The sequence below is a fragment of the Nomascus leucogenys genome, chromosome 23 (assembly GCF_006542625.1).
Source record: "Nomascus leucogenys isolate Asia chromosome 23, Asia_NLE_v1, whole genome shotgun sequence".
Classification (NCBI taxonomy): domain Eukaryota; kingdom Metazoa; phylum Chordata; class Mammalia; order Primates; family Hylobatidae; genus Nomascus; species Nomascus leucogenys.
In genome coordinates, this window is record NC_044403.1 from 21,229,696 (window position 1) to 21,518,053 (window position 288,358).

The 288,358-nt window shown below is 42.2% G+C and overlaps 3 protein-coding genes and 2 pseudogenes across 5 annotated transcripts; 4 read left to right on the forward strand and 1 right to left on the reverse strand.

Annotated features, from left to right (window-relative positions):
* Positions 1 to 3,580: 3,580 nt before the first annotated feature.
* On the forward strand, positions 3,581 to 22,729 carry LOC100588950 (annotated as a pseudogene).
* Positions 22,730 to 26,503: 3,774 nt separating this feature from the next.
* DUSP16 (dual specificity phosphatase 16) lies at positions 26,504 to 115,445 on the forward strand. The gene is made up of 7 exons (XM_030804383.1): positions 26,504 to 27,248; positions 68,991 to 69,583; positions 70,455 to 70,593; positions 89,993 to 90,156; positions 103,467 to 103,626; positions 109,359 to 109,482; positions 111,672 to 115,445. Exons 2-7 carry the CDS (start codon positions 69,356 to 69,358, stop codon positions 112,843 to 112,845), a joined length of 1,989 nt encoding a protein of 662 aa, XP_030660243.1. The 5' UTR covers positions 26,504 to 27,248; positions 68,991 to 69,355; the 3' UTR covers positions 112,846 to 115,445.
* Positions 115,446 to 124,113: 8,668 nt separating this feature from the next.
* Positions 124,114 to 235,497, reverse strand: BORCS5 (BLOC-1 related complex subunit 5). 3 transcript variants are annotated; one of them, XM_012502489.2, is made up of 4 exons: positions 235,438 to 235,497; positions 231,213 to 231,356; positions 154,855 to 155,012; positions 124,114 to 124,800 (listed from the first exon to the last, which is right to left on the reverse strand). In XM_012502489.2, coding segments are annotated over exons 1-4 (534 nt in total). In that variant the 5' UTR covers positions 235,439 to 235,497; the 3' UTR covers positions 124,114 to 124,569. The 3 variants fall into 3 exon arrangements, with proteins under 3 accessions (XP_012357943.1, XP_003265561.1, XP_012357945.1); XM_003265513.4 differs by having other exon boundaries at positions 235,051 to 235,474; XM_012502491.2 differs by lacking the exon at positions 231,213 to 231,356 and having other exon boundaries at positions 235,051 to 235,454.
* On the forward strand, positions 138,299 to 138,797 carry LOC115832851 (annotated as a pseudogene).
* Positions 235,498 to 242,197: 6,700 nt separating the features above from the next.
* Positions 242,198 to 263,954, forward strand: MANSC1 (MANSC domain containing 1). Its single transcript, XM_030804636.1, has 4 exons — positions 242,198 to 242,459; positions 249,423 to 249,745; positions 254,525 to 254,665; positions 262,246 to 263,954. The coding sequence occupies exons 2-4, from the start codon at positions 249,523 to 249,525 to the stop codon at positions 263,175 to 263,177; spliced, it is 1,296 nt and encodes a 431-aa protein (XP_030660496.1). The 5' UTR covers positions 242,198 to 242,459; positions 249,423 to 249,522; the 3' UTR covers positions 263,178 to 263,954.
* The last annotated feature ends 24,404 nt before the right edge of the window (positions 263,955 to 288,358 follow it).

Genomic DNA, 288,358 nt, shown 5'->3' on the forward strand with positions numbered 1-288,358 from the left:
GCCTCCCAAAGTGCTGGGATTACAGGCGTGAGCCACAGCGCCCGGCCATTTTTGTATTTTTACTAGAGGTGGGATTTCACCATGTTAGCCAGGCTGGTCTTGAACTCCTGATCTCAGGCAATCTGCCTACCTCAGCCTCCCAAAGTGCTGGGACTACAGGCGTGAGCCACCCGGCCTGGCATCCACCTAGATTCTTAAGCCGAGTTATGACACAGTTGCATTTATGTATCATAAAGTTCATCCTTACAGCATTGTGGGGAATCATTTTAAGGGTATTAGGACTGGAAGTAGGGAAACAAAACATTGTTTGGAATTGTCTAGGTGAATGGTGACAGAGGCTTGAACTAGGGCAGTAGGTGGAGACATTTGTTGAAGACAAAGCTAGCAGATTTGCTTGAAGAGACAGTGTGATGTAAGATGGTACCAAAGAAATGCACCTCATAATTGACTTATAGCCCCAACTTCTGCATTCTGAAATCCATCACGGCTTCCTGCTCAGCTCATGCTTCTCGAAGGCTACTTCATGACTGAGTGCAGCAGGAATATTAAGGCAGGCCCATTCCTGGGGAATGTGGGACCCCTCTAATGGGCAACTTTAGCTCCAAGATGTTACATTGTCCTTGCTGAACATTTTTAATACTGCACTGCAGTCTAAGATTCCTCCACCCAACCTTTCTTCCACACAACCCACCAAACTTCCACCTAACCTTCCTTCCACACAAGCCACCAATCTTCCACACAACCCACCAACCTTCCACATAACTTTTCTTCCACACAACCCACCAACCCTCCTCCTAACCTTCCTTCCACACAACCCACCAAGCTTCCACCTAACCTTCCACAGAACCCACCAACGTTCCACCTAACCTTCCTTCCACGAAACCCACCAACGTTCCACCTAACCTTCCTTCCACACAACCCACCAACCTTCCTCCTAACCTTCCTTCCACACAACCCACCAACCTTCCACACAACCCTCCAACCCTCCACCTAACCTTCCTTCTGCACAACCCACCAACCTTCCTCCTAACCTTCCTTCCACACAACCCTCCAACATTCCACCTAATCTTCCTTCCACACAGCCCACCAACCTTCCTCCTAACCTTCCTTCCACACAACCCACCAACCTTCCACACAACCCACCAATGCTCCACCTAACCTTCCTTCTACACAACCCACCAACCTTCCTCTTAAACTTCCTTCCACACAACCCACCAACCTTCCTCCTAAACTTCCTTCCGCACAACCCACCAACCTTCCACAGAACCCACCAACCCTCCACCTAACCTTCCTTCCACACAACCCACCAACCTTCCTTTGTCCTTCCTTCTACCCAACATCTGTCTCCCTCCTGTTCTTCCTTTCATTCTTCCTTCTATGTCTCATAAGGGACAAACCTGTATCATGGTCTGATGGCTCTCCTAGAGGACCTGGACTAATATTTATTGTGGGTAAGTTTTTGGGCTCTGGAGTCACAATAATTTGGGTGGTAATCTGGCTCTATCAATCCTTGATATATGAGTTCAAGCAAGTAATGTAATCTCTTAAAAGTGCCAATCTTCTCATCTTAAAATCCTAATTGTTTTCAGGATTCAATTAATCAGGCTTATAAAATGCTCAGCACAGTACCTGGCACACAATAAGTACTTGGTAAGTGTTAGTTATTCTTATTATTAGATATGGGGGGTGAAGGGAAGGAAGAAGTCAGGTATAATCCTTAGGTTTCTAGGCTACTTACAATATATAAAGTAATCACAGATATTTCACTCAACTCTTTTTCATATAGCAGATATCCTTTTGAGTATGAAGAGATTAGGAAATCTTTCCTTTCTTTCCTCCGTACTCCTAAATTTCTTGACTCCTGCAGTTTTCATAGCTGATGGAAGATAAACTACTAACCTATACATCAACATGGACATAAGAAAGGATTCTTGGCTGGGCGCGGTGGGTCACACCTGTAATCCCAGCACTTTGGAAAGCCGAGGCAGGTAGATCACTTGAGGTCATGAGTTTGAGACCAGTCTGGCCAATATGGTGAAACCCTGTCTCTACTAAAAATACAAAAAAATTAGCTGGGCGTGGTGGTGTGTGCCTGTAGTCCCAGCTACTCAGGAGCCTGGGGCAGGAGAATTGCTTGAACCTGGGAGGCAGAGGTTGCAGTGAGTGCCGAGATAGCATCATTGCACTCCAGCCTGGGCCTCACAGCAAGACTGTGTCTCAAAAAAAAAAGAAAAAAAGAAAAGGTTCTTCTGACTCTGGAGTTTAGAGGGTAACCTTTTACCACATTACCCCAGTCACTCCTACTTCTGGTAGGAGACAAGCTATGAGAAGTTTCTTCTCCCTTATAGAGGAAAGGCCCCTTTTAGAGCTCCTTCATGTAAGAAGGGAGGAAAAGTTACCAAACCTCCTTGAGGAATTAAATTAGGACAAAACTAGGTGTTTTATTTAGGACAACTTAGCTATTGTCCTAATAGCTAAGTGCAGGAGCACCTTTGGGTTGTCCTGCTTTGTGGAGGCCCCCTGACCTAAGAACATGTTATATATTGATCAGGAAAGGAATTGGATATAGACTTGGAAGTGATCTCTGTAAAATCAGAAGGAGGATCCTAGGACTCTAAGGGCATACGCACAGGGCAGTGAGCAAGAAGTGAAGTTGCAGGGGAGCTGGGCACTGTGGCTCATGCCTGTCATGCCAGCACTTTGGGAGGCTGAGGTGAGAGGATCACCTGAGCCCGGGAGTTTCAGACCAGCCTGGGCAACATTTTAGAAATGTTTAAATTCTTCTACATGCATGGTGGCATGTGCCTGTGGTCCCAGCTACTCAGAAGGGTGAGGCAGGAGGATTGCTTGAGCCCAGGAGGTTGAGGCTACAGTGAGCTGTGATGGTGCCACTGCACTCCAGCCTGGGTGATAGAGTGAGACCTTGTCTCAAAACATAATAAATAAGTAAATAAATACATAAATAAAGACAGGTACACTGTAAAGTGCACACTAGCAAATGATCTTTCCCTTTCTCAGTACTTATAAGGCTTAAGACAGGGCCAGAATTCAAATCATAGACTGGCATACAGAGTTTAAACTAGTAACATTAGAAAGGGAAAATGTAAACTCCTGAACAAAATTTTAAGAAATTTCTATAAACCTGGAATGCGGAAAATCTAGCTGAACAGTTTATATGAAAAATATTATGGGTTTTATTTAGGCTAACTGCCAGTGCCATGGGAGCCAACAGTGTAATTTTAGCTTGTAAAGAAATGAGTGCAATCTCTGCCTGCATAGAAGTACAATATTCATTTAATAACGGGAAACTTCAGCTTTCTTATCTGCAAAATTAGACGCTAGATTAGATGATTTCCAGGTCCCATACAGTGCTATTTTATGAGTATATGACTCTATGACTTAGAAGTTCTCAACTTGAATCCTGCCTTTCCAGAAAATGACCATTGGAAAGAAATATAGGCTTGACGAAAACAGATAATTCATTTCTCTGGTTAACTTTATAGTTTGGATAATCTCCGAAGAGAAAACAAAAAAGATTCTTTTTCTGTGTGTGTGCTAACCTGACCCACAGATATACACCATGTCAAGCTTCACACAGAACTATTTTGCTTCAGATGCCAAGCCTGAGAAACCAGTTTTTCCTGAAGTTTGCCTGATAAATACGTTTATGATGAGCTGTACTGTCATTCTTTTATCTTGCCATAACCTTGGAGGGCCCCTCCTAAGCTGGCCAACTGCCTGTTGACGTTGGTAATCAAGGATTTCAGAGGCAGACATCAAGGCCAACATGGGGCAACGACAGGAGGGACTAGAGTACTCTGCCATACGAGGCTGCGGGAAGGCATGGATCCGAGTTTTAGCCACAGCATAATAGGCGGTCTGTGATGGTTTTGTGGGTAACCAGTGAGCTTCCCCAATTGATCAGTGCAGTTATCATTCTATTTTAGAACCCTAATTGGCATTTCCAAGCATTTTAAATATATTTTGAGAAAAAGGCAGTAAAAGAGACTAAATCTGGGGGAAAGCAAAGCTTCAGTAAAAATAGCATTCCAAATATTTCAGCTGGGATCTCTTTGTCTAGCTAACAGAGATTTGGAGAGTGGATCAGAAGGCCTGTATCTCCTTCCCCTTGTGCAATTATCCAGGTATATGCCCGTGGGCAAGCCATTGAACTGATCCTGGGCCCCTGTTTCCTCACTTACAAGATGAAGAGGAGCCCCACTTTGCTACTTCCAAGAGCATAGGAGCTGAGCACCTTTGGGTTGCCCTGGTTTGTGAAGGCCCCCTGAACTAAGAACACATTATATATTGATCAGGAAAGGAATTGGATATAGGCTTGGAGGTGATCTCTGTAAAGTCAGAAGGAGGATCCTAGGATTCTAAGGCTATATGCACAGGGCAGTGAGCAAGAACTGAAGTTACAGGACACCCAGGTTCCTGTCTCAGGTAAGTCCCTTCCAGGTGTTGGCTGAGTTGCTCTATGGCTCATTTTCTTAATTGTGTCAAGCAGAAGAGGTCACAGAGGGTGGAGCATTGGCCAATGCATCATGTTCTCAAGGTTCTGAAAAAAGGACAGAGGGAGCAGAAAGGCCAGAAGAGGAGTTTCCACAGCAAACTGACCACAACTGACTATCCCATTCCCTTCCCAGACTGGAAGGGACAAAGGCACCGGGTAGCTGCAGCCTCCATGGTTTCATAAGTACCTTCATCCCTTTAGCACCATAGCCACCAACTTGAGCAAGGAAATCAAGATCTTTAACAAACAGGGGAAGTCCAGGAGATGGTAATTAGGTGAACTTTTGGAGATTTTGCGGGAATCCATAGATGTTTATCTTTTCAAGAGATAGACTCCCTTTTAAATTTTGGTAAAATCTACATAAATGTCTTTTACCATTTTAGCCATTTTTACATGTACAATTCAGTGGAGAGGCTCTTTTTGATAACTTTCGTTCTCTCCCTGTGCTGATGTAGACTGTACTCCCTGCTAGGAAGATTCGTGGTTGTTCTGTAGGGTCATTCTGAGGGCTTCATCCAGTTAAGTGGATTTGGCTCCTGCAATAGGGGAATAACCCAAAATACCAGAAACAGGACAGGAAATTATTCTGTGGTCATTTATCCTTTATACTGATGAGATCAGATTTGCTGCTCTGTCCCTTTAATTTTTATCTCTGCATCGTCCCTAACCACTTATCTTGACCTGTGGCTTGCCCTTGGGCCTGATCTCTTTCATTATAGTGCATTTTGGTTCTCTGCTGACTCCTGGCTCATTCTGACTATTAAGAAAAAAACCTATTTTTCTTGGGATGTGACTTGTCTGCCCCTTCAGTGGTCCTTGCAGAGCTTATTTGTCAGATACGATTGACAGCTTCTGCTCTCTACCTGAGCTCCAATCCCATTTCCCTGACTGCCTACTGGCCATTTCCTCTGGAATGTGCAGGTCATTGTTCTGACAAGCAGATTGCAACATGTCCAAAAACAACCTTCTTTTTTTTTTTTTTGCCACAAATCAGCTGCTCATATAAACTGTCAGTCCCTCTCAATAGTCCATGAAGTTATTTAGATATAGAGAAGCAAATTCCTCTTTGATTTGATCTCCTCTTTCATCACTCTCAGCTGTCAGCCCCTGGAACAATCCGGTTTTCCTTCAAATATTGATCTTGTTTCTGTCCTTCCCTCTCTCCTATGCCCATTTCTAGGTCCGTACTTCCTCTAATATCATCTAATGTTCGTGTCTACCCTTTCCCTGATTCAATTCCCTGTGAAAGACTGAGGCCAGACCTAGACTACCTTCATTAATCAAATCACGTCTATTCAAAACTCTGAAGTTCTTCCCTATTTATATAGACTTCTTGCTCTTCTTTGCTGTCAAAATTTCCTCTAATCTGATCTCATACTAGACAATATTTCTGCCAGGTGGCTATATTGTAACGGGAAGTTTAATGGACTTGGAGTTAGTGGATCTGCTTTCAAATCCTAGCCCTGTACTCAGCAGAATGACCTTGGGCAATTCACTGACTCTTGAAACCTTGAATCCCCATTTGCAAAACTGGGGTGATAATACCTATGTCATAGGGAAGTTTATGAGATTGTAGTAATATCTGTGGAGACAGTTTAGCATTGTGCTCGGAACCCGTGTTTGGGCTGACTTACTTGGTTCAATACCAGGCTTTCCCACTCAGTAACTATGTGACCTGAAGCAAGTTCCTTAGCCTCTCTGGGTTTCATCAGTTTCATTTGTAAAATGGATACATTACCTATGAGGTAGCATATACCTCATAGGTCTGTAGTGACAATTAAATGAGATAATATATGTAAAGCACTTTAACACAGTGCAAGGCACATTGTAAGCTGTAATAGGTGTAAACGATTATAATTATGCAGCAAGAGACCTAGTGTAATCGGCACTTGATATATGTTTGGTAAGTTTGTTTGTGTGAGACAGTGTCTCACTCTGTCACTGACACTGGTGTCCAGTGATCATAGCTCACTTGCAGCCTTGACCTCCCAGGATCAAGCTGTCCTTCCACTTCAGCCTCCCAAGTAGCTGGGACTATAGGCGCGCACCTTCACACACTGCTAAATTGTTTTGTATTTTTTGTAGAGAAAGGGTCTCACTGTGTTTCTCAGGCTAGTCTTGAATTTTTGGGCTCAAGCGATCCACCCACTTCAGCCTCCCAAAGTGCTGGGATTATAGGCGTGAGCCACCACGCCCAGCCTAAGTATGTTGATGAATTCATCTTATTCAGATGATCTTACTTCCCATTAATTTTTGCTATGTACATTCTTATGCCACCCTTCCTCCAGACAGACTGACTGCTTTGGTTTTCCATGAATATATCTTTCACTTTTCCTGCCTTTGATAATGGTTTCCTATTATAATTTATAATTCATCACATGAAATAGTAGGTGCTATATCATTTCTAGGATGTCATAATTTCTCTTTCCTGCCAATCCAGATTCTTTCCATTTTTTAAGGTCTCTCCTAAACGTTGGCTTGGTGACACTTTCCCTCATTACTTCTGTACTTATCAGTGTCTCATTTTTCTGAACCAATTACCCTTGGCTTAGCACTTGATGCCATTAATCTGTCAGGTATACTTAGCTACTGTTTCCTGTATATTCATTTTGTGTCTTCAACTAAAATGAAAACGTTCCTCAATCCAGCCTTGTTTCAGAACATGCAGTAAATATATAGTGACTATTAAATCCATTAGATCCAACATTCTAGAATAATTTTTTAGGTCTACAGCCTCTTATCAAAAGACTGGCCTATGAGGGTGGGCAGAGGGTTTGGAAATAAGAAGTTCTTGCTGCATTGGACAAGGTCCTTTGGCCTCCAGGCCACATTGTCAGAGAAGTGCTTAAGCATAGGGGCCCCGAAGGTGAGGGGCTGGAAGTAGACCATCAGACCATCCCTGATACAGACAGGAAAGTGTCCCCATTCAAGTCTCATTCTTGCTGTGACAGGCTTTGCCTTTAACTAGTTTCTCAAACTTCTTGCACTTTTACACAACATTTGCCCTACTGAGAAACTGGTTTTGCGTGAAACTTCCCATGGCTTGAAGCAAGTCTCCATGACGGTGTTTGCATACCACTGGGGTTTTATTCCTCCCATACATGCCAATAAAGATGAAGTGGCATTAAGATGACGTGATATGAAGGACATCACTGCAGCCTGCAAAGCAGAGAATGTTTGAACTATATGAAAGAGTCATACCAGGATTTCACAATTACAGAGAAGGCCAAGAAAGACTAGTCAAGAATGCAAGGTGAATAACGCTGTCTCTGCTCCAGTTCTTACGGGTACTGTAGCCTCCATTGAACTCCCATTTCTCTGCACTCCTGTAGTACATATTATCTGGACTACACAATTCAGTCCTGCATTACACAGTGTCCTTCAAAAATTGCTTTGTGTGTTGGGTTCTCCCAGCTAGTTGTAAGTTCCTGAGAATACAGACCACATCTTATACTTACTTCCTTGCTGTTGTATATAGAGCTTCGCAATACCATTTAACTCAGTGTTGGGCACAATACAATTCTCAACAGTAAATGTTGACGGATTTGATTTTGGAAATGTAAATTTATAAAAAGTGGCCCTGCAAAGGAGAATGAGAAGACTCACTTCCTTTTGAGGGCTGTGGGCCTGGGAGTCCCATCGTCATTTGCAGTGTTGCCAGCAGCAGCAGCCTCCTTCCACAGGACAGGGAGTCAGTACAGCACTGGTAGGACACATGGTTTCAGTGCTTTCCCACTCAGGAGAAGACCACTCAGCACAGTGCCAGAGACCCTGCCCTGATTCCCCTTTCTCCTCCCAATCATAGAGGCCATGCAGGTAGAACTTGAGGGGCATCAGAGATTATCTGACTGAACTGCCTTGTTTTGTAGGTGAGGAAACAAGGCAAGAGCAGCTGAGGGTGGTGGAGAGCATATGCATGGGCTTTGGAGTTAGGCAGTACTGGACTCTAATCCCAGTGCTGTTACCCTTTAGCTGTGCGATTGTGGGAGAGTGTGTTAACATCTCAGAACCTTGATTTCCTCATCTTTAAAGTACAACAATGGCGACCCACAGGAAATGTTGTAAAAACTCAGTGAAATAATATATGCAAACAGAGTGCTTGGCAATAATAGATGCTCAATACCTGTTGGGCTCTCTATTTTCCTTCTCTTGAGTCTCCTGCCCAAAGTCATAAAACAATTTAGTGCTAGCCTCTCCTGTTTTTCAAGCTGTTTTCTTTCAATCAGGTACTAAAGCTAGCCTCCTACCCACTAGAAAATTAGGATCAACCATTAACAAGTTTTTTAATGCTGAAATTTATAACAAAATTTTTAATGCTCACCGGACGTGGTGGCTCATGCCTGTAATCCCAGCACTTTGAGAGGCCAAGGCAGCCAGATCACCTGAGGTCGGGAGTTCGAGACCAGCCTGACCAACATGGAGAAACCCTGTCTCTACTAAAAATACAAAAATTAGCCGGGCATGGTGGTGCATGCCTGTAATCCCAGTTACTTGGGAAGCTGAGGCAGGAGAATTGCTTGAATGGGCGGAGGTTGCGGTGAGCCGAGATCGCACCATTGCACTCCAGCCTGGGCAACAAGAGTGAAACTCCATCTCAAAAAAAAGAAAATCTCAAGGTTTGGACATCATTATTTTGAGCACATTTATATACCTTGAGATAAAAGAACTTAAAAGATAGAAATACTAAATTTCAGTGTAAAATTCAAAGGCATTGAGGTTTTATCCATTTCCAACTACAGTGTTTGAACTTTTTTTTACTCCTAAAATAGTACTCATGGCCTTTTACCCCTTACAAAAATAAAAACATTTCTGGCTTTGCAACCTGATATTTTTCACCTGTCTTTCTTAAGACATACTCTGCTGTCCATTAATCACCAATTGGATCTAAAATGAAAACACCGCTGTCGGGGTTCTGTTAAAAAAATAGAAACTTTTTTTTTCTTTTAGACAGGGTCTCACTCTGTCACGCAGTCAGTGGCACAACCATGGCTCACTGCAGCCTCAAACTCCTGGGCTCAAGTAATCCTCCCACCTCAGCCTCCTGAATAGCTGGGATACCTGTAATACAGGTATTACAGGTATACCCAGCTAAAAAAAAAATAGAAACATATTAGTAACAATCATGTGTAGTGGTTTTGTTTCAGAAATAAAATACACATTCAGTCAGGTGTGGTGGCTCATGCCTGTAATCCTGGCACTTTGGGAGGCTGAGGCGGGAGGATCACTTGAGTCTAGAAGTTTGAGACTAGCCTGGGCAACATAGTAAGACCCTCTCTTTACAAAAAAAAATACATAAATACATAAATAAATAAATACAAAAATTAGCTGGACATGGTGGTATGTGCCTGTAGTCCCAGCTACTAGGGAGGCTGAAGCAGGAGGATTGCTAGAGCCTGGGAGGTTGAGGCTACTGTGAGCTGTGCTTGGGCCACTGTACTCTAGCCTGGGTGACAGAAGAGCAAGACTCTGACTTGAAGAAAAAAAGAAATGGACATTCATATCATTTATAAAAGTGAATGGTTGATGATAAACCTTTTTTTCCCCCATACTGGAAAGGATTTCCTGAGATCATTATTTCTTTCTTTTCTCTGCCTCAGCCTCCCGAGTAGCTGGGATTACAGGCGACTGCCACCACACCCGGCTAATTTTTGTATTTTTAGTAGAGACGGAGTTTCACCATGTTGGCCAGGCTGGTCTTAAACTCCTGAACTGGTGATCCACCCACCTCGGCCTCCCAAAGTGCTGGGATTATAGGCGTGAGCCATTGTGCCCAGCCAAGATCATTATTTCTTTAAGAATTTTTAGTTAACAGTCATTGTATTTAGCTACAAGTAAATCTTCAAGCATGGAATAGAATCAGACAGACCAGAAGAAAAATATTATCATGAAAGGCCTCCCAATTGTGATTATTACAATTATCATATTGTGATAGATGGTTCATGATTTAGAGGATCAGTTAGGTCCTGCAAGACAGAGACAAAGCAGGGGCAAATCTCCCTGGAGTTTTCTTTGTGGAGGGTATGGTAGGCAAAATGATGATCCCCCAAAATGTTCACATCAAAATTCTCAAAACCTGTCCTATGTTATATTACATGGCAAGGGAGATAAAGTTGCAAAGGGAATTAAGGTTGCTAGTCAGCAGATCTTAACATAGGCAGAGCCGTCTGGGTTATCCAGGTGGACCCAATGTAATCACAAGGGTCTTTAATAGGAGATGAGGGAGGCAGAAGTCAACCAGAGGGATGGTTGATGAGGTGAAAAGAACTCAAGCTGCTATTGCTGGGTTTGAAGATGGAGGAAGAAGGCCATGAGCCAAGGAATGCAAATGGCCTCTAGAAACTTAAAATCGTGAGAGAATGGATTATCCCCTAGAGACTCCAGAAAAGAATGCAGCCCTGCTGACACCTTGATTTTATTAGGGAGACCATTTTGTACTTCTGAATTACAGAACTGTGAGACAATACATTTGTGTTGTTTTCAGTCACTAAGTTTGTGGTAATTTGTTTAAGCAGTGATAGGAAACGAATACATAAGGTCTCTCCAAACAAAGACTAACAGACCATCTTCCTCCAAAGATCCTGTTTGGCATTCTGGAATTTCACAAAACTATGAGTTACAAAGTTCCAAAAGGGACTGAGCCATGGGGAGAGGCTGAAAGCAAAAGTTGTGGAGGCACAGTGATCAGCGGTTAGCAGAGAGTGCCTCTCATGTTTGACACCATAAAGAATGGAGAGGAAATATAAATGAACTATTAACCTCAAGGAGAGACATGATTAATAGCAATACTTGGTATTTATGGCCAGGTGCAGTGGCTGAGCACTTTGGGAGACTGAGGTGGGCAGATTCATTGAGCCCAGGAGTTCAAGACTAGCCTGGGCAATAAGACAAAAACCCCGTCTCTACAAAAAGTACAACAATTAACAGTTTATTAGTGGCAAGCGCCTGTGGTCCCAGCTACTTCAGGAGGCGAGGTGGAGGATCACGTGAGCCTGGGAGAGGTTGAGGTTGCAGTGAGCCGTGATAGTGCCACTGCATTCCAGCCTGGGAAACAGAGGGAGACCCTGTTCAAAACAAAACAAAACAAAACAAAACAACTTGGTATTTATATCACATCTTATGTTTTATTTTTTATTAATTTATTTATTTTGAGACAGAATTTCACTCTTGTCGCCCAGGCTGGAGTGCAATGGTGCGTTCTCTGCTCACTGCAACCTCCACCTCTTGGGTTCAAGCGATTCTCCTGCCTCAGCCTTCTGAGTAGCTGGGATTACAGGCGCCCACGACCAGGCCCGGTTCATATTTTTGTATTTTTGGTAGAGACAGGGTTTCACCATGTTGGCCAGGCTGGTCTTGAACTCCTGACCTCAGGTGATCTGCCCGCCTCAGCCTCCCAAAGTGCTGGGATTACAGGCGTGAGCCACCATGCCTGACCTTATTTTAAATGGTCTCATTTAATTCTCCCATCAATGCTATGAGGTAGAAATTTTTATTACTCCATTTTGTAAACAAGAAAACGTGAAGCTAAGAAAATTATTTTTCCTGCAATTAGACAACAGTAAGTGGAAGAGTTGGGATTCAAACAGATCCAAACCTTTAAATGCTTCACTACTTTGGTATCTGTCCTACCAGAGCCACTCAGCCAGGAAGTGTACGATATGTAGAGATTGCTTATTAGATCAGGTAATTTCTGCTGGTTAAGTGGAGGTTACGGGCAGATGTGGACATTGTGCAGTGGTATCCACCCTCCACGTGTCTGCTTCTCATGAACATGAAGTCTTCCTAAAATGTACCCACTGTGAAACATCACTGCCAGTGGTGGCTTCTTGCTGAACATTTTTAATCGACTGTCCACCATAAACCTAAATTTGACAGGTCTAAAATATAGCTCAACTCTACCTCTCTACCTCAGTCAGACCTTTCTCCTGACTTTCCTATTTCTTTTAAGAATTTCATTATTTTTAAACCCAGCCATGTAGATTCAACATCTATAAAAACTATGACAGCCACTATTGGCTAAGAATGCATTCCTGTTTTTGTGCAAAGCATTTTAGATGTCATCCATTTAATCCTCCCAACAACCCTATGAGGAAGGTACAATTGTTAACCCTGTTTTATAGATGAGGAAATTGAAGCTTATGTAAATTGCCAAAGGTGACACCTTAGCATCATCTTTCATTACTCATCTCCTTCACCTTCCATAGCTCGTGAGTCACCAAGTCCTGTCAATTCTCCCTCTGTATTGTTTCTTTTGTTTATTGCTTTCTTTCCATGTCCATTGTCACTGTACCAGTCTTGCCCGTTTTTGACCTATGCCTGAATTGCTACCATAGCCCAATATGGTCTTCCTTGTTCTATAATCTCCTTCCTCGCATCTTTCTAATTTGCTTTGGTCAGAGTAAGCCACCTAAAGTCCCACTTTTATTCCATCTATCTTCAAGTTCAAACCTTTAAACTGGAAAAGATACACTCAAATGTCCCCAGAGGTAATCTTTGGAGAGTGTTATGGTAGCAATATTTTTTAAACAAATTAAATAATTTAGCTATATTAAAAGTAAAAGAAAAATGTGTTACAACGATATGTTGAAATGATAGGACAAGATGCGTATAAAAATTAGCAACCATTGTACCCTATAAAATGTGTGGTTCTAGCTTTGGGGAACTCTCACTGGCCATCTGACCATCTCAAATATGCAAATGCTTTTTGGAGAGGCAAATCTTCTCATAAAAAGAACAGTTACGTAAATGTGTTTAATGTTTTCCATGTACTTATACATTTTATTATTAGTATTAAAATAATAAGTGTACGTGGAAAAAAAAACCTCAATCAAAATACTACCAAAGGAAAATAGTAACTATGGGTGGGGAAGGATGTGTTAATTAATTTGATTGTGGTAATCATTTCACAATGTATATGTATCGTATTGTATACCTTGAATTATATAATTTCTATATGTCAATTATGCCTCAGTAAAGCTACTGAAAAAAGAAAACAAATTCCACCAAAGGATAAAACAATAAAAAAATTTATCTCTCAAGGTAACTATTGAATAAGGTGTTTTGTATATTTTTCTTTACACTTGTCTGTAATTTACAGACTTTGTTGTTGTTGTTGTGACAGAGTCTCTTGCTCTGTTGCCCAGGCTGGAGTGCAGTGGCACAATCTTGGCCTGTGCCACCGCGCCCGGCTAAATTTTTATTTTTTTAAGCAGAGACAGGGTTTCGCCATTTTAGCCAAGCTGGTCTGAAACTCCTCACCTCAAGTGATCTGCCCACCTCTGCCTCCCAAAGTGCTGGGATTAACAGGCATGAGCCACTGCACCCGGCCAATTTACAGACTTTCTACAATGAACATGTATTGCTTTATAATAAAACATAAGGTCAATAAAGCATAATGTAAACAAAGGAACCAAACTCTCCATCATTCCCTGCTACTTGTAATATAAAGTCTAAATTCTTTGACTGAGGCCTGATGTAATTTGGCCCAAACTGCTTTCCAGGCTTATTATAATATACTCTTAAATTTAAATGTTCTGCATCAGGTAAACTATTTTAAACACAGTTTTTCCTGCTGTATCTCTGACTTATGCTTCTTTTTTCTTCCTGAAATGAGCTTCCCCATTCTCTTTCAATATCCCAACTCAATCTATCGTTCAAGGTCTTAGACCCATGGAAAGCCTTTCCTAAGAAGGAAGGAGTCAGCATGTAGTATTTACTATGTGTGCTAGGCCCTCTACTTGGAGCTTTACTTGGTACTTCATCTAACCCTCACAATAACTCTGGAAGGTTGATGTTATCTTCATTTTGCAGATGAGAAGACTATGTTTCCCTCAAGCCACACAGCCAGCATGTGGTGGAGCTGGAATTTGTTGCCGGCTGAATCTTCTGCCCCAGGTCAGCAAGTTCTCATTTTTTCTAACTTTTGTGGCTCATATCTGAATGATAAGTTTTACCAGTAATCACAGAAGTGCATTCTAAGATAGTGGAATTTCTTATAATGTTATTTTTAACTAAGTTTGTGGTAATTTTTATTGGTGGTAACTTATATTTGTATTTTTATCTTCTCAACAAAAGCTCCTTTTGGGAAAACTTGGGTTCGAGTCCTAACTTGCTACTAGCTATTTGTCTTTGAGCAAACTCTTTAACTTTTCTCAGCCTCAGTTTCCTCCACTGTAAAATACAAAATAATAATATCTAATTCTTGAGGGTTATGAAAGTTAAAAGCCCAGAATATTCCTTGTACAAAAGAGCTGCCTGTGGTGTATTTGATTTGACATGATGATAGTTTATTTTCAAATCCATTACATTTCTAGTTTCTTTATAGTAACTAGAAATATAATAAACCACTATAGTGGTTTGAGATTTTTTTTTTTTTTTTTTTTTCCAAGACGGAGCCTCTCTCTGTCACCCAGGCTGGAGTGCAGTGGTGCGATCTCAGCTCACTGTAACCCTGGCTCCTGAGTTCAAGCAGTTATCCTGCCTCAGCCTCTCGAGTGGCTGGGATTACAGGCGTCCACCACTACACCCAGTTAATTTTTGTATTTTTAGTAGAGATGGGGTTTCACCATGTTGGCCAGGCTGGTCTTGAACTCCTGACCTTGTGATCTGCCTGCCTCGGCCTCCCAAAGGGCTGGGATTACAGGCGTGAGCCACTGTGCCCAGCCAAGATATTCTTAAAACTCAGTGACCTAAACTAGAGGAATAGATCTTTTGTGTCAAGACAATAGAAAATTGACTACATAAACTTTAAAAGTATTTTTAATTAAAATTGGTTTTCTGCTTTTTGGTCAGAATATCCCATCTTGCTGTTTAACCAACATTGAACAAGAGGTTCAGTTACTGGTTAAAGACTGTTCCTGAGGTAAATGTTTACATTTATAAACATGAATGTTGTGACTGAATGTTGTCACTGTTAGTCCAGAAAGCCACTGTGAATTTAAAAACAGTACACTGAGACATATGTTTACTCAGAAAATGAAAAAAAATTAAAAAAATCTCTGGCCTTCAAAAACAGCAATTTTGAAAAACAGATTATTTATATCAGAAAAAAAGGAAGCCAGAAACAGTGGTTCATGCCTGTAATCCAACACTTTGGGAGGCCAAGGCAGGAGGATTGCTTGAGTCCAGGAGTTCTAGACCAGCCTGGGCAACCAAGCAAGACTCTGCCTTTACAAAACAAACAAAAATTAGCTGGGCATGGTAGCACATGCCTGTAGTCCCAGCTACTCAGGGGGCAAGAGGACCACTTGAGTCCAGAAGGTTGAGGCTGCAGTGAGCCATGAAGGTGCCACTGTGTTCCAGCCTGGGTGACAGAGTGAGACCCTGTCGAAAAGAAAGGGAAAGGGGAAAGGGAAGGGAATTACTGTATTCATTCCAATTATTTTCTTCAGGGTCAGATAAAAAGAAGCAAAACTTGCCTAAAGAAATGGTTCATACGGCCGGGTGCAGGGGCTCATGCCTGTAATCCCAGCACTTTGGGAGGCTGAGCCGGGTAGATCACCTGAGGTCAGGAGTTTGAGACCAGCCTGGCCAACATGGCGAAGCCCTGTCTCTACTAAAAATTCAAAAATTAGCTGGGTGTGGTGGCACATGCCTGTAATCCCAGCTACTTGGGAGGCTGAGACAGGAGAATTACTTGAACTCCGGAAGCAGAGGTTGCAGTGAGCTGAGATCACACCATTGCACTCCAGCCTGGGCAACAGTGAGACTCCATCTCAAAAAAAAAAATTTGTTCATAATTTTTTGGCTTTTACAGCATCTTTATTACCATTCTTTAATTTTTCAATTCCTGCACAGATTATTTATTTATTTATTTCTGTATTTGGAGATGGGGTCTCTCTCTGTCACCCAGGCTACGGTGCTATGGCACAATCTTAGCTCACTGTAATCTGGAACTCCTGGGCTCCAGCAATCCTCTTGCTTCAGCTTCCTCAGTAGCTGGGCCTATAGGTGCATGCCACCATGCCTAGCTAATTAAAAAAACAATTTTTTTGGTAGAGACAAGGTCTCACTATGTTACCCAGCCTGGTCTTGAACTCCAGGCCTCAAGTGGTCCTTCCACCTCAGCCTCCTGAGTAGGTAGGCCTACGCACATGTGCCATCACACCTGGCCTTTCTGCATAGATTTTCTGGTAAAGGTGCTGAAAGACCTTTACTTGCTAAACTGAATTAGATTTAATTTCATTCTGAAGTTTGTGAGAGTTGGCCATAATCCTTAGGATAATTGTGGAGGCAGAATAAAAAATTAGACAGGGGCCAGGCATGGTGGCTCACACCTGTAATCTCAGCACTTTTGGAGGCGGAGGTGGGCGGATCACTTGAGCCCAGGAGTATGGGACCAGCCTGGGCAACATGGCGAAACCCAGTCTCTACTAAAAATACAAAAAGTAGCCAGGTGTGGTGGCACATGCCTGTAGTTCTAGCTACTTGGGAGGCTGAAGCAGGAGGATTGCTTGAGCCTGGCAGGTGGACGTCACAGTGAACCAAGATGGCCCCGTTGCACTCTAGCCTGGGTGACAGAGTGAGACTCAAAAAAAAAAAAAAAAAAAAAAAATAGGTATTTGCCACTTAAATTTAAATTTTTGGTGAGTTGTGAATCAACAATTGAGAAAAATTATAAGCAACTGCTAATCTTTTTAGCCTTTTATTTACTTTTTTCCCTACTACCACCATTTTTTAAATTATAAAGTAATTTTCAGCCTTTTAAAAGATAAATACACCTGAGGTTAGAAATGACAATTCTATTATTATTAATATTTTACTTCACAGTTATTAAAAGACTTATCAAAATACCCTGACAAGAGCTGTAAGCGTGTGTTCCATCTAATATTGAAAATAAAGTTTGGGCTGTAAATAGTAAAAATCTCTCTTGAGATTGCAACTAAGAAATTCTCATTTCTCATTTGTCTAATCCCTATTTGTTATGAATTGTTTTATTAAAACAAAACAAAACCTTACACTGCTTGGCAAGTCATTAGGATTTTCGTAGGGTTTAAATATTCTACATCTGCCTCTAACAAGATTATCCGACTTTTCTCCTTCTCTGAACAATCTTCTTGAAAGAGTGGTTTATATTTCACAGTTTCCATTTTATTCCTTCTTACTCCTTCTTCGGCTCACTGCAATCTTGCCTTTGCAAGACTGCCTTCAGCAAAAACCACTCTCCCCAGTCAATTTATTGCTAAATCAAAGAAACGCATTTTCGTCTTTATCTTATGGGACTTCCCTGAGGTATTAACCCACCAGAAACATACTCTTGCCCTGCTTGAAACTTTCTTGGCTCTCTTTCTGTAGCAGCCATTTTCACTGCTTTCCTTTCTACTTCTCTAGTTTCTCCTTCTCAGTCTCCCTATGAGCTTTTTTTTTTTTTTTTTTTAGGTGGAGTTTTGCTCTTTTTGCCCAGGCTGGAGTGGAATCTTGCAGTCTCGGCTCATTGCAGCCTCCGCCTCCTGGGTTCAAGTGATTCTCCTGCCTCAGCTTCCTCAGTAGCTGGGATTACAGGCATGTGCCACCACGCCCAGCTAATTTTTGTATTTTTAATAGAGACAGGGTTTCACCATGTTGGCCAGGCTGGTCTTGAACTCCTGACCTCAGATGATCCACCCGCCTTGGCCTTCCAAAGTGCTGGGATTATAGGCGTGAGCCACTGCACCCAGCCTATGAGCTTCTTTAAACCTTGCAATTCCCTTGACTGCCAACATTTTTTTTTTGCCTCACTTTCCCTGTGGTCACATCCACCATTCATGTCTACAACTAAATATGGTGAATGAATCCAAAATCCTCGTCTCTTACCCAGACACTGCCTCTGACCTTAGGACATTGATAAATGCAATAGCTCACTCCTCTTGAGGTTCCATAGGCCCCTTGAACTTGACATGCTTAAAATTCAATTTCTCACCTTTTTTCTCCCCAAAATAAGCAGCACCACCATCCACTCATTTGCTCAGAAACCTGGGAGTTACCCTTGACACTGCTTTTCCCCTTAAATTAAGCTCATGTCTAATTGGTTGCAAGGTCCTTTTGATTCTAGCTTATCATCTTATATCTGTCTTCTCATTTCCATTAGGTTCTCTAACTTCTACAATTGTTTCCTGTCTTGCTTTACGTCTGCCCCACCTAACCATTCTTTATGTGGAAAAGTGTGAATCTGATCTTTCTTGTTTAAAATTTTTTCAATGGCTCCTCTATTGCTTGCCTTGAAAAAAGTCCAAATCCTTTGATATTTGGACACAGGGTTTCACTGTGTTGCCTAGCCTGGAGTGCAGTGGCACAATCACGGCTGACTGCAGCCTTGACTTCCTGGGCTCAAGTGATCCTCCTGCCTCAGCCTCCTGAGTAGCTGGGACTACAAGCATGTGCCTCTCCACCTGGCTAATTTTTTTTGTTTTTTTTTGTTTGTTTTTTTAGACAGAGTTTCACTCTTGTTGCCCAGGCTGGAGTGCAATGGTACGATCTCGGCTCACTGCAACCTCTGCCTCCTGGGTTCAAGCAATTCTCCTGCCTCAGCCTCCCGAGTAGCTGGGATTACAGGCATGTGCCACTATGCCCAGTTAATGTTTTGTATTTTTTAGTGGAGACAGGGTTTCTCCCAGGCTGGTCTCAAACCCCTGACCTCAGGTGATCCACCCTCCTCGGCCTCCCAAAGTGCTGGGATTACAGGTGTGAGCCACCATGCCCGGCCACACCTGGCTAATTTTTTTAAAGTTTTTTTGTAGAGACAAGGCCTGGCTATGTTGCCCAGGCTGTTCTCGAACTCCTGAGCCCAAGTGATATGCCTGCCTTAGCCTCCCAAAGTGCTGGGATTACAGGTGTGAGCCACTGTGTCCCACTGGCAAGTTAACTGTAAACTGGGAAGATTAATAGTTATGAGAATTAAATGAGGTAATATTCAATAAATGCTATTATTATTATGATTAATATCCTCATTCATGTCTTTGAAAATAGTACTACCATTTCCTTAAGATAAATTCTTTTTTTTTTCTTTTTTTTGAGATGGAGTCTAGCTCTAGCTCTGTCACCCAGGCTGTAGTGCAGGGGAGCCATCTCGGCTCACTGGGCTCACTGCAACCTCTGCCTCCCGGGTTCAAGCGATTCTCCTGCCTCAGCCTCCCGAGTAGCTGGGATTATAGGCATCTGCCACCACTCCCGGCTAATTTTTGTATTTTTAGTAGAGACGGGGTTTCACCATGTTGGCCAGGTTGGTCTTGAACTCCTGACCTCGTGATCCACCCGCCTTGGCCTCCCAAAGTGCTGAGATTACAAGCGTGAGCCACCGCACCTGGCCAAGATAAATTCATAAAGTAGAATTGTTGGGTATGCATTTTTAAAGACTTTCGTAAGCATATTGCCAAACTGCCCTCCAGAAGAGTTATACCTGTTTATATTCTCACCAGTGCTAATGAGAAAGTCTGTTTCTCCATATTGTTAACTCAATTGTGGGATTACCGGTTTTTAAAATAACTGCCAAATTGATAAGTGAAAAATCGTCTAGTTTTTGTAACTTATTGAGTCTGTTTAACAAATCTGCCACAGAAAGATCAGATATAGACTGATAATATAGAGTGTTGTCTGGGCTGGTCTCGAACCCCTGACCTCAGGTGTCAGACTGGCCAAAATGGTGAAACCCTGTCTCTACTAAAAATACAAAAATTACCCAGGTGTGGTGGTGCATGCCTGTAATCCCAGCTACTCAGGAGGCTGAGGCAGGAGAATCGCTTGAACCTGTGAGACGGAGGTTTCAGTGAGCCGAGATCGCGCCACTGCACTCCAGCCTGGGTGACAGAGCGAGACTCCATCTCAAAAAAAAAAAAAAAAAAGTGTTACTGCTATTTACTTTGTTTTCATTGTACATCTTAACATTCATGTTTTTCATCTCCTTCAGGACTGAGAACTTACAAATTTTTGAACTCCTTTAATTCCCTCTTTCCTTCCGATTCCTTAGGAATGAGCATGCACTTGTGTAATTGAGTTGAAGAAAATTTAACATATATTTCCTATTAAACTTTTAAGCTCAGTAGTCCAGTTTCTTTGTATACCTTTCCATGGGGAGCACAGAGTGCTGTGCTGAGTGTTGGTGACCTGTTTGGAATTCCTCTTTAGTCCCTAACTAGCTATACAACCTTGGGCAAGTCGTTTAACCTCTCTGGACCTTCATTTTCTTACATGTAATGTAAGTGAGATGGTACCAGGTAATTTCCTAGGTATCTTCTAGTTCTCACATTACCCAGGTTAACATTTTTCTTCCAAGAAGTTCCTTCCTACTCTGCTGTAAATATTGCCCTCCTCCAACATAGTGTCATCTCTGAGGCAGAACTTGCTTCTTTCTAGAACTGTAATTTGTTCAGTGTCATGAACCCTAAGATAACAGTAGCGACTACTATCCCAGAAGTATAGCCAAGACTTTGATGTGAAGTAGGTCTTATTCGCTTTTTGTGTGTGTGTGATAAAATCCTTTGAAAATTTGTTGCATGGTGGTTCATGCCTGTAACCCCAGCACTTTGGGAGGCTGAAGCAGGAGGATGGTTTGAGCCCAGGAGTTCAAAACCAGCCTGGGCAACAAAGCAAGACCCCATCTCTACAGAAAAAAAGTTTTATTTATTTATTTTTTATGTTTTTGAGATGGAGTCTCGCTCTGTCACCCAGGCTGGAGTGCAGTGGTGTGATCTCGGCTCACTGCAAGCTCCCAGGTTCATGCCATCCTCCTGCCTCAGCCTCCCGAGTAGCTGAGACTACAGGTGCCTGCCACCACACCCGTCTAATTTTTTGTATTTTTAGTAGAGACGAGGTTTCACCGTGTTACCCAGGATGGTCTTGATCTCCTGACCTCGTGATCCACCCGCCTCAGCCTCCCAAAGTGCTGGGATTACAGGTGTGAGCCACCGCATCCAGCCAAAAGTTTTAAAAATTAGCCAGGCATAGTGGTTTGCACCTGTAGTCCTAGTTACTTGGGAGGCTGAGGCAGGAGGATTACTTGAGCCCTGGAGGTTGAGACTGCAGTGAGCCATGATTATGTACTCCAGCCTCGGCAGTAGGAGACCCCATCTCATTAAAAAGGAAAAGAAAAGAAAATCTGTTGAAAGCTAGGGACCCACTCACAGAAAAGCATGTATAAGCATATATACACAAAATCTTAGGCGGCTCTTAGACCCTCTGGAGCCCATCTATATACTCTCTAGGAATCCACAAATCCTAGGCTAGGAACATTTGACTTACGAACATTCAAAGGATCCTTGGAGATTAACACAATTGTCAAAACCACTCTCTTCCTATTGGAAAAGGGAGCTGCTATATTACATAAAAAATAGAGAATATTAAAACTGTTTTTGCGGTCGGGCGCAGTGGCTTACGCCTGTAATCCCAGCACTTTGGGAGGCCGAGGCGGGCGGATCACGAGGTCAGGAGATCGAGATCATCCTGGCTAACACGGTGAAACCCCGTCTCTACTAAAAATACAAAAAATTAGCCGGGTGCAGTGGCGGGCGCCTGTAGTCCCAGCTACTCGGGAGGATGAGGCAGGAGAATGGCGTGAACCCAGGAGGTGGAGCTTGCAGTGAGCCAAGATTGTGCCACTGCACTCCGGGCTGGGCGAAAGAGAGAGACCCTGTCTCAAAAACAAAACAAAACAAAACAAAAACTGTTTTTGCTGCTGTAGCTGAAGGCATGCGTATGCTCAGGCTTCAGAGGAAGTTTTCCTCTAGTATCTTTCGCTGTGGCAAAAAGAAGGTCTGGTTGGCTCTCAGAGACCAATCATAACTCCCATCAGCAAATCAGAAGCTGATCAAACATGGGCTGATCATCCGCAAGCCTGTGCCTATCCACTCCCAGGCTCCTTGATGCCAGAAAAACCTTGGACCACCGGAAGAGCAGGCACCTGGGCACAGGTAAGCAAGAAGGTACAGCCAATGCCCAAAGGCCAGGGAAGGTAACCTGGATAAGGAGAATGAGGATTCTGTGCCAGCTTCTTAGAAGATACTGTGAATCTAAGAAGACTGATTGCCACATGTATTATACTCTGTACCAGAAGGTGAAAGGGACTGTGTTCAACAAGCGTATTCTCATGGAATTGTCCGCAAGCTGAAGGTAGACAAGTCCCGCAAGAAGCTCCTGGAGGACCAGGCTGAGGACCACTGGCCTAAGACTAAGGAAGTGTGCAAACTTCATGACGAGTGCCTCCAGGCCAAGAAGGAGGAGATCATCAAGATGTTGTCCAAGGAGTAAGAGACCAAGAAATAAACCTCCTCCTTTCTTGTCTATACATAGTGGCCTCAGTAATTACACAGACCATTCAAATAAAACAGGCTTTTATCTGCTTGAAAAAAACCCAACTCTCTAAAACCCAACCTTTTATGCTTACTTAATTGCAAATATCCTCTTCATAAATCAGATCATGTACTAACTGCTTAAATCTTTTAGAATAGAATCTGAACTCCGTACACTATAAGGTACTACATAATCTGGCTCCTGCCCACCCTTGTTTAATACTTTTGTGCCCCACTGGCTTCCTTTGGCTCTGGGAACACACCAACTCTCTACAAGTCACTCTGTTTCTGCTGAAGGGTCTTAGAGTGACCTCTTTTCTCTACCCTGACCACTTCCCCTGTTGCCATCCTTAAGGTCTCAGTTCAAATGTCCCCTCTTCATTTGAACTTCCCCCACCACCTTCACCCCTACCCCAAGTCATTCACTATCACCTCATCCAGTTTTTTTCCCTGTGTAGTCCATCTTATCACAGTCCAGGCCGTGGTTTTTGTTTATTGGCTTATTGTCTTCTCTCTCCACTTGAATGTTAGTTTCATGAGATAGGGAGCCTTACCTATCTTATTTATAACCATATTCCCAGAGCTAGGTGCAGTGCCTGGCACATACGGGTAGTAGGCACTCAATCACTGTTTGTCAATGAATAAACTTCAGCCAGGGATGGATTAAGTAAGACCTTAAGAGGGTCTAAACACTAAGGATTATGGTGCTTCTCCCCCATATTTAATTCTAACTAGCAATTTTGGTGCTCCTTCCCCATATTTAACTGTAACTAAAAACAGTACTAAACCACACAGTTACATGTACTGAGGCAAAAATAGCTTCTTTCTAGATTATCTGATTGTAAACCTTGGACTCCCTGCCTTGCTGGTGCCCTAAGTGTATGTGCTCTTCCTCTGTCCTGGGGGAGTCTAGCACTCACTCAGTCCTCTAGATGTGTTGGACACTGTTTTAGTTTAAGATTGCCTATGACTACAAAAAACCTTGCTGGGATATTGATGAAAATTATGTTAAATCTATAGATCAATTTGGGAAGAAATGACATCTTTATTGATTCTTGCAATCCATGAATATAGTATGCCATTCCAATTATTTGTCTTCTTTAATTTCTTTCATCAGCATTTTATAATTTTCAGCACACAGATCTTGTACATGTTTTGTTAGATTTATACGTAAATATTTAACGTTCTTTGGAGCAATTGTAAATGGTTCTGTTTTTAATTTCTGTTTCCACATATTTATTGTTAGTATGTAGAAAATCTTTCTTAGTAAAAGAAAGAAATGTACTTTTCAGTGAAGTAAACTTGTTTAGTGGTTTCCCCTTCACCTGCTGGGAAGGTAACAATCTATTTATCCTAACATTCAAGTACCTCCACAATGTGCCTCTGTATCTCTTAAATTTAACCTCATACCTAATTGCTAAATACCGATTTCTACTGCTACTGGAAGGGTTTACTCTTCTCTCACCTGAATACACCTTACTCATTATTCATTTCCACCTCCATGTCTTGGCTCATTGCCATTTGCCCTCTGGAATCGTCCCTCCACTGGCTTCTTCACTGCAAACTAAATCTGAACTATCCTTCAAGGATAAGGTCAAAACTGTTTATAAGTTGCCTTCCCTGATAATCCCAGCCTACATTGCTCCTTTTCTCCCCTGATTCTTTTTTTTTTTTTTTTTTTTTTTTGAGATGGGGTCTCACTCTGTTGCCAGGCTGGAGTCTGGAGTGCAGTGGTGCGATCTCGGCTCACTACAACCTCCGCCTCCCAGGTTCAAGTGATTCTTCTGTGTCAGCCTCCTGAGTAGCTGGAACTACAGGCGCCCACCACCACACCCGGCAAATTTTTGTATTTTTAGTAGAGACGGGGTTTCACCATGTTGGCCAGGATGGTCTCGATCTCTTAACCTCGTGATCCACCCGCCTCGGGCCTCCCAAAGTGCTGGGATTATAGGCTTAAGCCACCACGCCCGGCCCCCTGACTCTTTTAACCAATATTGTACATCACTCAATCATTGATTTCGTTTTTAATGAGCTTTAATATACGTCTTGTTTCCAGAAATAGATGAAATACCCTGAGAGGCTTCTATGATAGCTACGATGGTACCACATCATACATTACACAAACTTAATTGTGTAACTGAGGAAAGGGGAGACACGTTCCAAGCCATGTCAGTTAAAGCAAGGTTACTGGAACTTTGGCATGCAAAGGGGATACCATTAATTCTCATGAATATTTCCTCCAGGCAAGATCCATGCTGTGTACCACTAGTAAAAGGACTATCTTCTTCTTCCTTCCTAAAAATCCCAACACCTCCAACAAAGGTCTACAGTTAGATTTTTAGGGGTTCCTGGTAGAGCACAAATAATCCCAAGGAAGCTGCAGTAACACCTCCTGGCCACCAGAGGACAGGGAGCAGTGGGAGAGATTTGCTTCCCCTAGCAGAAGTGTTCAAGAGGCCAGAGGCACAAGCTCAAAGTTGCTTCTCCATCTGTGGCCTTCAGGCTTTACCTACTACTGCCAGAGGTGCTAGGGCGCCTCCCATCTTCAAAAGGGCTTTTTCCCCCTCCTATAAAAGATAGGCCAGAAGTTTCCAGGGCCATACCCCGCAACACTAACCTTCAATGATTACCAATCATAAGGAATGCCCTTTAGTTGCAGGACTTAACGGCAGAAAAGTAGTTAACAGGGGTATATTATCTTTCTAACCCACCCAAACCTGCTTATCAGTTGTTTTGCTAGTGGAAAAAAGTGCTTTAGGCAGGGTGCACATGAATATCCCACAATAAACAGTGCCTTTAGGGTCCAGTGTCCCAATCCGGCACATTGTAAATGGAATATTTGAAGAGTTAGATTATTCCTACACATAAATTCTGGCTCATGGAGCAGTCCACTCGCAGGGTGCTTTTCCGTCATTAATCACATCTTTGTTATGTGATATCCACGTGAGTACTCAGTAGAAGCAGCTTCATGCTCAAATGCTCAAAGAACATTGGAATAAAGCTCCGATTGTCCTATTCCGTGATTCCAAGTCCTGGTTTGTCACCACCTCAGGTCTCTCGTTTTCCAAAGTGCGTAATGTCATCTCAAAACAAAGAGATTTTAATGAATTCAAACAATAAAATGCACGAGGTATGTGGAGTTAAATCAACAAGGGTTTTGTACCTCTCAAGAGGCGGTTAACCCCTGGTCTTATTTAAAGATGCTTCTGCGCTGCCTCCTGTAGAAAACATTTTTAAAGAAAATGTAGGCTGCTTATCCTTGTATTTGTAAATATAAGCAAAGTAAAGTGATGTAGGAACATTTATGTGGGGGCTTTCAACCATAAACATATAGATAGCTGAATGCCTGACAACAGTAGTGTGATTTTTCTTGAAGTACCTGTAACTTCTCTCCTGAGAGATGGCAGAGCCTTGCCTTTTGCATTCGCCAGACTTTTTACAGAGCGATTGTAATTCTCTCAAATCAGTGTTTGCGTTTTTTGACGTTGGTGAGGCAGCTGGAAACAGCTCAAGGAGGAGGGAAAGGTTCTGCGTCTGGGTGAGGAGAAAACCCTCCGATACCTGTTGGGGCGCAGCACGGGAGGCGGACACCCCGGCCTGGGGGTCGGGGCCGCGAGCCCGGGGGGCGGCGGGCGCGCGGGCGCGGAAGGAGGAGGAGGAGGGGGAGGAGGCCGCGGGGCCGCCTCCTCCAGCAGCTCCGGCTCCTCCCAGCGGCGCCCGCGGAACCTGCCTCAGAGTCGCCGGACTCTGGAAGGGAACATGACCTGACCCCTCCCCGAGCGGCCGGAACGAGGCGCGGAGCCGCGCTCCGGTCTCGGGCGGCCGCGGGATGGGCGGGCGCGCGGCCCCGCCCGGCGCCCACCGCCCTGCCCTCGCCTGTCTCCTCCTTTCCCCGGGGCTCCGCTGAGTTCATTCACTGGGATTGGTTTCAAGTGACGCCATCTCTTTATTTTTAAACCAATGACCTCATCCGCGCTTGAAGTTTCCTGACCAGCGACTCGTTCTCTTTCCCCCAACCCCCCACCCCACCCCCCCGCCTTTCCCCCTCTATGTATCAGTGTTTGGGGGGCTTTAATCAGTTTTTAAACGATTATTACCACCTCTCCCTCCCCCCCAACCCCCGCTTTCACAACGCGGCCCCCCACCTTTACCTCCCTAAGTTCTTCATCTCTTTCGACATTTTTTTTTGAAGGCTGATTGGGGGGGAGGGTGGAAGAGAAAGAGTGAAGAAAAGTTGCGAGCGTCTCCTCTCTTCCTAAGCCTCCCGCCCCCACCCACCCCTCAGAGAAGGAGAAGATAATATAGTGAAAAGAAGAGGAGGAGGAGAGCGACCGGACGGGACGCGAGCGGGAGCGCAGCCGCCCTCTCGGCTCCGCGGCGGCGCCTCGCAAGCCCGGGAGGCGAGGGGGGCCCGAGGGGAGACGCCGTGACAACTTTCGTTTTCCTCTGAGGGAATTGGGAGGTCGGCGGCCCCAAAAGTAAGTGGCCTTGGGGGGCCGCGCGGGGTGTGCGGGCGGGAGGGTGCGGGGCCCGGGGCGCCCTCCCGCCCGGCCGCATGGACGCTCCGCAGCGCGCCCCGACTCCCGGTGCCGGGCGCAGCGCTCTAGCCCGCCGGCTCTGCCTTCCCGGGCGTACCGGCCACCCTTTCGGGAGGCGGCGTGGGGGCGACCGCGGCCGGGGACCGCAGGAGTGTTTGAAGCGAGGGTGTAGGCCTGGCCGGAGGCTGGCCGGAGCGGGAAGGGGGCGTGCGGCCGGGCGCGGGGTCGCAGTGGGTGCGCTCCCGGCCGCTGCGCGGCGCTTGGACCGGGCCCCGCCGAGAGGAGCGGCCGCCGCGGGACGCGGCACCTTTGCGGGCGAAGCTGCTCACTTCCAGGCGCGACTGTTACACAACACGCCTGCCAAGTGGGGCCCTGGCCTGACTGTTCCCATTATCCCCAGTTCGCCTTTGGTGTAAGCAGCGAGGCCACCTGGGTGGTGACGGTGCTGCTTTCTTCAACCAACCAACCAAAAAAGCCCTAAATTTTCGGACAGGGGCTCGGGTCTTGGCGTTGGGGGGCCCGACGCCTAGTGACTTCTTTATTTACACTAGCTGCAAAACGTGAGAAATAAAAAAGCCCAGGGTCTGTGTATCACGTGTAGTTTCATGTAATGAAACACCACAGAGGGAAATATTTTCAGATGCTGGGTTTATTTCCTAAAGAATGCCAATAATGAACCAGAGAAAATGCAAGTAGATCTGAAAATGAATGGATATTGCAAAATCCTAAAGAAGTTTAGGAAACATCAACTGCAAGGATTCTTGGCGTTTTGAAGTCATGGGTGTCTGAGATTGGAGAAAACACACCTCTAACCAGCCCGTGATGAATAAGGTGGAGAGGAAAAAAACCTGTTGCATAATCTCATTCGCCGTGGGGTTTGCTGTGCCGTCCCCTTGAACCAAAGGGAAGTGAGTTAAGGTGCAGGGTTTTAAAACTCTCTGAAGTTTTTATTTACCCAGTGCTCTGGCTGCCACTTCTGTTTTAAAAGATTATAAGTAAATACTCTGCTCTTTCAAGTGAACCAAACCTATCAAACCTGTTTAGAAAATAAACCAGGTATGTTTCTTTTCTTTCTTTTCAGCCTGTGTGTGTGTGTGTGTGTGTGTGTGTGTGTGTGTGTGTGTGTGTGAAATTTACCATCCATGCAAAAGTTTAGGACTAGTGTTTGGGGAACTGAGACTGTCAGAAAAATGCCTCTTTATGCCACTTACCTTATGGGGCTGATGGAGAGTCCACGTAAAGGACAACCGTTTCCTCAAAGGATTTATGCTGTTTCATCTCCATCAAGAAAAGAGCTTTTTAAAGTTAAGGTAAAATTTTAGAAGAAAAGATTTCGTACCAATTGAATTAATTACTCTTTAATACTTACTTTTCCTTGAGAATCACATATATTGGTGGATACCACTTGGGAGGCTCGTGGAGTCTATTTGGTGAAGGCAGCAGCTTGGAGAAGTAAAATGAAAAGCAGAACGTGTGGCTTTGTGTAGGGATTTTAGTAAAAATGTGAGTAGGCACGGTGAAAGGTTTTTGTTTTTTAAAATTGTGGAATTTACTGAGTTTGAAGACAATGTGGAAAATTGCATTAAAATTTTTTTTTAATTTGGCTAACATTTACAGTCTTATGTAAAAATATAGGCTAAATAACACCAGCCCAAGTGTTGGATTTTAGGTAAAATAATTTTTGCACTTATCAAAATTCTACATGGGGGAAAAATTAGAAATGAGTTTATTTTGAATTTTGTTAGTGTGAGTAGTGTATTGAAAATAACTCGGTTCAAGTACTATAAATGTACATTCAGATAAATGTAAACTGTGGTAATTAATTTTTTTTTTTTTTTAGTATTAACCTCTGCTATATCAGCAACTCAAGGTAAAATATCTCATTTGGCTTGATTATAGTGCCAAATGATCATAGTGCATGATTATGGAGGGAGCTAGGAACAGAACTGCAGAATTATCCAGTTTTGCTCCTTTTTCAATTTAGAATGCCCTATCCTTTCGTTCAGTTTGGTGATTGTGTGTACCTATAAAATAAAAATAGACATGTAAAATTGGGGGTTGGAGTCTTTGGGCCAAAAGCTTAATGGCAGTAACTGAGAAGGCAGCAAAAGAGGAGATACTGTTACCCCAGTTCTTTTCCTTTTTCCTACACATTTAAAAATTATTTGTGGGACAGTTGAAAGTGGAAGTGAGGCTGAGATGGGAGGGGGGAAGAGTAGGTGTGAGAAGGTTGCAGAGTTTAGGTAGGGATCAGAAGAAGAGGCAGGATTTATGTGTTAGTGTGTTTTGATGCTATTTTCTGTAAATGCCTGGACTGGGAATTTAATTTCATACAATTTTTAGCATATGGGATTAATATATTGATGAAGCAGACATATAGCTGTCCAGTATTAAATTTTTTCAATTTTCAGCTAATCCTAAAAATCCTACTAAATATAATTTGCTAGAATTACCAGTGTAATAATTTATCCTAGAACTCCAAGTTTTCCTAGACAAAAACAATTTTCTACTTCGTGTTACCTGAACTGAAAATTTCACTGGACATTCAGTGTTTTTAAAATGCATTAAGTTCTCAAGCAAAAGGTACTTTAGTTTGGAGAAGTAAATTAATATAGGGTGAACTGATTTGCTTCAGAATCCCAAGAAAAAAAGGAGATAACTTAGAGGAAACAAAACAGATTTTATGACAGATTTCAACAGATGAAAGAAACTAGTGAAAAAGATTTCACAGGAAAAACCATAGTTGATGCTTGATTGGCTTTAAAAGAAATTTACTGATCATTTAAAACTGAGATACCATCATAAAAGAAAATCCAAATGTTGGCTTAAACAAAAACATAATTAGGAAAATAAGTCTTGCCCAAAGCTACATATGATAAATTCCAAAGCCAGATGTCAGTTTTTTTTCCGATTTTCTTGTGTTGTAGACAATCTGTTATTTATATGCATTTCATTATCCTTCATGATCAAGGGTTGGCTGTGTGAAGAGAGGTTCATAAAGGTTGGCTGAATTTAAAGAGGCAGGCTCAGGCTTTAAGAAGAGGTGGTTCTCCTACACAAATGGATTGAGACAGGGAGTTAGAATTTTAATCAAATAAATAACTGGAGGAAACAGTGGCTCAAAAGAAGGATGTAAGACAGATTACCTTGGACAGGTACAAAGAAATAATAAAAGCTTGCCAGGAGTATGATCAGTAAGGAAGGGAACAGAATACATCTTGTCATGAAAGGAAAGAGGAATAAATGGAAAAATGCCCTCTGATGCCTCAGCAATAAGAGAGAGGAATGAAACTTCATGCCCTTCTTGATTGGGGTTAGAAACATAGATATTGCCACAAAGTCAGAAGATTTTTTATTACACTAAAAAATGTAGGCCAGGTGTGGTGGCTCATTCCTATAATCCCAACACTTTTAAGAGGCTAAGGCAGGAGGATCACTTGAGCTCAGGTGTTGAGACCAGCCTGGGCAACATAGACCTTGTTTCCACAGAAAATCAAAAAATTAGCTAGGTGTGGTAGTAGTATGCAGCTGTGGTGCCGGCTACTTTGGAGGCTGAAGTGGGAGGATCTCTTGAGCCTGGGTGGTCAAGGCTGCAGTGAGCTATGATGGCACTGCTGCGCTCCAGCTTGGGCAACAGAGCAAGACACTGTATCAAAAAAATATATATATAATCTTGAGGGTAGTGACTGATAGAGTAAATTATGAGCATTAATTATAATTATATGAGAATGTAAAATTTAAAATTGTCAGAAATAAAAATAAAGGGATTCACTGTAATATCATGGCCTATTTTGAGTATTTGAAATGGAGGGATACATTATAAACTGAAATTATTAACTGAATTTCTGGATTAACTACTGATAGGAATCAAGCAAAACATTTAACAGTATGCTGTTTATATGTGCTGAGATGGATGCCAAAAGTTGGTGACACTGGCCCATGTTCTTATTGGAGAACAGGATTATAAGAATTTTAAGGGAGATAAATACATATGCAAAGATAATTACCAGGCAGCTGGCAAGTGCCAAATTCAGGTACAAAAGAGAAAGAGGGCTTAGGGAGGTAATCTTCATAGAGATAATAGAATTTGACCCTGGCCTTAAAGATTGGTTAACATGTGTATGGAGAGAGGGAAGTGGGGGAGGTCAGAGGCGGAAGGTATTCACCCATCTCATTGAGCAAATTTATGCTGAGCCTCTACCAAGTGCTAGACCCTGGCCATACAGTGGAAAATAAGAGAAAGTTTTTGCCCTAACGTAACTTATATTCTAGTGGGAGAAGACAAGACAATAAACAAGAAAAGACAATAAACAAGTAACCAGTACATTAAAAAAGTGATGTTAAATAGTGGTAAGTAGTAAAGGTAATGATCACGGTCGATAAATTGCACTTATTCTGTGAATCACTTGCTTTGCCTATGATAGTCTAATGAGTAGTCTTCATGTTATAACTAATATTCACGTGCAGTCCAAATGAATTTGAATAAAAATCTACACATTAACCAGCTTTAAAAAAAAAACGTGAATTAAAGATAAAGAAACCTATGTGACTTTTTTTAGGTCAAAGCATGGAAACTTAGATTTTTTTTTTGAGACGGAGTCTTGCTCTGTCGTCAGGCTGCAGTGCAGTGGCGCCATCTTGGCTCTCTGCAACCTCTGCCTCCCGGGTTCAAGCGATTCCCCTTCCTCAGCCTCCCGAGTAGCTGGGACTACAGGCATGTGCCACTGTACCCGGCTAATTTTTTTTTTGTATTTTAGTGGAGACGGGGTTTTCACCATGTTGGCCGGGATGGTCTCGATCTCCTGACCTCGTGATCCACCTGCCTTGGCCTCCCAAAGTGCTGGGATTACAGATGTGAGCCACCACGCCTGGCTAGAAACTTTAAATTTTTTTTTAATGCCTTGTTAATGTATCCGCAGTTCTTTTGCTGCCATTTGCTAAGAATCTCATGTTTTTTTACAATGAGATTAATATCATTGTTTACTCTTCAGTTAGGTTTTTCACGTATTGGGCTATATTCTTAGGTTAGACTCTCTGTTAGGAGCAATAATCACCATAGTGTCATAAAGTAAAGCTAAATTCCAAAGATTATTTTGTATGGGAACATACAAAAGAAAAGATGTACAGACAATAAACTGTTAGGCTTAATTACCCATAGGTAAAATAGGGTAAGGGATGACACCTGTTCAGCTCTTGTCCCTATGACATATTTTTCCTGTATTACTACAAGTAGTAAAAACCTGAAGCAAAAATGTTCCAAAACTGGGAAGTCCTGATCTTTCCTGTAGTTATTTGCTGCCAGGTTTGTTTTGTTATTGTTTAGAAGATGTCCTTCCTAGTGGTCAACTAAAAACTGATATTATCAGGAGCTATTTCATGTTTTGGGGCACATTTTGTTCTTCTGAAGCATTCTTTAAGAAATATGTGCCCTTCTTCACTCTTCTTGCAGTTTTTTTTTTTTTTTTTTTAAATTAAAGATGGGGTCTGTCTCTGTCACCCAGGCTGAAGTGCAATACAGCAATCATAGCTCACTGTAGTCTCAAACTCCTGGGCTCAAGCAATCCTCCTGCCTCAGCCTCCCAAGTAGCTGAGACCACAGGTGCATGCTACCACACCTGGCTAATTATTATTATTTATTTTTGTTATTTTTATAGAGATGGGGTCTCACTTTGTTGCCCAGGCTGGTCTCAAACTCCTGGCTTCAAGCAGACTTCCTGCCTTAGTCTCCCAAAGTGCTAGGATTACAGGCACAAGCCACTGTGACCAGCAAAACTTTTTTATAGGTGAAATTGAGGTAAAAGATTTTAAAAAGCGTTGATATTAAGTGTGTCTATAGAACCAAATCCCTCAAGAATTATTCTGTACGCACCTAACCAATTTTCATCTACAAAATACTTGAGATAAACCTACGGGAAACAATTTTAATACAAGGTAGGAAATTCTTTAGTGCTCTCTTGATTTCCTCCTAAACTAAATGCTTAATTTATTCAATTTTTTTCAATTTTTATTTTTTTGAGACATGGTCTTACTGTGTCGCCTAAGCTGGAGTGCAGTGGTGTAATCACAGCTCACTACATCCTTGACTTCCTCGGTTCAAGGGATTCTCCCACCTCAGCCTCCCAAATAGCTAGGACTATAGGCATGTGCAACTATACCTAGCTAATTTTTTATTTTTTGTAGAGACAGGATCTTGCTATGTTGCCCAGCTAGTCTTGAACTCCTGGGCTCAAGCAATCCTCCCACCTCAGTGTCCCAAAGCATTGGGATTACAGGTGTGAGCCACCATGCTTGGCCTTAATTTAGAAAAGAATCACAGCTATAAATGCTGTGGGTCTGTTGTATGTGTAATAAAGGTTAATCTGACTTGTACTCCTCAAAAATATTTGGGAAAGACAGAAGAATTCAGGTTTAATGTCTGTGTATGTTGGGGTGGGCAAATTGCGTTTATAGAAAAAAGATGTAGTGGTATGGCAAGATAATATTTAATACATCCATTATTTCTCTTAAAATAAATGGGGAAAGATGTGTAGAGAAGTATGTGCTACTTATAGTGTGTGTTGTATACTAGTTTTTTAAATACACAGTTTATATCCTAGGATAGTAGAGTAGGCTTTTGATAAATGTTTGCCGAATAATTTCAATCAGTTCTTACACCTGTTGCTTTGTATAGCAGTTCCATTATATCTCTAGCTTAGAGCACTGTGTTTTGAGCTTTGAGCTGCAGTTTGCAAGGGGTTGACTTACAGTCTTGGGCGTGGACTCTTGTTTGAGCCATATGCTCACTCTAGAATGGGGTCTCTGACCTCACCTCCAGCTTTGACCCTGTGGCTGACCTGACTTCTTGTTTTCCAAAATGATGGGTGGTTGTTTCCAGTCACCTTTTTTGGCTCATAGTGTAACAGCTCCTTCCCTTCCCGAGCAGCTGAGCTGTGTGCTCTTTGGATCACTTCTCAGAATACTAAGGTATATGTATCGCCATGCTGGCTTATTTTGTAGTGGGTTTATTTGTCGTTGTTGCTTGTTTTTTGTTGTTATTGCTTGGTTGGTGGAGAAGAAAATTCCTCGAGAAGATAGTTCTTGACTTGTTTTGTAAACTGTACATGGTATATGAAGCATAGTATTATTTCCTCTTCCTTCCTAGCTTTAGTTAAACATCTTGGGTTCACTTGAAAAAGAATTGGTAAGAGAGAGATTTTGGTAATACCCACCAACCAAAAACTAACAAAGACTTTTTTTTTTTTTGTTTTTTGAGACAGTTGGGAAACTTGAAAATGGAATATATATTAGGTGATATTTAGTAGTTAACAACCATAATGTTTTCAGCTGTAATAGTGGTATTGTGGTTATGTTAAAATATTTTCATGTGTTAAAAATACATATGGAGGTACTTACAGGCAGAATAAAATGATGCATAATATTCATTTTAAAAAACTTCAGGATGGGCACAAACACACAGAAGTGGGAAATGAATAAAAGAGTATTGGTAAATTTTTGAAAATTGTTGAAGCTGAGTAATGGGTAAGTTGGGGTTTGTTATTTTCTGTACATTTGTGTATATTTGGAAATGTCCCTAATAGTTAAAATATATAACCAATTATAACTGTAGGGTAAGAAATTAAATGCAATAAAATTGTGTTGTTGGGTTGGGTGTGAGGGTTCATTCTTGTGATCCAGTACTTTGGGAGGCTGAGGTGGGAGGATTGCTTGAGGTCAGGAGTTTGAGACCAGCCTAGGTAGCATGGTGAGACTCTGTCTCTGCAAAATAAAATAAAATAAAATTATATGCTTGGACATTTGAGCTAATTGGCTAATCAAAAGTCTGCACTTGGCTTTTTTTTTTGTTCTTTTGAGACCCAGTCTCACTCTGTCACCCAGGTTGGAGTGCAGTGATGCAGTCTCAGCTCACCGCAACCTCTGCCTCCTGGGTTCAAACAATTCTCCTGCCTCAGCCTCCCAAGTAGCTGGGATTACAGGCGTGCGCCACCATACCAGCTAATTTTTGTATTTTTAGTAGAGATGTGGTTTCACCATGGTGGCCAGGCTGGTCTCAAACTCCTGACTTCAAGTGATCTGCCTGTCTTGGCCTCTCAAAGTGCTAGGATTACAGGCGTGATTCACTGCTCCTGGCCTGCACTTGGCGTTTTCTATAAGTTCTGTTTTTAGTAATAAAATTTTAAGAATAAGGAAAATTTCATAGACACATAAGAGGCCAGGCACAGTGGCTCATGCCTGTAATCCCAGCACTTGGGGAGGCTGAGGTGGGCGGATCACTTGAGGTCAGGAGTAGACCAGCCTGGGCAACATGGTGAAACCTTGTCTCCACAAAAAAATACAAAAAATTGGCTGGGTGTGGTGGTGCACACCTGTAGTCCCAGCCACTCATGGGGCTGAAGTGGGAGGATCACCTGAGCCTGGCAGGTCAAGGCTGCAGTGAGCCGTGTTAGCACCAGTGCACTCCAGCCTGGGCAACAGAGTGAGACCCTCTTTCAAAAACAAAAAAACAAAACATCATAAGAAGTGTTTAAAGTGCTTAACTTTGAGATCTTGTAATAATAATGTACCTTGTAGTTTATAAATTGCTTTTACATATTTTGTCTCTTTTATCCTTGGAAGACATGAGTTACCCATTTTACAGATGAGGAAACTAAGGCCTTAGAGAGATTAAGTAATTTATTGAAATCCTAAAGCAAGTAAGAAGTGGTGCTAGAATTAGAGCCAAGATCTTCTGATTCATATTCAGGTGTTCATTCTCTTATATACATATACTTAAAAGTGCTATTTTTTTGTGATACTATAAACTAATGGTTTTCAAACATTTTGGTCTCAGGACACATTTATATTCTTAAAATTTTTTGAGGACCCCAAAAATCTTTTATATATATAGACTATACCTATCAATACTTAACATTAGAAATTAAAACTGAAAAATGTTTAAAATATTTATTTATTTAAAAAATAACAAACATTAGGTCAGGCACGGTGGCTCACGCCTGTAATCCCAGCACTTTGGGAGGCTGAGGTCAGTGGATCTCATGAAGTCAGGAGTTCGAGACCAGCTTGACCAACATGGTAAAACCCCGTCTCTACTAAAAATACAAAAATTAGCCAGGTGTGGTGGCAGGCGCCTGTAATTCCAGCTACCTGGGAGGCTGAGGCACGAGAATCACTTGAACCCGGGAGGCAGAGGTTGCAGTGAGCCGAGATTCTGCCATTGCACTCCAGCCTGGGCGACACAGCGAGACTGTGTCTCAAAAAAAAAAAGAAAAAACATTAGAGGGTTGATATAAATAATATACTTTGATGAAAAAGGTATTCCAACACACACAAATCTGGTGAGAAACATGGCATTGTTTTACGTTTTGCCATTCTCTTTAGTATATTTCTTTATAGAAGATAGCTGGGTTTGCATAATTGCTCCTGTATTCAATCTGTTATGATATGTTGTTTTGGTTGAAATACGTGAAGAAAACGTGGCTGCACATGGATATATAGTTGAAGAAGGGTGGGGTATTTTCATATAATTGTGAATATTTTTGTTACACCAAAACTCAACAATTGGTAAATTCTTTTTTTTTTTTTTTTTTTTTTTTTTGAGACAGTCTTGCTCTGTCACCCAGGCTGGAGTGCAGTGGTGTGATCTCAGCTCATTGCAACCTCCACCTCCCGCGTTCAAGTGATTCTCCAACCTCAGCCTCTCAAGTAACTGGGATTACAGGCACGCACCCAGCTAATTTTTGTATTTTTTTAGTAGAGACGGGGTTTCACCATGTTGGCCGGGCTGTTCTCAGACTCCTGACCCCAAGTGATCCACCTGCCTCGGCCTCCCAAATTTCTGGGATTACAGGAGCTAGCCAGATTCTTAAATATTAGTTGCACTGTTGAATCTGAAACCATGTCAGTGAATTTTGTGTACTCTGTAACATTAAAATCTACTGGTCCATCTTGCACTTTGAATGGATCTTTGACCTGTGTGTGATTTTGTAACTGCATACATTGATCATTCAAAAAATAATGGTTTGCTAAGCTGACTGGGCACGTTGGCTTACGCCTGTAATCCCAGCACTTTGGGAGGCCAAGGCAGGTGGATCACGAGGTCAGGAGATCAAGACCAGCCTGGCCAACGTGGTGAAACCCCGTCTCTACTAAAAATAACAAAAATTAGCCCAGCATGGCAGCACATGCCTGTAGTCCTAGCTACTCGGGAGGCTGAGACAGGAGAATTGCTTGACCCTGGGAGGTGGAGGTTGCAGTGAGCCGAGATTGTGCCACCGCACTCCAGCATGGGTGACAGAGCGATACTCCATCTCAAAATAATAATAATAATAATAATAATGGTTTACTAAGTTATGCATGTCTTTGAAATGTTTTCATATTTGGTTATACAATATTAAGCAAATCACATTTATTAATATGACCATCAGTCTCATCCAAAAAATCTTTAAGAATTGGGAAGTGGTCAAGATCTTGGTGGTGAATTCAAGTTTTCCAAAATTCCGGTTTTCTCTTGAAAGCTCAAGTTATATCATTGGCAACAGATATTGCCCATTTTGTTTTTTGTTTTGTTTTGTTTTTTGTGTGTGTGTGTTTTTTTAGACAGTCTCCCTCTGTCGCCCAGGCTAGAGTACAGTGGTGTGATCTTGGCTCACTGCAACCTCTGCCTAGCTCAGATTACAGGCACGCGCCACCACGCCTGGCTGATTTTTTTTTTTGTATTTTTAGTAGAGATGGGGTTTCGCCATGTTGGCCAGGCTGGTCTTGAACTCCTGGCCTCAAGTGATCTGCCTGCCTAGGCTTCCCAAAGTGCCGGGGTTACATGTGTGAGCCACGGCGACCAGCCCAATATTGCCAGTTTTTCTTAAAGTGACAGGTTCACTTTATTCATTTTAGAGAAAATGTCTGCCAGATACCAAAGTCTGAGTAAATGTAAATTGTTTGCTAGTCAAAAAAGCAAAAATGATGTCCTGTGAAAAAAAAACTTGTAACTCAGACGATTACATAAATGCTTTTCCCCAAGATAGTCATTGTACTTAGATATGCAGCAGAAGTGCTTTATGTGTGCTTCCTATTTCATCATACAGAATATTAAAAAGGCCAAGTTCTCAAGAGTTGGCTTTTAAAAATTAATACGTTTTATTATTTTATCAAGGATGTTGTTAAGTGAAACTGGCTTCTTTTTTTCATTTATTACACTTTAAATTCTGGGGTACATGTGCAGAACGTGCAGGTTTGTTACATAGGTATGTATACACATGCCATGGTGGTTTGCTGCACCCATCAACCCGTCATCTACATTAGGTATTTCTCCTAATGCTATCCCTCATCTATCCTCCCAACCCCCAACAGACCCCAGTGTGTGATGTTTGCCTCCCAGTGTCCATGTGTTCTCATTGTTCACCTCCCACTTAGGAGTGAGAACATGCGGTATTTGGTTTTCTGTTCCTGTGTTACTTTGCTGAGAATGATGGGTGAAACTGGGTTTTTAAAAAATGATAGGCAGTAAAGAATATACAAGTACATGTTTTATTAGCTGTCAGAGTGATAGATACATCATCACCACACACCGTGCATCCTTGACTCACTGTTGTACACTCATGAGGGAATGAAAGTGAAAAAGACAGATAACGTCTTCATATTATCAAAAATAGTTTTATAGATCCCTTGGTTCCTTCCTCATCTCTGGATCACACTTTGAAAACTGCTGGTGTAAACTAGTACCATGTGCTGACATCCTTTTAGAGCAGTCTGATACACACATTTTTTTTTTTTTTTTGACATGGAGTCTTGCTCTGTCACCTAGGCTGGAGTGCAATGGCGCGATCTTGGCTCACTGCAGCCTCCGCCTCCCAGGTTCAAGCGATTCTCCCACCTCAGCCTCCCAAGTAGCTGGGATTACAGGCACCCTTCATCATGCCTAGCTAATTTTTATATTTTTAGCAGATACAGGGTTTCACCATGTTGGCCAGGCTGGTCTTCAACTCCTAACCTCAGGTGATCCACCTGCCTCAGCCTCCCAAAGTGCCACTGTGCCTGGTCTGATACAGGCATCTAAATCAATAAAGTAAAATGTCCATCTTAGTTGATGAATTTGTCAGGGAGAAGGAACTATGCTAGTGTGTAGGATGAGCCATGTGGCCAGAGACCATTATGGGTGGAAGGTCATATAACATCAGAGCGTGTTGGATAAAGGGTAGACAGAAGGGAAGAGTCAGTGAGAGCACTTCATAACATAAAAAAGTGAAAATTTGCTCTCCCTATTTTTTAATAAAAAAGCACTGTGGCCACATATATGCACACATACCTGTTCATACTTATATTTTTATTCAAAATCTGGGGTACTGAGTCATTTTTTTTCTTGAATGACAGAATGGGAGAGATGGTAACATACTTGAAAGGAGAACGGACTGCTCTTGGTAGTTGTTTGTTTCATCCAACTCGGGAGACTGTTGACTTTTTTTTTTTCTTTTGGGAAAGCTAAGGGATGGCAGAAGATAAAGAAGAATGGTAAGAGTGAATGGAGTAGGCATTAGTGATTATGGAAATAGCTATAGGCAAAATGAGGCTGTGGACAGAGAGTGGAGCTAAGCATGGAGGGCACGGAGGAAGACTGCAGGATCAGCTGGGCTCCCCGTGTGCTGGGCCTGGAAGAATGGGGCTAGGGAAGTGCGGGAGTGGGTGCAACAGGAGTCATGGAGATGCACATATAATTGAAGGATTTCTATCAAAACACGGTTAAAATAACTATATTAGATAGTCTGCCTTTTAACAACTTACCAGTATTCCATTTCTGTTAGTAGGAATTGTTTATTCAGTTATACAGGGGAAAACAGCAGTGCCACTTTTTCAGTCATCTTCATGATATCTCTAATAATGATGTTGATGGTAAAGAAGGCTAAAGCTAAAATTAGGTTTTGGCTTTTGGGCAGTTACTCGTGTTTCATTGAAAATGAAAGACTAATTGTATTTTTATTTTATTTTATTTTATTTTTTTGAGACGGAGTCTCACTTTGTCACCCAGGCTGGAGTGCAGTGGCACGATCTCCGCTCACTGCAAGCTCCGCCTCCCGGATTCACACCATTCTCCTGCCTCAGCCTCCCAAGTAGCTGGGACTACAGGCGCCCGCCACTACGCCCGGCTAATTTGTTTTTTGTATTTTTAGTAGAGACAGGGTTTCACCGCGTTAGCCAGGATGGTCTCGATCTCCTGACCTCCTGATCCGCCCGCCTCGGCCTCCCAAAGTGCTGGGATTACAGGCGTGAGCCACCACGCCCGGCCTAATTGTATTTTTATTTTAATAGGGAAAGATATACATATGTGTGTATTGTCTGTAATTAAAGTACTCTCAGTACAGTGTTCTGAGGAAATGCCCAGGTATTTCATTAAAATACCTACAGCAATCCCAATTGAAAAACAAACTCAAGTGAATTTTGTGGTAAATGAATGGCTTGTTTGATTTTAGATGCTGCCAGTGACTGTCTCATTATATGTAGCTAATGTGATGTTAGTTCAAAGAGACAGTTGTAATGGGGGTGGGTGGGGGTTTCCAGGTACCAAGTGTTAGGGAGTATGGTATCCACTTGCTTGGAAAAAGTAGTTTTATTGAAGTTTTAAGTTATCGTGAAATCAGTAGAGATTTTTATTATAGAAATGACCCTAATTCACTCATTAAAATAAGCACATTGGCTTTTAAATCTAATAGGCATTTTTCTGGGCAACAAATATATTATTTAGCCAACAGTGTCCTTGTCATCAGCATGAATAAGTCTTTACTTAGTGACTTCTATGAGTGAGGCATTAGAAGGGATACAGTGAAGATGCATTTGGCCTTGGTCGTCAGGAGCTTATGCTTGTTTTTAGCATCTCTTTATAGATTACTATTCACAGTTTAAACAAAACACGATAAAAGACTCATTTTTTGCCCTAGGGGTTTTTCAGCTTGGGGTCCGTCACCCTAGTCTCTGCTTTTTATAGGCTGAGGGATAAAGTCATGAACATGATTAGAAGTGGAGGACAACCCACTTGAAATCCCCTCCTGATGATTTCCCCTTTTCTCCACGATTGCAGACCTGCCCTGCTTACTCTAAGAGCAGTGTGTTAGCTGGCCGCTTCTGCAGGATGGTTTGGGAGAAGGAAGATAGTATCTTGGAGCAGTTCTTGACACCTTTAGGTTATAAAAGGTTGGGAGGAACACAGCAAGAAAAAGTAAGAGATCTATTGCAAAATATTTCTTTTTTTTTCTTTTTCTTTTCTTTTTTTTTTTTTTGAGACAGTCTCACTCTGTCACCAGGTTGGAGGGCAGTGGCTCAATCTCGGCTCACTGCAACCTCTGCCTCCCGGGTTCAAGCTATTCTCTTTCCTCAGCTTCCCGAGTAGCTGGGATTACAGGCATGCGCCACCAGGCCCAGCTAATTTTTGTATATTTAGTAGAGATGGGGTTTCACCATGTTGGCCAGGCTTGTCTCAAACTCCTGACCTCAGGCCGCCTGCCTCGGCCTCCCAAAGTGCTGGGATTACAGCCATGAGCCACTGTGCCTGGCCAACACTTGTTGTTTTTAGCTGTCCTAATGGGTGTGACGTGATATCTCATTGTGGTTTTGATTCACATTTCTCTGGTGATTGGTGATGTTCAGCATCTTTTCAAATAGTTGGCCATTTATATATCATCTTGGGAGAAATGTTTATTCAAGTCCTTTGCCCATTTTAAAGTTGGATTATTTGAGTTTTTTGTCGTTGACTTGTAGGATGCCTTTTTCTTTAATGTGAATCAGCTACTTAGAACTCACAGATTAGATGTGATATAGTTCAGGGATATAAAAATGGAGTGAGTGGAGTACAGTAACTGTCATCTCTGCTTCTCCTGCTGTTACGAGTACTGCTTAGTCAGGGTTTCATACTCCAAAGAGGATTTGGAGGGGTCTGGTTGATTCTCTTCTTCTTCCCTCTCCTCATTACCTGTAAACCAGAGGGATGGACTAGGTGATATCTAAGGTTTCTTCCAGCTCTAAAATTGTAAATTTTGCAAGCATTGCCTTTTACCAACTAACCTCTTGTGTCTAAGATTTCCTTGGAATCTCAGTAGTATCTAACTCCTACACTGAGAAATCTTTGTTGCCAGCCAATAGCTAGAAGGTAGCACTCCACCAAAGCTTTGTTGGATCTTTGGTTTTCTAACTTGATCTTACTTATACCTGCTTATAGCATGGTATCACCTCAGAATCCTGGGCTTAAATGTTTGTTTTTTTAACTGCTTCTGTACACAAGTCCTGTGGTGGATATGTCTTAGAGTGGTAGAGGTTGTACTTACCCTGGAGATACACAGTACTATGTTTTTCTTTTCTTTTTTCTTTTTTTTTTTTAAGCCTACTCACAGCTCACAGTCATAAGGAAGTAGAAGGTGAAAAGTTCATTGGACAGTGGTTTTTTTTTTTTTTTTTTTTTTTTTTTTGCTTTTCTTTGTTTGTTTGTTTTGTTTGTTTTGAGACTTAGTCTCACTCTGTCGCCCAGGCTAGAGTGCATTGGTGCTATCTCGGCTCACTGCAACCTCCGCCCAGGTTCAAACAATTCTCCTGCCTCAGCCTCCCGAGTAGCTGGGATTACAGGTGGGCACCACCATGCCCAGCTAATTTTTGTATTTTTGGTAGAGACGGGGTTTTGGCATGTTGGCCAGGCTGGTCTCAAACTCCTGACCTCAGGTGATCCACCTGCCTTGGCGTCCTAAAGTGCTGGGATTACAGGCATGAGCCACTGCACTGGCCTGTTATTGTTTTAAATACATAGAGCAAACAAAAACACCAGTCCAAATTCAGTGAATTTTTATTTCTGTTAAGAACAGCTATATTTTCGTGCCAGGTGTAAAGAAATATTTCTTAACTGATTTATTTGTTGTCCGTGGCTTTCATATGGACAATGATATCATGCTAGTAATTAAAGGTAAGAAATAATGTGATTATGGTTGAGGTTTAAGGGTACTGCTAAGATAATAATTATTTTTAGGTTTCAAGCACTTGATGTTTTTAATTTTTTGTGTCTTATAGATAGTATCCGACAGATAGCCAGTCTTTAGGGAGCTTATTTTAGTTATGGAGTTATATATTATTGCCATATGGTGCCATGACTTAAAATGTTCTCATGCTGACAATACTATAGGAGGAATAAAGTAAACAAGCAAAATCCAGTAAACCAAATAGGAATGGGTGAGCAATATGTAGGGTGACTCAGAATGCATGAGATGTTGGTAGTGCTTACACTAGAACACAGCGTATCTATCTAGTGTTGTCTTTGTGCTTGACCATCTGTGACATCTATATTGCTTTCTGGCCTATTGCCAGGTCTTGATGGCACATTACCAGTCCCTTCTTACAAAATACTAAAAACACCTGGGTGTGTAAATAGCGGAGGTAATGGAAGGACTGAGGCAGCTTCAAAGAACTGCATGGTGGAAAGTTGCCGTAATGGTCAGAGCTACCCTTGTTCATTCATTCTTAACCTTGGTTATACAGTAACTCAAGGATTGAAATATATTTCGTAGCACTGACAGTTTCATTGCAAAATATTATCTAGGCCCTTTGGGGCTACTTATCACCATCCATCCCTCTGAGCATAGGCTGGTCATTTAATTGTGAAAAAACACAACCACCAAACACAGGTAAAGTAAAAAAGATAAAACTAAACTATGGGTGATCATTAGTAGACCAGAATTCATTAACATAATCATTATCCAGAGGGTGTAGAATTTCCCCCCACAGATGATAGCATTTCATAAATTTATAATGTTATATAAATAACTCTCAGATGTTTTCATTATCCATTTATTTTGCATGGGAAATATAACTTATTTTTATAGTGTAATTTCATTTGGGTTTCTAAAAGTACATGATGTTACTGTTATTACATCAATATCATTTATAACAAGTTCTTTTTCGCCGGGCGCGGTGGCTCACGCTTGTAATCCCAGCACTTTGGGAGGCCGAGGCGGGCGGATCACGAGGTCAGGAGATCAAGACCACGGTGAAACCTCGTCTCTACTAAAAATACAAAAAATTAGCCGGGTGTGGTGGCGGGCGCCTGTAGTCCCAGCTACTCGGAGAGGCCGAGGCAGGAGAATGGCGTGAACCCGGGAGGCGGAGCTTGCAGTGAGCCGAGACTGCGCCACTGCACTCCAGCCTGGGTGACAGAGCAAGACTCCGTCTCAAAAAAAAAAAAAGTTCTTTTTCCATTCAGATATTCAGAATCCACATATTAAATATTAGATTGGTATATTATGGCTCTAGAACTGTGATTTGGTTACCATTTCTCTTACCTGCTTTGAATTTGGTGGGGAAAAATTTGCCAGGAAATGAGACTGAAGCTGTCATATAGTTTTGGCTAGATTGTAGTTTATAGGCTGTCGTTAGACTTTGTTTATCCATGTACTCTCTTATCTGTTATTAGGGTAACTTAAGATTTGACCAGGATTTGTTTTTGAATTTTTTGGAGTGATGGAAATGTTCTGCATCTTGATTGTGGTGATGGTTACATTACAGTGTACATTTGGTCAAAACTCATAGAACTGTGCACCAAAAAGCATTAATTTTACTTGATGTAAGTTAAAAAATAATACTTTAAATGTAGTGGCCAGGTGTGTTGGCTCACACCTGTAATCCCAGCACTTTGGGAGGCTGAGGCGGGCGGATCACCTGAGGTCAGGAGTTTGAGACTAGCCTGGTAAACATGGTGAAACCTTGTCTTTACTGAAAAAAAAAACAACACAAATTAGCTGGGCGTGGTGGTGCGCGCCTGTAGCCCCAGCTACTCAGGAGGCTGAGGCATCAAGCTGAGAATCGCTTGAACCTGGGAGGCGGAGGTTTTCAGTGAGCTGAGATCGTGCCACTGCACTCCAGCCTGGGTGACAGAGCGAGAATCCATCTCAAAATAAAGTAAAAATAAATTTAGTAAGATTACTGGATGTGAGGTTATTATACAAAACCTATATTTCTATATAACAGTAATAATCAGAAAATGAAATGTTTAGATGCTATTTATAATAGCATCAAAAAATATCAAATGCTGGTAATAAATCTAAGAAAGATACCTGAAACTTTTACAGAAGTTTATGTAAGTGGATTCTAAAATTCATATGGCAGTGCAAATGGCAATAGTCAAGGTAATATTAAGGAAGAACAAAGTTATAGGATTCACACTATTGAATATACAGTGTGGAATAAACGAATGGATAATGGAACAGAATAGAGCCCTGAATCAGACCCCCATATGTAGATACTAATTTATGATTAAAATGGCACTTTACAGCAATGTGGAAAGAAAGATCTTTCCATAAATGATCCTACGTCAATTGCCTATCTGTATGAAAAAAAACTAATTTTGGTCCTTGCTTCCCATCACTTACAAAAATAAATTATCAGCTAATTGTAGATCTCTATGCGAAAGGTTAAAGAAAAAAGCTTCTAGCAGTGTTCAGCCGTATTCATCATCAAAAAATGCTGAATGAAACCACAGTGAATTACCACTACACACTGACCAGAGTAGCTAAAATTGAGAAACAAACAAAAACTTGAAAATACCAGTATCAGCATGGATGTAGAGCAACTAGAACCCTCATGTATGGATTCTGGAATTGTAAATTGGAATAACTGTGGAAAACTGGTTGGGTTGTATCTATTATACTAAAGTGTTATATACTTATGCCTCTAACCTAGCAAACCCACTCCTAGGTGTATACCCAACAGAGATGTGTACTTATGCTCACCAGAAGACATGTACAAGAATGTTCATAGCAGCACAATTCATAATAACTCCAAGCTGGAAGCAACCCACATGTCCATCAGTGGAAGAATAGATAAATACATTATTGTATATTCAATGAGATACTATGTAGAAGTGAACATGGAAAAACTCTTGCTACTTACAACAACATAGATATGAACATAATTTTGTACAAAACAGTTCAGACACAAAAGAGCTCAAAAACAGGCAAAACTCAGCCATGGTATAAGAAGTCAGGATCGTGGTTACCTTTGGGGAGAGAGATTAGTAATAGGAAGACATATGAAGCCAACTTCTGGAGTACAGGTGGGTTTCTATTTCTTGATCAGGATGGTGATTACATGAGTGTGTTAACCTTATGAAAATTCTTTGAGCTGTGCATTCATGATTTGTGTATGCTTATTGGCATGTATGTTATACTTGAGTTTTTACGAAATTTATTTTTAAATGCTTTAAGTTAACCATAGGAGTAAGTGGCATACAAGATTGTATTAGTTTCCTTCTTCATTAGTAAAGCTTGTGTTATCAATGCTGTCAGGGAGAAAATTATTTGTATTACGAATACAAAGAACTGGCCCCATAAATAAATAGAACAGGCTTAGCTTCTTTCTTAACCAAATCCAAACATTCCTAGGCTTCTTGAGTTTTTTATTGCTTTTGTTTCTAGGGATAAACCAATTCTTTTTTTCTCTTCACAAAAGAATATATTTCTGGAAGTCATTCTATATCAGATAGACATCTTTCTTTTTACATGTCCATATGGTATACTACATTGATATAATATATTTAGCCAATTTATCACTCATTAACTTTGAAGTTGTTTCTTTTTACAGTTATAAACATGTTACAGGGAAAAATATTTCACATAATATACTTGGGCAGGTATTTACATAAGACAAATTATTGGAAGTAGAATTTCTAGATCTCAGATTATGTGTATTCTATTTACTTTTTTATCTTTTTGTTTGAAAATAATTTTAAATTTACAGAAGGAATAAAAGAACAGCATCTACTATTACCAGTTTGCCCCCTTTGCTTTATTACTTGCTGTCTCTTCCTATTTATATATGATATATTTTTCTGAACCATAAGTTGCACACATCATGGCCCACTATCCTCAAGCACATCAGCAGGTCTCTGAAGAACAAGGACAGTTTCCTACCCACAGTACAGTTGTCAACCCCAGTAAACCTGACATTGATTTAATACTTCTAACCAGCCCACACATGTATTTCAGTCCTGTAAGTTGACACAACAACATTCTTCATAGCATTGTACTGTCTAGTACAGTCTTAGTTTGGGTTGCTATAACAAGTAACCTTAGACTGGGTGGCTTATAAATAACAAATTGACTTCTTATAGTTCCGAAGGCTAAAAGTCTGAGATCAGAGCGCCAGCATGATCTGGTTCTGGTGAGGGCCCTCTTCTGGGTTGCAGAGTACCAATTTCTCATCGTATACCCAAGAAAGAAAGCTCTCTGGGAGTCCTCTTTATATAGCATGAATCCCATTCATGAGGGCTCCACCTCATGACCTAATTACCCTCCAAAGACTCCACCTTCAGATACTATCACAATGGACTTAGGGTTTTAATTTAAGAATTTAGTGGGGACACAAATATTTGGTCTTGCATACAGGGTCCAACTAAGGATCGTGTTCTACATTTACTTGTCATGTGTCTTTAGTTTCTTTACATCTGGAATCATGCCTTGGCCTGCCTGCCCTTTTTAAAAATGACAGTTTATTGAGACACAATTCATATACCACAAAATTTACCATTTAAAAAAAGTCGAGATGTAATTTCAGTCGTAAAATTTGTCTTGGAAAGTGTGCAATGTAGTGGTTTTTAGTATATTCACAGTTGTGTAGTAATCACTACTGTCTAATTCTAGGACATTTTCATCACCCCCAAAACAAACTCGGTACACATTAGGTCATACCCCATTTCCCACTCCTCCCAGCCCCTGGCAACCATTGATTTACTTCCTCTCCCTATGCATTTGCCCTTTCTGGGTATTTCTCTTTTTTTTTCTTTCTTTTTTCTTTTTTTGAGACAGAGTTTCGCTCTTGTTGCCCAGGCTGGAGTGCAATGGCGTGATCTCGGCTCACCACAACCTCCACCTCCCAGGTTCAAGGGATTCTCCTGCCTCAGCCTCCTGAGTAGCTGGGATTACAGGCATGTGCCACCATGCCCGGGTAATTTTGTATTTTTAGTAGAGATGGGGTTTCTCCATGGTCAGGCTAGTCACTAACTCCCAACCTCAGGTGATCTGCCCACCTCGGCCTCTGAAAGTGCTGGGATTACAGGTGTGAGCCACGGCACCTGGCCTTTCTGGGTATTTCATATAAATGGAGTAATATAATATGTGGTCTTTTGTATCTCGTTTCTTTCCCTTAGCATAACATTTTTGGGGTTCTCCCATATTGTAGCTGGTATCAGTATTAATTCCTTTTCATGGCTAAATAATATTCCATAGTAGGGGTATACTGCATTTTGTTCATCAGTTGATAAATTTTTTTGGCTGTTTATAAAGCTGCTGTGAACATTCTTATACAAGTTTCTGTGGGTCCATTTCCTTTTTTCTTAAATAGTTTATTTTAGATTCAGGGTATATGTGCAGGTTTGTTACATGTGCGTATATTTTCAGTGCCCTTGTATTTACATTTTAATCTGGATGTTATATCTCACTTTACGGAATTTTTTTCACAGTTATTTCTCTCTAGGGTTTGTGGTGGAACACATGTAGACAGAGAAATAGTTGTTAGGAAGACATAGACCTGGTAGTTTGTCACTCTGAAGTGGGCTGTCAGCTGAAAAGCTTGAGGACCATGGGTCTAGACAGACAGCTCATTCCGACTACAACTATCATAGATTGACCAACTCCTGAGAATTTATGCCATTTACCTACCTTACGGGGCCTTCCAATAAGATGGACTAATTTTAATAAGAGTTTCTTATTTTTCCACCTTAACGCTTTGTGGGAGATACTGTTGGGTGGAAATAATGTCAGTGTAGTCTTGTCAAGGCCTGTACCTATTTTATTCTTCTCTTCATGTTTGTATTTGTATGGGGCAGGGGACTGTGTGTACCTGGGGTCCAAGGGAAGATGAATTGTCTTCCCCTCTGCCTTTCCCTCTAAATCAGTGCCACAGTGAGAATCAGCAACTGGCCAGGTGCAGTGGCTCACGCCCATAATCCCAGGACTTTGGGAGACTGAGGTGAGTGGATTGCTTGAGTCCAGGAGTTTGAGACCAGCCTGGGCAACACGGTGAAACTCCAGCTCTACTAAAAATACAGAAATTAGCCAGGCATGATGGTGTGCACATGTAGTCCCAGCTACTCAGGAGGCTGAGTTGGGGGGATCACCTGAGCCTGGGAGGTTGAGGCTGCAGTGAGCCATGATCAGCACTACTGCACTCCAGCCTGGGCAATCAGAGTGAGCCATGATCAGCACCACCGCACTCCAGCCTGGGCAATCTGGCTCAAAAAAAAAAAAAAAAAAAAAAAAACTGTCTGCCTCCTGAAGAAAGATGAATCTGTGCTAAGTGGCCTCCTGGCAGGAAGCAGCCAGCCTTCAGGGACCAGCTGACAGGAAGTTGCCTCCAGAATTAGTAGAAGTTTGCTGGCTGGTGATGTCCCCGCTCCCTCCAAACCTCTTGACCACAGGTTATTTGTGAATACAAAGAGATTGTGTAGCACCCTAAGGAGTTGGGGTAGGAGAACATCCAGAATAAATACACAGGTGAGATTGACCACCTTCTCACCTCCTCCTGTTGACTTCTAGATGTCACCACTTGAAATTTTTTCTCTCCCACTCTTGCTACGTAATGTCACTGAGCCTTATAGATATCTTAAGAAATTGCTTTAAAATTGTATCCTCCAAAAATTCCTTGAGAAAAAGCCTTGCACAATATAGATGTTCAGAAACTGTTGTGTAAGTGAATGAAGCACAAGTTAGACCCACTGTACAAGGGAAATAGCTGAATGAGCATTTTCTAATCCAGTGTTCCTTGTATGTTAATATGTTACGAAAACTCCTGACTCTGGTTAAATACCATCTTTAAGAATTTTATTTATTTATATTTTTATATATTTTAAGACAGGTTCTCACTCTGTTGCCCAGGCTGGAGTGCAGTGGCAATCATAGCTCACTGCAACCTCTATCTCCCGGGCTCAAGCTCCCCAGTAGCCTCACAGCAACCTCCACGTCCCAGGCTCAGCCTCACTAGTAGCTGGGACTACGGGCCCCTGTCAGCACACCTGGCTGATCTTTTTTTTTTTTTTTTTTTTTTTTTTTAAAGTAGAGTCGGGGTCTCAGTCTGTTGCCTAGGCTAGTCTCAAACTCTCTGGCTTCATTTTATTTTTTCTTTTTTTGAGACAGCGTCTCAGTCTGTTGCCCAGGCCGGAGTGCAGTGGTGCGATCTTGGCTCACTGCAACCTCCGCATCCCGAGTTCAAGCGATTCTCCTGCTTCAGCCTCCCCAGCCTCCCGAGTAGCTGGGACTATGCTGCCACGCCCGGCTAATTTTTTCATATTTTTTAGTAGAGACGGGGTTTCACCATGTTGGTCAGGCTGGTCTTGAACTCCTGACCTCAAATGATCCACCTGCCTCGGGCTTCCAAAGTGCTGGGATTACAGGCGTGAACCACTGTGCCCAGCCTTTTTTTTTTTTTTAATAACTTCTGGCCCAACCTCGAGAAGGGTGGTGACGTCCTTTATTTAATGTAATATAGATTGTTTGGCTGGAGGCCCGAATCTTGGTTTCCATCATCATCTTAAGTGAAGTTTTACAGGACTGGATTAGAGAGGAATTCTAAAGGCCTGTATGCCCTTGTAATGGTGATTAGCCGTTAGTAATGGGAAATTCCTGGGTGGAGACATTTATTTAACTTGCATTCGTAAGCAGGTGAACACTGAGCTCTATCTCTCCCAAGCTTTAACAATCTTTCCTTGACACATCTACATCTAAAAATTTGTAGATTTTTAAGAAGAAAGATTGGAAACTAGATTGCTTCACCCATAAACCCTGTCTTATTAAACCCTAATTGGGCTCTGTGCCCCAGCATATCCTTGCAGTCTTTTGTTGGGTATCATAAGTGAATTGTTTATTATTATTATTCAAATTATAGAGGCCGTGACATTGGAGAACTGGATCTCTTACCTAATAAAATATTCAGAATTCCAGACTTTCAACATATAAAACATCTCAAGTAATAGATTAATCACAGTGTTACATGTGTCACCAGATTTCTCCTCTGCTGTCTCTTAAACTGCCTTCCAAGTGACCTGTCCCTTGTGACACTTTTTTAGGAGAAGGTAAAGGATCCACCTCTGCTTGTTTGTGTGAAAGATACTGATACCTGGGCCCATTCCTCAGAGATTCTGATTTATCATTCTGAGGTACATCTGGATATTTTTAGAGCTCCCAGATGATTTTAATGTGTAACTAAGGTTCAGAGCTACTCTGTTAGCCAAAGTGCTCCTCCATTTAATCATGTACTGAGTTGTTCCCTTTTTAGCAAATGTTAGAATTTACAATAGGTGGGAGGATTACCTGAACATTTATCACATGCTTTATATTTTATTACATACTTTAATTGTCTTACTGTATTTTCATGGTGACCCAGTGAAGTCGGCAAGCATTTGCTTCCAGGGTTCCTCCCCCTTCACTAGAGTCCTGCAGAGGCTGTTGCCTCACCATTTGGTTCTCTATTTCATGCCTGGCATTTCATCTGTAACTTTATGGCAGGCTGGCATTTTGGTGAGGGCAACTCTACACAGCCACACCCATCAAGTGTTTAAAAGGGTGCATTATTTCTCATCTTTTGAAATCTTTTGCGTTCTGTGTTTTTCAAGAGCCTACTAAAATTTGCAGAATGTTTGGTAAGCTCTCTAGGGTTGTGGAAAGCACACTCCCTAGAAGCTATTTTCTGTCTTCCACCACTAGTGAATAGTGTGACTTTGAATAAATACATAACATTTTGTAAAATGGACATTATTAACCTATCAGAAGACATGCACTAGACTAAGTGGAAGTCCTTTTTTGGCTATGAAATTTCAGTAGTCCCTGACTTTCTTTAATGACATGACGTGACTGACTTCCCATTTCTCCTCTTACCATTATTTTCAACTCAAATCCAGCTTTTATGCCTCTATGTCCTCCAGATAAGAGAGACTGAAAATCAGTAGGTCTTTACAGCTGATTAAATGTGAACATTGAGAGAAAAACCAAAGATGTCTTTAGGACAGATGTCTTTAGCCAGGCGTGGTGACGCACGTTTTCAAACTTGCCTGATTCTCCGAAACTCCTGGGACATTTGTTAAATATGCAAATTCACAGGTTCCACTTCAGACCCACGAATCAATCTCCAGAGGTGGGCCTGGTTGGGCATTTTTATCAAGTTTCTAAGTGATTCTTGTGATCAGACAAAAGTGGGAAATTGTGCTATAGGAAATTGAATCTAGTTGGTGCTCGATAAATGAACATATATATAATATATATTCCACTAACTCATTTAATTTTTTTCCTGGAGTTTTACAGATTAGCTAAGATCCACACCCCAGAATTAGAAGAACAAACATTATTTGCAAGAGAAAAAACTGAACATTTATTATCATGTATTTAGAGGGGCTTTCAGTCTCTGATACTTAGTGATGCTTACGTGATGCTTAAATATGTTGATAACAAATGGTGATAGGTTTCTTTTGAATGTATTTCATAATCTGCCCAGTAGAGAATTAGACTGTGGAGCTTCATGAGCATATTCTTAGTTAGGGTCTGTGCTGTGGACTGTGTTTTAGATGAGATGGTGAAATTAGATATTTTGGTATTTAGCCATTGAGTTTCTTAATAGACATTTCTATGGTCTGCTTTATACTAAGTTTCATGAATAGCAAGCTTACTGTATTTGTAATGATTTTGCTTATAATTTTAATTTTGAATATGTGTTCTTTGATACTGAAGGTTACACTTGGCAAAGGAACATTGCCTGGTACTGAATCATACATAGTTATATTGCTTTGTGTAGAATACATATGAATGTCTTGTACCTTGTAGCATGGCTGTCATAGGGCTATGTAATTACATTTAAAAACTTTAAAAAAAATTTGCTCACACTACAATCACTGTTGGATGAATGTCATGATAGTGTATTAAAACTCATTTAGGTTTCACTTTGACTTCCACATCTTTTTTTCATGACATGAGTTATGTCTGATTAAAAATATATATAGTTTTCTGTTATGAAAGTTATCTATAAAATAGGAAACTGAGAAATTACAGAAAAATATATTGAAGAAAGTCATCCTTGAAGAAATGTCAACCTTCAACCTTCAGAGTCTACCTATTTTTCAGCCTTTTATTTCAGCCTGTTTTTTTTGAGATGGAGTTTTGCTCTTGTTGCCCAGGCTAGATAGAGTGCAGTGGCATGATCTTGGCCCACCGCAACCTCTGCCTCCTGGGTTCAAGCAATTCTGCCTCAGCCTCCCGTGTAGCTGGGCTTACAGGCATGCGCCACCATGCCTGGCTAATTTTTGTGTTTTTAGGAGAGACGGAGTTTCTCCATGTTTGTTAGACTAGTGTCTAACTCCCGACCTCAGGTGATCCACCCACCTCGGCCTCCCAAAGTGTTGGGATTACAGGTGTGAGCCACCGCATCCGGCCTTTTTTTTTTTTTTTTTTTTTTTTGTGATGGAGTTTTGCTCTTGTTGCCCAGGCTGGAGTGCAATGGCAGCGATCTTGGCTCACTGCAACCTCTGCCTCCCAGGTTCAAGTAATTCTCCTGCCTCAGCTTCCTAAGTAGCTAAGATAACAGGCATGTGCCACCATGTCTGGCTAATTTTTGTATTTTTAGTAGAGACAGGGTTTCACCATGTTGGCCAGGCTGGTCTTGAACTCCTAACTTCAGATGATCCATCAGCCTTCGCCTCCCAAAGTGCTGGGATTACATGCATGAGCCACTGTGCCCGGCCTATTTCAGCCTTTTATTATGCCTAATTATTCTGGTTTATAAACAATGACCTAATTAGTAAAACTTGAGCCTGTACGTAGTGCTCATTTTGCTTTACATTAGCTTATCTGAAGCTAGGACCGAATAAGATACTGAGATATTTTCAGATATTATTATGGTGGAATAATTCAATCATGTAGTCTAGATAGCCATTTTCATGGGTACTTTCAGTGCCCATGACATATAATAAGGGTATATCTTGTGCCAGGCACACTGCCTTGGATTTAGACTATTAACAGTCTCTTGGCTCTCAGGTTTTATAGTTACCATTCTAGGCTGAGCGCATCCATAGGCAACTAAAACTGTATGGTACTGTAAGGAGACTAGTCAGTTAGTCTCCTTACGTCTATTCTCTTCTCACCTCAGTCCATTCTGAATAGAGTTACCAGAGTGAAATTCTCTTAGTAATGTTCTTATGTTATTTTCATAAAGCATACAGTGGCTTAGATGGCTTTAGACTTCCAGGATACTTTACCATCTAGCCCCTTTTACTCTACCAACTTATTTTGTTACTTGCTGATATAATCTGTAGCCAGGAAAGCCTGCATACAATTTGTTATCCCTCTGCCTTTGCTCATGCGTTTTCTGCATCTGGAATCATCTTCCTCTCTTCTCTCTGACAGTTCATGTCCCTGTTTTCTTTCAAAACTCTCTTTGAAATTTACATTTTTCGGGAAGCCTTTCTCTTTGACTTGCTGGACATCTGACCGGCATGTTATCTTTTTATACTTGTTCAAAATGTCATTTTCAACATTTACTCAACTAATTAATATCAAGGACTTGCCATCTATTCTCTTTTTCCCTGCATTGGGTTAGAAACCTAATTTAACTTCAACACTGACATATTGGTATTTTAGACTGGGGAATTGAGACTTTGATAGGAAGGTGTTTGTTGCTGCTGCAGGTAGTGTGCTTGAACCCAACTGACATCACACCCAGAATTTATAGAGGGCCAAGTATAGTACTATGTAAAAATGACAGAATAACCTCTTAGAAAAAATAAAAAAGAATAGCAAATAGAAACACCATTCTCTCAAACTTTGATTTATAGAAGCAGATGTTTTGTAAAAAAAATTTTTTTTCCCCTTAGACTCATTGATATTTCTCTTCTTCTATGGGATATAACCCATTACTATTTGTTTTGCCATAAAGATTGTTTGGGAAACCCTTCTAAAGAATTAGACAATTGTGTTACTGGGAGCTGAGGTAAGGAGAACTAACGGCTCACCCGAGGCTGGTGGAGGAGGATGGGCAGGGCTGAGTGGCTGAGCACTGGCACAGGTGTCCGTCCTAATGTGCCAGGCAGACTCTTGATGAAGCCAGCTTTTTCTGCATGTGCAGAGGTTATTTCTGCTTTTAGAATCTGAGCACTAGATTATAAAATAATTCAGATCTTGTTTGTTTTCTAAATAATCTAGTGTGAAAATCCTGAGAATTTGTGTCTTCCTGTGAGGCTCTGGTGGAAGTCTGACTTAGTATCTGGAACATCAGGTATTTAAGGGCTAATATAAATGTAAAATATTGAATTGATGATCTTTACATAGTATAACCAACCATGTGTGAAACACCAAACTGGAAAAATTTTACCTCTCTCCTCCGAAATAAAACTTTTTGTTAGAGTAACAAATCAAAGATTTTAAAGGCTGATAGATGATAAAACACCTGAATTCATGGGTGACTGTCTCACACCAGTCTGGAAAATATTACTTGTTATAATAGCAGTACATCAAGGGACTTGGCAGTTCCTCCTCAAAAAATAGAAAATGAATTAGTGATAAGAGCTTAACATCAGACAGGAAGAGGCTTGGTTATAATCATGAAGAGAGAAATTAAGATGAATGTAAGGATGAAGAAACTGCACAGCCTCTAAGGACAAAGGAAGGGTACAGAAACTACAGTTAGATGATGTGATGGAGCCGAATTATAGAAAAAGATGGACAGTGAAAAGGACAAAGTGGAAAAAGTAACCAAGGGATGAGGACAGAGAATGTTCCACTCCCATCTGGGGCTACTCTGCTAGCCTTTAGTGTCCTTGCTCTCCTGTGGTGCTGTGATTCTTCAGCCTAGGTCTTGGCCTGTCACTTTGTGGTACTTTGCCCCGATACAGCTTCCTGATATCATTAACTTCCAGGGCCCCAGCAGGGGGAAGTGTGCGGACAGATGCAATGACTTAAATTAGCACAGCCTAGGACCCTGCAGTGAATGATGCTGTTGCTGCATCTACCTGGCCGCCCTTTCTTTTTTCCTTACCTGGTGGAGTAACAAAAGCCCCAAAGGGGTCTCCTGCATACTGTGGGATTGGAAGAGAAGTGGAAATAGTTGCTCAGAGCAAGCCTTGAAAATCCCCTGTCACAAAAGGAATTACCTGGAACAGTTACCCCAGAGTTACTCGTTTTAGTTTGTGTGTTGTGGGATATAAACTCTCACACCATAATATGACTGCTTAATGAGAAGTCAGCCCTGTCCCTGTTAGGAGACTTTGCTAAGAACTGAGGCACACTTACAGCAATATCTTTTTGTTCTAAGTGAAATAATCTTTAGATATTAGTGATCACTGAATTCCTCATTATACAAATAGGAAAAACACAGGCTTGGGGAATGTCAAGTGACACTGTATATGCCATTTTAGCATTTTAGTAGATGAGTTGAAATTAGGAACAAGGTCTCCTGAGTCCTAGTCTACAGTATTTTTTAAAAACAATAACCTCACTTGTCTCTAAATTCCTAGGGTTAGTTTTGCCCTCATGGAGCAAAGAGACTGAGCAGGCCTAGGCTGTAGGTGACTGGCACAAAGAGACTGAGAGAAGGAAGCCTGTGGTGGAGTGTTCTGTGATTTTAGAGTTTTTGTAGCTCCTGCTTTTGCTGTTGGAGCTGAGCAAGGGGCCTGCAGCTATCCTTGGGCCTGGCTGGTGTCCCATTTTTGAGGCCCCAGAGTTATTTTTAGCCGTAGGGCCTTGGAAGCAGGTGTGGTCTGGGCTTGAAGGCCACGCCTGGAATGTGTTCAAACCTTGTTGTGCATGTCTGCTTAGGAGCTGAGAATAGTGATGAAGCCATTGCATATACTTTGTTAGAGGAATTTGCACTTTTCCAAGTGAGAGGAATGAAAGTCGTCCTGTGTTGCATTTGCGACACTTTAAACAGGTGTATTTTGGAAACTTTATAAATTGAATGATCTTTTATAAGTGTTAGTGAATATAATTAAAAAATACATTAGCTATAAATCCTTTGTATACCAAATAAACTTTTGTATTATAAGAGTCGTTCCCTAACTGACCTATTTTTAAAGTCTAGCTTCATAGTCATAAACATGTGATTTAAAATTTAATTTTTCTCACTTCCCCCACCCCCTCAAACATTGTTGCTGTTTAAAATAATTCTTTATAAATCCATTTCAGCTTTTACCTTGAGGGTAAACATCAATTTCCATACATTACATTTGTTCATCTTTTTTTTTTTTTTTCTGAGACAGAGTTTCGCTCTTGTTGCCCAGGCTGGAGTGCAATGGAGCGATCCTGGCTCACTGCAACCTCTGCCTTCCGGGTTCAAGCGATTCTGCTGCTTCAGCCTCCCGAGTAGCTGGGATTACAGGCATGCACCACCATGCCCAGCTAAGTTTTGTATTTTTAGTAGAGATGGGGTTTCACCATGCTGGCCAGGTAGTTCTCGAATTCTTGACCTCAGGTGATCTGCCCGCCTCGGCCTCCCAAAGTTCTGGGATTACAGGCATGAGCCACTATGCCCGGTCCTCATCTTCTTAACCTTTGCACACCCAAACTTTTATAATGGTCCTGAGAAGAAGGAGTACAGCAGGACCTGGTACTAGTTCCTGGGTCTGAATGTGTGTCATGACCTTTATTGATATTTTTCATAATTTCCAAGGTTATGGAAAAGAGTATGACAATTACCTTTAATTACCTAAGTAAAACTATTACTATGTTTTATACATATCCATCCTATGTGTGTTTGTATGCCTGTGGGTGTTTGAGGTTCTATTTTACCTAACTGTTCTGAGACTTGAGTTTATTCTCAATATATCATGACCATCCTTGGCTGTCAAGAAGTATATTTTTACACCATCATTTTTAAATGTTGCATACCATGTTGCAGGATTTATCATAATTTATAAATTACTTAAGCCAGTCCATCCCTTTCTTACACATCTAGGCCTTTTCCAGGATTTTTTTTTTTTTTTTATTGAGACCAGTCTCGCTCTGTCGCCCAGGCTGGAGTGCAGTGGCGCGATCTCAGCTCACCGCAACCTCCATCTCCCGGGTTCAAGCAATTCTCTGCCTCAGCCTCCCGAGTGGCTGGGATTACAGGTGCCCACCACCACGCCCGGCTAATTTTTTTGTATTTTTATTAGAGATGGGGTTTCACCATCTTGGCCAGGCTGGTCTTGAACTCCTGACCTTGTGATCCACCCATCTCAGCCTCCCAAAGTGCTGGGATTACAGGCGTGAGCCACCACGCCCGGCCCAGTATTTTTTCATGTGTATTTTAACTGAAAGATAAAGCACTTTCTTGTAAGTCACTTTGTTTTGTTTTGTTTTAAGATGGAGTCTCACTCTGTCATCCAGGTTGGAGTGCAGTGGCATGATCTCGGCTCACTGCAATGTCCACCTCCCAAGTTCAAGCAATTCTCCTGCCTCAGCCTCCCGAGTAGCTGGGATTACAAGCCCATGCCACCACATCTGGTGAATTTTTGTATTTTTAGTAGAAACGGGGTTTTACCCTGTTGGCCAGACTGGTCTTGAACTCCTGACCTCAAGTGATCCACCTGCCTTGGCCTCCCAAAAGTAGTTTAAAGGAGATTCTTGAAACTACCTCCTTGTTGTATAGACTTTTTTCATGCATATGTCTTGCTTAACATGTCTTTGATATTTTACTAAGTTCCATATTGTAAAACTAAGATTCTCTGAGTAGCTACAACACACTTTTGGCATTGGAAAAATTCTGGGAAAAAGTGCTGGGATTACAGGCATGAGTCACCATGCCCAGCCATAAGTCACTTTGAATTTATTCTGTGAGCCATTTTGAAATTATCTTCAGGAGAATGTAGTTCAGCATTCTAATTTTATTTATTTTAGTACTAAGAGATTTAAAATAGATTAAATTATGGAGTATTACTATTGTGAGCTTGAGCTTGAGTGCAGGTGGGTGAGAAGTTTGGTGTTGGTGTTGCATTCCATTGCTTGCTCCTAGAGCCTTCCAGTCCTCTTTGGAAAAATTAAATTATAACCCCTCTCCCCCTAGACTGTGTTCCAAATTGTTCAGATGTTTACTCTGGTCTTAATACCTTTAGTCAGTTCTTTGTCAACAAAGTATACTATATATCTTTCATGTATTGGAATTTTGTTGTTCTGGGGCTGGTGTGGACTAAAGGGGGGGCTGCATATATTAATAGATAAAGATTATAAACTTATTTTAGTGTTATCAACCCCTTCAATATAGTAATCTAACTTGTAAAGTCCTTGTGTTAAGTATTTGATCCTTCTGACAAGGAGAGAACCTTGAAAGCATTTAAAAAATTTTTAACATAAAGATCCTTTAAACTACCTCCTTCTTGTATAGACTTTTTTCCACACATATATCTTGCTTAATGTGTCTTTGATATTTTACTACATTCCATGTTGTAAAACGAAGATTCTCTTAGTAGATACAACACACTTGTGGGGTTGGAAAAAATGTATAATATTAACATTAATAGTAATCTTTCTTGTTACAGTATTTCTTTTCATTTCTTTGCCAATAAATGCACTGTATAGGAACCACAGTTTCTCTCTTTGTAGTTTTAAGGAAGAAATTGTACTAAATTTTCTTATATATATATTTTTTCACACTGAAGCTAAAAGTTCAATTGCCTGCCTCAAAAGCATGGACAACAAAAGCAAAAATAGACAAATGGGATTATGTCAAACTAAAAAGCTTCTGCACTGCAAGGGAAACAGTCAACAGAGTGAAGAGACAACCTACAGAATGGGAGAAAATATTTGTAAACTATATATCTGATAAAGAGTTAATACCTCAAAAACATCAGGAACTCCAACAACTCAATGGCAAGAAAGCAAGTAACTTGGTTGGAAAATGGGCGAAAGACCCGAATGGACATTTTTCAGAGAAAACATGCAAATGGCCAACAGGTCTATGAAAAAATGCTCAGCATCACTCATCATCAGAGAAATGCAAATTAAAACCACAGTAAGATAGTATCCCACTCCTGGTAGTATGGCTGTTTCCAAAAGACAGAAGATCAGTGTTGGAAAGGATGTGGAGAAAGGAAAACCCTTATACACTGTTAGTGGAAATGTGAACTATTTATAGCCATTATGGAAAACACTGTGGAGGTTCCTCAAAAAAATTAAAAATAGAACCACCATATAATCCAGCAATCCCACTACTGAGTAAAGAAAATGAGATGTTTGCATACCATGTTTATTGCAGTGCTATTTACAATAGCCAAGATAAGGAATCAACCTAAGCGTCTATCAAAATATGAATGAATAAAGAAAACGTGGTATATATGTACACAATGAAATTCTATTCAGCCTTAAAAAATAAGGAAATCCTGTCATTTTCTACAACATGGATGAACCTGGAGGACATTATGTTAAGTGAAATAAACAAGACACAGGAAGACAAATACTGTGTAATTTCACTCATATATGGGAGCTGAAAAAGTTGATCTCATGGAAGTGGAGAGTAGAATGGTTACCAAAGGCTGGGATGGTTAGTGGGGAGGGGAAGCCTGGGGAGATGCTGGTGAAAGTAAATAATTACTTAGGAGAAATACGTTCAAGGATCTGTTGTACAGTATGGTGACCACAGTTAATGAGGATACATAGTATTCCTGAGAAATTCAAGGAGTGGATGTTAAGTGTTCTCATCACAACAATGATGGCTATGTGTGGTAATGCACTTGTTAGTAGAATTAACCATTCCACAGTGTATATATACTTCAGAATATCGTGTTGTACATGATAAATACATGCAGTTTTATCCATTAATTTAAAAAGTTTGGCCGGGCACAGTGGCTCACGCCTGTAATCCCAGCACTTTTGGAGGCCAATGTATGAGAATTGTTTGAGCCCGGGAGTTTGAGACTAGACTAAGCAACACAGTGAGACCCGTCTCTACAAAAAATAAAAATTAGCCAGGTGTGGTGGCACATGCCTGTGGTCCTAGTTACTCAGGAGACTGAAGTGGAAGGATCACTTGAGCCCAGGAGGTGAAGGTTGCAGTAAACTGAGATCACAGCACTGCATTCCAGCCTTGGGTGACAGAGCAAGACCCTGTCTCAAAAAACAACAAAAACAAAAGTGCAGTTTCCTGGAAATGCATCATTTCCAATAGATATAACCATAGTTCTGAACAAAGCATGAACACCTGCCACATCTTTTATTGGCATTTGCCCAATTCAGCATTATCTTGGCTAGTATATTCATTGGCCCCAGAGGGCTACAATCTTCCAGGTATCCACATAGCTCAGTCTCTTACCCCTCTCCTCTCTCATGTTCTCAAGGTAAGGCCTTCTGTGACTACTCTGTTTACAATTTTAACAGCCGCCCCCCGACACCCTTTGCTCTTCCCTGCTCTATTTTTTCTCCCTAGTTCTTATCAGCGTCTATCATAGGAAATGTTTTGTTTTTGTTGTTGATCGTGTCCCCCATCACTAAATTAGAAGCGCCAGAAAGGCAATAATTTTTGCCTTGTTAATTTATAACTAGGCAATACATTAATAACTTATAAATTATAATGAATACTTTTTTCATTGATTGCTACATTTTCACAGCAGTGCCTGGCACATATTAGGTGCCAAATAAGTACTTGTTAGTTGACTGAATTAGTTACAGTAGGCCTGATGAATTATAGTGATTTGGCAGAAGTTCAAGAAAATCAGGATGCACAAATTAATCCCCATCTGACCTCTGTTTGGCTTGTTCTAAATCTTTCTTCTCCTGCCTCCAGCCTACCTTTACTGAAAATACCCTTCTAAAACATTTTCTCCTCAATTCTCAGATTAAGCCAATCCCTGGCCGTATTTCCTCTTACCCAGTAACTCCATCCCGGGATCCTTCCATTTCTACCCTCCCCAGACCACCTCCATACACCGCCCTTCTCCCAGTAGGTAGGGTCCTGAGTTTTCAGGCAGGGTGTCTGGAGGAAGCATTAAGTGTACAGGGGTAGGTGAGGGAGCCTGTGGGCCAGGAGGAGTGTGTCTAGGATACATACATGGGTGACAGAGGGAAAGAGGAAGGTTGGGAGGGGGAAGCAGGAGGAGAGCTCAGGTGGGTCAGGGAAGGGGAAGCTGGTGAAACAGGCGATCATAAACAGGAAGCAGTACTAAGAAAAAGAAAAGAGCTCTGATTGAGCCAATACCAAGAGGGGAGTGCTCCTTGCCCTGAACAGAAACTTTGGTGAAGGCTTCTTACAGATTTGGCCTGTGATGGCCTGTGCCTAAAAGCACAGGTATTATAGGTAGTCTTTGAAGGCTGACTGCTATTCCAGCCTTTATCTGTGGGTCCTTGAGATGTATGTAAACAACCTGAACCTCTGATTGGAGGGTCGGCTTTCAACAGTGTGGTATGTCAGTGCGAGGCAGCTGGGTTCTACGGTGCAGATAACTGCAGTCTCCAGGTCTAGTATCACCTATATAGTTTTGCTTCAAGCAGTCTAACTCATTATTGCCATCACTTGTCAGAATATGTGTCCTCAATTTTTGGGCAAGGAAATATGATCAGACATTAATAGGCAGCTAAAAAGCACATTAAGTTCATACTTTTATTTTGTTTTATTTTAATTATACTTTTAAGTTCTGGGGTACATGTGCAGAACGTGCAGGTTTGTTACATAGGTATACACGTGCCATGGTGGTTTGCTGCACCAAGTTCGTAGCTTTCTTGATTTTGGTGAGGGTGGTTTTTTTGTGTTTGTTTTTATTTTTTTTTAATTGAATATATTTGCCAAACACCAGCCCTCAGAATTTCTGTCAAGTTTCTCTTAACCCACAGCTTACGAGATAAAGTTGCTTTAATCTGTGTAGAATTGAGGCAGTCAAAGTCTAAGGAGTTCTTGTTTGCTTGCAGATATGATAGTCTCCTTTTTTCCCTTTTGATTGGTTTTTTCCTGTTATTGAAAGCCTGTGTTTAGGGCTCTATTGAAAGGCATTTCGGTATATCTTGTTGCCTGTTTCTTCAGTTTTATTGGAGGGAAAAAATTTAAGTCAGGCTTGTAGTTTAATAAAAGTAAACTTCTCACCTGATATATCCTTTCCATAAACTGAGAATTTGAACTTGAGCTCTAGCCCAACCAAATAAAGCTAAATCCCTCTCTTCACTCAACAGGCCTATTAAGCACCCCATAGCTATGGGATCCTTTTCCTTTCCCTGATAATTTCTCTTTGTAAAAGAAAATGTTTAAAATGGAGTTGTGCCTATCTGAGTGGGACCCCCCCGCCCCCCGCTTCCTCCTGGAGCCCCATCCCCTGCTGTGGCCCTTGGTGCAGGCCTTGGGAGTAGGTGTTTTAGGGCAGCAGTAGCAGTAGCAGGTGAAACTATTGCTGCCAGCAGAAAATAACCCATGGGTAGAAGGAAAAAAATTGTGTGTGTGAGCGATTATCACTTTTTTTCTGAGTGGGATATAGTCAGTGTCAGTATGACTGACCTAGAACCCAGGATCATGTTTAGGAAGTTGAAGAGAAAAATCATCTGGGAAGCAGAAGAAGATCCTTAATATAATCACTTAAAAATAATCTTAAAAAAAGGATTCTCTGGCTAGGCACAAATTTTGAAGGCTACAAGTAATAAAAATCAAAACATTTTCCTTTTAAGTAATTAATGGCAAATACTGGTTTTATACAGACTTTATGTTGTTCTTTTAGTTGAAACAGGCCCTACCTGTTCACTTTAACATAAAAATAGTCTTAGACTTACAGTTCTTAAACATAACTTATTCAGTAGCATACTTCATTGATATACTGTATTTGTGCAGAGTTGGATATAGAGTGAATTTCAAGAAATAAAACTCCAGTGATTTCTGTTATAGTCATAAATACATTTCCATAAGTAACCAAATGGAATCTAAATAAAAATAAATTACATATAAAAACACAGAAAAATTGTATATTAAGGGGGGAAAGTTGTTATACAACTTGTGTTAAATATTATAAAACATAAATCATTTGCTGAAAGGTAAAATATACCAGAAATGCTATTTCTTTAGGAGATTTGCTTCCATGATCTGTGTAGTCATTTTGTTATACTAAGATGTTGACTCAGTTTATCTTTATTCCTAGATAAAGTCTTTTAAAACCTTTATTTTGAACTTGGGATACTTTGCAGTTTTTTGTGTAGTAGCCCTGATTAAGGTTACTAGTCTTCAGTATGATAAATACTGCCTTGCTGACTTAAGGGTATCCTTTAAAAGATAATTTCCATAACTTCACGAATGTTCATCATCACATTTTAACTTTCTTTTAAGCCAGAGTATTTATAAAGGGTACTCTCTAACTAGGATGTCATAAAACAGGCCAGGCGTGGTGACTCCCAGCATTTAATTTGCTAACCTTTTGAGCACACTATTATGAGTTACTTGTCAGCTTCTAGGTACTCTAGTATGTAATTCTAGGGGGGGAAATTTGTGTGTGTGTGTGTGTGTGTGTATGTGTGTGTATTTTTTTAATTTTTTTGTAGAGACAGGGTCTCGCTCTGTTGCCCAGGCTGGTCTTGAACTCTTGGACTCAAGTGATCCTCCTGCCTCAGCCTTCCAAAGTGCTTGGATTAGTCATGAGCTACTATGCCCAGCTGGAGTTATCTTTTGAGTTTAAGAATTTCGCTGGACGTGGTGGCTCACACCTGTAATCCCAACACTTTGGGAGGCCCAGGCGGGTGGATTACCTGAGGTTGGGAGTTCGAGACCAGCCTGACTAACATGGAGAAACCCCGTCTCTACTAAAAATACAAAATTAGCCGGGCATGGTGGCGCATGCCTGTAATCCCAGCTACTGGAGAGGCTGAGGCAGGAGAATCGCTTGAACCCGGGAGGTTGCGGTTGCAGTGAGCCGAGATGCGCCATTGCACTCCAGCCTGAGCAATAAGAGTGAAACTCTGTCTCAAAAAAAGAAAAGAATTTCTACATGTTTATTATTTAGATTTCCAGACATGCATATATGCAAGGCCCATGGAAATATAGATTGATTCATTTTCTAATTAAATGTTGAAAAAAATCAGATTCAAGTACTGTAAGTGAAAGAAAAAGCAAGATGCAAGACAGTGTCTATACTTTGTAACCATTTGAACAAAGAGAAGGAAAAGTGTATATATTTGTGTTTCATTCTATATTAATTTAAAAACATCCTTGGAATAAATTAGATGAGACTACTAAAAGTTGTTACCAGTTAAAGGACAGGGTTGGGACCCAGGCAGATGGAGGATAATGGTAGAAGAAGGATTTTGAATGTATTTAGTTTTTTTCCATTTAAATGTATTTGCTGAAGTTTCAATATCGTGGCAATTTTAAACACCTTTATTGATGTATAAGTGACACAAACTGTACATGTTCATACTATGTATACATTTTTAGACTTTTTTTGAACCATATGAATATATTACCTATTTAAAAATCTAAAGAAAGTATTTACAACTTTAGCAGCTGGCTAAATAAATAAATAGCAAAGCTGGTCTGCTCTGGATTTTATTCTATGGACCTGAGCCTTTGTGGTTCATTGTAAAAATTTTTATTCCCCTTGACTTATAGAAATTCTGGATAAGGTTAGCTTGGTGGTGTTGCAAGCAAAATATTCTCTTGTCATCTTTCAAATCTTACCTAATGCAAAGTATTTTGAAAACAAAACGGTAAATACAGAGAAATTTTTAAAATTAGACTCATAGCCAGTGATGGAGATTTAACCAAAATTCTCTAACTGTGTAAATGAAAGACTAAGGCCATTGTTACTTTACCCTCCATGATCCCTTGGCAGGGCTCTGCCTCTCACTTCACCCATTTAGGACTACAGAGAATTAGACCTTGGGCATGAAGTCCTACCAGGAGGACTCCAGCTGGCCTCAGTACAGCACTGAAAGAATGTAACTTCACCCTCACTTCACTTTTACCCCTATGCTTCACTTACATCCTCAGCTTAGAGTCACTTTGACCAGAGCCTTTCTTGGTCAGGGAAAGGGTCTTTTTGTATCTGTAACTAAGCTCTGATTCTCTGGGCAAGAATGACATTTTCTGCTCTGTAGAACTGTTTGTTGTAACCTGTCTTTGGGTTTATGAGAATTGGCTGAGGGGAAGCAAAGATGAGAACTTTCTAGTTCAACTTTTGCATGTTTGCTGACTTCTCCCTCCTTTTGTCCCTTGATCTGCTAACCCAGATAACTGCTTTGTCCCATCCGGATTTTATCTCTTTGAGAGGAGCCAATCAGACTCAGAGACCCAGTGCCATTGTTGGAATCAACTTGCTCTTGTTCTCGGATTTCCACTTTCTGTGCCACCTGGGTACCCTCATGGACAATTGGCATCATTCTTTCCCGGTCCAGTTCCATTATGGGAACAAGTACTTAGGAAAAACAGGGCAACCTAGTAGTAGAAGCCCTGGTTTGGGAATCAGACAATCTGAATACAGGACCTTACATTGCCATGAATTCTGTCACTGAGCAGGCAGAACCTGATTCAGTGATATGGCCTTGGTAGGCGCTTTGCAGAAGTTTATTAGTGGATTGACTAGGACAAATTCTCTCTTATAGTTCCTTCAGTTGAAAATAGAGATGACTTTTGTACTTCATTGCCATAAAGCTATACTAAAAATAATACATTAATGAAAGTTGTTTCTTGGAAAATAAGAAATGGACATATGATGTATTAAATGGAGCTGGTTTGTAAAATGGGGTGTGGTTGAGACAGTATCTCAGGTGCCTTCTAACTCCCTGTGTGTCAGCCTCTGTGAGAAAGGGCACAGTTTGGTTGCAGCTGTACTATAGGAGGATGGAATTACATCTGTTTTTATCTGTGGGTGATGTCTTTTAGATGCCAGATGCAAGCCAGCTTTGTTTGCCTTTGGCATCTATAGGGTTTTTTTCCTCCTGTCTCTCTATGATGCATAGTTGCTTTTTTACTTACCAGCTTTCAATAAATTAGATAATTTTGTTCTCAGACCAAAATTTGAAGAGACAAGGCCACTATAATGTCTACATTTTGTAGGTGAAGAAACTGTGGTTTAGAGAGGTTATGTGATTTGTCCAAGGTTGCATAAGTAAATGGCAAAGCTACATCTCTTTATATCATGCTTCCCCTTCTGTCTCCATACTTTAGCTTCTAATTTGTAAGTACAAAATTAGGAAACATGACCTAAAGGTTTTTAAAGGCTCTGACATCCTGATCTGAAATCAGCTAATCAAATATTTAGAATCTTAAATTGTTTTTGGAACAAGGAAGAATTTACCTACCATAATAATATATTGAGTATATTATGTCCAAAGTACTGTAGAAGTAAGAAATATAATAAACTTTTGCTATCAAATAGTTACCCTCTAGGCTGGGTGTGGTGGCTCATACCTATAGTCCCAGCACTTTGGGAGGCTGAGATGGGTAGATTGCTTGAGCCCAGGAGTTCGAGAGCAGCCTGGGCACATGGCAAAACCCTGTCTCTACAAAAAGTACAAAAATTAACCGGGTGTGGTGGCGCACGCCTGTAGTCCCAGCAACTTGGGAGGCTGAGGCAGGAGAATCACTTGAGCCCGGGAGGCAGAGGTTGCAGTGAGCTGAGATTGTGTCTCTACACTCCAGCCTGGGTGACAGAGCAAGACCCTGTCTCAAAAAAAAAAAATTTACCCTCTAGAAGTTCAATGCCAGAAGTAGACATGTAGTTTTATGTAGTAGAGGATTTCGTATAAGCAGAGATGGATGAGGGGAGTTAGGAATCTGAGAGTATTGAAGGTCAAGGTGAAGTCCAAGCAATTAAGCACAAAACTTCAACTAGTGTTAATTAGAAAGCGATTGATTAAAGGAGTTTGGCAAGAAAGGGAAGCACTGGGTTCAACTTTAAGGACTTTGTATGTCTGGGTTGCCAACTTAGAGTTCCAGGTTAAGGGGTGAGATTTTTTAAGACTAGGAGTTAGTGATTCTCTGAAGAATGAAGCAGGAAAAAGTGAAGGATAAGCTTACAGGGCCTTAAGCAACTTGGTGGTAGGGAGGTGGCCTCCGGAAGGAGACATGCCAGGGCCATGGCTGTGAGCTTCAGCACTTCACAGGCCTAGCTCGGCAGCTGCTGTGACAAACATATCAGTTGTTTTTGTCCTTCCTCTTCCTTAAAAGATAGCTGACATTTATAGAACCTGCAGTTTTCCTGCATCTTCTCTCCTCCATGAGGGCAATTTTAAAAGGCTGCTGTTTGCGCCCTGGTACTCGTGTGAGCTCACATGTGCACACATATACACCCCCATTCATCACAGGAATTCTTAAGCCATTTCAGAAAATATTTTTTTTTTTTGTCCCGATAACACAGGATTGCTAACTTGGTCCTCAGCTGCTGTTCTTTGTGGGGTTTCAATAAATAAGCAAATAAAATATAGGAAAATTATTTGGAATAATAATACTTCAAGCAGCTTTTTATAGCCCTTTTAATTCAATACTACAGGTCATTTAGTTCTGACCCCCAGGTGATTATAATTCATGATATGTCTTGTTTTGTTTTCTTTGAGTTTTTACATTTTGAGGTAAAATGGAATTATCACTAGCACATTTTTCTGAAGCCATACCAATTTGTCCTTTTTATTTGTTTGTTCAAATGAAGCAGTGCATCAAGTATGGAATTAGATTAATGGAGTAAATATTATGAATCATACACTCTCTAATCTGACACTCTTTCTTCTTTTTTTGACCTCATGTTTTGTTTTCTGTCTTTCTCTCTCCGCCTAGGCTTTCAGTCCAGTGTAAAGCTGTTGGAGCGCGGGAGCAAAGGTAAAGAATGATGTAATGCGCTGGCTGCCCCAAAGCATCTTTTGTTGTGGAATGGTTATTCCAGTCATCTCTTTATGAATCAAATGTGAGGGGCTGCTTTGTGGACGGAGTCCTTTGCAAGAGCACATCAACAGGAAAGAGAAAGAGACATTCACTTGGAGGGCTCTTGGTGAAAATGGGTTTAACTCTCCTTTTGCCAGTCACCACCAGCCTGACCTCATATACTTTTAGTACAATGGAGTGGCTGAGCCTTTGAGCACACCACCATTACATCATCGTGGCAAATTAAAGAAGGAGGTGGGAAAAGAGGACTTATTGTTGTCATGGCCCATGAGATGATTGGAACTCAAATTGTTACTGAGAGGTTGGTGGCTCTGCTGGAAAGTGGAACGGAAAAAGTGCTGCTAATTGATAGCCGGCCATTTGTGGAATACAATACATCCCACATTTTGGAAGCCATTAATATCAACTGCTCCAAGCTTATGAAGCGAAGGTTGCAACAGGACAAAGTGTTAATTACAGAGCTCATCCAGCATTCAGCAAAACATAAGGTAAACGCTTTCCCTTTTGCCTTTTTAAAATAAATGGACATACTGAATGAGGAATAATTTTAATTGAAGCCTCCTCTTTAAGTAGAGAAAGCAATTTGAGGAAGTTTTGGTTGCTTTTTAAATTTTGGTGCCTTGTGGTACCTCAAAATAATTTATTGTCCATATTGTCACATTTAATAATATTTCTAAACTATGAAGGATTAACTTGCTTTAGTTTGGACAAGTGCTATATTTTCTTGTGGCTTGCTAAAATTATTTTATTAAACACTATTCTATATTATCCGCAAATTTACTGAAAGGAAAGTCATTCTTTTCAAGTCCTTTGGAAAGAAAGTAGGAACTAATTATTAGGGGTGCTTTTTATATGTCATAACACATGTGGTAACATTGGTCAAGACTTTATGATATCTTCAAGGAAAGTTATTCTTGGGATACTAAAATGTTGTCTGTGTGGTGAGGAAGTCTGTTTTTTTTCTTCACAAATACAAATGAGCTCATGTTTTAATTTAAATAAACAACTGATTTCTTTGTTAAGGTGTAAAAGTCATTTTAAAAAAAGTTTGTTTAGGTCCAGGGTTATGTTTATTTTGCATGTTGTTTGGTTTACTATAAACTTTACCATTTTATAGTGTAAAGGATTTAAAACCAGGGAGTTGTGAGAGCACCTACACAGAAATAGCATCATTTTGGTTTTTAAGAGTTTTGTATGTGTCTGTCTCATAAATTGACTACATCTCATTTTTATTCAAATTATTAATTGAAAACAAGAAGCAATTATTCGCCTCAGCACTGGTAAACGTGAGATCTTAAGCAGTAGTTGGAGATTACTTTTCTCACCTTCTTCCTAACAAGCCTCGTGTTTGCATTTCAGGTTGACATTGATTGCAGTCAGAAGGTTGTAGTTTACGATCAAAGCTCCCAAGATGTTGCCTCTCTCTCTTCAGACTGTTTTCTCACTGTACTTCTGGGTAAACTGGAGAAGAGCTTCAACTCTGTTCACCTGCTTGCAGGTAAGGCTCGTGATGGAATTAAAAGGACTCAGGATCTTGTTGAGCTGTATGAGTAAGCATATTTCACTGTGACCTCACAGTACAATAGATCATCCCAACTTTGCTGTGTAAAATGATTTATTTATAGCTTTTGATTGATGTCACTGTTCTATTTAACTTGAATACTATATCATTCTTCCACATGGGTCAGTGTATTTTTGACTTGGCTCAAGTGCCTCTTCACTTGCTATTAACTGGTAGTGCCACATAGATTTGCACACCCATATGGATAGCTCAAAGCCAGCTGCTTCTGTCTGCCTTCTTCCATTCACCTGTGATGTAAGAACACCAAATGATGAACATCTCAGCTCCTGCTAGTTCCCGCCCCTGTGGCAAGAACCAGACCAGTGTTACAGTGTTAAACTCTTACTTAACATTTATAGTTGGAGCGGACTCCAGAGATAAGCCTTATGGTCACCTTTCTGGGCATTATAAACAGTGAAATAGGGGGAGAATGTGTGCAGAATGTTTCTTGTAATTAGGGGAACTGTTTTAAAAGTTACTTGCATATTTTTATTTGTTTTATAATTAAAAAAAAGTCTCAACGTAGAAATGCTAAGCAATCAGATGATTTTATAAAGTGTGTGGGAAGGACCAAATATTCTATATCTCTCCTGGAGGATGGCATCGTAGGAGTTAATCCCATCAAATTCCAAAGAAGGCTGTTCATCCTTTGCTTCTCGTTTTGCAAATGAAAATCCTTTCGCTTGCCCTGTAGGCCCATAGAGCTGGGAATATAGTTTGACAACACACAATAACCTTAACATAAAGCTGCTGTGTTAGGCAGATTCAGCTTCAATGATAGGCAAGAGTGCTTTTAAACATTTGGTCTAAGAAAAACAAAATATTAAGATTAATTAGTTGTTGGTGTGTTAATAACTTTAAACTCTGTGCAGGTTTAGATAAGATTTCCACGTCTCCAGTTCTCTCTCACAAGCTTTTCCTGAGTTCTCTAAGAACAAGGATAGTTCCATCTTTTTCAGATTCTCTATCTGTACACCTTTCATTTATGCTGTGATTCCATCTGATCTTTCAATTAGTGTTAAGTGAAGCCAGCTTGTCTTAGAATGTAGTTTTCAGAAGTCTGTAACTGAGAATTATAATATTAGATTCTGTCTCTGTTGATAGACACATTCTTTTACTGGGAGTATGAGTGTGTTAAATATAACAGCTACTATTAGCATTTCACTAAACTAATTTGGCGACTTTAGGAACTCATTTCATGTTTCACGTGGCCACTGTGTAAGGGACTTTACCTTGGAATCCTGTTAATGGGATCAGGGTTTTTCTTTTTTTTTTTTTCTGGGACAGAGTTTTGCCCTGTCGCCTAGGCTGGAGTGCAGTGGCGTGACCTTGGCTTGCTGTAACCTCTGCTTCCCAGGTTCAAGCGATTCTCCTGCCTTAGCCTCCCGAGTAGCTGGGATTCCGAGCACGTGCCACCACGCCTGGCTAATTTTTGTATTTTAGTAGAGACCGGGTTTCACCATGTTGGCCAGTTTGATCTCGAACTTTGACCTCAGGTGATCTGCCTGCCTCGGCCTCCCAAAGTGCTGGGATTACAGGCATGAGCCATCACACCCAGCCAGAGTTTTTCTTAAAGAAGCAATATGCCAAGATGTGCTTCGTGACAGAGTGGTTATCCCACCATGTTCTTGTTTGAGATACTTTTACCCTATGGGGAGACCTTACTCAACATCTCAGTCAAGTAGACACCCCCCCCAGAGGAGTGAGCTCACATTAAGTTTCTAGCACAGGTGCTTTAGCTACTTTTGTACCCTTTATTCCTTTATCAAAGAGCATTCCTTTGTTACCTGGGAAGGTTCTTATCGATCCTGTGTAGCCTTGGGAGGGGCATTCACTGGGCAATAAGGAAGAAACAGGACTGCCTGATTAGCTGTGTCAACTCTAGGGACACGTGGTGTGACACACTGAGTCAGAACACTCTGACATCCCTGTTTCAAACAGGAAGTGTTTCTTAGGCCTAACGGAAAGTCCATGGAGGCAGCACCAGGAGCCACATTAAATGTATTAGTAGCACCGTATCTTCATCCGTACCTCTAGAATCCTGTGTTTCTATTAGCTTAGGAGGTGACTTCAGAGTCCGAATTGCTTGTTTGGGAATTTCTGAGCAGCTGGATTTCTTGTGACACCTAAGAGAGGGTTCTAGATGATTAGAAGCCTTCTCAATCATCCAAAAGCAATTGGGGATTCTCTTGGTTAGTGAATTTTTTCGTCAGGGTAGGTAGATAATTGGGATAAGTGGATAACAGTATTGGAGAAGGTTTGGCCATCAGTTCTTGGGAAACTGTTTTATTGCAAAGGTCCAGCTGCCCAGAGGACAAGCCAGGGATGTGGGACAGAAGGACACATTGACAAAAGTTTCTTAAATATTTTGGTTGGGGAGAAATAACTGAAAAGCACACTAGTTTCTCACGGGGGCTACTGTACGTTACAAGGTCACTGGAGACAATTTTCACTACAAACTGCCCCTATGACTTTCAACAGTTGGAGATTGTTGTCAGTCTCGTTTGTACGTGGTAATAGACAAAGTGGTTTCTTGGAATAATTTTTCCATCGGTTTAGAACTTTCAGCCACCTTGAGAAAAGAAAGCATCAGATATGTGAGATGGTTTTTATGGTCATTAGCTACGGCAGTGAGGAATTGTGGCCCCACATCTACTCACACTCTCAGGGCTACCTTACCCACAGAAGAATGACTGTGAATAAGGGGAACAAGAAGACTCCCAAGAAATTGATAGCAGCATCTTAATGAGCTCTTTCCTTCAAACAAGAGGAGACTGACACTTACCTGGAGGACCTACTTACATGATCATAAAAAATGAAGGGTTACTGAAGGAGGAGGAAGTGGGATTTGGGGAACCTCTACAGGAATGCAGTGGGCTTAGTTCTTTAATATGGACCAGGTCTTGTTTATCTTTGTGTTCCCGCAAGGCCTAGCCCTTCTGAAGTTTTCAGTAAATATTTTGATATTAGCTTACCTGAAGGTTTTATACTGTTTATATTTCCCATGATTTATCAGTTTAGAATACAAGCATATTAAGCAGTGATGAAGTCTGAAAGTAGAGAAAACTTCAGATTGTTTTGAAATAAGTGATTTGGAAGGTGTATTTATTCTGATAAAGCAAATATATAGCTGTGATAGGAAAATACCTAATACGAAACTTTCTTCATCTATATAAGTAGATGTGAAGATGGTGTTAAAATCTGATGAAAATGCTGCTGTAATTAAACAATGCTAATTTTGTGTGGTCCTTAAATACTGATATTTGATAAACAGCTAACAACCCTAGAAATCCAGCTCCACTCATAGGAAGATACAAGTCCTTGAATTCATGTTAATTGAGAATAGTCAGAATAATTATTGTATTTTTTAAAATGTAAATGTAAATTGATCGCTCTATTTAGTCACTAGTAAATAACCTACTAACCAGGTCAAAGCAAGCCATAGCATTGTTTCACTCCCAGTGGATTAAAGGGTTTAATATCAGTAGCAGCTGGGTGTGGTGGTGCACCCCTGTATTTCCAGCTACTTGGGAAGCTGAGGTGGGAGGATTGCTTGAGCCCAGGAGTTTGAGGTTATAGTGAGCTGTGATTGCAACACTGCACTACAGTCTGGGTGACAGAGAGCCTGTCTCTAAAAAAAACAAAAAAAACAAAACACAAAATTATCAGTAGCAATCTCATCTTAAAAAAAAAAAACAAATTTGGATGCCTTAGAAAGTTCTCCATTACTGCCCGGACATGGTGGCTCACACCTGTAATCCCAGCACTTTGGGAGGCCGAGATGGGTGGATCACCTGAGGTCAGAAGTTCGAGACCAGCCTGGCCATCATGGCAAAACCCCATCTCTACTAAAAATACAAAAATTAGCCAGGCATGGTGGCACCTGCCTGTAGTCTCAGCTACTCGGGAGGCTAAGGCAGGAGAATTGCTTGAACCCGGGAGGCAGAGGTTGCAGTGAGCCAAGATCGTACCACTGCACCCTAGCATAGGCAACAGAGTGAGACTCTGTCTCAAAAAGGAAAAAAAAAGTTCTCTATTACCATTAATGGGTAGGTAATGGTAAACCATTGTTTCCTTTTTTTTTCAATTTTGAAGTCAAGTTATTGAATAAGTACAATTTAAAGACCTGCGTATCTTCCCCACAACCCCCTTTGAAATTAAGACTTAAGAATTCATATTGGCCGGGTGCGGTGGCTCACACCTGTAATCCCAGCACTTTGGGAGGCTGAGGCGGGCAGATCACCTGAGGTCGGGAGTTCATAACCAGCCTGACCAATATGGAGAAACCCCGTCTCTACTAAAAATACAAAATTAGCCAGGTGTGGTGGCGCATGCCTGTAATCCTAGCTACTCAGGAGGCTGAGGCAGGAGAATTGCTTGAACCCGGGAGGTGGAGGTTGTGGTGAGCCCACATCGCACCATTGTACTTCACCCTGGGCAACAAGAATGAAACTCCATCTCAAAAAAAAAAAAAAAAAGAAAACAGCGTATTAATAGAGTAACAAAATGGGTGTGACATAAATGTATCATAGTAATGATTTTATAACCTAGGATGGGCTTTTGGAAGGGAAAAATGCTATAATTCCTATTTGGCTAAAAAAATTACTGGATTTCTAATAATTTGAAAAGAATAATTCTATTGAGAATATTTCAGGAAAGTTTATATAATTAAGTATATTAAATAGAATTTTAGGAAAATATTGGCAGAATAAACTATATATTTTTTCTTTTTAATAAAGTTCTTTGTGTCTGATAAACTATGTTTTGAGCTTGTAATGAGAAGTCATAAACGTAGAGAAGACCAGCTTCCTGGGAGCAATAGGTAATCTGGGTATAGAAATTATACAAGGTGCCAGGCATGGTGGCTTATGCCTGTAATCCCAACACTTTAGGAGGCTGAGGCAGGAGGATCACTTGAGCTCAGGAGTTTGAGACCTGCCTGGCCAATAGAGAGAGACCTCGTCTCTACTAGAAATTTAAAAAAGTAGCCGGGTGCGGTGGTATCATACCTATAGTCCCAGCTACTTGGAAGGCTCATTTGAGCCCAGGAGTTTGAGGCTGCAGCGAGCCATGATTGCGCCACTGAACTCCAGCCTGGGCGACAGAGCAAGACCCTGTCTCCAAAAAAAATAAAAAAGAAATTACACAAGGTAGAGCTAGAGAGAGGTAGTGCCACGCTCTATGCCATGTGCCGGGCCTGTTCTTGTTTTTTCTCCTGCAGATGTAAGATTTAAGATTGAGGGGAAGGGGAGAGATGGGGATTGGAGAATCCAAAAAAGGAACCATTTTCAAGGGTTGGTAATACCTTTTGTGTTACTGCTAAGCCTTAGATATCGGCCAAAGAAAAAGGATCAGAAAAGAGCAGGAGGGAAGAAAAACTAGGTCCTAGTGGTAAAGGTGTTACCTGAGCACAGATCTGTATCTGCATCTGCAGACGGTTTCAGGGTCTTCTGATCAACTCAGTGCCATGCCCACACCCATTCCCTAGGTGATCTAACATCTGCATTGAGGAAATCCCTTTAAGCTGGAAAGAACAATGGACTAGGGGTCAAAGCTGTAACCTGTGTTTTCTGTGTGTGTGTCTCTGCTCCTTATGGCAACTTTGGATAAGTCATTTAACCTGAATTATTTTGTATTTTTTCAGGTCCTAAAAAGAGATAATAACGCTTGCCTTGTTATAAGGATTGTATTAGACAATGGATGTGAAATTTCTGTATCAATAGTCTAAAAGACTGTCCTTTAAAAAAAATAAGAAACTTACCAGTATGAGTTTGAAAACCCAAAAAATCAGTTGCCAACATTGATTTATTGAGCAACTTTTTTGGTGTTTTCAACAACCTGCAGAAAACTAGTTCTCTGAAAAATAAACTTGTTTCTTGGCTGTTACTTATTCACTATGTATCAGTTTATTCTACTTGTCTATTTCTAAGAGCACCAGATTAGAAGTAAATATATGTGAAAAAAAGGAAAACTATTGAATTTGGGCTTTTATTTTATGCTGACATACGGAAAAGAGAGTAAATGGGTTAATTTAGTAGAAATAAAGATCAACCTGCATGTGAAAAATGCTGTTCTACTATGTCCTTCTCTTTCCCCAGTTACAGCCTCAGTAAAAGCAAAAGGGCTCCACCAGGCTTATTAATTCCACAGCACTCCCTTCTGTCCTGTGATGCGGCACAGAATAACCCTACAGCGATTGCGGGAGAAAACCATAAATGAACCACAGACTTTAGCCCTTTCATTTACAAATGAGGAAAATAACAGAGCTGCTGAGTGACTCTCCTAAGCTCTTGCTGCCCAAGGCCCACATCCTCAAGTAATTCCAGAGTCTTCTGGAATTTTGTCAAGAGGCTAGATTGGGAATCAAGGGTGCCCATTTCAGATCAGGCTTATTCTGAAAGGTTCTTTTTGTAATAGCTCTTTCTCAGTCTTTTTGAGAATTTCAGTCATATTCTTCATACTTTATAGAATATAGCAATCTATAAAAATATACTGTATATAAAATTTTTTAAAAAGCATTAAACTATATTAGCCAGAAGAGATCATCAAGTAAAAGTCTACTCTGTTTTATGCCGGTGTATAGCTGTGAATAAGGATAGAAGATACCATTTATTAAGAACACAGCAAAGGTCTTCGATTAACGTTTGCTATGGTTAAAGGCCAAATACTCATTTCTTCGTTTTGAGTTGAACTTACTATTGTAGTTAGACCACGAGTGAACAAAAATGTATTAGACTGTACACATTTTCAATTTAATAAGGATCTAGATTCTGATAACAGTTCTGTGTAATAAATGTATACTTTTGGTTTAATGGAGTCGATTACTGTCCTTCCTCATGGAGGTAGAATAGAACCTGATCTTCCTGGTTACGGATTTTGCTCTTTGTGCTATTATCATCAATTCTGTTATCTAATTTGGTGTTTCTTCTCCTTTGTCTGGAAAAGGGAAATCTTCAGTAATTCCATTACGAATCCTGTAGAATTTGGTAAATGAGATTGAAATTAATGGATTTCAGTAAAAGTATGCCAATTATTAAGGAACTGACTGCTCTTGTGTCTAAAAAACTACAGTGACTGAGAGTCACTGAAAACAGACTAAAAATAGATGCTGTATGCACACATACACACACAATGGAATATTCAGCCTTAAAAAAGAAGGAAATCCTACCATTTTGCAACAATACGGGTGAACCTGGAGGACATTATGCTAATTGAAATAAGCCAGACACAGAAAGACAAATACTGCATGGTATCACTTACATGTGCATCTAAAAGAGTCACAACTCATAAAAACAGTGGAACGGTGGTTACCAGGAGCTGGAGGGCTGGGGTAATGGGGAGATGCTGCTTAAAGAGTACAGACTTTCAGTTATATGATGAGTAAGTTCTGGAGACCTATTGTACAGCACGGTGACTATGGTTAACAATAAATGTATCATATACTTCAAATTTGCTGAAAGAGTAAATCTTAAGTGTTCTCACCACAACAAAAAGAGCATGGCTATGTGAGGTAAGGTAGTCACTCCAAGTGTATATGTATATCACATCATCATGCTGTACACCTTAAATAGATAAAATTTTTGTTTGTTAATCATACTTCAGTAAAGCTGGAGAAAAAGGTGCTGTTTGCTCACTGGCTGCTGTGTATTTCTGGCTCTGTTTCTGAGTCTCAGTTGGCATGAATTCGTCTGAATTGGATCATCGTTTCTCCAATTGCTATCTGCCAGTGTGGAAGGTCAGTCATGTCTCTTCCCAGCTACCAGTGGCTAAGACATATGCTTGAGATTGTCTTTTGAAACAAACAGACTAGAGAGCCAACTAAAGATTAAAGATGGTCCTTTGGTTCCCCATCCTGATATTGTGCACAGACCAAACAAAAGCACCCCAGATGACAACAGTGACATCAATCTTCCCTTGCCCCAGTTGGGGCAGCTGTGTGGTCTAGAGAAACACCAGGTCCAGTATATTCTTCAGCCCTTTCACTCACTCAGCCTCTCAATGTTTGATGGGTGCTTCCATGGTTGTGCCTTGGACTGGGCTCTCGGGGGTGAGGATATTGGAAAAGCAAAAGGCTTGCCCCTGCCTTTGAGAATTTAGTGGTTAATTTGGGGAAATTCACCTAAAGTGGATGAAGAAAGAGAAGTATATGATCATTTGATAAATGTATGATACGGTGATAAGGGATGATTCAGTGTAGTCTGCAGAAGTCAGGGAAGACTTGATTAGGGCAATGGAATTTTAATCAAACCTTGAAAGATGAGTAAGATTTGGGTAGGGAGGGTTCTTCGCATTCTGAGGGGGAAAGAGAACATGATTAAAAATGTCAGGAATGAACATAGATTTGGAGGGGCGCAGTGAGGAGACCAGAGTGGATTTTTTGTGAAGGAGAGAAATGGGAATTGAGAGGACATGAGATCAAATTATGTAAGCTCTTTAAATCACAAGGAAGAATTTGTACTTTAAGATGATGGGTGTTGTGAGCTATTGGAGATATGGCTGCAATACCTGTCATCTCTCAGTCACCAGATCTTTCTTCCAACCTCTTGGGTCTGTCTGGTTTTCTGGTCTTCTGCTACCATGAAGTCAGTTGAATGTTATTCCTCCCCCAGGTTGCTCCAGGAGCCTCTTAACTAGTCTGTTCACATCCTCTGTCTTGCCACCTTCCAATCCATTGCTCACACTGTAGCCAAAGTTACATTTTTATTTTGTGTTTTTAAACTAATTCAGATTACATCACTTCCCAGTTTAATATGCATCAATAATATGCAGTGCTCTTAAGATAAATTACAAAATTTTTAACTGATTTCACAAGGCCCTGCAATGGCTGGCTTCTGCCTACCTCGCTAACTTCATCCAGTGCCACTTTAAGTCCTCAGTTGTTGTTTTGCCTCAGCTCCTTAGGCCTCCTCCCTGTTGCTCTAAACCTACAACATCATGTGCCCTGGGCCTTCACGGAGGCTCTCTCCTCTGCCCTGGGCTCTTCTCTCTGCTATTTACCTAGTTGTTTTCCTGCTAGATTCAATGTGGTTGTCAAGCCTTCCCTAGCTACCAGGCAAAGTTGGTTTCCATATGCCTTTGGCCACCTACCATAATTAGTTAATTACTCATCTAATTATTTGGTTAAAGTTTATCCCATAAAACTCTCAACTCCAGAGAAGGCCCTCTGTCTTGGTCACCACTGTTCCATTACCTAGCACTATGTCAAACTCATAGTAGGTGCTATTAAATGTTTTTTGAACTTATATGTGAAACGCAGTTATCCCTTTCTGCCTCACTGCTCTATGAGGTCTCTTGTCAAAATGTGTAGTTGGCCAAAGAGGAGGACTGTAGACAGAGTGGAATATACAGAAGTGGTCTTAGGGGAGAGCCTGTGGCTAGATGGCTTAGAAAGCTTTGTGCTTCACATGGATAGCCTGAGAAGTGAGCTGTATAGTGTGATTCATGGACAGTTTACAAGTTAGTCAGATTTTATTCTTGAATCATTCTCCAGACACTAGACTTGTATTCCTTTTTCCTCTTGACTCATCAAGTTTCCCCTATGGATAATCTCATTTCATTATCCATTTTGATGATGTTTATAGACATGTCCAGCAGCCACACCATCCTCATCTGGGGTATAATCGTAGTTGGTGTCTCATTGGTTTCCTATGGGATGTGCCCTGATTCCCTGAGCCATGGAGATGTATTACGGTACTCTCCATACCGGTGTGGAGTCCTGCACCATTTAGGGGCATCAGAAAAAAATTTTCTTTCCGTTTTATGTAAAGTCCTGTGGATATGGCAGAATCATAGTAAGGATTCAGTGTTGCTTTTGGATAACCAAAGTGGCACTCACCAATTTTATCTTTTTTCCTGTAGTAGAAGAAAAAATGTTTTTTTTCTTGCCCTGTGCCTCCCCACTCACCCTGAGAGTCTTCTGGGGCATTGTGGTCTAGGAATAGGAAGCAGATTTTGTGCCCCCACCCACACCAACTAGCTTTTGGCTTTGAATGGAATCAGGAAATCCTTCGGAACACCAAAAATACACAAGACTTATGTCCATCAACAGCTATTCATTGTAACAAGGAAGGATTCAATAAACATTTATTGAATTCTAATTATGTGCCAGGCACTATGCTAAATGCTGAGGTAATTACAAAGAATTATGGATAATTCTTATCCATAAGCAGCTCACAATAGCTGGAGAAGTAAGACAGGTCACAACACACACACAGTTATTTCACAGTTACTAGGTCAGTGGTAGATACTGCCAAATGATTGGTATAAATTTTATAGAGCCTCTAAGCTGGACCATGTCTACATACACTGGTCAAGGAAGTTTTTTTTTTCTTTAAATGCAACAGAATTAGGGAAGATAGTATCATGAACTTTTGTCTTAGTGGTGAGTATATGTAGGTGTTCAGAGGGTTTGAGTGTAAAATGTATTTTGTTGATCATGGTAAAAAATTTTGGGACCATAATGCTATAGAAGAGATGTAACTTGTGCTTGCCTGTGGTTTAGAAGAAAATACAAAATGGATTGGAAAGGTTGAATTTTCAAAAGCCTAAAGGCGGGAAAGCACAGATGTGTTAGGAAAATAGTAGGGAGACTCTGTGACTCTGGCTCTCCTACTTACAGAGCTTGTTAATTCTGTTCAGCCAAGTGGTAGATTCTGGCTGTATTCCTTTTGATTGGTTATTCTGGTTGCAGTCGTTAGAACAATCTTTGTTTCAGGGCGTTTAAGAGGAGTTTTTCTGGGCATAGTTATGTATTGCCAATTTAAAAGAAAAGCAAAATAGTTACCAGTCTACATCTTCTGAGAACTCTTCCTTCTTGAATAACACATCTGGATGTTGCTGATTGAGTTGATTTAAATATTATCCTGAGTTATGAGATCTGGACATTCTGAGTCATAAGAAATTATAAGTTGCATAATTTTAGTGTTTAGTGATTTGTCTGCTGGTGCTTTGAAAATTTTTCATTCATTTGTTGTATATGTCATAACTGTTACATATGTTATAACTACCAAAATTAGATAGAATTTCCCATTTCCCAACTGTGTCACGTGATAAAGTTGTTTAATATAGGGTGAGCTCTTTTGGAGGTGTCATTTATGGGATAAGTTTTGTGGGATGTAGGCTACTTGTCAGCCTTCCTGAAAGAGAAATGCATATCTATCCACTCTCCTCTTGGTCTGTGCTCCAGTAGATGGGAGTGGATGGAATAAGAGCTTTAAATTAATGCTTTAGATCATGTGGGATTTTTCTCTTTAGTACGGCTCAATTGGAGAGTTGGCTATATGGGAAATAGGTGGAATCTGCTAATGTTGTGGAAAACATGCTGTCTACCCTCCTAGGAGCAATTTACCAAACCTGTGTGGCTTGGCTTATCCAGACCAAAGTATCTACATTGAAACATTAGTTACATATTTTGTTTGCTTTCTTTAGGAGTATGAAATTATGTTGCTTTTTTTTTTCTTTTCTTCAACTAGTTTCAACTCTCCATGTTTACTGTCTGCTGATCCTGAAAGAATTGTGACCATACTTTAGTCTGTTTTTGAGTGTCTAGAGAACAAAGTTGCCTAAATCAGACATGTCAGACTGAGGCATAACAGAATTACTCTTAAGAGCAATTAAAGTACTTTACTGCAAAATAAACATTTTCAGTATTTTCCATTTTTAATGTTAGAGTTGTCTCCTTTGTGTGATCGTAAAGCAGCAGATTTTCTTTCCAGTATGGAGAGAAGAGAGAACTCTTCTCTACAGGTGAAGGTGTACTCTAGTTTTTCACATATATTCTAAAATAAGCAAATGAAAGGATTGTGTTTATGTTACAAAAAGGGAGTTTTGTTTTACAAAAGAATTAAACTACTTGAGAACTACAAAAGAATTTAACGGCTGGGCACGGTGGCTCACGCCTGTAATCCCAGCACTTTGGGAGGCCGAGGCCGGCTGATCACCTGAGGTTGGGAGTTCGAGACCAGCCTGACCAACATGGAGAAACCCCGTGTTTACTAACAATACAAAATTAGCCGGGCGTGATGGCGCATGCCTGTGATCCCAGCTACTCGGGAGGCTGAGGCAGGAGAATTGGTTGAACCCGGGAGGTGGAGGTTGCGGTGAGCAGAGATTGCACTGTTGCACTCCAGCCTGGGCAACAAGCGTGAAACTCCATCTCCAAAAAAAAAAAAAACAAACAAGAATTTGACTGCATAGTTCAAAAACTGTGAAATCATATGAACTATATGCAGATGACTTAAAATACAGAAGTTAAATTTGCATATGACTTTTTAGGAAAATGTCTTCCAAGTAGAGCTTTATATCAATATTATTTCTTTGTATAACCATGGAATCCATTCACAATATAGGGTGTGAGGGCAGTTCTCTTTGATTCTGCCTTCCTTGAAGGCGGCTCTGTCAATTGATAAATCCCTAGTGACTTGCTCCCTATGTAAATGAAGGCATGAAAGGCCCTCTGTCTCTCCCTGCAGGAAACCATCTTTAAAGTCATGGAACTGCTAAAAGGAGAGGGATCTATTTTTAGAACTTTGGCCTTAAAAACATTTTAAGAATATCAGTAAGCCACAGTAAAGTATTACTTTTGTTTATTATGTAAATATACTTTCATTTTAAGAAAATACTGTGATTTATAACTGATTGCATGAGTGAGAGGGAAGAGAAAAGAGTGACTAATTGGAATTGTTTAGTAGAGTTGTTACATGTATTTTATTTTACTTGGCAGATTTTTCCCCTCCAAAATGGAATGGTGGTTCACATTTGCTTTTACAGAAAATCATATTTATAATTGGAATTGTGAAGGAGGTGCTCTTAAGGGAAAATGTTTTCATGGCTGAATTAGGATAAGGTGTTATCTAAATGAGGAATGCCTTAGAAGCTGTACCAGATGTTTTCTGTGTCAGAAGTAGTATCTATGTTTTTATTTGTAAACATGCATTCTTTTGGTTGGATTTCTGGAAGACTAACAGAAACATGGGTTTTAGCATTGCGGTCTGGCTGCCTGTGCATCCACAGCTGTAGAGGCCAAGACGCTTCTCTGCCTGCAGGGACTGCCCATCCCTGTTTCTCAGCAGGCTGGAAAGGTCTGTGTATTTGTCTTCCTTCCTCTTAGCACAGATACTTCCAGAGTAGGGGGCACAGTCATTCTTAGGTTCAGGTCCATGTTAAGGAAACACATGTAGGTTACTATGACTCTGTTTTCTGCATTCCCAGATGATAAACAGCATAAAATTAGGAATAGGAGAAACTTGGCAAGATTGGACAGTGAGTCAAGTCTTCAGACAACTTTAAAAAATATGTGCAAATTTTTTCAAGAAGCTTATCAGTTTTTTGGTACTGCTTTTCACAGTAAATAGCAGATAACGGACTGATGTTATGTCTTATAATGGAATCTAGCTTGGAGTCCCTGGGACAACAAAGTTATGACGAGGGCAGATAAGAGGACGCTTCATTCTGTGTCTCCGTTAGCCATTTGGAGCAGAAAGTTTGCATACATGAACTTTTCTTCTGAAGTAGATCTTGTTTGTAAGAGAACTTATGAAAGGAAGAGGGACATTTTAAGCATGTTTCAAAACTGAGTTGCTGATGAGGCCACAGATAGTTTTTAGAGGTTCAAGGGAAATCAGGCAGTGTCTCATCTGTTGTTAATTAATGAAACGAAACTGGAGTCACTAGAGTGCAGCAGTGAATGAAAGGTCAGTGAATGGAAAAAACTGTCAATGAAGGAGGATGTCAGCAGAGTGGAACATTGTCATAGATAAAGATCAGTGAAAATGTACTCTGGCTGAGGTAGTGTTTTCTGGAAGTGACTGGGAGCCAGTCTGGGACATTTCAAGCCAAACTGAGCACTAAATGAATGTTCTGATTGCAGCTAAATCTGTTAAATATTTTTAAATATTTGTTTGAGTTTGTTCTAGATATCAGTTGAAAAAGATTTGTGAAAAAGAGGCTTCTTTTTGTTTTATAATGTGTTTCACAGTGTAGTGTTGTTTTGTTTGGCTCTTTTGTTTTGAAGCTGAACAATGGTTTCTTTCTCTCCTTTCTGTTCTCTGTCTTAGAACTTTCTAGAGCCACACTTACTTTTGAGGTCCACTGAAATCAAAGTGATCTAGGATCACTGTACCAATTAACGATAGAGCTGGACCTCAAACAGCCTGGCTGATGGCTCAGTTTATGATTATTGCGGAATTGCATCTCCTCTGAAAGTTGTTCTGTGGGGGGTGACCTGAAAGCCAAGCTCTACTACCAATTTGTAAATGGTGGTCATGAACAAACCAGTGACCATATTTACATTTCAACCAGTTCATCTGTAAACTTTCTTATCGGTGTTGTGTGAAATTGCCTTTAAAGAGAGTCTCCTTTCTCTGGTCTCGTCAGATCTTCTTTCTTCTCCCTCATTGAAGCCTTTGAGCGATATAGCTTTGGGGAAACAAGGCTCTTCCATCAGTTTGGGAGAGGACCATGGCCTTTTTAGCCTGGTCACAGCTGGGGAGGCCAGGACCCCATGAATATCATCAGCAAGGCTGTCCCTGCGTCCAAGGGAGAGTTGAAAGTAATTCCATAGGATTTAGAAAAGTAGACTTATAACCTGGCTCTTCCAGTTATTGTATTACGTGATTCTGAGCCTATATTATGTGATTCTGAGCCTTATCTATAAATGGGATTAGTAGTAACACCTACCTCATAGGGCAGCTGTAAGAGTGTGTAAATACCTATAGTGTGCTTAGAGCAATGTTTGTCACGCAGTAAGTGTTCAGTACGTTCTAGGATTACATACATTATAAAAATAATCATTTATAAGGTTCAAATGAAATTCAAGTGGCGTTTCCTTGGATTCTGTGTTTTCTCTTTGAGAACATTTATTGGAATATTGTTTTGTTGGATGTATGTATTTTTTTGAGACGGGGTCTCACTTTGTCACCCAGGCTGGAGTGCAGTGGTACGATCACAGCTCACTGCATCATCAACCTCCTGGGCTCAAACAGTCCTCCCACCTCAGCCTCCCAAGTAGCTGGAACTACAGGAATACTCCACCATACCTGGCTAATTTTTGCATTTTTTTTTTTTTTTTTTTTAACAGAGATTGGTTTCTCCATGTTGCCCAAGCCAGTCTGTTGAATTTAAATGACAACCATTCCAGGAACTATTTTAGAGCCAGAATAGAAAAATATGTGAAGACAGTTCTTTAGAGAAACACCAGAACTGGCAGGGCGCAGTGGCTCATGCCTGTAAACCCAGCACTGTGGGAGGCCGAGGTGGGTAGATCACTTGAGCCTAGGAGTTTGAGACCAGCCTGGGCAACATAGGAAGGACCCTGTCTCTACAAAACATACAAAAATTAGCTGGGCATGGTGGCGTTCACCTGTAGCCCTGGCTACTTGGGAGGCTGAGGTGGGAGGAACACTTGAGCCTGGGGGGCAGAGGTTGCAGTGAGCTGAGATCATGCCACTCCAGCCTAGGCAACAGAGTGAGACCCTGTCTTTAAAAAAAAGAGAGAAACACCAGAACTACATGTTAATAGACATGACGTTAAAATTTAACATCATACAATTAAATTGTAATTAAAATAGTGCCTGACAGTTGTTAGGTTGGGTAGGTGTAAGAAAAGCAAAGAATGATGAGAATCTTTAACATTTATTGTTACAAGAACTACCTTGGGGAAAAAACTCACTTAAATAATGACTGTGTTATTCAATTAGACTGAAAAGGAACAAAACACGAATAGAAACAAAAGCATAAATTCTAAACAGTGGGCACTCATATACCAATATTGGCTGACCCCTTTTTTTTGAGATTGTCTGTGGGTTGTACTTGTAAGTATAGGAGTTCTGATCGACTCCATTTCAGTAGTTGCTTTGACCTCACCCTAGTGTAGCATTTCGTAAGTGTGAATTCTACTAGCTATTAATATATTTTAGGGGGAATTCCATGGTCAGATAAGTTTGGGGAAACTTACTAGACTTCAATAAATGAAACCAGTTTCTTTGAAAATACTTTTTAGAACCTTTAATAAGTTAATATGTGCTGTGACTCTGCCAGGGAGCTAAGGATATACAATATTTCTCACTTTTTGGACCACTATCCTATCTGTCAGCTTCTTGCAGGACGCTAGTGCTCTGGGGCACACTTTGGGAAGTTAACCTTACAGGCATTCCTTTTTCCACTTTTTGTCTCAGATGAATCCTAAGGAGGTGTAGCTAAACAGAAGCAGCTCAAAGGTGGAGGAAAGCCGCACAGATGGCGCTACATACTGAATGTCTGATCACCATAACAAAAAAACAGGGAGGCCGAGGCGGGCAGATCACCTGAGGTCAGGAGTTCATGACCAGCCTGGCCAACTTGGTGAAACCCTGTCTCTACTAAAAATAAAAAATTAGCCAAATGTGGTGGCATGCACCTGTAGTCCCAGCTGCTCAGGAGGCTGAGGCAGGAGAATCGCTTGAACCCGGGAAGCCGAGGTTGCAGTGAGCCAAGATCGCGCCACTGCACTCTAGCCTGGGCGACAGAGTGAGACTCTGTCTCAAAAAAAAAAAAAACAACAACCAGTGGTACCTCCTGGGTGCTTTACTATATGCCAGGCACAAAACACTTTTGATATACTATCTCAACAATTCTGTGAGATAGGTGTGATCATTATCCTCATTTTATAGAAGAGGAAACTTAGAGTAGGAGGGCTTAAGTAATTTGACAAATCAGACAACTAGAAAGTGGTAAAGCTAGGACAGGAACTCAGGTACAAGGGCTTGCGTACTTACTTCCTCTGCTGGATGATCATGGGGCTTGCCCACATGTGTATGCTGTATGTACTGTGGCTTCTATGTGTGCATGCATGGGGCGGTGTGAGGGTGGTATTCTTGGACAAGAGAATGGCATGGAAATGTGAAATAACAGTGAGTTTTATGTGGCTGGAGATCATCATTGGAAATGGTAAGAAATGAAACCGGAGGCCAAGGCAGGCGGATCACTTGAGGTCGGGAGTTCCAGACCAGCGTGACCAACATGGAGAAACCCCGTCTCTACTAAAAATACAAAATTAGCCGAGGGTGGTGGCGCATACCTGTAGTCCCAGCTACTCGGGAAGCTGAGGCAGGAGAATCTCTTGAACTCGGGTGGCGGAGATTGTGGTGAGCTGAGATCATGCCATTGCACTCCAGCCTGGGCAACAAGAGTGAAACTTAGTCTCAAAAAAAAGAAAAAAAAAAAGAAACCGTGAAACTGTAAGGTGCAGATCCTGAGGGCCTATGATACAAAGGAATTTGTGATTTTTATAATGGATCCATGTATTCTGCCTATCAGGTTACCTTAAGAACTTCAGTAAGTGGAAGAGCTTTAACTGCTTCTGTGTTAAAAAATATATAGAAAGACACTTAGGTTGGAGGCCAGGCCACTCTTTTACATTCTGCAGGTGGCATAGTTGTCAACTGCCTACCATTCTGACTTGTTGCATTGAGGACCCTGCACTGAGCCTAGACAGTAGAGACAGGCGTCTGGCTGAATTATGCTTGAATTGAACATAATACAGGGCATAATGAAAGATGATTCCCTCTCAACTTCCTGCACTTCTAGCAGTTTTCAAGGGCATATTTTGTGTGTTTCTTAAAGTGGGAGAAAGTCTAATACAATATAACTCAAGGAGATGAAGATAAATACTTCAGTAAGATTTCAGGGTCTTGTTCAAGGCTCAGTTAAAAAGGTACTGTCTTCTAATAAGACTTACCATATTATTTGTTTGTTTTTGTTTTTGAGATGGAGTCTTGCTCTGTTGCCCAGGCTGGAGTACAGTGGCGCAATCTCGGCTCACTGCAACCTCTGCCTTCTGGGTTCAAGCGATTCTTCTGCCTCAGCCTCCTGAGTAGCTGGGATTACAGGCACCCACCACCACGCTTGGCTAATTTTTGTATTTTTAGTAGAGATGGGGTTTCACCATGTTAGCTAGGCTGGTCTCGAACTCCTGACCTCAGGCAATCTGCCTGCCTCGGCCTCCCAAAGTGCAGGGATCACCCAAGGCGTGAGCCACTGAGCCCTGCCTTGTTTTTAAATTTAATATTAAAAATATACGCGGATCTCCTGTCATCCAAATCTCCTTGATTTGGACTTAGTGAATAGTGAGGGTTCGAATAGCAAGGCGTTTATCTGAAAATTTATCAGAATCTGTTTGGTTCCTGTGTTTGGGTTTGGATAGCAAGGAATATTTAGATTGGAAAGCAAATAACCTTACTCATTTTTTCTTTTCCCAGAGGGAGTGAAAGCACCTCCTTTGGCTACATAGATTTCACTCCATTGAGTGGTGGCAAGACTGTGACTTAGTGAAGGTCATAGAGCAGGTCATTGTAAGGACAGGACTAGAAAAAAACTGAATTCTTCTAATTCTGAGTTCAGTAATCTTGCCACAAAGCCTTCCTGTACCCTAAGCAATTAGTCTGTCAGCACTTTTTTTTTTTTTTTTTTTGAGATGGAGTCTCGCTTTGTCACCCAGGCTGGAGTGCAGTGGCGTGATCTCGGCTCACTACAAGCTCTGCCTCCTGGGTTCACGCATTCTCCTGCCTCAGCCTCTCCGAGTAGCTGGGACTACAGGCGCCCGCCACCACGCCCGGCTAATTTTTTGTATTTTTAGTAGAGACGGGGTTTCACCGTGGTCTCGATCTCCTGACCTTGTGATCCGCCCGCCTCGGCCTCCCAAAGTGCTGGGATTACAAGCGTTTATAGTGCTTGCTGAGATGAACAGGAGCTCTCCGGACGTCAGTGGTAATTATGGAGACCTTGACTAACTGCCCAGGGAATCCCCAGAACTTGATAGAATATTTGTAGGTGGGAGTATGCTTGTGATACCTTTGCAATAAAAAATTTGTATGGTAGGAAGATTTAAAGTTAGTTGTAGAAAATTTTTGACTCGATCAATTTTACTTTGAAGAAGTTGTATTCAGCCTCAGTTTTCATTTCTTATATCCCCATTTTGCTTCTGTGAATTATTGGCTTGGTTACTTGCTACTAACTTTAAATCCTGTTTATGTTCCACAAAAAAACATTTACATGGGGAGTGGGGAGCAAATGTTGTAGGGTATGTGAAGATGAAGAGAATGTGTGAGAGAGAGGAGTCATTCATTATAAGTGCCTTCAGGACTTGCCTATCCCCATGGTAGCGTTATAGGCCAAGCCTAGTGCTGGATTATGCTTCAGTCTTAGCACCAGCAGCTGTAGCCAGGAATAGGTGTGCAGTGATATCCACTTGGATCCGTGGGTTCAATTTTTATGTTTTAAACTGTTTGAGCAGTTCACAGAAAGCTGGTTTTTATTTTGTGCGTGGCATAATTTTTTATAATTTTATAATGTTTATTCTTAGGTGGGTTTGCTGAGTTCTCTCGTTGTTTCCCTGGCCTCTGTGAAGGAAAATCCACTCTAGTCCCTACCTGCATTTCTCAGCCTTGCTTACCTGTTGCCAACATTGGGCCAACCCGAATTCTTCCCAATCTTTATCTTGGCTGCCAGCGAGATGTCCTCAACAAGGTGGGTGCTTTGAAAATATCCTTCATTGCCGGGTTTATATTGTTAGCTGGAGAAACAGCAGTTACCCATTATGTCATTTGAAACACACCCCAATCTCAGAAAAGAGCTGCTATGCCATTCTCAGTGTGCTCCCCAGGTTAACAGTTGCATCATCTCTTGGAGTGTTAATTTGTTTGATGTTACTTTTTGCCACAGGAAACCTAAACTATTGTCATGTTACTTGTTCTTAATAGGTCCAAGAGAACTGAAATAGGACAGGATTTTTCAGAAGTTCAGCCTTATATTCTTAGGGTATTAATCGATCTATTATAATAATTGGGCACACTCAGGCTGATACTTCCTGGATTATCACACATTTAGAAATGTATTTATTTATTGCAACGCACTAGAAAGGGATGCAGGTTGGGCTTGGATTGAGGAAGGTCCTCATGATGACTGCTGGCTGGGGGTTAGGGAAAGGTGTTAAAAAGATGGTGAGGACAAAGGCTAAAACTATGCACTGCCAGCCTCCCTGGGCTAAAGCTCTTTGGAGGAGTTTGGTTGAGAAAGAAGAGGAAAGAGCATGGATTATTGATGAAAAAGACATGGGCCCTACTGGACAAAGCATGCACTAATGGAGGAACACATTGGATTGAGTGAGGCCTTTGTATATAATGGTACAAGCAGAACAGCAATAGAACTATAATCTGACTCCACAGCTTGTATGCTCTTAATTAGTAATGCTACAAAACAGTGCTCTTACTGCGTGGAAAAGTGATTTTTCTCTAAATCTCTTAATTTACATCACCACGAATTGAAAAAGTCAGATATCTGAATTCAACTATTGGTGATTTACAAGTGCTACTTTCCTACTTTCCTATACAAAGGGAAGTACCCCTTAACACTTTCTCCGTGAGTAACTAGAAGAATTGGGCTGGTTGTAAAATAAGCTTCCAGACTGGCTTTCTTTAGCACCTGGAAGGCAAGGCTTTCTAGGAGGAAGAAAAATACCCTATCATCAGGTCATTGGGTAGCAATAAGGCATTCTTTTGTGAGTGTGTGTGTGTTTAAAACTCCTGCGTCTTCAAAATTTTGCCTCAACACTGTGTTGTTAATATGTCTGCTTTTACTGTGAGATCTGCCGATTTGAGATTTAATAGCTCATGCTTGTACCGAGCCTTTCTGGTGGGATCACGATGCCTTTGAGCATGTAGTTATTATTAATTCTTTTTAGTGATAAGCAGGCTATGTTACAGAAAGCAAAATTAATTTCTTAAAGTCCCATGCATTCCTAGGGCAAAGCTGGAGATGGTTTATTTAATCCTCAGATCAGAAAATAAAATTCCTAGTTAAGAATCCTGTTTAATCCTGGTAAACCTTAACCAGCCATCAGCAGGTCATTCCGCAAGTAATTGTGTTACAGATCGTTTTTGTTACTTTTGACACACAGTTAAATGACACATTCATTTTGCTATATACCTTTTTCAGATTTAACAAATATGTTGGTTAAAAAAAAGTGAGAGCTGTTAAACCAGAATTTGGAGTTGAGGATGGGAAAAGTAGTAGTTTTCTCTTTTTAACTCTGGCTTCTAAACATATACAGCACTAAGCAGGATACGTAAGTAGATGTATTGAGAGGAAATACTTGTAGCGGGGAGAATGGGTTTGTGGAAGTTTATAGGACAACACCTTGGGCAAGGAGTTATTATAGAAGGCTTGTCAGGAAGCACCCCTAAAATAGATGTATAGACTTTTTATTCTGCAAGGATGGTGAGAAATAAGAATAAACTATTAGGCTGGATAGCTTTGAAAGCAGTGAATATAAATTTATATTTGTGGCTCACACACTTTGGAATTCTAGCACCTTGGAAGGGTCAGGTGGGCAGATCACTTGAGCTCAGGAGTTTGAGAACAACCTGGGCAACGTAGCAAAACCCCGTCTCTACAAAAATTAGCCAGGCTTTGTGGCCCTAGCCTGTAGTTGCAGCTACTTGGGAGGCTGAGGTGGGAGGATCGCTTGAGTTTGGGAGGCAGAGGCTGCACTGAGCCCAGATTGTGCCAGTGTACTCTAGCCTGGGTGACAGAGCAAAGCCCTGTCTCAAAAAATAAATAAGTAAATAAATAATAAAAAATAAAGAAATGTTTGACCTCCAGGTTCGTTGTCGACAAGAGCCTTAGCGTTGAAGGGGATTTCAGAGATTATTTAGTCAGCCACCAGCATTGGATAAATGAGGAAATCAGTATTCCAAAAATGTTACATGAATTCCCCAACATCATCCAGTTGAGTTTTAGAGCTAGATTTGCCTCTTTTTTACAAATAGTATTAACTAACCTATCATCCTGCTGAACTTCCTGATTTATATTTTCCAAGAGAAATAATATGCTTCTTTTTTTCCTAAAGATCTCCAAAGATGAAAATTTTATAATCTTCCCTAGCAGTACAGTTCTTTTTATTAAAATTCAGAAGTTTGTAGTCTTTACAAACAGTAACCACAAGACCACTAATATTATTAATGTTTTGTTTTGTTTCTTTGAGATGGAGTCTCACCCTGTCACCAGGCTGGAGTGCAGTGGCGTGATCTCGGCTTACTGCAACCTCCCCCTCCCATGTTCAAGCAATTCTCCTGCCTCAGCCTCCCGAGTAGCTGGGACTACAGGTGTGCGCCAGCACGCCCGGCTAATTTTTGTATTTTTAATAGAGACGGGGTTTCACCATGTATGCCAGGATGGTCTTGATCTTCTGACCTCATGATCCGCCTGCCTCAGCCTCCCAAAGTGCTGGGATTACAGGCGTGAGCCACTGCACCTGGCCTATTAGTCTTTTTTTTTTTTTAAATGAAGTGCCACCAAAATATGTTAAAAGCATGTCACAGAAATGTTTGGGAAGATCATAATGTTTCCCATTTAAAAGGCTGGGCTTTTTATATTATTGCATTTAACCCTCATAATAGGATTAGGAGATACATTTGCCCTGAGCTAAGTCACTTACCCAAGATTATGTCATTGACTTCAGAGCTGGTCAGTGGCACAGATCAAATGTAGATCCAGGCTGCTGTAATTTTAGGTCCCATGCTTATATTACACCAAAAATGCCCATCTTCTGGAGAAAGGAATTCTCTATGGCAGGCTGTTATGAAGGACGGACAAATCTTAAGTCTCTTGAGTCACAATTGAGAATTTCCTTCCCTGTTTTTTCTGCAACATCTTCCATACCAGTACTGTCCAGTAGAAATATAATGCAAGTCACATACATAATTTAAATTTTTCCAGTGGCCTTTAAAAGTAAAGAAACAGGTAAAAATTAATTTTAATGTTTAAAAATAACATATTTAACCTGGCATATCTAAAATAATATTTCAACATGCAATCAGTATACAAAATTACTGAGATATTTCACGTTCTCTTTTTGTACCGAGTCTTTAAAATCTGGTGCGTATTTTATACTTAGAGCACGTCTCAATTTGGAGTCGTCACATTTCAGGTGTTTAGTAGCCGTGTGTGGCTTGTGGCCACCTTATTGGACAGTAGAGGTCTCAGCATGTATTAATTTTTACTGATGTTTTAAAGACATGGTTCTTTTGTAGAAGACCATAAGAAGTCATTGGTACCAAAAACATACTTTTATTTTCCTTTTCCCTCACAACTGTACTTTTGTTTCTCAGAGTGTGTTCTTTCATCCTCTAGTCTTTGTACTAGAGCTGAAATGGGAGCAGCTTATTGTACTAAATAAAAGTCATCTGCTGATGCCTAGTTCACATTTGAAATGAGTGGGATTTGAGAAGGAATCTCTGGTTACTCTGTGAAAGACAACAAGTTCTTGATTGCTTTTCTCTCATCAGTTCCAATTTCAAATGCAGAATTTTGTTCACATTTAAATATATGCAGTGTATGACGGACTTACCTTTTGAGAGTAGTTATTAAGCAGAACTGTATCTGAGGTGAACCACTGCAGCAGCTTTTCTGAAGGAGCTCTGCTGCCCGCTCCTTCCCCATTTAAATAATCTGCTGTCAACATTTTTTGTGTAGCTTCTTATTTCAGCCTCTTAACAGCAAAATTGGTTTTCCTAGGCTTTCTTATTGTTCTGCCTGGTATGTGGTAGGAAGACTGACTGCTACTTTCTCTGTTGTTTTCTTAGAAGAGTTAGGCAACAAATAGCCTAAACACAATACAGGCTAAAAATGCTTTCAGAGTTTCCAGTGGAAATATATGATCTAGGAACACAAAAGCCTGTCAAAATTATCAAAATATTTCTTCAATGTCTATTGTCACTGTATGTAGAACACCATACAGTGTTCAAGTTGGTTGGTTAGACAAGACCTATTCGTTAAACAGCAATCCACATGACAAGGTGACTACAGTGTCCCTCCCAATGCGAAGGCAGCACAGCATGATGGTTGAGAGCCAGCTTTGGGGGTGGACAGTTTTGCATCCCAGTTCTCCACCTTACCAGCCATATCACTTTAGCTGTTACTGCATCTCAGTCTCTTTACCTACACGCCATAATAACTCCGGCCTCCTGGTGTTCATGTAACATTCAAATGAAATGGCATATGCCAAGCACCGTTCCTGGTTTATAGGGACACTCGTCATTGTCATCTTAGGGTAGACTATGCAGCATACTAGGGTGAGTAGTAGATACAGTGCGTTTTGTCATTTGAGGAAGGCTTGATGGAGTTAAGTAGGACTTGAGGCCAGCTTTGAAGACAAATGGATGGGCAAATGCAAAATTAGTCATGGAATTGACTTCAGAAAGAAAAATTACAATTCTTTTATCTAGAATTGCAATGCCTGTGGTTATTTAATGAGATCTCTGTCCTCAGCCTCACTGAAAATAGAGAATTTGACCAAACAGAGTGGTTTCATTAAGGCCATATATTAATCTGGTCTCTCTGTATTACTTCACAGTCTGCATCAACAGATCATAGAACTCATATTTATAAATTAGTCTGACTAATTTTATTTCTTAAAATTAAACTTAGTCTGACTAAGTTTATTTCAGGGTTAGGAGAGAGAAAGTTTTAAAGGGAGAAAAGTTGTGAATGGAAATCATAATAATAAAATTAAATTTTTCTTGATTTACAGATAATCATCTTTGAAAGTTCACTCAACTCTGTGTTGAAACTAGAATCAATTTTTTAAATCCTTAGGGGGGTTATGTCTTCCACTTTGCAGATGAACCTCGCCTGCTGTATTCAATGTAATTTCCCTACTTAACACCAATTAGGAGAAAGGACAGTTTGGATTAGTGAATAATACACATGAGCTTTTTTTTTTTTTTTTTGTAATGGCTTTACTGAGATATAATTCACATACCATACAATTTACAAGCAATTTTTACAACAAGATAAAATAAGAGAACTAACATTTTAGGAGACTCTATATTATGTGTCAGGCACTTTATTATCCTCATACTGGCTTTACAAAATACACATCATTAACCCTATTTTACAGGTGAGGAGATCAAAGCTACCGGAGGTTAGGTAACCTTCCCAAGATCAGCCATGCGATGAGTGGTAATGCGCTGGGCTGTGCTCTGGTTTTTCTGGGGCCATTACCCATGTACTTTATTCCATGCCACACTGAGATTCCACACTAACCACTAATGAATTGTTTCCAAAAAGAGATCCTTTAGGAGTTTGCTTTAATAAATCGATCAGTCTTCTCAGTATGGCATTTGATAAAGTTCTGTAGCTTGGCAGTAAAACTCTTTAGCTTGATTATTTAAGACCTTCTAGGACCTAATACCACCTTTTTAGTGCTTACCTCTCCTGTTCTCTTCCTCTGCTCATCCTCTTTCAATGTCTGGACACACTCGCCTAGTGAGTGCACCCCAGATATTTCTGTCCTGTCCTTGGTCTTCATTCATTTTCTATATTCCATCTGGAATGCCTCTACCACCATCTGAGCTTCAGCTGACAATTTTAGTTCCCATTATAAATAGTCTTCTCAGAATCCTTCCCTTTGGTTTTACTCCTGTTTTCCAATGCCATTTTGTTTATCCTGCTACATTATATTCATCAGATACCTCTTTGTATCATCATTATTCATGCAACTGTCTTACATTTGCTAGTAGACTATTCATCCCTCAGTGAGAACACTTGCTTTTTTATGCCCCAGAGTACCTTGATGCATAGTAAGCCCTTGGTGATTATTTTTCAGAATAAATAGTTACATCCTAATTTGTAACCAGTGCAACTTGTATGAAATGTACATGTCCTTAAAAATTAAGTAAACACACCTTCTGTTAATTTATTCAGAAAACCTTCTCTTAATGAATTTGAGAATCTAAAATTTTCAACCCAGGAAAAATAGTCTTTTTTAAATTATGAAATGAATGGAATGTAAGTTAATGATATTTTACAGTGACTTGTAAAATGAAAATGTACGAGGAACATATATGAAGGTTTCTCATTAGAAGATGCTAATAAACCAGTTACTAGATACTGATTTTAGTCAGCTTCAGGGATAAGGGTTCATTCATGTATTCACCCAACAAATGTTTATTGAGCTTCTACCATGTGCCAAATAGTGTTCTAGGTGCTGGGGGTACACTAGTAAATGAGACAACAATCTCTGCTTTCATTAGCTTACATCCTAGGAGAAAGAAACTTGATAGGAAGCATAATAAATAGGTAAATTACATAGTATAGTACAGTATGAGTGCTATGAAGAAAACAGGGTAAGAGGGGAAGGGAATACCTGTGAGGTGTGGGTTGTAATTAAATGGGTGATCAAAGTAGGCCTCATTGAGATAGAGGCATTTGAACAAACACTCGAAGGAGGTCAAAGAGTGAGCCATTTGAATATCTGGAGGAAGAGCATACAGGCAGAAGAAGCCACCAAGGCAAAGCACATGTGGTATGCTAAAGGAAGAGCGAGGCCAGTGTGGCTGGAGCAGAGTGAGCGTGGGAGAGTGTCGTCAGAGAGGTAATGGGAGCAGATCCAGACAATGCAAGACTTCTAGATAGGCCTTGTAAAGACGGGAGCTTTTACTCTGAGAAAAAGAGTTCAGAGGGAGTCATTGGAAGGTTCCAAGCAGAGGAGCAACATAATCTGACTTACATTGTTAGGATCACTTTAGCTTCTGTGTTGAAAATAGGCTGAATTTCCTACTGGATGGAAGCAGGAAGGCCAGTTAGGAGGCTCCATGGTAATGTGTTGGAGTCAAGGTGGCAGTAAGGGAGAGATTTGGGGTCTATATTGAAGGTATAGCCAATAGGATTGGATGGTAGGGGTGTGTGAAAAAGTGAGGTGTCAAGGAGACTGGGCGATGCAGTTGCCATTAACTGAGATGGAGTCTGTAGGAAGAGCAGGAGTCAGTTCTGGACATGCTGAGTTCAAAATGCCTGTTATACTTCCAAGTGGAGATGTTGAGTAGACAGATGGATGTATGAATGGGGCAGGGGGATCCCTGAAGGAGGAGGTATAAAGGTGGGAGTCATTAACATACAGACAGTACTTGATGTCACAAGAGAGGATCAGATAATTACTAAGAGGCAAAATATAGATGAGAAAAGGATTGAGCCGTGAGCAGTCCCACCCTGAGAGTCTGGGGAGTTGAGAATGACCCAACAAAGAATATTGAGAAGTAATGAGGAAGGAAGGAAATCAAGTAATCAGGGAGGCAAATAAACAACGTATTTTCCAGGAGGAAGGAGCAGTCAAGTGTGCCAAGTAGTACTTTAGGTCAAGAAAGATGAAGACTGAGAATTGGTCATTGGATTTAGCAACATGACTATCGCTGGTGATCATCGAGCAGTTTTGGTAGAGTGTTGGGGATGAAAGCCTAAATGGAGTGGGTTCAGGAGATAAGAGGAGGAGTGGAGTTGGAGATACAAAGTAGAAGGGGTTCTTTCAAGGAATTTCAAGGAACAAAGATATGGGGTAATGGCTGGAGGGAGAAGCGAAGCTGAGAGGAGATATTTTTAAGGTGGGAGAAATAATGGTTTGTTTGATTGCAGGTAGGAAGAATGATCCTGTACAGTGGAAAATTGATGTAGGAGAAAGGAGAATCACAAAGCTATGTTGTTGAGCAAGAGGGGATGGATTTATTTGGGAAGCAGAGGGATTGGCCTTACGAGTGTGGACAGTTCATCCAGAACAACAGGTGGGAAGGCATAGTATCTAGGTGCATTTGCTGGGAGATGGGTAAATGTGGTGATGAAAGTCTATCAAAATTTGCCTCTGACTGTTTTGATTTTTCCATTGTAGTAGGAAGCAAGGTCATTTTTCAGCTGTGAGTGAGGATGAGTGGGGACATACAGGGAGTTTGAAGAAAAAGGGAAACACATAGAATGGCATATAGCAAAGAGAAAAAGTGAATGGACTGGGGAAATACAGTGATTGCTGAGGAACGTGAATTGAAAGTGAGATCAGGTAGCATTGTGGAGTTTTTCTCTGGCCATGTTCAGTGGCATGGGCAGTGCTGACTAGGTGGAGAATTAGATTTAACTAAGGTTGTAATCTTGCCAAGTGAGTACGAACAATTCATGAGGGCAGAGGAAGTTGGGGTAAAAGGAAAGGAGTGATTGTAATAACTGATTATAGAATTTATGTTGGGCAAGGAAGGCAGACAGACATCATGGGGATGAAGGACAGAGAAAATTGGTAGATCATTAGACTGTAGGTCCTCCTGCAGGGGTTTACAGATTCTGGGTTCAGTGTAGTACAAGAGAGAGTGAGCTGGAAAGTGGAAGAGTCGTCCAAGAGTAGGGTGCATGAAATCAAGATTGTGGAGGGTTTGTGGTGATTGGTAATGACAGAGACCAGGCTAGATCTCATGAGAGTGAGAGGTCAAGATGAGGAGTTCAAAGAACTGTGAGGCCAAGGTGTTGGAAGGATATTTGAAGCCAGTGAAGGATTATCTAATCAGCAGAAAGTGTGTATTTGCAGACTTAGCACAAAGTTGAGCTAAATATTTAACAGCATATGGTGATTGCTCTCTAGAAGCTTAAAGATTACGATGTTTAATTATAGGGCAGAGTAAATATTCAGTTGTGTATGTTTTATACAACATGCTGAAACTAAACTGAATGAATTATGTAAATATCTTTTTATACTTTAGTAAGAAGTCATTGACACGTATCTATAAATAAAAGCAATCCTTATTCCACAAAAGAATCAGACTCATTCTTTGTAATTATAGTTCCATCTGTTTCACCATTACAAACAATAACATGAGTCAGGTATGGTAGCACATGCCTGTAATCCCAGCTACTCGGGAGGCTGAGACGGGAGGATCACTCGAATCCAGGAGTTTGAGGTTAGCCTGGACAACATGGTGGGACCCTGTCTCTTAAAAACACCAACAAAAATTAAGATCCCCTCCCAGCCATTTGTATTCAAGTTTGTAAAAAAAAAAAAAAAAAAAAAAAAAAAAAAATTAAAAAAAAAAAAGAGAGCAAACTAACAACACTTACATGAAACTTTAGAAACTTTGTTAACCGACTCCAGAGATTCCACGACATCTCTTGCCCACATCTTTGGCAGGTGAATGCCTGCTGCATGAGTAGGCTCTTTGCTGTAGCACGTCTGCTCCCCCATTTGAATAGTATACTTACCAAGAATCAGTTGTGTTTGTTCTTGAACTTGTTTGGGCCACTGGACTTACTATAATTATGTATGTTAATTAAAATAGGACATACACCAATGAAATGTGAAGGAAGAGAGATGCTTTTCTGTGACCTAAGTCAGGAAAGACATATATATATGTATGTATGTCAAATTAGGTGGGAATAAGGGAGCTGTAAAGTATTTGGGGGACAGTTTTAATCTAGAAGGCTTTGGCACTGATAGTGTTTTACAAGTTCCTGCTCTTCTTTAAAAAATGAAAGCTATAAGTGGTAAATGCATTTAGGTGTGATTTGCTTACGAACTCCAGTCAGCTAACCTAGAAAAGAAAAAGTTGTGGTCCTGCATCAGAAATCAGTGTATTCATGTACATTTATTTGTTTTAAGTTAAAATAATGTTTCGAGTATGTATGTATCATTTTTAATGATTGCCCCCTTAACTGACTTTTTCCACTGACTACCAATCCAGATGAGAAGGCACTTATTTATGATATTTAATTTAGTAGCCAAAATATATTTAGTATTTAAGAGTTTTTTTTTTTTTTTTGGTTTGTTTTAAAAATTGTGCTTGTTTTATTTATCAAGTCCCATCTTATTATTCCAAAAAAATTTTCAGGTAGCATCTGGATAGTAGATTTAATCAATAGATCTTTTAAGCTAAAAATTTTATAAATAAAGCCATTGAAATTATTTAATTTTTTTCTCAGTCCATTTTGCGTTTAAAATATTTTACTAGCTGCATATAGTAGCTCATGCCTCTAATCCAAGCACTTTGGGAGGCCAAGGTAGGAGGATCGCTTGAGGCTGTAAATTTGAGAGCAGCCTGGGCTATATAGCGAGACCATGTCTCTACAAAAAAATGTTTAAAAATTTGCGGGGAGCAGTGGCACATGCCTGTAGTTCCAGCTCCTCAGGAGTCAGGCAGGTGGATCACTTACCCCAGGAGGTCAATAATTGAACCCACATCAAAGGGTGGTTGTAAGAATTAAATGAGACAGTCCATTTAAATGCTTAATACAGTAACTGGCACATTGTAGGCATTCATTAAATGTTAGATATCATTTTCTTAATCAGTACTATGTGTCATTGTATAATTAATAGGTCTCTAACAAAGGTGCTCAATAAATATTTTTTGACTTAATATAGGTTGTCATTTCTTTAAAATGTAGGCTATTAAGGTTACTTGTCAGAAGTGTACATCGTTGTATTCTATGGAAAATCAATTTTGACAGTCCTTATTGACTTGCAACATGTTTTCTCTTAGAATTTCCTGTTGTCTTTTGATAGTGTACAGTATATAACACTATTAGAGTCACCTCATTTCTCAGAAACTTCTGTAATATCTTCATTATTGAATTGAGTGGATAGGGATATTACTAATTCCTTTACTTTTAATTTAACATATCTGTAGTACCATTGGTGGAAAGGAGAAAAATGTAGTACCATTGGTGGAAAGGACTATTGGTGAGAAAGTCCTCAAAGGCTGATTTAACTCCAGTGACCCACTTCTGTTCTTACATGGGTGATCTTGAATCAGTTTCTGCACCCTGTTGTTGATCAGATAGTACTAGATAAACTCAGCTTGGGTTTACACATAGAAAAACAAATGTAACCTTTGCTACATGCACAAAAGTTTAAAGGTTGTAGTAAATACCATTAAGATCTATGTAGCCTGATTGTTAACCTAACAGAAGCATGAGACCATCAGAAGACTTGGGCTCTGGCATAGCTGAAGGGTGTTGGCCAATCTAAGAAATCCACCTAGTTCCAAAAGCTGTTTATTGACATTGTCATCTCAGAGATAAGAGATGGTTGCATACACAATCTGGATTTATGCTGTCCACTTTTTTGTTTGTGTGTTTGTTTGAGACGGAGTTTTGCTCTTGTTGCCCAGGCTGGAGTGTAATGGCGCGATCTCAGCTCACCACAACCTCCGCCTTCTGAGTTCAAGCGATTCTTCTGCCTCAACCTTCCCAAGTAGCTGGGATTACAGACATGCGCCACCACACCTGGATAATTTTGTAGTTTTAGTAGAGACAGGGTTTCTCCATGTTGGTCAGGCTGGTTTCGAACTCCCAACCTCAGGTGATCCGCCTGCCTCGGCCTCCCAAAGTGCTGGGATTACAGGCATGAGCCACCGCGCCTGGCCGCTGTTCACCTTTTATGTAAAATAAAGTACATTTATTGTGCCAAATGTAGTAAATGAAGAGATTAGGGAACTGGCATGTTTCAGAAGGGTAATATAGGAAGAAAATTGCCAATTTTCTTTCAGGTAGTTGGAAAAGATTTGTAGAAAAGGTAGTATTCCAAGAGAAGGAAGAAATGACCAAGATTGCTTAGACTAAGATAATTATTCCAGGCTTGGAACATCTCCTGAGAGTCAGCAGGGGGATGACTAAATGAAGCGGGTTTGTGTGGGCTTGCCTGCTAAATGGTGGATGGATGTCAGTTGAACAGATTCGTTTTGAGTGCAACTCTATAGCTGGGCTAAAGGTGCGAAAATAAGACTCGGTCCAAGATCTCATTCACTACTTCATTACATAACGGGAGATGAGAATTATCTGTTAACGATAACATACTATGCTAGGTGCTTAATTAATGGTGTGAACAAAGTACTTTGGAAGGACAGAGAACTGGATGGTTAATTATGCATCAGTGGGAAAGAGTTCATAGATGAGGTTAAACGAAGTAGGAAAAGTGGAAAGAGTGTCTTCCGGAAGAAGGACAGGGCCTTCTAAGCACAGGAACAGTGTGAACAGAGGGTGGGTATACATTTGACGTTGGGGGTGCTATATGGGACAGGAGCAGGACATGAGACTCAAGGAAATGAAAAGAATGTGGATAAAGCACCCAGCCTGGGGTTAATCATAACAAAGATTCCTCTAGTTGTTCAGAACATGGTTTGGAGAGAAAACCACTGCAAACTTCAAGAGCTCCTGGTGGCTTTTTTGGTTATCTTGGCTACTGAGCAGTGAATGGGTATAGAGAGGAGAGGATCAATGGAAGAGGTTATTCTAAAAGGATTTGGCAGCCATTTGGATGAGGGTCATGGGGAAGAGAAAGGAGCCCCATTTTATTTTCAAGCTCAGCTGGCTGGGTCGATGTTATTACCCTAAACCAATTTGGGGATTACAGAGAGAGGAGGCAGGAGTTGGGGGCAGAAAAGGGAGAAAGAGAATATGTTTAGTTTCTGACAGTTTAAATGTAAAGGGCCTGTGGAACATCCTGATAGCCAGTAGGTAGCTGGAGATATGGGTTGGAAATTTAAGAGGAGACACACACACACACATGCCATCAGCATGTAGAACTGGTAATTAAGGCTATAGAAATAAGTGCAGCCTTCAAAGAGAGTATTTAGAGTGAGAAGAATGACTAGAACTGTATCTTAGAGAACCAGCATGTTCTGTGTGGGAAGAAAATGTTGTGTGTCCATATATTCTAAAATCATATAAACTGTTGTTTTCTTTTGTATTCATTGTTCCACTTCTCTCTCTAGTAATGAAGATAATAGAGACTTGACTATATAAATCATGTGTGGGCTTCAAGCATACTGTTTTAAATAGCCTTTGTTGTCCTTAATTTTTTTTTTCTTTAAACTTGTCTCTAGATGTCATTTTGCTGGGTTTTTGGACTTCACTGATCTGAATGAATTATATTTCAAGGAAACTGGGCATTTTTATCATCGCATTAAACTTCACTCTTTCAGAATGATCATGTTTACTATATTATTAGTCACTTTAACTGCTCTTTCTCTCCATAGGAGCTGATGCAGCAGAATGGGATTGGTTATGTGTTAAATGCCAGCAATACCTGTCCAAAGCCTGACTTTATCCCTGAGTCTCATTTCCTGCGTGTGCCTGTGAATGACAGCTTTTGTGAGAAAATTTTGCCGTGGTTGGACAAATCAGTAGATTTCATTGGTAAGTAGCTCAAATAATACTACAGGTCCTGTGGGTGATCGTCTCGTGTAGGTGAACCCCCCTAAGCCCCCCTTTTTTTCTTTAGAGAAAAGGAGCCTATTTCAGAGATTTCAAAAGTCTGAAAACAGCACGTGGTGCAATTTACTCATCTAGTGGTCAAGGTGACGTGTGTGTCACACTGTCCCTAAGGACTGGCCTTGTGACATTCTAGCTAACATTTAATACCACCAAGGTTAAGCTTCACAGGATCTGTAATTATATATTTGCAAGTGTTTCAAAATCAGTTAAGCTTTTAGGGTTAAATTCTTCCCCCAACTTTTTCAAATCCTATACAAGCCTTTGGGAAACTTTGGTAATATTCCCTGTTGCCTTGTTGCTGTGTTTTTCACAGAGAAAAGTCAAATCTTGTGAAAACAAATCCCATTACATTTAAGTCTTTATGTCAGTGTTTCTGAGCTGGGGTCCGCATCATTTCAGCTATTATTTGATCTAATAGAATTTCGACCCACACACACTCTCATTTCATCATTTTCCTGGCAGTGGTCTTGACAGGATCTCATCTGTGCCATACTTTGTTCTGCTTCCTGGGCCTGTTCAGTTCTGGAGCTTCTCTGGCCCCTGGGTACTGTTCAGGCATTTTGGTGCCACAGGATCAGATCTGCTGGTGGTGACTTGGTGATGTGTATTTGGAATGTGGCTTTAGTGGACAGTGGCTGAGCAGAGGAGAAACACTGCTAGCTCCTGAGCAACACAGCACAGTGTGTGACTCTTGATGTTCCATGTAAGAAATTTTTTTCCCCCAGTTACGTAAGTTTGAGCACCCTAATCCATAATTAAATACTCTGAATTGGTTACCATAATTAAAAATAAAAGAACCAGTTATTTTAAAAAAGTGGAATTGGCCGGGCGCAGTGGGTCACGCCTGTAATCCCAGCACTTTGGGAGGCCAAGGCTGGCAGATCACCTGAGGTCAGGAGTTTGAGACCAGCCTGGTCAACATATAGTGAAACCCCACCTCTACTAAAAATACAAAATTAGCTGGGTGTAGTGGCACATGCCTGTAGTCCCAGCTACTTGGGAAGCTGAGGCAGGAGAATCGCTTGAATCCAGGAGGCGGAGGTTGCAATGAGCCAAGATCGCGCCACTGCACTCCAGCCTGGGCAACAGAGTGAGACTCTATCTCAAAAAAACCAAAAAACAAAAACAAAAAAAACAAACCCCCACAAGTTAATACACACCCTCCCATTGTACTTCTAAAAAACATTCAGCAAATCATTCAGGTTTTGCCTCTTTAAAAAATAACAATTGGCTGGGCGCAGTGGCTTACGCCTGTAATCCCAGCACTTTGGGAGGCCGAGATGGGGGGATCACCTGAGGTCGCTGGAGTTTGCGACAGCCTGGCCAACACATTTGTACTAAAAATATAAAAATTAGTCGGGTGTGGTGGCGGGCACCTGTAATCCCAGCTACTTGGGAGGCTGAGGCAGGAGAATCTCTTGAACCTGGGATGTGGATGTTGCAGTGAGCCGAGAACACACCATTGCACTCCAGCCTTGGCAACAGAGTGAGACTTTGTCTCAAAAACATAAAAAATAAAAAATAATAAATTATGGTTAATGTTCCCAATTGCACGTCACATTTATCCAGAGACATTGGCTCTAATTTCAGCTAAAAATCAGATTTCAAAATCTATCTAGAAGAGAACATGATTTTCTTAAGTCACGACAATGTGTGGGCTTTAGGAGACAAAGTTTAATAGAAAAGAGTTAGAAGAGAATAGTGAATATGAATAACTTTCCTCCCAACTTATTTTCTCCTTTCATGGGAGATATTGGGGTTGTCATGCCACTTTCATTCATACAAAATAACTTTAACTACTTTGCAACTTGGTTAAACACATACACACAAAATACATATTATAATTTATTTGTAATATCTGCAAATACTTATCAGTATTTCATTTGCTTGGTTCTATTAGAGCCATCATCCTTATCCCACCCAAGTAATTCAAGGCAAAATGTCCAGGCCACTTTTTGAATTCAGCCCATATTCACTACAATTGCTAAGTCTTCTCCTCTGTGGGGTTTTAAGCCATGGTTAGTGATAGCATGTCATTTGAAGATGTACCCCCTTAATGACTTACAGGCTCATAGGGATTTTTTCTTTTTTGTTGTTGTTATTTAGATTAGATTTTGGTAAGTCTCCGGGTTGGTTGGAAGGACTCAGGTATATGTTTTGTCTTTTAGTTAATGTGCCAGTAACAGGGTTTGCCCGTTTGTGCTATGGGATACTCATGAGGTGCCCCCAAACCCAGCTGGCTATGTATACAGCCTCTTGCTTCCTCTTCACTGTCTCCTGGGCTCTTGCTCCAGCTCTCTCATGCCAAACTTGTGACTGCATGGACACAACATAGGGAGGTGATTAGGACCATGTATCTTGGAGGCAAACTGTATTTGAGTCCTGCCTACGCTGGTTATATTAGTGAAGTGATTTGAGTAAGTTACTTCAAACTTTGGTGCACTTCAGTTTCTTGATCTGGAAACTGAAGATAATATACCTACCTTATAGGGATATTGTGAGGATTAAAATAGATAATGTAAAATGAAAAAAAAAGTAAACCAAAAAGAGAAAATAAAAATAAGTAAAATAGATAATGTTATGTGCATTGAACACCTTGTAAAGTACCGGACTCATAATTGGCTGTTAATATTTTAAAAATTGTTATCTGAAGTTCCTCCTTTTTTCTGTCCTTTGAGCTGGACTCTGCAACCCCTCTTAGTATTACTTCCTTCTTTTTAGCTTTTGTAACTTCTCATCCTCACTGCATCTTTGCCCTTTTCATTTGCAGTTCTCTCTCCCCTTTCTTAACCTAAATTTTAGCCTTAATTGCGGTAATGGCTACCTGCTTGTTCCCAGCTTTCATCATCATTGCCTTCTCGTTCTTTATTCAGAAACCTGAAGAGGCTTCTTAGTTTTCTACATTAAAAAGGTAGCCTTGGCCAGGTGCAGCATATGTAATCACAGCACTTTGGGAAGCGGAGGCGAGAGGATTGCTTGAGGCCAGGAGTTTGACACCAGCCTAGTCAACATAGCAAGATCCTGTCTCTACAAAAAATTTTTAAAAATTAGCCAGGCATGGTGGTGTGCACCTGTAGTCCTAGCTGGGAGGCTGAGGCAAGAGGATCGCTTGAGCCTAAGGAGTTCACGGTTACAGTGAGCTATGTTTGCACCATGGCACTCCAGCCTGGATGAACAGAGAGAGACCCTGTCTGAAAAAAGAAATGTAGCCCTTAGCCTAACATTCCCACCACCCTCAAACACCTGCTTCCCACCTTTGAAACCTTCTCTCTGGTTTCTTCTCCAAGGCAGGCTGTTTTCGAATGAGCACTTTGCTCAGTCCCACCGCAGGGCTTTCTTGCACACATTTCCCTTCTCCTCTCTGCCAGTTTTGTGTGTATTAATTCCTTTGCTTGAAGACACAGTTTAGGGCTCATGTCTCCCAAGATGCGTGCTGATGAACCTCAACTCCAGTATAATCACTTGTTTTTTTCATTTTTAAAAGACGTCATCAAAAGAGTTGTGGTTATAAAAACAGTTGTAAGCACACTGCAGAAAATTTGAAAAACAGAGAAAAGGAAACCTATAACCTCAACATCGTAATGCATGTTACTGTCATCGTTTCATTTCCTTCCAGCCTTCTTTTTTTATTAAAATCTCTTTTGAAAATATGTATCAGCCAGTATCAGCTGGATGCCTACCATGTGCCTAGTGTTAAATCTTTTGGGGGATTGTTAGAAGCAAGCAAGATCCTTCTAGGTCCTTATAATCTAGGTTTTGAGATAACTATTAAAATTAGAGAGTATTGTCAACGTTAAAAAACAAAAACCCACACTCCTTCCAGTAAGGATCGAAGCAGTTTTCAATAATAGGTTAGAACCAAAAGATACACATATTCTCACAACATACACATTAAAATGGGATAAAGGAGCAATAATCAAGTAATAAGGGGCTAGGAAATGTACAGTAACTGACAAAAAGTCTGAATTGCTGCTACTTATTGAAATTGAGTAGAAACCTTAGCTTTGAGCTTCTTAGCAGCAGGGCAGAAAGGGAAGGAAACACTGAGAGTAACGTGGGGTAAACGATAGCTGAGAAGGAAGGGGACGCTGGAGGCACAGGAAGGCATGAGACTGCGTACACGAGTTTATATGTTCTTACTTGTATAGCATGCAATTCTTCGTTTGAGTGTTGCTTGGTATTCATTTGTTATTGTTTTATTGTGTTTGGTTTCCCTATCTAGAAGGGAAGCTGCTTGCTGCTTATTCATATACTACCCAAAACCTCTGTGTTGCGTTATATATGATGAATAATTATGTTATATATAATAATCATTACCCTAGAAACATATTTATAGCATAGGCAGTGAGATTGAATAGCTTTGTACTATTCAGCTGCCAAAGCAAGATTCTTTGCATATCCGTTAATCGTAAGAATTTTAACACAAGGTTCCGTAGCCTTGTGGTAGTGTCTACCAAGAATGAAAAGGGGAGAATTCAGCCTCATGACTGAGCACACATGTAATTATTTAGAATTGAGGCAGTCATGGAACTGGCCAGAATGTTAGTAGCTTCCAGGCTGTGTGGAATAACCTCGTCCCCTGCCACATGTACATATTGTTAAGCCCCTCAGCAGTGAGAGATGGCAGCCCTGCTTGGATTTCCCTGGTTCTTTGCTTCTAACAAAGTGTCCATGAGTCCTTCCACCATGTTGTGGGGAATTGAGATAATGCAATACGACAATAACTCCTGGGTATCAAGGAAGGGATAAAAGTTCTCTTGGATCTCATTAAAGTGACCTGCTAAACCTGATTCATAGCATATACAAGGTTTTCTTCTAAAACTCAGTAAATAAATTTGAGCCATTTTATGACATACAGAAAAGTTGCCTAAAGAAAAATAGGGAGGCCACGGGCAGTGGCTCACTCCTGTAATCCCAGCACTTTGGGAGGCTGAGGTGGACGGATCACTTAAGGCCAGGAGTTAGAGACCAGCCTGCCCAACATGGTGAAACCCCGACTCTACTAAAAATACAAAAATTAGCGAGGCATGGTGGTGCACACCTGTAATCCCAGCTACTCTGGAGGCTAAGGCAGGAGAATCACTTGAATCCGGGAGGCGGAGATTGCAATGAGCCGACATCGCACCACTGCACTCCAGCCTGGGCGACACAGCAAGACTCTGTCTGAAAATAGTAATAATAACAGTAACTGATAATTACCTATTCATAAATCAATAAATTTAAAATACAATAAAAAAAATAAATTCTCCAAAAAAAAAAAAAAAAGAAAATAGTAATAATAATTTTAAAAAATGTAATTATATCGCTTCGGGAATCAGGGAAAAATTTGAAGTGTCAGACAACAGGAATATATTAAATATTACCCATATCTTAGGGGAAAATACTAACATAAGTCAGGAAACCCGAGTTAGTAGTAGCTTGCTTATTAATGAATTGCTTATTAACAGTTTTGGACCCCAGTTGTCCTGCATGTCAATGGTGAGGGAATTATCTTCCCCTGCCTCCTCAAAAGAATATTGCAAGGATAAATATGATGTGTACAGATGAGATTTGCGTAGAGGTTTTCAGGTGGAAGACGCTAAGTAAATGGAAACAAGAATTCACTGCTGAACAAAATAGTTAGTAGTGACCTTTCTTGCATTTGACTCATACAGAGAAAGCAAAAGCCTCCAATGGATGTGTCCTAGTGCACTGTTTAGCTGGGATCTCCCGCTCCGCCACCATCGCTATCGCCTACATCATGAAGAGGATGGACATGTCTGTAGATGAAGCTTACAGGTGAGGGCAGGAAAATGTCTTCCGTGATTGGCTTTTCATTTGACCTGAAACATAAAGAATTATGAGGATGGGTAACTAAATTAAAGCAGATCATAATTATTTTAGTCACACTTTTTATAGGTTACTGTGGATTTTTTAATGGGCTTGTGAAGATTGGAAAAGATGCTGTTTTACTATTTAGCATTAATTCTGCCCTCACGTGTCAAAATCATCCTCAGCCACTTTTTATGTTTAAGGAACAACAGATCCAAGCAGAGATCTCTATCCTGTTAAATGAGTTTTTTGCTTTCCCTAAATGCAAAAGTATCCTTTGTTTTAATTTGCATATGAGGGGGGAAAGCTCTAATAGAATGCTCACTGCAGAATCTCTATTCTGCTTCAAACTTTGGATTGCTGGGAAGAAAAAGCCTATTACATGCAAATATGAACCAGATTAACTGTCAGACTCCATTCTTCCGTAAAATTTCCTACATTCTAGAGTCGGCCAGGTTGTGTGTGTGTGATTTTGACTGGGTTGCCTCCAGTCTCTGATTAATCTGAGTCCCCTGCATGTCTCGTTGGGTAGAGATGGTTCATTTTTATCTGATAAGGAATAAAAAATATAGAGACTCATGGAGCAGGCCTGATTTAACAGTTGGATTTTTTTTTCCCTCAAGTTGCAAAGTTTGGAAAACAGAAATGAGTTGCCCAAACAGCTTCCCATGTTAAGTCAGGAGCCTGGAGGACATGGGCCCTCTGGTCATCTGCACGAGCCCTCATGCCGCCCGTTCAGACCTCCCTGAGGTCCTCCTGCTCAAGGCACCCTTCTATCACGTTATGAAGTCTCATTATGAGCAGCCTACATTTATACTTGTTATTCTTGAGCCAGTTATTTCTATTTTTGTGAATTTGCTTTAGGTTACTTGATTTCCATGTTGTTGTTTTTTCTTGTTCCTTATTCAAATGCAAATTTTCAGTGTAGTTCTACTCCTCCATCACCTGAAAAGTATCCATGAGGTGCAGGGGCCTCTGAAGAATTTGTCTGTCATCTCTGAGTCTTTATTTCCTCCATGAAACATGAAAGCCTTCTAGTATTAGTTTTGATCCTTTGATGAGTCTTTTTTTACCACAGTGGTTACAAAAATGGACCCAGATACTTGACCAGCCTGGTTTTGAATCCGGCACCATCAGTTAGTAGCTGTGTGATGATTTTGGGCAAGTCACTTAAGGATTTTGTGGAGCTGGATGATGGGGATAATGACACCCACCGGATACAGGGTAGTTCTGAGGATGAAATGATGATTCGGTGCATAAGCACAGTGCTCAGCACACAGAGACCACTGTGTCTTGGTTATTGTGTCATGTTGACTATTAAAAGAAGTGTTGCTTTGATACTTTGATCATCTACCATCTTCTTTTTGTCATTAAATTTAAAATGTGAACTGTCTTGAGAAGTGACTGGTGACTTTAAAAGGGGATGACAATGGAAATTGAAGAAGGAGAGTGGCTGTTATACTGTACTTTTGATGATAGCACTGGTGTGTGTGTGTGTGTGTCAGGGGTGTCCTTGGTGGTGAATAAATAATCATCTCTTGGCCAGGCGGGGTGGCTCACACCTGTAGTCCCAGCACTTTGGGGGGCCAAGGTGGGAGAATCACTTGAGCCCAGGAGTTCAAGACCAGCCTGGGCAATACAGTGAGACCCTTTCTCTACAAAACAAACTTTAAAAATTAAAATTAGCCAAGCGTGTAGTCCTGTAATCCCAGCTACTCAGGAGGCTGAGGTGAGAGGACTGCATGTGCCCAGGAATTTGAGGCTGCAGTGAGCTATGATTGTGCCACTGCACTCCAGCCTGGGCCACAGAACAAGTCCCTGTCTCTTAAAAAAGACCACCACCAACAAAACCCCATATCATCTCTTATCAGCTGCATTGGGAGCCCTGGGCCCTTGAAAATAAGGAGGCAAAAACTAGAGCCTTTGGGGCCCGGCTGCCTCTTTCTGGCGTGCTCCAGGGATGTGTGCAAAGCTTCCCCAGTGCCTAGGGACTTTGCATTTTCCACCTTGAGGCATCTCCCTGAACTTTTAAACCAATCATCTTCCAAAGTTTTTGAGGTCTGCCTGATAATTCCCTATCTCATTTATTCACTTAATATTCTTAAGATAAAGTGTAGTTGTAAAATTTGGGTTTTTGGTTTTTCCTCTCTCTGTAGATTTGTGAAAGAAAAAAGACCTACTATATCTCCAAACTTCAATTTTCTGGGCCAACTCCTGGAGTATGAGAAGAAGATTAAGAACCAGACTGGAGCGTCAGGGCCAAAGAGCAAACTTAAGCTGCTGCACCTGGAGAAGCCAAATGAACCTGTCCCTGCTGTCTCAGAGGGTGGACAGAAAAGCGAGACGCCCCTCAGTCCACCCTGTGCCGACTCTGCTACCTCAGAGGCAGCAGGACAAAGGCCCGTGCATCCCGCCAGCGTGCCCAGCGTGCAGCCGTCACTGTTAGAGGACAGCCCGCTGGTACAGGCACTCAGTGGGCTACACCTGTCCGCAGACAGGCTGGAAGACAGCAATAAGCTCAAGCGTTCCTTCTCTCTGGATATCAAATCAGTTTCATATTCAGCCAGCATGGCAGCGTCCTTACATGGCTTCTCTTCATCAGAAGATGCTTTGGAATACTACAAACCTTCCACTGCTCTGGATGGGACCAACAAGCTATGCCAGTTCTCCCCTGTTCAGGAACTATCGGAGCAGACTCCCGAAACCAGTCCTGATAAGGAGGAAGCCAGCATCCCCAAGAAGCCGCAGACCACCAGGCCTTCAGACAGCCAGAGCAAGCGACTGCACTCGGTCAGAACCAGCAGCGGTGGCACCACCCAGAGGTCCCTTTTATCTCCATTGCATCGAAGTGGGAGTGTGGAGGACAATTACCACACCAGCTTCCTTTTCGGCCTTTCCACCAGCCAGCAGCACCTCACAAAGTCTGCTGGCCTGGGCCTTAAGGGCTGGCACTCGGATATCTTGGCCCCCCAGACCTCTACCCCTTCCCTGACCAGCAGCTGGTATTTTGCCACAGAGTCCTCACATTTCTACTCTGCCTCAGCCATCTACGGAGGCAGTGCCAGTTACTCTGCCTACAGCTGCAGCCAGCTGCCCACTTGCGGAGACCAAGTCTATTCTGTGCGCAGGCGGCAGAAGCCAAGTGACAGAGCTGACTCGCGGCGGAGCTGGCACGAAGAGAGCCCCTTTGAAAAGCAGTTTAAACGCAGAAGCTGCCAAATGGAATTTGGAGAGAGCATCATGTCAGAGAACAGGTCACGGGAAGAGCTGGGGAAGGTGGGCAGTCAGTCTAGCTTTTCGGGCAGCATGGAAATCATTGAGGTCTCCTGAGAAGAAAGACACTTGTGACTTCTATAGACAATTTTTTTCTTGTTCACAAAAAAATTCCCTGTAAATCTGAAATATATATATGTACATACATATATATTTTTGGAAAATGGAGCTATGGTGTAAAAGCAACAGGTGGATCGACCCAGTTGTTACTCTTAACATCTGCATTTGAGAGATCAGCTAATACTTCTCTCAACAAAAATGGAAGGGCAGATGCTAGAATCCCCCCTAGACAGAGGAAACCGTTTTATTCAGTGAATTACACATCCTCTTGTTCTTAAAACAGCAAGTGTCTTTGGTGTTGGAGGACAAAATCCCCTACCATTTTCACGTTGTGCTACTAAGAGATCTCAAATATTAGTCTTTGTCCGGTCCCTTCCATAGTACACCTTAGCGCTGAGACTGAGCCAGCTTGGGGGTCAGGTAGGTAGACCCTGTTAGGGACAGAGCCTAGTGGTAAATCCAAGAGAAATGATCCTATCCAAAGCTGATTCACAAACCCACGCTCACCTGACAGCCGAGGGACACGAGCATCACTCTGCTGGACGGACCATTAGGGGCCTTGCCAAGGTCTACCTTAGAGCAAACCCAGTACCTCAGACAGGAAAGTCGGGGCTTTGACCACTACCACGTCTGGTAGCCCGTTTTCTAGGCATTGTGAATAGGTAGGTAGCTAGTCACACTTTTCAGACCAATTCAAACTGTCTATGCACAAAATTCCAGTGGGCCTAGATGGAGGTAGTTAATTTTTTTTTTCTTCTCAGCTTTATGAAGAGCAGGAAAACTGTCTAGGATTCAGCTGAACCGCCAGGAACCTGGCAGCATCATGATTTAAGCTAAGGTTGGGAAGCTAAGGAGTCTACCTCCCTCTTTGTAAATCAAAGAATTGTTTAAAATGGGATTGTCAATCCTTTAAATAAAGATGAACTTGGTTCCAAGCCAAATGTGAATTTATTTGGGTTGGTAGTAGAGCAGCAGCACCTTCAAATTCTCAGCCAAAGTAGATGTTTTTGCCCTTTCTGCTTCACTGCATGGATACAGTTTGTAAAATGTAACAATACGGCAGAATTTTATAGGAAACTTCCTAGGGAGGTAAATTATGGGAAGATTAAGAAAGGTATAAATTGCTGAGGAGAAGCAGGAAACCTATTTCCTTAGTGGCTTTTATCCCCTCGGCATGCAATGGGGCTGGTGTTTCTATAATTGCCTCAGACTTTCAAATTTACTAGTAGGGCTGAGAGAGGCTTTAGTGAGGAAGGAATATTCAGAATAAAACCATTGAGAAAGCTGAGAAGACCACTGAGTTTTGATCAGTTGTTGTGAAGAGTGCACAGCCATGGCCAAGCTGTTTTTGGAAATGCTGGCCGGCGCATCTTCAGGGGAAAAAGCAAATCAAAATGGAGCGAGAGCAAAGGGGCGTCCTCAGTCTACAATCACCGTATGGAATCGGTCCTGGCAGCTGAACATAGAAGGTCATTGGAACAAGTGATAGTGCAGATCTGCTTTCAAACATCCTCCTGGCTTGATTTTATCAGCTACAATGTGGGTCCTCTTTTGAAGCCTTAATTCACAACAGCAGCTTTTTGGGGGTGGGGCTGGCCGGGTGTTGTCATTGTTCTTTCCCTTCCTGTAAGTGTCGCTAGTTGCTGCCTCGTATCTCAGGTTTTTCTCTGTTTGAGAAATGGACAGTTTTTTGACCAGGATGTGACTTCATGTTTCCTATGGTGACTTCTAAAACCAGCACAGAATGATATGACTCAACACAGACCGACTTGGTCATGGGGATGATGAGCCGCACAGACCTCACTAGTTGTGCACAAATAATGTGCTATGATGGGGTGTAAAGTGAAGGCAGAAGAGGGTCAGCCGCACTGTTATGATACGGGAAAGTGCTGCTCAATGATTTGAGTTTTTAGATACACATTGAAATCTTTAATCAGAATTCTCAAGTTTCACACAGTAATTTTTGATGCTACGTACACACCAAAATGGGTAACAGTCCACCACTTCCAGAGTGTGGTCATATCCAAAACATGTTTACGAAAGGAAAGCAGTAGCTCCTTGCTAAGGATGTTTCAGGAGGTTTGGGGGACTTGGTTTTAATGAGCTGCTGTCATTTCGGGCTTCTCTTGGCCATGGTCCCCTTCCTTCTGGAACTGTGATGCAGTCACACCCTATAGCCTTTAGTGCTGGTTCACTAGTGTCTGTCAGATAATCAGTTCTTGGAATCAAGACTGCTGTGGCGAAGGGGTGGCCTTGGAGGCAGGCTCTGGAGCTGCTTGGATGTCTTTAGGTGGGGTGGTGGCTGACTCTCTTCAGCATGTAGTTGGGGACACCCTCGCGTCTACTAGGGGTGATACAGATGGTGATTCTAAAGAGCAAAACTAGACTTCTATGTGAGAAATGCTGGAAAATGATTTAGGACATGTGTAAAGTTAGATGGAAAGACTGTAAATGTTTAATATGAATATAGTGTTCTTTTGAAGTAAGGCCAGCTGTTGAACGGTTAAATTGTGCATTTCTCATTTTGATGTGTCATGTATGTTAATGTATGAAATGATTAAATAAAATCAAAACTGGTACCTGTTTATACATAAATACGAGAAAAGACCTATCTTTGCAGCCATACACTCGGTGGGAACACCACCACTCAGGAGGCTGTGGTGAAACCTGTCCTGTTCTCACGTAAATGAGGATTTAGCTCAAAACAAATCCTCATCAGGTGGTGTCATCAGGTTTATTCTGTGTTCTATCATTCACGTGGAACACCGGATCATTAGCTAACAGTTTAGTGCCAGCCTTCATTCTTTACTGTGTACGTTAAATGCACACTACAGTGAAGAATCCTAAGACACTTGGTAAATATTTTCTAGCTGACTGATTCCAGAACACACAAGTACATAGTAGGAAGAAAAAGGCCAGCTACACACTCATGGTCCATTTCAATATAACATGTAAACAATGTTATGATTCCTACAGGAAAAACAGCAAGGGCAATTGTTGAAGAGCTGTCCTCTGTCCTTGCCACATACATCTCAATGACCTCTCTGCTCATGACACTAGATTTGATGACTTACGTGACTAGCAGCTTAGTCTCATCAGTTTCATAAAAATTAGGCATTGAAGGAATAAAGCTTCAGTGCAAACAGATGGAATATTGACTACAGAAAGAATCACAGGTGACCTTGAAGTTGGTTGAGTTGAAGTTACATTTAAGAAAATTTATAAGAAGGATTGGGCTGGGCGAGCTAGACTAGAAGAGCTATCTTGGCCAGGACCCCGCAGAAAATAAGAGGTGGAAGTGAGATACAGGAATAAAGGGAATTAGAATAAATCAGCCTCCAGAGATAGAGGGTAACAGGAGGAACAGTTGTTTCAGTGAGAGGCTTCCAATGAGAAGATGCAGATCTTGGGAGAGTCTGAAGTTCAGGCCAGTTACTGACAGAGCTTGGAGCCCCTTCACAACCAGCCTCAGCAGGGTATTGTTGGAGGACTGGTTTGGATGTGACAACTACAGTTAGACCAGGAATTAAACTAAGAGGGGAGGCCAAGCGCGGTGGCTCACGCCTGTAATCCCAGCACTCTGGGAGGCCAAGGTAGGTGGATTACCTGAGGTCAGGAGTTTGAGACCAACCTGCCCTACCTGGTGAAATCCCGTCTCTACTAAAAATACAAAAATTAGCCGGGTGTTGTGGTAGGTGCCTGTAATCCCAGCTACTTGGGAGGCTGAGGCACGAGAATTGCTTGAACCCAGGAGGCAGAGGTTACAGTGAGCCAAGATTTCACCATTGCACTCCAGCCTGGGCAACAAGAGCGAAACTCCATTTTAAACAAAAAACAAACTAAGGGGAAATTAGTGAGAGGTGACAGCATGCTGGCAGCCCTCACAGCCCTCACTCGCTCTCGGCACCGCGTCTGCCGGGGCTTCCACTTTGGCGGCACTTGAGGAGCCCTTCAGCCCGCTGCTGCACTGTGGGAGCCCCTTTCTGGGCTGGCCAAGGCCGGAGCTGGTTCCCTCAGCTTGCGAGGAGGTGTGGAGGGAGAGGCGCGGGTGGGAAACGGGGCTGCGCCCACGGTGCTTGCAGGCCAGCGCAAGTTCTGGGTCGGCATGGGCTCGGCGGACCCCGCACTCAGAGCAGCTGGCCAGCCCCACTGGCCCCGGGCAGTGAGGGGCTTAGCACCTGGGCCAGCAGCTGCTGTGCTCAATTTCTTGCCCGGCCTTAGCTGCCTTCCCGTGGGGCAGGGCTCAGGACCTGCAGCCCGCCATGCCTGATCCATCCCGCCCCCAACCATGGGCTCCTGTGCAGCCCAAGCCTCCCTGACAAGCACCACCCCCTGCTCCACAGCGCCCAGTCCCATCGACCACCCAAGGGCTGAAGAGTGCAGGTGCATGGCACGGGACTGGCAGACAGCTCCACCTGCAGCCCCAGTGCGGGATCCACTGGGTGAGGCCAGCTGGGCTCCTGAGTCTGGTGGGGACTTGGAGAACCTTTATGTCTAGCTAAAGAATTGTAAATACACCAATCGGCACTCTGTATCTAGCTCAAGGTTTGTAAACACACCAATCAGCACCCTGTGTCTAGCTCAGGGTTTGTGAATGCACCAATCGACACTCTGTATCTAGCTACTCTGGTGGGGACCTGGAGAACCTTTGTGTCTAACTCAGGGATTGTAAACGCACCAATCAGCACCCTGTCAAAACAGACCCCTCAGCTCTACCAATCAGCAGGATGTGGGTGGGGCCAGATAAAAGAATAAAACCAGGCTGCCCAAGCCAGCAGTGGCAACCCGCTCGGGTCCCCTTCCACACTGTGGAAGTTTTGTTCTTTTGCTCTTTGCAATGAATCTTGCTACTGTTCACTCTTTGGGTCCACACTGCCTTTATGAGCTGTAACACTCACTGCGAAGGTCTGCAGCTGCGCTCCTGAAGCCAGCGAGACCACGAGCCCACCGGGAGGAACGAACAACTCCAGACGCGCCGCCTTAAGAGCTGTAACACTCACCACGAAGGTCTGCAGCTTCACTCCTGAGCCAGCGAGACCATGAACCCACCAGAAGGAAGAAACTCCAAACACATCCGAACATGAGAAGGAACAAACTCCGGACACGCCACCTTTAAGAGCTGTAACACTCACCGTGAGGGTCCGCGGCTTCATTCTTGAAGTCAGTGAGACCAAGAACCCACCAATTCCAGACACATTAGGAAGGTATAGATTGAGATGTGAAGAAAAATAAGGCAAAATTGGAGCCGAGTGTCCAAAGATTATGTGAAGGGTAGAGGGTGTATATGGGACTAGTTTATGGAAACTTTTTAGCCTCAACACGTTCACTGTTACTTTATCTTAAATACTCCTCTGGTTTTGTTTTTCTGAGAAGGAGGAATGTTTTAGATCTAGTAAACAAAATTTGTCTAAGTATTTTTTCTGTGAATATTAGTCTTCTGCATCTATAAATGGAAGCGGGAAGTAAACTATTTCTAGCTTCTGTGGGACCCATTCTCCTTGAACAGCCTAATTAAAACTTGGTTATATCTTTAAAATTGCAGAATCAACTGGAAAATCACAGCATTGTCCTGGAAGATATTTACAAGTCAGTCACATTGTTGTACTTCATTTGCAGAGACAGCAATATGCATTTATGTAAAAACAGTTTCATTCTTTTGGTTCCAGCTCAAACACTAGAATCAGTTTGAAAATGCTGTCCTGGCCGGGCACGGTGGCTCACGCTTGTAATCCCAGCACTTTGGTAGGCCAAGGTGGGCGGATCACGAGGTCAGGAGATCGAGACCACAGTGAAACCCCATCTCTACTAAAAAATTAGCAGGGCGTAGTGGCGGGCGCCTGTAGTCCCAGCTACTTGGAGAGGCTGAAGCAGGAGAATGGCGTGAACCCGGGAGGCGGAGCTTGCAGTGAGCTGAGATTGCGCCACTGTACTCCAGCCTGGGTGACAGAGTGGGACTCCATCTCAAAAAAAAAAAAAAAGAAAATGCTGTCCCACAGGAAATGCAGGATGTGACCTTGTGGAAGCAATGTGACAGGCAAATAGGGTAACCTGAAGAGCATTCAGTAATAGCCTGGATTTTCTTTGTCAGAATTATGACAATTTCAAGACCAGATTGAAAGCACTTGGTGCAGAAAAGCTTTTCGCATAACTCATGCCTCAAGGAATGAGCCTTGATTGGTGAAGAAAATTGAGTCATCAGTAAATTCCATCAGATCGTACATTGACATTGATAACCCTGGAAAAATCCCCGAGGAATGGACACACATACACCAGCATAATGCTGGTCATCCTGGCAGGCAACTAGATCTAGTTGCCAACTTTTTTATCTTTTTCGTTTGAAGCATGTGGATAATTACCTGGCTACCCTTTCCCTCTGTAGCCATAGCATTTGAATGGAAGAGACATGCCTGGTGTGTCAAAAAAACCACAAGAAATTCAAAGTTATTTATGACAGCAGTCCCCAACCTTTTTGGCACCAGGGACCTATTTCATAGAAGACAATTTTTCGACACACAGGGAAGCAGGGGGATGGTTTCTGGATGAAACTGTTCCATCTCAGATCATCAGGCATTAGATTCTCATAAGGAGTGCAAAACCTAGATCCCTCACATGCGCAGTTCACAATAGGGTTCACGCTCTTAAGGGAGTCTAACGCTGGGGCTGTTCTGACAGGAGGTAGAGCTCAGGCAGTGATATGTGAGTGATGGGGAGCGGCTATAAATACACATGAAGCTGGCTGGGCACGACGGCTCATGCTTGTAATCCCAGCACTTTGGGAGGCCGAGGTGGGTGGATCACAAGGCCAGGAGTTCGAGACCTGCCTGGCCAACATGGTGAAACCCCATCTCTACTAAAAATAAAAAATTAGCCGGGCATGGTGGCGAGCACCTGTAGTCCCAGCTACTGGGGAGACTGAGACAGGATAACTGCTTGAATCTGGAAGGCGAAGGTTGCAGTGAGCCGAGATCATGTCACTGCGTTCCAGCCCGGGCAACAGAGCAAGACTTCATCTCAAAAAACAACAACAACAACACATGAAGCCTCACTTGCTCATCCGCCGCTCACTCCTGCTGTGCAGCACACGTCCTCACAGGCCACAGATGGGTACCAGTCTGTGGCCTGGGGTTTGGAGACCCCTGATTTATGGTAAGTTAGTGAACAATAATGACACCTCCTCAGGGCACTATATAGTTCTTAACAAAGGAATGAAGAGAAAGGTGGGGGAAAGAAAAGCAAAACTACTCTCATGATTAAATTTCATACCTAAAAAGTCCACAAGAAGAAAAGTTTTCATTTCTCCCTAATCCATCCTTCAATCTTGAGTATCAACATTTTGAATAATTTCTGCTGAGCACTATATATCTGGGTTTGGCTGAAGTATAAACAAATCAGGAAGACCAAGGTCCCAGTTGCGCTAGAATTTTAATACATGTTTGGTCACGTCTCTGACAATTCCTGGTTTTGCCTTGGGACTTACTAGGGGAAATGCCAAAGCTAAGTAAGTCCTACAAATCAACACAAAAGTGGCACATGTCAGTCGCCCCAGGGCCATTAGTTTATGCAACCTTGTAAAACCGAGTTTGTAATACCTATAATGTACGGGTAACATTCCCAACCTCTTTCATAACTCTGAAGAAGCCGCAAAGAAATACTCAGCATACAGAAACATATATACAGACGCACACATACACAAAATCAAACTTTTTTACTCAAAAAGCAGATTCTCCCAAACTAAACTCATTTCTAAATGGAGTTTCACTCTTGTTGCCCAGGCTGGAGTGCAATGGCACGATCTTGGCTCACTGCAACCTCCACCTCCCAGGTTCAAGCGATTCTCCCGCCTTGGCCTCTCAAGTAGCGGGGATTACAGGCACCAGCCACCATGCCTGGGTAATTTTTGTATTTTTTTTAGTAGAGATGGGTTTTCACCATGTTGGTCAGGCTGGTCTGGAACTCCTGACCTCAGGTGATCCACTCATCTTGGCCTCCCAAAGTGCTGGGATTATAGGTGTGAGCCACCACGCCTGGCCTAAACTCATTTCTTGAATGTACTCCTATATCGGGGTATGGAGTCCTTGAAACTCATTTAATGAAATATTTACTCTGTGCAGAGAACACTGGGTAGGTATCTGGGTTCAAAATATATTTCATATTTTAAGGATGTTATCTAAGACACAGGAGGCTATATATGTAGTCTATAAAACTATATATAGAGTTACTAAGAATAAAACTTTGAGGGAAACAAAGACATGAAATCTGTAAAGGCTACACTATCACTTGCTCTTAACTCCACAATTCGTTTTATATATATATATATATATATATATATATTTGGGGTTTTTTTTGAGATGGCATCTCACTCTGTTGCCCAGGCTGGAGTGCAGTGGCACGATCTAGGCTCACTGCAACCTCCGCCTCCTGGGTTCAGGCGATTCTCCTGCCTCAGCCTCCCGAGTAGCTGGGACTACAGGTGCCCGCCACCATGCCTGGCTAATTTTTTGTATTTTTATTAGAGACGGGATTTCACCGTGTTAGCCAGGATGGTCTCGATCTCCTGACCTCGTCATCTGCCCGCCTTGGCCTCCCAAAGTGCTGGGATTACAGGCGTGAGCCACTGCGCCCGGCCCACTTATTATAAATTTATACATACACCTAATACAACGAGTGAAGGACAGTTTCTACCAACCTTCCACTTTGACCAGGGAAACCAGGAGATTGCAGATAGAGGCCTATTTGACAGTGTTCATCAACAGAAATGAACAGATCGCAAGATAAGCAAAATAGGCTCTAGAAAGAAGCAGCCAATGAACAGCTAATTTATAATTAAAAGGAAGAAAAGCAGCCGTACCTTGGGAGCTCAGAATTTAAAGTCACTACCAAGGCCTAGGGCCATTGCTCAGAGACGCAGGTAAACATGCTCATTGTAGTCAAGATGTATCGGAATCACAGACTTGGAATCTTAGAGCTGAAAGGGCCTTGAGAGCCCACCCAGACCAGCTCACGCTGTCAGAAGGTGGAAACTGAGGCTCAGGGAAATGAAATGGCCAAAGATTAAGGCTAGAAACGTCCAGCCAAGGGCTCTTTCACAGCTCCTATCCCTGAAATAGCCCATAACAGCCAGATAGGTCATGGGGTATTAACCAACAAAGAGATCCAGCATAACTGCTTCTTGAAATACAATCACTCCGATTCCCAGGTTCCATCAGGAAACAGCAAAACATGAGAGGGAAAGGACTGGTAACGCCATGTTACCAGTCAGAGGTTCCATCAGAGAAGAACCACTAGGAATGATGTAGAAAGAGAGGATTGTGAAAGGGGTTTGACCTAAGCAATTACAGGGGCTGGTAAAAGTCTCGGTTCGGCTGTTTCTTCTTCACCAGGCCATAGGCCAGGTGGTTGGAAAGGAAGGTGAGGGAGAGCAAGTACAACCGAGACCTGCAAGCCACAAGCCGGGACCTGCACCTGTCTCTCATCAGAGCCCGCGCTGGCCTCTCATCCCCAGACCTTCATCCTTGTGGCCGCAGACCAAGACGGTGGCTCTCATACCCGGCCCAGGGTTTGGAAAAGCCAAAGGCAGAGTTCTGCGGGAGTGGGAGGAGCTGTGGGCCCAGCGGCTGCCCACACCACAGGTGCAGGAGATCCATGGTAACGTGCACGCGATGGAACAGGGCCTGACCTACATCGACTTCCAGTGAATACGCATGGCTGTTGCTCTACTTCCACTTCCAAACCTCATGCAAATCTCTCTCGTGGCCAACCCTCACCAGAGAAACAAACAAGGAAGGGAATTCTGGGAACACAGTTCAGTTTAGCCAAGTTCATGACACTGCAAAAACCACAACATGCCATCAAAATATTAAACTAACTAGAAATCTTTCCAGAAGTATTGAATTTGCCTATTGTTTTCTTCTGCCATACTTCTCTGCTTCCACCCAGTGATAAGTAGCCTATCACTTACCTACTCAGGACCCCAATCTAAGTGAACCCCATGTTTTGTCTAACTTCTACTTTAGAAGTAGACACAGTTGGCTGGAGAGCTGGCTGACTGCGCGATTTGTTTGTTGTGCGCTGGGTCTGCCATCCTGCCCTGTGCCAACCACTACCCGCTGCGGCAGTGGAAAGGCTCGGCCCTCGCAAGCTTGAACTGCCGCCCACTCTGTGCTTTCATGCGTCACCTGTATTAAGTGCAGTGAGGATAATGGCACCTGAGCTATTTTTGTAGCTCTGTAAACAGCCCTTCATTCTTCGAAGCTACAAACATATCCCTGTGTTCAGAACTGGGTTCTGTATACTCCAGAAGAAAGACAATGATGGTGATGTCTTAAAAATACCACTTTTTGTCAATCTAGGTGAAAGAAATATGAATATTCATTGTACTATTCTTTCAAATTTGAAAATGTAAAATTAAATTTTTTTTTTTAATTAGCTGGATTTGGTGGCACACACCTGTAATCCCAGCTACTCAGGAGTCTGAGGCGTGAGGATCACCGCAGCCCGGGAGTTTGAGGAGGCAGCGCGCTATGACTGCGCCACTGCCCTCCAGCCTGAGCAACAGGGCAAGACCCTGTCCCAAACCAAGACTGGAATCAGATCAAGTTTAGCCGGGATACATTAAATTAAGCGGATCAATTTTAATCTTGAGAATCTACTGAAGGCTCTTTCTGGCATCTGAAAACACACCTCCCGACGCTTGCAGGAACGCCTGCATGCCATCCCGGCCCCAGCGACAGCGACTCCCTTCAGCGCTGGCTTTTAGTCTCAAGGTGTCTGCCTAGGTCTGCTCCCCACATTCCATTCTTTGCTTCTCCAGTCCTTGCTCCCATTAGAACACCTATGATGTGCAAAGTACGACACTAAGCACTTTCGTTGTTACTCAGATAACTTCCTTTCCTAAACTCCCAGAGAAATTCAGCGCTTTTTGAGTTTTTTTTCTTTTCAGAAATGAAGGCCCGAGGCTATATGGCCATATTTGTATCCCTGGCACAATACTGGACACATCAAATGGGCTCAAGAAATGCCTGCGGAATGAGAGATCTCTGCAGTCAGAGAAAGCTAAACTATGTCTGCATCAAGGAAACCGGTTATCAGTGGAGATGAATCTGATGAGGGTGTGGAAAGGGAGGCTTCAGTTTCTGATGACGACTAAGGGACACCATAACCTGACAGTCAACAAAACGCCAGTGTTCCACCTGGGCAGGAAGACGCGCCCCAGATAAGGGCTTGGTGTGACGGAAACAGGGTAGAAACAGGAACAACACAGAGACCTAGATTCAATTAGTTTTTCAAGTTGACCACACATAAACCAGAGAGCCTGCTGAAAATTTCATGAGGGCATCGAGAACACGGAGCTTCTTAAAATATTCCTCCCCTTGTCTCCATATTTTTATTCCAGTACCTGGACTGGACTATATACTCTCAATTAAAAAAAAAACTAAATACAAATAATTCTCAATGCAGAGTTCTTCAAAGAATTCCTAATAATTCACATGTTCCACCTTCAGTTATCACCAAGAACTGGTTAGGTTCCTTCCACATAGGGAAACTGCATCAAGGAAAAGAGTTGGGCGAAGTCACATTTTCACGCGAGCCGGACTCCTTTGCACCCACTTTCAGGGAGCCTCCCGCTAGCCTCCAGACCTGGTCAGATGATACGACCTTGGCTCCAAACGTCCTCAGGGTGTCGGTGTCTGGGGCTCCCAGCCCCGGGCAGGCCGGGGGCAGCTACGGCCTGAGCTCGCGGTCGGGCTTCATGCTGAAGGGCTCCAGCCGCTCGCTCTCGGGCAGCATGCTGTTGAGCCTGTCCAGCAGGGGCACGGTCTGGTCGATGCCCATCTGTATGCGGCGGAGGATGGCCGACATCTCGTTCACTTTCTGGATCTGCTCGGCATACTTGGCGTATCTTTTCTGGCGCTCCTGCATGAAGCTGAACAGAGTTTCTACAGACAGATCCATCTGTGGATGGGAAAGAGAAGTACATTATACATTGTTTAATGAAGTCCTCTCCGCAGGGCCGGGTGTCCATCCTGTGAGGGACAGAGTCCTGCAGGTCAAGTGGAAGCTGACAAGTTTTACAGGAAGCACCCAGGGCTCAAAAGCCCTTCAGGGACACGGCTTTATCAACTGTTGTGCCAGAACCACCTTTAGAAGAGAACCAAGAGGGGATTGTACCCGGCTCTATGTTCTGGGAATGTGCGTTATTTGTACCTTGTTGAGATCCTGAGATTTCTCTCTCCCTATATGAGGGGAATTCTGGATGAGGAAATCAGTCAGGCCCAGGCTGAATCTGGCTCTGTCACATGTATGAGCTGCTAGTACTTATCCTTTGTGTCTCAGGTTCCTCATCTAGAAAAAAACTAGGAGCAGATGGGCATGGTGGTGTGTGCGTGTAATCCCAGCTACTTGGGAGGCTGAGGTGGGAGGATGGCTTGAGTCCAGAAGGTCAAAGCTGCAGTGAGTCATGATCACGCCACTGCACTCCAGCCTGGGCGACAGAGTGAGACCCTGTCTCTAACAACAACAACAAAAATCCCAAACCCCAAAACGCATGTTCTTCACTCACTCCTTCTCTTCCCTGGACGGCTGCAGTTTGGCGGTCACTCAGGGAACACTGCAACGGAAGGGAAGGGTGGCTCTCCCTGCCAGGGCCAAAAATGCAACCAAGGCTCCCGTCCTTACAACAGACCACATCTGTCAAACTGTGAGGACTATCTCACGTGCCCTTTTCCCCCATTAAAGAAACTGCGGGCTCTGGGCTCCCCTTGCGTGACTTCTTCTCTTCCCCTTAAAGAGGCTCTTTAGTATCTATCACCCAGATAAAAAGGGAGAGGAGACTGCCACCATGCTGGGCACCTGCACCCCTTCCTCAGCATGGACCCCACTTCCACCCCCTCACCCCGTGTTTCCTTCCCAGGCCAGGAGAAAACAGCTCAGCTGAGGCCCACACTCCTATCCCAAGGTTCCCACGCTCCTCTAGTCCTTCCTTCTGGTTGATTCCCAGAACACGCCCCTTCCTGACTTTGCATCAGGACAAGGGCTCAACACCCGGTACCACCGAGCCTCTGAAAATGGCTTCGAGAGACACACAAACAAACTAACGAAAACAAGGGGGACCAAAGCCAGCCCCAAGAAAAAATAAGTTCCCTTTCGCTATCGTCTGTGGGGAGGGCATGAGGGGCGGGAGGCGACCGAAGCACATCAGTGCTGCTGGCCTCTGGCGGGCCTCTTGCTTGAGTGCCTGCAGGGCAGGAGTAGCAGCTAGTTGGGCAGGGGGAGAAGTAGACGAGAAAAAAAAAAAACAAACATCGGCGTGAGAAACTCCAAATAACGTGGAAACAACGCACACCTTCCGGGTTCTCTGCAGCCCTGTCTGGCGCTCAGCACTTTGGAAGTCGTGAGCCAGGAGATGCCTGCGGTCCTGACAGTCACCCGCTGGGCCTTTTCAGGGTGGCCTTGCAATGAGCACCGACAGACGCTCCACACACCTGAGAGACAGCGGGGCTTGGGGGAGCCAGGTGGAATCCTGAATCGGGAACCTTCTCAGGCATCACATTTTACTTGGGGGGCATTCCTGGCCCTCCACCCCGCAACCCTACCAGACTAGATAGACGCTTCAAGAGTTTCTATCTGAAATGGCCTCCAAGGCTCTAACTTATCAAGTCTAAAGTCCTTGGCAGTCAATCCATCCTCGATTCACATCTGATGAAGACTGTTCACAGCCATCTTCACCAGGTACTTGTCAAATGGCATGTACTTCCCTACACGTTTCCACATCCAGCTGGGGCCTGTGTTTAATGTCTTCAAAGTTTTTGTAAAGGCACTTTCTGTTAATGCTGAGATGAGCACGCTGAGTTCCAACAGGTTGTTCATGCATGCTGACATCATGTCTTACTTCCATTATGCTCCATGGAAGAAAAAAACCACAAGAGGAAACTTGAGTTTGCGTGACTTTGAAGATCTCAGTGACAGAACCTACACTGGACCCCAGATCTCCGAAGTCCAGCAGCTTCCCTCTTTTACACATATTTCCTGAGCAAGACCCTGTACCACTGATGCTCTCTGAGGGGAGAGAGCTTCTATAGAAGCAATAAAGTAAAGAATTAATGTGAAGTTGAGTAACCATTCCAGTTTTCTAACTAAAATATACATCGCTTGTGGATAACGACAGCAGCATCAGACAGAACTGAGTCAAAATCTTGCTTCTGCAGATGACTGATTACCTTCATGACCTTGGACCTTAACGTTGCTGAGCCTCAGCTGCTTTGCCCCCTAAATTGGTGACATTGACAATGCCTACCTCGTAAGGTTGACGTGAGAATTAAATGAGATAAAATGTACAAAACTCCTAGAACAGACCCCAGGAAAAAGGAGCTCCATAAATGATAAAATGTATGTGAACTGAAACAGAAGCTCTATGAGACTTTTGTTGGCACGTGGCATGGCATTAAAGAAGACTGGATCACATGTAGGGAAAGTTATTACCTTTTAAATGTTTCCCCCATTCTTTGTTGCAAAGAAAGTCTCAACTTGGTGCAAGCAACAACGGACTATCTGGAAAAGGATAGTAAAACTGGTGATGCCTATTTTTGATGTCTCTGACCTTTGCTCTTGAAGTAATGTTGTCCCTGATCCATAATCCCTACCCTCACTCCATGAACCCCCAGACACATGCTCACTGTAACACATTTGACATGACTGTAGGCAGAAAACCAGTATCTCATGCAATTCTGAATCACCATTTTGACAATCTAGGGATATATACTTATTTGCCTTTCCTATTTCTATTTTTGGCACATGGATTCTAACAAGATAACATATATACTAATTGTCTTCTGGATAAACAGAGGTGTTATGATATCACCTAGGGTTGCCTCACTGAACACTCCATAGCCATTCAAAAGACCCAGCTTGGCCAGGCGTGGTGGCTCATGCCAGTAATCCCAGCACTTTGGGAGGCCGAGGAGGGCGGATTGCCTGAGCTCAGGAGTTTGAGACCAACTTGGGCAACATGGTGAAACCCCATCTCTACTAAAATATAAAAAATTAGCAGGGCGTGGCAGTGTGCACCTATAGTCCCAACTACTCGGGAGGCTGAGGCAGGACAATCGCTTGAACCCAGGAGGCAGAGGTTGCAGTGAGCCAAGATCACGCCACTGCACTCCAGCCTGGGCGACAGAGCAAGAGACTCCATCTCAAAAAAAAAAAAAAAAAAAAAAAAAAGGATCCAGCTTCAGACAGGGCAATCTAACCATCCAAGCTGGAGCTAAAGGGCAACCACGAAGCTGTCTGTGAAATGGATAGTCACAATTTTTGTTCACCACACTCATCAATCCATTCATCTACCAATAAAACAACAGTTAAGATTGCACGTTCTGGAATCAGACCACCTAGGTTTAAGGGCTACCCTCAACCCAGTATTTTTGTGATTTTAGAAAATTACCCAGAAGGGTGACTCCATGAGAGCAAGGATTTGGTGTGCTTTAAACCCTGCTATATCTCCAGTACCCAGCACATAGCAGGTCCTGAATAAATATTTGTTGAATAAATGAATGAAAATATACGTAAGCCTCGGTTTCCTCATCTGTAAGGTAGTGGGGATAACAACAGTGGCTACTTAAAAGACTGTCCTGAGGATTAAATGAGATTCTGCAAGGAGAATATTATCATCCTGCCCGGCACACAGTGAGCACTGGGTAAGTGTGAGCTATTAACACACAGGCAACAGACAGTTATTGAGTAGCATCAGGTGCCATGCACTATGCGAGGTCCTAGGATAGATACTGAGAACCAAAACTACTTACACCCACACAGCTTACCGTATACATTAACATGAATTTTCTTTTCCACTGTTTCTGTTAACATGACTTTACTATTCCAGGAAACTCAGGCCCAGAAACATATAAATTGCAAATAACTTTGTTTCAGGAACTTAAAAAAAATTAAATGAATAAACTAGCTGATTTTCAAATAGAAAGTGAACAACTCTTTATTCTCCACAACTCTTGCCTCAAAACCCTCGCCTTGCCGTGACACACGACCAAGTTATAATCAGTGGTGTGTGCATGCAGAAGTCTCTCCTGGCAGCTTCCAGGCACCTTCCTGGAAAGGCAGCCGGCATGCACCCTTTCTTGCTTCTCTTCTTCATTGTCCCCTCCTCCACTCTGCTGCTGCTGAAATGCAGGTGCACCCCATGTAGACCATGAGAATAACGAAGGTTACATCTTTGAGTTGGCAGATCCTGAGCTAGAAGCAGCCTGGGTCCATGAGGATGTTTATGGGTAAGAGTAGACCAGGCCTGAGAGAGAAGAATAAACTTTCATTTTGTATAAGCCACCATCATTTGGGGTTTCTGTAACACTAGTTAATATAATCTTATACTGACAGATACGAATGCTGGCCAGGCGCGGTGGCTCATGCTTGTCATCTCAGCACTTTGGGAGACTGAGGTAGGAGGACCACTTGAGCCCAGGAACTCAAGAGCAGCCATGCCAACACAGTGAGTCCTCGTCTCTACAAAAAATAAAATAAAAATTAGCCAGGTGTGATGGAACACACCTGTAGTCCCACCTGCTCCAGAGGCTGAGGTGAGAAAACTGCTGATCTCAGGAGGTCGAGGCTGCAGTGAGCTGTGATCACACTACTACGCTCCAGACTGGAAAAAAGAGCAAGGCCCTATCGCAGGAAAAAAAAAAAAAAAAAAAAAAATGAATGCAGCAAAGCATTTGCCTTCAAGGAACTCATCATTTACTCAAGCTCATACTTCAAACTTTGCCCACAGATTCATACACCATCTCTGGGGGCAGTCCATTTCAAAGGACAAGTGAAAAAGAAGGGGAGATTATTTGAGGAGAGAACTGCAGGCCTCATTAAGGTATTAGGCATTTGTAGAATGTGCTCAAAGTTGTTCCAAATACCTTATGTGGATGGTGCGGGCCCATCTGCCCAGTTGGCTGGTCGACTCAGTACATTAATTCAAAATATTAACATATCAAATACAGAAATATACAAAAAGGATAATACATTACGACCAAGTAATGCTTATGTCAAGGAGACACACTTTTTCAACATCTGAAAAATCAATCAAAGTAACTTGCCATTTCAACAGAATAGAGGTTAGAAATCTATGATTGCCTCAATGGATATAAGAAAAAGCATTCAACAAACTGAACATGCATTACGGAAATTTTCAGCAAAGTAGGAACAGAAGGAAACTTCCTCAACCTGATAAAGGGCTTCTATGAAAAACTTCCAGCTAACAATATAGTTATTGGTGAAAGACACTTTTCTCCCTAAGATTAGGAACAAGGGAAGCATGTCTACACTCTTACCACTTCTATTCAACATTGTACTAAATGCAGTAGCCAATGCAATAAATTAAGTAAAAGGCAAAGAAATTAGAAAGGAATAAGCAAAAGGGTCTTTATCTGCAGATGACATGATAATACACTTAGAAAATCTTTAAAAAGCTACTAAAAACTATTAAAGTGAAGTTAGCGAGGTTGCAAGACACATGGTCAGCATACAGAAATCAATTGTATTTCTACATAACAATGAATGGCAGGTCAGTGAATAAAAGAATACTGTTTACAACTGCATCGGCAACATGAAATACTTAGGGAAAAATTCAATGAAATATGTATAAGATCTGTACACTGATATTACAAAACATCACTCTGAAAAATTAAAAGGGATCTCAAGAAATGAAGTATATCACGTTCATGGATTGTCAGATTCAACACGGTCAAGGTGTTGATGCTTGCCAAACTGATTAAGAGGTTCATTTGTAATCCAAGTAAAAATTCTAGAAGGCATTGTTTTATAGGAATTGGTAAGCTGATTCTAAGTACACAGAATGGCCAAAATAATTGAAAGAACAAAGTTTGAAGACTTATAGTACTTGATTTCAGGACTTACTATAAAGCTACAGTAATCAAGACAGCGTGGTGCTGGCATAGAGACACACAGATCCATAAAACAAAAGACGTGTAAAAATGATCTAAAAATATATTGTTAATTGATTTTCTTTTGTCGTTACGAAGATCCCAAGGCAATTTAATGGGGGAAAAAAGTTTTTCAACAATTTGTGCTAGAATATCTAGATATCCAGAGAGAAAGAATGAACACGGAGCCTTACATCTCACAGCGCATACACAAGAAATTAACATGGGATGGATCACAGACCTAAATATGGAAGCTAAAACTACAAAACTTCTAGAAGAAAATATAGGAGAAGAATCTTTGCTACCTTGGCTGGCCTCAGTGGCTCACTCCTGTAATCCCAGCACTTTGGGAAGCTGAGGCGGGTGGATCATCTGAGGTCAGGAGTTCGAGACCAGCCTGACAAACATGGTGAAACCCTGTCTCTACTAAATACAAAACATTAGCTGGAGGTGGTAGTGTATGCCTGTAGTCCCAGCTACTTGGGAGGCTAAGGCAGGAGAATCGCTTGAACCTGGGAGGCAGAGGTTGCAGTGAGCCGAGATCGTGCCATTGCACTCCAGCCTGGGAAACAAGAGCAAAACCCTGTCTTAAAAAAAAAAAAATAAAAAAAAAAAAATCTTTGTTACCTTGGGGTATGCAAAGATTTCTAAGTTTCAAAAAGTGTTAACCATAAAATAAAAATGGTTAAATTGATTTTCATCAAAACTAAAAACTTCTCTTAAAAAGATACCATTAAGGCCAGGTGCGGTAGCTCATGCCTGTAATCCCAGAAGTTTGGGAGGCCAAGGTGGGTGGATCACCTGAAGTCAAGAGCTTGAGACCAGCCTGACCAACATGGAGAAACCCTGTCTCTACTACAAATACAAAATTAGCTGGGCCTGGTGGCACATGCCTGTTAATCCCAGCTACTTGGGAGGCTGAGGCAGGAGACTATCTCTTTTTTTTTTTTTCTTTTTTGAGACGGAGTCTGGCTTTGTCACCCAGGCTAGAGCGCAGTGGCACGATCTCAACTCACTGCAACCTCCACCTCCCAGGTTCAAGCGATTCTCCTGCCTCAGCCTCCCGAGTAGCTGGGATTACAGGCATGTGCCACCACGCCCAGCTAATTTTTTGTATTTTTAGTAGAGATGGGGTTTCACCGTGTTAGCCAGGATAGTCTCGAGCTCCTGACCTCATGATCCACCTGCCTCGGCCTCCCAAAGTGCTGGGATTACAAGCATGAGCCACCACAGCCAGCCAGGAGAATGTCTTGAACCCAAAAGGCAGAAGTTGCAGTGAGTCAAGATCGCACCGTTGCCCTCCAGCCTGGGTGACAGAGCAAGACTGTCTAAAAAAAAAAAAAAAAAAAAAGGAAAGAAAAGAAAAGAAAAGAAAGAAAATGAAAAGGCAAGCAGCAGACTGAGAAAATATTCATAATATTTTATTCCCTATGAAAATAATGGGCAAAAATAAACAGAAAGAAAAAATTTCACTATATGTATCAAATGACAGTCTTACATCCAGAATATATCAATAACTCTTATAATTCAACATTAAGGAAAAATCCAAAATTTGGGATCATTTCAGGAGAACTGAAAACATTACTGAATTATTGTTCTTGAGGGGGAAGTATGGGCTAGAAATGGGTTAGAGGCTCAGGGAAAAGTCCTGCAGGGGATCACCTGGAAGTGGGATCTCACCTTCTTGGGACAAAGGAGCCATGGAGGTGTCAAGAGTAAAACTATTAACAGTGTGAAGATTGCGGCCTTGGGCACTGTTAAGTAAGATGGACTACAGATCAGGAAAAAAAAAAAAAGAGTAGGTAGATGTTACCCAGACAATTGTCACAACAGAACTCCTTTGCTAAAGCCCTGACACAGTGTGGAAAGAAAAAAATTCTGTTCAGTTTTCAAATTCCTCTAAGGACTCTGGAGACTTCTAGCTTATGACCACGATTACCCCGAATCCTATCCTTTGTCTCTGGATAGTTACTGCTGCCAAATGAGGAGCGGCTATTCATGACACTGATGCCCACTGAGGCTGCACATCTAACCTCAGAGGGGCCCTGTTTCAGGGAAGCAGCGCTCCTGCCTGAGCTGGAGTGGCAGAACAGAACTCAATTGCCTTCACGTCCACTGGCTTAAATTCACAATGGTTCACCTGCCAAGACTGAGCCACAGCTTTTACCTCCGCTGTGGGTAGACCACCCAGACCCTGCAAATGACCTGTTTAGACATCTGAAATCATTCCTGAGCTCCAGCTGAGTGACTCAGAGTTTGTGGGGAGGGAAGACAGCTTCTATAGAAGCAATAAAATAAAGAATTAATGTGAAGTTGAGTAACCATTCCAGTTTTCTAACTAAAATGTACATCGCTTTTGGATAACGACAGTAGCATCAGACAGAACTGAGTCACAATCTTGCTTCTGCAGATGACTGATTACCTTCATGACCTTGAGCCAGTTACTTAACCTTGCTGACCCTCAGCTGCTTTGCCCCCTAAATTGGTGACATTGACAATGCCTACCTCATAGGGTTGACGTGAGAATTAAATGAGATAAAATGTATAAAACTCCTAGAACAGACCCCAGGAAAAAGAAGCTCCATAAATGATAAAATGTATGTGAACTGAAACAGAAACTCTGTCTAGAAACCTCTTTTACATGAAGAATGAAAAAGCAAGATAAGAAATGTAGTACATGAAAGCAGAATAAAAAACCAAATGACATTTTGTGATATCCAAATAGACACAACATATCTATTGTGAAGGCAAGAGGTGGACGCCTCATCTCGGTTACATTAACTATCTTCAAGGCTTACACAATCACTCAGATGACAACTTACCATTGTATTTTTTGCTGACATGTTTTATTTTTGTTATGTACTTCTGCTACTGAAAATCTTACAACAGAGTCACATTACTCATCCCAGTTTCCTGATAGAATCATTTCGCACTACGTAATAACTGAAATCATTATTTACCTACAAGTCCTTCCATGTGTTTTTAATCTATATGTTTAGCCATGAGAATAGCTATTACCACTGTTTGATGCTATCCAATATGGTAAAAATAAAAATACATACGTGTACATGCATACATGTATATTTTTCAAAAAATATTTTGAAAGCAAAACCAAAAGCTTTAATAAATGATATCCTCTCCAACAAGAGAATACAGTGCTTCAAAAACTTTTGTTATATAAAATTTCCTGATAAAATAAGCTTTGATGCTGGTTTGAGGCAAACGGGTCATCCTATGAAAGATGTCACTGTGGTTTGTTATTTGGAGACAGGGTCTCGCTCTGTTGCCCAGGCTGGAGTGCAGTGGCCTGATCATAGCTCACGGGAGCATTGAACTCCTGGGTCCAAGCAATCCTCCCACCTCAGCTTCCTGAGTAGCTGAGACTACATGCATGTGCCACCATGCCTGGCTAATTTTTATTTATTTTTTGTAGAGATGGGGTCTCACGATGATGCCCTGGCTGATCTCCAAACTCCTGGTCTCAAGCCATCCACCCCCTCAGCCTCCCAAAGTGTTGGGATTACTGGCGTGATCTACCACACCTGGACTCACTATGCTTGATGTAGTTCTTTTCAAAGTAAAGGTAAACTTTCCAAATTTGTGACATACTACAAAAGGGCTTATTTTAAGTTAGAAAAGATGTGCAACGTAACAGTAAGTACTTCATAAACATAGTGTACAACTTTTAAACTCTAAAAACTTAAGATGTAGATATGCATGAAATGATCGAAAGCTAATTTAATAACCCTCATGGGTCAAAAGGAAAATGAGTAGGTAAGCTGTGTTTCACAGTTAACAAAATTCACATCCATATGATCAACAGACTTATTTTTCTATCCCCAAGATACTTAAGTTTAAAAGAAATGTTAAAAACAAAAAATACTGCATATGGACTTAATCAAGACAGCCTTTTTTTTTTTTTTCTTTAAAGACCGAGTCTCACTCTGTTGCCCAGGCTGGAGTGCAGTACCACAATCTCAGCTCACTGCAACCTCCGCCTCCTGGGTTGAAGCTATTCTCCTGCCTCAGCCTCCCAAGTAGCTGGGATTACAGGTGTGTGCCACCACACCTGGCTAATTTTTATATTTTTAGTAGAGACAGGGTTTCACCATGTAGCCCAGGTGGTCTCGAACTCCTAACCTCAGGTGATCCGCCCTCCTTGGCCTCCCAAAGTACTGGGATTACAGACGTAAGCCACTCAAGACGGCATTTAAAAAGTCACTCATCTTTCCCACCCTTTAAAGGTAATGTTTAGCTTTTAATGTGGTGTCTGTCAGTTAGTTAGTCTCAAGGTCAATTTTTATTTGATCTCAATAGATATCTTTCTCTGCACTCATTCTACATTTAAATTCCTGTTCCCCAAGGAGGTCAGTTTAGGAATATGGAGGCTGGGAGGAGGAGGCATGATGGGTCAAGGCCAGCTAACCAAAGGCTGCCTCTTTTTAGGGTTCTAAATCAATTCCCAGCTTTGTTCTTTCTTTGGGTGGATTTCCTTCTGGGTTCAAAATTAATGAGCAGGCAGTGATATGTAATTCTGCTCTTTTATTGTAAGTACTTTGTAGCTAAAGGGGCTAAATGGAAAAGTAACAATTAATCCTGTTCTACAGCTATTCAAATAATACATTCTGAGGTTGGTAACAATCTGTTATTTGAAGACGGGCATATTGCTGATTTTTGGCAATGTAAGCTCACCCTTCAAATCCCTGACATCACTAATAATTCATTACCATTAACAAAGTAAGTCAGAAGGCCTGAATTTAAATCCTACTAGTTGGTGAATTTGGGCAAGTCACAAGCTGACTCTCAGCTTCTACTTTTTAAAACTGGGGATAATAATGGCTATTATTCATCCTACCTCACGGCAGTGTTGTAATGGTTATAATGAGATAATATATGTAAGAATGATCTGAAAACAGAACACTGCTATAAACATGTATGTTTATATTATTCTAACAATGAATGGCAAAATATGCTTGGAAGTTTTGTTTTTCATGGTAGTAAAACTAAAAGTTCCCAAATCATAATCACATTCAAAGAAAACTGCTACATATTTTATATGAAGCTTCAATATCCACCCTTCTCAGATGTTTCTGAAATTCAGAACTACCAATTCTCCCAATTAGGAAGCAGTTAGCCTAACTATATAAATCAGTACTGTCCCTAGGGCAAAATCTGGCCTTGGAATTATAACTGAAGCCATTTATCCAAAGAAGATATACAAATGGCCAAAAAACAGGAAAAGATGTTCAACATCCTTGGACATTAGAGAAGTGCACATCAAAAGCACAAAGAAAACAACTTCACACCCACTAGGATGGCTCAAATTAAAAGGCAGACAATGACAAATGTTAGTGAGGGTGTGGAGAAACTGGAACCCCTGTGCATTGTTGGTAAGCATGTAAAATGGGACAGTCATTTTGAAGAGCAGTTTGGCCATTTCTCAAAAAGTTAAACATAAAGTTACTATACAGCCAGCAATTTCACTTCACATATATTCCCAAGAGAAGTAAATTACATGTTCACCCAAAACCTTGTACACAAATGTTTATAGCAGCATTATTCATAATAGGCAAAAAGTAGACACAACCCAAATATCCATCCACTGAAAAATGGATAAACAAAATGTGGTCTATCCATAGGATAAAATATTCTTCATCCATAAAAAGATATGAGATACTGATATAAGCTACAACATGGATAAACCTTGAAAACATTATGCTAAGTAAAAGAAACCAGACACATGGGCCACATATCACATGATTCCCTTTATATGAAATACCCCCAACAGACAAATCCAGAGAGACAGAAAAGAGACTGGTAGTTGCCAGGGGGTAGGGAATGGAGGTATGGGGAGTGACTGCTGATGTACATAGAGTTTCATTCTAGGCAGATGAAAATGTTCTGGAATTACGTAGTGATGTAGCTGCACCATCTTGCAAGAATACTAAAACCACTGAAATGCACACTGTAAAAGGGTGAACTGTGTGAATGACAACTCAGTTGTAAAAAATAATAAAATAAATGTATTCAAATACATTCAATTCCTTCTCCCAGACCCCCGACAGATACCAGTAATGCATCATGGTTATTCTTTAAATCTGACTTGGACTCAGAACCCTTCCTGACACTGAACCCCAGATGGCCACTTTCGAGTTTACGAAGATGAAGAAACCTATTTGGGAATCCTGGACTAGACACTATGAAAGTGGCTGTAAAACAAATTGTTGAAGCTAAGTAAAACATTTTTAATCCTAAAGGAAGGTGGTAGCTGAGTCTGCAAGAGGAACAGTCCAAGGTAAAAAGCTGTATTCATAAGATCCTGGATCTTTATATTAACCATACCATGCATCGACTAACCCCAAAAGGAAGCGTGAGATGCCAGTTCTCAGCAATTTCCTTGAACCTTCAAGCCTGCTTATTTTTAAATGGACTCATACTGACAGCATTCATTTTTTAAAAAATAAAAACTATATATTTACAGCACACGTTTTGACATACATATACAAAGTGAAATGAATTTTTTTTTTTTTTTTTTTTTGAGACAGAGTCTTGCTCTGTCCCCCAGGCTGGAGTGCAGTGGCGCGATCTTGGCTCACTGCAAGCTCCGCCTCCCGGGTTCACGCCATTCTCCTGCCTTAGCCTCCCGAGTAGCTGAGACTACAGGCGCCCGCCAACACGCCCGGCTAATTTTTTGTATTTTTAGTAGAGACGGGGTTTCACCGTGTTAGCCAGGATGGTCTCGATCTCCTGATCTCGTGATCCGCCCGCCTCGGCCTCCCAAAGTGCTGGGATTACAGGCTTGAGCCACCGCGCCCGGCCGTGAAATGATTTCTATAGTCATGCTAATTAAAATATCCATCTCCTCACATACTTACCATTTTTTGCTTCTGACACCTTCTTCAAGACCTTTCTTCCACTTTGCGAACCCGGTGCTTGTGTTTTCATACATCGGCTATCCCCTGATTTGGTCTTTGACTCATGGTATTAGCTGTCTCCACTCCGAAGAGTAGGAGGCCCATTGCCACAAATCAAGATATGGCACATTCTAGCCCACCTGCCACCTCTATCCCCACCAGACCATGGCTACGTCACCTGCAGTAGAAATTCAGACAGATTATAAAGGTTAGGGTATGACAGGCTGCAACAAAACCTTTCAGGGTCAACTGTGTGCTTTCTGGCTGTCCCACCCTCCTCCAGACCACCACTCCCATGGAGGGTTTGGGAGTATGAATCTTTCCTGGATGCCTCTCTCTAGCACAATGGACAACAATGGGCAAATGTTTTCCTTAATTACGCCACAGGCTGAATGGCACCAATTACCACATTCTGGACACTTTGAAGTGACCTTGTTTCTGAAGACAGTAGTTTGCAATGGCAGCCTGTAAGAATAAACTCTTGCCGGCGTGCGGGAGGGAGTGGGTGGGGAAGGATCGCCGGCAAGATCATGAGGCCGAGGCTTGCACGCCGGCCCCCACCCTGGCCCCCAGTGCCCACCCGGTGGGCCCGGCCCAGCCATGATCAAGGCGATCCTAATCTTAACAATCACGGGAAGCCGTGGCTCTCCAAGTTCTACCAGCCCTGTGGATTTGTGGAAACATTAGACAAATGTTTTGAAAATGTTTGTGAACTGGATTTGATTTTTCATGTAGACAAGGTTCACAATATTCTTGCAGAAATGATGATGGGGGAATGGTACTGGAGACAAACATGAATGGGATTGTTACACAAATTGGGGCACAAAATAAGCTGGAAAAATCTGAGGCTGGCTTAGTGGGAGCTCCAGCCTGTGCTGTATCTGCTATAAAAAATGTGAATCTTCCTGAGATCCCAAGAAATATTAACATTGGTGACATTACTATAAAAGTGCCAAGCCCTCTTTTAAATAAAAATTTAAAAAGGCTACTCCCAGATAAAATCCAGGGGGGAAAGTCATGTAAGTTTACCAAAAATAGAGGAGGACAGTCAACTTTTGCTCTTGGATTTAAGTCAAGGTACTGTATAGAAGCTGTGTAAAATCAATATGAAAGTTCAATGTTACTTTTCTTTTTTTTGTTTTTTGAGACAGAGTCTCGCGATCTCAGCTCACTGCAAGCTCCGCCTCCTGGGTTTACGCCATTCTCCTGCCTCAGCCTCCTGAGTAGCTGGGACTACAGGCGAGCACCACCACACCTGGCTAATTTTTGTACTTTTAGTACAAAAAAAAAAGTGCTTTTAGTATTTTTAGTACAAAAATTAGACGGGGTTTCACCATGTTGGCCAGAATGGCCTCAATCTCTTGACTGCCCGCATTGGCCCTTCCGCCTCGGCCTAGTGATCCGCCCGCCTCGGGCCCCCAAAGTGCTGTGATGACAGGCGTGAGCCACTGCGCCCAGCCAGTTCAATGTTGCTTTTCTTGCTCAGTGATTTTAAAGAAATTGAGTAGTTCCTATGTGATTTATTTATTTTTCTGAACTGCATTCCTGTGCCTACCTACGGCATGCCTCTATGTATTGGCTACTGTAGTGTTTTAAAAAGTGTTTGAGATATTTCTTTAATTATGTACAACCTAAAATGCTGGTGTTTCTTATGGATCACAAGTGCGGCATCCCTTAATTCCTTCTGCTGTTTGTCACACAATTGTTAAAGAACCAAATATATATTGCATGAAAACATTATGACATTTTTCTGTTCGTTTAAATAAACTCCAAGGTAACTAGACTTCTAAAGCACCTTTCTGTTTGCCTGATACCTACTTCAGCCATAATGTTTTTTACAACCCTCTGACTCAACAAAGTAAATAAAAGTATATTTTATCACTGTTAAAAAAAAAAAGAATAAATTCTTGCCATTTATTCTCATAGGCATACCTTTGATCTGTCAACCTGAAAAGAGAAGTCCTTCTCTGGTAAATCTCACTCCACACACTCTAACAGAAACAAAACTGGCATCCATACTGGTGGACTATTTCTTTTGGTAATCAATGCACATCATGTTAGAATGATTTGGTAGGTAGAACCTAGTATATAATATACACAAATTCTCTAGTTATTTTAATTATTCTGATAAAATAATGTATAACAGTTACAGCTGCTATCCATTAAGTATCTACTGTCCGATACTGTACTGTGCAGTTTACATACATTATCTTTATACCTCACCACACTCTCATAGGGAAAGTGTCACTCTATTAGAGATGAGAAATTAGATTCAGAGATGAGAAAAGGTGCCCAGGGTCACATAGCTCGTACTAGTAGTGAAGCCAGAATTCTAACCCATGCTTTTTGGCCCAATTTTTGCCTATCTTTTCTAAAGAGTTAATTAATTCAAATGTCAGCTCATTTCGATTAAATACATACCATGTTGAGCAGTGTGTTTAATGCCTTTTTGAAATCCTTAAGAGATGAATTTAAATGGCAATTTTTTATGCTGTCAAGTGGAATGGAAAAACACTTTGGTATTTACTTTTCTAATAAAAAAAATAACAAATTACCAGACAAAACATGGACATTTACAAAACAAAAACTGAGAGGAGACCAAAGGGAATAAACTATCTGTTAGCAGATAAACTTAAATGACATTTTCACTGGCAGTTCGTTTGTACACTTTGTACTCTTGACGTCTCACTTGTACAAATATTTCACAATTCTTGACCTCACCAAGGGGGCTTAGACAAAGCCATCTTCATCTGTAAAAGGAAGGAGGTGCAAGGGTCCTGAGCAACCCCCTCCTTTTACAGATGAAGACTGCTCCCAGAGTGGGCAAGCATGATCCCTAAGCTCACACAGCTGGGACTGACAGGGCCAGGACTGAACTCCAGATCTCCTGATTCCAGGGGCCACCACACCTGTACTAAGCGACCAAAGTCTACCAATGACATTTCCTTTTCCATAGTTTGTTCTACTATGCTTTACCCAATGAATTACAACTGTGTGTGAAAACTACGATCTAAAGTGAAGCTTTTCAAGACACTATTTCTGACCATAAGGGAAATAAAAATCTATCATTAATCAGTGTCAAAAATCAAATGACAAAATCCAATCAGACATCTCCACCTCCATCAGGAATAGGAACCTGCTCAGTGAGCCTGGATCTGCAGTGAGAAGGGCAGCAGTCAAAACTGCACATATGTCTGCTTCCTTCTGAATTACGTAAACCTTCCCCAGCTCCTTATTAGTGTACCACTTCCTGTTGCACAACGACAAACAATGAGGCCGACTGTCGCCAATGCTTTCATTAATTACACCACAGGCTGAAGGGCATCGATTTCCACATACTGGACATTTTGAAGTCACCCTGTTTCCTTTGTTCAAACAATGTATCTAAATGTCTCAGAAAAAGAAAAAATTTTATTCAGGTCTTCAAAAGAATTAAGCGATATCAGAACGGCAGGAATTTGAATTGCATGACTGTTCCAATAATTACTTTATGACTTGCCCAGTTTCCCCTGATGCCTTCTTACCCTTGGCATCACGTCTAGGTGGGAAGTGGGACAGAAATCCTAAAACCTTTAAGCAGCTTCCAAAACTAAACAGGCAGATTATACCTCCTCCCCACAAAAGGCCTTGCAAATGGCATTGACGGCAGCAAATCAGGAAAAGAAAAACATCACAAGTGAAAATAAAAGTCTGAGGGACAGAAGTCCCACTCCTCCCTTTCCTTGGGAGAGGTTTCCTCGGGTCCCATGAAAGACAGTGGTGTAGGGCACGTAGACATCTGAGATCTTCTGCCTCCTACAAAAGGCCCCGTCTGTAACCGAGCACCCCAACCCTTTCTGACTAATTCGAGGCTCCCTCTCTGCAACCCCTCCAGAGTGGCAGTGGGGAAGGATGAAGCTCCTAGGCACGAGTCCACTCTCTGTCTACACTTCTCTGTCTACCACCACAGTCCTCTGAGACACTGTTAAAAAGCCCCATTCTCCCCATTCCAAGGCACAGTTGGAAGTATAAAAAAGTTATCTGCAAGGTAGGCAGAGTTGCCACTTCAAGAATGTAAATGTGGGGTCTTCAGGGCTATTTTAAAGTGTGGTTGCATCCTATAAAGACTGCTTTTGAGATGCTAAGTATACTGTGACACTATGCAGTGAGTATTATAAATGAATACAGGGTAAGGGAACATGCTTGAACACTGGGCATGAGCAGGAGACAGGATGAAAGAATAAGACCTTAAAGAATTGAAGACACGGCCAGACACAGTGGCTCACACCTGTAATCCCAGCACTTTGGGAGTCTGAGGTGGGCAGATCACGAGGTCAGGAGTTTGAGACCAGCCTGGCCAACATGGTGAAACCCTGTCTCTACTAAAAATACAAAAATTAGCCGGGCATGATGACAGGCGCCTATAATCCCAGCTACTCGGGAGGCTGAGGCAGGAGAATCTCTTGAAACCAGAAGGCAAAGGCTGCAGTTAGCCGAGATTGCCACTGCATTCCAGCATGGGCGAAAGAGTGAAAATCTGTCAAAAAAAAAAAAAAAAAAGAAAAAAAAAAAGAACTGAAGACAAGGTCAGGCGCGGTGACTCACGCCTGTAATCCCAGTACCTTGGGAGGCCAAGATGGGCAGATCACCTGAGGTCAGGAGTTCGAGACCAGCTGGCCAACATGGTGAAAACTCATCTCTAGCAAAAATTAGCCGGGTGTGGTGGCGGGCACCTGTAATCCCAGCTACTTGGGAGGCTGAGACAGGAGAATCCCTTGAACCCGGGAGGCAGAAGTTACAGTGAGCCAAGATTGCGCCACTGCACTCCAGCCTGGGCCACAAAGAGCAAAACTCCGTCTCAAAAAATAAATAAATACATAAAAATAAAAGAATTGAAGACAATGGACAAAGAGGTGGAAAGGAAGCGCGGCTTTAGAGTTTCGCAGGTGGACCTTAGCTCTGAGCCTGCATCCCAGCTCCACTTCGACAACTGTGTAACCAGGAACACATTCAGGTCACTGAATCTCAGCTGATCGTGAAATATAGATGATATATGCAAAATGCCTATTCTAGACCTGGCACATGGTAAACATGTAAAAACAACAGCTGTAACATTATTGCTGCTGTCACTACCACATCAGGTGAGGGGATGGAGAAGCCACCACAGATGCAGCAGGTGGACAGTGAGGAAAGGCTCCAAGCCACGCCACTAACCTGGACTCCCCTTTCCGATGTCCAGAATTAAAGAGAGGTAAAAGTAAGTTTGTGTGACCGAAGTGACACACTCAACATCTTAAAACCTGAGCTAAGGTAATGAAACAATGTAAAACTGGACTATGTGCTCTGTAATTACCTCGTGTATGCACCCAAACTATGTGTGAACACAACCCCTTTTTGACTCAGAGAACAGAGCTTAGCAGTGGTGCGTGGGTAAATATTTTACAGCTAAAATCCTCCACACTGTGCCTGAAGAAAGAACCAAGATACCGCACATGGGACGATGCCATTGGTCTAATGATTTGGTATGCTGCCACTGGGGCTGCCTTGTGCTCCCGGGCAGGATGCTAGATGGCTGCTCAGGAAGGACATCAGGCTGGAGCCTGATCTAGAGTCCAGAGGCCCATGTCATTCCCCATGCAGAGGGCTGAGGCACCAACTCAACTTTACCACATAAACTGTTCCAGCAAACACTTCCTATGCACCAGGGAGGCATAAGGAAGGAGGTCCCTTGTGATCAAGGGAAACTGGGACCTCTGCATGTGCCAGGCTGTTTGGCAGTTGCTGATGGGAGAGCAGGATTCCTCAGGCAGAGAAGGGGAGCAGATGCCAGCAGAAGGGGGCACAGCAGAAGTCAGGGAGCAGGAGTGGAGGCTGGATATTTCAGGCCAGAGCCATCTGAATTTCACGGATATTGCAGAATACAACTATGACTATTACAATATATGATGGAAAGGCAGGTGAGTGACAGACTCCAGAGAATCTAAGTCTCAGCAAAGAGAGAATTCATAAACTTCCAGGTAGAAAGGGGAAGAGAGGAGGCTGGGGGACTTTGGGATACAGGAAGAAACCATCACTGAAATGATGCTGTGTTACACCACTAATGCACACACTTCTACAGAATAACATTTTGCAATCCCTCCTTGTCTGGCTGCATTTGAAATAAATGACTTTTACTCCCCCAAAACAATCCTTTCTTTTACATAGCTCCGTATGGTCCTGCAGAGTCCTTTCACATTCATCATGCCTTTTGCTCTGGGCTGCAGGTTGGCTGTCATGGGCAGTTTCCAGCAGTGGTGTGATAGGACCTTAGACAAGTGAAACGCTCTCTACTCATGTGTAGAATGAAAACTATGGAGGATCGCCAGGACGTCAACTAAAGTCTTACAGTATTATAGTCAGTCTGTCAGCATGGGCAGAAATTAAATGCTGCTTCAAGCTTTAGGGACACCTCCTGATGAAATCCTTTGGGAGTCCCTGAGATCTAAAACAATTCAGAGATATTTTTAAAGGAGTATAGATCTGCAAGTCTCCTACCAACTAACAACAGAGACAGCAAATAAGACTGTAGTTCAGAACATTCAGATAAACATGACAATGAGCAGGGTGATAGTAAAGAACAGAATCTTGGGATTTGGGATTGCCATTGGTCAAATAATCTGATAAATTTCAGATCTAGACAGAGTTATAAAGAAGAGTCTCCTGGCTAGCTCTGTACTAACCAGCAGGTCTTTTTATTAAAAGTTCCTTTCTGGGAAGGCCTTCTGCGTCACCCCATAAAATTTCTACCCTACTGACATTTCGTATCCCCTTATTTTTTTTTAATTCTTGTATTTACCATCTTACATGCCATCTATTTTATTTATCTTATTTATTGTCTGTGTCCACAATGGAGTGTAAGGTCTCTGAAGGAGGGATTCTTGGCTGTTTTGTAGTGATATTTCCTCGACACCTACAACAGGGCCTGACACAGAGCTGACTAGTTCATAAATGAAGCAGACATGTAAAGGCATGTGCATAAAAAGTTCTCAGAGGCATATTCTTACCTTGGTGAGTCAAAAAGCTGCAGGCAGGGAGATGGAACTCTTATGAGATTCATATATTGTGAGAGGAAGAAAAAAAAAAACAGAAGCCAGGTATGGTGGCTCATGCCTGTAATCCTGGCATTTGGGAGGCCGATGTGGGCGGACTGCTTGAGGCCAGTTCAAGGTCAGTCTGGGCAACCTAGCGAGACCCTGTCTCTACACAAAAAAAAATTAAAGTCAGCTGGGCATGGTGTCACACACCTGTAATCCTAGCTACTGGGGAGGCTGGGGCAGGAGGATCACTTGAGCCTAGGAGTTTGAGGCTGGAGTGAGCTATGATTGTGCCACTGCACTCTGGCCTAAGTGACAGAACAAGACACTCTCTGTAAAAAAATTAAATTAAAAAATAAAAGAGCCAGTACTGGGCCCTACTCCAGACCCACTGGCTCAGAATCTCTGAAGATGGAGCCTACCCATCAGCTTAAAAAAAAAAAAAAAAAAAGGTATTTCAAATTGAAAAAAAAAAAAAAAGTAATGCATGTTCAAGATAGAAATCTTGTAAAATATAGAAAAACAGAAGCAGGCAAAACAAAATACCACTGATAATCTCATCTCTAAAGGGCAACCACAATTAAGTCACTGTCACGTTTCCTTCTGTCTAATCATTTATTAAGAATATTTAACATAGCCAGGCACGATGGCTTGCACCTATAATCCCAGCGCTTTGGGGAGGTGAGGTAGGAGGATTGCTTGAGGCCAGGAGTTCAAGACCAGCCTGGGCAATACGGCAAGACACTGTCTCTACAAAAAAATTTAAATATTAGCCAGGTAGGTGGCACACCTGTAGTCCCGGTTACTTGAGAGGCTGAAGTGGGAGGATCACTTGAGCCCAGGAGTTTGAGGCTACAGGAAGCTATGATGTGGTACTGCACTCCAGCCTGGGCAACAGAGGGAGACCCTGTCTCTAAAACAAGATTGTTCGGCCACGGGCCACATGCAGTCCACGACAGCTTTGAGTGTGGCCTAATACAAATTTGTAAGCTTTCTTAAAATATTATGAGTTTTTTTTTGTCATTGTTTTTAAGCTCATCAGCTATCCTTAGCATTAATATAGTTTATGTGTGGCCCAAGACAATTCTTCCAAAGTGGCCCTGGGAAGCCAAAATATTGGACAACCCTGCTCTAAAATAAACAAAAGAATATTTAACACAGTTGAAATCATATTGAATATAAACTATTATATCTTGATTCTTTTTTTTGTTGTTGTTTACTTATTGTTAAAAGTATAGCTCTTTTCCTAACGCCACTTGGTTTTCGTTGGCAGGAGGACTTAAACCAAGCAAAATTTACCATGGAACCTTGCATCCGGCTACAGATGCATTTGAGGAATCTAAGTTCGAAGATGACACAGCTGTTAAAAATTTAGTGTACCCCTGGGCACACAATAGACTGTATTTCCCAGCCTCTGTGGAGTTAGCTGTGGCCATGTAATTGAGTTCTAGCCAAAGTCATAGGCAACACTCATAGGTTTGGCCCGTAAGAACCTCCTATCTGTGCTAGTCCACTCTTTTTTCCCTTTTGCCACTGGACACTATCAGCAAGGTGGTCTTTGGGGACGGCAGAGCCACAAGATGGAAGGAACCTGAATCCCTGAACTCAGTGAAGGAGAGTCACCTGCTAACCAGAAACATCCACCTTGAACAAGAGCAATAAATAAACTTCTGTTGCCTTTGATCCATTACACACCTTTGAGTCTATTTACAGCTGTAGCCTAGCTTACTCTACCTAATGCAACCCTCATAACCTTTACTTTCTCTGATAGAATGAGAAAACTTATCAGTCCCTAGGATGAGATAATTGAAGAATACATAAGCTGTTCATTAAACAAGTATTTATTAAACATCTACTACATGCCAGGCGTTGTTCTAGGCACTGCAGCAATGCTCAAATTTGCTAAAATTCTTGTTTCTCTTCATTGAAAGCGATACAGGACGGGGAATATCTTTTCCCAGCCCTGGTTTCATTTCCATAACCCAGGAGCCCTCAATACTGGCTAGTTGGCTTAGAGACTGCAGGTGCTCTGGGGTTCCTCACAAGAGAGGAGGCTGCATGGGACCTCTGACACTGCCCGCTCTGGTGGACTGGAAATCAGCAGGGGAGGGAGAAGAACAGGGGCTCTAGAACCTGGCACTGGGAAAGCTGGCAGAGCCAGCTGTCTGGGGGCACGTCTAGGGCAGGTAAACTGGGGGGAAATGAGGCTGCTGTTCACACATGCTCATATGTCATTGTCCAAAAGCGGAATGGAGTTAAATCTCAGAGCAGTCAAATAACCGGGCTCTGCTCATGCCTTGCCAAAAAACACAAACCTACATTTCCAACAGGCAAGTAATAAACTAGATTCGGCCCTCTTCCAGGATTTCTGGCTTTTGGCAGGACAGTGCTGGTGTAAAGGAAGTGTGGGGCCAGGCCCAAGGAAGCCCTGTGCAGCATACCTTACAGTCTGCCGAACCAGAAGCAGCCCACTCCCCCACCTGGATTTCCTGCCACCCAGGGGACCAGTTGTATTTCTTACAGAAAAGAAAGGTTGCCCAAAGGACAAGAAGGGGGGAAACTATAATTACATTGTAAGGTTTCAACCTGGAATTGATGCCAGAGTAACTTGTGACATTCTATGGGAACATAAAATTTTCTTGAAATGTCTTGCCTCAGGATTTCAGCAAAAAGAAGCTGACATCTCAGTGTTCTTGCCAAAATTTGCAGTTTTGCAACAGGTACTCCCAACTCATTTTATAATTTCAGGTCAAGAAAGAAGCAACTGAAGCCAAAATATATTTAAAAGCAGCCACAGGACTCTAACCATGTTGTCATTTAAAGGAGATTCGGTTCAGTGTCGGGGCGATAGCAGGTTTCACCTGGCCAACAGCTCACGCTAACCAGGCTTTTAACCGAAGGAGCTCAAAGTGAATGCTAATGCCAGTTCAGACACCGATGCTCTGTGCAACACTCGGAGCAACTCATTTAATCTGGATCAGTCTCTCTCCCTGGGAGGACACACAGTACAGGAAGTCAGGTCAAATAGTTGGAAAATGACTCCAGCTGGGTCTTACACATTACAGTACCATTGACAGAAAGAAATCCCTGCCCAGCCCTGTGTGCAGGCCCATGAATGGCAACTCTCGGGCATTCCTTCAAACACCAGTTGAGGACCTACCATGTAAAAAAGGAATAAACAAAAATGAAATGAAGGACTCCAAAGAGGCAGAACATAAGTAGTATGGTGCAGTGGAAAAGACGACTTGCCTTCTAATACCATCTTAGTCATTAGCTAATAGAAAGATACCCAGCAAATCTCATAAACACTTGAAGGTCCCTGGTTTATTTGCACAATGAAAGGGCTAAATTAGAGAAACCTTAGGGCCTCTTCATAATCCTGTGTAATCACATGGCTTTCCAAGGATTGCAATTTTTTCTTATCAGTTCGTCGGAACCCCCTCCATGCTTCATACTGGTTTATGTCAATACAGTATGCTTATCAATACATCTAAGAATTAAAACAGGAGTTTCTAGAATCATAGCATGAATGTACTCTCAAGGCCTTCAAGCAAGCACACAGGAACTGTAACAAAATAAACCTTGTGGCTTTATCTTAGTTACAAAGGCGTTCTAATCTATGAACACACTTACCCACTGACAGCAACTAGAATGAGGCAGAAATAAGACCCAGGGCAGTGACAAGAGAAGCTCCAAAAGTCTGTGCTGCATCTTCCTGGGGCTGCGTATTTGCCACCAGCCTCGTCCCTCGCCCCCAGGGAAACCACACCTGGGGAGGAAGCACACTCCTTTCTCGTTGGCTTTTCAGTTACCCCACATTTCAATGATAGATGTAACCTAAAACTCAGTGTCTGTCAACTTGAATCCTTAACTAGAAATGAGGCAATATACAGGAAATCCCCCAAATCAGAGGCAGCCATGTATCCACAGCCTAGAAGCCAAGGACTAATGGTTTGCCACCATCCAGCTTCACATTTCTCAAGACCCATGTTCCCCAGGCACAAGTATGCTATCCACAAAGCAGAATAAACAGTTAAATTCACTACAGAAATTCCAAAAACTACATATTCGTGGCATGAAAGAAATCCTGCAGGGTTTGAAGGAAACCACAGTGGGCTAAAAAAAAATTTTTTTGTTTTGCCTTGCCTCTATTTAGTTCTTATACTTGGGTTGTTAAGAGCAGAGCTTAAAATGGGGCAATATTTAGACAGCTGCTGGTATCAAGTCATTTCATATGGGCCAATGCATGGCAATTAGGATAGGCCTTTCTCCTTAGTCATCATTTATATTTAAAGCAATAACAAGAGCTAACACTACAGTGTCTACTAGATGGCAGGCGTGGTCCCTAGTACTGTACCAAGAATAAATAACTCATTGAACCCTCACGAAAACCTGAAGTCGATGTCATTCTGTTCTGACTGATCAGAATAGCCTCTCACTGAGGCTCGGAAGAATTAAGGGACTTGCCTGAGGTCACACAGCTAGTCAGAGATGGAGCCAGGATTGAACCTTGGCAGTGTGGCTCTGGAGTTTACACTCAGAACCATTTTGCCGAACTGTCTGCAAATACAAAGAGCAAATACAAGTTGCCCTGCCTCAGCTGAGCCCTCAATGCCTTATGGCACTCATTACTGTACCCAGTCACCATGACCACTCAACAAATGACCCCCCTCTTCTCCACAGAGGATACAAGCTGCTGGGTGTGACCGATCTGTGCCAGGGACCCTCCTGTCATAAACTTGCCTGCGTCCTCCCTGTTCTCTCAAAACAGATGTCCCACAGGGCTCCAACTCTTGCCTCCTCAGGGATCTTGCTCTAAGAATCCCCCTTTCTCCTTCATCTTTGATCTTGTCTCATCTGCCTCTTCCCCCTCATCCTGTAAACATGTTCAAGTGCACCACCTGCAAAACAAAAAATCCCCTTTGATCTTCATCCACTTTTAATTTAATTTTGGCCACTACCTCACTGTGTGACCTGGCCAAAGTGCTTACTTTCTCTAAAAGGCTTTAATTTCTGCATCTGAATAATGAGAGCACTGGACCAGAGGGTCTCTAAGGTCCTTCCAATTTCAACATTCTGTGGTTCTTAATGCAGAGATTTCTCTGAGCAAGCTCACCGAAACTTAGGCCAGTTTCTTCATTGTCCCTGAAGCCCCAAAGTTAATTTTCTTCTAAGACTGTCAAGCTGTTCCCCTGCAGCAATGCCCCCCTCTTCCTCTCATTTCCCAAATCCTGTTTTTCTGTTTTTTTTTTTTGTTTTTTTTTTCAAAGACCTAGCTTAAACCCCGTCTGCTCCAGGATATCCCGATCTTTAACTCTTACAGAACTTTAGTCATAAATCACAAATGAGCATTCCCCTTCAACAGTGCCTTTTTCATATTTCTGTTCTGTATATCTTCATTCCCTCATCGAGGCTAAACTCTCAAAGAGCAGGGACCATGTTACATGTCTCTGGAACCCCCAAAGGACCTCCCCACTAGGTGGGTCTGCAATAGCTGCTCAACAGTGCTGGCTGAGGGGTCATCCTATCGCCATTAAAGAAACTAGTAGTTAAGGTACGTCACTAGACTCCCTGATTGCAAAGTAAATTACTTCCATTCTTCTCCCTCGCATACACAAATCTATAAACATAAGCTTTTCATTCAAGAGCATCATCCAAATTTAACATAAGGAAAGCTTAGCTAACTCTCTGACTTTCCTTTATCTGAATCAGAAATAGTCACAGCCATGTTTCCCTTTGATCCAGACTTAAGTGATCACAGGTACTGTAATCTTAGGGACCTCTAGTTGATCCCGGTTCTATACTTCCACTAACACATATTCTCCACGGTTATTAAGTTCCCTCACTTTTCAACACATAGTATTATGTTACTTCCTCACCTTTCCAACAAAATTTCCAGGAAACATCTGGAATAATATCAGAGAGTTGGTGTTTGATCAAAACGACATCCTCTGCTTTACTCATTTGGAAGTGACTAATTTCAACCCTTAGGTCTAAAGTGAACATAGATGGATGGATATGATTCAGGAGTTTGCTAACACTCATCAACAGAGATAAGACGGACACATTACACCACAAATGACCCCAAAACTGTGCTCACCTCCTCTGCCCGAGCACGCTGCTGAGGTATTGCTCAGTACTGTGAGTGCTGGTCTTTGTTTTGCAATAATCCTGGGTAATTACTGACTATTCAAAGTGAATCCCAAAGTTCTTCAAACAGAATTTTAAATTGTTTATTTTATTTTTTGAGACAGGGTCTTGCTCTGTAGCCCAGACTAGAGTGGAGATCTCGGCTCACCACAAACTCTGCCTCCTGAGCTCAAACCATCTTCTCACCTCCCAAGTAGCTGGGACTACAGGCACACAACACTATGCCTGGTTTTTTTTTTTTTTTCTTTGTCTTTTTTGTAGAGATGGGGTTTCACCATGTTGCCCAGGCTGGTCTTGAACTCCTGGGCTCAAACAATCCGCCTGTCTTGGCCTCCCGGAGTGCTGGGATTATAGGCATGAGCCATGTCGACCGCCAAAGTCAGTTTATTTTTAAATGAATGCTCCAAAACACTGGTTCTCACCTGGTTACATACTAGAATCACCTAGAGCACCTTCGTAAATACCAATACCCAACATCCCACCGCCCCAACCCTGTCACCCTTCAAAGATTTTGATCTAATCGGTTTGGAGTGAGACCCAGACATCGGTATTTTCTTAACGGCACCTCAGCTATGCTGAATGAATTAAGGTATCATTGTTAAATATTTTAGGTATAACAGCATTATGACTATATTTTTCAAAAGGATGGAGTCATTCATTCATGGAATTACTGGTAAAATTCAAAATAAGGTCTCCATTTAATTGCTAGTATTGTACCAAGCTAATTTCCTGGTTTTGATCATTGTACGAAGGTTATGTAAAGTGTTAACTTTAGGGGAAGCTGCATGGGGCAGGGTATATAGGTACTCTCAAATTATTTCTGTGACTTTTCTCCAAGTCTAAAATTAATTCAAATTTAAAAGTTATTTTTTAAAAGAATCCTTCACTTTTAAAGATATATACTTAAATATTTATGAATGAAATAATGTTTGGGGATTTACTATAAAATATACAGTTGAGGGTGGCAGGGAGTGGGGCTATGGATGAAACAGGAGTATTTGCAAGTTGATGATTGTAGTGGCTGGTAATGAGTACATTAAGGTTCACTGTGTTACTCCGCCTTCTTTTACTCTGTCTTCTTCAGTATATGTGTAAAATTTCCCATCATATATATTGGAGGAAAAAACTTCCGAGTAATTTTAACATGTAGCCAGGGCTAAGAAACACTGCTCTGAAGTCTTGAAAATGTGGTATAATGAGAAGCTGTGTCTGGTACTTCCAACTACAAAACACTTTCCCCAGCTCTCTGATATAGAGCTGGTCAGTGAATCTCTCTGTACCATACTTTCCTAAACTGCAAAACAACAGATATGGATTAGAGGTTTTTGTTGTTGTTTTTGGTTTTGTTTTTTTTTTTTTTTTTTTTTTTTTTGAGATGAAATCTGGCTCTGTCACCCTGGTCGGAGTGCAGTGACATGATCTGGGCTCACTGTAACCTCCACCTCCCAGGTTCAAGCGATTCTTGTACCTCAGCCTCCCGAGGAGCTGGGACTACAGGCATGCACCATCACACCTGGCTAATTTTTGTATTTTTAGTAGAGATGGAGTTTCACCATGTTGGCCAGGCTGATCTTGAACTTAAAGGACTTTTTAAAAAGAATAAGCATCAAAAAGCCAATTTATTATAATTCTAAGATCTCCTCTCTGAGAGTTAATGTCATAGTTAATTAACTTATGGCACAACAGTAAGAAATGGTAGAGTCTGGCTGAGGGCAGTGGCTCACACCTGTAATCCCAGTGCTTTGGGAGGATGAGGCAGGAGGATCGCTTGAGCTGAGGAGTTTGAAAACATCCTGGGCAACATAGCCAGGTGTGATGGCATACACCTGCAGTCCTAAGCTACTCAGGAAGCTGAGGCTGGAGAATTGCTTCTGCCCAGCAGTTCGAAGTTGCAGCGAGCTATGAATGTATCACTAAACTCCAGCTTCAGTGACAGCATGAGACTCTGTTTCCAAAAAAATTAAAAAGGTAAAGTCTTATATCTACAATAGCATTTCCCAAAGAATGTTCTAAAATCACTACTTTGTGGGACGTTAATAGATGTTACGTAAGATAAGTGTTCTGAGGTCAAATAAGTTTCAAAAGTCTGGCTTTCTTTATTGTGAGACTCCTAAGAACTTCAAGTGAGATAATATGCTTTGTGACTTTCCAAGGGGTGGTGAGGGAATAAGCAAATCGTTTGACCTTCTTTACATGGGACTAGTTTTGTAGAACTCATTTTAGAAATAGTGCTTAATTAAGACCACTGGTTCCCAAATCCCAGGTAATAGAGGGTGGCATCAGTATCATTTGGTAACCTTATGTATTAGTCTGTTCTCACATTGCTAATAAAGACATATCCAAGACTGGGTAATTTATAAAGGAAAGAGGTTTAATTGACTCACAGTTCCACATGGCTGGGGAGGTGTCATAATCACAGCTAAAAGCGAATGAGGAGCAAAGTCACATCTTACATGGTGGCAGGCAAGAGAGCTTGTGTAGGGGAACTCCCCTTTATAAAACTATCAGGTCTCGTGAGACTTATTCACTATCATGAGAACAGCATGGGAAAGACCTGCCCCCATGACTCAATTACCTCCCACGGGGTCCCTCCCATGACATATGGGAATTATGGAAGCTACAATTCAAGAGATTTGGGTGGGGACACAGCCAAACCATATCATCTTATTAAAATAATGATTCACAGACCACACCTAGACATACTGGGAGGAGAGGAGAACTCAGTATTAAAACAAACAAAAAACTCACATGATGCCAATGAATAGTCATGTTTGGAAATTAAAGCTTGGTAGACCATAATATAGTAAAATAAGTTTATAATATTTGCAAAGCCACATCAGTGAAAAGCAGTATCAAAGGTCATGTTTAATAGTTTTCCAAATAATAGCATTTAACCCATGAGAGAAGAGTATATGCATGCAACATTTTATGAAAGCTAAGTACTAAAATGTTGGAGATGTTGGCAAATTTAAATCTGTCACTATAACTAATGACTACTTTGTAATCTCAAGGATGTGCTACCTCCATTGCTAAATAAAAATTGTTAACCTGCAGTGATTCTTGCTCCATCACTTGTTTCTCCATGTCCATCTTCTTCTCTCACCAGAGTTAAAGGGCCATTTTGTTAAACAAATCTGGGAGTGCCATTCACAGAAGTGGTTTCTCCAATAAACAGCTCCTAACATTTCCTTGATATTACAGTACATCAAGGTATCAGGAATATAAAGTTTTTCTTGACTGAAAAATTTGGAAAATGTATTTACTTATTCCTTTGTGCCTCTAGAACTGTGCTGTGCAGCAGCTGGTCAATGATACATTTAAGTGCTTAAAGGAAGTACTTATTTACTGAGATTGATAATTACACAACATTTGCATCATGCTCTTCAGTTTACTAAGTACTTTCACATGAATTACATTGCTTCTTTCCTTTAAAAACTTTGCGGGTTAAATAGGCGTAATTGTTTCCATAAAACCATTAGGAATCACTGGAGCTTTTCGTATCAAAGCTCCTGCTTTGAAAGAAATTATAATCTACTGGGAAACAAAATACAAATTATACACAGGAAACGATTAAAGTCAATTCAAAGACAGAATGGTGGCTACAGCAAATTAGTATGGCAGGACTTCACATACACTAATAATAGCTAACACTTACTGAGCAATCTGTCACTCAACCCTTGGGGTAAGTTACTGCTATTAGCCCCATTTTTCACATGAGGAAACTGAGACAAAGAGAAGTTAAGCAACTTGGCCAAGCAAATCAGTGGTGATCAAGATTCAAACTCTAAATTAGCCCAGCTCTGTGGACCACTTTTTTCATCATCACATTTTACTGCTAGGAAAAAGCAATCTCCTCAAAGCAATAGTGACAAATGTCAAGTCTTAAGATGGCATCCAGAGTTGCAGAGAATCACAATAACCAGTCAGCAATGTTATTTTCCCACAGCACATTACCTCTTTGATTCGTTTAACCAAAGCATTCTGGTCAAAAGCAACGGCCTCTGCACACTGATGCAGGTGATCTTGATATCGGAGGCAGAGCTGCAACACCTGCTGAGAGTCCAGTTTCTCCAATTTGGCATTTGTTGGGGAAGTCTGGCCACTCAATAGCCCTTCAAAGGAGAAAAAAATGAAATGAAATTAAAATTACTGCTAAAAAAACTTGTGAATAAAGTAATTTAACAAGTTCACTGAAGACAGGGGAAGACTTCAATTTAATCTTGCATCTTTTGTTATGTTAATGACAATCGTTGCAATTATTATTTATGGAGCATCTGTTACGTGCCAAGCACTTTTGCTAAGTGCTTCCTGTGCACTATTTTTCATATTCACAACTGCCCTGGAAAGTGAGGTATTATTAGCTCCATTTACACAGGAGGAAGCCAAGACACAGAGAAGTTAAGTAACTTTCCAAAAAGTCACATAGCTAGTAAGTGGTTTCTCCAAGAACACAGCTCCTGACCTTATCACATCACTTCAAGGTACTAGGAATATAAATCCCTTATTAATTGAAAATGTGGGAATAAAATTTTAAAAATAATTAAAATGGTTGTCTGAAAAACTGAGAAAAAGAAATCAAATGTATATAGAAACTGCTAGGAGATGCTAAAATGAAGACATTTAACAAGTAAGCAGACTGTCAGCTAACAGGCCAGGAACTCATTCTTTACATTTTCTTTCAACACCAGCTTAGCCATGTAACCATTACTCTCCCCTGTATTTGCATAGGGCATTATATTTTCATAGGTATGTAGCAGGGCAATTAATAGCATTTGCAGGAGAAGAAATCAACTGAAGAGGCCAAATGATGCCCACATTCACAAAGCAAAGCCCAGTCTAGAAATTAAGCCTATTGCTTTCTGCCAAAGCAACAATTCTCAATTACCAGAACCCCTACACTCTCAAAAATTACCAAGGACCCCAGAGAGCTTTTGTGTGAGTTTTATCTTTTGATATTCACCTATAAAAATTAAAACTGAGAATATTCTTAAATATTAAATCATTTAAATATAATGATAACCCCTTTATACATTAACAAAAATAACATTTTAAGGAAAATATTCTTCCAAACCAAAAAAGTGAAATGATGCCACTGGTTTATTTTTTTTAATGTCTTTTTAATGTCTGCCTTAATAGAAAACAGATGGAATCTCATAGCTGCTTCTGCATGTAATCTGTTGCTATTTCACATCATTTAGCCTCTGGAAAACTCCACTGGACACTTGTGTAAGAGAATGAGCGTGGTTTGCAAATAACGTCTACGTATTATTACAAAAATAGTTTTGACCTCAGAGATTCCCTAGCAGGGTTTTGGGGATCCCAGTGATCGCCCTACCACATGCCAGACCACCCTGTCTCACAGCAGAGCCAATGCTACAGCACAAGGAACACAGGATACGTATGACAGTAGGTCACGTGCAGGGCACAGCAAAGCTTTTTTTTTTTTTTTTTTGAGATGGAGTCTTGCTCTGTTGCCCATTTGGAGTGCAGTGGCGTGATCTTAGCTCACTGCAACCTCGACCTCCTGGACCCAAGCGATCTTCCCACCTCAGCCTCCAGAGTAGCTGAGGCCATGGGCACTTGTTACCACAGCCAGCTAGTTTTTGTATTTTTAGTAGAGACAGGGTTTTGCTGCCCAGGTTGGTCTCGAACTTCTGGGCTCAAGCGATCCTCCCACCTCGGTGTGAGCAACCTCACCTGGCCAAAGCTCATCTTGGGGACCCTTCCTCAATGACCCCAACCACCAATGTCCACCCCTCACTGTCCCCAACCACCAACATCCACCCCACACTGTTCTGATACATTAGAGCTGAAGCCAGTATTCTTTCCCTCCAGACAGGCTGTATGAATGGCTACCCAGCTGGATTGTCCCAGAGAATCCTGGGAAATGCTGGTCAATGCTCTTAGATCTTCTGAGACAGAGCAGAGTAGAGGGCTGGAACTCGAGGCACTGCTGGGCTCCTCCACATTCCACTGCTCAGCTGCTGCACTACAAGTCCTAACACAGGAGCGCACCAGTTACTTGAACTGAATCTGCTTCCAGGCAGTATGTTTTGGTGAATCCAGTATTAGCAGAAATTAGGAATTTTTTATTGAAATTTTTATTGAGATCCTATGTACAGGATCCCGTGTCCCCTTTACCCAATTTCCCTCAACGGTAACATCTTGTAAAACTATGGTACTATATCACAACCAGGATATTGACATAGATATAATCCATAGATATAATCTGATCTTATTCAGATTTCCTACCCATCCCTCCCTTTTTTGGTTTAGAGATGGTATCTCCCTCTGTTGCTGAGGCTGGCCTCAAACTCCTGAGCTCAAGAGATCCTCCCACCTTGGCCTCCCAAGTAGCTGGGACTACAGGAGTATGCCGCTGCACCTGGGCAGATTTCCTTTTTTTTTTTTGAGACAGTCTCGCTCTGTCTTCCAGGCTGCAGCACAGTGGAATGATCTCCTCAGCTCACTGCAACCTTGTTCAAGCAATTTTCACGCCTCAGGCTCCTGAGTAGCTGGGATTATAGGCATGTGCCATCATTCCTGCTAATTTTTGTATTTTTTAGTAGAGACAGGGTTTCACCATGTTGGCCAGGCTGATCTCAAACTCTTGACCTAAGGTGATCTGCCTCAGCCTTCCAAAGTGCTGGGATTACAGGCATGAGCCACCATGCCCGGCCCAGATTTCCTCATTTTATTTGCACTGATTTGTGTCTGTATTTAGTTCTATACAATTTTTTCCCATACATAGGTTCATGCATTCATCACCATGGTCAGATGTTGAAAAGTTCCATTACCACAAAGAGTTCTTGTGCTGCTTTTATAACTATACCTACCCCACTCTTTCTCTCATCCCCCTTTCCATCTTTAAAACACTGGCAACCATTAATCCATTCACCATTTCTAAAATTTCGTCCTTTCAAAAGTGTTATATAAATGAAATAATACATCATGTAAGCTTTTGGGATTGAATCTTTTTAGTTGCCCAACATAAAACTTTAGAGATGTGTCTATGTTGTTGATATATCAATGGTTAATTCTTTTTTTATTTCTGAGTAGTATTCCATGGTATATATGTATCAGAGTTTGTTTAACCATTCACCCATTGGACGACATTTGGGCTGTTTCCAGTTTGGGGCTATTACAAACAAGTCTGCTGTGAGCAGTCATGTACAGGTTTTTGTGTAAACATAAGTTTTCATTTCTCTGGGATAAATGCCCAAGAATGCAAATGCTAGGTCATATGGTAATTGCATGTTTAGTTTTATAAGAAACTGTCAGTTTCCCAGAGTGCCTGTACCAAGAAAATGGGAATGCTACAGACCACTAAAATCTCCTAACAAAACTATCAAGGGCTACCCTATCACTAACAAGAAATACATTTCCAGGAACGCAAACTTGGGGGAAGATACCAAAAGCATTTTGCTGTCAGTCCTAAATTGAAAGAGGAAAAGAGGAAGGAGGCGCCAAGGAAAAAGGAATGAATGATTTCGTGCCATTAACAGTGGACCGGGATAATGCAAAAGTCATAAAGGAAACACTGATAAATTCAACAACACAAAAACCAAGACTCCTCATGACAACAAACACAAGTTAAAATTTAAAATACAAAAAGAATACCCAAAATCTGAGGAAAATAAAAAACCTGCAGAGACCCCAGGAAGCCGTTTTCCTCCTATTGTGATAACTTATCACATAGGGTAAACTTCCTAATATATAAAGAGTGCCTAGAAATTGGCAAATAAGGCTGGGCACGGTGGCTCATGCCTATAATCCCAGCACTTTGGGAGGCTGAGGCAGGCAGATCACCTGAGGTCAGGAGTTCAAGACCAGCCCGGCCAACACGGTGAAACCCCATCTCCACTAAAAATACAAAAAGTAGCTGGGCATGGTGGCAAGCACCTGTAGTCCCAGCTACTTGAGAGGCTGAGGCAGAAGAATCTCTCGAACCCAGGAGGCAAAGGCTGAAGTGAGCCAAGATCGCAACTCCATCTCTAAAAAAAAAGAAAGAAAAGAAATTGGCAAATTAAAAATTAGCAAAAGGGCCGGGGGCAGTGGCTCACGCCTGTAATCCCAGCACTTTGGGAGGCCGAGGCGGGCAGATCACGAGGTCAAGAGATCAAGACCATCCTGGCCAACATGGTGAAACCCCGTCTCTACTAAAAATACAAAAATTAGTTGGGCATGGTGGCAGGCACCTGTATTCCCAGCTACTCAGGAGGCTGAGGCAGGAGAATCATCTCAAAAAAAAAAGAATTAGCAAAAGAACGATGAACAAAAGTTATGAAAAGATATTTCACAGAAAAGGAAATACCAATACCTCAACTATAAGATGCACAACCTCACTTATAATAAGAAAAACAAATTGAAACTTACCGCAAGCCCATTTTTCACCTGTCAAATTGGTAAAAACGAAAAGCATGAAAAATACTTTGTAGGTGGAGCTGTGAGGAAAGAGGTTTTGCTGCTTAGTGTGTAAGTTGTTAACACCCTATGGAGGAGGGCAATTTGGCATGGATAACAAAATTACAAATGCATAGCCTCTGATGCAACAACTTCACCACTAGGAGTTTACACACACAGTAGCACACATGCTAAATGATGTATAATGCATATACAAGAGTATTCAATGCAGCAGTGACTGTAACAGCAAAGGTCAGCAAACACCGCAATGTCCCTGAAGAGAGGGCCTGTTAATTAAATCAAGGTGCATCTATAAATAGTATTACATGAACAAAGAAAAGAACGAGGGTGCTCTCTATGTACTTACATGGAAAAAAACCTCCATAAGATATAATTTTTTAAAAGGTATATAGATGCATAGAGTGTGCTATCATTGCATAAAAATGGGGGTTGGGGTGCAAGTAAATAACAGTATATTTTCAGATTTGCTTATATTTACATAAATAAACTCTGAAATGATACATAAGAATTAGATAGAGGCAAGGGGTAAGGAGGGGGAATTTCATAGTATACTTTTAACAGAACTTTTTTAACCAAATGAATGCATTTCCCCCTTAAATATTTTTTAAATAAATAAACTCATTTTAACAAAAAGTAGCTGAGGTCTTTCCTCATCTATGAGTAAGAACTTCAGAGGCAGTTCTCCCGTCTTCACCCATCCCAAGTGCCCCCTACTCCATAAGTAAAAACCTCATCTTTAATTCTCACCAAAGTTCATATGGCCAAACACATCTTAAAACATTTTCTTGGCCAGGCGCGGTGGCTCACGCCTGTAATCCCAGCACTTTGGGAGGCCAAGGCAGGTGGATCACGAGGTCAGGAGATCGAGACCATCCTGGCTAACATGGTGAAACACCATCTCTACTAAAAATACAAACAAATTAGCCGGGCGTGGTGGCGGGCGCCTGTAGTCCCAGCTACTCAGGAGGCTGAGGCAGGAGAATGGCGTGAACCCAGGAGGCAGAGCTTGCAGTGAGCTGAGATCGTGCCACTGCACTCCAGCCTGGGCGACAGAGCGAGATCCTGTCTCAAAAAAAAAAAAAAAAAAAAAAAAAAAAAAAAAAAACCTTTTCTCTAAGGTGATTACAGTGGTATAACAAACGGTGAGCTGGTTGAAGACAGGGACCATGTTTTGCTTATCTTTTTATCTCATGTCTAGTATAGCACCTAGTACATAAAAGGTTCTTGAGTTAGGGTAAGAGTATGCAGTTCTATTGCTGGAATTCCAAGGAAAGCATAAGTCTAGGAAGATATTAGGAGGAAAAAGTCTTCCCAGGGTCTTTTTGTAGGCTGCATATATGCCTGAGAGCAAGTCCTTGTCTCAGTCTGAATCTGCTCTTCTAAGGTGCATGAGGAAGCTCTCCGGTGCTTCAGACTATTGGGAGCCTGAATTGCAGAATGAAGTGGAGGAAGGCTACAGGGTCAGCCCAAGCTGCCAGGTGGCTGAAGCAGAGGGCCCAGAACCCAACCTTAGCTCACAAAACAAAACTCTCACTTCTACCTCTTGAGAAAAAGGTGGAGAGTGAGAGAAATGAGGGAAGTAGGAGGGGGATTGTGAGAAGGTTGCCAGGTCTAACAGGCACACTAGGATGTTCAAATTAAGTTGCCTAGCCAACTTCAAAATCAAAGGAATTACACTTTAAGTCATTTTTATAAATCAAAATTGCACCCTCCCTCTAACCACCTAAAAACAAAACCCAGGTGCATGACTCTATCCTCAGAATGTGCTTCCTTGACTCATAGGAATCTCCATAAACCCACCGCAAATCCTGCCCCGGGTCATAGAAGGAGCAAGACAGGACAGAGAAAATAAGAAGATGGGCCACATTTTCCATTCCTGAAGCAACAAAGTTGTGGCAACCCAGGCAAATTCTAGAGGCATTGAATACAATGTTTTCCCATCACCCTCTTGTGCCAGGAAACCATCTCCCTGTCGTATTGATAGCTACGCCTCTCCTGGATCTTCTGAAAAGACGGAGAAGGACAGAAAGCTGGGTAAATTTAGAGACGGTAAATTTTGTCATTTTTAGGAGACCACAAACTTCCAGCCCTCTGAAGTGAATGCACATTAAGATTTTTGAAATTTTTGGAATGCTTTCAATGAGTTGTGCACTTGCCTCTCTGCTCAGTCCCCCCCATCTCCCTCCTGTGCAGTGCCCAGCAGCTCCACTCACGCATATCACCTGCCTGGCCTCTGCGGGTCTCTGGATTTATACTCCTATTTTAATTATTTCCAACCAACTCCAACACCATTAATAGAGAACGAACCATGTACCATCCTTGAAATTATTTTTTGTATAGTTTTATAAATGTTATTTACACTTAGGATTTTTCTGCTTTACCCTTTATTATGAAAATTTTTAAATGTAGAAAAGTAGGGGAAAAATGTATACCCAAATACCCACCATCTAGATTCAACAACTAATATTTTGTCATATCTACTTCATCTCACTATATATATTTTTTTTCTTTTGCTGAGCCGTTAAAAAAAACAGTAACATCATGACACTTCACTCCAAATACTCCATAAAGAAGAACGTTGATCCACATACTTATGGTTAGTTTTTCATGTTAAAGAGAACATGTTCCTTACAGTTAAGGAACAGAGCCATTGCCTTCAGTTTTCTACTTCTTTAGTTTAATACGGGGATGCACCCAAAGATGTTTATTGAGTTAAAAACCTGATCTAACAGATTCCATATATTAAGGGTTAGGTTTGCAAATGGTAAATACTGGAGATATTTCCTAAGACCCTGTTTAAACCACTTTGTTTATACAAAAATGACGAGTAGGCTCCAGGGAGTGAGTGAAGACCAAGACTGAATATTCCAGAGATCCAGCAAACTACCATCCGTACCTACCTCTTTGTGTAAAGTGTTGAGTGGAAAAATCATCAGGGCTAGAAGTGCGGGAAATATTCTGCTGAGTGAGCTTTTCATTCTGAAATGTCAGGTGGGGGGAAACCCACAGTTTTTCTACAGCACAGAGCAGAGCCATACGGCTATTAGCTTAGCCTATTATCAAACCAAATTCCTTAACTCTGAGAGGCTTAGATACTTCTAGGACTAGAAACCAGTATTACAAATATTGGGGCACATAACGAGCTCCATTTCCTGCTACAGAATCCGGGAAGTAGAAATTAAATATAACTTTGACAAAAGTTACGGTGAAGGTATAATTAAACAACAGATTCTGAAAAAGGAAATTCCCCTGTATGGACTGAATGTTTGTGTTCCCCCAAATTTCCTATGTTGAAATCCTAACCCCAGGGTAATGGTATTAGGAGGTGGGGACCTTAGTGGGTGAGTAGATCATGAGTATGGAGGCTTCATGAATGGGACTAGTGTCACCAGAAGAAGAGATGTGAGAGCCTCCCCTCACTCTTTCTGCTCCCAGCCATGTGAGGCCACAGCAAGAAGATAGCCATCTGCAAACCAGGGAGCAGGTCCTCTGCAGAGGCAAATCTGCCAGCACCTTGACCTTGGATTTCCCAGCCACCAGAACTATCAGAGAGAAATGCTTGTTGTTTAAGCCACTCAGTTTATGGTATTCTGTTATAGCAGCCCAAATTGACTATAATACCCCCAAAACCAATAAGAAATTTTCGAGTCTATTCGTCATAGTATATTTCAAAGATAAAAGCACTTAAGCTATGTGTATCCTTTACTTAAACTCTAGTTCTCAAAGGCACTCCCTTCTCTTCTTAAAGAAAGGGAAAGTCTGGCCAGGCGCGGTGGCTCATGCCTGTAATCCCAGCACTTTGGGAGGCCAAGGCAGGCGGATCACAAGGTCAGGAGATCGAGACCATCCTGGCTAACAGAGGGAAACCCCTTCTCTACTAAAAATACAAAAAATTAGCTGGGCGTGGTGGCGGGCGCCTGTAGTCCCAGCTAGTAGGGAGGCTGAGGCAGGAGAAAGGCGTGAACCCGGAAGGCGGAGCTTGGAGTGAGCCGAGATCGCGCCACTGCACTCCAGCCTGGGTGACAATGCGAGACTCCATCTCAAAAAAAAAAAAAAAGAAGGAGAAAGTCTAAAAACATCTTCCCAACTTGGAGAAAATTTTGTGATGTGCGTTAGTGATTGATTCCTTCGGGATACTTAGAAAAAGTGTGCTTTCTAAGGCTGATTCCTTTAGAACATTTATCCCCACCCTGACACCTCAGAGGAGTGCTAACCTCGAAGGGGCAATGGCAATCATCATTGCTTTGGTTAAACCATGTGGCAGAAGAAACTGCAGGTGCATAACAAGCCCCATGTAAGATGCCCACCCACCACAACGTTTGGTGAGGATACAAACATTTCTCCCAGGACCTCCAAAACCCACCAGAGGGCAAGACAGAGGAACTTTTTAATGGAGGCAGCATGGAAAAAGCTGAATTCAGCTCCCTTATTAGCTGGGTGAATCTGGACAATTTACCTTACATCTTTGGGCCTCAATTTTCTCATATGTAAAAGCAAGATAATAATCATGTCCCTTCTAGGGTTTACCTAGCACACAATAGGATTTTGATAAAACTGTTCCCTTTATTCTTGCGTTTCTTAAGTCTCAGAGAAGTAAAGGGTTCAAGGGAATTTGTGGTAAGCAATGAAAAGCACTTCATCCTTCTGTGTTAGCACCCATTTGGCCATGGCCAGTGGCCCTAATTTATGGTACCAAAGAAACAAGAACAGAGGATGTCACACCCAAAAGTAGACACAGTATTTCCAAGGTCATCAGTATCCACAAACGACACACCTCAGTGTCTTCGAGGAATCCTGTTCACTGCTATAAAATTAGCATTTCACAATCTCTACCTTTTCCTCTCAAATAATTAAGTAAAATGGAATAGGCTGTAGTTACCACCTACTTAGTATGCAGACGTGAGAGGACTGCTTAAGCCTAGAAGTTCAAAGCCAGCCTGGGCAATATAGCAAGATTCTCTGTCTCTTATTAAGCAAATGTTCAACTGCTCATCCACCCTAAACAACTTCAGATTCACAGGCTTGCTCTCTGTTTGAATTTACCAGACTAGGGAAGGGAGACCGCATGGTATAATGAAAAAGTTTGGAGTCAGGTAGACCTGGAATTGGAATCCAAGGATTGCCATTTACTACCTGTGTGATGTTGAGGGAGTCTAAATTTAACTTCCCTTAATTCAAATCCTTCATCTATAAGTGTGACGTATTAAAGGAGTATTATGGGAATTATATAAAGTTATGCCTATCACAGCACCCAGCACAGAGGAAGCAAACAATTCGTGTTAATTTCCTCACTGTCTCAAAGTCCCCAGTCACCAACTGTAGTAGTCAATTAAGCCGGCTTTCAAAGGCTGGCTGTATGACTGGCCTATCCTACCACTGTAAGTGTTCACCAGGCACACACTACTATGTACTAGCACTGTAGAAAATAGCAAAGAAATGATCTCACTCCTCAAGCAGATTACCAGAAGAAGCAGGAGTTATTTACAAGGAAGGCAAATATGAAAAGGAGCTAAATTTAAAAAAACAACAAACCACCCAATTGGGCAAAGGACTTAAATAGGCATTTCTCCAAAGGAGATATAGAAACGGCCAATAAGCATATGAAGGATGCTCGACATCACTAATCATGAGGGAAATAGAAAACACAACGAGATACCACTTAATCATTAGGATGGCTATTATCCAAACAATGGAAAATAACAAGTGTTGGCAAGGATTTTCTCCATATCCTTGGAACCCTTGTGCATTGCTGGTGAGAACGTAAAATGGTGCACCTGCTGGGGAAAACAGTATGGGGGTTCCTGAAAAAAAGTAACTATAAAGGGAATTTGGGGAAGACTGTGGTAGGAAGCACCAGGAATTTGCCTTCCCAACTAAATAATTGCACTGGTGCACTCTATCCGATGTAACTATTTTGTAGCTCTAGAGTCTACTGAAGGCTTGCAACATCCAGAGGAAGGCCTGCATGATAAATTATAATTACCTTCAGTCAATTTCAGCTGTCATCACAATAGCACCAGCCATCCCAAAGCTCCTGGCCCCACTGCAGGCAGCTACGCATTTATTCCTGGAGTGGCTTGCACACAGTTTGTGGGAGACAGCGGGGGAGAAAAGGACCCTGTCCTCTAAATATGAATCTATGCTCTGATCAATGCTGGCTGCTTCTGATCACAAAGGTGCAGACAGAGAGACAGACAGTAGTCACTGTTGCACCTCCACCACACTGCTGCAAGGTCCTCCCACTCATGCTGAAGTGACTTTCAGAGGATTAAAGGGGGCAGCAATTTTTTCACCCTCCTTCACTTTTTTCTTTTTCCCTCTCTGGGACCCAGACATTAAAGACCAGGATATTCAAAAGCAACCATATATATAGGAGAAATTAGAAAGTTGCTCTGCATGCCCAGGGAAAAGCACAGGCTCAGAAAAGATCTGAGGAGACCTAACATGTATACCTCTGGCTGATTCTTGGCACAGACACATCCTGTAACAATCAAAAAACCAAAAATAAACCCAAAAAACAGCAAACCCAGAGAAGGGGGAGAATTTGTTTCCATAGTTACCATATTATTGGATTTAAATGTCCAATTTTCAAAAAAAAAAATCACAAGTCATACAAAGAAACAGAAAAGTATGGCTCATTCAAAGGAAAAATATAAACCAACAGATATTGTCCCTGAAAAAAGACAATGGCAAATCTACTAGACAAAGACTTTAAAACAACTGTCTTAAAGATGCTCAAAGAGCTAAAGAAGACATGGAGAAAGCCAAGGAAACAATGTATAAACAAATGGAAAATATCAATAAAGAGACAGAAAACCTAAAAAAAATGAAAAATAAGTTCTGGAACTGAAATAACTGATACGAAAAATTCACTGCAGGGATTCAAAGGCAGATTTGAGCAGGCAGAAGAAAGAATGAGTGAATAATGAAGTACAATGAATATTATCTAGTCTGAGGAACAGAAAGAAAAAAGATTAAGGAAAAGTGAACTGATCTAAGGGACGGATGAGACACCATCAAGTGGATAACCATATGCATTGTGGGAGTCCCCAAAGGAAAACAGAAAGCGAAAGGGAGAGAAAATATCTGAAGAAACAATGGCCAAAAACATCCCAAACCTGATGAAAGGGATAGCTCATCAAACTCAAAACAGGATTCAGAGACCCACACCAAGACACATTATAATCAACCTTTAGAAAGGGCCAGGCACACTAGCTCACACCTGTAATCTCAGCACTTTGGGAGGCCAAGGTGGGCAGATCACCTGAGGTCGGGAGTTTGAGACCAGCCTGGGCAACATGGCAAAACCCCATCTCTACAAAAAAATATAAAAATTAGCCAGGCATGGTGGCAGATGCCTGTAGTCCCAGCTACTTGGGAGGCTAAGGCAGGAGGATCATCTGAGCCTGGGATGCAGAGGTTGCAGTGAGCTGAGACTGCACTACTGTACTCTAGCCTGGGTGACAGACTGAGACTCTGTCTCGAAAAACAAACAAAAAGACAAAGAGAAATTTGAAAGCAGCAAAAGAAAAACAACTTATCATATAAAAGGGAACCTTAATAAGATTATCGACAGATTTCTCATCAGAAACCTAGGGGGCCATAAGCTGGTAAACTGCTAAAAGAAAAAACAAAAAACAAAAAACCTGTCAACCAAGAATTTTATATCCAGTAAAACTATCCTTCAAAAGTGAGGGAGAAATTAAGACAATATCAGACAGGAAAAAAAAAAAAAAAAAAAAAAGCTGAGGGAGTTTCTTAATACTAGACCTGCCCTGTTAATACTAGACCTGCCCTGCAAGAAATGCTAAAGGGAGTCCTGCAGGTTGAAATGAAAGCACACTAGATAGTTGAATGATGAAATAAAGATCTCAGTAAAGGTAAATATATGGCAAATTGTAAAAGCCCATGTATTGTTCAGCACTTTGGGATGCCAAGGAGGGTGGATCACGAGGTCAGGAGATTGAGACCATCCTGGCTAACACAGTGAGACCCCGGCTCTACTAAAAATACAAAAAAATTAGCCAGGCATGGTGGTGGGCACCTGTAGTCCCAGCTACTCGGGAGGCTGAGGCAGGAGAATGGCGTGAAGCCGGGAGGCGGAGCTTGCAGTGAGTCGAGATTGCGCCACTGCACTCCAGCCTGGGCGACAGAGCAAGACTCCATCTCAAAAAATAAATAAATAAATAAATAAAAAATAAAAAAATAAAAGCCCACGTATTTACATGGGTTTTTGTAACCATAGTTCATAACTCTTTTGTAACCATGGTTTGTAGCTCTACTTTTGGCTTTCTACATTGTTTAAGAGACTGATACATTAAAAAACATTAGTCTAAAAGCTAATGTTATTGTAACTTTAGTTTATAACTCCATATTTTGTTTTTTTTACATAATTTGAGAGATTACTGCATTAAAAAAGTATTAGTTTATATTTTGGACACACCCTGTATAAAGATATTATCTTGTGACATTAACAACTGAAAGGGATGGAAACCAAGCTGGAAAGGAGCAGAGTTTTTCTCTGTTATGAAAGTTAAGCTGTCACTGCTCTGCCTCTGGAGGTCATTCCTTATTCTTTTACTTTTTTTTTTTCTTTTGAGATGAAGACTCACTCTGTTACCCAGGCTGGAGTGCAGTGGCACGATCTCGGCTCACTGCAAAGTCCGCCTCTTGGGTTCAAATGATTCTTCCAAGTAGCTGAGACTACAAGCATGTGCCACCATGCCTGGCTAATTTTTGTATTTTTAGTAGAGATGGGGTTTCACCATGTTGGTCAGGCTGGTCTTGAATGACTGACCTCAGGTGATCTGCCTGCCTAGGCCTTCCTAAGTGCTGGAGTTACATGCGTGAGCCACCGCATCCAGCCTCCTTCACTTTCTTAATAAACTTGTTTTCACTTAAAAAGAAAAGAAAAGAAAAGAAAGCTAAGCTGGCATAAATTCAAATTATTGTGTTACAACGTTAGGATCTTAAATATAATCCTCATGATAAGTGCAAAGAAAAGAGCATAAGCACTAAATGCCCACAACAGAAAGCAGGAAAGATCTAAAATCGACACCCTAACATCACAATTAAAAGAAGCAAGAGCAAACAAATTCAAAAGCTAGCAGAGGGCAAGAAATAACTAAGATCAGAGCAGAACTGAAAGAGATAGAGACACAAAAACCCTTAAAAAAAATCAATGAATCCAGGAGCTGGTTTTTTTTTTTTGAGACGGAGTCTCACTCTGTCACCCAGGCTGGAGTGCGGTGGCGCGATCTCGGCTCACTGCAAGCTCCTCCTCCCAGGTTCACGCCATTCTCCTGCCTCAGCCTCTCCGAGTAGCTGGGACTACAGGCGCCCGCCACCACGCCCGACTAATTTTTTGTATTTTTAGTAGAGACGGGGTTTCACCGTGGTCTCGATCTCCTGACCTCGTGATCTGCCCGCCTCGGCCTCCCAAAGTGCTGGGATTACAAGCGTGAGCCACCGCGCCCAGCCAGGAGCTGGTTTTTTGAAAAGATCAACAAAACTGAGAGACCACTAGCAAGACTAACAAAGAAGAAAAGAGAGAAGAATCAAATAGACACAATAAAAAATGATAAAGGGGATATTATCACCGATCCCACAGAAATACAAACTACCATCAGAGAATACTATAAACACTTCTACACAAATAAACTACAAAATCTAGAAGAAATGGATAAATTCCTGGACACATACACCCTCTCAAGACAAAACCAGGAAGAAGTTGAATCTCTGAATACACCAATAACAGGCTCTGAAATTGAGGCAATAATAGCCTACCAACCAAAAACAGTCCAGAACCAGACGGATTCACAGCCAAATTCTACCTGAGGTACAAAGAGGAGCTGGTATCATTCCTTCTGAAACTATTCCAATCGATAGAAAAAGAGGGAATCCTCCCTAACTCATTTTATCATCCTGATACCAAAGCCTGGCAGAGACACAACAAAAAAAGAGAATTTTAGACCAATATCCCTGATGAACATCGATGTGAAAATCCTCAATAAAATACTGGCAAACCGAATCCAGCAGCACTTCAAAAAGCTTATCCACCATGATCAAGTTGACTTCATCCCTGGGATGCAAGACTGGTTCAACATACGCAAATCAATAAATGTAATCCATCACATAAACAGAATCAACGACAAAAAACACGATTATCTCAATAGATGCAGAAAAGGCCTTCAACAAAATTCAACAGCACTTCATGCTAAAAACTCTCAATAAACTGGGTATTGATGGAACGTATCTCAAAATAATAAGAGCTATTAATGACAAACCCACAGCCAATATCATACTGAATGGGCAAAAACTGGAAGCATTCCCTTTGAAAATCGGCACAAGACAAGGGCGCTCTCTCTCACCACTCCTATTCAACACAGTGTTGGAAGTTCTGGCCAGGGCAATCAGGCAAGAGAAAGAAATAAAGGACATTCAATTAGGAAATGAGGAAGTCAAACTGTCCCTGTTTGCAGATGACATGATTATATATTCAGAAAACCCCATCATCTCAGCCCCAAATCTCCTTAAGCTGATAAGCAACTTCAGCAAAGTCTCAGGATACAAAATCAGTGTGCAGAAATCACAATCATTCCTACACACCAATAACAGACAAACAGAGAGCCAAATTATGAGTGAACTCCCATTCACAATTGCTTCAAAGAGAATAAAATACCTAGGAATCCAACTTACAAGGGACGTGAAGGACCTCTTCAAGGAGAACTACAAACCACTGCTCGATGAAATAACGAAATAAAAGAGGACACGGGGTGGATCCAAGATGGCCAAATAGGAACAGCTCCGGTCTCCAGCTCCCAGCCCCAGCGACACAGAAGACGGGTGATTTCTGCATTTCTGCTTGAGGTACCGGTTTCATCTCACTAGGGAGTGCCTAACAGTGGGCGCAGGACAGTCGGTGAAGCGCACTGTGCGCGAGCCGAAGCAGGGCGAGGCATTGCCTCACTCGGGAAGCGCAAGGGGTCAGGGAGTTCCCTTTCCTAGTCAAAGAAAGGGGAAACAGACGGCACCTGGAATATCGGGTCAGTCCCATCCTAATACTGCGCTTTTCCAACGGGCCTGGAAAACGGCACACTAGGAGATTGTGTCCCGCACCTGGCTCGGAGGGTCCTATGCCCATGGAGTCTCGCTGATTGCTAGCACAGCAGTCTGAGATCAAGCTGCAAGGCGGCAGCGAGGCTGGGGGAGGGGCGCCCGCCATTGCCCAGGCTTGCTTAGGTAAACAAAGCAGCCAGGAAGCTCGAACTGGGTGGAGCCCACCACAGCTCAAGGAAGCCTACCTGCCTCTGTAGGCTCCACCTCTGGGGGCAGGGCACAGACAAACAAAAACTCAGCAAGAACCTCCACAGACTTAAATGTCCCTGTCTGACTGACAGCTTTGAAGAGAGTAGTGGTTCTCCCAGCACGCAGCTGGAGATCTGAGAACGGACAGACTGCCTCCTAAAGTGGGTCCCTCACCCCTGAGCAGCCTAACTGGGAGGCACCCCCCCCCAGTAGGGACAGACTGACACCTCATTCAACCGGGTACTCCTCTGAGACAAAACTTTCAGAGGAACTATCAGACAGCTGAATTTGTGGTCTCACGAAAATCCGCTGTTCTGCAGCCACCGCTGCTGACACCCAGCCAAACAGGGTCTGGAGTGGACCTCTAGTAAACTCCAACAGACCTGCAGCTGAGGGGCCTGTCTGGTAGAAGGAAAACTAACAAACAGAAAGGACATCCACACCAAAAACCCATCTGTACATCACCATCATCAAAGACAAAAAGTAGATAAAACCACAAAGATGGGGAAAAAACAGAGCACAAAAACTGGAAACTCTAAAAAACAGAGCACCTCTCCTCCTCCAAAGGAACGCAGTTCCTCACCAGCAACGGAACAAAGCTGGATGGAGGATGACTTTGATGGGTTGAGAGAAAAAGGCTTCAGACAATCAAACTACTCTGAGCTACGAGAGGAAATTCAAAACAATAGCAAAGAAGTTAAAAACTTTGAAAAAAAATTAGAAGAATGGATAACTAGAATAACCAATGGAGAGAAGGGCTTAAAGGAGCTGATGGAGCTGAAAGCCAAGTTTCGAGAACTACGCGAAGATTGCAGAAGCCCCAGTAGCAGATGCGATCAACTGGAAGAAAGGGTATCGCTGATGGAAGATGAAATGAATGAAATGAAGAGAGAAGGGAAGTTTAGAGAAAAAAGAATAAAAAGAAATGAACAAAGCCTCCAAGAAATTTGGGACTATGTGAAAAGACCAAACGTACGTCTGATTGGTGTACCTGAAAATGACGGGGAGAATGGAACCAAGTTGGGAAACACTCTGCAAGATATTATCCAGGAGAACTTCCCCAATCTAGCAAGGCAGGCCAGCATTCAGATTCAGGAAATACAGAGAACGCCACAAAGATACTCCTCGAGAAGGGCAACTCCAAGACACATTATTGTCAGATTCACCAAAGTTGAAATGAAGGAAAAAATGTTAAGGGCAGCCAGAGAGAAAGGTCAGGTTACCCACAAAGGGAAGCCCATCAGACTAACAGCTGATCTCTCAGCAGAAACTCTACAAGCCAGAAGAGAGTGGGGGCCGATATTCACCATTCTTAAAGAAAAGAATTTTCAACCCAGAATTTCCTATCCCGCCAAACTAAGCTTCATAAGTGAAGGAGAAATAAAATACTTTACAGATAAGCAAACGCTGAGTGATTTTGTCACCACCAGGCCTGCCCTAAAAGAGCTCCTGAAGGAAGCACTAAACATGGAAAGGAACAACCGGCACCAGCCACTGCAAAAACATGCCAAACTGTAAAGACCATCGAGGTTAGGAAGAAAGTATAGCAACTAACGAGCAAAATAACCAACTAACATCATAATGACAGGATCAGATTCACACATAACAATATTAAGGTTAAATGTAAATGGGCTAAATGCTCCAACCAAAAGACACAGACTGGCAAACTGGATAAGGAGTCAGGACCCATCAGTGTGCTGTATTCAGGAAACCCATCTCACGTGCAGAGACACACATAGACTCAAAATAAAGGGATGGAGGAAGATCTATCAAGCAACTGGAAATCAAAAAAAGGCAGGGGTTGCAATCCTAGTCTCTGATAAAATAGACTTTAAACCAACAAAGATCAAAAGAGACAAAGAAGGCCATTACATAATGGTAAAGGGATCAATTCAACAAGAAGAGCTAACTATCCTAAATATATATGCACCCAACACAGGAGCACCCAGATTCATAAAGCAAGTCCTCAGTGACCTACAAAGGGACTTAAACTCCCACACAATAATAATGGGAGATTTTAACACCCCACTGTCAGCATTAGACAGATCAATGAGACAGAAAGTTAACAAGGATATTCAGGAATTGAACTCAGCTCTACATAAAGTGGACCTAATAGACATCTACAGAACTCTCCACCCCAAGTCAACAGAATATACATTTTTTTCAGCACCACACCACACCTATTCCAAAATTGACCACATAGTTGGAAGTAAAGCTCTCCTCAGCAAATGTAAAAGAACAGAAATTATAACAAACTGTCTCTCAGACCACAGTGCAATCAAACTAGAACTCAGGATTAAGAAACTCACTCAAAACTGCTCAACTACATGGAAACTGAACAACCTGCTCCTGAATGACTATTGGGTACATAATGAAATGAAGGCAGAAATAAAGATGTTCTTTGAAACCAACAAGAACAAAGACACAACATACCAGAATCTCTGGGACACGTTCAAAGCAGTGTGTAGAGGGAAATTTATAGCACTAAATGCCCACAAGAGAAAGCAGGAAAGATCCAAAATTGACACCCTAACATCACAATTAAAAGAACTAGAAAAGCAAGAGCAAACACATTCAAAAGCTAGCAGAAGGCTAGAAATAACTAAAATCAGAGCAGAACTGAAGGAAATAGAGACACAAAAAACCCTTCAAAAAATTAATGAATCCAGGAGCTGGTTTTTTGAAAGGATCAACAAAATGATGGACCGCTAGCAAGACTAATAAAGAAGAAAAGAGAGAAGAATCAAATAGATGCAATAAAAAACGAAAAAGGGGATATCACCACCAATCCCACAGAAATACAATCTACCATCAGAGACTACTACAAACACCTCTATGCAAATAAACTAGAAAATCTAGAAGAAATGGATAAATTCCTCGACAAATACACCCTCCCAAGACTAAACCAGGAAGAAGTTGAATCTCTGAATAGACCAATAACAGGTTCTGAAATTGTGGTAATAATCAATAGCTTACCAACCAAAAAGAGCCCAGGACCTGATGGATTCACAGCTGAATTCTACCAGAGGTACAAGGAGGAACTGGTACCATTCCTTCTGAAACTATTCCAATCGATAGAAAAAGAGGGAATCCTCCCTAACACATTTTACGAAGCCAGCATCGTCCTGATACCAAAACCTGGCAAAGACATAACCAAAAAAGAGAATTTCAGACCAATATCCTTGATGAACATTGATGCAAAAATCCTCAATAAAATACTGGCAAACCGAATCCAGCAGCACATCAAAAAGCTTATCCACCATGATCAAGTGGGCTTCATCCCTGGGATGCAAGGCTGGTTCAACATATGCAAATCAATAAATGTAATCCAGCATATAAACAGAACCAAAGACAAAAACCACATGATTATCTCAATAGATGCAGAAAAGGCCTTTGACAAAATTCAACAACCCTTCATGCTAAAAACTCTCAATAAATTAGGTATTGATGGGACGTATCTGAAAATAATAAAAGCTATCTATGACAAACCCACAGCCAATATCATACTGAATGGGCAAAAACTGGAAGCATTCCCTCTGAAAACTGGCACAAGACAGGGATGCCCTCTCTCACCGCTCCTATTCAACATAGTGGTGGAAGTTCTGGCCAGAGCAATCAGGCAGGAGAAGGAAATAAAGGGTATTCAATTAGGAAAAGAGGAAGTCAAATTGTCCCTGTTTGCAGATGACATGATTGTATATCTAGAAAACCCCATTGTCTCAGCCCAAAATCTCCTTAAGCTGATTAGCAACTTCAGCAAAGTCTCAGGATACAAAATTAATGTACAAAAATCACAAGCATTCTTGTACACCAATCACAGACAAACAGAGAGCCAAATCATGAGTGAACTCCCATTCACAATTGCTTCAAAGAGAATAAAATACCTAGGAATCCAACTTACAAGGGATGTGAAGGACCTCTTCAAGGAGAACTACAAACCACTGCTCAATGAAATAAAAGAGGATACAAACAAATGGAAGAACATTCCATGCTCATGGGTTGGAAGAATCAATATTGTGAAAATGGCCATACTGCCCAAGGTAATTTATAGATTCAATGCCATCCCCATCAAGCTACCAACGACTTTCTTCACAGAATTGGAAAAAACTACTTTAAAGTTCATATGGAACCAAAAAAGAGCCCGCATCGCCAAGTCAATCCTAAGCCAAAGAACAAAGCTGGAGGCATCACGCTACCTGACTTTAAACTATACACAAGGCTACAGTAACCAAAACAGCATGGTACTGGTACCACAACAGAGACATAGATCAATGGAACAGAACGGAGCCCTCAGAAATGATGCCCATAGCTACAACTATCTGATCTTTGACAAACCTGACAAAAACAAGAAATGGGGAAAGGATTCCCTATTTAATAAATGGTGCTGGGAAAACTGGCTAGCCATATGTAGAAAGCTGAAACTGGATCCCTTCCTTACACCTTATACAAAAATTAATTCAAGATGGATTAAAGACTTATATGTTAGACCTAAAACCATTAAAATCCTACAAGAAAACCTAGGCAATACCATTCAGGACATAGGCATGGGCAAGGACTTCATGTCTAAAACACCAAAAGCAATGGCAACAAAAGCCAAAATCGACAAATGGGATCTCATTAAACTAAAGAGCTTCTGCACAGCAAAAGAAACTATCATCAGAGTGAACAGGCAACCTACAGAATGGGAGAAAATTTTTGCAACCTACTCATCTGACAAAGGGCTAATATCCAGAATCTACAATGAACTCAAACAAATTTACAAGAAAAAAACAAACAACCCCATCAAAAAGTGGGCAGAGGACATGAACAGACACTTCTCAAAAGAAGACATTTATGCAGCCAAAAAACACATGAAGAAATGCTCATCATCACTGGCCATCAGAGAAATGCAAATCAAAACCACAGTGAGATACCATCTCACACCAGTTAGAATGGCCATCATTAAAAAATCAGGAAACAACAGGTGCTGGAGAGGATGTGGAGAAGTAGGAACACTTTTACACTGTTGGTGGGACTGTAAACTAGTTCAACCATTGTGGAAGTCAGTGTGGCGATTCCTCAGGGATCTCGAACTAGAAATACCATTTGACCCAGCCATCCCATTACTGGGTATATACCCAAAGGACTATAAATCATGCTGCTATAAAGACACATGCACACGTATGTTTATTGCGGCACTATTCACAATAGCAAAGAGTTGGAACCAACCCAAATGTCCAACAACGATAGACTGGATTAAGAAAATGTGGCACATATACACCATGGAATACTATGCAGCCATAAAAAATGATGAGTTCGTGTCCTTTGTAGGGACATGGATGAAACTGGAAAACATCACTCTCAGTAAACTATCGCAAGGACAAAAAACCAAACACCGCATGTTCTCACTCATAGGTGGGAAGTGAACAATGAGAACTCATGGACACAGGAAGGGGATCATCACACTCCGGGGTCTGTTGTGTGGTGGGGGGAGGGGGGAGGGACAGCATTCGAGATACACCTAATGCTAGATGACGAGTTAATGGGTGCAGGAAATCAACATGGCACATGGATACATATGTAACAAACCTGCACATTGTGCACATGTACCCTAAAACCCTAAAGTATAATAAAAAATAAAAAAGAAAAAAACAAAACAAAACAAAAAAAACAAACAAACAAAAAATAAAAGAGGACACAAACAAATGGAAGAATATTCCATGTTCATGGATACAAAGAATCAATATCACGAAAATGGCCATACTGCCCAAAGTAATTTATAGATCCAATACCATCCCCATCAGGCTACCAATGACTTTCTTCACATAATTGGAAAAAACTACTTTGAAGTTCATATGGAACCAAAAAAGAGCCTGCATGGCCAAGACAATCCTAAGCAAAAAGAACAAAGCTGGAGGCATCACACTACCTGACTTCAACTATACTACAAGGCTACAGTAACCAGAACAGCATGGTACTGGTACCAAAACAGATACATAGACCAATGGAACAGAACAGAGGCCTCACAAATAACACCACACATCTACAACCATCTGATTTTTGACAAACCTGATAAAAACAAGAAATGGGGAAAGGATTCCCTATTTAATCCTTTTCCCAGTGCTGGGAAAACTGGCTAGCCATATGTAGAAAGCTGAAACTGGATCCCTTCCTTCCACCTTATACAAAAATTAATTCAAAATGGATTAAAGACTTAAATGTTAGACCTAAAACCATAAAAACCCTAGAAGAAAACCTAGGCAATACCATTCAGGACACAGGCATGGGCAAGGACCTCATGACTAAAACACCAAAAGCAATGGCAACAAAAGCCAAAATTGACAAATGGGATCTAATTAAACTAAACAGCTTCTGCACAGCAAAAGAAACTACCATCCAAGTGAACAGGCAACCTACAGAATGGGAAAAAATTTCTGCAATCTACCCATCAGACAAAGGGCTAATATCCAAAATCCACAAAGAACTCAAACAAATTTACAAGAAAAAAACAAACAACACCATCAACAAGTGGGCAAAAGATATGAACAGACACTCCTCAAAAGAAGACATCTATGCTGCCAACAGACACATGAAAAAATGCTCATCATCACTGGTCATCAGAGAAATGCATATCAAAACCACAATGAGATACTGTCTCATGCCAATTAGAATGGCAATCATTAAAAAGTCAGGAAACAACAGGTGCTGGAGGGGATGTGGAGAAAGAGGAACACTTTTACACTGTTGGTGGGAGTGTAAATTAGTTCAACCATTGTGGAAGACAGTGTGGCAATTCCTCAAGGATCTAGAACTAGAAATACCATTTGACCCAGCCATCCCATTACTGGGTATATACCCAAAGGATTACAAATCATGCTACTATAGACACATGCACACATATGTTTACTACAGCACTATTCACAATAGCAAAGACTTGGAACCAACCCAAATGTCCATCAATGATAGACTGGATTAAGAAAATGTGACACATATACACCATGGAATACTATGCAGCCATAAAAAAGGATGAGTTCATGTCCTTTGCAGGGACATGGATGAAGCTGGAAACCATCATTCTCAGCAAACTATCACAAGGACAGAAAACCAAACACTGCATGTTCTCACTCACAGGTAGGAACTGAACGATGAGATCACTTGGACACAGGGCAGGGAACATCACACACCAGGGCCTGTCAGGGAGTGGGGGGCTGGGGGAGGGATAGCATTAGGAGAAATACCTAATGTACATAACGAGTTGGTGGGTGCAGCAAACCAACATGGCACATGTATACCTATGTTATCAAACCTACACGTTGTGCACATGTACCGTAGAACTTAAAGTATAATAATTTTAAAAAAAGAAAACAGCTATATAACATACACAAAAGGGAATGAGAAAGGAATACAAATGTTTCACTGCAAAAAATCAACACAGAAGACGACAGCAACACAGAAAATGACAAACAAAAATAAGCTATAAGGCATCTAGAAAACTAATAGCAAAATGACAGAAGTAAGTGCCACTGTATCAGTTAAGTACTTAAAATGTATGTGGATTAAACTCTCCAATCAAAAGATAAGGATTGGCAGAATGGATTAAAAACCTGATCCAACTATATGCTTGTCTACTAGAGACTCAACTTACATCTAAATACACAAACAGGCTGAAAATGGATGAAAAAGATATTCATCCAAATAGTAACCAAAAGAGCTATACTGAAAGAGAGTCTCATGCTGTTACCTAGGCTGTAGTGCAATGGCATGATCATAGCTCACTGTATCTTCGAACTCCTGGGCTCAAACAATCCTCCTGCCTTAGACTCCCAAGTAGCTGGGACTACAGACATGCACTATCACACCTGGCTAATTTTTAAATTTTTTTGTAGAGATGGGGTCTCACTATGTTGCCCAGGCTAGTCTCAAACTTCTGCCTCAAGTAATCCTCCTGTCTCAGCCTCTCAAAGTGCTGGGACTATAGGAGTGAGTCACTGTAGCTGACCAAAATAGACTTTACATTGAAAGCGGTTACAAGAGACAAAGGACATCATATATTAATAAAAGGTTCAGGCCGGGTGTGGTGGCTCACGCCTGTAATCTCAGCACTTTGGGAGGCCAAGGTGGGCAGATCACGAGGTCAGGAGATCGAGACCATCCTGGCAACACAGTGAAACCCCGTCTCCACTAAAAATACAAAAAAAAAAAAAAAATTAGCCAGGCATGGTGGCAGGCACCTATAGTCCCAGCTACTCAGGAGGCTGAGGCAGGAAAATGGTGTGAACCTGGGAGGCAGACCTTGCAGTGAGTGTGCCACTGCACTCCAGCCTGGGCGACAGAGTGAGGCTCCATCTCAAAAATAAATAAATAAATAAATAAATAAATAAATAAATAAACAAACAAACAAATAAATGGTTCAATATAGCAAGAAGATAAAAAAAAATTATAAATATTCAAACCAGGCATGGTGGCTCATACCTGTACTCCCAGCACTTTGGGAGACTAAGGCAGGTGGATTGCTTGAGCTCAGGAGTTCGAGACCAGCCCGGCCAACATGGTGAAACCCCATCTCTACTAAAAATATAAAAAGTAGCTGGATGTGATGGTACTAGTCCTACCTACTCAGGAGGCTGAGATGGAGGATCATTGAGGAGGCAGAGGTTGCAGTGAGCCAAGATCTCACTATTGCACTCCAGCCTGGGTGACAGAGTTAGACCCTGTCTCAAAAAAGAATTAAAAATTATAAATATTTATACACCTAATGAGAGACCATCAAAATTTGTCAAGCAAACACTGACAAAATTGAATGGAAAAATACTTCAATAATAGCTGGAAGTTTCAATACCCCACTCACAATAATGACTAGAACCACCAAACAGAAGATAAGTAATAAAGTAGAGGACCTGAACACACAACAAACTGACTCAACTTCACAGACAGACAGAATATTGTACCTAACAACAACAGAATACACATTCTTCTCAAGTGTACATGGGACATTTTTCAGGATAGGCCATATGTTAGGTCACAGATTAAGTCTCAATAGATTTCGAAAGATAGATATTATACAAAGAATCTTCTTCCACCACAACAGAATGAAGTTAGAAATCTATAACAGAAGAAAAACTGGAAAATCCACAATTTGTGGAAGGTAAAGAACATACTATAAACAACCAATGGATCAAGGAAGAAATCACAAAGGACACTGAAAAAACACCTAGAGGTGAATTAAAACAAAAATACAATGTACCAAAACTTATGAAATGAAGTGAAAGCAATGCTAAGGAGGAAATTTATCAATGTTTACATTAGGCTGGGCACGATGGCTCACACCTGGAATCCCAGCACCTTGGGAGGCCGAGGCGGGTGGATCATTTGAGGTCAGGAGTTCAAGACCAGCCTGGCCAACATGGTGAAACACCATCTCTACTAAAAAAAAATACAAAAAGTAGCCAGGCGTGGTGGCGCCTGCCTGTAATCCCAGCTGCTCTGGAGGCTGAGGCAGGAGAATCGCTTGAACCTGAGAGGCAGAGGCTGCAGTGAGCCGAGATTGTGCCACTGCACTCCAGCCTGGGCGACACAGCAAGATTCCATCTCAAAAAAAAAAAAAAAAAAAAAAAAAAAAAAGTTTACATTAAAAAACAAGAGTTGGGTGTGGTGACTCAAATCTATAATCCCATCTACTCAGGAGGCTGAGGTGGAAGGATCGCTTGAGCCCAGGAGTTCAAGACCAGCTTGGGCAACCTAGTGAGACTCTGTCTCTTTAAAAAAATAAGTAAATAAATAAAAATTAAAAATTAGCCAGGCATAATGGTGTGTGTCTGTAGTCTCAGTTACTTGGGAGGCTGAGGTAGAAGAATCACTTGAGTCCAGCAGTTCGAGGCTGCAATGAGCTATGATTGCACCACTGCACTCTAGCCTTGGCAACAGAGTGATACCCATCTCTAAAAAATAAAATAAAATAAAAAATAAAAAGAAAGATCTCACATCAGCAACCTAACTTTACAACTTAAGGAACTAGAAAATGAAGAACAAACTAAACCCAACATTAGCAGAAGGATAGAAATAATAAAGATTAGACCAAAGATAAATCAAATAGAGAATAGAAAAAAAAAAAGAGAAAATCACCAGCACCAAAAGTTGATTCTTTAAAAAGATAAACAATATTGACAAACCTTTTGCTAGAGCAGAGGAACTAAGAAAAAAGAGAGACAACTCAAATGCTAAAACGAGAAAGTGTGTACATTAATACCGATTCTATGGGAATAAAAATGACTTTACAAGGTACTATGAGTAACTGTACAGCAATAAATTAGATAACCTAGGTGAAATGGACAAATTCCTAGAAACATAGAACTAGAACCTACCAAGGCTAAGCCACATAGAAACTCTGAATAGACCTATAATTAGTAAGGAGATTGAATAAGTAATAAAAAATCTCCTGATAAAGAAAAGCCCTGGAACTGATAGTTTCACAGGTGAGTTCTACCAATCATTTAAAAGAACTAACATAAACACTTTTTAGACTTTCCCAAAAAACTGAAGAGGAGAAAACACTCCCTAACTCATCTATGAGGGCAGCATTACCCTGATTCCAAAGCCAGACAAAGACACTACAAGAAAAGAAAACTGTAGACCAATTTACCTTACAAACATTGATGCAAAAATCCCAAACGAAATCCTAGTAAACCAAATTCAGGAGCATATAAAAGGATTATACACCATGACCAAGTGAGATTTATTCCTGGAACACAAGGATGATTCAACACACGAAAATCAATCCATGTAACAGACCATGTTAGAAGACTAAAGGGAAGAAAACCACAAAATCATTTCAACTGATGCAGAGAAAGCATTTGAGAAAATTCAACACCCTTTCTTGATAAAAACAAACAAATAAAACACTCAACAAACTAGGAATGGAAGGAGACTACCTCAACACAATAAAAGCCATATAAAAGAAATGCAAGTGAACTTCATATTCAATGGTGATGACCTGAAAGCTTTCCCTCTAAGATCAGGAATGAAGCAAGGATGCTTGTTTTCACCACTTCTATTCAACATAATAATGGAAGTTGTATCGAGAGCAATTAGACAAGAAAAGAAATAAAAGGCATCGAAATTAGAAAGAAAGAAATTATGTCTGTTCACGGACGATATGATCTCATATATAGAAAACCTGAATGTTCCACAAAAATACTGTTAGAACTAATAAATAAATAAATTCGCCAAAGTTGCAGGATACAAAGTCAACACGCAAAAATCAGTTGCATTTCTATTCACTAACGAACAATCCAAAAAGGAAATTAAGAAAACAATTCCATTTCCAATAGCACCAAAAAGAATAAAACACTTAGGAATAAACTTAACCAAGGAGATGAAAGACTTGTACAATAAAAAACCGTAAAATACAGCTGAAAGGAATTAAAGAGGACACATACAAATGTTAAGACACCCCATAGTCATTGATTGGAAGATTTAATATTAAGATGTCATATTACCAAAAGTGATTTACAGGTTCAATGCAATCCCTATCAAAATCCCAGTGACTTTTTTTTCAGAAATAGAAAGACCCATCCAAAAATTCACATGGAATTTCAAGAGATTCTGAATAGCCAAAACAATCCTGAAAAGAAGAACAAAGCTGGAGGACTCATTCTTCCTGATTTCAAAACTTAAAATTACAGTAATCGAAACAGTGCGGCATTGACATAAAGACAGACAAAAGATCGCACAAATGAATAGAGGGCCCAGAACAAATCCTCACATATAAAGTCATATGATTGTTGGGGGCACCAAGACCATTCAGTGGGGAAAGGACAATTTTTTCAACAAATGCTGCTAGGAAAGCTGGCTATCCACATGCAAAAGAATGAGGTTGGACCCTCACCTACCACCACATACAAAAGTTAATTAACAAAGAATCCATGACCTAAATGTAAGATCTAAAACAATAAAACTTTTAATGTTTTTTTACTATAGTTTCCTATAGTGAGAAAACGCAGGCAAAAGTTTCCTGACACTGAATTTGGCAATGATGTTTTAAGTATGACACCAAAGGCACTGGCAACAACAACAAGATAGATTGGACAATGAAAATTATTTTAAAAGTTTATCCATGAAAAGATACTACCAACAGAGTAAAAAGACAGCCCACAAAATGGAGAAAATACTTTCAAATCATGTATATTTTATTATACACATTTATTATATACGTGTATATTATATCTAGACTATATAGAGAATTCCTAAAACTCAGCAAAAAACTTCAAACAACCCAATTCAAAAATGGGCAAAGGACTTGAACAGACATTTCTCCAAATAAGAGATACAAATGGCCAATAAGCACATGAAAGAATTCCTGACATCCCTAATCATTAGGGAAGGGCAATTCAAAACGAAAATGAGATGCACCCTCACACCCATTAAGATGGCCACTATCAAAAACAAAAAAAAAGAGTGATGGCGAAGATGTAGAACCCTTAGTCACTATTGGTGGAGACGTAACATGGTATAGCATAGCCGGTGGCGAAAGGTGTGTGGTGGTTCCTCAAAAAATTAAACGTAAAATTACTATATGATCCAGCAATTCCACTTCTGAGTATATACCCAAAAGAATCAAAAGCAGGGGCTCAAAGAGACATTTGTACACTCATGTTCAAAGAACATAATTTACAATAGCCAAAACATGGAAACAATTCAAATTTCCATCAATAGAAGAATGGATAAGCAAAATGAGGCATTCCTTAAAAAGGAATTCCCTTTTAAGACTGAATGATATTTATATATATATATACACATGTGGTATTCAGCCTTTAAAAGAAAATTCTAACCTATGCAACAACACAGGTGAATCTTGAGGACATTACACTAAGTGAAATAAGCCAGTCACAAGCAAATACTGAATGATTCCATTTACATGAAGTACACGGGAAAGTCAAAATCATAGAGAAAGAAAGTAGAACAGTGGTTACCAGGGCTGGGAGGAGGAGAGGATAGGAAGTTGCTGTTTAACGGATATAGAGGTTCAGGTTTGCAAGATGAAAAACATTCAGGAAATGGACAGTGGTGATGGTCACACAACAATCTCAATGTACTTAATGCCACTGAACTTATACTTAAAAATAGTTATGGTGGTAAATTTCATGTCAAGTGTATTTTACCGCATTGTGGGTAATTACAAGGGAGAAAAAAAAAATAAACATAGAATTACCACATGACCCAGCAATTCCACCTCTGGGTATGCACCCAAAAGAACTGAAAGCAGGGACTCATACAAATATTTATGTATCAATGTTCACAGCAGCATTATTCACAATGGCCAAAGTAGAAACAACCCAAATGTCCATCAGTGGATGAAAGGATAAACAAAATGTGGTATATACATACAATGGAATTCAGCCTTAAAAAAGAGAATGAAATTCTGGTACACGCTAGAATATGGATGGACCCTGAAAAAATTATGGTAAACTGAAGTATGCCAGACACAAAAGGACAAAAACTGTATGATTCCATTTACAAGAAACATACAGAATAGTAATATTTGGCCAGGCACGGTGGCTCACACCTGTAACCCCAGCATTTGGGAGGCCAAGGTGGAAGGATCACTTGAGCCCAAGAGTTTGAGACCAGCCTGGGCAACATGGTAAAATCCTGTCTCTACAAAATATACAAAAATTAGCCAGGCGTGGTGGTGTGCACCTGAGGTCCCAGCTACTCAGGAAGCTGAGGCGGGAGGATCACTTGAGCCTGTGAGGTAGAGGGAGGTTGCAGTGAGCCAAGATCGTGCTACTGCACTCTAGCCTGGGTGACAGCATGAGGCCATCTCGGAAAAAAAAAAAAAAAAAATAGTAAAATTCATGGCGAAATTAAGTAGAATAATAATGGTTGTCAGGGCTGGGGGTAGAGATTGGGAAATCACTATTTAATAGACATAGAGTTCAATTTGGGATAATGGAGAAGTTCTGGAGATGGATGGTCATGATACTGCACAACAATGTGAATATACTTAATGCCAATGAATTGTACGCTCAAAAAGGATTAAAATGATAAATTTTATGTTATACATATTTTACAATTAAAAAGTCAGGTATGTTGATTTTAATTTTTGCTAAGCAAAAATGTTCCACAATACCCCTCTAATAAGAAGGCCAAGAAAAAAATATGTGACCAACAGGGAACAAAATGAAAACTATAAAAGGATAAACAAAGGAAAAAATAAATTCCATTTCCTTCCCTGAAAATGGAGAGAATTGAACCAGGTTTTCTTCCAAGTGTAAACTTTGAAAATTTTATGTTTGTAAGAGATAAGGGATGAAGGATTCTTCTATAACGACATACCATGTTTATTTTAACACAGGATCAGGACTACTTCAAAATTATTTGCAAAAAGGAATATATTCAAAGTGAGAAGACCCTCACTCGTACTGTGAAAATAAAATAAACATTACAAACATTTACAATTCAGATGAGAAAATCTTTCAACAGCTCTCACTGAGTGAAGGCAGAAAGCCCACTTTGTCCCACTTGCCTGGAAGAATGAATGCCATCCTGGAAGAACAGGCCACTTGGGTGCCCCCCACACTTCGGCAGCTGGTGCTCACCAGACCCAGGTGCTCTCCACTTGTTGAAACATCAATAACCCAAAAACCTTAGCTTTCCAGACAAAGCAGGATGGATGGCTGCAGCACTCAAGGATTCTTTCCTTCCCCAAAGGGCTTGCTTTAAGGAGCTGAAAGTGCTCTTTTTATTTAAAAAAACGGTGTTTAACACATGCTCACACTAGTTTGAAGTATACACAAGTTAGAAATAGAGGCTTTGCAAGGCGTACTAAGACTGATTATAAAAGAGGGGAGGTTTTTTTTTTTTATGGTTAACAGCAATCACATTAGGGACCTGACATGTTTTTCTCTTTTTTTTTTTTTTTTTTTTTGAGATTTTCACCAAGATAAACCATAGGTCCACTTTAAATGAAAATAAATAAAATATCAGAAAAGGATGCAAGAAAAAAATCTGAAATACTAATGCCAGGACTTTTCTTACTCAAAGGGGTAACTCTTCTTGCACGTGTTAACTCATCATGGCTTCCTTAGCTCCAATGGATAATGGGAAACAGGACTGTTTACACTGGAGAAGACGCCCTGATCAGATGGAAAGTTCTCATTTAGTAGTAGCCTAAAAAGCTGAGGTAATACTTACAGCAGATAATTGCTAAGAACAAGATCAATTTTAGAAAAAACTAACTTTTCCACACATGAAGTCTACTAATAAGGAAAATAATCTCAACTCCTACTCAGTTTATATCCAATTAAAAGAAAATATAAACGAAGTATTTCTTTCACAGAGAGTTAAGACACAATGAGTTGGCAATAAAGCAAATTGCCACCCACTCCAGACTGTAAATAGGGGGCAAATGTTGCAAAATAGGGCCTTCCATGAAGTAAATTCCTTGGTGACAGCAGTTTCTGTAAAACAGTTTCCAAGGGAGCAGTAGAAGCAATCCCTGTGGCAAAGTCCATCACCAATGCCAGCCAGCATTGTTTGCTGTGCAAGGCACGCAGGTATTTGGCAGTGGCTCAGTTCTGTGGCATGATTTTCGCCATTTTACTTGGCTAGGTAGCCCAAAACAGGATTCTAAAGCTCTTCTGCTGATTCTGTGAGCTATCCACATTCCTTTTAATAATTTCTTTATCTGCTTAAATCAGCCAGAAAAATCTGACCAATATACTTAACTTCAGTTTCTGTATTAGTAAAAGAGGAATAGCACTATACACCTTGAAGGTAGCTGAGAGTATTAATTGATAATACATGTTAAAAATCCTTTGGAAAACAATAAACAACATTATTATAATTTACTAAAATTTCACTACATGCCAGGCACTATATAAAACACTATATTTCAAGAATAAGAAAAACAATGCCTAATATTAATGATGGCACTCTCTCAGCCAAGCATTGTGCTAAACACGTTCTGTATTTTGTCTTAATTGTCAGGATGACATTAAGAGGCAGGTAATCCCCTATGCTAAGTAAGAAAAGTAAAAATAATCATAATAAAAAAATCACAGTGATGGAAATAAGTGCTAGAACAGAAAGAATAATGTTATCAATTAATGATTTTTGGTGACAGAAATATTACTACACCTCCAGGGAGATAATACAGTAGCCAAACCATGAAAGCTCTAGAGTCACCAATTCTTAAAATTCTAGTGTCAATGATTTGGCAACTTACTTGAGGAATTAATTTAAAATATCATTTTCCTCTTAATTCAGGTTTAAGACAGTTTTTGCGTGGTTGAGATGTGTTTATACTTTAGAATCAAGATGTTTTGGCCGGGCGCGGTGGCTCATGCTTGTAATCCCAGCACTTGGGGGGGCCGAGGCGGACGGATCACGAGGTCAGGAGATCGAGACCACAGTGAAACCCTGTCTCTACTAAAAATACAAAAAAATTAGCCAGGCGTGGTGGCAGGTGCCTGTAGTCCCAGCTACTAGGAGAGGCTGAGGCAGGAGAATGGCGTGCACCCGGGAGGCAGAGCTTGCAGTGAGCCGAGATTGCGCCACTGCACTCCAGCCTGGGCGACAGAGCGAGACTCCGTCTCAAAAAAAAAAAAAAAAAAAAAGAATCAAGATGTTTTCAGTAGCAACACAGCTCATTTATGACTAAATCTTTACCTTTATGGGTTGTCTCTCTGGAACTCACTTCGTTGAAGGTTCACTTCTGGCATTTACCACAGAACCCTTCTTCTGTATTATTGTTGACATTCCTGCTCACTCTCCCCAGTTACTCAGTAAGGTCCTTAAGGAAAAAGTGTGTATTGTTATCTCCAAAAGGCCCAAGGCACATAGGTTCCTCATAGACTTACACAAAGTAGTTCTCTGGACAGGCGCGGTGGCTCATGCCTGTAATCCCAGCACTTTAGGAGGCCGAGGTGGGTGGATCACTTGAGGCCAGGAGTTTGAGACCAGCCTGGCCAACATGGTGAAAGCCCATCTGTAATAAAAATACAAAAAAATTAGCCAGGTGTGGTGGTGGGCACCTGTAATCCCAGCTACTCGGGAGGCTGAGGCAGAAGAATCACTTGAACCCAGGAGGCAGAGATTTCAGTGAGCTGAGATCATGCCACTGCATTCCAGCCTGGGTGACAGAGAGAGATGGTGTCACAAAAAAGAAAACAAAAAACCAAAACAAAACAAAAACGCAGTTCTCCACAGACTGCTGTTGGATATGCTGAGGAGTGCTCCTATGTGGATGAGTTCTGAAACACACTATTGGTGCTTGCTATGGTTTGAATGGGTCCCTTCCAAAATGTAGGTGTTGCCAATGGTAGTAATAGGAGGTGGGGCTTTTAAGAGGTGGTTAGGCCATGAGGGCTCCTCTCTGGGTAAATGGGATTAGCTGCCCTTATAAAAGGGCTCAACAGGGGAGTTACTACTGTTTTTTGCCCACTCTCCTTCTGCCAGTTGAGGGCAGAGTGTTCATCCCCTCTAGAAGACGCAGCACTCAGTGAACCTTAATGTTGAACTTCCCAGCCTCCAGAACGGTGAGAAATAAATTTCTGTTCTTTATAAATTACCCAGTCTCCAGTATTTTGTTATAAATGGACCAAAATAGTGCTCCCTTGGGCCTTGGCTAAAGATCGCTAATTTCCAAGAGGCTCAAGTGCCCAGTTCCTCCATTTCATTTCCCCCAAGCAAAGTTCTGAATTTAAATTTATTTCTCACCCAGAGCAAACGACGCACATTCTGTTCACATCTCTCCAAATAAATGAGCTCATTTCTGTTTCTGAAGTAAATTTACGTCACCCATATTTGAAGATATGGGCTCTTCTTGTGCAAGTACTGAATGAGCCCTTATCTATAAATCACTTGCCTTCAGCCTTTTGAAGAGTCTACAAAGGCAGTTATATGGAACTACAAGATAAAAGTGATAACAAAGGTCAACAAAGCCAAGGATTAAACTTTGTTCCTTTCCTCTAGCAACTAGGAAAAAATACACAATATATCCTGCCATCAGTAAGTCAGAGCTTGATTGATCTAAACTAGATTAAACTTTGTTCCTTTCCTCTAGCAACTAGGAAAAAATACACACTATATCCTGCCATCACTAAGTCAAAGCTTGATTGATCTAGGGTAATTAAATCATATAATCTAGCAAGTCCACTCCTTGGTTCTCTGACCAGGGTGTCACATTCAGAGATAACATATCTGAATACTCGTGTGACCATAAACACAAAGATTCCAATCCCAGGGCTGAGGGAGGGAATGGGTTTCCACCTTCCAAGTCCATCAAGCGTGTACACCACAGCGTTTGTTGAAGATACCTCAGTCATAAAAATTCAAACCTTTCTCCCTGTTTCTAAAGCACACAGCTGTGAAAACATGCTCCTTTATGGAACATGTTGGTTGATAATACTCAGGAAAAAAAAGCATGTAATTTATTGTTACCCTTTCCTCATCTCCTGCTTCAGTTTCCTCAGACGCAGGAAGGTGCCCCACAGGGAACTAGGGAGATATGGGCAATCACAGAAAGGAAATCCTTGGTGTGCCCAAGCCACGGGGAAGAGCAGCTGGGATTGCCACAGAAAAGCCAGCAGAAGCAACAGACCTCTGACAATGAAACAGCCAAATAATCCAACATGAACGTATTTCGAAGAGAAATATCTTTGATTTTATGATGCAATTAAGTCAGGAAGACAGATGTGCAAACTAGTTAAATATACAGGTTTTGGAATTAGACCTGAGTTTAAATCCTAGCTCTGCCTTTAATAGCTGTGTGACAGGAAAGGTCTTTCATCTCTGAGCCTCAGCACCCTCATCTGCCAAATGAGGAAAATACCTACCCTAATAGGTTGTACAAGGATTAAACGAGAAAATACATGTTACACTTTTGCGCAAAAAAAAAAAGGAGGGGGAGATGTGGTTATTATTAATGAAAAAGTGGGACTGTGTATACTCAAGCCACTGCTTCTATTCAATTTCTAAGCAATAATAATGAGTAGTACCTAAACACTTTGGAAGTTTTCTGGGCACCAAGTATAAAACTATGTGGAAAGTTTTTCTATCCTACCAATGTTCACATATATAATTTTCACTATGAAGACATGATAAAGCTACATTATACCTCAGAAGGAAACAAAGACTGTAAAACATGTTTGTTTTCATGTTAATTACAGTAAACGCTAATACAGAAATAAAGTTCAAATACTTCCAGAATTATTTTTAGGGAGGCTTTTGTTTAAAAACAAGTTAAACAATAATTGAAGGTGATAGGGAATCAAATTTGGGCTTATGGGAAAAAGGGGAACTCAACTACTCAAAGATGTTCCATAAAGGAGCAGATTTCCTTATATGACAACGAGTTGCTTCTGATCAGATGTTGGGCAAGTCAAGGTTAAAAGTCTGCTTCAATAAGATATTCCGCAAAAGACACGCAATTCAGGAACTCTGCAGGAAGCAGAATATTGGATAAAACTCTTGAACACTACAACACACAACCAACTCTCTGGTGTCCACAGTAGGGCAGAATTTCCCTCTAATAATCATCCCTAATTAGAGAAGGGTCTCCAAATTCAGGTAAGAGACAGATTTGCCACTCAATTCAAATATGACAGAAGCTGAATTCATGAATCTCATGATCCTTAAGCATGTTGTTTTGCTCTCTCGACTCTTTTTTCTCCCTTGATGCCCTGCTTTTATCACCTATCCAATCTAATTCCATGAATAGTTACTGGCTTCTAGAAATCTATCCCAAAGAAACAAACTCAGATGAAATTTATGTACCAAGATTTTGTACTCCAGTATCATTTTAATACCCAAAATGTCCTCCAATGGCAGAACGATTAAACTAATTTATATTTACAAAAAGAAATGTTATCCAGCTATTTAGACCTTTTTTTTTTTTTTTTTTTTGAGACGGAGTCTCGCTCTGTGGCCCAGGCTGCAGTGCAGTGGCACCATCTTGTCTCACTGCAAGCTCTGCCTCCTGGGTTCACGCCATTCTCCTGCCTCAGCCTCCTGAGTAGCTGGGACTACAGGAGCCCGCCACCATGCCCGGCTGATTTTTTTGTATTTTTTTTAGTAGAGACGGGGTTTCACCATGTTGGCCAGGATGGTCTCGATCTCCGGACCTCGTGATCCGCCCACCTCAGCCTCCCAAAGTGCTGGGATTACAGGCGTGAACCACCGCTCCTGGCCTTAGATGATGTTTTCAAACAATATCCAATGACATGGGAAATGTCACAATAGAATTTTAAGTAAAACTGTGATATAAAATGACCCATTTTAATTATAAAGTAAATGTATACTTTACATAGGTCTACACTAGAAGGAAAAATATAGCAAGTTATTAACAACGGCTAGGTCTAGGTAGAATTTTTAATTTTCTTTTTTGTCATTTTGTTTTCCAAATTCCTTAAAATAATCATATATTCATTTTGTGATCAGAAAAAAAATTATTTTTAAAAAAATATGGCAAAAAAGCTATGTTATAGTTATCTTGGATTTGTAACTCAGAAATCGAAACAATTCTTTTAAAAGGAAGAAGCATGGTATAAGAAAATTAAGTTTGCATCTGACCCTATGTTTGAGATGGTTGCTAAGCACAATGTTCAAGGAACAGCTGGGACAATATCCGGTTTTACTGAGGATGTGGAACAACAGGAACTCTAATATATAGCTAGTAAGGCGATAAAAGAGCATCATCACTTTGAAGAGTAAATTGACTATATCTAGTAAAGCTGAAAATACATGTGCCCTACTAGACAGCAATTTGTTCCTAGTTATATACCCTAGAGAAAACTCTCATACATGTGCAAAAGGAGACATGTACAAAGATGTCCACTGCAAAACTGTTTAATAGTAAAACAACTGGAAACAACTCAATATTCATTAATAAGTCAATGGATACACTGTGAAATGTTCATTTGATGGAATACTACGCAGCAGTGAAAATAAGTGAGGCATATATCAACATGGATAAATGTCAAAATTACAAGGAAAAGAAAAAAGAAAGTTACACAAGTAGCTGAAGGATACATATAGAACACAACTTATATAAAGTCAAAACAAGTGAAAGAATATTCTACATTGCTTAGATATACAAAAACATGTAGGAAAAAGACAAGCCACAAAGAAAACACATGGGCATGATGAATGCCAAAATCAGATCAATAATTCCCTGTGGAGTAGGAGGAGGAGGGAATATCAGGGAAGGATATAAAGGATGGGGAGGGGACGTTAAGTTTATTTGAAATGTGTATTTTTCTTCCTGCAGGGAAAGAGATCTGAAGCAAACATGGCAAAATATTAAAATATGGCAAATTTGATGAATACACAGGTGTTTGCTATTTTTTTTTTTCTGTATGCTGACATACTGCAAATGAAAAAGAAATTCTAGGTAGCAGCTGATAATCTCTATGGAGGACAAGGCATCCTATCACAGCAGTTCCTTAAACCCTGCTGGGTCTAAGGCCCCTCTGCAAAGCTGATGGAATCTATGGCTCCACTTCCCATAGGGTTTATTACCACCACTCCACCCTTGGCCACCTCAGGAGACATTCAGGAAAACCTATGCCCACTCTTTTGTCATGTGGTTGACCAAGGTAATTTCTACTCTTGCTAAGAGTTACCAAGGCCAGACAATTAGACAGGGAGAGAGCGCGAAACATTGGCTGCTCAGAGAAATAGCCTGTGACAAAAACAAGATTTTCACTAAATCAAGGCTGCCAGGGTAACAACTAGTGAAAAAGCTAAAAATCCAGTGGTACACATGCAACTGAATGTTTTCAAACAACTTGAAATGTAGGGGAAGCATTACGAAACACATTCTTCTACTTAATTCAGCCTTGGTGCGAAGCCAAGGTTCTAAGTAGTGACTGACAACAAAGATTAGTGGGATTTGTTCATATTTCTCAAAATTTTCCTCTATTTGCACATCTTATTTAATAACATTTAATTTGGTTAATTTTTAGCAAACATTTGGCTGATGTCTATGCTTAGCTTTTCCAATAAAGCACTGTGTTATTTTCAGAAAGTTCAGATGAGTGGAAAACAATGACACTTTGAGTTACTGACTCAGTTAATAAAATCTAAGGGAAAATGGCTGTTCAGACTTAGAAGTCATAATGAAAACAACTGGTGACAGTACACCTAAATTACTGGCTAAGCACCTAGAAGGACACAGTCTTTTGCAGCACAGGCTTAAAAGACTGAAACCTACAAAGGGACATTAAATACTATTAATTCAACATGTATGTGAAGGTCTTTAACTGCTGTAACTATCTGAGAGTTTTTCTTTTAGAAGTTCCAGATCTGTGGTACTCAGAATTGTCCCCAAAATGCCAACATTGTAAGCTTAACAATGCCATGTAAAATCTCCAGTTTCTTTGTTATGGTCTTTCATTATCTCCATTGTATTCCATCTGTATATTCCAATCCCAATCTTTTATTCATGCCTGCCTCTTCCCCGTCCTCTCTTATTTCCCCGCGACCTTACCTCCAACCCTGACCTCCACCCCAGGCTGCCTCTTGAAAATGCAGAGCAACCACCCACAGAGCTGGAGAGTGAGTGTTGATCCGGGGAACAATAGTGCGGTAGGTAAGAAACCCTTTTGCAATTCACCTTTTTTTTTTTCCTTCCCTCCATCCAATTTTTCCAAACTTTTTCCCCCAATACTGTTGTTTTTCATTGAAATTCACTCTGAGGAGTGAATAGGAGTGATAGGTTGAATGAAACCTATGCTACAGTATAAACACACAACTTCTTAAAACTTTCCAAGATCTTCATGCAAAGGAACAACAAAGAAAACTGTGCTGCTTAGTAATACTATAAAACACATACTGTTTTAGCCCCCCTGAAACACACAGAGGGAATTTGGAAGCAGACAGGCCTCTCCTGGCCATCACACAGACTGGGGCACCACTGGCAATTCAGTGGGCAGTGACAAAAATTGCCAATACACGGCAATGACATACAATAAAGGCTGGCCCACCCAAGATGCCAGTAGCACCCCAACACTCTTTCCCACTCTCATTATGATACACTGGACCACAGACACTCATGTAGCCAGATAACTCCAACTAATTTCAATAAATAGTTGGCTAATCTTGACATTTTCTGCCTTGTAGGAAAAGGTAAAATCAGCTATTGATTGGGCTGCCTAAATTCCCAATATCACACAGATATCTTGGAAGGGGGAGGCAGGTGGTGGCACACGGTCTGCACAGTATTGCCTCCTGGTGTTTGGAAATTCTCATTAAAATGACCATATTTTGAGTTTGATAGCACTGTATTCCAGAGACTTCTTCACTCATACTTGATGCAGCATTATATTGAGCCAAAAGAGCTACAGGGGCCATTCTTCCCTGAAAATGAGTCAAGATGGTTACACAACCCTCTGCAGGGATCTGCGCCCAACGGCCCTCTGAGGGTGTGGGGAGGACATGGTAAACATCTCTCCCCTTCATCAGCTCATGTTCTAACTCAGATTTTTCCTGACAGAACAAACATGGCTTTGATTGCATATTAATTATTTTTGTAGCAAGCAACTAATTCTCACATTCCTTCTCCTGCTCATTTTCCCTCCATAATTCTTTACCCTTTGCCCACAATCCCTCCTCCCAGCCATGTTGTACTATTTGTATGGAAAAAAAAAATTTTAAAGAGTTGCTTCTTGCCAAGTGTGACATCAACTCATTCTTATTTAGTGATGTCCAGCAAGAACTTGCTCTCCCAAAACGTTTGCTCAGTTTTGAGGCAACAAGATTACTCACTGCATTGTTTTCCCTGTCACTTGTTTTTGATGCATTAGTTTATCTTCTGAAGCAAATGACATAACCCCTAATTTCTATGACCCAAGGCACTATACACATGCCTACGAGTATCTTTTCAGACAGCTTCAGGAAGACAAAGCATTGCTCCTAACTTACTAAGAAGGAAAAAATAACACGATAACAAGATAACGATCATTTTAACCTCCCTGAAAAAGCTCTCTCTGCTTTCAGTAACAAGAAAGAGCTATACAATATTAAGGAAAATGTAAGCCCCAAATTCCATTCTAGGTGAAGAGCTTTGGTTACTTAGAGGAAAGAGAAGAGGAAGATGAAGAAGAAGGAGTGACCCCTAAAATAGTAAGACAGACATATTACACTACTTCATGCTTGACACTTCTTAGCAAGGCACTTCTTAATGAATGCTCTTGGAAAACCAATAATTTTATTCTACACATAAAATAAGCCAAAGTTTAGAATTATTTTCAGTTAGCTCACTGAAAAAACTGGCAGTGGTATTCTTAAAATGCGTTCAGCGATGATGGAATTACCAAACTATGTCAGGTACTAATCTTCTCTCATGAAAGTCTTCTTTAAAACCCTTTCCATTCCATTCCTCTGTTAATTAAAAGGTACAAGTGGAAATTATATTATTCCCTAGCTCTCCTTCCTTCAGGGAACAATATTAGCAGCACACCAGACTTAATTATCAGAATGCAGAAGCGAATTCCCAGCGTGGGCTGTTCCTGGGCACAAATGCCAGTTCTGTCACATTCCAGTACTGGCTGACCAGGATGGCACTGAGGAACCTCAGCCACATACAAAAAATTGTATAACAACTTGAGCATGTTCCTGGTCATTCTCTAGGATGTCGGCATTTTGGGGTTTCCACTATCACCCTAGGGGAATCAGTTTAGATCCAACGCACCTAGAAATGCTTTAGGATGGAGCATTCAAAGCTTGGAAGTCCAGGTGGACATCTAGCCTGTTCTGGGGGGTTCCAAAGTTCTCAGAGATATAAGGTTTCAAATAAACTAGAGAAGGAACAAGAAAGCACATACCCTCCTGGGGAACTGCAACTATTTAACAAAAACAAGGCCAAAAAGTCCATAGAGAAAAAGAAGAAAATCACAGGTTTGTGCTGCTGTCTGTGTGAGTGTGCACATGCGTGCATGTGTATTTTAGGTTAGCTGGAAAAAGACAAAGGAAAAGGTCTTGAAAGTTGTAATTATAGAAAATTGCTCAGGTGACTTCATCCCACCCACATGCTTTTGATTTTCAAAAAGTATGATGAGCACTTTTTAAGTTAGTGTTCTGGAAAGACCGCAGCTGTTCAACACAAATTTCATATGCTCAGTTAAAAACATTATTTTATTAACATAAAGGTTAATGGTTTCTAAATGAGGGTAGCAATTTCCAACATGAGTACCATAAATTCCTATTAATATTCACTCTCAGTTTAAACATACAGACCCAGAAGGATGAACTGTTCCTTGACATTAACAGAAAAATAATAATATGAAGATTTATAACCCCTACCCCCCACTCCCTCCAAGAGTTTTAGCATACCCTCTAGAAAACATTACATCTATGTTAAGCACATCAGTACGGTGACATTTGCCATGACTGTAATACTGCATTCAGCGGACCTAGGGCAAAACAAGTTAGGAGAACCGCAAACTTTGGGAGATACCGGCCCCTCCCATTCCCTACCATGCTCCTCTACCCTCCCCACCCTCCGCAGGGCCTCCTTTTGAAGTGTTCTCCGCCATGGCCAGAAGAGGCGTTGTGCGGATGCTAGGCTAGGGAGCGTTAAGTATGCATCAGTGAAATGGCTCCTACCAGTTGTGGTTTTGCAAGGCCACAAGGCCAAAATTCAAAATTAATCTCCCACCGGGCGCGGGTGCTCATACCTGTAATCCTAGCACTTTGGGAGGCTGAGGTGGGCAGATCACTTGAGGTCAGGAGTTCGAAACCAGCCTGGCCAACATGATGAAACCCGTCTCCACTAAAAATACAAAAATTAGCTGGGCATGGTAATGTGGGCCTGTAATCTCAGCTACACAGGAGGCTGAGGCAGGAGAATCGCTTGAACCCAGGGGGCGGAGTGAGCTGAGATGGTGCTACTGCACTCCAGCCTGGGCAACACAGCCAGACTCCATCTCCAAAACAAACAAACAAACAAAATTAATCTCCCTTCCCCATTCTGCCATTATTCTGCTTCCTCAATCAAGCAACCCTATGGCTATTTCCCCATCTTTTTATTCCTGGCACCCAATTTGTCAAATCCTCTCATTTCTTCATTGAAAATACCTCTCAAGTTTGCTCCTTCTTCCACTATCCCCACCCCAGCCTAGGCTTTCATCAGCTCATCACTAGCAAACTACAACAATCTCCTAACTGCACTGTCCATCTTTGGCCACTGTCATACCAATTCGTTCAAAAAGCACAGCTGTCAACATGTTAATACCCTGCTCCCTACTGCAACAAACAAAACTACGATCACTTCCTTACGGCATCAACTTCAAATTCCTTTCCCTATCCTTTAGGAGCCTCCATAATCTGGCCCTAACCTAATTTTCCCACCTTTCCCACCCCTATAATCCCGGCACTCTGGGAGGCCAAGGCAGGTGGATCACTCGAGGTCAGGAGTTTGAGATCAGCCTGGCCAACATGGTGAAACCCCGTCTCTACTAAAAATACAAAAAAAAATTAGCTGGGTGTGGTGGTACGCACCTGTATTCCCAGCTACTTGGAAGGCTGAGACGAGAGAATCATTTGAACCTGGGAAGCGGAGGCTGCAGTGGCCAAGATCACACCACTGCACTCCAGCCTGGGTGACAGAGAGAGACTCTTTCTCAAAAAAATAATAATTGTCTCACCTTACTTCTTACTCCTTCTCAAACTGCAGCCTTCTCTTTCGTCACAGAGTGATCACTCTGCCACCACCCCACCTCCTCAATGCAGGATATTCAGGCCCACTTTGCTCAGACTCTCTTTCCAGCCCAGGAACTCCTTCATCTACCTTCCCAACCCAACCTAACACATCACACCAAAATCCCACCTGTCCTTTTAGGTTCAGCTCAATTAATCATTCCTCTCTATATACAGTTGTTTCCTATGACTATGGTCCACTTCTCCCCCTGTGGTAAAAACCATCTGGCCTTTGGACTATGACAGACCTGAGTTTAAATCTTTTTGGAAGATGAACAAGTTGTCTAATCTCTCTGTAGCTCAGCATTATCTATATGAGGATGATGTTACTATTTCCCTCATAGGATTGTTTTGAAGACTTGTAAAGGTCCTGTATGAAGTACAACCAGTGTAGCACTTGGCACATGGTAAACAGGCACTCCACACAGAAGGTATTATACCATTATACAATACTAAATGAACACTACGCTTGTAAAATCCTACACTTTAAGTCAATTGCGAGGTTTGTTTTCTATGCTAGATTGTAATCCTCAGGAGCAAAAATCAGCCTGGCAAAGTGGAACACATCTGTAGTCCCAGCTACTCAGGAGGCCAAGGCAGACACTTGAGCCCAGGAGTTTGAGGTCAGCCCAGGCAATGCACTCTGTCTCTTTAAAAATTTTTTTAAAAGGGGGGCAAAAATCATGTGACATCCAGTTATATCTTACTTACTTATTTAATAATTCCAACTCCCTGAACAGCCAAGAAACAGGGAAAAACAAAAATGGCCTACAGGTCACCAAAACAGTTAAATCCCATGTATTAATGCCTATGTATTTTAATAACAGGAAGCCCTTCAGACTGCCTCAGAGGCCTATTGGTTTGTCTTTTGTCTGTTTTTTGAGATGGAGTCTCAATCGGTCACCCAAGCTGGGGTGCAGTGGCATGATCTCAGCTTACTGCAACCTCCGCCTCCTGGGTTCAAGTGATTCTCCTGCCTCAGCCTCCCGAGTAGCTGGCATTATAGGTATGCACTACCAAAACCAGGCTCATTTTTGTACTTTTAGTGGAGACAGGGTTTCACCATGTTGGCCAGGGTAGTCTAGAACTCCTGAACTCAAGTGATCCACCCACCTCAGCCTCCCAAAGTGCTGGAATTACAGGCGTGAGCCACCGCACCCTGCCGAGGCCTATTGATTTTTATTTTGACTTCCAAGCTGACAGCAGCAAATTAGGGGATGGCTGCTACTTGCTATCAGCAAGGGGAATGACAAAAAAAACCCATAAAAAGTAAACATACACACCTCATCTGTACAAAATTGTAAACAAAATCAAGTCTAGCAACCAAAACTTCTGTTCTAATTGGTATATTAGCAGGTATTATATGAGAGATAATGTAATTCTACTGTTCAAAAATAGAGACAAAGGCCAGGCGCGGTGGCTCACACCTATAATCCCAGCACTTTGGAAGGCCAAGGCGGGCACATCACCTGAGGTCAGGAGTTCAAGACCAGCCTGGCCAACATGGTGAAACCCCGCCTCAACTAAAAATACAAAAATTACCTGGGCGTGGTAGCGTGCACCTGTAATCCCAGCTACTCAGGAGGCTGAGGCATGAGAATCACTTGAACCCAGGAGGCAGAGATTGCAGTGAGCCAGGATCACGCCACAGCACTCCAGCCTGGGCAATGGAGTGAGACTCCATTTCAAAAAAAAAAAAAAAAAAAATAGAGACAAAGCTAAAATGGTGGAGCTCTAAGTCCAACGATCATAATTATTTAAGTTAAAGGGATTTCTGCATACAGCAATTATTTGTTGAGTCCCCAATATGTAACAAATACACACTACTCACACAAATTAATCCTCCCAATAACCTTCTGAGGTAGAGGTATTAGTGTCCCTTTTAGAGATGAGGAAAATGTGATCCAAAGAGATTAGGTGACTTGACCAAGATCCTAAGGCCAATATATGACGTTTTTGGTCTCTGAATTATCTCCAAAGTCTGTACTTTTTCCTATTATGCCACACTGCCCCTCTGCACTCTTATGAATTGCAGGAATTTATTCCAAGTTACAAAGAAGAATCATTCCAGTTCTGCTTAAACATTTCTAGTAATTAAGATAGTTTAATACTATGCAAGGCAGCAAAAAGGTTACAGACATAGACTTTTGAGAACAGTCAGATCTGGATTAAGAACAGCTGCTCAGCCACTTCCTAGCTGCGCAACATGAACAAATCATTATCTCTAAACAACAGTATCCTTATCTATAAATTGAGACTAAAATCGCTTCTCGGCCTTTTGGCTAAGATCAAGTATAAATTGAGACTAAAAAGTACCCGCATGACAAGGAGGCTGTGAGAATTAAATGTGAGACGCTGCCTGAAAAGTGCTTAGCTCACTGTCTGACGTATTGCAATTGCCCAATAAAAATTACCATTCAAATTATTACAGAAAGTTCTTTTTATGAAACCAAACTCTACCTCCCAATAATTTCTCTCCACTGATCTCGGTTCTGATCACTGGGACTAGATCAAACCCTCTATCTATTTGGCATCCATGTAATATTAGAAGAGGGTTATATTCTGAGTCATCTCTTCTGCAAACCAAAACTGTTATCTGCTTCAAATCTCCTTCATAAGAAAAGGTCGGCCAGGTGTGGTGGCTCATGCCTGTAATGCCAGCACTTTAGGAGGCTGAGGTGGGCGGACTGCTTGAGCCCAAGAGTTCAAGACCAGCCTGGGCAATATGGTGAAACTCCATCTCTACAAAAAATATAAAAAAAATTAGACCAGCACAGTGGTGCATGCCTGTAGTCCCAGCTACTTGGGAGGCTGGGGTGGGAGGATCCTTGAGCTCAGAAGGCAGAGGTTGCAGTGAGCCAAGATCGTGCCACTGCACTACAGCCTGAGTGACAGAGTGAGACCTTGTCTCCAAAAAATAATAATAAGACAAGGTTTCCAGACAATGACTTCTATCACTCAACTCAAGATGTACCCTAGTTTAAAAATCTCTTCTTAAACATGACACCCAGAATACTCTCGCAGGTGTACAGTAACCATTGCCAAGTGCCTGAGACTACTGCTTCCACTTTCTAAACTTGAGATCAAAAAAGCCCCCAATGAATTGCTGTTGAGCCAGTTTTCCCACATCCTATCCTTATACAACTGGTTATTTTTAATCTAAATGCAGGACTTTACATGTACTGCTTTTAAGTGTTTTTGTTTTTTGTTTTTTCAGATAGGGTCTCACTCTGTCACTCAGGCTGGAGTGCAGTGGCATGATCTTGACTCACTGCAACCTCTGCCTCCTGGGTTCAAGTGATTCTCGTGCCTCAACCTCCTGAGTCGCTGGGACTACAGGGGCACACCACCATGCCTGCCTAAATTTTTAGCGTTTTTGTTTTGTTTTGTTTTGTTTTTTAGAGACGGGGTTTCACCATGTCGGCCAGGCTGGTCTTGAACCCCTGAGCTCAAGCGATCTGCCCACCTTGGCCTCGCCAAGTGCTGAGATTACAGGCGTGAGCCACTGCATCCAGCTGTATTGCTTTTAAATGTCACTGTGGTTTCAGACCATCTTTTCAGTCGGTTAAGATCATTTTGGGCCGGGCTCATGTCTGCAATCCCAACACTTTTGGAGGTCAAGGCGGGCGCATCATTTGAGGTCAGGAGTTCGAGACCAGCCTGGCCAATATGGTGAAACCCTGTCTCTACTAAAAATACAAAAAAATTAGCCAGGCGTGGTGGCGTGCACCTGTAGTCCCAGCAACTTGGCAGACTGAGGCAGGATAATGGTTTGAACCCAGGTGGTGGAGGTTGAAGTGAGCCGAGATCGCGCCACTGCACTCCAGCCTGGGTGACAGAGCGAGACTCCGTCTCAAAAAAAAAGGTCATTTTGACCCTTGGTTCTGTCATCCATTGTGTCAGCTATTCTGTCCAACACTTTACCATCTACCTAAGTGACTGATATGCCTCTGCCTCTTTATTTAAGTCCAATCTACAAATCTTCAGTAAGTATCTAGTATGTATAGGGTCCTTTGCTAAGTATGGCAGGAACCAAGCTAATTGATATGATCTTGAGTAAGGTAGAGGCCAAGGTCAGAACCTTGCAGTATCTTACGCTTTTCTTATGGACTTATCTTGAAATTTTTAGTGTGACAAAACAAGACTGACTGGATGCACAATAGTAGTCTATCAATATTTTAAAAGAGAACAAACACTGAAGGCACAGAGTTGGAACAAATGGGTGGAAATTTTGAAATAATGGCCCCTCGTTCAATTACCCACCTCCCCTTTTAATGTGTACTTTTTTCTATTTCTAAGCTTCTGGTACCTCTTCTGTTATTTACAATTCATTAAAAATGGCAGTTTAGGCCGAGCGTGGTGGCTTATGCCTATACTCCTAGCACTTTGGGAGGCCAAGGCAGGTGGATCATCTAAGGTCATCCTAGTTATTACTGCTTTTGCTCTGACCATAATTTTTTTTTTTTTTTTTTTAAGACACAGGTTCTTGCTCTGTCACCCAGGCTGCTGTGCAGTGGTGCAGTCATAGCTCACTGCAGCCTGGAACTCTTGGGCTCAAGCAATCCTGATGCCTCAGCCTCCCAAGTAGCTGAGACTACAGGTGCATCCACCTTATTGAGATAAGGTCAAAAAAAAAAAAAGAGATAAGGTCTTGCTATGTTGACCAGGCTGGTCTCAAATTCCTGGCCTCAGGTGATCCTCCTGCCTCAGCCTCCCAAGTAGCTGTAATTACAGGTACATGCCTCCACCCCCAGCTTTCCGACCATAACTTTCTGTATTTCTAGTTATCCTTCATGCCCCTTACCTCAGAAGCCTTTGGTTATCCTAGCTTTTATGTATCCTGAAATTATTCATTCAAGTCCACATCACTCTTTTATACCTGTCTCTGGTTCCATTTGCTTCCTTCTACATTTAGGACACATACTTTTAAAATTAAAGCATTTTGGAATGTTCTGTGCTTGGCCACAGTGGTCACTTCAAATATATTACCTCCTTCCTCATCATGATCTATGTTAAGATTATATCAATTTAGGAAATGTAAAAAAGATAATGAAGGAGATGGTCTAAGACAAACTTGCCTTCTAGTGGGATGAACTATTAGAATGTAAGCTCTTTGAAAGCAGAGATTGTGTATTTGGCTATACCCTCACCTCCTAGAACAGTGCCTAATACATAGTAGCCCTCAAATACTTGCTGAACAAATGAACAAGCAAATTCTTGAAGGAACGATAGACTAAAGGAATCTAAAAAGGAATCATTAAAGGAATGAAAAGATTTTAGCAGGCCTAAATGGAGAAGATGGCTTTCTATCAGAGAGAAGGGCATGGGCAAAGTTTAGAGGTGGGAAAGCAAAGAAAGCAGTCCAATTTGGCCTGGAGCTCAACACAAAGCACACAGTGGGAAACGAAGATTTAAAGACTGCTTGAGGCCAGGTGCAGTGCCTCACGGCTGTAATCCCAGCACTTTGGGAGGCCGAGACGGGAAGATCACTTGAGGTCAAGAGTTTGAGATGAGCCTGGCCAGCAAGGCAAAACCCTGTCTCTACTAAAAATACAAAAATTAGCCAGGCGTGGTGGCGTGTGCCTGTAATCCCTGCTACTTGGGTGATTGTGGCATGAGAATCACTTGAACCCGAAAGGCCGAGCTTGCAGTGAGCCGAGATCACGCCACTGCACTCCAGCCCCAGTGACAGAGCGAGACTCTCTCAAAAAATAAATAAAACAAAATAAATTTTTTAAAATAAAGGCTGCATGAGATCTTCACCTCAAGCCGAGGAGCTCATACCTGAATCAGAATTGGTTGTAGGCAGGATGGAGCAACCAATTCTGCAGAGGAATCACATAACTTCAGCTGGGCTTAAAAGACTGTGGCAGAGGTATATAAAACTAATTAGAATTGTAAATGTGCATTAAAAATAGATTTATTTGGCTGGGAGTGGTGGCTCACACCTGTAATCCCAGCACTTTGGGAGGCCGAGGCGGGTGGATCGCCTGAGGTCAAGAGTTCGAGACCAGCCTAGCCAACATGGAGAAACCTGGTCTCTACTAAAAATATAAAAATTAGCCAGGCGTGGTGGTGGGCGCCTGTAATCCCAGCTACTTGGGAGGCTGAGGCAGGAGAATCCCTTGAACCTGGAAGGCAGGGTTTGCGGTGAGCCGAGATCGTGCCATTGCCCTCCAGCCTGGGCAACAAGAATGAAAATGCATCTCAAAAAAAAAAAAAAAAGTATTTATTTGTAAGGACCTGGGGGAAAATTCTGGCCAGAGATAGTTAATATCTGGTACTTTCTATATGAACCCATAGTATTTGCCTCAACAACCTGTGTCCTGTCCCTATGCTGGAATGAGTGAGACTCAATGAACGTTACCAAAGTAAAAGTAGGGATAAAATGAGGCCAAAATAAACAGGCCTCGGAACTGTAGCTTCTTGCGAGAACTTACTGCAAGTCAGAGGACTGGCTTCAACCATTGCTAAAAGAATGGCTTAGTTGTCTAACCAAAGGGAGTTATGCTCATATCTGGAACATTTTTTAAATTTCCATCTCATGTGTGGGGTTGCCTAGATGTTCTGTTTCAATCTCTTCCAGTATATAGCCAGGAAAAGAGAAGAACAGCAGAAAGATGGTCTATCTGGCCCCGAAAATGTCAGCCAACCTCTGGTTCTCAGACCAGACTCTCAGATGGCTGTTACCTTTTCTTTTATGTGCCCCCCACCCCACTTAAGAGTCTGGTTTCCTTTCATTAATCATTCATGCCTCATCCTATTTTCCCTTTTTGTATAATTATGGAACACTAACACAATTGTTTCATTAACAATATACTTATCTACTACTGTTCGAAGACCACATCCAAAAAAAAGCAGTGGATATTATAATGAGATTTATTTTATCTTCCTTATTTACAGATACATTTCTTTTGCTTTTGAATATTAACTACCCCCAGCCAGCAGTTCCTTTTTGTTGATTTTGTGCCATCTAAATTAGGAGCAGCCATGACATTGCTATCCTATTTGAGGTTTGGGGCAGGTGTTAGAATCATTACTCTCTCGTCAATGGTGTGATTTTTATGTCTCTGGTCACTGCTACCATATGTTTGGGAAGTGTGGTCTTAGGATGTGGTTTAAAGTCCCAGGAAAAACACTTCAATGTTTTAAATAAGTATATACTAGTAATAAATATAGTTTGTGGTAATAAAATACCACAATAAAAACTGCATTAATGTTATACATAATAAACATGGTAAAAATAAGATACTAAAAAGAGTCTCAATTAATATAATAATCACAAACGTTAGTTCTCACTAATCGCATATGAGGTAGCAATTTACTTCCCACAAAAATACCATATGGAAACTTGAAAATAAAAAAGTATTCTTAACAGAAAGAGTTCTGTGTCTGTTGACTGTGATGAGCTTTTCCCTGGATCTCTGACCCAGGTTCTGTCCTGTTAAACATTCCTTAATGACTTGAGTGAGGCCACTCATGGTGTGTTAATCGTGGGGATTCAAAAAAGGCTTCAACAAGCTAGAAACTGAGGCTACATGTGACACTGAACTGTGGATGAATGTGAGTCTTTCACTGAAGGTCCAAAAACTATCTGCAGAAATACAGGATGGGGGAGGTGTGGCTTAATGTCAGCACATGTGAAAAACACTTTAGAGTTTTAGATGATTCAATATGACTCAAGTGCATGTGGCTGCCAAAAAAGCTACTTAAACTTGGGCTGTATTAAAAGGAATATATCATGCAAAGCAAGGCACTGGATCCAATCCACACCTGGAATACCATGCCAGTTCTGGGGGTCATGCTCTAACAAAAGGGACAAAATGGAGTATATTTAGGTTTCGGATCAGAGGGCTGAGTGACATAAAATCATGAGCACGTGTTACTTTCATGATCAGAATAAAAGATACCTCCATTCTGGAGAAAACAAACCCTTAAGTAATGCCCAGTGTTGAAGAGGATATTATGAAATGGAAATGCTCAGATAGTATTGTTTTTACTACGAATTAGTTTATTAAGTCCTTTGGGAAGCAATTCTGTCATATATTGTGACTGCCACAAAACTTATGTTGGCTTTACTTATAATCACCAAATACTGGAAACAACCCCAATTCCTTCAGCTGGCTAATGGATAGACAATCTATGGTACATCCATAAGAAGGAAACAATAAAAGGAACAAACTATTGATACAACCACATAATGAATCTTGCTAGGCATGGGAGCTCAAACCTGCAATCCCAACTACTCAGGGGGCTGAGGCAAGAGGATGACTTGAAGGCCAGGTGTTTGAGACCAGTGTGAACAACACAATAAGACCACATTTCTAAAAAAAATATTTTTTTTAATTAGCTGGGCATGGTGGTACATGCCTGTAGTCTTAGCTATTCAGGAGGCTGGGGCTAGAGGATCACTTGAGGCCAGGAGTTCAAGGCTACAGGGAGCTATGATTGTGCCACTGCGCTCCAGAAAAAAATATACATACATATATATATATATATATATACACATATAAATAATAAGCCAACAGTGCAGATAAATATTGGAACATAAAAAGACTCAATCCTAAAGCAGACAGAAAAAGGTATGGGTGGGCAGGGAGGAAGGAATAAAGAACAGGAACAAAGGCCGGGCACGGTGGCTCACACCTGTAATCCCAGCACTTTGGGAGGCCAAGGCAGGCGGATCACTTGAGGTCAGGAGTTCAAGACCAGCATGGCCAACATAGTGGAGCTCTGTCTCTATGAAAAATACAAAAAACTAGCCGGGCATGGTGGCACGTGCCTGTAGTCCCAGCCACTTGGGAAGCTGAGGTGGGAGAATGGCTTGAACCCAGGAGGTAGAGGTTGCAGTGAGCCAAGATCATACCACTGCACTCCAGCCTGGGCAAAAAAGTGAGACTTGGTCTCAAAAAAAAGAGAATGAACTAGAACAAATTTAAAAAAATAGCAAAACAGTGGACTTTAACCCAACCACACTGAAATTATACTAAATCTAAGAGTGTTAAAGATATCATTAAAAAGACAGATTTTCAACATATATAAAACAGCAAGACGACTATATGCTGGCTACTTTAAAAGCTAGATTAAAAGCAAATGGGGAGGCCGGGCGCAGTGGCTCACACCTGTAATCCCAGCACTTTGGGAGGCCGAGGCAGATGGATCACTTGAGGCAAGGAGTCCGTGACCAGCCTAGCCAACATGGCGAAATGCTGTCTCTACTAAAAATACAAAAATTAGCCAGGCATGGTGGCGCACACCTGTAATTGCAGCTACTCAAGAGACTGAGGTACGAGAATCGCTTGAACTCGGGAGGCAGAGGTTGCAGCGAGCCAAGACTGCGCCACTGCACTCCAGCCTAGGCAACAGAGTGAGACTCCATCTCCAAAAAAAAAAAAAAAAGCAAATGGACAGACAAGTGTGACTTCTTGATAAAGCCAAATGAGGAGATCAACATACCCTCTCTGCAAAAGGTAATTATAAAGCTGAACATAATTCATACCATTCAAACATAATTCAAACCATTTTGAGGTTTGGAAAATCAACCAATGGCATACAAAAATTTGAGAAGCATTTATGCCTTAAAAATGAATGAACTTGGCCAACTGCGGCGGCTCACACCTGTAATCCCAACACTTGGGGAGGCCGAGGCAGGTGGATCACGAGGTCAGGAGTTTGAGACCAGCCTAGCCAATATGGTGAAACCCTGTCTCTACTAAAAATACAAAAGTTAGCCAGGCGTGGTGATGTGCACCTGTAGTCCCAGCTACTTCAGAGGCTGAGGCAGAAGAATCGCTTGAAGCTGGGAGGTGGAGGTTGCAGTGAGCTGAGATTGTGCCACCGCACTCCAGCCTGGGTGACAGAGTGTGACTCCATCTCAAAAAAAAAAAAAAAGAACTTGGGTAAAAATAGTGAGAATCTGTGTCGTTGAGACGCGAGGCTTCTCCCAACCTTCCTGCCTCAGTTGAAGCAGATGTTGTACCAGAATGGGACAGGTAATGAGAACAGAAAGCTTTCCTGCTTTAGCAGGAAGCGGCTGCTGACTTATTTGGAACAGTAGGTAACATCCACATCCAGCAATGTTATCAGTAGAATCGACCATCTCAGAGATGGGCAAGTGGAAAGTGCCAAATGCTATACTAACACAAGGTTGTGGTCATGGTCAGGGCAAGTTTATTCCTCGCTAAGGCCGTATGCATTTGCAGCAGAGACCTGAAAGGGTGCAACCAGTCACGTGCTCCTAGCTGACACTGAGGCTGTGTGTATTCCAAGGGGAGAGGTGAAAGGGTTCAGCAGTGAACAAAAGATTTGAAAATGGCCTGAACTTTGAATGTGCTACCCTGCCACGCAGAGCCATTTACAGATGACAGAAGCCTTCCTGATCAAGGTGGTTAAGTACAACCTCTGATCAATAACTATTAACCCATGCAGACATATGGACAACCCCTAGGAAAGCAGATGTAAAGATATAAGCAAGTTTAAAAAGTAAGCAGACACATGGAGAGGACCTGAGACTACACAAATAAAGAGAGCTGCCCAGACGGCCCCCAGCTGCTCCAGCCCCTGTTATTTCAGCTCCAGCCACCAACTGACTGCAGCTGCATAACAAAGTCAGAACTGCCCAGCTGAGCCCTTCCAGAATCCCTGACCCACAGAAATCTGAGAGATAATAAAGTGATCGTCGTCTTTTAAAAAGGAGGGTGTTGGGTGAAGTAGAGCATTAACGGCCACAAACCACAGGAAAAAGATTTCACAGGTTTGACAAACACGTTACTAAACAAAGAGCAATGAACAGACAAAAAAGTAACAACAGCAATTTGGGAGGATCAGAATCCACAGCTGCTATATTATCTAAAATGCCCAGTTCTTAACAAAAAAATTACAAGACCTACAAAGAAACAGGAGTGTGACTTGTACTCAAGAAAAAAATGCAGTCAATAGAAACTGCCTCTGAGTATTGAAGATACTAGATACAGCAAACAAAAATTTCAAAGCAATTATAAGCTCACAGAACTACAGAAAATCATAATAAAAGAATTAAAGAAAAATGTAACAATGAATCTACAAATTCAGATTCCCCATAAGGAGACAGAAATTATATATATATTTTAAAAAGCAGGCCAGGCATGGTGGCTCACAGCTGTAATTCCAGCATTTTGGGAGGCCAAGGTCAGCACATTGCTTGAGCCCAGGAGTTTGAGAGCAGCTGGGCAACATAATGAGACTTTGTCTCTACAAAACAAACAAATACATACATACATAAAATTTTTTAAAATAAGAAACCAAATAGAAATCTTGGAGTTGAAAAGTATAATAATGCAAATGAAAAATTCACTGGGGCAACTCAAGAGCAATTTGGGGATGGCAGGAAAAAGAATCAGTGAACCTGAAAATAGAAATTATCTAATCTAAAGAACAAAGAAAAAAGATTAAAGAAAATAAAACAGTGCCTTAGAGATCTGTGCAACAACATCAAACATGCCAACACATGCATAATGGAAATCCCAGAAGGAAAGAAGAGACAAACTTACCAAATCTGATGAAAAATATTAATCCACACATTCAAGAAGCTCAAAGGACCCAAGTAGGATAAATACAAAGAGATCAAAACTTGGACTTATCACAAATTATGGAAAGCTAAAGGAAAAAAAATCCTGAAATGAGCAAGAGAAAAGCAACTCATCTGAAACAATGGAGGCTAGAAGAGAGTAGAATGGCATATATAAAGTGCTGGGGGAAAAAAATTGTCAACCAAAAGTTCCATTTCAATCAAATTTATCCCTCAAAAAAAAAAAAAAGACAAAATAAAGACATTCCTAGATAAACAAAAACTGAGAAAATCTGCTAGTGAATTCGTAACATTAAATACTAACAAAAGTCTTCTCAGGGTAAAAGGAAGTGACAACAGTTGGGGACCTGAAGTCCAAGAAGAACTGAGGAACATAAAAAATTGTAAATATGTGAGTTAACACAGAAGATTCTACAAATATATTTTTATTCACACCTCTTAACTTCTTCAAAAGATAAACATCCTTAAGGCAGTAACTATGACACTGTGTTTTGGGTTTACAAACATATTCAGATATTATACATGAGAATAATAGCACAAAAAAGGGGGAAAGAATGAGGCTATAATGGAGCAACACGTATATATTTTACCAGAATTAAGTCAGTATTAATCTGAAGTAGACACTAATAAATTAACATGTACACTGTAATCCCTACAGCAACTGCTAAGAAAACAACTCCAAAAACTACAGTTAAAAAAAATCAATGGAAGAGTTAAAAACAGTAAACTAAAAATATGTATTTAATATAAAAGGAGGCAGTCAAGGAGGAACAGAGAAACAAAATAGACAAGAATGTATAGAAAAGAAATAATAAAAAGGCAAATCTAACCAGATTGATAACTACATTAAAAGTGAATGGTTTTCACACCTCAGTCAAAAGGTAGAGAATGTCAGACTGGATGAAACATCAAGATCCAACTATATGCTATTTACAAAAGACACACCTTAGATTCAAAGACACAAGAGAGTTGAAAGTAAACAAAGAAAGATACATACCCACTGGGCGCGGTGGCTCACACCTGTAATCCCAACACTTTGGGAGGCCGAGGCAGGTGGATCACCTGAGGTCAGGAGTTCGAAACCAGCCCGGCCAACATGACAAAACCCTATCTCTACTAAAAATACAAAAATTAGCCAGGCATGCTGGCACGCGCCTGTAATCCCAGCTACTTGGGAGGCTGACACAGGAGAATCACTTGAACTCAGGAGGCAGAGGTTGCAGGGAACTGAGATCACACCACTGCACTTCAGCAGCCTGTCGAGCAATACTTTGTCTCAAAAAAAAAAAAAAAAAGATATAGACCATCATAGAACCATAAGAAAGACAGAATAGTGATATCATTTGGATACTTGTCCCCTCCAAATCCCATGTTAAAATGTAGCCCCTAATGTTGGAGGTGGGGTCTAGTGGGAGACGTATGAGTCATAGGAGCAGATCCCTCAAGAATGGCTTGGTGCCTCCCTGTAGTACTGAGCAAGTCTCCCTCTATTAGTTTATGTGAGAATTGGTTGTTTAAAAGAGTGTGGCACCTCCCCCACCTCTGCTTCCCTCTCTTACCATGTGACATGCCTGCTCCTCCTTCCCCTTCCTCCATGATTGAAAGTTTTCTGAGGTCCTTACCAGAAGCAGATGCTGGTGCCACACTTCTTATACAGCTTGCAGAACTGTGAGCCAAATAAACCTCTCTTCTTTATAAATTACCCAGCCTCGGGTATTCCTTTATAGCAACTCAAAGTGGACTAACACAAATGGCTTTATTAATATTAGATAAAATAGAAATAAAGACAGAGAGTAATATAAGAGAACGGTATTTCATAATGATGAAAGTTATTACATCATGAAGATATAATAATTCTAAATGTATCCACACCAGCAATATATCCTCAAAACAAATGAAGGAAAAACTGACAGAATCAAAAGGAAAAATACACAATTCAACAAAACAGGTTAATAATTCAGTACCTCACTCTCAATTGATAAAACTAAAGACAAAATCAGTAAGAATATACAAAACTCAAAAAACACTATCAACCAACATAACTGACATACATAAAACTCTCTACCCAATGACTGTAGACTATACAGTCTTTAAGAGCACATATGGTTTATACCTTTCACAAAAATTAAGTCAAAATGGATCAGAGACCTAAATGTAAAATGCAAAACTGTAAAAGTCCTAAGCAGTAACACAAGAGAAAATCTAGGTAAGCATGGATTTGGTGATGACTTTTTAGATACAACACCAAAGTACAATCCACGATTAAAAATGGGACAGATCAATGGAACAGACCTAAGAGTCCAGAAATAAACCCTTACATTTATGGTCATTTTTTAAAGGTGCTGAGATAATTCAATAAGGGAAAACACAATCTTTTCAACATATGGTACAGGGTCAACTGGATACCACAAGCAAACAAACAAAGCCAAATGAACTTAGACCTTTACACAACACACACAAAGTAATCCAAAAAGGATCACAGGCCTAAATGCAATCACTAAAACTATAAAACTTCTAGGAGAAATCTTTATTAAAAATATTGATACACTGAACTTCACCAAGATTAAAAATGTTGTACTTCAAAAAATATCAGCCAGGTCAGAAGTTCCAGACCAGCCTGGCCAACATGGTGAAACCCTGTCTCTACTAAAAACACAAAAATGAGCCAGGCACCTGTAATCCAAGCTACTTGGGAGGCTGAGGCAGGAGAACTGCTTGAACCCAGAAGGTGGAGTTTGCAGTGAGCTGAGATCGCGCCAGTGCACTCCAGCCTGGGTGACAGAGTGAGACTCGGTCTCCAAAAAAAAAAAAAATCATCCAAAAAAAAAATGAAAAGAAAGTCACAGTCTGGGAGAGAATACTGCAAATCATATATCTGATTAAGAGATTGTATCCAGAATAAAGAACTTGTTATAATACAATATAAGTTAAAAACCCAATTTAAAAATGGATAAGAGATTTGAACAGGTATTTCAAGCACACAAAAATAATCTCAACATCATTAGAGAAATGTAAATGAAAACCATGAGATACCACTACACAACCACTCTGATGGCTATCATCAGAAATAAAGAGAATACTGAATTCTCATACATTGCTGGAAGTAATGTAAAATGGTACGGTAATTTTGAAAAAAGTTTGGCAGTTTCATAAAAGTAAACACAAAGTTACCATACAACCTACCAATTCCGTTCCTATGAATCCACCCAAAAGAAATAAAAACACATTCACATGAACACATGTGAACCTTTGTGAATGGTCACAAAGGTTCATAGCAGCATTATTCATAATAGGCAAAAACTGGAAGTCAGACTCAAAAGAGTATGTATTGTATGATTCCATTTAGATGAAATGTCCAGAAAAGCTGGCCTGTGGTTGCCTAGGACTGGAGACTGGGAGCAGAATTAACTGCAAACTGGAAGTAATTTTGATATGGTCCTCATTCACCTCTTTTTATCTCTGATTAGATCAAGCCATCTTCCATACACAGGCACACCTCATTCTATTCCACTTCAAATTTTTTTTTAATTGTGCTTCACAGATACTGTGCTTTTTTACAAACTGAAGATTTGTGGCAGGGTGCTTACTTCATGTATGTCACATTTTGGTAATTCTTGCAATATTTCAAACTTTCATTATTATGATATCTGTCATGGTGATCTGTGATCAGTGATCTTTAATGTCACTATTGTAATTGTTTTGGGCACCACAAACCACACCCATATAAAACAGTAAAAATTTAAATTGAGAAGTGTTGCATGTGCTCTGACTGCTTCACAGACCAACCATTCCCCCATCTCTCACCCTCTCCTTGGACCTATTCCGTGAAATACAATAATATTGAAATTAGGCCAGTTAATTCCCCTACAATGTTCTTTATGTGTTCAAGTGAAAAGAAGAATTGCACATCTCTCACTTTAAATCAAACGCTAGAGTGAGGAAGGCACGTTCAAAGCTAAGATAGGGTAGAAGTTAGGCCTCTTGCACCAGTTTGCCAAGTTGTGAATGCAAAGGACAAGTTCTTAAAGGGAATTAAAAGTGCTACTCCAGTGAACACACAAAGGCAAAAACAGCCCTAGTGCTGACATAAAAAGTTTTAATGGTTTGGATAGACAATCAAACTAGCTCCAACATTCCATTAAGACAAAGCCTAATCAAGGAAGCACCTCAGAGGTTCTACTTCTCGGTCTTCAAGGGAACCCACTCTTGCCTTAAGCCATTCTAGTGGATTGCTTAATGGGCTTTAGTGGATCTTAAAAGCTCTGTGGGGTAGGAGATTCTAAACTCTTTCTGTTGACATCCGACCTCTCAGTAGATAACTTAGTTCAAATACAAAATTGAAATCTTTTCTAAAAAAAATTTTATTTTTAAACTTATTATTTTTGAATAAGAAGTTAACAAAAAGAATAAGAAGTTAACAAAAAGCAAAAGAAGTTAAAGAAAAGCTGCAGGCTAGGTGTGGTGGCTCATGCCTGTAATCCCAGCGCTATGGAAGGCTGAGGCAGGTGGATCACTTGAGGCCAGGAGTTCAAGACCAGCCCGGCCAACATGGTGAAACCATACTAAAGATACAAAAATTAGCCAAGCATGGTGGCGTGTGCCTGTAGTCCAAGAGAATCACTTGAACCCGGGAGGCGGAGGTTGCAGTGAGTCAAGATCGCTCCATTGCACTCCAGCCTGGGCAACAAAGCAAGATTTTTGCCTCCAAAAAGAAAAGAAAAAAGAAAAAAAAAAAAAAAGAAGAAGAAATAAAGAAATAGAAAAGTTGCATAAAGTATAGGATTCCAGATGGGTGCAGTGGCTCACGCCTATAATCTCAAGCATTTTGTGAGGCATAGGTGGGAGGATCCCTTGAGCCCAGAAATTCAAGACCAGCCTGGGCAACATATGGAACCCTATCTCTACAAAAAAAAATTAAAAATATTAGCTGGGAGTGGTGGCACACACCTGTGGTCTCAGCTACTCAGGAGGCTGAGGCAGGAAGATTACTTGAGCCTGGGAGGTCGAGGCTGCATTGAGTCATGATCTCACCACTACACCCTCAGCAGCTTCCCCTTAATATTAACATAGTATGTAACTGCAATACAATGATTAAAACCAGGAAATTAACACTGATACAATATAATCAACTAAACTACACAACTATTCAAATGTGCCCTTTTTTCCCACTAACATCCTTTCTCATTCTAGGACCCAATCCAGGACCCACACTGCATGTCTCCTTAGTCTCCTCAAATCTGTGACAATTCTTCAATTGTTCCTTGTCTTTCAAGACTTTGACTCTTATAAAGAAAACCGGTTAGTTATTTTGTAGCATGTCTCTAATATTTTTTCCCCATTTAATAATATTACTATCAACAAGAATCATGTACTGAGGGTTTATTAAGTGCAAGGTACTATACTAAGCCCTATGCCTATGTTCTCTCTTTTAAATAGAAGTGTTTGTAGTAGACTTTATGCATTTTTTGGGAGACAGAGTCTCACTCTGTCACCCAGGCTGGAGTTCAGTGGCAAGATCTTGGCTCACTGCAACCTCTGCCTCCCAGGTTCAAGCGATTGTCCTGCCTCAGCCTCCTGAGTAGCTGGGATTACAGGCGCGTGCCACCATGCCTGGCTACTTTTTGTATTTTTAGTAGAGACAGGGTTTCACCATGCTGGCCAGGCTGGTCTCAAATTCCTGACCTGAGGTGATCTGCCCGCCTCGGCCTCCCAAAATGCTGGAATTACAGGTGTGAGCCACTGTGTCCAGCCTGTAATAGGCTTTAAAACAGAAGTATTTTAAAATCAAAGAGGAATCATCTTTAATTCATTCTTCTTCAAGTGCTCTTGTTTTGTAAATTACAAACTATCATGCAACATATTATTTTCCCACACCAATATCCTTCAATGTCCCCTCCAATACCCCTAAAAAATATTAAACCTAAATGTATGCTTTAAATTCAGGGCCCTTGAGTTTTTATCTTTCTAAATCTTTACTGCCTGCATTTTCCTATCCTTAAACCTTGGCTCACTGCTTTCTTCACTTGTAACTGTCCTACTTTTGCATCTCTAAATATACTTTCTCTTAAGGACACCTTTGATCACTACCGCTAGCTCCCAAGAGCTACTGATCCCCTGAAATACTACAGAAGCTAGTGAATGCACTACTCATTTGGTTTACATACAATACCCTGTGCTGTGGGCGTGTATTGTCTCCCAAATGAGACTTCTAAAGAGCAGAGGATCTGTGAGCTATCTTTTCCCCCATGACATCTAGTATACTACCCTAATGCTTAACTGCATTTACTGAATACCTACCAAGTTCCAAGCTTTGTGCTGGGCCCTAAGAAATCCGCGATGTTTAAGGCAAAATCCCAACTCTTGGCTGGGCAAGGTAGCTCACGCCTGTAATCCCAGGACTTTGGGAGGCTGAGGCGGACAGACCACCTGAGGTCAGGAGTTTGAGATCAGCCTGGCCAACATGGTGAAACCCCATCTCTACTAAAAATACACAAAATTAGCCAGGCATGGTGGTGTGCGCCTGTAGTCTTAACTACTCGGGAGGCCGAGGCAGAAGAACTGCTTTAGCCTGCGGGGCGGAGTTTGCAGTGAGCCAAGATCATGCTATTGCACTCCAGCCTGGGCGACAGAGCAAGACACCATCTCGAAAAAAAAAAAAAAAAAAAAAAAAAAAAAAAAAAAAAAAAAAAAAAAAAAAAGGACAAAATCTCAACTCTTGAGAAATCTGAGGTGTGATGATAAATGCTTCTTTGAGTACAATGACAGACTGAAAATCGTTTTCTCTCCAAAAAATTAAGGTCACTAAAAAGTTTCCTCTGGTAGTAAGATTTTTCCTTTTCTGTCCTGATAAACACTAAAATAAGTAATTCTAGATTACTAAGGTGTCACAGAACATGTATATTTCCCAATCAGCTTGTGCTTGAAGCAAGCTGTGACTTAGTTTTATGAGAAATCCAGGTGCTACAGAGGAAGCCTTATTAACCAAAGGCCTTTGAAAAGACTGCACCAGGTTGCAGCAGTTTCAACAAGCTTACCAATTGTTTTAGTCTAGTGACATCTAGTGGTAAATGTGTTGTTAAACACAGGACTGCTATAAATTTAATTACTACATTAAAAGAAGGTCATCTTATTTAAAAAATGGCAAAATATGAGAAAGACCTATGGTATTTATTATTAATTTGCCTTTGGCCTATGTAACTGTTAACTCTCTGTTGGATTTATTTTTTTCCTTCTCTTATGGCTGAGAAAAATTAATTTTGATATAACATAAGATTTACTGAAATAAAAAGATACTGATACTTTAAGTTAGAGAAAAGTCCTCCATTAAAAAAGATCGAAGAGCAGGCCAGGAGCAGGGGCTCATGCCTGTAATCCCAGCACTTTGGGAGGCCAAGGCAGGAGGATCACGGGGTCAGGAGATCGAGACTATCCTGGCTAACACGGTGAAACCCTGTCTCTACTAAAAATACAAAAAGTTAGCCGGGCGTGGTGGCGGGCGCCTGTAGTCCCAGCTACTCGGGAGGCTGAGGCAGGAGAATGGCGTGAACCTGGGAGGCAGAGCTTGCAGTGAGCCGAGATCGCGCCACTGCACTCCAGCCTGGGCAACAGAGCGAGACTCCGTCTCAAAAAAAAAAAAAAAAAAAAAAAAAAGACTGAAGAGCAAAGCAATCCCAATTGTCACCTCTTCCAAAAATCCTGCAAATCAAAACAGACTTTTTGTTCATAAATACTTACTTACTGACACTTTCATACGCTGCTAAAAATGTTTAGAAAACAGGATTACACACCAGGCATGGTGGCTCACACCTGTAATCCCAGCACTTTGGGAGGCCGAGGCGGGCGGATCATGAGGTCAGGAGTTTGAGACCAGCCTGGCCAACATGGCGAAACCCCGTCTCCACTAAAAATACAAAAATTAGCTGGGCGTGGTGGTGGGCACCTATAATCCCAGCTACTCGGGAGGGTGAGGCAGGAGAATCACTTGAACCCAGGAGGCGGAGGTTGCAGCGAGCTGAGATTGCACCATTGCACTCCAGCCTGGGCTGGACTCCAGCTCAAAAAAAAAAACATGATTACTAACTTTTGCTGATGATTTTCACCAGTTTGTAGAAGCAAATGATTATCTATCCAAACACATTCTTTAAAATGTCACTTTGCATTTCACTGGCTTTCTGTGAAACTGAATTTTGATGGAAAAAAATATTTAAACATTATTAAATACCTATGACTGTTGCTGTTGTTTCAGAGACAGGGTGTCACTCTGTTGCCCATGCTGGAGTGCCATGGTATGATTGGACCTCACTGTAGCCTCAAACTCCTGGAATCAAGAGAGCTTCCCATCTCAGCCTCCTAAGTAGCTGGGACTACAGGACTACCAGCACATGCCACCATGCCCAGCTAATTTTGTAAATTTTTTGTAGAAATGAGGTCTATGTTGCCCAGGCTGGTCTCAAACTCCTGGCCTCAAGCAATCCTCCTGCCTCAGCTTTCCAAAATGCTATGATCACAGGCATGAGCCACTGCACCATGCCAACTATGACAGTTTTAAGATTCCTCTACAGGCCAGGCACAGTGGCTCACACCTGTAATCCTAGCACTTTGGGAGGCCGAGGCGGGTGGATCACCTGAGGTCAGGAATTCGAGACCAGCCTGGCCAACATGGTAAAACATCGTCTCTATAAAAAAAATACAAAAATTAGCCGGGCATGGTGGCAGGCACCTGTAATCCCAGCTACTCAGGAGGCTGAGTCGGGAGAATTGCTTCAACCCAGGAGGCAGAGGTTGCAGTGAGCCAAGATGGCACCATTGCACTCCAGCCTGGGCAACGGAGACTCCATCTCAAAAGAAAAAGAAAAAGGAAAAGAAAATCAAAGCAGTATATCCCAAATACAAACTTGGTTAATTTTTTTTTTTTTTTGAGACAGTCTCACTCTGTCACCTAGGCTGGATGCAGTGACACAATCTCAGCTCACTGCAACCTCTGCCTCCTGCATTCAAACGATCGTCCCACCTCAGCCTCCCCAGTAGCTGATTACAGCTGTGTGCCACCACGCCTGGTTAATTTTTTTGTTTTTAGTGGAGATGGGGTTTCACCATGTTGGCCAGGGTGGTCTCAAACTCCTGACCTCAAGTGATCCACCCACCTCAGCCTCCCAAAGTGCTGCAATTACAAGCATGAACTATCGTGCCCGACCTGGTTAAGAATTCTTTTTGCCATCTTTTCTTTTATTTTATTTTATTTGAGACACGGTCTTATTCTGCCACCCAGGCTGGAGTACAGTGCTATGAACACCGCTCGACCTCCCAGGGTCAAGTGATCCTCCCACCTCAGCCTCCCAAGTAGCTGGGAGTACAGGTGCACACCACCACACCCAGATAAACTTTTTTTTTTTTTTTGGTAGTACAGACAGGGTCTCACCATGTTGTTCAGGCTGGTCTCAAACTCCTGGGCTCAAGTAATCCTCCCACCTTGGGGTCCCAAAGTGCTGGAATTAGAGGCATGAGCCACTGTGACTGGCCAGCATCTTTTAAACATATGTTTTAAAATATATATAGAAGACTTTTAAACTAAGAATACCCTCAGCCGGGTGCGGTGGCTCACACCTGTAATCCCAGCACTTTGGGAGGCTGAGGCGGGCGGATCACGAGGTCAGGAGATCGAGACCATCCTGGCTAACACAGTGAAACCCCATCTCTACTAAAAATACAAAAAAAAATTAGCCAGACGTGGTGGCAGGCGCCTGTAGTCCCAGCTACTCGGGAGGCTGAGGCAGGAGAATGGCGTGAACCCGGGAGGCAGAGCTTGCAGTGAGCCGAGATTGCACCACTGCACTCCAGCCTGGGCAACAGAGCGAGACTCCGTCTCAAAAAAAAAAAAAGAATACTCTCTGCAACCGTGCCTTCTCTATGTAGCTATGTGCTATTCATCCCTCAAAGCTCAGCTCAATTCTACTTCCTCTGGGAAGCCTGCCCCAAATTTCCAGGCCAAATTAATAATTATCTCCTCTATGTTTATCTACTCTTTGGGACATGTGGCCAGTATTACTAATATGATATTATTATGACTACTTGCCTGTCTAAATCACTTACAAAACAATCAGGTCCTAAAGGGCAGCAACTATGTCTTCTATTTTTTTGTATCTGCACTATCTGACCACATCAGGCACTTAGTAGGTGTTTATCAATATGTTGCAGAAATGAATGACCAATTAAAGGCTGCTGGCAGGAGGCTCTTAAGTAAAATGGAAAAACTGCTATCGGACAGAAAAATATGGATTAAAAAGCATTTTTTAAAGGATTTCTGCTTCTGCACATGAAGGATTAACTGCTATTATGCAACAATAAACAACTAGAAAACCAGACAAAAATATATGAAACACTCATTTCCGATATCGTATAACAGGCAGCACAGGACTTTGATCCCTGAAAAGGAAAACAAGCCCTACCATTTTCCCAGCTTATTACCTGAAGCCAGTTTCCAAGAGGCAGACCAGGGAGGTGTCTTGGTCGGTACAGGCTTCTACAACAAGAATACCATAAACTGGATGGCTTAAACAACATACATTTATTTCTCACAGTTCTGGAGGCTGGGAAGTACAAGATTTAGGTGCTGGCAGATTGGGTATTTGGTGAGGGCACTCTTCCTGGTTTGCAAATGGCTGTCTTCTCCTTGTGTCCTCACATGGCTAAGAACAGAAGGAGGAAGCAACCTCTCTCCCCTCTCTTCTTGTAATGGCGTGACTCCCATGACATGAGGGCTCCCCACTCATGACCAAATCACTTCCCAAGGCCCCATCTCCTAATACAGCATATTGGGGATTACAATTTCAACCTGTGAATTGGGGGGAGACATAATCATTCAGTCCATAGCAGGATGGACATCAAAAAAAGCCCAGCAGCCTCACTGAGTTAGAGAGAGAGCAAAGTTTGCAGAAACTAAAGTGGGTAGGATTTGCACAACAGAATATTGGAGAGAAGGGGGCAGCCTTGAGATCTGCACAGGGTACGCTTAAATCTCTGAAAACATCATCTGCAAATTTGTAAGGTGAAATTCCAGAGACTGGAGAAAACTAGAGAGAAGCAGCAGGTCAAACATTTTCTGAAGAGCTCATGTTCCCACTAGCCACAGCGGAGAGACTTCATGATACACAAGGCAACAGGTATAGTACTCAGAAGGATTTCACCTTAGTAGTGAGACTAAATTAAACTAGGCAAAGACTGCACTAGATGAGCCCTAACGATATTTAAAAAAAAACATGGGAAGGGTCCAAATGACTACAATTAACTTAACCATATGTACATGCGAGAACAAAGTCTGGTATCCTTAAAGGAATAAAATGAAATCCAGGCCAGGTGTGGTGGTGCATGCCTGTAATCCCAACAATTTGGTGGACTGAAGCAGGCGGATTGCTTGAGCCCAGGGGGGTTGAGGCTGCAGTGAGCCACGGTGGTGCCACTGCACTCTAGCCTGGGCAACAGAGCAAGATCCTGTGTCTAAAAGGAAAAAAAAAACTTAGTAAAGTAAATTTTAAAATAAATGCACTCTAATCCCAGCACTTTAGGAAGCCGAGGCAGGTGGATCACCTGAGGTCAGGAATTCAAAACCAGCCTGGCCAACATGGCAAAACCCCGTCTCTACTAGAAGTACAGAAATTAGCTGGGCATGGTGGCGGGTGGCTGAAATCCCAGCTACTCAGGAAACTAAGGCACGAGAATTGCTTGAACCCCGGAGGCAGAGGCTGCAGTGAGCTGACATCGTGCCATTGCACTCCAGCCTGGGCAACGAGGGCAAAACTCCCTCTTAAAAATAAAATTAAAATAAAATAAAAGTACTCATATGTTCAAAAAGTAGAGGGAAACATAAGCATGATAAGCAGAGAGATCAAAGACATTTAAGGGGGAGAATCTAAAGCTGAAAAAAAGCAGTACAGACATGACAGAAAAAAAGACCATTGAACATGGAAACACAGCAGTAAAAATTATCCAAAGTAAGAACAGAAAGGAAAAGACTAAAAATAAAAATTGAAAGGTGTGTCAGTGATCTGTGAGAAAATATCAAGTGGTCTAACATCGAACTGGAGTCCCACAAAAAGCAGCTGGTGGGAGCAGAAAAATATTGGAAGACATAATGACCAACGTATTTGATTAAAAGTACAAACCTGCGGATCAAAGGACATAGAGAACATATTAGTGTGAACTTATCATTTTCAATATATAGAAAATATAGGCCAGGCATGGTGGCTCACACCTGTAATCCCAGTACTTTGGGAGGCTGAGACAGGTGGATCGCTTGCGCCCAGGAGTTTGAAACTAGCCTAGGCAACACTGGGAAACCCCATCTCTACAAAAAATACAAAAAGATTAGTTGGGCGTGGTGGCACGCACCTGTAGTCCCGGCTACTCAGGAGGCTGAGATAGGAGGACTCCTTGAGCCCAGGAGGTCAAAGTTGCAGTGAGCCGTGATTGTGCCACTGCACTCCAGCCAGGGTGAAAGGGCAAGATCGTGTTGCCAAATATATGAACATATAAAAAATAAACACAGGTATAAATGTGTGGGTGTGTATCTATGGATTCCCTAGTTAAAACTTCTGAGAAGGTCCGGAAACGGATTCTAAATACGACCCTTCACTAAAAGAACCAGGGTTCCTTTAAGAAATACCTGATTCTAGAGCTGGGGCCATGGAAGAATAAGACAAGTCTGGAACATTATATCGTGCCAGAAAATAAAGACATTTTCAAAGAATAAGGGGAATATGTTAAAAGGACACAGCAGGCCAGGCGCAGTGGCTCACGCCTGTAATCCCAGCACTTTGGGAGGCCGAGGCGGGCAGATCACGAGGTCAGGAGATCAAGACCATCCTGGCTAACACAGTGAAACCCCGTCTCTACTAAAAATACAAAAAATTAGCTGGGCGTGGTGGCGGGCACCTGTAGCTACTCGGGAGGCTGAGGCAGGAGAATGGCGTGAACCCAGGAGGCAGAGCTTGCAGTGAGCCGAGATCACGCCACTGTACTCCAGCCTGGGCCACAGAGCGAGACTCCGTCTCCAGAAAAAAAGGACACAGGAAGTTAGATTGAAGATGCTGTCACTGGCCAATTTTGGAACATTTTGAGATTGAAAAATAATGATAATAACAGATTACGTACAACTCATTGGATAAAATAGGAGCTGACTGTTCCACACTGATTTGAATAAATAAATGGGGAGATGAGAAACCTATTCCTTCCAATAGAATATAAACTAATAAATGTAGAAGGAATGAAAAAATTAGAAAACAGTTATTTGGTAGCCATCACAGCATAATTAATTCAAGCAAGAATCATCAATAGATATTATAACTGATGAAACAAAGGTAGATTTAAAAAATGAGATTTCATGGAGTCTCACAATATCTCCTCAAAAACTTAGTAATTACACCAAAAAATGACTTTATAACAAAAGTAGGCAAAAAAAAGTTCAGATAGATAAAAACAGGACTTTTTTCCAGCTGACCTGTACTGCAAGATACGCTAAAAGAAGTCCTTTAAACTAAAAATAAATGACATCAAATGGAAACTGGACAAAGGGATTAGGAATTCTGGAAATGTTAACTATGTGGGTAAACATCACATTCTATATATAGTTCTTTTCTTCTCTTAATCGCTTCCAAAGATATATTGTTAAAACAATATATGTGTGTGTGTGTGTGTGTGTGTGTATGTATGTGTGTGTGTATAAAACCACTACGGGATTTCTAACGTATGTAAATGCAATATATATGAAAGCAATAGCACAAAGAAGTGAAGGTGGGCCAGGCGTGGTGGCTCATGCCTGTAATCCCAGCATTTTGGGAGGCCGAGGCAGGCAGATTCAACTGAGGTCAGGAGTTCGAGACCAGCCTGACCAACATGGTGAAACACCATCTCTACTAAAAATAAAAAAATCAGACAGGCATGGTGACACACACCTGTAGTCCCAGCTACTTGAGAGGCTGAGGCACAAGAATCACTTGAACTGGAGAGGCAGAGGTTGTAGTGAGCTGAGATTGTGCCAGTGCACTCTCTCCTGGGCCACAGAGCAAGACTTTTTCTCAAAAAAAAAAAAAAAAAAAAAAAAAAAAAAAGAAGTGGGGGGGGGTGGTGAATGAAACCACACCATTGAAAGGTTCCTACATTTTACATGAAGTGATACAATAGTAATTCTAAATGAACTATGAAAAATATGAAGACTATATTGTAACCTCTAGAGTAACCACTAAAAAAGTAATGCAAAAGAGTATAACTTAGCCAAAAAAAAAACTAAAATGGAATATGTACTAAAAAAAAATTTTTTTAAATGCAAGGAAGCAGGAAAGGAGTATGAAAGTAACCGAAAGTACGAAATGGGAGACCTAAATCCAACCATATCAATTTACACACCAATTAAAAAGCAGACAATCAGCCTAAATACAAAAGCAAGACCCTACTATATGCTGTCTACAAGAGACGCCCTTTAAATATAAAGACATAAATCGATAAAAATAAGTAAAGAATAGTAAAAGGTATACTATGCAAATAGTAAGAGTAAGAAAGCTGGAGTGGCTATATTGATAGAAGACAAATTAGACTACAAGACGGGGTAATAACACATAGATAGGACATTTTCGTAAAGATGGAAGGATCGATATAATAATCATTAACACATATCTGCCTAATAATAGACTTTCAAAACACACAAAGTAGAAACCAGTGGAATAAACGGAATAGACAATTAACATAAATGGCTGGATATTTGAATACCTCTGTTTCATTAAGTGATCAAATTAATGAAGTAAATCAATATGCACACACAAGATTTGAACATCACCATTTCTTGACCTAATTGATATTTATAGAACACTACACCCATTAACTACAGAACACATTCTTTTCAAGTGTACATTACTCGCCTAAGAAGATGCAGTGTTTGTTGAATAAATAAAATGAATAAATACATAATACACAAGTGGAAGATGGAACATGCTGAATTTAAAGTGACTGTATGGACAAACAGAACAAGACATTGGACAAACAGAACAAGGAGTTGAAGCTGGACAGGTGCAGTGGCTGACACCTATAATCTCAGTGCTCTGGGAGGCCAGAGTGGGAGGTCTGCTTGAGCCCAGGAGCTTGAGACCAGCTTGGACAACAGAGTGACACCCTGTCTCTAAATTAAAAAAAAAAAAAATTAGCCAGGTGTGGTGCGTCTGTGGTCCCAGCTCCTTGGGAGGCTGAGGTCGGAAGATCACTTGTGCCCGGGAGGTCAAGGCTGCAGTGAGCTATGACTGTGCACTCTAGCCTGGATGACAGATCAAAACCCCATCTCAAAAAAAAAAAAAAAAAAAAAAGAAGAAGAAGGAAAAGAAAAAAAAGTTGAAGTTGATGACAGAGACTTACAATCATCTTGATGTCTATATTTCAGAATACCTAAAGCTCCTTAGAATCTTGGTTTTCCAAAAGAGCACTAGGCAAAATGCTGTGCAGAGAGGAACAGAGACTAATGAGTAGATTAAAAAAAAACAAAACAAAAACAGAATACCACTGGGTGGGGAGGTATCATAAGCCAAAGGAAGGGAGATTTAACAAGTGGGATAGAAACCTATGTTAAATATGGAAAAGAAGAGGAGGATGTGGAGTGAGAAAAAAACTTCAAGCATGAAAAGAAAACACTAGTAATCCTCCAAAGCAGCAAATATGGATGAAGTTATGTATATGAGAGCCTGTCCAGGGGAACTTCCCAAATGGCAGAGGTATCAAGGATGCAGGGACAGCATGCAGCGGCCACGGAGTCAGTAAGTTTGGCAGCAGAAATGAGAAAAGAGGAAGCATGGTAGCCAGGAGGGCAACTAAATCGAAAGAAAGTGTTCGTCTTCTGTTTTTAAGATGGGAAGAGCTGTGTATCTGAACAAGAGGAAAGAGGTCCACTAAGCTAGGTGCGAGACAAAAAAGAAAAGGACAGGAGCGAAGTCCTAGCAAATGGAAAGAGTGAAACAGAATGGCATTAAGTTTCAGAGAAAGGCATGAATACCTTATCTGAGACTTAATGGAAAGAAACAAGAATGGATACAGGCACACAGAGATTTATGGGAGTGAGGGAAAAGATGAGGGTGTTCTGGTGAGACAGCTTCACTTTCTCAATGTTGAAAGCAACCATTCACCTGGTACTTCCCACTCTTCTGAGTAAGGCTAACCCAATGCTGGTAAACAGCTATGTTTATTTTTGTTTTTGTTTTTACACACAACTCACACTTCTCTGAATAGCCATGTTTAAAAGCTTAACTGAAGAGCTATTACAAATACAAATCTATTAAGTAATCAGGAATAAGTCATCATCTTTCCAATAAGGTATTTGGGGGAAAATATACTTAGGATTACCCCCGGGTTTAGAGATTACCTTTAAGCCATTCAGAGAAGACTGTGGCTCTGATTAAGATCCATTCTCTTGTCCCTTCCTTTGGCTGCCATTTTCCAATGCAATGACAAGGTCTGACAGCTGGTAGAGGCAGACATCTGATGAATGCAGACTTTTATTTGTCCAGATGATAGAAGAATGTGAAGAAACTGGTCATTTGAAATCTAGCTCCATCATGCTCTCCTTATCGCCCTTTTTCCATTGCTTCATTCTTCCCTAGCTACACTTTCAAGCTCCAATTCTCAATGTTCCGTGTGATTTGAAAGCTTTCACTGCTGTTCCATGAGATTTCGCTCCACTATGAAAAGCCCCAGGCTCCTTTTAATTATCAAAATCTGCTTCACATGCATCATGTTCTTAACAACCAAACACCAAACTCCCAACAAAGCTGCTTAGTATCACTTCAGTATTTACACTGTATATGTTTGATCATCCTTGTTATTAACAAGGACAGCCCCTTCCATAGGCAGCAAGACAATCTCTTATGTTGTATCCAAGGTCAGTAACAAAAATGATAGATTGGTTGCAAAGAATGTCACATGCATGCATGTGTGTAAATACGCATACATTCATCTAAGAGTGAATAATTATTTTTGTAACTTTTATATATAAAACATCAACCATATTACTTTTCTCTTGCAAATATTTCATTTCTATAGAATGACATACAATAGAGTGGGATTCATTAAAAAATATGACTGGTTGAATTTCAAGTAAGAAATCTATACAGGGTTTGTTAACTTCTTGGAATCTTGCTAACTTACATCAAGTCTACTATTTTGCCTTTGTGTTCTGTCACGGCCATTCGTGGCTACTTTCTAATTTTCTAATCTTTCATTTCCTATAAAATGCTTTACATGTCAAAATAAATTACTAATTCAGACATTGCTATGAAAAACAGAAATCCCTTTGATAAAAAAAAGGAACAGATATTTGGATTATGGAGCATAAATTATACTCTGGTATATTTATGCAAAAGGGTTAAGGCCAAAGAAAGAATCTGCTTGCTTATTAAAAATGCAAACATTACCTCAGTCATACAAATAGCCCCAAACTCGCCCAGCCACTGCCTCTGCAGATCACCCACCAGCATTAGCATTACATCATATGACATTATGAAACAATAGTGAACTCTGTGTAATACTTGAATATATTGTTTTGAAAGAATAAACTGTCATTAAGTTGAATAAAAGCTTTCTGAAATCAAACCTGGGGGGTACAGCCTTCACTGTGTGGCCTTTTTACTATTTTGAGGAAAGGCCTCATCCTGAAAGCAGGAAAGGGGGGAAAAAGAGATCAGGGTATAAAGGCAACAGTGGTGCGTGGCCCCTGCAGCAGCCCAGCAGGCAGAGGGTAGGGCTTTTAATTATCAGGCAGAACAATGTCAAAGCAGGAGGCTCTGCAACAAATGCTGCACCTCAAAACCCAAACAACCTTATACCCACCACGCTAGTTCCTGTATATCCTAGTGATTTCTATAATGGGCTTTGCTAGAATTGGAAACTAAGTCTTATTCTATGTCCTGATGCAATCTTAAAATGTGCTATCACTTACAGCCATGTGACTTTAGCAATTAATTTAAGCTCTCTAGGCCTCAATATTTTAATCTATAAAAACGGAAAGAACAATAGCTATTACGTAGAAGCATGGGGGATAAGATACGTTATCATAATTATACTTCTCATTTCCACCCCCTTTGCCTATCTTTCCTAATCACAGCCCAAGATGTTTCGTCTTCACAAGTGAAACATGAGCATCACCTTAAATGTTCGCTAGCTTTTTGTTTGCTATAGTCTGGCCACAGCCACATGTTGTCTAGATTCATGCCATTCTCATCAAGTGGGGGTTGGGGTGGGGGGGGGATGAATTATAGAAACTATTTTCTATAGTATTTTTAAAAACTCGGGCCAGGCATGGTAGCTCATGCCTGTAGTCTTAGCACTTTGGGAGGCTAAGGTGGGAGGAGCACTGGAGTCCAGGAGCTCGAGACCAACATGGGCAACATAGTGAGACCCTGTCTCTACAAAAAAAAAAAAAAAAAAAATGTATTTTAATTAGCCGGGTGTGGTGGTGCACACTGTAGTCGCAGCTACTCTGGAAGCTGAGGTGGGAGGATCGCTTGAGCCCAGGAGGTGGAGGCTGCAGTGAGCCATGATCTCATCTCTACCTTCCTTAACCAAATCCCGGATAACCTCTTCCTGTAACCTGCTCCTTACTAGCCTTCCTCCTTCCTACACCTATTCTCAATGTTCTTAATAACCAAGGCTCAAAGAGGTGGAAAAACAAAGCCAGACAACCTAATAGTTGGTGGCAAAGTCCCAGTTAAAACTCATTTATCAATGCAACCAGGTCCAGTTGCATTGCATTAACTGCATCACATTAATTACTCACTTTTAGGGCACTCAGTGATGATTTATTTATTTTGAGACACAGTCTTGCTCTGTCGCCCAGATTGGAGTGCAGTGATGCAATCTTGGCTCACTGCAACCTCCACCTCTTGGGCTCAAGCGATACTCCCACCTCAGCCTCCTGAGTAGCTGGAACTACAGGTGCCCACCACCATGCCCGGCTAAATTTTGTATTTTTTGTAGAGACAGGGTTTTGCCATGTTGGCCAGGCTAGTTTCAAACTCCTGTGCTCAGGTGATCCAACTGCCTTGACCTTCCAAAGTGCTAGGATTACAGGCGTGAGCCACCATGGCCAGCCCTCAGTGATGACTTCAAATCTGAGGTCAGCTTCCCTTAACACCAAGTCTTCTCCTAGATATTTCCCCTACTAGTGATTATCATAAAATGAATTACAGTTGATCCTTCAATAACAACATGGGTCTGAACCACATGGGTCCACTTAGATGGGGATTTTCTTCTACCTCTGTCACCCCTAAGACACCAAAACTAACCCCTCCTTTTCCTCCTTCTCGGCCTACTCAACGTGAAGACAATGATGAAGATCTTTCTGATGATCTACTTCCACTTAATGAATAGTTAATATACTTTCTCTTCCTTATAATTTTATTTTTTTTTTTTTTTTTGAGACCAGGTCTCACTCTGTCGCCCAGGCTGGAGTGCAGTGGCACGATCACGGCTCACTGCAACCTCTGCCTCCCGGGTTCAAGTGATTCTTGTGCCTCAGCCTCCCAAGTAGCTGGGACTACAGCTACACGCCACCACACCCAACTAATTTTTGTATTTTTAGTAGAGATGGGGCGTCACCATGGTGGCCAGGCTGATCTCGAATTCCTGACCTGAAGTGATCCGTCCTCCTCGACATCCCAAAGTACTAGGATTACAGGCATGAGCCACTGTGCCTGGCCTTCCTTATAATTTTCTTAATACATTTTCTTTTCTCTAGTTTACTTTATTGTAATAATACAGTATATAATAGATATAACACAAAAGATGTGTTAATCAACTGTTTATGCTATCCGTAAGGCCTCTAGTAAACAGAAGGCTATTAGTAGTTAAGTTCTGGCTCTGCTGAAAGTTACATGCAGATTTTTTTTTTTTTTTTCTGAGATGGAGTTTCACTCTTGTTGCCCAAGCTGGAATGCAATGGTACAGTCTCGGCTCACTGCAACCTCCATCTCCCGGTTCTAGCAATTCTCCTGCCTCAGCCTCCTGAGTAGCTGAGTTTACAGGTGTACACCACCACACCCAGCTAATTTTTTTTTTTTTTTTTTTTTTTTTTTTGAGATGGAGTCTTCGCTCTGTCACCCAGGCTGGAGTGCAGTGGCACAATCTTGGCTCACTGCAAGCTCCGCCTCCCAGGTTCATGCCATTCTCCTGCCTTAGCCTTCCAAGTAGCTGGGACTACAGGCACCCGCCACCACACCTGGCTAGTTTTTTTTGTACTTTTAGTAGAGACGGGGTTTCACCGTGTTAGCCAGGATGGTCTCGATCTCCTGACCTCGTGATCCACCCGCCTTGGCCTCCCAAAGTGCTGGGATTATAGGCGTGAGCCACAGCACCTGGCCGGTTTTTCTCTTTTTTGAGACAGGATCTCACTCTGTCACCTAGGCTGAAGTGTACTGACATGACTACTGCTCTCTTCACCCTTGACCTCCTGGGCTCAAGCGATCGTCCTACGTCAGCTTCCCAAGTAGCTGGGACGACAGACATGTGCCACCATGCCTGGCTAATTGTTTGTATTATCTGTTGAGACAGAGTCTCATTGTGTTGCCCAGGCTGGTCTTGAACTCTTGGACTCAAGTGATCCTCCTGCCTCAGCCTCCCAAAGTGCTAGAATTACAGGTGTGAGCCACCATGCCCTACTATTGTTAGCTTCTTTAGAGAATCACATTATTCCTCAAAATCATGAAAACTAAGAAGATGAGTAGGCTGGGCAAGGTGGCTCACGCCTGTAATCCCAGCACTTTGGGAGGCCGAGGCGGGTGGATCACCTGAGGTCAGGAGTTTGAGACCAGCCTGGCCAACATGGTGAAACCCCTTCTCAACTAAAAATAATTTTAAAAAATTTAACTTGGCGTGGTGGCAGGCATCTGTAATCTCAGCTACTTCAGGAGGCTGAGGCAGGAGAATCGCTTGAAGCTGGGAGGTGGAGGTTGCAGTGAGCCAAGATCATGCCATTGCACTCCAGCCTGGGTGACAGAGCAAAACTCTAAAAAAAAAAAAAAAAGATGAGTAACAGGATATGTTATTTTACACAAGAGCCAGAATGTTTACCAAAGTCTAACTCTGAGGCCTGTAGGGAAGAAATTGATTAGGAGATAAACCTAATGTAAATGACGAGTTAATGGGTGCCGCACACCAACATGGCACATGTATACATATGTAACAAACCTGCATGTTGTGCACATGTACCCTAGAACTTAAAGTATAATAAAAAAAAAAAAAGAAAGAAATTGAAAGCTTCTATTTCCTTATCTATGAAACAGATAAAGCACTGGTAAGAATAAGACAATATATGGATCATCTATAAAGCACCATTTGTTTTTGTTTTCTAAATAGTGTGGAACAGTGTAATATAGGATTTGACATCAATGAAGAACGTTCAAGTTCAACCTCTCTATATGCCAGCTGCCTTATAAAAGGCTTATAAGAAGCTGATCTTATCCCAACCATTGAAACACATTCAATGATGTAAGAATTAAAGGGATGATGTGTGTATGAGGAGGGGTATTTTAATACAAATAGCTATGTAAATGTAAGATGTTTTACACTGTATTATACCAAGTTAAGTAAACCAGGGCTTTATGTTCATTATTTCCTAATCTTTGGTGGGGGTGAGGGAAGAGGGAACTAAAGGACTCTTACAGCAGAAACACCAGTTAATATAAAATCATCTCCACTACTTAATAGAGATATGAAAATAATAAAGTGGTGGCCTTCGTGTCAAAAGGTAACTACCACAATATATGCTAATTGGGTGGGTAATCTCTCTTCTCAAACACAAACTCTCATATAAAACTGCCGCCAAGATTAATTACAAGTGTATCAGTAGTGATGGAGATTTTCTCTATGGATCTGAACTAGTCCACCCAGTGTCCAGATCACAAATAAGAATGAAAATCTTTCCATGGGAATATAACAGGGAAGGGCCATTTCCAACCTCATTCATTCACTTACTCAGTCCCTATCTTATACCAGATTATATTTCAAGTGCTGGGAATTCAACAGTGAGCAAAAGAGAAAATACCTGCCACCATGGAGCTCACATTCTAGCAGAGAAATATAGACAGTAAACATATTTGCAATAGGTCAATGATAATTAAGTGCTATAGAGAAAAACAGGTAGGGAAAGGGGCTGCAATTTTAATTAGGGAAATCAAGAAAGGCTTCACTGAGAAGATGCCATCTAAGCAAAGACCTAAAGGAGATGAGAGAGCAAGATACATGGATACGTAGAGAGAAAGTAGTAGAGCTACACAAACCTCTCCAGCAAGTTCAGATCAAACAAAATGCAATTCTTTACCTTTCAAAAGGGGCTGGAAGGTTGGAATTTCTTGCAACTTGATGACATCGGGATCGTTGCTGACGTTCCGTGAGGCCTGGGAGCCCTGAGCTACAACCACAATATCATCCATCTTGGCTCTATGCTTGGCTGGTGAAGGAGTCACTGAAAATAAAGTTACACTGCTTAGGAGATGCATATTAGTTAGGCACCTCTGCCTCACCAAAGCAGTTTTTGGTGTAGTGATTAAAAAGAATAATTTTATAAAATGTAGCTATCTTGCAGTTGGGGTTGGGGTGGCGGGGATGAATTATAGAAACTGTTTTCTATAGTATTTTTAAAAACTCAGGCTGGAGCCAGGCACAGTGGCTCATGCATGTAATCTTAGCACTTTGGGAAGCCGAGGCGGGCGGATCACCTGAGGTCAGGAGTTCAAGACCAGCCTGGCCAACATGGCGAAACCCTGTCTCTACTAAAAACACAAAAATCAGCGGGGCATGGTGGCGGGTGCCTGTAATCCCAGCTACTCAGGAGGCTGAGGCAGGAGAATCACTTGGGCCCGAGAGGCAGAGGTTGTGGTGTGCCAAGATCGTGCCACTGCACTCAAGCCTGGGCAAAAGAGTGAGACTCTGTCTCAAAAACAAAAACAAAAACGCCACCTCAGGCTGGGTGTGGTGGCTCGTGCCTGTAATCTCAGCACTTTGAGAGGCTGAGTGGGAGGATCACCAGAGTCCAGGAGTTCAAGACCAACCTGGGCAACATAGTGAGACCCTATCTCTAAAAAAAAAAAAAAAAAAAAAAATTTCTTTTAATTAGTCAGATGTGGTGGTGCACACTGTAGCCCCAGCTACTCAGGAAGCTGAGATGGGAGGATCACTTGAGCCCAGGAGGTCAAGACCACAGTGAGCCATGATCACACCACTGCATGGGTAAGACAGCAAGAGTCTCAAAAAACAAAACAACAACAACAAAAACCCTCAGACCTTACAGGATTTTATTTTGAGGTAGAGCCTCGCTCTGTCGCCAGGCTGGAGTACAGTGGTGCAATCTCGGCTCACTGCAACCTCCGCCTCCTGGTTCAAGTAATTCTCTTGCCTCAGCTTCCTGAGTAGCTAGGACAACAGGCATGCACCACCACATCTGGCTGATTTTTGTATTTTTAGTAGAGATGGGGTTTCACCACATTGGCCAGGCTGGTCTCGAACTCCTGACCTCGTGATCCATCCACCTCGGCCTCCCAAAGTGCTGGCATTATGGGTGTGAGCCATCGCGCCCAGCCCGTTACAGGATTATATAACATGAATGAACTTCTTTCATAACTAAACATTTTCTTTTTCAGCACACAAAAGTATAGGCAGATTGTTTTTACTTTCTCCTTAATTCTCCTGATATCTTGATATATGTATATACCCCTATTTCTAAAATGAGAAATAAAGGGTACAAAATTTAAATGTGACTTGCCCAAAGTCAGCAGTGCTAGACAGTCAGGAAAGGAATTAGAGGTCTGTAAGTTATTGGTACACAAGCCCATCTCTGCGACACTGGAGTTGCAAAGCTGTCTATCCACCCTACCACATCAAGCCAGCTATGTTTAGTAAGCCCAGGAAAAAACCCTGTTCTCAACCCCCAAATGACTGGCCTATTCCTGAGGCTTCAGCCTCCTCACTTTTTTTTTTTTTTTTTTTTAAGTCAAGGTGGCTGGGCACGGTGGGGCTCACGCCTGTAGTCCCAGCACTATTGGGAGGCCAAGGCAGGTGGATCACTTGAGGTCAGGAGTTCGAGATCAGCCTGTCCAACATGGTGAAACCCTATCTCTACTAAAAATACAAAAATTAGCTAGGCATGGCGGCATGTCCCTGCAATCCCAGCTACTTGGGAGGCTGAGGCATGAGAATTGCTTGAACCCGGGAGGCGGAGGTTGCAGTGAGCCAAGATCATGCCACTGCACTCCAGCCTAGGCGACAGTGAGACTCTATCTCAAAAAAAAAAAAAAAAAAAAAAAAAAAGAGTCAAGTCTTACTACATTGCCCAGGCTGGATTTAAACTCCTGGGCTCCAGCAATCCTCCCACCTGGGCCTGAGTAGCTAGGACTACAGCCCCCTCACTCTTAAAATTATAGCATTAGTCCAGGGCAAAAATAGCCAGTAAGTCCATTCTAGGCTGAGGCAAAAATCAGAAATTTGGAGGACAAATAGGGAGATCAATTCAGGTTCCTCGGGAGAAAGTAATCCATTTGGAGGGAAGTGATTCAAATTATAAAGGACTCCCTAGACCAAGAAATCATCCTCTCCCCCAAATATCTTCCAGACTGGGGCAAGAATGAATCTTTAAAGTGTTTTATGCTCTAGAAGGTAATATTCCCAGGCTCATTATAGTCATATCTCAAAGGTTAACCCAGGGATGCCATAGAACTGCTCTGCCTCCTAGAAGCTCGTCTCTGGAGGCTTGGCATTCACTGTTCTAGAAAAATCTCTGCTGCTTTTATTTCTTTTCAAGAAATATTTATTTACCTGTTTTGGTAATTTACCTAACATTTTACAAAAGCCATGCCAGAAATCTTTCCTGCTATAAATTGTGATTCCTCCTTCCCCAGATGCCAGAGGAAAGGGGACTTCAAAACACTCTAGCTAGCCTCTACTACCTTATCTGTAAAATGGGATTACTGAAAAAATTATATGTAAATGTATGTAAAGCACCTAGCACAGGGGAATAGGCAAATTCTAACATCGGAAATGCTCGAATGCTGTTGGTTCATGGGCAAGAAAACAAATTAAAAAGATGCCACACCGCTTCCCCCCAAAATATGTTTCTGCCCTGCCATAGAAGAAAGAATGTCAAAGGTCGCAATTATTATATTTCTTAGATATGACACTCTGGCCCTTCCAAGGAAATAGAAAAACGTAGCAAAGCTAGTAGATACTGCTCACCATTCAAAGCTGCCCCAATCCAGTCCCCAGAATGTAGGTCTGAACTAGCCTTGAAAGTCACACCTTAAAGTGAAACACTCTTAGATCTATTAGCTTGCCTATTTCTGAATTACAGATCCTATCAAGAACAGAGAACTTCTAAAATCTGGGACTCTTTTTAGGCCCCAGATTTAACCAATTTGCATTAGCAACCCCGGAGCTTAACCAAAGCACTCCCAGCTGTCCTAGCGTGTGGGTAACAAAAACAGCAGCAAATGGTCCTCAATTAAACATCAGCTGCTTTATTTATTTATTGAACACTCACTGTATTGCAAACACAATAATCCTCCCATTCTTGTCTCAAACGCTTAGAGAAATCTAAAAATCATGGACAGAGAACAACAATGGAAAACACCAGAGCCTGCCGTCTGGCCAACCTCTACAAGATTAGAAAAGGGACCAAGACACCTTCTGAGAAGAAAAAGCTGTTTCTGGAGACCTTTGCACTCAAGGGTTCAAAGCAAGTGGACACCTATCACATATCCCTTCAGAAAAGGAACCTCTAACACCCGTTTTTAAGAAACAGACTGTTCTTAGAGGTCCTATAATCCATCCACTGTGTGAGCCAAATCTCACTACATTAGCCATGAGCACTAGAGCCAAAAATTAATTAGCTCGTCTTTTAAACAGTAGGCTGTAGCTGGGAAAAACGGCTGTTTTGAAAATAAATAAGGGCACCGGCGCCCGCGCTGGCTTAGCTTGCAGTCACAGGCACTTCCATCAGGGGAATCGAGGCCAGGACAGATGGTTACTTTTTTTTTTTCCTAGTAGCATGGTGAGGGCTTTTTCTGTGCGTTCCCGTCCGCAGTCCCTGACCCCACTAGTCTGGGAGGCAGCCCGCTCTGCAAGCGGACAGGGCGGGCTGGAGGAGGGTGGGAGGTTAGGACACCGACCTGAGGAGTTCAGATCGTTGGGTCGGCTCTCGGCCTCGGAGCTCTGCTCACTGCCCATGGTGCCGGCAGCGGTGGCAGCAGAAGAACGGCGGCCGGGCGGTCACCGCTCCGGCGGCGGGCGACAGGGCAGGGGCCAGGGACCGGGACGGGAAGGCAAGGCAGAGTCTGGGCGCCGCAGCGAGACTAATGTGTGGGGTCGACGCGTCCAGCCCACGCAGGGGCCTGGGTGGCGGGAGAAGGAGAGGCCCTATTTGGGGAACAGAAACGCAAGGAGGCGCGGCGCGAATGCACGCGGCTCGCCCTCCTTTCCGGGAGCCCTAAGACAACCGGCAGATGACACTGGCTTTGCCGCACCTGCGGCCGGCGGGCGGCGCCGCTTTCACTCACTGGTTCACGCGCCGCAAGCTCGCTCCTTCCGGGACGCAGATGGGCGGTGCCGGATACGCCCGACCGTCAGTTCCGGATTAGAAGGCCCCGCCCCCGGCCCGAGGGAGGGGCGGAGAGACCCGCTCCTGCGACTTAAGGCGATGCCACCTTAAAGGGCTTGACTTCCTCGAAGCCAGAACTGCCGAAAAGGGTAAACCCTTTCCTGTTGGAATGATGCGTCACCTTTAAAACACCACCCACACTATTAAGCTCTTCAATACCCACGTGTGAGAACTTTACAAAATAGGTATTTTTAACGCTGTTTTACAGATGGAGAAAGAGATGCTAGATAGACCCAGGATTCGAACCCACAACAGCTTGGATGCAAAACTCATTTTTAATTCTGAAGAGCTGGGAGTTTAGCAGTGGACGACCAAACAAAAAAATACCAGAAGACGGTGAAAGCAGCAGCTGGAAATGAGAGAAAAATTAAGAAATAGAAAATGCTGTTTCATATATTAGGGAGTGCACATCTTTAAAGAGAAGTGAAGTACCTTTTTGGCTAGGCGCTTTCTGGGGACCTTGACAGTTATCAACAAGTCACTCTGAAACTAACAAAAGGTGAGGAGGGAGTAATCCAGAAAGGAAACTGCCATTTTTGCTAGGGCAAGAAAGTAGACCTAGCAATGCAATGCCATCAAGGAGTTAGCTGGCTCTGGAGTTCTCCGAACTTTGCAACTCATTTTATATTACACTGTTTGCGTCAAGAAATTTCAAGTAAATGCCTTGAGATTTTATATGCATAAAATGTAGTCTCAGAAGAAGTGTCAAGTTGACTAAATGATTTTTAAGTCCCTTCCACTCTACTATATCACAATAATTTCCCCTATTTTACCTTATTTAATTTTCACAACAACCCTGCAGCCTGTAAGTAGGTGACTCCTCCATGGTCAGCAGGTGGTAGGTGGTCGAACTATTTAGGGCTGTCTGATGCTCTTTCCTCTACTCACCATTGCAATACAATGAGAAAAATGCAAATGAATCTAAGTACAGTGTTCTCTGGGAATATGAAGATAGAACTAAAAACTGCCTGAGAGATCACGGCAGGCTTCTAGAAAGTTGTGTCTGACTAGTCTTGAGGTTTACATAAACCACACCCGGCTGATGGGACTGGGAAGGGCCCACTAAGCAGTGAGACCATTCCCTTTCGGAGAGTCCTTGCTTCCCCTCCCAGATTTCCTCTTGGAGGGGAAGGTGACAGAGGAGGTAAAAGGGGTGAGGAACGGAAAATAACTCATTCTGGTTCTTGTTTCCCCTTTTCCACATAAAAGTATATTTGCTTTGTGTTCCATACACCAGTCCATACTGATGTGATGGTGTTTTTTATGCTTCCTTTTGGATAAAGATTTCATTTTTTTTTTGAGACGGAGTCTATCGCTGTGTCGCCCAGGCTGGAGTGCAGTGGTGCGATCTTGGCTCACTGCAAGCTCCGCCTCCCGGGTTCACGCCATTCTCCTGCCTCAGCCTCCCCAGTAGCTGGGACTACAGGCGCCCGCCACCAAGCCCGGCTAATTTTTTTGTATTTTTTTAGTAGAGACGGGGTTTCACTGTATTAGCCAGGACGGTCTCGATCTCCTGACCTCGTGATCCGCCCGCCTCGGCCTCCCAAAGTGCTGGGATTACAGGCGTGAGCCACCGCGCCCGCCAAACATTTCATTCTTAAAAGGATATTCTGTCGCATCAACTGATGAATGGATAAATAAAGTGTGGTAATCATGGAATATTTATTCAGCCAAAATGAGGGAAGGATGAAATCATACTGATACATGCTACAACATAGAGTAACCTTGACAACATTGTTCAATATGAAAAAGGCCTGTCAGGCCGGGCGCAGTGGCTCACGCCTGTAATCCCAACACTTTGGGAGGCCGAGGTGGGCGGATCATGGGGTCAGGAGATTGAGACCATCCTGGCTGACAAGGTGAAATTCTGTCTCTACTAAAAATACAAAAAAAATTAACCGGGCGTGGCGGCGGGCGCCTGTAGTCCCAGCTACTCGGGAGGCTGAGGCAGGAGAATCGCTTGAACCCAGAAGGCAGAGCTTGCAGTGAGCAGAGATCGCGCCACTGCACTCCAGCCTGGGCGACAGAGCGAAGACTCCGTCTCAAAAAAAAAAAAAAAAAGCCTGTCACAAAAGACCACATATTGTAGATTCCATTTATATGAAATGTCCAGGAGAAGCACTACAGAGAGAGAAATATATTAGTGTTGCCTAAGGCCGAGGAAGGGTGGGTGGAAGGGAAATGTAGACTATTATTGGGTATGGGGTTTCTTTCTGGGGTTGATGAAAATGTTCTAAAATTGTAATGATGAATGCACAACTCTGAATATATTAAAAACCACTGTAGAGTACACTTTACCAGGGTAAATTGTATGGTATACAAATTCCATATCCATAAAGCTATATTCAGAAGAAGAACATATGAAGATAAAATTCCTTCCTTCACTGGCTTAAGATTTCTTGGGAACCTGAAATGTTCTAGGCGCTTGCTACACGCTAAGAATAAAAAATTCAACAAGGCCCAGTCCTTGTACTTAGGAAGCTTACAGTCTGGTGGCAAGAAAATTAAATGAGCATTTATGTAACATAAGGAGTCTGCTGGAAGAGCTTTATAGCTAGGAAACATTTGCGATTGATGTCTTTTAGCACCTTTAAAATCCCTTCTACATGAGCAGCAAACTATGTTATTGTATATGTCATAACTAGCAATTGAACAGCCTTTTTGAGTTTACAGGTCTGCAGGTCTATATGTTAGACCTGCATAAAAAGGTTTATATTATGACCTGCATATAAAGTAGATACCACTTTCCTAATTTTACAGAAAAGTTAAGTGATTTATTCTTGGTCACACAACTAATAAGTGATAAAACCAGGATTCACGTTTTCAAAACTCATCATGCCTCTGTCCACTCCAGACTGACTCCTCTTCCCGTGTCTTTATATGACCTGGCACTCCCACCCAACCAGGCTCCCAGGCCAGAAGCCTGCTTACTGTCAGCACCACATCCAACCAATCGTTGTGTCCTGGAGAGCCTCTTCTCTTAATTTCTCCTCTATCTGCATGCCCATTTCAGGGCCTTATCACTTCTGTTTCTTGGAAGAGAGGCCTCTGGCCTCACGTCCTTCAATCCATCCCTCCTGTGGCAGGTAGAGATAATTTTCTAGAATATTAATTAGGTCTCTGGACCTGTCACTGCCCTACAAAAAACCTTCAGGAACTCCTCATGCCTTTAGGATAAAGTTTAAGATTTAACATATGAAAACCTTCCTGCTCTGACCCCAGCCTCTCTCTCTATTCTTCTGTGTACATGGTAACCTTCCTAACAGGCTGAATTTCCTGTGGTCATGCAGTTTCCTATTCCTGAAATATTCAGCCTTTTCCTCCTCATCTGCTAATAACTTCATTCTTCAATAATTAACACCTCCTCCCAGAAATTGCGATCAGATGTCCCTTCTCTGAGCCTTTTTAGTTGCCATCTTCTATCATAACATTTATTCTTTTCTTGGGGAGGGCAGGGACAGGGTCTCACTCTGTTGCCCAGGCTGGAGTGCAGCGATGCTATCATGGCTCACTACAGCCTCTACCTCCTAGGCTCTTAGGAGAACCTCCTGCCTCAGCCTCCCAAGTAGCTGAAACTACAGACGTGTACCACCACACCAGGCTAATTTTTATTTTTTGTAGAGATGGAGTCTTGCTATGTTGCTCAGGCTGGCCTCAAACTCCTAGGCTTCAGTGATCCTCCTGCCTTGGCTTCCCAAAGCACTGGAATTACAGGCATGAGCCACTACACCTGGCCTTCATCACACTTACTGTTTACACGGCCATTGATTTACTTGACTCTTTACTGAACTATGAACGTCTTAAAGGTAGATCTCATTGGTATTATTGGTCTTTAATTTCCCCTGCAGGTGCTTAATACATGTTTTTGTTGTTGTTGTTGTTTTTGAGACAGAGTCTTGCTCTTTCGCCCAGGCCGGAGTGCAGTGGCGTGATCTCGGCTCACTGCAAGCTTCGCCTCCTGGGTTCACGCCATTCTCCTGCCTCAGCCTCCCCAGTAGCTGGGACTAGCAGGCGCCCGCCACCATGCCCAGCTAATTTTTTGTATTTTTATTAGAGACAGGGTTTCACCGTGTTAGCCAGGATGGTCTCGATCTCCTGGCCTTGTGATCCACCCGCCTCGGCCTCCCAAAGTGCTGGGATTACAGGCGTGAGCCACCGTGCCCAGCCGCTTAATACATGTTTTCTGATTACTTTTAAAAAAATCTAACTCCACATAGATGGGACTTCTAACCCTCAGAGAAGAGTATCAAGAATCTCTTCAGGAAATGAAGTGACAATGGATATAATTTCTAAGTTATGACTCAGGCCAGAAATTAAAATTTTTATTTTATTTTATTTTTAAGTAAGCTAGGTACAGTGGCTCACGTCTGTAATCCCAGCACTTTGGGAGGCCAAAGCAGGAGGAGTGCTTGAGCCCAGGAGTTTGAGACTAGCCTGGGCAATGTAGCAAGACCTCATCTATACAAATAATTTAAAACACCGGGTATGGTGGGTCACGCCTGTAATCCCAGCACTTTGGGAGGCCAAGGTGGGCAGATCACTTGAGGTCAGGAGTTCAAGACCAGCCTGACCAACATGGTGAAATCCCAACTCTACTAAAAATACAAAAATTAGCTGGGCATGGTGGCATGAGCCTGTAATCTCAGCTACTCAGGAGACTGAAGCAGGAGAATTGCTTGAACCTGGGGGGCAGAAGTTGCAGTGAGCTGAGATCGTGCCACTGCACTCCAGCCTGGGCAACAGAGCGAGACTCCATCTCAAAGTTTAAAAAAAAAAAAATTAAGAACCTTAGCTGGGTGTGGTGGTGTGCGTCTGTGGTCCCAGCTACTCAAGAGACTGAGGCAAAAGAATCACTTGAGCCCAGGTGGTCAAAGCTGCAGTGAGTCGTGATTGTGCCTTTGCACTCCAGTGTGGGCAACAGAGCAAGACCCTGTCTCAAAAAATGAATGAATATACAACGATATTTATAAATTAAACACATATCAATAGAAAATATTTCTTTAATCATTATTTTAATCAATATCCTTTGTTCACTGTCATAACTGAAAAAATAACATATCACTTCAATGAAAACAGGTTCAGGCCGGGCGCGGTGGCTCACGCCTGTAATCCTAGCACTTTGGGACGCCGAGGCGGGCGGATTGCCTGAGCTCAGGAGTTCGAGACCAGCCTGGGCAACACGGTGAAACCCCATCTCTACTAAAATAGAAAAGAATTAGCCGGGCGTGGCGGCATGTGCCTGTAGTCCCAGCTACTCGGGAGTCTGAGGCAGGAGAATTGCTATAACCCAGGAGGTGGAGGTTGCGGTGAGCCAAGATCATGCCACTGCACTCCAGCCTGGGCAACACAGCGAGACTCCGTCTCTAAAAACAAACAAAACACAAAACAAAAAAAGAAAAAAAACAGGTTCATTGTATTAAAGCACTGAATATTAAGTTTCTAATAATGGAAAGGTCTACTTAGTAACTAGCATGGATTACCCCATGTAGAGAGATTCAAAAACTGTGATAGCTCTACACCCTGAACCCTGAGGTGTATCATCTGTAGAGATAAAACACACTTGCAGATCAGTCCCTTGTTGCATCAGGAAAATCACTGCAATGGGAAATTACTCTGGAGTTTACTTTTCTTTGGTAACTCTTTCAAACCTAGATTTAGCAACATTGTAATTCAAGAGTCATCCTTTGGTTACAAGTAGAGTTAGTTTCACACAATGGACCTTTGTTCACAAGCATTCTCAGTCAACCTAATCCTCCTGTGGTTATTGGTTAAGACTAGGGTGTGTAGCTGTTGGCTGTACAGGCCTGGACTTACTTGCAATTGCATAGCGCTTCAGGTCTGCAAGCTCTTTCAAAACAGAGGTGAAGATACTGTCAAAGGTTAGACCATATGGCAAACTAAGTGTCAATGGTTTAGTAATGTTGCATTTGTGTGTGTGTTTATGGAGGTGGGGATGGGGCCAGCAGTAATTTAGAAACTTCCACAACCTATGCCCTATGCAGTTCTTTTCCATTCATTCAGTCAATAAAAATATTTTAGTTAAATATTTACTGAGCGCCTATGTGTACCAGGCACTATGCTAAGTGTTAGGGATACAGTTTTAATATATGTTACAGACACCAGCATTTTCACCATTATTATCCTATCTACAAACAATAAATCCTGCAGAAAGCCAAATACCTTCCCTGAAGTTTGTCTTGCAGATAATATTTAACTCAAGAATTGCCATCTTTAATTGAGGACTCCATCCTCCAATTATGGAAAGAGGATTCTCAGAACTATGCCCCCAATAGGATGCACTATAAGCCCTTGCACATCAAAAAACTGCTCTCAGTGGTTGCCTCTGCGGAGGGAGACTAGGAGACTGGGGCACGGGGGTGAGGGGTAGACTTGTCACTGTGTCTATTTTTGTACTGTTGTACGTTTTCCCCATGTGCATTTATTTTAATTTGCGCGGGCTCCGGCCTCCGCGAGGCAAGGCTCACCTGCAGACCCTCGGGCTACCAGCAGGGAGGCACGCACTCCCCCTCGCAGCGCGCCCAGCCGGGAGTCAGCGGTGTGGCTGAGCTGGGGGGGAGCGCGGAGCGCGGGGCGCGGGGGGCGCCACCTCTCTGCGGGGCTCAGCGCTGGGGCCGGGAGCCCGGAGCCTCCGCGGGGTGGGACGCGCTAATGTTGCCGGGAAGCAGCTCCGGGTTGCAGGGCAGGAACGTGCCCTTCCCCCGCGGTAAACTTTCCGTCGCTGCGACGGAAGCAGGAACTTGCTAACCACAAAACCCGCCAGGCCGGTGCGGGAGCTGCGGAGCATCCCCTGCGGTCCCCGCCGAGACCCCCGCGCGGATTCGCCAGTCCTTCCCGCGGGCGCGACAGAGCTGTCCTCGCACCTGGAGGGCAGCAGGGGCCCCGGGGTCCTCTCGACGCCAGGTAAAGGGGTCTCCCCAATACCCACCCCCGACCGGCCGCAGGCGACGTCTCTACCTGCGGAGAGAGTCTGTCCCCTCCTTTCCAGGGGCCGAGGCTCCTTCACCCACACGCGAGCATCCGAAGGACCAGCTGGGGCCAATAAGGGCTGACCAGGATCCTTGAGTCGCTGCAGTATTCCAAAGGGTACCTCTAGGCGGGCTCAAGGCACCTGCCATAAATGGCTCTGGCTCTGCGTTGACATCAGAAGGAGAGGCAGAAGAATAGCTCAGTAGGCAACATGCATTTCCTCAAAGGAAGTGAAAATGTTCCCTGTTTTCTTGTAGTTGTCTCTGTGTTCATTATTGAAACTGCTAATTGTCTAATTCTCTGTAGAGTGTGTGTGTGTATACAGTTATAAGCATCTTGGTAAATTATAGTGTGCTGTGAGTAAGATGATTTCCAATATTTGAACTAATTATGTGCGAGTAAGTTTTAGCGACTCTTGTATGCAGACGTTAAAACTCAGGGGCAGCCTCTCTCACCCTCGTGTATCGTTTTCCCTCGTCTTTCAACAAGATTCAACTCGACTTCAGGCCCTTAAAGCCTAAATAATAATGGATTAGAAAACGTCACTAACCTAATATTGCTGAGCCTCTTTAATGATATAAAACTCTTAAACCTTCTCTCAGTGCTGCATACTGAAAACAACTCCTGCCCCATCTCCTTACATAGTTCAGGTTTCTTTGCAAAAGCTTGAAAAGAGGCTACATTAGAATCCATTCAAAATAAAGTATCTGCCTGGTTTTCTCTTGATTCCCTAGAGGCTTGCAAAATATGGCAGCATATTAAGTACCTTGGCCAGAATTATTAACCTGGGGAGTCCATGATAAGGTATCCATGGATAGAATTCAGGATGTCTGTGAACTTGAGTGGAAAAAATTATTATTTCACCGACTTCTGAAATGGAATGTAGGCAAAAGCCACAGTAGTATTAGCAGTAGCTATGATTTGCCCCCTGTAAATATTGCCGATATTTTTATATCACGACTTGTTGCACATATTTCAAAATATTATCTATACTCAATACCATGTCAAAATTATGGCAGATATTAGATGACCACTTGTTACTTAATAGGTTAATAAAGAAGCACATATTATGTCCCACAACTTTTTATAAGTTTTAACTAAAATGAGGATAATAATGGGATCGGTAATGATTAAATGACATGATATATATAAAGTGCTTAGCATAGAAACTGGCATTTTAGAAGCAATAAATGTTACTATTTTACTGTATACAGAATTTTGACAAACAGCAAGAAAGGTATTAGACTTGTATTTTATTACCATATACTGGTTTGTTTCTGGTGTTTTTTTTTTTTTTTGGTTTTACCATTTTTTAAAACTAAAAGTCCATAGTTCACATAATGTTCGCTCTGTGTGTTTTCCATTTCTATGGGTTTTGACAGATGTTCAATAACATGTATCCTCCATTACAGTAGTATACAGAATAGTCTCAATGCCCCAAATATCCCTTGCACTCCACCGATTCATCCTCCCACTCCTGTTCTCCTGGTGACCACTGACCTTACTGTTGCTGTAGTTTGTCTTTTTTAGAATGTCATATAGTTAGATTCATATCTGTTCAGACTGGCTTCTTTGACTTAGGAATATGCAGTTAAGATTCCTCCATGTCTTTTTGTGGCTTGATAGTTCATTTATTTTTATTACTGAATAATATTCCAATGTATGGATGTATCTCATTTTGTTTATTCATCTATTGATGGGCATCTTGGTTGCCTTTAGTTTTTGGCAATTATGAATAAAGCTACTATAAATATTCTAGTGCAGATTTTTGTGTGGACATAAGTTTTCAATTCATTTGAGTGAATACATAGGAGGACAATTGCTGAATTGTATGGTAAGGCTACATTTAGCTTGGTAAGAAACTGCCAAACTTCTCCCAAAGTGGCTGTACCATTTTGCATTCCCCAACAGCAATGAATGAGAATTTCTTTCTTTTTTTTTTTTTTTTTTTTTGAGATAGGGTCTCACTCTGTTGCCCAGGCTGGAGTGCAGTGGCATGATCTCAGCTCACTGCAACCTCCACGTCCTGGGTTCAAGCAATTCTTCTGTCTCAGCCTCCCAAGTAGTTGGGATTACAGGCACCTGCCACCGCATCTGGCTAATTTTTGTATTTTTTTTAGTAGAGACGGGGTTTCACCATGTTGGTCAGGCTGATCTCGAACTCCTGACCTCAAGTGATCTGCCCACCTTGGCCTCCCAAAGTGCTGGGATTACAGGTGTGAGCCACCACGCCCAGGTGAGAATTTCTGTTGCTCCATGTCCTTGTATTTGGTATTGTCCATTATTCAGATTTTAGCCATTCTCATAGGTGGGTAGTGGTATCTTGTTTGAATTTGCAATCCCCTAATAACATATGATGTTAGATACCTTTTCATATGCTTATTTGTCATCTGTATATCTTCTTTGGTAAGGTGTCTTCTCAGATCTTTTGTCCACTGAGTTTATTTTCTTATTGCTAACTTGAGTTCTTTGTATATTTTGGATACCAGTCCTTTATCACAGGGTTCCCCAACCCCTGGGCCACAGACCAGTACCTATTAGGAAATGGGCCACACAGCAGAAGGTGAGCAGTGGGCCAGAGAGCAAAGTTTCATCTGTATTTACAGCCACTCACCATTGCTTGCATTACCGCCTGAGCTCCACCTCCTGTCAGATCAGTGGTGGCCTTAGATTCTCATCGGCACACGAACCCTATTGTGAACTGCGCGTGTGAGGGATCTAGGCTGCACACTCCTTATGAGAATCTAATGCCTGATGATCTGTCACTGTCTCCCATCACCCCCAGATGGTACCGTCTAGTTGCAGGAAGACAAGCTCAGGGCTGCCACTAATTCTACATTATGATGAGTTGTATAATTATTTCATTATATATCATAATGTGATAATAGAAATAAAGTGCACAATAAATACAATGCACTTGAATCATCCTGAACCATACCCCCCACAACCCTGTCCATGGAAAAATTGTCTTCCATGAAATTGGTCCCTGGTGCCAGAAAGGCTATGGACTACTGCTTTATCAGATGTGTGTTTCACAAATATTTCCTCCAAAAAAAACACCTCAAATATTTCCTCCAAGTCTGCTGTTTATCTTTTCATTCTCTTTAACAGTATCTTTTGTAGAGCAGAAGTTTTTTAATTTAATGAAGTCCAACATCAAACTTTTCTTTCATGGAGTGTGCTCTTGGTATTGTATTTAAAAACTCATCACCTAATCTAAGGTCACAAGGATTTTCTTCTGTTATTTTCTAGAAATTTTACAGTTTTATATTTTACATTTAGGTCTGTGATCCATTTAGAGCTAAATTTTGCAAAAGATATAAAGTACGTGGCTCGATTTATTTATTTATTCATTTTTGCAAATGGATATCCAGTTGTTCCAGTACCATTTTTGGAAAAGACTGTCCTTTCTCCATTGAATCCCCTTTGCTCTTTTGTCAAAGATCAGTTGACTCTCTTTGTGAGGGTCTATTTCTGGGTTTACTATTCCATTCCATTGATCTATTTGTCTATTCTTTTTCTAATACCATACTTTTTTGATTATTGTAGCTTTACAGTAAGTGTTGAAGTCAGGTAGTATCAGTCTTCCAACTTTGTTCTTTAGTATTCTGGACTGTTCTTGGTCTTTTCTGCATTTCCATGTAAATTTTAAAATCAGTTGGTTGATACCCAAAAAATAACTTTGGGGGCTTTTGATTAAGACTGTATTTAGGCGGGGCGTGGTGGCTCAAGCCTGTAATCCTAGCACTTAGGGAGGCTGAGGTGGGCGGATCACGAGGTCAGGAGTTTGAGACCATCCTGGCCAACATAGTGAAACCCTGTCTCTGTTAAAAATACAAAAAAATTAGCAGGGCGTGGTGGCGGCCGCCTGTAGTCCCAGCTACTCAGGAGGCTGAGGCAGGAGAATGACGTGAACCCGGGAGGCGGAGCTTGCAGTGAGCCGAGATGGTGCCACTGCACTCCAGCCTGGGGGACAGAGCCAGACTCTGTCTCCAAAAAAAAAAAAAAAAAAAAAAAAGACTGTATTTAATCTGTAGCTCAAGTTGAGAAGCACTGATATCTTTTTTTTTCTTTTTTGAGACGGAGTCTCATTCTGTCACCCAGGCTGCAGTGCAGTGGTGCGATCTTGGCTCACTGCAAGCTCCGCCTCCAGGGTTCACGCCATTCTGCTGCCTCAGCCTCCTGAGTAGCTGGGACTACAGGCGCCCACCACCACGCCTGGCTAATTTTTTGTATTTTTAGTAGAGACGGGGTTTCACCATGTTAGCCAGGATGGTTGCGATCTCCTGACCTCATAATCCGCCTGCCTCGGCCTCCCAAAGTGCTGGGATTACAGGCTTGAGCCACGGCGCCCGGCCAGGATGCACCGATATCTTAACAAAATAAAGTTTTCGTATCCTTGAACATGTTATATCTCTCTATTTATTAGCTCCTCTTTGATTTCTTTCACCAGGATTTTGTAGGAACATTCTAAAATCTATTTTGATAATTATATTTCAATATAACTGGCTTCCTTTGGAATCCTACATATTCCATTTTATGCATTTTTAAATATGCCTCACAAAAGAGATCCTGAGCTTTCTCAGACTGTCAAAGGGATTAATAAACAAAGGTTAAAGAAGTAGTAATTCTGCTCTAAGCTATCATTCAGCAAAGAATTTGTATTCAACAAAATGTTTAATGAAATGTTAAATGGAAATGTGGAGGTTGATAGGTAAGGATAATTTCTTGTGTTGTCTTGCCAGTTTAACATTTATTTTTCCTAAAAGAACCAGCATCTCAATAGAGTTGGCATTATACATAGTGTGACTTTTGTATTTTTAAGGCTGTCAAAAAGAAAACCTGCCCCTAAACTTTCCTTTAACTGAGCCAGAGTATTCCTCCTGCTGACTGGCTAACTTCTAGAATTAGATTATTAGAGTTTTCTAACTCTGGTTTGATACTTCTTAAGGAGAAGCAGCAATAGGAAAGACTGTCTCAGTTTCTTCATTATAAAATGAGGAAAATAATAGCTTTTTTTTTTTTTTGAGACGGAGTTTTGCTCTTGTCACCCAGGCTGTGTGCAGTGGCGCAATCATGGCCCGCTGCAACCTCCACCTCCCAGGTTCAAGCGATTCTCCTGCCTCAACCTCCCAAGTAGCTGGGATTACAGCTGCTCGCCATCACACCCAACTAATTTTTGTATTTTTAGTAGAGATGGGGTTTCACCACATTGGCCAGGCTGGTCTCGAACTCCTGACCTCAGGTGATCTGCCCACGCGACTCGACCTCCCAAAGTGCTGGGATTACAGGCATGAGCCACTGCACCCGGCCAATAATAGCTTTTTTGCAAGGTTGTTATGTTAGGGTTCTCTAGAAGGACAGAACTAATGGAATATATATATATATATGAGTTTATTAAGTATTAACTCACATGATCACAAGGTCCCACAATAGGCCATCTGCAGGCTGAGGAGCAAGGAGTTTCAAAACTGAAGAACTTGGAGTCTGATGTTTGAAGGCAGGAAGCATGCAGCTCAGGAGAAAGATATAGGCTGGGGCTGGGCGTGGTGGCTCACGCCTGTAATCCCAGCACTTTGGGAGGCCGAGGCAGGCGGATCATGGTCAGGAGATCGAGACCATCCTGGCCAACACAGTGAAACCCCATCTCTACTAAAAATACAAAAAATTATCCTGGCATGGTGGCATGCATCTGTAGTCCCAGCTACTCGGGAGGCCGAGGCAGGAGAATCACTTGAACCCAGGAGGTGGAGGTTACAATGAGCCGAGACTGCGCCACTGCACTCCAGCCTGGTGACAGTGAGACTCTGTCTCAAAAAAAAAAAAAAAAAAAAAAGATATAGGCTGGGAGGCTAGGCCAGTCTCTCTTTTTCACATTTTTCTGCCTGCTTATATTCTAACTGCACTGGCAGCGGATTTGGTTGTGCCCACCCAGATTCAGGGTGGGTCTGCCTTTCCCAGCCCACTGACTCAAATGTTAATCTCCTCTGGCAACATGCTCACAGACACACCCAGAATCAATACGTTGTATCCTTTAATCAAGTTGACACTCAGTATCAGCCATTACAGTTGGTATAAAGATTAAAGATGGTAATAAATTAATTAAAGAGAATAACAATTCAAAAGAGTGGTAAATTCCTTAGCACGATGTCTACCATCTAGTATATTGTCACCTATTTTTACTTTTTAAGTTTTTTTTGAGACACAGTCTTGCTTTGTCACCCAGGCTGGAGTGCAGTGGTGTAATCAGGGCTCACTACAGCCTCAACTTCCTGGGCTCCAGCGATCCTCCCACTTCAGCCTCCCAAGTAGTGGGGACCACAGGCATGCGCCACCACACCCAGCTAATTTTTTGTATTTTTAGTAGAGACAGGGTTTCACCATGTTGCCCAGGCTGGTTTCGAACTCCTGAGCTCAAGCAATCCACCCACCTCAGCCTTCCAAAGTGCTGGGATTACAGGCATGAGCCACCACACCTAGCCCCTAGTAGATGATTTTAAAATGCTGATTGTTGTTACTGAGAAAGGAAATATGCTCAAACCTGTTACTACTGCTTCATCAGTGACTAGAAATGTGTGCCCTCTCTGCTCTGAGTTAGAAGAGGGAAGGATTGTAGAATTCTGAGGCAGGCCTACTGTTTATATCTGTTCCTTCATAAGCATTGTCAGCTTTTCAGCATTGGTGAGGTAGTATGTTTGTTTATGCTTATTAGTTCTTTGACAAACGTTTAATGAAAAGTTGTCTTAAATTTACTAAAAGTGAAACAAAAAATACTTGTTTCTTTTCTTCTCTAAATTGTACGTGGATCCTTTTCATTGGCTTTAAGGAAACGAAATGTTTCTTCCCTTGTTTGTTAAAGAAACAAAACTCATCGATGATTTTCCATTTTTGTTCTAGAGAGAAATCTCATCATCTGTGCAGCCTTCTTAAAGCAAACTAAGACCAGAGGGAGGATTATCCTTGACCTTTGAAGACCAAAACTAAACTGAAATTTAAAATGCTCTTCGGGGGAGAAGGGAGCTTGATTTACACTTTGGTAATAATTTGCTTGCTGACACTAAGGCTGTCTGCTAGTCAGAATTGCCTCAACAAGAGTCTAGAAGATGTTGTCATTGACATCCAGTCCTCCCTTTCTAAGGGAATCAGAGGCAATGAGCCCATATATACTTCAACTCAAGAAGACTGCATTAATTCTTGCTGTTCAACAAAAAACATATCAGGTAAATAGTGGTTTCTTGGCAATCCTTTGTTCCATGTATTTTGTGGCTTCAGAAGCTGGGGGATGTGGCTGAATAACTTATACCAGTGATTCTCAACAGGGTATGAATGTAAGTGACAAAATCACTGGAGAATTTTCTACAAGTGTGCCCTCCCCTATCCTAAGCTGAGTCAAAGTTATTGATGAATGTATATATATATATCCCTCAGGTGACTGGATAGACAAGAGGTTGAGAATCACTGGTGTTATATCCCAACCAGTATCTAGAATATTGAAAACAAAAATCCTATTGAAATTGTTAGCTGCCATCAGCATGGAGTACTGGAATACAGTGTGATATTACAAAGAAAATGTAAACAGAGAAAAGGAGTTGAGACAAAAAATAGAATTCTTACCTCTTGGGAAAATCAGCATTTGATCTTTAAGTTGGAAGCATAAAACCTCCATTTCATCTCCTTCCTTGGAGCTGGTGGCATAGGATAAGTCAAAAAAAAAAAAAAAACACTGACTACTAGGTAACTACAGCTTCTAGAACTCTAATGGGATGGGGAATCATTTAGTCTGGTCCATTTTCATGACATAGGAGGAAACTGAGACCCATAGGTTTGAACTAGGCCTTTGCATATTTTAGGATTTAAATATTTGTACTGCAAAGAGAAGTATACTGTGTATCTTAGTAAAACCTTTTTTCAATTTTACTTATGACCCTGTCCGAGTTCTCTAATTGAAAAAAACTAAATTTATTGAGTACTTAACACTTTAGTAGTTGCTAGAGAGAAAACAGTGAATAAGATGGACAAGGCCTTGCCATCAAGGAGCCTAGAAAAAGCTGGTGAATGGCTGGGCGTGGTGACTCATTCCTGTAATCCCAGAACTTTGAGAGGCCAAGGCAGGAGGATTGCTTGAGCCCAAGAGTTTGAGACCAGCCTGGACAACATAGCAAGACCCTGTTCTCTGTAAAAAGTAAAAAATTAGCCAGGCATGCTGGTGCACGCACGTAGTCCCAGCTACTGGGAGGCTGAGGTGGGAGGATCACTTGAGCCCAGGGGGTTGAGGCTGCAGTGGACTTTTTTGTTTGTTTGTTTGTTTGTGATGAAGTCTCACTCTGTTGCCCAGGCTGGAGCGCAGTAGTGCAATCTTGGCTCACTGCAATCTCCGCCTCCCAGGTTCAAGTGATTCTCCTGCCTCAGCCTCCCGAGTAGCTGAGATTACAGGTGTTTGCCACCACACCCAGCTAATTTTTACTATTTTCAGTAGAGACGTGGTTTCACCATGTTGGTCAAGCTGGTCTTGAACTCCTGACCTCAAATGATCCTCCCACCTCGGCCTCCCAAAGTGCTGGCCTCCCAAAGTGTGTGAACCACCGCACCCAGCCTACAGTGAGCTTTGATCGAACCACTGCACTCCAGCCTGGGTGACAGAGCAAGACCTTGTCTCAAAAGATACATATTTGATCTTTGTCTCCAGTTCCTGGCACAGAACTCCTAAAAACCTTGGAATTTCCCAAGTGATGGGAGCATGTCTTTGGTTATTCATAACCAGCCCCTTTCAACTATACTTGAGTTTGTGCTAGTGAGGCTTCACCTCGGGGGAGGGACTGGAGATTGAGTTCAGTCACAGTGGCCCATGACTTAATCGATCATGCCTGTGTAAAATGAGACCATCATAAAAACCCCTAGATGATGGGGAAGCATCCAAGTTGGTGAACACATCCCAGTGTCAAGAGAATTATGCACCCCAGTTCCCCAGGGACAAAGTCTCCTGCACTTGGGACTCTAGGAGCCTCTTTTGGCTGTTCATTTGTATCCTTTATTATAAACTGCAATAGTAAATACAGCATTTTCCTTAGTTCTATTAGTTGTTCTTGCAAATTATCAACTCTGAGGGGGTAGGATCATGGGAATCCCTGAATTCATAGTAACCGAGTCAGACAGAACTGTGGGTGACCTGGAGACCTGATACTTGCTACTGGCTTCTGAAATGAGGGCAGTCTTGTGATACTGAGCCTATAATCCATGGAGTCTGATGCCAGCTCTGGATAGTTGGTGTCAGAATTGAACTGAATAGTAGGATATGTAGTTATTGCTGCAAAATGGTGTGGAGAAGACACCGTGTACCTGGTGTTAGGAGGACAAATCTCTCGATGGTCTCAGTGAGCCTCGGAACACTTTATGCAAGTAATTTATGGAAATGACAGAAGTTCAATTTAAATTTCTAGTTTTTCTTTAAATGTTGACATCAACATGTATGTGAAATAGAAACATCACCTGCAAGCAGGACTGAATACTGTAAGTGTGGGTATTTACAGGCATCAGCAAAGCCCTGCCTTTCTCCTCAATTCTAAGAAATGAGGGTTTGCTGTTTTATTCTAGAAGCCAAAGTCCTATTACTGCCTTACTACAAGCAGAGGTACTTGGGACCTCAGTTAATGGATCTCAAACATTTTCCTCACTTATTGAGAAATGGTTTAACCACTGAGGGTTCAAAAGGCACTATGATAACTTGATGATACTCTAGAAAAATGCACATAACACAATGGGCACCATATCTTGCATACAATTTTGAGGCTTACGGTACCTCCCCTTTACCTAAGTGCTAAAAAGAAAGGTATTTCTGGTATCACATTGTTGAGAAAGAAAAAGGAGGAGTTGGCTGGGCGCGGTGGCTCACGCCTGTAATCCCAGAACTTTGGGAGGCCGAGACAGGCGGATCACGAGGACAGGAGATCGAGACCATCCTGGCTAACACAGTTTCTATTAAAAATACAAAAAAATTAGCCAGGCGTGGTGACGGGCACCTGTAGTCCCAGCTACTCGGGAGGCTGAGGCAGGAGAATGGCGTGAACCCAGGAGGCGGAGCTTGCAGTGAGCCGAGATCGCACCACTGCACTCCAGCCTGGGCGACAGAGCGAGACTCCGTCTCAAAAAAAAGAAAAAGAAAAAGCAGGAGTACTCCTGTTATTATCTGAGTAATGGGGATATGACATGATAAAACTCCTGCAGAGGCCAGTTAAATCTTCCTTCCCATCTGGGGAGTTGGAGTTGATCTCTCACCATTGCCTGACTAGCACCAGTGGTGGTGACGGTCGACAGAGCGTGTGTTTTTAACAGTTAGCCTATGTGCCTCTTAACCTTCAACCTGACCAGGGATATGCTGACCTCCCAAAGATGTAAGACTGTACCAAATGGAGGACAAGATCAAATCTAGGCCGTGATGAATAGAGAGTTTAATTTCTGTTGGACACAAGAGGAACAGAAAAAGAAGCCAGCGGCTGGGTGCAGTAGCTCATGCCTGTAATCCCAGTACTTTGGGAGGTTGAGGGGGATGGATTGCTTGAGCCCAGGAGTTCAAGATCAGCCTAGGCAACATAGTGAGACCCTGTCTCTACAAAAAACAAAAAATTATCTGGGCATGGTGGTGCACGCCTGTAGTCCCAGCTACTGGGGAGGCTGACGTGGGAGGATTGTTTGAGCCCAGGAGGTCAAGGCTGAAGTGAGCCATGATTGTTCCAATGCACTGCAGCTTGGATGACAGAGCAAGACGCTGACTCAAAAAAGAAAAAAAAGAGACCAGAAATTATAGTTAAGAGTGAAAAGTGAGGAAGGAAGGAACATAGAAAAGCAAACATGACAAGGAGAGAGGGGAAATTGGAAGAAAAACACAAAGAATGGTACAGATAAAAATTAAAGGATATATTGTATTCCATATACTACTCAGATCCTGTGTAGAAGGAGCCACGATATCTATGATAATTTACTGACTCCACTCATGGCTTTATAGGCATCTGAGATGCTTTCAGAATCCAAGACATGGCCATGTGCAGTGGCTCACACCTGTAATCCCAGCACTTTTGGAGGCCAACATGGGCAAACAGCTTGAGCCCAGGAGTTCAAGACTAGCCTGGGCAATATAGAGAGACTCCATGTCTACAAAAAATACAAAAAAATTCCGGGTGTGGTGGCTTGCATCTGTAGTCCCAGTTACTCAGGAGGCTGAGGTGGGAGGATGTCTTGAACGTGGGAGGTGGAGGTTGCAGTGAGCTGAGATCATGCCACTGCACTTGCACTTCAGCCTGAGCGACAGAGCAAGACATTATCTCAAAATAAAAATAAAAATAAATCCCAGTTTTGTAGCAAACATGCAAAGCATTGTGGGCAGGGGCCAGCGGAGCGTATGCCTCCTTCTCTCCACCAGGCCTGCCCAGGGTGTGACCTTGGCCACATCAGTGTCAGAGAGCCTCTTCACAGCCTCTTTGGTGCTTGCTGGCCCTGGCATCCACAGTGAACACCAGGGTGTGGTCGTCTTCTGTCTTCATAGCACATCAGTAGTCAGGGCTTGATGATGGCAGAGTGGTCAAGCGTGTGGGAGCACTCTTCCCAGGATACCTGGAGCCACAGCGGTGTCTTGAGCTGCTGGAGGTGAGTGACATGCAGATCGTTGTGTGTGTGTGTGGTGTGTGTGGTTGTGGACGCCTTTCAGCCCTGCTCTCTTGGCCTTTAAAGACTTTGCTTCGGCTTCGACTTCAGGAGGGACAGGAGCTTCCTTCTTCGCCTTCGGTGCCATCTTGTGAAAAAAAAAAAAAGCTAAACCCAATGTTTTTTAAAATTGCCTTAAGCGACTAAACTAAGGAAAAGGAAATGATTCAGCGGTCAGCAAGCAAGTGAACAAAATGAACAAAGGTGTTTGTGTTGGACTCCATCATAAGTGAAGTTTTTCCTGCTTGCCCTACTCTTTAGAAAATCTCATTTCAAAATCATGCTTATGAAACCTTTCATTGCAGGGGACAAAGCATGTAACTTGATGATCTTCGACACTCGAAAAACAGCTAGACAACCCAACTGCTACCTATTTTTCTGTCCCAGTGAGGAAGCCTGCCCATTGAAACCAGCAAAAGGACTTATGAGTTACAGGATAATTAGAGGTAATAAAAGCATTATACTTTTTCTTTTGTGATTGGAATAATTTAAGACTGGTTCATGTGAAAGATTTTCTACAAGAGTCTAAATAAAACTACCAGAAAGGGTCACAAATACTGAGACATACCAGAAAATCTCATGCTTGGAAATTCAATTTATTAAACCAAAATTTGATTTCCAATGAAAGCCATGGTAGTATTTGTTCTGGTTTGTTTCTGTTTTTACCTTCATGAGATAAAAGGCACACAAACCTTTTATGAAACATTTTTGAAGCACCTCTTTAGAACAAGGTCAGCAACACTGGAATAAGTATACAGGTCTCCAGCATGATTGTTTTGAAAGGGTGAAGACTCGTGTTAATATAGAAAGTTCTAGTATATTTGTTATTAAGTTCCCATTATAATGACATTATCTGAAATCAAACTTGTTTATGGCCATACCACCCTGAATGCACCCAATCTCGTCTGAAATCAAACTCACTGGATTTTATTGTCTAGACCAGAAAGGAAATTCATTCAAGAAATATTTATTAAATATTTACCATGAGCCAGATTCTGTGCAAAACACTAGAAGTACAGTTTCCATGTTCATGGAACTTACATATTAATTCAGAATGGAAAATAAATAGCAAAAAAATTAATATAATTACTGGGATATGTTTTACTGAGACTTTGGCTTGTTAATTTTTCAAGTTGAAATGGTTTCAGTATCAATTTTTCTTTTTTTTGAGATTATCCATATAAAAAAAGTGAAAACAAATATAATGTTGCTTAGGTAATTCTGCAGACCCTTCATAGACAGTATTTGCATAAAATCAGAATTACAGTATTTAGTGGGGTTTTTTGTTATTGTTGTTGTTTGTTTGTTTTTTTTTTCCGAGACGGAGTCTCGCTCTGTGGCCCAGGCTGGAGTGCAGTGGTGCGATCTCGGCTCACTGCAAGCTCCGCCTCCCAGGTTCGCGCCATTCTCCCACCTCAGCCTCCCGAGTAGCTGGGACTATAGGCAGCCGCCACCACACCCGGCTAATTTTTTTTTTTTTTTTTTTGAGACAGAGTCTTGCTCTGTTGCCCAGGCTGGAGTGCAGTGGTGTGATTTCGGCTCACTGCAAGCTCCGCCTCCTGGGTTCACGCCATTCTCCTGCCTCATCCTCCCAAGTAGCTGGGACTACAGGTGCCCACCACCACGCCTGGCTAATTTTTTGTATTTTTAGTAGAGACGGGGTTTCACCGTGTTAGCCAGGATGGTCTCGATCTCCTGACCTCGTGATCCGCCCGCCTCGGCCTCCCAAAGTGCTGGGATTACAGGCGTGAGCGTTATTTTTGTTTTTTGAGACAGAGTCACTCTGTCACCCAGGCTGGAGTGCAGTGGCGCTATCTTAGCTCACTGCAACCACCACCTCCTGAGTTCAAGCAATTCTCATGCCTCAGCCTCCCAAGTAGCTGGGGTTACAGGCACCCACTACCATACCCAGCTATTTTTTTTTTTTTTTTTGTATTTTTAGTGGAGACGGGGTTTCACCATGTGGGCCAGGCTGGTCTCAACTCCTAACCTCAGGTAATCCACCCTCCTTGGCTTCCCAAAGTGCTGGGATTACAGGCGTGAGCCACTGTACCCGGCTTCAATTTTTCTTTTATTTAAGTTTTAGAAAGTTATCATCATACTCTTGATTTTTAATATTCTACTTGTTCATTTATTCAATAAATAAGAAATATTATTTAGCATCTTCTATGTGCCAAGTACTTTCTATGCCCTAAGGAAATAACACTAAACATGAAAAACAAGGTTCTGGCCAAGTGCGGTAGCTCATGTCTGTAATTCCAGCACTCTGGGAGGTGGGAGGATCACTTGAGCTCAGGAGTTCGAGACCAGCCTGGGCAACATGATGAGACCTCATCTCCACAAAAAATTAAAAAAATTAGCTGGGCATGGTGGCATGAGCTTGTAGTCCCAGCTACTTGGGAGGCCAAGGTAGGAGAATTCCTTGAGCCCAGGAGGTCAAAGCTGCAGTGAGCTGCGTTCGTGCCACTACACTCTAGCCTAGGTGACAGAGTGAGACACTGTCTCAAAAAAAAAAAAAAAATAGGAAAACAAGGTTCTCCCTTCTGGAACTTATGTTTTAGGGGAGAGAAACAATAACCATAATAAATAAATAATCAAGAAAAATATAGTCACAAGTGCTATGCACAGAATTGAGACAGGATGGTATAATAGACAATCAGTAAGTAAAGATGTAACCCCTAAACTGAGATCTGAACCGGGAGGAGCCCGATGTGAGATCAGGGGAAGACCTTCCAAGTCCAAGGTCCTCAGGCAGAATGGTTTGGAGTGTTTGAAAAACCAACACTCCAATCCCAGCTGGTTGACTCATTGTGAAATATGCAGAGAGTGATAATGCAAAACGGCAGGGAGGGCCAGATCACATAACACCTTGTAAGTCACAGGAGGGAGTTTTTTTGTTTGTTGTTTTTGTTGTTGTTTTTGAGACAGAGTCTCACTCTGTTGCCCAGGGTGGAGTGCAGTGGCGTGATCTCAGCTCCCTGCAACCTCTGCCTTAGGAGGGGCATATGCCACCACACCTGGCTAATTTTTGTATTTTTAGTAGAGACAGGGTTTCACCACATTGGCCAGGCTGGTCTTGAACTCCTGACATCGGATAATCCACCCACCTCAGCCTCTCAAAGTGCTGAGAAAACTCCGTGCCTGGCCAGGAGTTTTTAGGTGTGTGGTGGGAAGCTGTTGGGAGTTTTATTTTTATTTTTTTGAGATGGAGTCTCACTCTTTCACCCAGGCTGGAGTTCAGTGGTGCAGTGTCAGTTCAATGCCACCTCTGCCTCCCAGGTTCAAGTGATTCTCCTCCCTCAGCCTCCTGAGTAGCTAGGACTACAGGAAAGCATCACCATGCCTGGCTAATTTTTGTATTTTTAGTAGAGATGGTCTCACCATGTTGCCCAGGCTGGTCTCGAATTCCTGACCTCCTGACTCACATCTGTAATCCCAGCACTTTGGGAGGCTGAGGCGGGCAGATCACAAGGTCAGGAATTCGAGACCAGCCTGGCCAACATGGTGAAACCCCATCTCTACTAAAAATACAAAAATTAGCCATGTGTACTGGTGCGTGCCTGTAATCCCAGCTACTCAGGAGGCTGAGGCGGGAGAATTGCTTGAACCCAGGAGGCAGAGGTTGCAGTGAGCCGAGATTGCGCCACTGCACTCCAGCCTGCATGACAGAGCAAGACCCTGTCTCGGGGGGAAAAAAAAAGGTGATTTCTCAAAGCTCACCATAGCTGCCCTCTTGGGAATGGACAGTGACACAGCAGCAAAGTGGAAATGGAAAGACTGGTTAGGAGGTGCAGGTGAGATCTGGGTGAAGAAACAGGGAGTGGCAGGCGAGATGGAGAGAGTAGTGGACATATGGGCTGTTCCGAAGTAGAGTTGACAGGACCTGCTGGTGGTATAGGTCTGGGGGACCCGAAAAAAAGAACCATCAAGGCCAAGTCCTAGTTTTTGCCTTGAGCATCCAGATGAATGGTGACACCATTTGCTGCACTGGGGGAAACTTGAGTAGTTTTAGGGTTGTGGAATGGAATCTAGGTGGAGTGGAATCTAGGGTTCTCTCCTGACTGCATTAAGTATGAGATGCTTCGGGGAATGATACTGCCCAGGGTGCCTGCGTGTTGACACTGCTTTGCCCCCTAGCTGAGGCTGTGTCTGAGTTTTGTTCATGTGCCAGGGAAACCTGATGTGTCAAACATCCTCTCAAACAGGAGCATGAAGCACAGAGTATTGTGTAAATAATTGTTGTTAGGATATGATGATAGAAATTACAGCTGAATTTGTTTTCTAATACTTCTGGAGTGTTGTCGCTTTCGTAATGCACATATAAAAGAGCATGTATGGGATGAAGATCCTTGTCAATGGAAATGGGAAAAAAGGGAACTTGGCATGTGCATAAATCTTTTTAGGGTGAGTGTGAAGGTAATGAAGTGAAATTAGAATTAAACGGTTCTTGTGGCAGCCACCAGGGGGTGTTGCCAGCCCCTGAGCAGGTTGATGGACACCTAGGGGCAACGTGGCACCAACCCCAGACATAGTATGCAAAGGACTGTTTATATCTACAGGATGTGTGCAAGTTGTGTTTGTAATTCTGTTTATGAATCTGTCCATGTTGATGAATTCATATCACCCCATTAAAAATGAATTATCTGCCTCCTGCCTGGAGTGAAATTAAATTCAGATTATCTGTTTGGTGGTTTGTTTCTGGAAGAACTCTATTTTTCTTTTCTCTCTCTTTTTTTTTTTTTCGTGGCACTGTCTCACTCTGTTGCCCAGGCTGCAGTGCAGTGGTGCGATCATGGCTCACTGCAGCCTCCACCTCCTGAGCTCAAGCAGTCCTCTCCATTCAGCCTCCCGAGTATTTGGAACTACAGATAATGCACCACCATGCCAGGCTAATTTTTTAAAAATGTTTTGTAGCCATGGGGGGTCTCAGTATGTTGCCCAGGCTGGTCTCAAACTCCTGGCTTCAAGCAATCATCCTGCCTCGGCCTCTCAAAGTGCTGGGATTACAGGCATGAGCTACTGTGCCCAGCCTCTATTTCCTATATCCCATTGACTAATATTTACAGACCAAGAGTTTGAAAGATGACAGTGGATTCTGTTCATTCTCTAAAGCCATTGCAGTTTGGTATTCTTTTATTGTTGTTGTTGGCAGCTTCATGGCATGTCATTTTTACCAAGGACTGGAAGAATAGGAGAATTCAGACATAGAATAAATTGGGAGTCTGTTTGCTCAGCTGGGGTCCCAGTAATAGTCAGTCTCTCATTTTCCAACTCAGTGAAGTCGTTTGAAAATAAAACTCCAAAGAGGGGTTAAGGGCGCAGAGCTGCTTTGCAGCCCCCTTTGTGGCTCATCTCTGCGTGACTGAGAGGAAGCCCCATGCCCCAATGGCAAACATGAGTGGGTGAGGCGAATGGAGCAGGTGTGGAGGATCCCTGTGTGGTTCTAGGACCTCTGCCAACAGAGGAATCTTATCAAGAAGTGGGACTGGCCCCAGCTTCGCTTTATTTATGAGCTTGCATGCTTGAGAAAGAAAACAGCTGTTTTAGCCATTCTTGTCAATGACCATATTTAAGTTCTGATTTCACACACATCACAGAGTGTTTACTTAAACAGTCTTTTTCTTTTTTGACTTTAAAATGAATAGGCCAAGTATGATGGCTCACACCTGTAATTCCAGCACTTTGGGAGGCCGAGGTGTGCGGATTGCTTGATTCCAGGAGTTCAAGACCAGCCTGGGCAACATGGCAAAACTCTGTCTCTACAAAAAATACAAAAAATAGCTGGGCATGGTGGCATGGCACTGTGGTCCCAGCTGCTCAAGAGGCTGAGGTGGAAGGATTGCTTGAACCCAGGAAGTTGAGGCTGCAGTGAGCTGTGTTTGTGCCACTGAACTCCAGTCTGGGTGACAGAGCAAGACCCTGTCGCAAAAAAATAATAAAATATATTTTCAAATATATTTCATTTGACCCAAATTCTATTTTAGAGTAGAATACTATATCCTAGAGCAGATATCCACCAACTTTTTCTGCCAAGGGCCAAATAGTATTTTAGGCTTTTCACACCAGTACTTTAGGTTTTAAAATACAGAAATTTGAATTTTGTATACTTTTCCTGTGTCACACAATATTCTTTTGATTATTTTTCAGCCATTAAAAGAAATGTAAAAACTGGCCAGGCATGGTGGCTCACCCCTGTAATCCCAGCACTTTGAGAGACCGAAGTGGGTGGATCACCTGAGGTCAGGAGTTCGAGACCAGCTTGGCCAACATGGTGAACCCTCATCTCTACCAAAAATACAAAAATCACCCAGGTGTGGTGGCACGTGCCTGTAATCCCAGCTACTCGGGAGGCTGAGGCAGGAGAATCGCTTGAATCTGGAAGGCAGAGGTTGCAGTGAGTCGAGATCATACCACTGCACTCCAGCCTGGGCGACAGAGTGAGACTGTCTCAAAACAAACAAAAATTTTAAAAAAATGTAAAAATCATTCTTAGCTTGCAAGTCATACAAAGACAGATGGCAGGCCAGATTTGTCCATCAGGCCGTAGTTTGCTGAGCCCTGTCCTAGATGGATGAATAAGTGACAGTGCAAAGAACCTCTCAGAGGGGTGAGGCTTAGAGAGTAGTCACAAGATGGCACGAATCCGAGGCTGCCTCTGGATCCGTTTGTAGGAAAGAGGAGACTGAGGACCAGTTTGGAAACTGGCATGGAGGTGAGTTGAGGAAGAAACAGGAAAAGAGAGCAGGAGTGAGTGGACTGAGAAATGCCAGGACCTTCCTCTGCTTCTTTCCTTGTGTTTTCTGCAGTTCTAATGTGAGATGGTTAGCCCAGCAGCAGAGTGATTACACGGCAGTTCACCTGGTCATTCCCTGCACTTGATTGCTTGAACAGGCCTTTCCAGTTTGAGCTGTGATCAATGGGGTGTGTGATCAGGAGAAAAATTCTAAGCTTCTTGGAGCAGGAGTAGGATCTGGGGCTGGTTTCTCCTCAGCAGGCATCAGGACTGTGTGGTTTTTCTGCCCTCTATGTCTACAGTGTGGTCATCGTGATTTCAAATATTGGTCCCATCATCCTCATGACCTATGACAACTGGCTCCAAAATTCTAATCTTTGAGAATCCAGATGAAATCTCCCAGATGGCCTCCCTCCTCTGAGCACAGTGCTGGAACGATGCATCCCTGGTTTTTTGTTGTCGTTGTTGTTGTTCTGCTGCTGCTGTGGCCTCAGTGCTCACAGAGGAGACCAGACCCTGTCTGGCCCCTCCTCCTCCTCCCTGTCACAGACACGTCACAGGGACTCTGCTCCCTCTCTCCTGCTCTGTCGCCTCGTTTCCCACGGCTTCCACATACCTTTCTTGCCTGCCCCATGCCCCCACTGAAATCTCTCCTGATCATTACTTGCTCCCCAGTTGTCATCTCGGTCTTAGTTGGCATGTCCTGCAGAAGCCCACACCTTCCCCCGCATTCTCCCTGCCAACCTTTCCTGCTCAGGTCACCTTCTGGCCCACTATTTTCCCTGGCCTTGGCCCCTTAGGAAGATGGAGAACCCTTTCCATCTTCCTAAGCCTCTTGCTGCCCTGCTGAGCCCCTCCGGCTTCTCTGCTGTGCAACTCCCACCTTTTCCTTAATTTGCCTGGTCCTCCTCCACACAGTTCTCTTCTCTTCTGTCCTATCACGCTAGAAATAAACCACAGCATCTGGTAGAGAGGCGGCATTATCAGATTCTCATTTAGCAATTTGTGTTTTTCCATTTTGCACACATTTCAATGAAATGTCAAGTATCAACGGTTTGGAGATTTTTTCGTTTAAGAGACAGGATCTCCCTATGTTGTCCAGGCTGGAATCGAACTCCTGGCCTCAAACCATCCTCCTGCCTTAGCCTCCCAAAGTGCTGGGATCATAGGTGTGAGCCACCATGGCCAACCAGTTTGGGGATCTTTTGAACAAGCTGTTATGTTTGTATTTTTTTTAACCTACCTTAGCCTGGAGTTATATAAGCCTTCCTTTTATTTTACATACATTTTCAGATTTTCCATCTTTGACCAGAAATTTGCCAAGCCAAGAGTTACCCCAGGAAGATTCTCTCTTACATGGCCAGTTTTCACAAGCAGTCACTCCCCTAGCCCATCAACACACAGATTATTCAAAGCCCACCGATATCTCATGGAGAGACACACTTTCTCAGAAGTTTGGATCCTCAGATCACTTGGAGAAACTATTTAAGATGGATGAAGCAAGTGCCCAGCTCCTTACTTATAAGGAAAAAGGCCATTCTCAGAGTTCACACTTTTCCTCTGATCAAGAAATAGCTCATCTGCTGCCTGAAAATGTGAGTGCATTCCCAGCTACGGTGGCAGTTGCTTCTCCACATACCACCTCGGCCACTCCAAAGCCCGCCACCCTTCTACCCACCAGTGCTTCAGTGACAACTTCTGGGACTTCCCAGCCACAGCTGGCCACCACAGCTCCACCTGTAACCACTGTCACTTCTCAGCCTCCCACGACCCTCATTTCTACAGTTTTTACACGGACTGTGGCTATACTCCAAGCAATGGCTGCAACAGCAGTTCTGACTACCACCTTCCAGGCACCTACGGACCCGAAAGGCAGCCTAGAAACAATACTGTTTACAGAAATCTCCAACCTAACTTTGAACACAGGGAATGTGTATAACCCTACTGCACTTTCTATGTCAAATGTGGAGTCTTCCGCTACGAATAAAACTGCTTCCTGGGAAGGTAGGGAGGCCAGTCCAGGCAGTTCCTCCCAGGGCAGTGTTCCAGAAAATCAGTACGGCCTTCCCTTTGAAAAGTGGCTTCTTATCGGGTCCCTGCTCTTTGGTGTCCTGTTCCTGGTGATAGGCCTCGTCCTCCTGGGTAGAATCCTCTCGGAATCACTCCGCAGGAAACGTTACTCAAGACTGGATTATTTGATCAATGGGATCTATGTGGACATCTAAGGATGGAACTCGGTGTCTCTTAATTCATTTAGTAACCAGATGCCCAAATGCAGTGAGTTTCTGCTGACTTGCTGGTCTTAGCAGGAGGTTGTATTTTGAAGACAGGAAAATGCCCCCTTCTGTTTTCCTTTCTTTTTTTTTTTTGGAGACAGAGTCTTGCTCTGTTGCCCAGGCTGGAGTGCAGTGGCACGATCTCGGCTCTCACCGCAACCTCCATCTCCTGGGTTCAAGCGATTCTCCTGCCTCAGCCTCCTAAGTAGCTGGGATTACAGGCATGTGCCACCATGCCTGGCTAATTTTTGTATTTTTAGTAGAGATGGGGTTTCACCATGTTGGTCAAGCTGGTCTCAAACTCCTGACCTAGGGATCCACCCGCTTTGGCCTCCCAAAGTGCTGGGATTATAGGCATGAGCCACCAGACCTGGCCCCCTTCTGCTTTATGTTTGGTTTTTGAGAACGAGTGAAGTGGGAACCAAATTAGGTAATTTTGGGTGATCTGTCTCTAAAATATTAGCTGAAAACAAAGATCTACCTAAAGTAATAAAGTATAATTGCCATATAAATTTCAAAAATCAACTGGCTTTTATGCAAAGAAACAGGTTAGGACATCTAGGTTCCAATTCATTCACATTCTTGGTTCCAGATAAAATCAACTGTTTATATCAATTTCTAATGGATTTGCTTTTCTTTTTATATGAATTCCAATAAAACTTATTCCAGATGTAGTTCCTTCCAATTAAATATTTGAGTAAATCTTTTGTTACTCAGTAATGTTCTTATAAGTAGCATGTCCAGCTGGATAACTTTCCATTTATTTCCACTAGCAAAATGATTATGTGCTGAAAATATGTGTTCCACGTTAAAATGACAAACCCTCTTTTTCCCATCAGTGAGCAAAGAGCTTCGCTTGGGAGAATTCTAGCAGAATGTTAGCCTGCATGGAGACAATGATAAGTCAGTTCTGATAAATGGCCAAATCCACTTGGGATCTGTTCTAGTTAACTTTTTAAAGAAGTATTGGAGACATTTTCTAAATTTGTACTAAGTTAAAAATGTACCAATATTATTTTTTATCATTATCTAAATTGACCAGCAATCAGTCTAAGCTTAATTTAGAACAACATTGGAAATAATAATTAGCACAGGCCGGGCGCGGTGGCTCACGCCTGTAATCCCAGCACTTTGGGAGGCGGAGGTGGGCAAATCACGAGGTCAAGAGATCGAGACCATCCTGGCTAACATGGTGAAACCCCGCCTCTACTAAAAATACAAAAAATTAGCCGGGCGTGGTGGAGGGTGCCTGTAGTTCCAGCTACTCCGGAGGCCGAGACAGGAGAGTAGTTTGAATCCAGGCTGCGGAGGTTGCAGTGAGCCGAGATCGCACTATTGTGCTCCAGCTTGGGCGACAGAGCCAGACTCCGTCTCCAAAAAAAAAAAAAAAAAAAAGAAATAATAACTAGCACTAACATGATGCTACAATTTTTACTGGTTACCAATTAAAATTTCTGAGAAAGGCTTTTAATAAAGTTTTCCAGACAAGTTATAGGTGAGGTAACAAAGAGTCCAGAAGTCCCCTGGGTCAATTTGATACCTCTTTCCTCTGGGCTTCAATTTGCTTATCTGCAAAACAGGAAATTTGGTCCCTTCCAAGTGTCACCAGCGTTTTTAAAGATAAAAATGGAATTCAGATGCGAACTTAATACAGTGAGCACTAGAGGGCAGTAGCTGGTTAATAAGTACAGCAATTAAGACAAATGCAGGAAATGACAGAAAAGGCTTTTCTTCTCCTTCCTCCTCACCTCTTCCTTCCTCCTGACCTCCTTCCCCTCTGCTCTTCTGGTACCCCTCCCCCATTTCCCTGGTTTACACTAAGCTCATAAAGTACATTAAGAAGAAAGCTGGCCTATTGAAAATACTACTTTTCTTGTATTTTCCAACTTAACAGCTTGACACAAATCTCCAAGGGGTTTACATAAGCTTTAAGTAGGTTGAATAAATAAAACCTTGAGTCAATTTAACTTAACAAGTATTTATTGAATATCCACATGTAGGCCAGAATCAGATTAGTAACCAAGTGCCTTGGAATTTTAAAATGTCTCCTCTCTTTATTAATGGATTTAGTGAGTGGAAATCAGGCTTTCTGTGATGGTTTATAAAGGTATTTTCCTGGCTCTCTTGGAGTTCTCTGTCCACCTTGCTGCAGTCTTATTTGGGATGGGGAGACCACACGGGGGCGGTCGAGATGAGTGATCTACGGACCCAAACTGTTAGTGGCTGTGAGGATGTAGGTTGTAGGGGGACATCTGGAGTACAAAGAGTGATCTTCTCACACAGCTCTCTCTACTTACTGCCCCTAGGACGGTGGGCACAACTGTGGCAAGGGCAGTCAGGGTAGGGGAATCCCTTAGAGGAATTCAGCAGTGACTAGTCTGGTTAGCCTTTCCCACAAGGCCCATTGAGTTATGAGCCCCCTCCTTTGGTTTGTAGAAAGAAAAGGTAGCAGCCTAGAACAGGTGAGGAGATGAGGAAGGTCCTTCTGCTCAAACATCCTCTCTCCATATTTTACCAACACTATACTGACCTAGGTTAAAAAGCTACTCTTGGCCAGGCGCGGTGGCTAATACCTGTAATCCTAGCGCTTTGGGAGTCCAAGGTGGGTGGATCACCTGTGGTCAGGAGTTCAAGACCAGCCTGGACAGCATGGTGAAACCCCATCTCTACAAAAATACAAAAATTAGCCAGGCATGGTGTCAGGCCCCTCTAATCCCAGCTACTTGGGAGGCTGAGGTAGGATAATTGCTTGAGCCTGGGAGGGGGAGGTTGCAGTGAGCTGAGATCGCTCCATTGCACCCCAGCCTAGGCGACAGAGCAAGACTCCATTTCAAAAAAAAAAAAAAAAAAAAAGCTACTCTACAAAAATACAAAAATTAGCCAGGCAATAGTGGCTCACATCTGTAATCCCAGCCCTTTGGGAGACTGAGGTGGGAAGATCGCTTGAGCCCAGGAGGTCGAGGCTGCAGTGAACCATGATCACGCCACTTCACTCCAGCCTGGGCGACAGAGCAAGAGCCCATCTGAAAAAAAAAAAAAAAAGAGCTACTCTTAGAAAACCTCAGGACTCCTGGATGAATACTGCTATGTGCCTGTTTCTCAATTATCCCTGGCCTGAGCGAGGCACCTTCAGAACTCTTTGGCTCCCAGACTGTGGTGGGCACTACTGGTCACCTGCCCAGCAGCCAGCCCCAGTCCCACTTCTGCCTCATTTGTTACAGGTTGGAGGTGCCAGTTTCAGGAATGGGCCTGTGACCCAAGTTTTAGCTGAAAGGAAACCTACTAGGGGCTTCTAGGAGAGATTTTCTTGCTTGGAAAGAGAAGGCTGCACAAGGAGAAAAGCCCTTTTTGCCCACATCCCCTTATTTCATGCTTGGGATGCTGACCATGTGAGGACTTGGTTGTTGGAGCTGTGGTGGCCTCCCTTCCATGAGCAGGGGAGAAGGCCCTGCCACCCTGAGCGTGGCAGTGGGTACAGGAAGAGTCCAGTCTCCGGGATGCCTTGGTTAATTGACAGGACAAACCCTGGAACTGCCAACTTCCATCTTGTTCTGTAATAATAAATCTCTAATATTTGTACCACTTTTGGTCGAGTATTCTATGATTTATTACTTATTGATAGCAAACACTTAGAAAGTCCTTACACTATGGGCCGGGCACGGTGGCTCACACCTGTAATCCCAGCACTTTGGGAGGCCGAGGCGGGTGGATCACCTGAGGTCAGGAGTTCGAAACCAGCCTGGCCAACATGGCGAAAGCCCGTCTCTACTAAAAATACAAAAATTAGCTGGGCATGGTGGGGGCGGAGTTTGTAGTGAGCTGAGATTGCACCCCTGCACTCCAGCCTGAGCGACAGAGCAAGACTCCAAAAAAAAAAAAGTACTTACACTATGCGCCAGATTCACTTTTATATATACTAACTTATTTCAATTCTACAACAACCTTTTGAATAATTTTAATCCTTATTCTGTAGATAAGGAAACTGAGGCACAGCGAAGTTTAAGGGCCTTGCTGGAGGTCACTTGCCCAGATAGCCTGGCTCTGGAGTTGCCACTTTTTACATTCTTTTTTTTTTCTTTGAGACAGAGTCTCGCTGTCACCCAGGCTGGAGTGCAGTGGTGTGATCTCGGCTCACTGCAGGCTCCGCCCCCCGGGGTTCACGCCATTCTCCCGCCTCAGCCTCCCGAGTAGCTGGGACTACAGGCGCCCGCCACCACGCCCGGCTAATTTTTTGTATTTTTAGTAGAGACGGGGTTTCACCGTGTTAGCCAGGATGGTCTCGATCTCCTGACCTCGTGATCCGCCCGCCTCGGCCTCCCAAAGTGCTGGGATTACAGGTGTGAGCCACCGCGCCCAGCCCCACTTTTTACATTCTTATAACTGGAATGATACATGGTATAACCAAAAAGAGGTTTGCGGTAGATTGGAAATGTTCTAGAAAGCTTTTTGTTGTTGTTTTTGTTGTTGTTGTTTGAGACAGTCTTGCTTTGTTACCCAGGCTGGAGTGTAGCGGCGCAAACACAGCTTACTGCAGCCTCCAACTCTCAGGCTCAAGTAATCCTCCCACCTCAGCCCCCCAAGTAGCTGGGACTACAGGCATGTGTCACCACATCCAGCTAATTTTTGTATTTTTGTAGATACAGGGTTTTGCCATGTTGGCCAGGCTGGTCTCAAATCCCTGGACTCAAGCAATCTGCCCATTTCAGCCTTCTGAAGTGCTGGGATTACAGGCATGAGCCACCATGCCCAGCCCTAGATAGCTTTTATTTTTATTTATTTTTTTTGAGACAGAGTCTCGCTGTCGCCCAGGCTGGAGTGCGGTAGTGGGATGATCTTGGCTCACTGCAGGCTCCGCTCCCCGGAGTTCACGCCATTCTCCTGCCTCAGCCTCCCGAGTAGCTGGGACTACAGGCACCCACCACCTCGCCTGGCTAATTTTTTGTATTTTTAGTAGATACGGGGTTTCACTGTGTTAGCCAGGATGGTCTCAATCTCCTGACCTCATGATCCGCCCGCCTCGGCCTTCCAAAATGCTGGGATTACAGGCATGAGCCACTGTGCCCGGCCGATAGCTTTTATTTTTATTTATTTATTTAGAGACAGAGTTTTGCTCTTGTTGCCAAGGCTGGAGTGCAATGGCGCAATCTTGGCTCACTGCAACCTCTGCCTCCTGGGTTCAAGCGATTCTCCTGCCTCAGCCTCCTGAGTGGCTGGGATTATGGGTGTGCACTACCATGGTCAGCTAACTTTGTATTTTTAGTAGAGGAGATGGGGTTTCACCATGTTGGCCAGGCTGGTCTTGAACTCCAGACCTCAGGTGATCTGCCCGCCTCAGCCTCCCAAAGTGTCGAGATTACAGGCATGAGCCTGCCCCTAGATAGCTTTTTATTTTGGTTTTCAGACGGCGTCTTGCTCTGTCACCCAGGCTGGAGTGCAGTAGCACGATCTCAGCTCACTGCAACCTCCGCCTCCCGGATTCAAGCAATTCTCCTACCTCAGACTCCCAAGTAGCTGGGATTACAGGCGCCCACCACCACACTCAGCTAATTTTTTAATTTTTTTGTAGAGATGGGGTTTCACCATGTTGGCCAGGCTGGTCTTGAACTCTTGACCTCAAGTGATCTACCCGCCTTGGCCTCCCGAAGTGCTGGGATTACAGGTGTGAGCCACGGCGCCTGGCCTAGATAGCTTTTAAATGGTGTTGAGCTGAATGATATCTTCAGCCGAAAGCATGGAAATGAAGAGGTCAGTGGTCTCATTCTGGAGTGGGCTTCATCCACTTTCCCACCTGTGCCAAAGTTAAGAGTGACTCCTCAGGCCGGGCACGGTGGCTCACGCCTGTAATCCCAGCACTTTGGGAGGCCAAGGCAGGCGGATCACGAGGTCAGCAGATCGAGACCATCCTGGCTAACACAGTGAAACCCTGCTTCTACTAAAAATACAAAAAATTAGCTGGGCGTGGTGGCAGGCACCTGTAGTCCCAGCTACGCGGGAGGCTGAGGCAGGAGAATGGCGTGAACCCAGGAGGCAGAGCTTGCAGTGAGCCGAGATCGTGCCACTGTACTCCAGTCTGGCGACAGAGCAAGACTCCGTCTCAAAAAAAAAAAAAAAAAAAAGGAGTGACTCCTCAGGGACACGCCGGAGCAGAGAACCCATCCTGTTTCCGTGTCCTGTCATCTGTGTTAACAGTACCACCAGCCACCCAGTCTCTCCTGTGTTGAGCACCTTCAAAGTCATACTCTGTTTCTCCTGCTGCCTCAGCCTCCACATCAAATGTCTACCAAATATTACCTATTGTCTTTCAAAGATGCCTCCCAAAGTCAGCCATTCCCACTGCTGCCTCCTGTTTGGTCTCCCTAACTTGCTTCTGCTTGCTCTGCTCCCACATCGCATATTCCCTCCTTATGACTTCAAGTTACATTAAAAGCACAACACACAGTACATGTAACTCCACACATAACACTCTGTGCCCCCAGTACCTCTGGGGATGATTACCAGTTGCATGTGGCAGGTGTACCAAGGCTCCCCATGCACTAGCCCCAACCTAACCATATTGCATCTACCTCTGTCCTGTGAAACCTGGGCTGTAGCTACACCACCCTTCTCAACATTTCTCAGTATTTCCAGACACTTTGACGAGCCATCTTCTTCCCTCTGCTTGTAAATTCCTTTCCCCCTTGTTCACTTGGCAAATTTCCGCTCATCCTTCAAGACCACGCTCACACGTCACCTCCACCAGAGTCTCCCCACACTCTCCCGGGAGACGTATCAATTCCTCCTGGGTTTCTGACACAGCTCGTGATTTATACCGTTCGTGAAACACTTCCATGGAATCATATGTATCAGGTTATATATTACCCCGCTAGACTGGGATACATTAGACAGCAACATTTCTCTGATTCCATCATGCTTAACAGTGTGTCTGGCACATAGGCATTCAATAAGTGATCATGAGTGAATTTTATAACCAGTTCATTGAAGGTCATTTCTTTCAGCAATGGGCAGTAATGTGATTTGGCTGCATACAGAACAGCTTCTATATCATGCAGTGAAAGTGAACCCACGGACGTGCATTTTGTAGCAGAATGGGATAAAATCCAGGTGCACAGTAATTAAGTGTATACTCTTACTTTAAGTAAGACCATGTGCAGAGGGATGGGTAGATAAGTATTTGATTTTATTTATTTCTCTCCTTTGGGTTCAGATAGTATTGTTTCCTTAGCCTATAGAGAGGATGAGCTGACAGAATGTGCTTTTGTTTGTGTTCTTATATTTTTGATTGTTTTCCCTTTCTTTCCTTCTTTCTCTTGCTTTCTCTCTTCCTTTCTTACTCCCCTCCCTCCCCTCCCCTCCCCCACCCCTCCCCTTCCCCATCCCTCCCCTCCGCCACCCCTCCCCTCCCCCTCTCCTCCCTCCCCCATCCCCTCCTGCCCCCTCTCCTCCTCTCCCCCTCCCCTCCCCTCCCCCTCCCCTCCCCCTCCCCTCCCCCTCCCTCCCTCCCTTCCTTCCTTCCTTTCTTTCTTTCATCACTCTGTTGCGCAGGCTGGAGTGCAGTAGCATGACAGCTCAATGCAGCCTCCACCTCCCCAGACCCAGGTGATCATTCCACCTCAGGCCCCCAAGTAGCTGCGACTATAGGTGCGCACCACCATGCCTGGCTAATTTTCGTATTTTTCATAGAGACAGGGTCTCCCTCTGTTTATTATAGAGACAGGGTCTTGAACTGGGCTCAAGCAATTCGTCCACCTCAGCCTCCCAAAGTGCTGGGATTACAGGCATGAGCCACTGTGCCTGGTTGGTTAATTTTTAATTAAAGTGACTTTCAGAGTACTTTTATAGATGAAATCTGGTTCAGAATCTAAGTTTCTTGTCCCAAATTATCATGTCAGTGAACAAAAGAGTTCAAACTAAAACCAAGGGCTCCAGCCTCCCTGTTCCATATTCTTTCCTAACACTGTGCTAGTGTGAACAGTGTGTGAGCACAGTGTGAAAATAGTGCATCTATTAACATACACCCAGATATTGGAGAGGGGAGGGTCCAATTTTGAGTTTCAATCTCATTATATATTATGTAATTTATAATTTATTTAGTAAACATTTGTTTTTCATATGTTCTCAATGAGAAACATCTATTTATGTGTAAGTAATAGAAAATGAGTACACATAGGATTTGTTAAAGACTAGTCCAGGCCAGATGCAGTGGCTCACGCCTGTAATCTTCACACTTTGGGAGGCCGAGGTGGGTGGATTACTTGAGGCCAGGAGTTTGAGACGAGCCTGGGCAACATAACGAAACCCCATCTCCATTAAAAAAACAAAAATTAGCCAGGCATGGTGGTGCGTGCCTGTAATCCCAGCTACTCGGGAGGCTGAGGCAGGAGAATCACTTGAACCGGGGAGGTGGAGCTTGCAGTGAGCTGAGATCATGCCACTGCACTCCAGCCTGGGTGACAGAGCAAGACTCGATCTCAAAAAACAAACAAACAAAAACCCCAAAACACTAAATTCTGTAATTCTGATTTTATGCAAATACTGTGTATCAAGGGTCCACAGAATTACCTAAGCAATGTTATATTTGTTTTCACCTTTTTTGCATGGGTAATTGCTCTTCCCAGCAATATTTTAAATGCCTGGAGTATTAGCACTTCACTTACATTTCTTTTTATCTGTTAGTCATTTATTATTTTCCCCCTGTAGCTACAGCTCATGCCCACTTTTTTTTTCCTCATCTAGTCCTAATTACAGTTCTATACAGGATGAGAAAAACAACTGAAAGCTGAAGGATCTGCCCAACCTGGTCTTCTGCCTCTCCATCCTGGCTTTTTTGCTGTGAGAAGTCCTGCTGGCCCGTGCATTGTCTTGGTGATCAATGAACTAACATCTGTGAGTTTTAACATATTCTAGACTCCCAACACTCTAAGGCTTTTCATCTTTCTTTTCTTGGGACAAAAGGAAACCCAAATGCACCCAGACAGGAATGGTCAAAGGAGCGGTGAGATCTCTCGGAGGTCAGGCCTCTACTGCCCCTTATCCCATTCATTCTCCACTCTTTCTAGAACCACCCTCAACTTCTCAGGCCCTGAGACCTGCATCCCTCCAGCATCCCCTCTGCCTTCCAAGGCATGGCTTCTAGGAGAATGGGGAGATGGATGGGATGTGCTTGAGGGGCCCATCTCCTTGAAGACTTCACCTGTTCTCATAATCCCTGAAAGCCTGCTTCACTCACATCATCAGAGGAGAAAAGGAAATCTTCACCAACTGTATTAGTCAGGGTTCTCTTAGAGGGACAGAACTAATAGGACATATATATATATATATCCTATGATAGGTAGATAGATAGATAGATAGATAGATAGACAGACAGACATAAAGGGGAGTTTATTAAGTATTAACCTTCACGATCACAAGGTCCCACAATAGGCTGTCTGCAAGCTGAGGAGCAAGGAGAGCCAGTCCAAGTCCCAAAACTGAAGAATTTGGAGTCCGACGTTTGAGGGCAGGAAGCATCCAGCATGGGAGAAAGATGTAGGCTGGGAGGCTAGGCCAGTCTCTCTCCTTTTCACGTTGTTCTGCCTGCCTTATATTCACTGGCAGCTGATTACATTGTGCCCACCAGATGAAGGGTGGATCTGCCTTCCCCAGCCCACTGACTCCAGTATTAATCTCTTTTGGCAATAGCCACGCAGACACACCGAGGATTAATACTTTGTATGCCTCAATCCAATCAACTTGACACTCAGCATTAATCATCACACCAACTATCACAACACACACCTGACTATATACATTTTTAGGCCTTTAATGCAGAGTGATCCATTTTCATAAGCTGAAGAAGATAAAAAGATGGAAGGCAGAGGTGGGATGATCACTTAAGGCCGGGAGTTCGAGGCCAGCCCGAGCAACCTCGCAAGACCCTGTCTCTAAATAATTTTTTTTTTTAAAGAAGAAAGCTGAAAGGATAATGTAGAAGAAATAGTATTTGAAGCTAATGCATAAGTTTCTAAGTGAGTGAGGGTGAGTAGGTGAAAGACAGGATTCCAGGGATTGGGCAGATGAACCATTAGCAAACAAATGGAATGTTATTGTCTTTTTGTGGTTTTTTTTGTTGTTCGTTTGTTTGTTTTTCTCTTTTAGAGACAGGGTATTGCTCTGTTGCCCAGGCCAGAGGCAGTGGTATGATGGGAGCTCAATGCTGCCTTGACTTCCTGGGTTCAAGTGATCCTCCTGCCTCAGCCTCCCAAGTAGCTGGGACTACAGGTGTGCACCACCATGCCTAGTTAATTTTTTAAATTTTTTGTAGAGACGGGGTTTCACTATGTTCCCCAGGCTGGTCTCAAACTCCTGGCCTCAAGCGATCCTCCCACCTCGGCCTCCCAAAGTGCTGGGATTACAGGCATGAGCCACGGTGCTTGGCCTCATTGTTTAATATTTAATGAAAGTATACATGGTGCTAAATTTATTTAGCCTCAGTCAGTGACCCCTAACAAACCACTAAGGCATTCCATGCCAGGTTGACCAGGTACAGTGGCACACAAACCAAACGCTACTGCCACACAGCCTCCTTTTTAAATGTCCCAGAGTAGAGAGGAACAGGGACAGCTGCATTTTTGCAGCCGGCAAGGAGCTCCAGAGAGATCCTTTCCCAGCAGCCCCTGCCTTCCAGACAGGCGTTCTTATGCTCTAGTTATGTTCTGCAAATCTCAGCTTTTTTCATGTCCTCATCAGTCAACATAATCAGCAAGCTTGGGGGGAGAAAGCCAAAAAAGTTCTTATCTTTAAAAACAACAACAAAAAAGGAAAGTCTTGCATTAGACGGACTTTGTCCAGTGCTGTTACACCCGCCCTCCCTTCCTTCCACTCATACATAACTTTGAAAACTGTCCCCAGGCACAATAAAATCCCCCTGGCTGGATTTACGACCTTCCAAGCTGCAGTGGAGAGGAAAAAGGCCCAACTCTGAGAAAAACAAGTATCCAGGGAGGACGGTGTGTGCTGAATTTTAAAATGTTAAATTACGGTGAAAAATTTGCTGGAAAAGAAACTATCTTTCAAATTGTGCTACATAATAAAGTTAATAGAGCCCATATGTCGTCTACTAAAATTTAGAAAAACAAACTGAAAACAATACTTTCGCGCCTGCCAGGCTGAAATGTGATCTACTTCTTAATATTCACCCAACCCAGGGTAAAATGCTTTAAAATGGTAATGATTCCAAAGTGCAGCTCAAGCTCGGTGGATAAACAACAGACCTCAAACCCTGGGAGGGGCTCATGTTCTCATCGTAGCTCTGGGCGAGTCACTTAATCTCATGGGTCCTTCTCAATTTTCTCAGCTCTGAAATGGGGATGGCAGCACTTCACGGGGTGTTTACGAGGCGTACTAAGATGATTGTAAAACATTTTACAAATATTTAATAACTGATGCCCTTTTCATAATTTGGCTTTATAACATCTTTCATTATTCATTCAGTGGTGTGGAAATAAATGAGTACAGGGGCTATTTACTCAGAGCTTGCTATGCTATGGGAGTCAGCCTCCATCACTTTGGCAGAAGGTCAAAGCAGGCAGAGGAGTGAGAGAATTTACAGTGACAAAAAGGGAAGGCTTCAGGTTTATCTGGATTGGAGCTTATTGGCACTAGGAAGTGGGAGATGGACTGCTTAGAAGCAGGTCAGGCTGGGTGCGTGGCTCATGCCTGTAATCCCAGCACTTTGGGAGGCTGAGGTGGGAGGCTTACAAGGTCAGGAGTTCAAGGCCAGCCTGGCCAACATAGGGAAACCCCATCTCTACTAAAAATATAAATAAATAAATAAATAAGCTGCGCATGGTAGTGCGTGCCTGTAGTCCCAGCTACTAGGGAGGCTGAGGCAGGAGAATCGCTTTAACCTGGGAGGCAGAGGTTGCAGTGAGCCAAGATCGCACCACTGCACTCCAGCCTGGGTGACAAAGCAAAACTCTGTCTCAAAAAAAAAAAGAAGCAGGGCATCTTGGGTGATTAGTCTGGAGAGCGTCTTTGGCTTTCTCTGGTCGGTGCTGAGTTGGAAGCCAAGTGGTTTGGCTTCCCCAGCTGGTTGCTACAAAGGTTGTGAGACTCAGTTCTATTCCCAATGGTCTGGCCATTGTCCATTGTTTGTATATTCATCGGTGAAAAATTAAAGATAGGAGGGTTCTGACTACCCCAGGAGACAACCAGGTGCCTGCCTAGCAGCCTAGGGAGTAATTTATATTTCTTATACCTTTTAAATACTTTTAGAAGAAGCAAATTTAGAAGATAGACTGCTGAACCAACAATTTTCACTCTCTTGAGTCAATGGGCACAACGAGCTAGCAAGCAGGACAACTGAGTTCCAGACATGAGTCTATTATAAGATGGGCAAAAGGGAGGCGGGAAGACTGACAAGTCACATAACCTCTCAGGGCCTCAGTTTCCTTGTGAACAGGCTGCGAGTTCCTATCTGTCTACCCTACTGCATTGTTTGGTTTTGAGGATAAGTGGCCTCATAGTTTGTAAAAGGACCCTATAAAGCAGATTTTTTTTTTTTTTTTAAGACAGAGTCTTGCTCTGTCGCCCAGGCTGGAGTGCAGTGGTGCAATTGTGGCTCACTGCAACCTCTGCCTCCTGGATTCTAGCGATTCTTGTGCTTCAGTCTCCCGAGTAGCTAGAATTACAGGTTCATGCCACCACACCTGGCTTGTTTTTGTATTTTTAGTAGAGACTGGGTTTCATTTTGTTGGCCAGGCTGGTCTTGAACTACTGGCCTCAAGCGATCTGCCTGCCTTGACCTCCCAAAGTGCTGAGATTATAGGTGTGAGCCACTGCGTCGCGCCTCGGCTAATTTTTGTATTTTTAGTAGAGACAGGGTTTCACCATCTTGGCCAGGCTGGTCTCGAACTCCTGACCTTGTGATCCATCCGCCTTGGCCTTCCAAAGTGCTGGGATTACAGGCGTGAGCCACCACACCTGGCCCCTATAAAGCAGATAGTTTAAACCCTATAAAACAGGTATTTAAAAAGTGTGCTATAGAAGAATGTGGCATAAGCCTTTGAAGTTCCACCTAGCAGACTGGAGTCTTGAAAATGCCCACGTGTCCTGTAGGGAGACTGCCAGACTCTCACAGACTCACCTTCTTTCCCATCTCTGTCTCCACCAAGGCCCGCCCCTGCCCACTCCCCTGCTCCTCTGTTTTCAGTCTCTGTGAATGGGATCACCAGAAACTTGGGAATTTCTTTCGGCCTCCGCAGGAAACTAGCATATTTGACTTCAACCTCTCGTTAATTCCTCTATTTATTCAAAAATAATGGGTTCCTTATTGCTATTTTAACATGAAGTAATAAATATTTTTTTAATTTCTTATTTTAAATTTCTAATATAGTGAATACTGATAGCCGTAACCAACATAAACAAAATCTCTTTAGGTCTTCAACAATAGTTAAGAATGAAAACGGGCCGGGCGGCACTTTGAGAGGCCAAGGTGGTCAGATCACATGAGATCAGCCTGGCCAAGAATGGCGAAACCCTGTCTCTACTAAAAATACGAAAATTAGCCCGCCATGGTGACGGGTGCCTGTAATCCCAGCTACTTGGGAGGCTGAGGCACAAGAATGGGGTGAGCCCGGCAGGTGGAGATTGCAGTGAGCTGAGATCGTGTCATTGCACTCCAGCCTGGGCAATAGAGCAAGATTCAGTCTCTTTTTTTTTTCTTTTTTTGAGATGGAGTCTGGCTCTGTTGCCAAGGCTGGAGTGCAGTGGCGCGATCTCGGCTCCCTGCAAGCTCTGCCTCCCGGGTTCACGCCATTTTCCTGCCTCAGCCTCTCCCAGTAGCTGGGACTGCAGGAGCCTGCCACCACGCCCGCCTAATTTTTTTGTATTTTTAGTAGAGACAGGGTTTCACTGTGTTAGCCAGGATGGTCTCGATATCCTGACCTCGTGATCCGCCCGCCTCGGCCTCCCAAAGTGCTGGGATTACAGGCTTGAGCCACCGCGCCCGGCCGATTCAGTCTCAAAAAAAAAAAAAAAAAGAAGACTCAGTCTCAAAACAAAGAAAAAAAAACCACATAAGAATGTAAAGGGTCCTAAAACTAAAACTTCATTAGTCACTGCTTTAGATAATCTTACCCTTTGTCTCAGTGATTCTACTGCTAGGATTCTATTTTAAGGCCACAGAATTGCACATAGAAATGAACGCACAGAGACTCCGTCTCAAAAAAAAAAAAGAAAAAAAGAAATGGTTGCACACAGTATGCTCGTTGCAGCACAATTATCAGTAGAATCAACCTGAGTCTCTGAAGAGGATTATATAATTCACAATACATTCATAAAATAAAATACAGTTAATAAACATTTTCAAAGAATTTTGATGATGGGGAAAATGCTAGCAGGGTAATAGTAAATGAAATAGCAGTACATGAAACCATACTGAGAATGCTCACAGTTTTGTGTTTATGTGTATGTACAGCTTAAATATACTATATACACCAAACTGTTCCCAGTGATTCTCCATATTTGAGTTATTGGACTCTGGGTGATATTTTTCTGTATTTACATGTTGTCTACAGAAAACTCACTTATAATTTTTATAATTAGAAAAACATAAAAGTTACTTTAAAAACATTTATAACACCAAATATATATATACATATATATGTGTGTGTGTGTGTGTGTGTGTATGTGTTTTTTTTTTTTTTGAAACAAGGTCTCACTCTGTCACCCAGGCTTGAGTGCAGTGGCGCAATCTTGGCTCACTGCAAGCTCCGCCTCCCGGGTTCACGCCATTCCCCTGCCTCAGCCTCCCGAGTAGCTGGGATTACAGGCGCCTGCCACCATGCCCAGCTAATTTTTTGTATTTTTAGTAGAGACGAGGTTTCACCGTGTTAGTCAGGATGGTCTCCATTTCCTGACCTCGTGATCCGCCCACCTCGGCCTCCCAAAGTCCTGGGATTACAGGCGTGAGCCACTGCGCCCGGCCTGGGTGTATATATTCTTATGTAGGTAGGAATCAATGTTCCTTGGGGACATTTTCCCTAATGGACCAACCCTAGAAATTCTCTATAAAGACCACTGTGACACAGATGTTCCCTCCAGGCCTGTAAGAGCTCTTGGGTCAAGGAGAACTCATAGTGACATGCTGATTGTTTGATCTTTAGGCAAGACTTTTCTACCCAGAGCAGCAGCTCCTCTGCACTGCACACAGGCCCTCTCATACACAGCCTGTAAAAATGGGACTTTACTCCCTGTACTGGTTTATCTCTTTGTAGTGGGAAAAAGCCAAAACAAAGTTCACTTGCTTCCCTTAACCCTTAGAATCCTAGCTGTTACCCAACCCAACTTGGGTCTGCTTACCCAGCACACAGGAAAACAAACAAACAAACAAACACTGATGCTGGGATTTACAGCAAGAGGAAGTGAGGCATTTATTGCCTGGTGCCAGGCAAGGAGAACTGGGCAGCAAACTAATGCTGAAGACTTGAACTCCCGAATGACTTACAAGTAAGGATGTTTAAGAAAGCAGAAGTTGGCCAGGTGGTTCACACCTGTAATCCCAGCACTTTGGGAAGTGGAAGCAGAAGGATAGCTTGAGCCCAGTTCAAGATCAGCCTGGGAAACATAGTGAGACCCTGTCTCTATTTTTTATATAAATAAACACACACCACACACACACACACACACACACATATATTTTGAGACAGAATCATACTCTGTTGCCCAGACTGAGTGCAGTGGCGTGATCTCGGCTCACTGCAGCTTCCGCCTCCCAGGTTCAAGTGATTCTCCTGCCTCAGCTTCCCAAGTAACTGGGAATACAGGCGTGTGCCACCATGCCCGGCTAATTTTTGTATTTTTAGTAGAGACAGGATTTTGCCATGTTGGCCAGGCTGGTCTTGAACTCCTGACCTCAGGTGATCTGCCCACCTCAGCCTCCCAAAGTGCTGGGATTATAGGCATGAGCCACCGTGCCCGACCAAAAATATTTTTTAAATGGAAAAAAAAAAAAAAAAGGAGGCTGGGCACGGTGGCTCAGGCCTGTAATCCCAGCACTTTGGGAGGCTGAGGTGGATGGATCACGAGGTCAGGAGATCGAGACCATCCTGGCTAACACGGTGAAACCCCGTCTCTACTAAAGATACAAAAAAATTAGCCGGGCTTGGTGGCGGGCGCCTGTAGTCCCAGCTACTCGGGAGGCTGAGGCAGGAGAATGGCGTGAACCCGGGAAGCGGAGCTTGCAGTGAGCCGAGATCGCACCACTGTACTCCAGCCTGGATGACAGAGAAAGACTCTGTCTCAAAAAAAAGAAAAAAAAAAGGCCGGGCGCGGTGGCTCACGCTTGTAATCCTAGCACTTTGGGAGGCCGAGGCGGGCGGATCACGAGGTCAGGAGATCGAGACCACGGTGAAACCCCACCTCTACTAAAAATACAAAAAATCAGCCGGGCGTGGTGGCGGGTGCCTGTAGTCCCAGCTACTCAGAGAGGCTGAGGCAGGAGAATGGCGTGAAACCGGGAGGCGGAGCTCGCAGTGAGCCGAGATTGCGCCACTGCACTCCAGCCTGGGCGACAGAGCGAGACTCCGTCTCAAAAAAAAAAAAAAAAAAAAAGGAAATAAAAGTTACAGGCAAAATAGTAAATCAATATATGGAGGTTATGCATTGATTTGGCCACCAAAAAGTGGGATGTCTCAAAGCAGGAGCTTACAGGTCATAATTGGATTCAGAGACTCTTTGATTTGGAGTTGGTTAAGGAGCAAGGCTTTGTCTAAAAACTGGGGGTCATCAGAAAGGAATGTTAAGGTTTGGCCTGTGGGCCTTACTCCCTCCAGGCCGCTCGGGGAGAAATTCAGAACAGTCAGAGTTCAGTCCTTACTTCTCCCTTATCTGAGGTCTATGTGACAGCGGTCAGCATTTTTCATCTGGTGGGGGTCCAGCTTTCTGATAAACAACTCAAAGGACGGGCGCGGTGACTCACCCCTGTAATCCCAGCACTTTGGGAGGCAAAGGCGGGCAGATCATGAGGTCAAGAGATGGAGACCATCCTGGCCAACATGGTGATTCCCTGTCTCTACTAAAAATATAAAAATTACCCAGGTGTGGTGGCGTGTGGAAGTAATCCCAGCTACTTGGGAGGCTGAGGCAGGAGAATAGCTTGAACCTGGGAGGCAGAGGTTGCAGTGAGCCGAGATCACGCCACTGCACTCCAGCCTGGCGACAGAGCCAGACTCCATCTCAAAAACAAACAAACAAACAAACAAAAAACAACTCAAGAACATACATGAAGATGTTGTCTTTTAGTTTCTACAGGCAACCGAAACAGCTTGTGACTCTAACTTGCTTATTAGACTGCTGTTTAAGTTACTGCTGTCTTCTTTTTTTTTTAATTTTTTTATTTTTTTTAATTTTTTGAGACGGAGTCTCGCTCTTTCGCCCAGGCTGGAGTGCAGTGGCGCTATCTCGGCTCACTGACAACTCTGCCTCCCGGGTTCATGCCATTCTCCTGCCTCAGCCTCCCGAATAGCTGGGATTACAGGCGCCTGCCACCACGCCCCGCTAATTTTTTGTATTTTTAGTAGAGACGGGGTTTCACCTTGTCAGCCAGGATGGTCTCGATCTCCTGACCTCGTGATCCGCCCGCCTCGGCCTCCCAAAGTGCTGAGATTACAGGCATGAGCCACTGCGTCCGGCCTACTGCTCTCTTTTTGGATTGCTCATTTACTTCTCAAGGCTAGCTAGGTGCCTGGAATCTCCTGTGAAAGAACTCAAAACTTGTCCTTTATTTTCGTGCTCATGGTGGTGGGGGTGGGGGCACCTGGCAGGCCCCTAAGAGGAGTCCCTGCTCCATCTTCTAACATTGACAGATATCACACATTTTATGATTAAGAAACAGAATCACACATATAGGTCATGAATCACATATCAATTCTATTGGGTGTATGTTACATAACACAAGTGAAACTTTTTTGTGGGAGTGAGGATTATAAATATTTACTTTTAAATGTCCAACATTATAAGATATCAACATTAACAGAAAAAAAAAGAGGGAATTTCCCTCTCAATTTTTTTCCCCTTCACTCAAAGCTAAGAAAATATGCCCGCACCTTTTACTGCTCCCTGTATTGGATCCTGCATTCCCTAGCCTTGTTTACTTATAGGTTCAAGTTCAACTTTGCCCAGGTCCTCAACTAAAATAAGACTTAGGCAGCGGCTGGGCACAGTGGCTCACACCTGTAATCCCAGCACTTTGGGAGGGCAAGGCGGGCAGATCACCTGAGGTCAGGGGTTCAAGACCAGCCTGGCCAACATGGTGAAACTCCATCTCTACTAAAAATACAAAAATTAGCTGGGCATGGTGGCATGTGCTTGTAATCCCAGCTACTTGGGAGGCTGAGGCAGGAGTATTGCTTGAACACGGGAGGCGGAAACTGCAGTGAGCCGAGATCATGCCACTGCACTCCAGACTAGGGGATAAAGCGAGACCCTGTCTCAAAAAAAAAAAAAAAAAAAAAAGTCCGGACACAATGGCTCATGCCTGTAATCCCAGCACTTTGGGAGGCCGAGGTGGGCAGATCATTTGAGGTCAGGAGTTCAACACCAGCCTGACAAACGTGGTGAAACTCCGTCTCTACCAAAAATAAAAAAAATTAGCCAGGTGTGATGGCACATGTCTGTAGTCCCAGCTTCTTGGGAGGCTGAGGCAGGAGAAGCCTGAATCTGGGAGGTGGAGGTTGCAGTGAGCTGAGATCATGCCATTGGCACTCCAGCCTGGGCGACAGAACAAGACTGTCTCAAAAAAAAAAGACTTAGGCAGCAAGTAATTGCTGTTCAGGCCTGGTGTATGAACTTTAAGCCTTGACTGGGCACGGTGGCTCATGCCTGTAATCCCAGTGCTTTGGGAGGCTGAGGCGGGCAGATCACCTGAGGTCAGGAGTTCGAGACCAGCTTGGCTAACATGGTGAAACCCCGTTTCTACTAAAAATACAAAAAATTAGCCAGGTGTGGTGGCATGCGCCTGTAATCCCAGCTACTCGGGAGGCTGAGGCAGGAGAATTGCTTGAACCTAGAAGGTGGAGGTTGCAGTGAGCTGAGATCGTGCCATTGTACTCCAGCTTGGGCAATAAGGGCAAAACTCTGTCTCAAAAAAAAAAAAAAAAAGGAACTTTAAGCCTTAGGCACAATTATACTAACTGTAATAAATATTTGTCATTTTTTTTCCCCCTGCCCAGTATCCTTCCCCTTTCTTCTGTTAACGCTATCCCTGTATGGGACAGTGAGGGGATGGCGGAAAAGCCCAGTCTCTCCCTGGTCTTGGTATTCATGGTGGGGGCTATCACCGTGCTCTGCTTCTCCAACATGGGGGTGGGCTCTGTGTTTATGAAACTGAAGGTTTTTTTCAGACTCTGGATACGTGGATGGATATTTAAGTAGTAGCTATATAGGCCGTCCCCTGAAATTCTGGTTCAATCAGGGCCAGAGCATCAGTATTTTTTAAATTCCCCAGGTGTGCTGCTGTGTAGACCGGGTTGAGATCCACTGGACCAGCACAGGGAGGCCATGACATGGGGACCCTGAGACCTTCTACCTCTCCCCAGTTCAAGGGACTGTCTTTTCCCCTGCCCTTCCTCCATCTGTTTCACTTTTGAACTTCCCTCTGGATTATCTGTATTATAAAGAAAATATTTATGCTATAAAGTTAATACAGAAGTAAAATTTTTAGGTTAAAAAAACTCCACCAGCCGGGCACAGTGGCTCATGTCTATAATCCCAGCACTCTGGGAGGCCAAGGTGGGCGGATCACGAGGTCAAGAGATCAAGACCATCCTGGCCAACATGGTGAAACCCCGTCTCTACTAAAAATATAAAAAATTAGCCGAGCGTGGGTAGCAGACGCCTGTAGTCCCAGCTACTCGGGAGGCTGAGGCAGGAGAATGATGTGAACCTGGGAGGCGGAGCTTGCAGTGAGCCAAGATCACGCCACTGCACTCCAGCCTGGGTGACAGAGCGAGACTCCGTCTCAAAAAACAAACACAAAAACAAAACAAAACAAAACAAAACTCCACCAAAGTTGGTGGATCATTTGTGACATTTTTACTATTCTCAGACCCAACTACGGGATTGTGCTGTCCTAAACAGACTCCACGGTTCCAAGCATGGCATATCTGGGTTAATAGACAGATGATTCTGTCAGTGATGGGAGAAGACAGCCAGCAGTAGGAAGCAGCAGAGACCGTTTGGGGACCTTTTCTAGGGGGTAGTGGGCCTATTCTGATATATTTCTTTTCTTTTTCTTTTTTTTTTTTTTTTGAGATAAGGTTTTGCTCTGTCACCCAGGCTGGAGTGCAGTGATGCAGTCATGGCTCACTGCAGCCGCAACTTCCTGAGTTCAAGCAATCCTCCCATCTTGGCCTTGTGAGTGTCTAGGACTACAGGCACATACACCAACCCTGGCAAATTTTTTATTTTCTGTAGAGATGGGGTCTCACTTTGTTGTTCAGGCTGGTCTCAAACTCATGGCCTCAAGGAATCTTCCCACCTTGGCCTCCCAAAGTCCTGGGATTACAGGTGTGAGCTACCACGTCCGGCCATATTCTGACATTAGGACCCTAAAGTGGAAAGACATGTAGTCCAGCCAAATGAAAATGAGCCTGTAATTCTGTAAAAGGGCATACTTTTCTAAGTTTGGTGCTATCTAGATATTAGAATTTTGATTCAGATACTCACAAGAGACTGCTATGGTCCATGTATTAGATATATCCGTATCTCCAAAACATGTTTTAATCAGGACTTTATAAGATAACAGGTAAATGGATTTGTTTGGAAAGACTAAGCCCATGCTCTAGGGTGCAAACCATTTACAGCTTACTCTCACAGAGGTTCATGTATAATAAACTATAATGTGATACTTTCTGTATAACATCATTTATTATCTCTCTGGCAGCAGCAGCTGTAAATTACTGCTCAGACACTTCATGCTCAGTGATCCAAGGGCTACCGTGGCACAGTGCTGAAAGTATTTAATTTGGTGTCCTGAGGTTAGCTTTTCACCTACTTTCCAGTTTAGTGACAGAGACACCTGTTGTAAACCCAGTCTAAGCTAATAAAAGCCAATGAACTCTGGCCAAAGTACAGTTTTTGTCAGTGAAATTTGAAGGCACTGCCATGGCAGTTTTCCTTCATTTCACTCACCCATTCAACAAGCATTTATGGGGCAACTTCTCTGTGTTAGGCACCTTGTTAGAAACCCGGGGGCTGAAAGGCGATTAATACACAAATAATGAAAAAGTGTGCCAAGCATGACCCGATAGGTATGAACAAAGTTTAGTACGGAGACACCAAGTTTTCTTAGGAAATATTAGGACTTTTTTTTTTTTTTAATGGGGGAAGTTCTGTTTGAATTGAGTTTTTTTTTTTGCTCTGTCGCCCAGGCTGGAGTGCAGTGGTGCAATCTCGGCTCACTGCAAGCTCCGCCTCCCGGGTTCACGCCATTCTCCTGCCTCAGCCTCCCGAACAGCTGGGACTACAGGTGCCCGCCACCACGCCCGGCTAATTTTTTGTATTTTTAGTAGAGACGGAGTTTCACCGTGTTAGCCAGGATGGTCTCGATCTCCTGACCTCGTGATCCACCCGACTCTGCCTCCCAAAGTGCTGGGATGACGGGCGTGAGCCACCGCACCCAGCTTGAATTGAGTCTTAAAGAGTATATAGAAGTTTCCGGGCCGGGCGCGGTGGCTCATGCCTGTCATCCCAGCACTTTGGGAGGCTGAGGCGGGTGGATCACCTGAGGTCGGGAGTTCGAGACCAGCCTTAACGTGGAGAAACCCCGTCTCTACTAAAAATACAAAATTAGCCAGGCATAGTGGTGCATGCCTGTAATCTCAGCTACTCGGGAGGCTGAGGCAGGATAATTGCTTGAACCCAGGAGACTGAGGTAGTGGTGAGCCGAGATCGCGCCATTGCACTCCAGCCTGGGCAACAAGGGCAAAATTCTGTCTCCAAAAAAATAAAAAAAAGTATATAGGAGTTTCCCTAAGACAGAAGTGGAGAAAAGTACAGATGGCCCCCAACTTATGGTTTTTTTTTTACTTTACAGTGGTGCAAAAGTGATTTAAATTTAGTAGAATTCATACTTTGAGTACCCATACAACCGTTCTGTTTCCACTTTCAGTACAGTAGTCAACAAATAACATGAACTATTCAACACTTTAATATGAAATAGGCTTTGCGTTAGATGACTTTTCCCAACTGTAGGCTAATGTAAGAGTTCTGAGCACGTTGAGGTGGGTTAGGCTAGGCTATAATGTTTGGTAGTTTAGGTGTACTAAATGCATTTTAACTTAGAGTATTTTCTTTCTTTTTTTTTTTTTTTTGAGATGGAGTCTCGCTCTGTCACCCAGGCTGGAGTGCAGTGGCGCAATCTCGGCTCACTGCAAGCTCCGCCTCCCAGGTTCACGCCATTCTCCTGCCTCAGCCTCTCCGACTAGCTGGGACTACAGGCGCCCGCCACCACGCCCGGCTAATTTTTTGTATTTTTAGTAGAGACGGGGTTTCACCGTGGTCTCAATCTCCTGACCTCGTGATCCGCCCGCCTCAGCCTCCCAAAGTGCTGGGATTACAAGCGTGAGCCACCGCGCCCAGCCAACTTAGAATATTTTCTTTCTTTCTTCTTCTTCTTCTTTTTTTTTTTTTTTTTTTTTTGAGACAGAATCTCACTCTGTTGCCAGGCTGGAGTGTAGTGGCATGATCTCAGCTCCACTGCAACCTCTGACTCTCTGGTTCAAGCAATTCTCCTGCCTCAGCCTCCTGAGTAGCTGGGATTACAGGCATGCGCCACCACGCCCAGCTAATTTTTGCATTTTTAGTAGAGATGGGGTATTACCATGTTGGCCAGGATGGTCTCGATCTCCTGACCTCATGATCTGCCCACCTCAGCCTCCCAAAGTGCTGGGATTACAGACGTGAGCCACCGTACCCAGCCGACTTACGGTATTTTCAATTTACAATGCACTTACTGAGATTTAACCCCATCACAAGTAGAGGAGTGTCTGTACTCCAGGCAGAAAGAAGAGTATGTACAAAAGCATATGGGTAAAAAAGTCATGGAAACTTTGAGAATAGTGGGAAAAATTCAGTATGACTAGAGCAATGTGTATGTGGGGATAGGATTGTAGTTGAGACAATTTTTTTGAGAAGTGAGACAAGTAATTGTTTTGAGAAGAGTTTTGTAAGTCTCATTTAAGAGTTTAGATTTGACCCTATGAGTGCACAGAATACAGTTGTTATTTCCAAGCATGGCATGTTTTTGTTACAAAAGAAAATCTGCCAATCATTTGAGAAAAAGACTAGAAGTGAGAGGCAGAAAAGGCAGCTCCAAGCCCTTTCTAGAGCAGTGCTTCTCAAATGGGAAATTTTTGCTCTCCAGGGGATATTTGGCAAGATCTGAAGATATTTTTGATTGGCATGATTGGGGGGTATATAGAGTAGAGACTAGGGATGCGACCAGCATTCTACAATGTACAGGACAGCCTCTTACAACAAAATATTATGTAGCTCCAAATGACAGTAGTGCCTAAGTTGAGAAACCCTGTTCTAGGGTGTAAGGAGCCTTTTCTGTTTTTTTTTTTTTTTTCTTTTGCAACAGAGTCTCACTCTGTTGCCCAGACTGTAATGCAGTGGCATGATCTTGGCTCACTGCAACCTCCACCTCCCAGGTTCAAGCAATTCTCGTGCCTCAGCCTCCCAAGTAGCTGGGATTACAGGCATGCACCACCATGCCCGGCTAATTTTTGTGTTTTTAGTAGAGTCGGGGTTTGGCCATGTTGGCCAGGCTGGTCTTGAACTCCTGGCCTCAAGTGATCTGCCCACATCAGCCTCCCAAAGTGTTGGGATTATAGGTGTGAGACACTGCACCCAGCCCATTTTCTGCTTTTGATTGCTCAATATCCATTCCCCCTTCTTCTTTGGAAAAGCACCTTGATTTTTCATTCAGATGTCCGCTGTTCCATATAAAACTCAGGTGCTTCAGGGAAGATGACCCCACTCCTGGCCCCATCCCCAGAGGTGGACCCTGATTGAATTAACTCAGTCAGCTTAATACAGGGCAGTCTCAGGAGAACAGAAAACTCCAGGAGGCAGGTTCACATAACTAGCAAAAGGAAACTGATGAAATAGCTACAGAAGCGAGGGGCTGATAAAACCCTGAAAAACAGGATGTGGACTGAGCTGGCTAAGACCTACCGGACCAAACATGGCACTAGATTTGACCTAGGTTTCACTGAGGACTTCATTATACACTCATTAACATACCAATCACACACTCACCAGCACCAGGACAGTTCTAGGAGCACTCATATTTGGTGTAAAAATGAGTGGCACCAGAGTTTTGAGAAACTCCATCTTTTTCCAGGAATCTTCATGAATATTCCACCCCTCGGTTAAATAAACCCATAAAGGTTAGAAACCCCAAACTCCATTGCGTGATCTGTTGAGTACGCCCTCACTCCACTTTCTTGAGTGCGTACTTTTCATTTTGCAATAAATCTCCACACTTTCACTATTTTCTGACTCATTCTTGAATTCCTTCTTGTGATGGTGTCAAGAGCCTGGACACCAGCCAGGGTCGTGGTCCCACCGGCATTTAGGGACCTTCCCTGGCCCATTAGCATCAAGCTCATCCCATTCCCCACTGGTGTATTAATTTGGGTAGAGGCCGAACTATGGTAACAAAGAGACCTGAAAATAGTGGTTTAAATAAAATGGAAATTCACTTCTGAGTACCACAAAACAGCCAGTGGTCAGATATCCAGGGCTAGCTAAGCAACTCTGTTCCACGTGCCACTAAAGAATAAGGATCACTTTTATCCAAATGTCCTAAAGCACTGTCCTGCTCACGTGATGGAGGCTAGCTCAGCCCATGTTCCAGTCCTCAGGAAGAGCAAAGAGAGTGTTCACTGCAAGCAGTTTTGTCTTTAAGATGATGATCTAGAAGTTGCACACATCATTCTCCCTCCCATCCCATTGGACTGAACTTAGTTATGTGGACATGTCCAGCCAACAGAGGAAACTGGGAAGTGGACATTTTCTCAATGAAAACTGGGGAAAAGCGGTGGTTTCTGTGCTAACAGGAAAAAGGACAGTGTGGAAACTGAGGG

What these genes read in the sequence shown, in the direction of transcription:
- MANSC1 (XM_030804636.1), top strand. Translation starts at nt 249,523, where the DNA reads ATGCTCTTCGGGGGAGAAGGGAGCTTGATTTACACTTTGGTAATAATT. An exon ending in TTCAACAAAAAACATATCAG is followed by an intron (nt 249,746 to 254,524) that starts GTAAATAGTGGT and finishes CTTTCATTGCAG; the next exon opens with GGGACAAAGCATGTAACTTG. An exon ending in GAGTTACAGGATAATTAGAG is followed by an intron (nt 254,666 to 262,245) that starts GTAATAAAAGCA and finishes ATACATTTTCAG; the next exon opens with ATTTTCCATCTTTGACCAGA.
- BORCS5 (XM_003265513.4), bottom strand. Translation starts at nt 235,108, where the DNA reads ATGGGCAGTGAGCAGAGCTCCGAGGCCGAGAGCCGACCCAACGATCTG. An exon ending in CAACGATCTGAACTCCTCAG is followed by an intron (nt 231,357 to 235,050) that starts GTCGGTGTCCTA and finishes CTTTATTTTCAG; the next exon opens with TGACTCCTTCACCAGCCAAG. An exon ending in TGGTTAAACGAATCAAAGAG is followed by an intron (nt 124,801 to 154,854) that starts GTAATGTGCTGT and finishes TCCCATCCACAG; the next exon opens with ATGGATCTGTCTGTAGAAAC.
- DUSP16 (XM_030804383.1), top strand. Translation starts at nt 69,356, where the DNA reads ATGGCCCATGAGATGATTGGAACTCAAATTGTTACTGAGAGGTTGGTG. An exon ending in AGCATTCAGCAAAACATAAG is followed by an intron (nt 69,584 to 70,454) that starts GTAAACGCTTTC and finishes TTTGCATTTCAG; the next exon opens with GTTGACATTGATTGCAGTCA. An exon ending in AGCGAGATGTCCTCAACAAG is followed by an intron (nt 90,157 to 103,466) that starts GTGGGTGCTTTG and finishes TTCTCTCCATAG; the next exon opens with GAGCTGATGCAGCAGAATGG.